Source organism: Sylvia atricapilla, chromosome 2 (genome assembly GCF_009819655.1).
Source record: "Sylvia atricapilla isolate bSylAtr1 chromosome 2, bSylAtr1.pri, whole genome shotgun sequence".
NCBI lineage: Eukaryota > Metazoa > Chordata > Aves > Passeriformes > Sylviidae > Sylvia > Sylvia atricapilla.
The window spans coordinates 94,001,696-94,290,053 of record NC_089141.1 but is presented as its reverse complement, the minus strand read 5'-3'; the positions used below and the strand labels follow the sequence as shown (position 1 = coordinate 94,290,053).

Genomic DNA, 288,358 nt, shown 5'->3' with positions numbered 1-288,358 from the left:
TTCATCTGCAGGTGGATCTCTGCCCTCCATGGACCTTCATAGCATTCAGGGGCACAGCTGCCTCACCAAGGTCTTCACCATGGTCTTCTCCATGGGCTGCAGGAGAATCTCTGCACTTGCACCTGGAGCATCTGATCCTCCTCCTCCACTGACCTTGGTGTCTGCTGGGCTGTTTCTCTCACAAATTCTCACTCTTCTCTTCTCTGGTTGCAATTGCTTCCCCACAATAACTACTTTTCCCTTCTTAAATCTTTTATCCCAAAGGCCAAAATGTGCCCTGGAAAGAAAATACCATCTGCTTCACAGTCAGGTCCTCAGATGACTCTAGGAAATCTATCACTGCAAAAAAAAAGACAGCTTTTTTCCCCCAAAAAATCAATCCTTGTAGGCTATGTCAGTTTGATCTGAAAGCAATGTTTGCTTTCTGCCTCACATCTGGGGAACAGACAAACAATTTGCAACAGCTATCTGGAAGTGGGATATGTTTGATAATATTTAATTAATTCTTATCTAAGTTTTCATTGAAGGACAAGAATAAATCTTCCAAGCTGGGAAAAAAAGTCTTTTCACTAGCTGCCTCTTTTAAGAAGTAGTGACACTTTAAAATGTAACTATTCTGAATGGTGGTCAGAGACATGGCTGTCTCAGAAAGGGTTAGATTACTCAGCAATCTTCGTCTGGAAATGTTTTCATGTTTTCAATCAGAGATTGCATAACTGCTTCAGGGGTACTAGTCAGATTTCTAAAAGTAGACATCAGCTCTCCACTACTGAGCTCAATTATTAAATAAGAGATATTACTTTCAGAAGGTTGCTTCATGCTGCCTTTGAAATGAATTGATCTCAGTCTGCTTTCTAGTAGCCTAATTTTCCAAATCAGAAAATGAGTAAAAAAATAAAGAAAATACTTTAGCAGTTTGCATTTGCTAAAAAATTGGTTAGCTTTCTCAGTACAAAAAGAAAATAAGAACAACTTGCTTTCATCCATCCATCAAAAGGTCTCATCATCAGGGCAAATCATGGCAGTAGGTCACATGTAAGAATTTACTTTCCTTGTATTACTTACCAGGCTAAAATAAAAATGTTCCAATCTGTCTGCTTTAACAGACAGTGAAACCTACTTTAAAAACATACAGCAAAAAGAAGAATTTATGAGCAATTTAGAACTTCATAAAAATAGCACAGTGAGAGGTCTCAGAAAATTTCCAAGGACAGTGGCAATACTAATTTCTCTGTGCCACAGAATTGTATAAGTTATTTATAGGTTTCAGCTTCTTGTTTAACTTAAAGCTGCTGCTTCAAGAATTCCTGAATGAGACAACTGAGCAGTTGCATGTATTTGTTAACAAGGAGATTTACACTGCTGTAGTAAGACCTTAAATAACTAAGATATACATTATTTTGGCATGCCAAACATGTAAAAGAAGCAGAGGGGGGAAAATACTTTCATGTGAGTCTTAAAGGACAGTTAATGAACTGTCAGAATTTCAGGGATGTTGTCTGTACGGATACTACATCAAATGAAACCCAAACTCATTTATTGACATCTGTGAAAGCATTCAAAAATATCTGTTACACAGACAAGAGCCACAAATGAATGGAATGAACCTTCATTTAGACATTCAGTATGCACGTCCTTCTCATCAGAACTTCTTCTGCCCATGCATTAGTGCTCTGTGTTGACTCAGTGCAAAGGTGTTGCAGTGACTGAACCAGCATTTCCTTTTCTCAAAGAAATGTGTGACAGAAGTGTTGCCCATCGTTCCAAATACCAGATCACAAGTTTAATGAATTACTGTTTTCTTTTCATCGGATCTGGGAAACCTTGATAAAAATGTTAGTATATACAAGGAACACATGGAATCTGGAGGGATGCTTCATGCATGATTAATTTTAACCAGTCTGATGGGGTGCCTTGTGACTGTTTTCTATTACTTTTCATAAAAATCAATTTTTCCTTGTCAATGAGATACCATTGAAATGTATTCTAATAGCTATAGTAAGAGTGTATAGGCAGTTTTACTGCAAAGACACGGCCAACTTCTCAGCACCCAAAGGTTACTTTAATAGAGAAGTGCGATACAAAGCAAACTTTTAGGTCTTATCAGGCTAAACTTTCACAGACAGCCAGACACTGCAAACCAAAATCCTTTTGGAAATGACAAGCTCTGAATCTCTTTGCTTTTACGGCATTCTGTGGCAGACTGACACAATAAATCTGAAAGAGATGTGAAGCAAAATGGATGCTCCAAATCCTTAATCAATCAACATTGGAAAGCATTCTTTATAGTAATCTCATCAAATTACTTTGATATTGTAATATTATCAGTGATTTACTACTTTATCTACAGTTATGTAAATTTTAATATGATCAGCTATTTTATCTTATTGATTTTTTATGAGATGTAGTTTGTGAATTGTTACAAAACCAAGAAATATTTCTCAATACAAATCAGATAATGCAGGATGGGAGAAGACAGGTAGTAAATTAATTCAATAGATTGTTTAAAAACCTAACCATGTCTAAACTGAGAAATATTGATCATATTTTAATAATAACATATTGAGGAATACTTCTGTAATCTTGGATGAGCTTGAAACTGTTTAACCTGAATTCTTGTAAATATTTGAGATAATCAAACAAGTAATATGATGAAGCAGCCCATGAGTGTTACTGGGGTTAGAAGACAGTAAGGAGTAGAGATGCCCAGGAATGACTCTAAAGGCTTGTTTCCAATTTTAACATTCCTCATATTTAAGATTATGCAGACATTTTTTAGAATATATGTCTTTTGTTTCTTCTTATAAGCATGTCTATGTCAGGCAATGTTGAAAAAAATCTTGGTACCCATAATTTGATAGTGTATTCTTGGGGTCCCTATATTCATAAAAAAATGAAAAATAACATTTTCCGGGAAAAAAAATACTTTGATGAAAAAGGAAAGCTATATTGGCCACACTCTTGGCAGGTTTTTTTTCCTTATTTGCTGTTTAAAAATATTCATAAAGTTAATGAACAAATAGATGCAGTTAAGTAAATCAGAGGCAGAACACTTAAATGCTAGCAATGCAATTGTGTCTTCCCTGATGCTTCACCAGTGGACAAGAAGAAAAACTTGCAGAAGTACAAAAGGAATTTTTATCTCTGTTTAACCAGCAGTATCCTGAACAATGCCAGACTTGAACTAAAACTGATGATAAGGAGTTGTGGGAAGCTAGAGGGAAATGTTTAAGATACATAAATTATGGAAATAAGATCTTTGACATCCATTTTCTTAGATTATCTGAATGACAAACTAGAGCCTATGCATTAGCAGATCTTCACAATATTTTTCTCTTAAAGAACTGAGTCATATCGCTTTATTTACCCCTCCTTTAGATCTAGAGAACAAAATGGTCACCCAAGATGGATTTCTCCTAAGACAGCTGGGCTTTATTCCCCATTCTGTCCTGATGTATATGGATGAGTAACAAAGGTCTTGAGGTCTGCTGGCAGGTGATAAAGTGCATATTTCATTTATTGGGTAGGATGAACTTTGTTAGAGATGTCAGCTTCTTGAGGCTGATAGCCAAAAGGATTTCAAGTGAATAGATCTATTCTTGATATTAGAGGCTTTTTCCAAGGGAGGCAGAGTTGGTGAAAGCAGAGTTTTAACCTGTGGTGCAATGTAATAATGGACAGGTAGCCACTGGCAGAAAAGCAGATTCTGAGTTATCATAGCTTCTCTATGGTGTTACACTGTCAAATGATTAGAATTTGAGCTTTGGATTTGAGTGTCTGGCCGTAAAAAAAAAATTCTCTATTTCTTCCACTTTGTTCTAGAAGAACTTTCTTATATGAATCCTGTTGAAGAGTGGGTTTTTTTTTGTTCAGTATTTAATGACAAGATCAGAGAGGATGACAAAGAGAGTAGTTATTCTTTGTGAGAGATTGCAAGTAACTATTTGTCCAAAGGTAAATAAGTCTGTATGGCTAAGGTTGTTCTGTTTTCTCTGCTCTTATGCTTTGATATTTTTAATTTTCTCACAGAATAGACTGCATTTATATATATATATATATATATATATATATATATATATATACGCACACACATAGATATATAGATGTATCTCATATTATTGGAGAAATTCAGCCATGGGAATAAAAAGGAACTTCTGTATTTAATGATAATTATTCTGTTTTGCAGGAAAATAATCTCAGGCATAATAATGTTTTCTTTTTGCTAAGTACATTACTTTATATTAGATGTAGAGAGTGCCCAGCATTTGAGAAGGCAAAAATATCTAATAATAGAATAAAAGGATGGAGGCCAACTGCCAAAAAAAGGTGGAATCAGTGGCAGCTGTGATGGATAACCTAGTAACAAAGATGAAGAAGTCTTAGCAGGAGTGCATGTATAGAGAATAAAACATAGGGTAAAAGGGGAAGTGACAAAAGGAAGAAAATGGATCTGTAGAAGAAAAAAAGACATTGTTAAATGAGTAGATGAAAAGAAAGTATCATTTTATTTGCCAATAAAAAAGATTATATAAGGAAATGACCAAGATTATTTTAATATTATTTTTTTCCCTGGAAAGAAACAATGAAGATAGCAATTAGGGAATTTAACTTAACAACTGAAAAAATCCATTAATGAGAGATAAAATTAGTTTAGCTGACAAATCACAGGCCGTGTCTGACAGGCACAATGTTCTTTTGAGTCTTAAAAGGACAGATGTGCACCAATTACACTCAATTTAGTAAGATACTGCATCTAACTCTATGTGACTCACAAAACCCCCTGGATTCTACTCTTTTCTTGGAAGAAAAAAAAAAATCAAATCCACAGTATGTTGCAACTATTAAAAGTTGTACTTCACAAACCTTCACTGTTCTTCCTACCTATAGTTGCAAAATAAAATTATTTTCTCAGTGTTCTAGAGGAACCCAAACACGGTGAATTGACAAAGACCACTTGAAAAATCAGTGGTGTAGGAAGGCCACTTGAAATCAAGACCCATGAACCTTAGGTTACTGAATATATGTAATATACACATATGTAATATATATACTGTTGTATGCCATTCCCACCAGTAGATAAAATATTAACAACACAAATAAATTTATGAGAAGATAAATGTGAGCTGTGTGTGCAAATTTCAGTAACTGAGTCCCTGGGTTGTTCTACGAAATGCTTGCTTAGATGTTTACACTATGCAGTTACTATAGCACCTGGTTTAATGAAGTTTTAAATCCTGCTGACAAGACAATGTGTTTACTCAGGCTTGGCTATGCAGCAATGCACCCACACCACTTTCACTTAGCTCAAGATTTAAGTAGGATGGGCTCCTTTTCACCTGCAAAAGCATGTGTAAACATAGATAAATGATCACAAGCAAAGAATTGTCTCTTTGCAATTCAAGACTCATTTTTTCCATGGGATATTTGCCATAGTTTGCCAAGACATCGTTATCTGTCTTTCCTCTTACTCCCCAGTACCCTCATATTTCATATCAGATTCTTCCCTTTTCCTTCTCTGTCCTGTGTTTTTGCCTGGTGAGACCAAGCTCTGTGACGGTGCTCATTGCTTGGACAAGAGTGTGAAAGCTTTTGGCAGATAAGATTAGAGATGCTCTGGGGGAGACAAGTATGTGCTAGAATGTCCTGTATTATTTAGATGTCTCTTTTTTAGATATGTTCAGTCTCATCAGTTCTGTAACAGAAGGGTGTACAAGTGTATCAGATTTTCAAAAATAAAAAGTATCAAAGGACATCCATGACTTTTCTTGCAGTATGGATGGTAAGGAAGTGAAAGCAAGAAAGACAGTAAGAAAATTATACTTATGAGCAAATATAGTCAGGTTTATAATTTTGCCTTGCAAACAGTAGAAATAATAGCATAAATGGAAAAATCAAAATACATATTGATTATAATGGGTTTATAACAGTAGCACTATCAAAATATTTTAATTTTTTTAATTTTTGTTCCTCTTCAAGGACTTAAAAAAGGCAGTCAATGTAGATTCCAACTTCTCCAGTACGACTAAATAAAAGAGACTATAGAAACCTGTGAAAGGTGACTCATATCTCCTAAGTTCCCTGCCTAAAAATGGCTATTGTTTTGATTGCATCTATGTTTTCCCAGCTTGTTTTTAGATATATTTAGAAATGTTGTTTACCCATGAAAGCATATCAGAGTAGAGATTTCAGCCATCACGCTGTTGTAATTTCTCAAGACATTATGATCTCTTAAGTATAACAGAATAGAGGTTTCCTTTACATGACCTCCCTTTATGTTATTGTCTTCTAGTTTTTATTTTCTCTTTCCTTCATTGGATGTTCAGCGTAGATCTCCTGTGTCAAAAAGTCAGCATTTGTGGTAAAGAAAGCTGTTGATTGCAGGATTCTTTCTTGTTGCTGAATTTAGAAAGAGCATACTGAGTGACTAATGTGATTGCAAGCAGAGAGAAAAGGTCTCATTAGTCAAAGCAAACAAATGATTCTATGGAAAATTCCTATGTCAAGTCAGTTTATCTGCCTCTTCACAGATGATCACTATTATTTGTTGCTTATTTTCTGAATGCTCAGCTTGATGATCTGGTATCTAATTGATGGACTTGCTACTCAGTAACAGTAATAAGCAGCAATGGGTAAGAGCTAAGTTTTGGACATAAGAAGTGCCATTCAGTGATAAGCGTTCTGCAAATAACAGATGTTAGAAATGTCAAATTAGAGACCTAATCTTGTACAACATTTTCACACTTATCTTACCTGTTCTTCTCTTCCAGTCCAAAATGGAACTGCTTTGACAGAAGAGTTAGGGTAATACATTAAAAAAGTTTTACATTCCCAAATACAGTAGCAATTAATGCTGAAGAAAAATCCAGAAGCAAACTTTGTTTTAAGAACCATAAAAGGTCATGGTTCCCTTTAATAAACTAGGGATAGAAACATATGCTGATTATAAAGAGTGGAAAATAAAAATATTCTACTCTAAATATAGCATATGATCTTGCTATTACAACTTTTCTTACAGTGCAGAAGCATACTTACAAAATCATTACCTAGCTTTGACTTTCTTAACTCAGTGGTTCCAAAATTTAGGCATGAAAGGCTGATTTTGGTCCACAACTCATTTTGGAGTTCTAGAGAAAATTTACTAAAATTTACTTTACATTGAATGCTTATTAGATTTCTACATATTTTGGTGTGAGGTGCCAGCATATCTTACTGGTTTGTGTTTATGAATGTTCTTTGAAAACTGAGTCTTATTCTTAAGAGCCTAAACATCAATTTTACATCTAAACTTCCAGATCCTATTATATGACCTCTTGACTACTGTACATTGTTGTGGTTTAAGCCCAGCTGGAAATTAGGCACCACACAGCCACTTGCTCATCCTGCCTCTCTCCCATCCAACACAGTGATATGAGGACTAGAATCAATGTTAAACTTGCAGATTGAGATCATTGCAGTTTAATAATCTAAAATAAAGTAAAATTTCTGTAATAATGGTAAATAATAATAATAATGCTATTAATGATACTAATAAGGGGGAAAAAATGTATAATACAGTTGTTTTTCACCTGCTGATAAACCTGCTGGTGACAGACCTGCCTTCCCAAACCCAGATCAGTCTCCATTCTGAGTAACTCCCCACAGTTTACATACTGAGCGTGACATTCTATGGTGTGGAATATCCCTTTGGTTAGTTTAAGTCACCTGTCCCAGCTATGGACCCTCCCAGTTCCTTTTGCTATCTTCTCACTGGCAGAGCATGAGACAAAGAAAAAGTCCTTGACTTATTACAAACACAACTCAGCAAAAGACCAAACATCAGTGTGCTATCAACACCTCTCATTCTGAATACCAAATACAGCATTATAATAGCTACTGAGAAATGAACTCTACCCTAGCTGAAACCAGAGCACACATAAGGATGGAAACCATATAATGCAGACATACGTACAAGCATTATAAAAATGTACAAGGCCAGTTAATTTTAAACATGCATTTGAATGATGATGCTGACACATTTCTTGCAAAATGTCACATCTATGGTTGCATCTCTATTTCGTGATCACTTTCAGCAAATATTTGAGTGCAGATTACATTCTGAACTCAAGTATTAAAAGTATAAGTATTATTAATCTTGATGACATGGATTTCCCTCTCCATACCCACGTTCCAAAGCCACTCAAAATCTTTATCAGAAACAGAGGTTAAGAATAAGAAATTGGCTGGACAGCCACATCAGAGTTTCAATCAATGGCTCAGAGCCCAAACAGATATCACTGAGAAGTGGTGCTCTGCAGGGACCAGTACTGGGTTTGATGTGGAACAGTATCTTTGTTAATGACATGGGAGTGGGATTGAGTGCACCCTCAGCAAGTTAGCCGATGGCTGCATGGGCAACTGGTACACTTGAAGGATGAGATGCCATCCAGAGACACCTTGAAAGGCTTGAGGAACAGGTCCACGTGAACCTCGTGAACTTCAACAAGACCAAGTTCAAAGATCTACACCTCAGTGGAGCACTCCCTAGTATTAATATGAGCTGGGAAATAAATGGATTGTGAAAACTGGGGCATGAGACAGCAATATGTGCTTGCAGCCCAAAAAGTCAGCTGTAGTCTGGGCTGCATCAAAAGCAGCATGGCCAGCAGGGTGAGGAAGGGGATTCTGCAATTTTACTCTGCTCTAGTGAGATTTCCTCTGGAGTTCTGCATTCAGCTCTTAGTCCTCAGCACAGGAGAGATGTGGGCTTGTTAAAGTAGATCCAGAGGAGGGCCATGAAGAAAGGTGGTGGTTTGTTTAGTCTGGAAAAGAAGAGGCTCAGTGAGACCTAGTTGACATGTTTGATTTCTAAAAGACAGCTTTTGAGAAAGATGGAGATAGTATTTTTATCTGGATCTCCAGTTACAGGACAAGGGGCAAGGATTTTAATCTGAGAAAGGATAGGTTTAGATGGGATGTAATAAAAAAGACTTTTTATGGTAAAGATATCTTAATATTGGGCCATTTTGCCCAGAGAAGCTGTGGATGCTTCCTCCATGGAAGCATTTTAAGGGCAAGTCGGATGTGGCCTTCAAACAATCTGATCTAATGAAAAATGTTACTGGTCATGTCAGGAGAGTTGAAATAGATAATCTTTGAAGGTCCTTTCAAATACAAAGTACTCTGTGAATCTGTGATTCTATTATTCTTATTATATGGAATTGATTTAATATGACATTTTAAATAGTAGGACATCTAGGATGCCATAAGGGACACTGAGTTTAAGACTGGTGCCAATTATTGTGATGTTGAAACATAGAGTAGCAATTATACAGTGAAGTGTCTTAGCAAAACATATAGAATACACATCATTAGGTATCTTCTGGCAGAATAAGGGAATAAAGAAATAAAAGAGGGAGGGAGACATTTAACCGTAACCATTGCGACTGTTTATTCACAGAATCTTCTTAATAAGTGCTTTTATGTCTCTCAGGTTTACTTATGCATAGTTCACATAAGAGGTTTATAATTATGAGAATTATCCTCCCTGGTGTTGTTTCCCATTAGGCATTTTAGGTCCTGAAAATTAGGCATATGTCTATTTTCACTTAATGGCTGTCATCACCATGTCTTTCACAGAGCTGGTCAGCAGGAGTTACCTATACCCATTAAGCATTGTTCATTCTGGGTCTGCTGCCAACAAAGATCATTAACTGAAAAATGTATTTAATCTCATAAACTTTTTTCTGTGCTCACAGTTTGCTAATATTAACTTGCTTGGGACTGTAAAATTGTTATACTTTCTCCTGGGTTCAGCAAGTCCTGCTCTTTTATCTCCAACTCTGAATGACTGTACAGATGAACGATGAAAGTCTGAGACTATAAATCAGAAACTTTGAACTTCCCTTGACAGATAAATACCTTAATTGTTGGTCTAGTAGGTCTTGCACATACTCTTGATCTCCATCAGGTTCAATATTTTGTGCTTTCTTGGAGGATGGGATGCCTTCAAAGGAAGGATGTAGAATTAACAGCACCCTTTCACTCTACATAGAGTCCAGCTTGTGATTTTCAGTAGTATCCAGTGAAGGGAAAGCTAAAATCTAGCAAAAGAAGGAGTTGTACATGTTTTTCCCTGTATTCAAATCTAGTGCTTTATACTTAGAGGTGTAGAAGATTCCCAGGCTTCATCTGTCTCCATTCTCCAAAGAAAACTTTTGGGAAATTCTAGGCTATAATCTTGGAGTGTAAATGATGCTTTCTGTGGATCAATCACGTGCTAAGGTGAAAGGAAGGGGCATTTATTTGGCAATATTTTCATTTTTTTACCTTAAAAGGCTCTAGTTTACCTAGTTGGGACCAATTTTCATTACAGCAACTGGAGATGTTCTAGGCCTCAAAACTAGAATGGGCCTCAAAGTTAAACAGTATTGAGCACTGACATATTTTTATTAGTTTTTTAACTTGGGGTTGGTTTTGCCCTCACTAGAAGAAATTCACTTAAATATGATTATAGGAGTTTGCCAGGTTTGCATGTCAGTTGTGATTTTCAAAGTTGTCAGAAGTGGTTTGGTGATAAGTCAAAAGCAAGCAGTTTGGGTGTTCAGGTTGCTTCAAAAAAATATCATCTTACCTTAACATAGTTTAGTCTGTGGAAATTTTGGTCATAGTCCTGTCAAAAGGATGTGTGCTGTTGACTTCATTTAAGCCGGTTCTCACATCCAGATAATTTTTCCTTTCAGATAACGAACCATGACAGTGAGCAGGGGAGAGCTTTGGAATAGTCTCCTAATTATATTTCAGATGTTTATTGCGCAATGAGCATGGTTCTGACTGATATTTTAAAGAATAATATAATGTGACTTGGAAACTGCAAAAATCTCATCAGAATTAATACCCCAAACAAATGCAGACTTTGTCTTATGAAGGAAATGGAGGGGATACAGTATCATAAAATCATCCCAGACATACAGGAAGGTGATGCATATGATGAGAAGATGCATTTAAGGACTTACATGCACACAGTGGAAGCTGTTTAGACTTCAAAACCGTTGAGAAGATGTAAGAGCCAAGATATTTTTAATAAATCATGATTTTAAGTGTTTTAATTAGATGGCAATGTAGTCTTCTGACCCTAAAACAAGGATTAAAATAAGATACAATTTACCAGCCTAATTGACAGCTAGAGGTGTAAGTAGTTCTAAAGAGTAGTTTTTATTTTTACTCCTGTTTCCAATGCGGTCAAAATTTGCGGTTCAAACCAAAAATTTGCAGGATTATTTACTCAGCCTTTAAAGTAAAATTTCTCAACAAAAACAACTAGAAAATTAATTCTGAAAATGTTTATAATCACATAAATTTTACTAACTAGCTCTTTCCAGTCTCAAGAATTTTATCCACTCTCAAGAAATTTACCTCATTCTCAAATTATTTTTCCCAGACTGTCAAGTTCTATTTAAATAAACAACATCTTGACCAGGTGAAGCAATGCACGGTGTCACTCAAATTTTTTCTGTAATGTATTCCTAACTTTTTACATGGTTAATTTGAGCTTTTTAATGATTCAGTCATGCAGTGACTACAACAAAAGAAAATACTTTGACTTTCAAGTGAGAAACATTCTCAAAGAAATGTTTGTTTTAGTCCAGTTACATCCAGGTCACTCACTCTAAAAGGCTAAATTCCACAGGAGAAATTTATATTTGAGAGCTTAATTATAACTAGATTTTGACTTCCTTATGCCTTTCCATCCTACTCCCTATTCCAAAAACAAAAAGCAGAACTTGTCTAACAAGGTTTTTCTTTCTCTGAACAAGGCCACACAACTTACACTTTGAAAATTAACTCACATCATGCTTGCAGTGAGCAGTGAAGTATGAAACATGCGAATCTAAGGGAGTTACTCTGGAGCTGTAGTTGTGTTGCAGCAGTCCTCTTATTAGAGTGTAGAAATGAGCCAAGACACAGACTTCTTGTCTATCACAGCATGAAAAGGGTCCTGGTTTATTCATCTTTGCAACTCAGTCATCCTGACTCAAACTATCCATTGACTCTGGCTACTGCAAGCTCCTGTTGTAGGTTTCACTTGCAGCTTCTGACTGATGGTTATTTCCTGCTAAACCATAACTGCATGTATTAGTTTGCAGACCCTGAATGCAGGCTTTTACCCAGCTAGACTGTGACTGCAGGTTCCAACAATAGGCTGGAACTACAGACCCAGATGGACCTCACATCAGGGATCCTCTCTCCCCAAGATCCTGCTTTATGATCCTGATATTCATGATCCTCCATGTTATTTGGCTTCACCAGCTAATCCACTTTTATCCTTCTTATCAAATTTATCTTTATTGGATATAGCTGTGACTCATCAGGGGCAAGGCTGAACTGGGTAATTAACACAGCTGTTACTTATCAGGGGCAAGGTCACCTGTATTCCCTTCTCCTACCTATGTGGAGATCCTTTTCACTTAGAGTTATATGGAGACCTTGATGAGGAGAAGCCTTGTTCTAACTCTTCCCTCTCCAGGGTATAGATGTGTCACATACACCACTTTCAGGGCCTTTTGCTACAATAGAAAAAACTTGTCTTACATGTGTATACGTACCTTGATGTTACATGGTTTTGACCTTTCTTTATCAACTGATCTGAGATGTAGTCTTAGATTTTTTGACCTTTTCGCTTAATTAAAAGCATGTATAATGTTTCTTGTTCTGCAGGAAACGAAACTATTGAAGTTATTGGACGAGTCCTTTGACCTAGGTTTCTTCCATCTTTTAGCAAGGTCTCCAGGTAACTGGTCAAGTTAGCAAATAATTTAAATTAGCTTATAAATGCATGTGTATACTTATGTAATAAAAAGTAATGTGCCTATTAAATATTCTTAAACATTTTTAAATATTCTGTCATGCTATTTTGTCTTCTATAAAACTGTTCTATTTTGAATAGTTTTGGAATAGTTTCTTATTAAAATAATCATTAAATGTTTTCTTAATGGTTAAAAAACAAATGCAGAATTTAATACTTTTATCTCTTTCATAACTATTATGAGTTATATATCTAGGTAGAAAATATTTTTATATATAAAAATCAAGGAACAGCTTAATTCTCTATTTTTGTCAGAGATTTATATTGTTTGCTTTGCCAGAATACGTTTAGTCTCAGGTTAGGTTTTGCATTTTTTAGGGCAAAAATTGAAATATAGGCATAGTGTAATGTAAGCAAGTTGCTACTTATTATCATTAATAGTTACTCATAAATTGACAAAGTTTATTTAATTTTTCCCAAATGTTATTAACACTTTTTTGATAATAATAAGTGTATCTAGTTTTCAAACGCTATAAAAAATGAATTAATAAAACATGCTTGTGTTCTTAACTGGAGGGTAATGAGTAAATAGCATCAAAGAAGAATATCTTGTGGAGGCTGATAGCTGTGATCTACTATGAGAACAAAACTTCCAGGCTTCCTCTGCTCTCTTCATCAACAACAATTCCAGAGACAATCCAAAAAAAGACAGTGTTGGTTTTGGCTAGAGGAGAAAGGTGAGGGAAACAATAGATAATAAAAAGCATCTCTTTTATGTATATTAATATAATTGTAATATATATTTTTATAAAATTTTATGTAATATTGCCTGATTAACAGGCAATGCTGTCATTAGAAAATAAAGAGCCCTATCATTATATGATGGAAAATTTCTAACTACAATTTCATGGAAAAATCCAATCCATCAACAATGTCTAAATGTACACGGGATAAGTGGCCATGTACCTTCAAGTAATAGTCTGGCACTAAGGAGAGAATTTAGAAAGAAATCAAGAATCTTGTCAGTGTGTGTTTCATTTGATCAAAACCAGGATATTAGATGAGGCAACCGTACTTTGTATTCAAAAGAATTCCACATTTGGTCAGGTGCAAAATAAAAATCTCTTCGTGTCTCTGCTGGGCTACCTAGCATGATCAGCATGAAGGAGTAGAACAAGGAATGGCTAAAGGAGCAGCATGACTAAAGCATGTGTAAGAAACTATAGGCAGAAGCTACCCATACCATAACACCAGTTTGGCTCAAACTGGGCTGTGATACCCAGCAAGAACTGACAGTATTATACTTTGAGTGAAATTTTATGAATTCATATTTGCATGAGGAACTAGGTAGTATCATCCTGTTTATCTTTTTGGATTTTTCTCCTGTTAATGAATACATTAGCTTTCAAGCTAATTAAAGAATTTCTGAATAAGGCAAAAAGCTGTTCATTGAACACTGGAAAATTCAGGTTAATTGTTCTGGATTTCTGATATCAGACCTGAGCAAGTCTGTTGGTAGTTATGCCTTCAAATGTGAAACTGGCTTCTATTGCTGTTTGTCACTACCTTGGGAAAATTTGCATATTTTGGTAAAGTCTTTCTGGAGCATATACCCAACTATTATAACACTAAATAATACTATTCCTATCTCTTTTGTAAATTGCCCCTGACAGACAGCACTTGGCAGTACTCTGTCTTCTAAAAGCAAATTTCAGTTACAAAATTCATATCCTCAGATACCTAATTGAAATATCTATACTTGAAACCCAGCCAAAGCTGGTTTCTCCTTGTATCCAAAGGAGATATCTGGGCATCTCACAGACAATTGCATTTCACTGACATGTGGTGATCACTGTCGGTCCAATAGCCCTAAAAATTGATGATAAAGGTGGTCTTCTAAGAGGTGCATGATTGCAACAGCAGATTGCAGTGGTTCCTATGGAACCATGAATAGAAATCTGCCACTATTATGAAATACCTAGACCATTGATGGAATCCATGAGAATAAGTGATTATTGGTCAAGTACTGGAGGGGAAACCTCCTCTATATTACTCGCCTGTTCTTATGCTTTTCTCTAGTCATCAGATTATGATCATTGTCAAAACTGCCATACTGGGCTAAAGAGACTGTTGATGCTACACACACATTCTTGAATCTCAGGAAGGATAAAGGCTTGGAACATTTGGAGTTTTTTGAAAAGGATCTGCACTGGAGGCTTTTTGACAGAGTACCACCACATCTGATGGTATCAGGTACAGATTCCTGTGTGAGAAGTTTCTCTTCCAGGATCAAAGCCTAGTTTTACAATTATGCTGATGAAGGTATGATTTATACTCCCCATGCTTCAAATAACCTCCCTTTACTGCTTTTACTTCCTTCAAGGCACTCAGAACTTAAATAGATCTTGTCAGCCTACCATCTGCTTCCAGTGGCAGCCAAGGGGCAGAAACATTTATAACAGCAGTGAGGCTCAGAAGTGACATATCTTCCAAAAGTACTCACCACTAATTATGAAAAGAGGCCTAAATGACAGAAAGAATTTTTTTTTTCTGAAAAAGAGTAGCTACTCTCCTCCTCTGAGTTCATTTAGACAAGAATAGGAAATGTTTAAAGTTTCCTATTCCTGCCAGCCTATGCTAGAAGTTCAGTGGACAGTTCTTTGTGCAGTGAACGAATGGGTTGGTGAAAGAATTTTGGGAAGCTTTGAGGTCACTTAGTGCATGTTTTTATTTTTGTCTATATTTGTAAAAGGTTGATGTAAAATGCTATCCAGGATACAAGGTGAAGTTCACTTTAGGAGAGGCAAAGAAGCCTCTGGCCAAGGTAAGTTTAGCTTGAAATGCAAGAGAACACTATGACAGAAAATATATCTTGGAAGTGGAGTTTTAATTCTTCAGCAGGGTCTGAAATTCTAGAAAATAAATATGTCTTCCACACAGACACTTAAAATCACCTACATTCAGAAGAGATTTTTCAAAGAAAGCAAGCAATTTAGAAGGCGAGATATTCTGGGGGTCTATGTCAAAGGCTTTACAGAAATCCAGATAAATCATATCTGTAGCCCTTCCCTGGTCCACTGATGCAGTCACCCCATCACAGAAGGCCACTAGATTCATCAGACAGGACTCGTCCATGGTGACATAGTGTTGGCTGTCTCAAATCACCTCCCAGTTCTCCCTGTGCCTTAAGAAAGCTAATAGGAAGAGCAGCTGAGGTCACTTTGTCTTTAAGCCTGGAGAGGAGACTGAGCAGAGGCCTCACTGTAGTTACAGCTTCCTCCTGAGGGGAAGAGGAGGGACAGGCACTGAGCTCTTCTCTGTGGTGACCAGTGACAATTGACCCAAGGGAATGGCCTGAAGTTGTGTCAGGGGAGGTTTAGGTTGAATGTTAGGTTCTTCACTTAGAGGGTGGCTGGGCACTGGAGCAGGCTCCCCAGGGAAGTGATCAGAGCACCAAGCCTGAGAGAGCTTAAGAAGTGATTGGACAATGCTCTTGGGCACATGGTGTGACTCTTGGGGATGGTCTTGTGCAGGGACAGGAGTTGGACTCCACGAGCCTTGAGGGTTTCTTCCAATTCAGCACATTCTGTGATTACAAATGTATTTCTGAATTTTTTTCACAATGAGACTATATACCTATGAGTATTTTAATTGGAAGTTAAATAAATGGAAAGTTTTATCATGTAATGGTTAATAAAGAAATAACTGAGTGATAGGTAGGTATCACCTACCTGTGGATGATAAGCATATTCATCAATAAATGAATACATAGATGGGTTTCTCAGGCACAAGGTATTATCCAACGTGATCATATCTGCTATTTAAAAAAGATAGAAAATAAAGACATAGATATATCAAAACATATAGCTTACTCTTTGATATTTCACATTAGGTCTCTGGATTCTGTGAGGTTTTTAGAAGAAAAATATACTCTTGGTTTTAGGCTGTATATCATTCTGGCATTGAGGAATATAATTCATTATTCAGAAGATGACAACAAAATCCACATTAGTGTCTCACCATTGTTTTGTTCAGTTATCAAGTTACATTTGTTTTGCTAAAACAAGAGATGATGAGAACAATTAAGTTAAAGAAACAAATATTCAGTTACCTGGTTTAAAAAAAAAAAAAAAACCCAGTCTCTCCTCATTATATTTAACTATAAATATTGAAACCACTATAGCACTACTAAAATATAATACTTCCTTTTATCCTTAGAATTTTAGGCATTTTAAATTGACTACAGCTCTAGCACAACAACACATAGCATTGAAGATCTGCCTCAAGGTCACAAAGACTCTTGAAAAAGTTAAATTGTACAAACTGTAGATCTTTCATGGGGCTTGAAGGCACTCAAATTATGAGATAAAACAAGTTTCCCAGGAAATCATGTCGTTTAAATGGAAGGTCTCCCTCTGTTGTCATAGTAAAGTACAGGGATTGTGGATAGATGCTTGGAATAGTAACTAGGCACAGCAGGTTAAAAAAAGAAAAAAAGTACAGCTTTTCTCTCGGTTTTCAAACTCAGAAGGAAGCACTTATTTCAAGTAAAATTCAAAGTATATACCTTTACTACAGTAGAAACAGACTTGAGCAATCCTTTGTCTGTGTGTCTAAACAGTTAAGATATGATCATACGTACCCTATGTGAGAGGACGAGACCTCAACAAACAAGATTAGTTTGATAAGAACACCCAATTCTAACAACTCAATGGTCTGTGCTATGAATCAGTAAATGGCTGCTGACACACAGTATTACTTTTGGAACTGCAGTTCTGTTTCCACTACAGGTCAAAGAACATTTTTTAACACAGAGGGAAAAATACTTTATTTTGACCTGCAGAGCCAAATGGACAATTGGAGCCAAAAGCTTTAATGAAAATTTGCCATTTTCTCTTCTTCCAATTTCAGCTACTTGTAGAACACATATGAAGGGATTCTTGTGCTAGTCCTGAAATGAGTGAAAGCCAGGAACTAGTTCCATAACTGGTTCAAAAGCTAAATTTCAGAGGAAAGAGAAGCATTGGATTTAAGGAGTTTGCCATGTACAAAATGATTCTGCAAACGACTATGATTTAACAAAAGACAGTTCCTCAGGTTTCACTATGGATATGAGCCTGGATGACCGCCTGCTGCCAGTCTATGCTATAAGAAGTTCAGTGGACAGATTTCTGATGGCTGTATGGAATTAATTGCAATTAGTTGAAGAAAGTTGCTTTGAAGGGTCCTCTCTATCTTTATTTGCTTATGTTCATATTGGCATGCTGTGGGATAAACTACGTTAAAGAAACCAGAAGCACAATCCACAGTACAGGTTAACTGAGACCATCACTCAGCTGTGACAGTATTTCAAAATCAGTACAGAAACCAGCCAAGGCACAGAATACGTTCCTACCACACTCACCAAGTTAATAGGGAAAGTTTTATATTGCTCATATGCTACTTCAGTTGACCTACTGCATGAACATTGATGTGGTGGATAGTTAGCTTTACCCCCTTGCCTTACAATTTCTATTTCTGTCATATTCTGTATTGCACAGATGGGCTTATGTGGATAAGAAAAAACATGTCATTTCATGTAAATTATTTTGTGTGTTATTTGAAGACGACACTTTCATTTTAAGCCTCCAATTCTGCAGAAGGCAGAGCAAAGACGCCAGTTTATTTCAACAGCATTCCTAGCATAGTTTAGGTTCACTGGTACAACCTGATAGGCTTTTTTTTAAGATTTGGTTGTTTTTCTCTGCTACTGTTTCTAACTCAAGTACATAACATAAAATGGCAATCCAACAGTTTAAAGACAGAGCAAATCTATTGAGATCAAAAAGAACGACTTAGATCCTGATGAGTCACCCTGCTGGGAAAGCCCATAAATAAGATCTAAGGCTCATCAACCCAGTGTTTATGGCTGAGCTGACTTAGGGCCATATCTCCTGCCACAAACCCCACGACACAGGAAGGGCTTATTCCCATTTTTATTTTCCTAGGACTGTTAAGGCACTCAGCTTGTTATGCTTGCTTGTTTATTTACAATGCTTCAAATCACAATGTTAATTTTTTAATACACTCCTAGAATAGAGGTTTTCAGTCATGTGCCTCCTTGCTAGTCCTGGTGAAGTGTGATATAACATAAAATTTTGACAAATAGTTTCAGCTAATAGATTAAAACTACATTGTTTCATACAAGGCCAGAAGCAGCTTTGGATTACTAGCTACTTGTGTAGAGACTGGAGTGTCTTGGGATCATCCAGGATCCCAACATGGTGGTGCAGTTCTGCTAAGAATGGAATCCAAAAATGAGTGGTAAATGATGATAAGCAGTAGCAGAGGGTGGGAAGGCAACAGGAACAGTACAAAAAACTTGCAGAAGAGCTGAAGAAATGGAGAAGGAATCCACAAAGATTTTGTGCAAGCCAGATGATGGGAGAAAGGTAAAAAAAAGACATCAGCAGCTGACTGGGGGACTTTGACAAAGCCAATAGAGCAAACTCACAAGTCTTGAAAGCTGCCATCAGGTATGTCTGTGTGAACAGACCCTGGAACAGTTTCTTCCCCAAGCCCAGGAATCTGGGTCCATTCTGGTTTGTGGAAGACACTGTCCACTAGTGGTCTCCTAAACAGTTTCCAGTCATGTGGAATTCCAGTCATAGCAGGAATGGGCCACAGCCCACTCATAGCTTGGTTATGGCTACCCACTTTTGGGGAATACAGGATCTTACTAGCACAGATTCGGACTAATTAATGGGTCATCGGATCAGCTGTCAACAATCTGAATGACTTGCAATTCCCTAGACTACCTCTAGCCCACAGCTGTGAAAGACTTGCATCATTTAACTATATTGGGATTTTTTCCCTTTCATAACCATCTCAGAAAAAGAAAAAGCTCTCCTATTTTGATATTTTTCCCGTAATACGATACAACCAAACAGAACAATAGCACCACAAACTTATTTTGCAATTAAATGGTGTAGACATAACCATACAGTTTATATGGTTCTTCATAAGCAATCTTTAATAATCATAATTGGAGACTGCAATGGTGTGGTGCTTCTCTTGGGGACCTGTGCCCTGTTCCTGGCTGGCTCTGGCACTGGAGCCACAGTGAAAGGTACAGTTCTGTGCCCTGGTATACGTTCCCAATCCTGTGGGCTATTGCCTTCAGCAGAAGCACGAACAGTGGTGAGGAATGAGGGAGGACTCTTGTGAGGAATTCAACTGGGGTTTATTAAGCCCACGTGGGACTTCTACACACCCAGAGAGACAGCCCACAAAAAGTGAGTTTTCTCTCTTTACAGCACTTTAAGTATGAGGATGGGGAAATGGGAAGGGGGCAGCTTGGAACCAATCCCAAAGGGGATGGGAGTGACCCAGAACATAAAGACGGACAATAGAACAAATCAATTAATCAAGGGAGAGGAGAACTGGGACTCTGCCAATCACTCAACATCCTCACTAGAACCTTCTAGACATCAGGACAAGGCTGTAAAGTGATGGACAGGACCCCTAATTGTGATTGACACCTGACAATCACTCAGAGGAAACCAAGAAGGGTTTAACATGGGGTTACATGGGAAAAACCGTATAAAACAAGGAACACCTGCCTGTAGAGACCTGGTAAACCTAACTCATACCACCACAGGAGACAACCTTCCGGACTAAGAAATCTTCTTTTTCCTCTTTCTCTCTGATGCTCTGTTCACACCAGAGATGGAACCAAACTGTAGATCTGTCCCATGTAGTTACACTTATGAGTCCTCTTTCCTCAGAATGCAAATTATTATTTCAAATTATGAAACCTAGCTTCTAACCCAAAATAATCAATGCTTTTCAAGTTAGAGTCTGAACAGGATGCCAGGAGGATATTTTGTACCAGTTGTCAAAATACAGATGTGATCATAAAGTAAGTGCAAACATTATTTCTTCAATCTAGTTTTCTTTGGTTTCTCTGTAAGCAGGGATGCATCTATTTCATTGTGTCTTTCAATGCTCACAGTATATATTGATTCTGGATAGTCAGTCTGTCACTTCTGATAATTTTCTGTCATTTAGAGATGCCAAAAGATCTCTGAATGTCTGAAGAGATGCTAAAATCAAGAACCCTGCTTCTTAAGTACCAGATGTTTTCTCTCCATTGGGAAAACTTTTGTCTCAGCAAAAATAATTATGACTTAGTGCCTCGTTATGTTCTAGTCATTGCTTCATTTACTTCCATGAATGTATACATTTTCTTTCTTGTTTCCATTATCTGTCTTTCATACAGTTTAAAAGGATGAAATTTGTGTAGTTCATCCAAGGAAGGATAAGTATGCATACACAGAAACATACATACCTGTATTAAATATCACATTAAAATATGTACAATATGTGATTGTGTTCCAGTACTAGACACCTTGTGTTATATGTTAGTAATTCTTTTTGAAATTGTTTTCTTTTTTCATATTATTTTTCTTTGTTACTGATTTCTTTGCATTTACATTGTTAAATTTCTTTACATTCTCAGAAAAAGGATATTTAAAGAGAGGAATACTACACAAATTTCAATAAAATGCTTCCTGCAGGATAGCCATTCATTTGATAAATCCATTCTATTTGCCTTCCTTTTAAGCTGGTTAATTTTTGTATTTGTTTAAAAATGTAATGTTCTAATCTAGCATTATCCTTTATTTTAAGTACAAAGCAGCAAATACAAAAGCTAATTGCTTGCTATTTATGAGACAGACCTTTATACTCCTGGTCTCACATGGCTTTGGCTGACAAGATTCGTTTTGTCTTTTGTAGGATATAAAGCATTCCCCTAAATTTTGTATTGTCACTACCTAAGAGAAAAGAAAGTTCACCATTAAAGCTGTTTAAGAAACAGTACCTTAAAAGAGTTTCACATAATAGTTATTTTATACATGCTTACACTGAAACTTCTCCTTAATCTCTCTGTTGAAACTTTTTTTTGTCAGTCATTCAAGTTCCAGAGTTCATTTTGTTCTCTTTTTTATATTCATCAGTCTGAAGTGTGAATTCTGGTGTTGCCCTACTTTAATACATCGATATCTACGAGTGCTAAAGAAAAGAGACATGTATTTTCAATTTTTTTCAACTGTCACTCTCAAGATGACTAATAGTATGAAATAATGCTTGGCTACTGTTAAGAAGCTTTAAAAAAAAGAAATCTTGTGTTCCTTGCATTCCACTTTTCCTTTCTTAGAAGATCTTGTGATTTCTACAATAAGAATGGTAGGTCCATTTACAAAGACCTTTACCAGTCACTAACACGTGGTGTTAGTTACAGCAAACTAACTAGGCACGTGAGGTTAGGATGCAGTTATCTGATAAAAACTACATTCAGCTTTACTGGGAAATGAATAAGCCTCTGGAGGCCACAGATGCCACACATTGAATAAGTTCAATGGAATAAATGTAAGGTCTAGATACCCTTGACTAAATGTTACACCTATACTGGAGACACCTTAAGGTGAGGTGATGCCCCTCAATGTGATAGGCAAAATTTCAACGCTAAAAGACTTTGTAGATGTGCTACTTAGTGTGTCAACAGCTTATCTCTTTATTAATTAGTAGCATGTATTTAACTATTCATTCTGACATTTTCTGTATAATATGATGCCATAATATTTAGTGAAATAAATTATTTATCATTTTGTTTTACACAATATAAAGATGTATTTGTCAGGCATGCAATTTTAAAGGATTCAAACTACCTTTTTTAAGGTAACAACTTATTACCAGTGATGGAATGAAATCAAGCCTTTTGCATGATACTGTCAGAAAATATATCTTCACTTGTTCAATCAAAAGAGCTAACGGTACAAAGAGGAACTGATTCAATCCATGAGAAGGTGAATTCTAGGCAAATCTTTTTTTCTGGCATTCATTCACAATTGTTTATCTTAATAGGACTAATAATTACATTACCCTTTATAAAATTTACAGTAGTACAAAAATCCCCAAAAATGCATAATTCCAATTCTATATATTATTAAGAACATCTTTCTTTTCTTCAGGGTGCTGATTAAGCTTATGAGTAAAAGTTGACCCGATTTATTCATTTGTATATACACAGAGTTATAAATGAAAAATAGTTACTGATTATTAGGAGAGGGGCTTTTCACAAGGGCAGGTACTGATAGAGCAAGGGAGAATGGTCTTAAGCTGAATCAGGGCAGGCTTAGATTAGCTATTAAGAAGAAATTCTTTACTTAGAGAGTGAGGCACTGGAACAAGTGGCCCAGAGAGGTTATGGATATCCCAGCCCTGGATGTGTTCAAGGCCAGGCAAGATGTGGCTCTGAGTAACCTGGTCTTAGTGGAAGGTTCCCTCCCCACAGCAGCTGGGCTGAGACTAAAGGATCTTTAAGGTGCCTCCCAGCCCTAATAATTCTATGATTCAATGATTTCACAGAACAAAGATTTCAATCCACACATTTAGAAGGAATTACACATGTACATGAATTTGTGCCAATATAATTCTCAAGAGAACGTATGGTAAAGTAAAATGCTTACTCCTTTTCTTTGTGTCACTTAAATATGAGTACATATTAGGCTGACAACAAATTTTAATTATTTTTTACTTATACAATGTCAACAACATAATTACTAACTACTTTGGTATGTAAATTAGGCTATGCATTACCCTATATTCCTATCCATTCCACAATCTAAAAATACATAAATGCTACTCATGACTGTGGTTCATGGTCTAGGAGGTGGAGGCTTTTGCTCTAAAGTTTATCATGAAATGAACTAAGATGCCTACGTAATGTATTACATTTATGCTGTTATAACCTTGACATAAGTGCATATTGTTAATTTTATAGCAAAGAATGTCAAATTACAGCTCATTCTTTTTACTTGTTTTCATATATCCTCCTACACTGAACTTGCTTTGAAAGAAGAAAGTTTAAGGAAAATAATAATTAGCTGTCAGAGTTTTTTGTCAAAACTTTGCTCCCTAACATCTATTCAATGACAGCTGACTTTCAATAACCAGACTTCTGTTAATATCTTCTGATTAAATTTTTCTAATTTTCAGTTTGATAACAAATTTTATTGTCAGATTATGTTAAAGCAATGGAAATGCATTGCTTCCTAATTCCAAGGAACTTTTTAGAGACTTTCTGTGTTAAATCTATTTCACTGACATGTAACTTTAAGTTTCATTATACAGAGCCATGTGTTTTTTATGGAGTTCCTTCAGTGAAAAAAAATGCTGTTGCCACCTCTATGTGATCCTTTGGTTAGTGTTACACTCTAATCTCAATAAAACAGGATCTAAATGGGTCCCAATCCACTGAGAGCACTACTCCACAGACAGAAAAGCCAGAACACATGGAAATTTACCCTATGGCTCTTTTTGTTTCCCCCAAGAAAACAATAACGTTTTCTTGGGGGAAACAGAAACAGATCTTACTGACGGAAGGGTTATCAGCCTTCTGTGTGACCAGCAGCAGAGATGGCAGGTTTTGAAGCTTGTACACCACCACAGAGGGGGAACCTCTCTGCCTTCTGAGCTGCAAGCAGGGTCATCTCCTTGCACCCTCTCTCTTTCTACGGCAGCTTCACTCATACAGTGGTGTGCCAATCTTACAGATGTGGAGCAAATTAAGTTCACTCCAGTGAAGTAGAAAAAACCCAAAATGGTCAGTGTGCTTTACCATGTTTTTGATGTTAAACAATTACATGAAAATTTCTGTTCATGAGACTTAGATTACAAGTTGTAATGTCTGTATTTTTATTTGTAAATATTTCTGTATATTTCCAGATCATCTAGGTTTTCAGTCAGGTGATTTTTAAAGTGTGTTCTCTGTTCATACCATGATATAGAAATTACTAAATATATTCTGCTGTAATACCATCACTCTTTGAATTTGTAATTGCAAAGCACTGAAAACAACTTTGATGTAATAGCTTCTTGATCCTATGTCTGTTCCTATGTCCTGATCAGAACAAAGAAATCCAGGCAGGGATATGGATCTTGGTCAGAAAATCACCTTGGTTTTTTTATAAATGCTCTTTCAGATCATGTTGTAAATTTTGCCAAAAGCAGACTTAACACATTCAGTTGTGGTGGTTTTTTCTGAGTTCAGGCAGAAAGACAAAAACTTTGTCAATCATATGTCATAAGGATCTTGGGTGCCTTTGCTTAATATCCCAGTGATGACAAAAAGAAAATGAAAACATTTTTTTTTTACTTGACATATTTCCACAAGCTTTTCTGTTCTTTCTTTCATTTTTACTTTTATTTAGGAATGCACAACCCTGTTATGATTGATAGCAAATCTGTGGATCTAACAGGCACTAGGGTTTCATCTGCAATTTGTCTTTAACTCTCATTCATTTTCTTGATGTCAGTAAGAAAATCCTATTGGTTAAAATATCATAACTAGGTTGAGACTAGTTAAAGGAGAATGTATCTTGTCAATCTGCTGAAAAGAGAAGAATTGCACTTGCCATGACAGTGATAAAACCAGAGGAGATGACAGGGTTTTTGCCAGAACTGTGCCTGTTAGTGGAACTGTACTTGCTTCCAAAGGAGAGATTATCAGGATCAGACTGGATCATTTCTGAAGACAACTGGCAGAAGTATTCAGTACACATCATCCAGTAAAACAAGTATATATAAAGGGTGTTGAAGACCCATGCTAAAGGCCTTTTCCCATCAAAATTTACAAGCAGGAGAACCTAACTCCTGATAGAACAATACCCAAGTGGTGACATATTGCCTGGAAGACACCAAACCACAAAAGCAAACTGGAAGCAGGTGAAAATGTATGTCCACCACACCTGTGTGTCTCCAAAAGCCAGCTTAATCTTGATTAAATTCTTCATTCTTCATTTTCATTACTTATTCTCATCACTCATTCTCACGGGCAGCTCTTTATAGGATACCTGCATGTTTGCAAGCCAGTTAAGTCGCTGCACTGGGAACAGTATTCAGCACCCATGGTATCTCTCTGCACATTTTTTTGGCACCATTTTTAAATGTCTGTCCTTTTATTTTTTGCATCACAGAAGTTCAGGGTTTTCAAGTCAGAACTTGAGAGAACTTGTTCATAAGTGCTTTTATTTTAAAACTTGTGCTGATGGCAAAGTAATTCACAGATCTCTCCTGGCTTTATTTCTGTAGCAACAAGTATTTGTATAAGGAAACAATTTTCACCTCTCTAAGCCTGGGTTAGCTGTAACGTGGTGGGAGGTGCTGCTGTTTTTAACAGTCCATACTGACTGTGTTATTCTGGTTCGTATTTTTCTAGTCCTTATGCACCCACAAGATAAATGCTTGATGCATTTAGTAACAGCAGGACTTCAACTAACAGGGCTGGGCAATCACCAACCATATGAAGTATCTTTTTTACCTGTGATGTTGCAGAAAATTACAAAAATGTTCAGAAGTAAGGATAAATACAGGCACCTACAGATTCTGTGGTTTTGACTGATAAAAAAAATAATTCTTTTGATTGAAAGGTAATTTTTGAGATGTATGTTATCATTAGTTACTCCTCACCATACTTATTTGCTATAACCTTGATCCCTAGAAGAAACTAACTACTCTTCTTTTCTCTATTCCCAAAGAACTTCACCAGGCCCAGCCTCCAGCACTATTTCCTGAATAGAGAGATGTCATCTCACACTTTTCCCTCAGAGCAGGTTGAAATACCTCCTGGAAAACTTCTCCAGGAAGGATGGCATATGTCTGATTTCCCTTTTTGTATGCAGTTCTCATAGACAGTCTACCAACAGTAACAAACACACACTTGTGGTAGCTTGCATTCTCCATCCTGCAGAGTGCAGCAGCAGTCACCAGGGAATGGCAGGAGCAGAAGTAATAGATTATATTTAAGGCTGAGCCTGAGACTTGTATCCATGTCTGCCATTACTCACAGAGGTGGATTTTATGATGTTGCCATTTCATAATTTCCTGGTTTGAGAACTCGATACTGTAGATGTTGTTTCCACTTTTAGTAGCCTCTGGAGTGTCCCAGATATTACTTTATGTTATTGATAGCAGATGTGGCCATGGTCTCTGTGGTATATGAACATTTCTGGTGAAACTGCTATCATTTACTGTTAAATCTAATTTGAGAAAAGAAATCAACTGTTACACACTGTGTATGTATTAGAAAAATAAAGGAATCAAACACTAATAACTCAAAATAATGGAAGTAGTGGTTTTCCTTTTGTGGATTCCCAGACAGCTCAATTGCAAGCCCTCTAAATTGTGCCGAAGCTCTCCAGACACCAGGGGTGTTCAAAAGGTCCCAGTGTGAATTTTTCTGCTGTGAAACACAATGAAGTAATGTCCTAAAACACAATGAAAGCAATCTATTTCAAAAAATTTTAACACAGTAATAAAAACATATTTTATTTTCTTTATGGCTGAAGCATAGCTGTCACTGCCATATAGAGACTCATTTGGAGAGTCTTCAACAAGTCTTATGCTCTACTGGAAAAGTTTCTGCACTAAATCATGTGAATTATCAGCAATAGGTGCATGAAAACTTTTTGACTTTGAATTCTTACCTTCCTTGTAATCCTTCAAAGCCTATTAAAAAGCTTAACAAGTATTTGAATCCAATCCATTTACTTCTACTTTCACTTTACAATATTCTTGAGAAAAAGCAGCAGTTATTAATTATTGACTTTTCCCAAGAGAAGACAGTATTCCTGATCATGAAAATTAGATATGAACTAGTCCAAATCTAAGTGTCCCCCAACACCACTAGAGTTTCATCCGTGATTAGGCCAGAAATTCGACCAAGCCTTTAATGAAGGTCTGAAATATTCCAATAACCTTTTATTTTATGTATGCAAATTTGCCTTATGGGTTCCAGATGGAACTGGAAATGATGAAACACCAACAGGGTTTGCTGCAGTATTTCAGAACCAAAAGCAGAACAGCTCTAGATTTCCCAAGAAAATATTTTCTTGTAAGATCTCCAGCTATCTTCTAAAACTCAAACTATTCAAAGAGGTCAACCCAACTCTGTCTAATCATCAAATTTTCTATATTTAGATGAATGGAACTAAAAAAAAAACATTTAGAATTTTACCTGTTTTAATGAAAGCCCAAGTCAAATGTGGTTTCAGTGGCAAGTAGGATGAAAAGAAAAAAAAAAGAGACATGGAAGACTTGGAAAAATGTGCCTTCGGGGAGCAGTGAGTATACTAAATATTAGTTTTAGTGATAAAACTCTGGTAGGTTTAGGGAGGAAAAATGTTGTGTGCGTTGTGATGATTTAAATCTATATCAAAATTATTAAGAATTTTTGTGACCTTTCTTAGGTGCTGGATCATGTTATTAGGGAAGAGAAAGAAATAAAAAGAGGTATAGAATAGTACTACTATCTGCCTTGTAATCAATCAGCTGTTACTGAATAAAAATATTAAGATACAAAACCACAGCAATGCAGAACCAGACTCAACTGGTTCTTTAATTTCTCATCCTAAATGCTAGCAGTTGCTAAAAGAACTTTCTCTTGAAATTCCAATAATGAGGTACCTTATTTCATGATCTGAGAATGAAGAACTTTTTCAAATATATGAATAACTTTCTACTTTCTTTAGGCAAAGAACTGGGAAAAAAACACCCCAAAATATTAAATGTAATAGCAGAGCTTTGTTGCCTTTGTAGGGTACATCAACCTACTTATCCAAAAGTGAAGAGGTATGTAGGAATATATATAAACCAGAGTTAATTTTGTGCATGCAAACTTGTTAACCATTTAAAATATGTGATAAAGCATTGTACCCTGGGAATGAATCAAGAAATGAATGTAAAAATTTAAAAAGATAGGAATGTCACATTCCCAAGAAAATTTTAGTAGGACATGACTGTAATTTGCTCTTTATAACTCTTAATTCTCTTCCTGCTTTGTCTGGAAACTGGACTACTCCATTTGCTCTTTGAAACTTGGAATAATTAAAAATCCATTATACTTCCCTCTCTCCAATGACAGTACATAAATTAAACTTCAGCAGTGTTGAAACACACACAAGAATTGATATGACCCTTTCAAGTGTCACTTATCTGCAATGCAAATTTATTCTGGGTGATCACAAATTCAGCAAATATTTTTTTCATTTAGAACTCAATCTTTTACAGCTAAGTAGTGTTTCATTTGTTGATTCACAGTTCAGAAGTTACTGAGGTGCTTATTTTCGTAAATCAAATGCACACTTCTCTAGTTATTTTTATATTCCAGAACTCCCAGTAGTCAGCCTCAAGGATGCCTCAGTGCCTCTCAGCACAGTGAGCTGCAAAAATATGCAGTCAGGCTTTAACTTTAAAAAGTGTCCGCTTTTAGTAATTCAGCAAGAAATAATAAAGAGCAAGTTCTGCTAAAGTGTATGTAGTATTTACCTTCTGTCGTCTTTCATGTTTACATATTTTTCTTTTAGGTAAAAATTAACCTAGCCCAGTGCTCCCCAGATGTCTTTGGCTCAAACCTCATACCCACAAAAAGGAAAAGTACTTGTAGAGTTAGCCTGGGTCAAATGTACGTGTGTAATGTTTTGCAAGCATTTGACTATATATCTTGATTAGTGGTTTTCATTTTAAATTTTATTCTGTGAAAAAATGTGTTATTATAAGGCTTTCTGAAAATGCTCGAATGGGCTCTTCACATCTTATTCTCAAACCTTGTCACAAGGGGTGTACTGAAAATGGCAATGGAAATGTTGGCTGGAAGCAGCCTCTAGCCTCTTCCTCATAGAGCAGAACATTTTCTTCAAGGCATAAAAGGAAAACATTGAAAATTTGCTAATTCTTTGCATGATTTGTCGCTTTTGCATTGAATAAAGTAGACTTCTGGGGAAAAAAAGAGGAATTTCAAAAAAAATAAAACAAACCACAAAAATCCATGATTTTCTGCATTATTAAAAAAATAAAAACTCTGAATGCTTAAGTTCATGACTGGCATGACTATTTAAAATTTACTTTGTGTTTTTTGCAAAAATGTGAGCAAATTTATCTCAGCATGAAAGGGAAACTTACAGGCAAGTCTTTTGTTTTTCCTTATTTCTTTCATTGGCTTGAATGTCCCTCAAGGGTTTTTTTTGATTGAAGTCTTCACATTACTTTCTGATGGCTTGAACTGCTTGTGCTACTGCTGCACAGTTAGATGAGTAGAGACAAAGGGCAAATCCAAGGGTGTAGACTTTTACTTTAGAGGCACTCACATAACTACTGTGTCCTCTGAAAATACTAATGTTTGGAAAGTTTACTCCACATTTATTTTAACAGCTTGAAGTGCATTATGTAGTTTGGTTCATTTTTTAATTAAATTCTAGGTTCTTAAAAGCAGATCATTATTTCATTTGTTACATGAATGAGGATAATTTTAATCACTTTTTCCAATTTTCATGCATCTACCCTCCATCCTCATCATAGTAATGTCCTGATATAGCTTTTAAAAAACCCTTGGCATCTATGTCAGCTGGTGGATGGGGTCCGCCGCTTGGGACTCAGAGAGCTACAGCCACCCCAAAGGATGTCTCGCTAGAAACAGCTCCTTGGGGGGTCAGGGCTCTCCTCAGCTGGCTGAGGGGCTTCTCAGCATCGGGCAGAGCAGTGATTTTTCAGCTCAGTGATTTCAGCTCTCAGTGATTTCAGCCCAGTGCTCTTAGCTCATGCCCTTGCGAGTTAGCCCCTCTTTCAGCCGGTCATGGTGAGAGAGAGAGAGGTCTCGTATGGAATTTCTGCAGGTGGTACTTTATTGAGAGGGTACCAGCGAAAGGGATCCAGGGACGAGGAACCTCTGCTGACCAGAGGAAACTCAGGGGTTTTTATGGGACACTAGGGTGGGAGGAAAAGGGTACAGAACCAATCAATTGTAACAGATCTACATAAAATCTCGAGGGGGCTTGTGGGTCTCCGGACAGGTCACCGTAGCTAGGAGGTTTGTCTTTGTCTTAGGTGCTCTGGCTGAAGTTGCGAAATTCTTCCTTGACTCCTCAGCTTAGCTCCCTCCAGGACAGAACAGCCGGGCTCCGCCCACCTCCACAGGCATCTTTAATTTATGCCCATTTATTTTTTACTCCTCTTTTTTTTTTTTTTTTTTTTTTTTTTTTTTTTTTTTTTTTTTTTTTTTTTTTTTTTTTTCATACTTGAACTCACTATGAGATACCAGATTAACCTTGTATGTTTGAGCAGCTATGTGGTGCTGTTGGTGATTCTGGCTACCAAAGGTAAGGGTAAGATTGGTTTTAATTCAGAAATTTGTAAGTCTTAAGTAATAACATTGTTCTTTGTGTTCTCTTTTAGGTAGAACTTGCCAGAGAAAATGGAAAGCTCTAGCTGTATGTCTCATTTACTTGAGGCCCCTCTCTAGCTAAGTGAGTGAAGTAGGAAATTCCAGGTCATGATTATCTTATTGATTAGCTAAAATAGGCCAGAATAATAGAAGTCTAGAAAGTCTCATTTTCTCCATTGAGTGTAGAAGGGGCCAATGAGAGTCAGCACAACTTTAAATATTTTTTTTTATGGACATCTAAATGTAGGTTAGAAGAATCTTGCCAAAGATGAGTAAGGTAAAAAATTACTTGGAAGCAACGAAGTGGGTGGGTGTTTTGTTTTATTTTTTAAATTCCCTTTGCAATTAGAGGGAAAATATCTGAGTTAAGAATGTTTAGTGAAGAACCAGAAAGGAGTTCTTAGGCAGGTTATAAAATTCCAGTCACTAGAGGATTTCATGACAGGGTAGACATAATATTTTTTCAGAATAAACTGAGGGACAGAGAAAGCAAATGCCTCTTATAATTCAGATAAGATATATAAGGAAAAGACGAGAAAAATATGGTGGGCATGTGTGGGCACTCTTGTACTGGTATAAGGAGCAAGATGCACATATTTCTGCTATTCTTGCCTTGTAACATGAGAGTAAAAGACTGTGAAAATGATGATCACATTGGATACAATGAAGTATTTTCTTATACTGGGTATGAGGAACACCACATTATTTTCTACATTCCTGAGTAAGTCTTCCTTTCCTAATACACTTAAATTTCTCAGGGAGCCAACATGTTGAACAAATAAAACACCTTGAAAATGGAGACAACGTGAATCTTATAATACACTCATCATCTTACACTTCTGGGATGAAGAAAATACTAAATTCTATCCCCGAAGAAACTAGGACATTCTGAAACTTGTTCCTCTTATGATCTCAAAGCTGCAGCATGGGTGTGAGGAAAGGGGGAAATTAACTGGGATTTAGGTAAATATCAGAAACAGGCAGGCTGTGAGACAGTCCCGAAGGGGTGTCCAGTGACAAACCTGGACTATACTGCACTTTCCGCCTAATCACTCAGCCAAAATACTTATAAGCACCTATAGCACAGAAAATCTACAGAAAATAATGGAGACAGAGGGAGGGATAGTTTTTAAAGAAGTTATAAATTGGTTTTTGTTTGCCAGTTTAAGGTCTTCACTTTGGGATTACACAGAGCAAATGATTTTTCCCAGCCCTAGCTTAGTAATTTTTGAAGTGGTGACAGAGTGGCAGGAAGGGGATAAGGCATACTTTGTGAGATAATAAGCGCTACAAGGACTTGGAGAAAAAAGGATATAAAAGAACTTTAAATGTGAACATTCCAGTGAGTACCAGAAAAAGACATAAAAGATACTACCCCCCCCACCCCCGCTTTCCAGCTGAAGGTTTGAAGAGAGAGAAAAATATTTTCTTAGCACGATTTCTGGTTGTGTCTGTGAGTTTATGGGAACTTCTCACACTACCCAATATATAATTCCAAGATTCACAGATATTTCATGTGCTTTATAAAGTAGTTGTCTTCTGTAGAGAATAATCCAATTTTTCAGTTTCAGAGCTACTTTGCTAAAATTTGCTGCCAGTTGAAACCAGGTATCTCCTGAGAAATTATTTTAAGCAAACAATGGCAGCGGACAAAATATCAACAAAAATAGAATCAGTAAAAGCAGACTCTGCATGCTCTGCAAAATATGTGTCCTTTTAGGTAATAAAAGAGCCCCAGCCATGAATTCCTCTGGCTCCAATTCCTTTCTAAGTTGCCTTTTGCCTTTGTATGCTTTTTTCCCTTCCCCTGCGATTGTTCCCTACAAGTAGCTGTTAAAGGTATTTTAAGTACAGACAGAGATTGCCTGTAGCACTGACTAAATGAGACTGTCACATAGGAAGGCTGTAAATGCACACAAATAATAAAGCAAAGTCTAGGACTTTGGCTACCATCACCTGCTCATATTAAGCTCTCATGGCCTCTGGCAAAGCAAGAAACTGAAGATGAAACAATACTTTCAATTGCATAAGGGGCTTGTTTTTCCTGGGTGGTGCTATGCAAAAGGTGTGTCACAGGAATCATTGTGGGAGAGGGTGGAAAAAAGACATCATGGGAATCCTGGTCACTGTGAAATCTCTTTGATAAAATTCAAAGAAGGCTGTGAAGAACTCTCCAAAAAAGTATAAGGATTTGCTCCATTTAAAACTGAATGGTGCAGTTTCCTGATCCAGGGCTGTAAGGAAGAGCAGGGCACTTCCAGCAGTGTGGACAGAGACAGAATGACTTTGCTCCTTCATCTGTGGGTACAGCTCAGACCTCTTGGTATATGGGTGTGCTGTTTGCTCATGAGCAAAGGAACAGCTGGGGGAGTATCAAACTCCATTTCTGAGCTTATATTTCACTACAGTAATTTGCACCAAAAACTATATTTAAGAGCAAAGAAAAAGAGAATTATGTAAATTGTTATTGGTTTGTCTTTACAAGTTTCCCTTCTTCTTCCATGTGATGTTTACCCTGCCCAACTGGACACTATCTCATCCCTGAGACACTTCAGCAGCTCTGCCCTACTTTTGTCATACCAGGTGCAGATGTTTTTCATTGGCCACAGCTGTCTGGTCCAGAGATTACATCTAACCCTCTCTTCTTAAGGAAACACAAATTTAATGCTTGAACAGCTTGATATTTCTTTTGTCAATCAGATTTCTTAATTTGAGGATGCTTACTGTGGTAAACAAACCTATAGAGCAGCGCTGTGATCAAACAGCACAGGAGTGGACCTCCTTGGTCAGCGGTCTGATGTAAAGAATCAAACCCACAATTCCTCATCACAAGATTGCCATCTTCCAACATGCATTTCTAACTGGAGAACTAAGCTTTTTTTTATGGGTATGTGCATACACAACAGTCATTATTAGCACTCTATTTAGAACACATTATGTGTCTTTTGATGGCACATCTGAACATTTCTCCTCCATAAAGCATCATAGGAGCCTTGTGTAGAGCTTTTCTAGTCCTTAGATGATCTACAACCACTTGTTCATTAGACTGTTCTCCAACTATTTGAAAGTCATATTTTCAAAGTATTTTCAGATATTAGCACTTCGATTTAGCACAATCATTAAATGAGGGCAACAGGACATTATTATTCTTCAAAGACTACCCTTATCAGAATGTCTGGATGAGGACAGCAGTAGTATCTGAAAAGTGTTTTATAAGCCCTATTTTGGCTCTTCAGACTTGACTTGTCAACAGCTGGAATACCTGACACTGATAGCAGAAAAGTGTGTGTCTCATTAAGCTTCCTACCTGGCAGGGCTTTCCCCAAAAGAAGTGTGTCTATGTCAAAAACTGCAAGGGTAGGCTTGAGCTCCCCAGCCATCTGAGGGCTGCCTCAGGTGAACAGAGAACAGCTCCAGATCTGTCTCTTCCAAGGGCACCACATGTCTGTGACCAAAGTCAGATGGGAAACAACTTGGTTGAGGGTGTCTGAAACCTGGTCTCATAAAAACAGAGGCATGTCCTGCCAGATGCCTTGCAGAGTCCTGCTGAGCTCCTGAATGCTGGGGAAAAAGAAAAGAAAAGGTAAATAAATACACTCCCCAAAGCTATAAATTCATGGCACAACAAGGGGCTGTCAGTCACAACTGATTGAGCACCTCTTCAGAGAACAAACTCACTCACTTTCCTGACATGGTTTGATGAACAGTGAAATAGTTAACAGTCTTGACATTTATAGATTCTCTAGAAGAAGTACACTTGCCAGACCATACTGCTTCATGGTGGACCATGTCACACCTTTGCTGTCAGCTTCTACTTACAAGTCTGTAAAGCACTGGCATGGGAAGATTTTATGGAATTAAAGAGAAGAACTATTGATAATTTTAAGTGCCTCTGGTAGAAACATTTTATACATACTAAATATATATGCAGTGGTTTTCTGTTATAAAAGGAGAGTTTTTTTCATTTTTTTCTTTTTTGTTTTTACATCTTTGTAAAATGATGAATTCTATTCTATCAGAACTCCTCTGTAATCACATGAAAATACGGAAACATTAAGAATCAAAAAAGATCAAATTCCCATGTTTAATAATCTTACATATCTGCTGGGGAAAGGGCAAAACAGACAGCAAGATGAAATAGAAATAATTGGTACTTAAATTGAAAAAGTGTGTATGTGTATGTGACCAAGAGAGACAGAAATCTTTAATGAACATGCAGCTGTTCACTCCAAGCCCAAGTGAATTCTGCCTTTAAATCTCTGAATCAATATTGTTCTTTTCAGAGTAAACCCAGTAACTTTGTTCCTTCCTTAACTGCTGTTTCTCATGTAGCTTCTGGGATTCCCTAACATGATTCCTAAGGCTGGAATGCTGCTTTGAGTCTCAGTTCTCACTCTGTTTTTTAGTCTCTCAGTCTGAGCTGGATTGTTAAGGATCTCTCCTATTGCTATCAGACAGAGACATGATAGAGGAACAAGTGTCATAATCCTAGTTTCTGCTCTATTTTCCCTTTTTCCTGTCAATGGAAGAAGGGAAGTGAGCTCACATACTCTTTGTAATAGCTCATATTCGTTGTTCTTCCCCAGAGGTGTATTAAAAATATATAAATTTTTCAAACCAGAAAGAAAGCAGCTTCTTCAGATGACACAACTTGTATGCATAATCTCCACAAAAAGAGGATTATATTTTGAGGATTGAATTCCTTTGTCTGTGCTTCTTAAGTGCGGAAAATGATCAGCACATTCCTATGTAGGTACAGGTAGTTCTTCCATTAACTTAAACCTCTGTTTTCAGAGCTCTAATATCAGAGCTCTTGTAAAACATGCTCATTTTCAAGCCATTCCAGAAGCTATTGTTGGCTTGCTGGGATTTTTAAATAATATGGGATGATAATTTAATCCTTTTAACTGCACGTTTTGTGGTTATACTTATCTTTAACACCTGGAAAAATGGACACCTGATACTGCTTTTCTGCATCGCTATTTGTGAAAGACAATGTGGGTCAATCACTGCAGGGAAAACATTGTTCACCTGACCAGACACTCTGATTAAACCTGATGATTAACCAGATTTATATTCTCTAGTGTCCTCCTAAAACCTGCATGAGATCTCAATGTCTCCTTTTTCACACAGAATTTTAAAGACAGCATCATTTAGAAACAGAAGAAATAATTCATAGTCTTAGTTTATCTTCTGCCCACTACAAACAAGCTGATATTAGAGTTATCTCATTTAATATGTGTTCAGTACAAATGGGAAAGTTTTTATTTAAATGACCATGTAACCATATTGCAATCAAACATACAAATAAACCTTTAAGTATTGCACAACACCTCTTTTAACTGATCATTTTTGTTAGCATTCACTGAAATCTGTGGAAGTTTAGTCACCAGTTAAAAAAGCCCCTTGTCCTTGATCCTTCAATCTACCCAGTGACACAGCACTGCAGAGGGATAAACCAGATCACAGTAGGCCTGGATGCTTTAAATTATATTGCAGAATCTGTCTATTAATTGTTATGTCATCACAGACTAATGTGGAGAGCCTCAACTCCTAAATGAAAATGTCCAGTGGTTGCTCAGATTTATTTTGAAAACTCACAAGGACTTTCAGCTGAGCACTAAAGGTAAAATATGAACTGCATTTGAAGCTTGGGTTGTTTGAAAGCACATTGTGTATTAATATTTAATTTCTAATATAACGTTCTACAATCTGTATTTATATAAAGCAGTAAGAGGTTACAGTATAATAAAGAACTATGATATGTTTTTAATAAAGACTATTTTTTACACATGAAGTTGTGGGCACACTTAAGGGCTCACAATGCACAGAGTTTTATGCCTTCAAAAGATGGACAGTGTTTTGACTGTCTAAACTAAACTAAAGAGAAAAAATAGAGGTTTTATTATCTGGGAAGAAAAAGTCAATAAACAAAATAAAGGGTGGTTCAATGGGCAACTAAATTTGTTTCTGATATTAATTTAATTATTGCAGTGCTAAATATTTCAACTGCCTTGAGCAGAATTTTTCTCTGCCTTCAACACTACTTATATTTACTAATAAATATAGGGTATACCAATTACAGGAGCTAAATTATTTATCAAATTCTATTTATTAAATAAATATTTGTTCATATTTTTATTTTATGTTAATTTCCTTAACCAAGTTAACTCTATGACATCAAAGCATTTAAAGGATCAGGACTGCATTTTTTGTTTGAATATAATTTCTAAAGAGTCCCACAGACTTTCATTTCAAATAACATTTGAAATAACATTTTTTCAGCTAAAATCCTAGTTTGCATTATTTTGCAAGTTATGTATTACAACCACTCAAAAATTACAAAAATTATAAAAATTGAAAAATTCATCTGAAATTACTTTTCAGTTTTGCATAACTCACAGTTCTTTACATGCCTTAGACTCCTTCTCAACAGTTACAAATTCTACCAAATTCTCCAGAACTATGTGGGAGAGTACAAAATGATGCATCAATATATATTTTTATTTTCTGAAACAGCTTCTGTGAGTTGGCTTTCAGATTATTGACACCTACAATAAGGTGTCTGTATGGGAATATTCCCTTTTTTTTTGTTTGTTGGTGATTTGGATTTTTTTTTAGTCTAAAAGATGTCTGTGTATTGAAATAAACATGTTTGGTGGAAAGGATAGATTTAGATAATTGTTTTCTGTTTAAAAAATTGTCAGAGGAAATCTCTAGGTAATTTACAAGTAGCAGAGAGAGCAGATGAGCATCTGAGCTCTTTTCTGCATCTGTGTTCATAAACATCTAAAAAGCTGAATTTTTTTCCCCACAGTGCCACCCCCAAGAAATGTCATGATAAATTAAAGTGACTGAACTATGACTGACGTGAGAAGATTCCGGGTCTAGCTTAAATCTGACCTGTCTCTTCCAACCACAGCAAAAGTAAGAGGTTGGATGATGAAATTTTATTCTTTCTTCTTCACCCGCAGTGAAGATGAGATCATCTGCAGTGGATGATTCACCTCCCAGCTTCAAAATATTCTAAATCCTAAGAGCCTTTTTTATATCTGAGTGATCAGATCAGGAAATCACCTATCTAGAGGCCATCCTGACACCATTCTGTAGTGAACCCTCTCTGGGTGGCCACAAGAAGGGACACTGGCTGACCTTCTTTTTTGTCAGCTGAAATTTGGGCACGTTGATCTTGCTGAACTACAGAGAGACCTTGCCCTTCTGGGCCATTGTCATCATCATGAATCTCAAACATGATGTAGGCTGGGGTTGGAACACATGCCCAAGGGTCAGTCTAATGCCCTGAACTGGAAAAAAAACCCCCAGATTATAGTTAGTACTAATTTTCTTACCAAATTAAAGTAATTTCACGGACTATAGTATTCTCTGTGTGTTTCTAAGCTGTCATAGTACATCTACAAAGAATTCCTTCAAAATCAACTCTACAATTAATTATATGAAATTCCAATGTATCATTTTTTATTGGTAGGGTATGGCTTGCTGGATTTTTGTTGGCTTTCTAGCAGGGATTTTAGAAATTATTCAGATACGAAGCAACATAAAGACCAGCTTTGAAAGATGGGATATACTGCTCACTATGATTTGTATGAACTAATCTCTAATGGCTCTTTGGGAAAAAAACATCAACTGAAGCTTATATTCCATCACATATATTAGCAATGACTACTTATTAATCTTATACCTTTTCTAATTAACAGAGTAAATTCTAAATGAATACAAATTGAATTTATCCAAGGGTAAAATATATTCAGCTATGGAATGTGCCTTATGTTTGCTGAAATACCTATGAAGTAAGTGGTGTGTCCCAGAAATAATCTGTTCCATTTCTTTTTCATTCACTTTTAGTCAAGAAGGAAAAAGTGCCAGCAGCTGGCACATTGAAAGTAGCAATCTATATATCATCACAGGCACGGACAGGAAAATTGCATTGTTGCTGCTGCTGTTACTATTGCAGCTGTTGCTATTTGCTAGGTGCTACAGTTCTTTCTTCCAACTATGTGGCCGATGAAAAGCAGAAAAGAAACCTGAAGGGCAATTTTATATCTAACATCATAAAGTCATAAGGTGCAATGTACAAATGATCCACAGGATCCATATGATGCTTATGAAAATGTGCTACATATAAACAGACCACTATATGGAATTCTGCTGTGCATCTTTCAGCCAACAATTTTGTTCCATAAAACCCAGCACAGATCAAAATGCATGCAGGAACCATTATCATAAAAGAAGCAGAATGCCTGGTAGAGATTAGGACATGGTAAAATGAAGAAAAAGTACCTACAGTTATGTCCCAGCAAGAATCAAACTGATATAGTTATATGAACAAGAAGCAAAAACTATGAAGAGATTAAATCTAGTTGTAGCAAAAGTTTAACAGTTTTGGTATCCAAAGAAGGGAACACTTTATGTGCAGTCCTTTAGAAGCACCTGACTCTCTCTCATTCCACTTTCTATAGGAATTAAAAAGCTGCCTTAAAACATCCAGCTTTAATTAGGCTTTTTATCCAGGAACCAAACAGAAGTCCTCGAGTACAGGTGATACCTTATGTCAGCTGGAACCTATTTAGGCACTCAGCTCTGGAATAGAAGTGTGTATGTTTTTCCTTTGTGGGAAAACAGCTCAAATTCGAGGACTCATCTGCAGAACCAGAATTATATTTTACTGGAATAATTATTTAGAGAAAACAGGGAACATGAAACATATAAAAATAAAAATCAAAACTATTTTTAATTATACTTCCCATAACAAAAACCTCTAAAATATCCATTGAAGACAATTGTATCAATCCATGATACACCAAACAAGGAGTAATTTCACGGACTATAGTATAGTAATTTCTGATATAAAAAAATTTTCTGATATTAAAAAAATAGGCAGCAAGAAGCATAAATCTGGGATCAATAATTATGGACATATATTTGTCTTTTACATGTACATTTCTGGGTATAAAAATATATGTGTAAGGCATACAGGCTTCTTTCAGTGATACCCAGTATCACAGAGTTAGAGACACAAAGTGAAACACAGGAGGTTCCCTCTGAGCATCAGGATTTTTTTTCCTGGGAAGGTGACTGAGCATTGGCACAGGTTGCCCAGGGAGACTGTGGACTCTCCATCCTTGGATATATTCAAATACCATAGGACCTGGTTCTTAGGAACTGGCTCTAGGTGGCTTGGCTTGATCGGGGGGTGGACCAGATGAACTCTGGAGGTCCCCATCTCAGCTGTTCTGTGATTCTGTGATAGTATCATTAAATCATATATGATAAAAAAAAAAATCCATGACTTAATGAAATTTTCTGTTTAATTAAGAAAAGTAACTTCTAAAGTAATGCCATAAAGCAAAATTATGACTCCTTTGCAGTTGAGTAAGTTTAGCCAGAGACCATTTTTATAGGTGTAATCTGTGTGCTGAACATAGTTATTAATATGTGAGTCTCGTTCCCTCACATCCCCAAAGCCATTGAAATTGATGAATTATGATTAAATTGAAATTAACTGACTTCTAAGTGCCTAAAACTCTCCAAGGTATTTGGGTCCTCTCTCTTCCACAGAAAAACATGTCAAACAGGAGACTTCCACCACTACATAGTTTCCTTGGTACAGTTTCTTCTTGAGCTGTACAACTGACACTATGCTCTGTAAAATTCCAAATGAACACTGATTTTTAATAGAGTTTTCTCTTCTTACTACCATTCCAAAATGCATACAAATATTACCAAAGAGTCAGTCAAATTGAAGTGCTGCAGTCAATGTATTACAGTCATATTTTCCTTCAAATAAGGTAACTCCATTATACTTTTCTATGAGTGCTGTAAACACAAAACCAGAGCTTCTATGCAGAAAACGTATTATATTAGCACAGAAAACAAGGAAGACTAGTGAAAGGTGAGAGCTAAAAATGTAAACCAACAAACTATTCAATTTTTTACTGTATCGTCTCCAAAAGGTCACAGGATTCTGGGACTCTTTTGGTGTCTTATAAAGATTATATGGTATGTGCTATTGTGTTACCATGATTAGATGAGGAATTTCATGCAAATCAATATAAATAACTATTGAAAAATTCATAAAAATATTTAATTGGTGCCTTTAAAGTCATCTCCACACATTTGCAGTTGATATTATTTCATCACAAACTTTCCTTGAGTTTTTATTGCAAATTAGCAAATTGCATCTTATCACCTAGTTGGGAATACTGGATATATCTGGCATAATTAGGGGAATTTCCTCACTTCAAGGTTATTTATGTATATCTACTATAGAATTCTGTACTAATTTGCTATGTGAAGTAAACAAGGACACAGAGGTTTGGATGGCATGGAAGAACTGTCAGACATCTCATAATCTGAGTCTTGTAATTTGCAATTCATGCACAAGTCAAAATCACATTCATTGCAGATTGGTACTCCCTTACTGAAAAAAAACCCAGCAGCAATGAAAAGAACCCCCCAGCCCCCCTTCCTCAATACACACCCTCTAAGAAAACCCACATTTTGCACACAGGGTAGAAGTCTTCAGGAGGGAAAATTTAAACATACTAAGTTATTTGGAGCAATACTAACCCCAGATTTTTTATCCCTTTTTTAGTAACAATGTGATTGGCAGATCTGAAGCCACCATAGGATGAATGTAACCATTCATTATACTAACTTCTGATGTCAGCCCACTTCCTTCTCAGCTAAACCTATGTCAGTCAACATCACATGGCACTTTTTTTTTTTTTTTTCCTCATTCCAGCAGATCTGCACTATTAGAAAAATCAATTTTCTTATTTGGATATCCTTAGAGGGTTCTTGTAAAAAGCAACAGATTTTATAGTGAGAAGGAAACATGGCAATGCAGGAAAATCCCGTCTCTGCAGTGAATTCTGGTTAGCTCCAGAGGATCCATTGGAAAGCTGAACTGTAACATCACAGGAAACTCCTACTGTTCAGCAAATGGGCAACACAGGTGTTTAAATTGGACAAAAGCATTAGAACCACCGGCAATATCCAAGTATTTTGTTTCAGCACACTCTCCCATCTGCAGTCTGCCATCATTTCCAGGCTACCACTCAACAGTCTGGGTTTTAAACTCTTCTCATTTTGCTCTGATTTTATATGAAAACAAACCCTCCTTGTGCATACACATATCTCAGTAGCTGCTGTGCACTCAGTTGTTCTAGTTAGGGCACTTTCAGTGATAAACCATGTAACTGAAAGATAAAGCTTCATGCCTCCATCTATTTGAAAGTTTCTTATATTCTGTATATGTTTAATCCTCTTGCTGCTTCCTCAATTTTTCATACAAATGTTTCCCTCCTACTGAGATCAAACTTAAAATAAAATTCCATTCCATGTATAATGGTCTCCTCTCAGACACCTGGGAAATGATTCTTCTCTGTCTGGCGTCTTTATCAGACAATCCAGTTTCCCTCTATGTTAAGGTTAGCACCAGTGGAATTACAGCTGTCACAACACAGTCATCCCAGTGTAATAGGCTGAGCTCACCCCACTGAAATAAGAAACAATTACCAATAAAGTTCCCATTCACACAGATTCCATTCCACCCTGTCTTTCTGAGGAAAGGGGAGTCAAACACAAGCCTGAACTGCTGTACAGGGCTCCTGACCCCCCAGTGACTGGGCTGCCTCCCTTATTGTCTGAATTAATTTTCTTCTTTCATGATGAAACTAAAGCTGGCATTTTAAACTCTTATGCTTCAGGAAGCATTTTTTTTGGGGGGGGGGGAGGTGTTCGTTAGCAAATAGTTTTTCTTTATTCCCTCCTGGTTATATTTAAGCCAATTCCTACTCCCCCTGTCCTCATTTTTAGATTTTTTTTTCATACTTTGATTAACTTGATTAATATCCCTTCAAACACAATATGAAAGTTTTATAAAGCAATACAAACATCCCTGGAATATATACCAGGTCAGTTTAGTATAAGGAGGCACTTGGAAGTTGCCAATTCTTGGGGTGTGACTACAAGAAGCAATGCCATTTGGCTATCTCCTGCTGACCTGCTTGCTCCTTGTGATGGGGAAAACACCAACCTCTCCTAATTTAAAACTCTGCCAGTGAGAAATATTTTGGTTTCTCTCCAGTCTGTAGGCGATGCATAGTCAATGAAAGGTCTCTTGCAAAGTATTCCTCCTCCACTGCGGAGGTGGCAGACAGGCATGGACATGGGAGAGGGTCAGAGGTATCAGCTGATACCTTGTACAAACAGTTGGCAGAGCAAGCCATAAAATCCTATCACCTTAAAGCTACCTTCTTCTTTGCCTTCCTCCTTCCCATCCCTTGCTCTGTCACATGGAGTCTCTCTTGACATATGTGAGGGATGGGTGAGACAGAAGACACTGAAACTTTGGGAAGGGGAAGACTCAAGAGATTCCTGCAGTTGCCTGCTTCAGTATAAGGGTGGCAGAGAGAGCAAAGCCCCCAGGCCTTGCCCCTAAATACTGCCCTGCTGGAGAATGTGTCCACAAGTGGCCTGCTCCTGGGGAGTGAAAAAAAGAATCAGCAAAGGGGAAGGGTGTGATGGTTTGAAAGACTAGAAATCACAAGACTGAAGATTGACTTTTGGGCTGAAAAAAAAAAAAAAAAAAAGAAACCAAGACAAACAAATCAATGAAAAGAAAAACAACAAAAAAAAACCCAAGCCCTAATCTACAACTTTATCTTTTTTATCTATTTTATTTAGGCTTTATGGCTGTGTTGAAAAAGGATCTCTCCTTTTGGGGAAATCCTGGCACTGGGGTTGACAGTTCCAGAGTTTCTACTGCTGCTTTTATAAGGGAATGTTGTGCATCATGTTTGAATTAAATGAAAAAAACAACCCAAACAAAACAAAACCAAAAAACCAAAACCAAAACAACGACAACAACAACAAAACCCCCCCAAAACCAACCAAACAAACAAAAACAAACAACCTGTGGCATGTCATGATGACTTGATGATGGCAAACAAGCTTCTAGTGAGGAGGCAGGAGAGTCAAAGCTCTTGCAACACAATACAGAAGATAATGCTAAGTATATTACTATTGACGTGGGCAGTAGATTACACTTAATAAACTCTTTTAAGCAGTATCAACAGCCAAGAAAAGTGGATGCAAGGAAGTCACGCAGACATATAAACAATGGAATTTCAGATATCCTTTAAAAGATCACATGTATCATAGTTAAACAGAATAGTTAGAGTTTAATTTGGAAATTCATCTTCATTGTTGCAGTGTTATTCAGTATTATTTCAATATTATTTCAGTACTATCTTGCTTTTCAAGGCCAGGATAGAACCACCAGAAACACAGGGAAACAATTCTATCAGAGTCCTTCTTTCTCATCATTAGGAATCAGTACTATATCTGATGAACTCCTCCAGCATGAAGGATACAGATGTTCACTATCTTGGACCTTTATGTGAGAGGCTTTTGCATACCCTATAAATTCAAAGATATGAATGTGGTAAAAGTACAACATATGATAGAGACTAATTTCTCAGCTATATGGTTTTTCTCTGTTTCTGTAATCTGGCTCAAGAATCTGTGTTATCTAACATGAGCTGGATGGGAGCTATCTGTGCTCTGGCAGTAACAGAGCACCCTACTGAAACATTGACTGGAACAATAATGTGTTTTGAACACTGAAATAATGCATGCTCCAAAGCCTTTTAAAAAGAACAGACTTCACAGTGGCTGAGGGCAGAAAATGCTAACAGAGCATTAACAAATATCACAAAAAAAGGTCACCCTTTTGTTAGAAAAACTTTGTATTCCTTGGAAAAGAAGAAAAAAAACAAAACTGGCTGAAAACTGTCTTTTTAAGCAATGTTGAACTACAGCAGAATGTTATATTTTATAGCAAAACATAAGGTATCTAACTCTCAGAGCTATGTCACAGATAGCTGAGAGTATTTGGTAATCGAAAAATTATCCCCTTCTAGTTATCAGTTGATATATGGATTCATATCCCTGATTGTAGGCATCAGACATACATTCTTCCTTTTAACTTGCAATAATGTTTTCAGGGCATACACAAGACAATTGACCCACAGAAACAGATGAATATTAGCACTGACTTAGCAGTAAAATTGTTGTTATATTTTCCACTAATGAAAAATAGTGTGTTTTTGTCAAAATTCAAAGTTTTCATTAAAACATGTTCATGTTTTTCTAAGAAAATGAAAAAAAGTTCAAATTTTCATAATTAAAAAAAAATCTAAAAAGAGTAAGAGCACAAAAGGAAGAAAGAAAAAGGAATAGATCAAGAAAAATAATTTTATGAAAATAGGTAATATTTGAAATAAAATCCAATTATTTTTTTTTCATCTGGTTTTCCTCTCTAATTATGCAACCAGAAGTTCCATAACAAAAACAAATGCCCCTTTTCAGATGAATAGTCTGGTTCACCTCAGATAGTTCTTTGAAAATATTGTGATTGCTGGGAACTGTTTGCCACCATGACTACACATTGCACAGTTTGAACCTAAACTAATGTGGTAAACATTTGAAAAATAATTTAAAATGTACTACATGACATCACAAAGCTTTCCATCACCTCCTGCAGCTCCAGTCTTTCATTGAAAATGTTTTTCTGCTACTCCCTAAATTACCATGTTTTTCTGCGAAGAAAAGCTGCTTAAATTAGGAATACATTAATGCTCCTAGATTCCTAACACATGACATGTATTGTTATTTGATGTTGTATTTTTTTATGATATTCCAAAGGGCACTTCATGTGGTGTGACAAAGGCATGCCCTTTATCAGTCTTATATATTACAGAAAGATACAGGCAGTATTTTCTTAGGGGATCATAATTATTGGTGAAGACTTATTAGAATCAATTTTACCCATTGAATATGTGGCAAAATGAAGAACATATTGCCAATGTCACCTGTTCTGGCACATTTCAGGAAGCAATTTTACATCTACTGTGGAAAATATTACCATAAAGGTTAACAGGGTGAAGACCAAAACAATTATTTAATGGAATTTTAGAAATTCCAGTTACATCCTTTTCTATTTTTTTTTCCAAAGGGTATTCTGAAGGTTCATAAAGGAAACTTAATGATGTGCATGCTTGTGCATGAAGAGATTTTGTGCATCAGTATTCCAGACCAGAAGGCACAACCAAGAAGACCTCTTTGCAAATATGTTAGTTGTTGGTGTGCCTTTAGGGCAAAATAGTTATATTATTTAATCTGGGAGCCATGGCAACATAGAGGTGCAAGATCAAGTACAGATTGAGTTCAAAGGATCAGGCTGTCAAGCAACATCTTAAATGAACTCAGTTCTGGCATGGATCTCCAGATACATCTATGCAAGTTAAATCAAGGCTTTTTAACTGTCAGTGTTATTAATCTACTCATACAAGGACACTGAGAAAAAGCTGAGGACAGACAATGTAGTTAAAAATGCAGCAACACACAATGGCTTCAGTACCTGCCTTCAAAGGTCTCCTAACAATTAATTAGTTTAAATAAATTAGATAATTCTTTTTGCATGGGAGGCTCTAGAATCTTTCCTCCAAAATGTTTAGTGTTTAATGACTACTGTTGACTGCATTAATCATTAACTATTTATATTTTCATCACTTACCCTTGAGAGATAAGAAGCCTATGTAGCCAGGGAAACTATGTAGTCTAAGCCTATTTACAAAAACTGACATTCAGAGGACGAATCAAAATTTTCAGTTTACTTTTTAGGGCTGAGATATTACTCTCTTCTCTACTTTGATGAGAGGAGTACCTTTGTTGATACTATTGCTTTATTTCTCTGGTGCATTTGTTATTTTGTTCTGGTGTTTTCATCATACCTTCAGCTCTTTCTTTCCCTCACCATCACCATGTCAGCTGATAGGTCTTCTCCTCACACAGGTTGTGGGCTCCCTCTCTAGCCATGCCCACAAAATCCCTTCCTCTGCACACGCCCTTTGCCTTCTCCACCTTGGCTTTCCCTCTAATGCCAGGGTAGTGAGACTTAAAAGTCAATTGTAGCACTACACAGCTGTAAGTGTAGCAGGACTTCCCCTGATTAAAGAATTGCTGAATAAAAGGGCGAGGCAAAGCAAGGAGAGTAGAGGAGACTTACATGAAATTAAATTATTTAAAGGTGATTTATTAGATGTATCTACCAGTTAAGGGAACTTAGATGCAGATTCACTTGTTTTTATTGGTGTATCTTCTGAAGTAGTGATTGAACCTTTTTCTTAAACCTAATTCCTGCACTTAATTGAATTTTCACCCTGAATATCTTGTGTTAATCACTTCTTAAAGTTACTAACAGTGTTCATCTCTTCTCTAGAAAATTTCTCTAGAAATTTTCATCTCTTTGATGATGAAAATGAGCAAAATTGCAATGGAATGAAGAGTACATAAATAGAAAAAGAATACAAAAACCATTTCTGTGAAGCTGAAATTTAACTTTCTGCTGAAATCAGGTTACTGACTTCTTAACTATTTGAGGCACATTTATTCTAATTTATTTCAATTATGCAAAACTAAATGTAAATTAATATTGAAACACAAAGAAACCATACTCTGTGATCACTAGGCTTGATATTCATCTAAGGTGATTAGTAAAAGTTGTAGACAGTTTACTAAAAATTGCATATTATCTCTTCTAAAAAATCAGTTACATTGGGTAGGCTCCATAATATGATATTCTTTAAATAGATTAATATGCTTTGAATTTTCTAATTAATGTCGACAAGTACATGCCACTTTAGTTAAGGCAATTAATAATGCATTAGATTGGAGAGTCTTCTGCTTCAACTCTGAACTTCTCTTTTTTTCACCATTTTGTGATCCAGAAAGATTGACACACCAAATCTTTAGAAATATCTCTTTCTTTCCTTGTGTTTTTTTTTGAGGGTTCATTGCTAACTTCTCTATTGTGTTCTTCTATAAATTATGAATTGCTGGAAACAGAAACAAGCAATCAGGATCACAGCCCATTTAGACATTTGTTATCTGTCCAGAGGAAATCATCACCCTTTGGATATATTGTTTCTTGGATATATTGTATCTTGATGCATTGTCTGAGGAAGTCAGTGCCAATAATTCATTAAAAAGTGCAAGGAAAAGTACGCTTACAGTATTCATGCAGAAAGGTAAGAGAAGTCTGTGTCGGAAATTTTGCTAATATCAAATTATTTCAGTTTTGAATATGGCTGTACTTAAGATTTTGGTACAGCTAATGTAGATAGAATGAGACTTTTTTTAATGAGCTTATCCAGCTGCTGGTTTGCAGTTTAACCTTGTAAGCACAAAACTGAACAAGGATTAATTTATGATTCTAAGTGATGTTATTCCTTTGGAAGCAACATTTTAAGAAGCTTTAGAGTTTTATATAGTAGTAGTAGCAATTTGGCATTATATTTGACATGTTATTTGACAGTACTTAGGATCATGATATTACATTGTAATGGAAGTAGGTAAAGAGCAGAGTTACAGTGATGAAGAAAAATGAGAATGCACAATTATTGTCTTAGTGATTCATACCAAACAAACTTACATGTCCCTAAGCACAACATGGTTTAAACAGAATCAGAAACATATATATTAGATTTATATTAAACATGTATATATTACATTTTCAGTCTGGGATCATAGCATCTATTCCAACAAATCTGAATTAGTTTCTATAAATGTCTTTCACTTTAAAAAAAAAAAATCCCCCCCAAAAAAAACCCCACCTAACAGTTTGCTCTGTTTTGGCAGACATTTGCTCCTTTATGGTGAGAGTGCACTGAGACCTGGACTGAAGTCCATGATGCCAATAAAGATGTTAAACAGGGCTGGTCTGAACACCACGCCCTGAGGAACACCACTCATCACTGGTCTCCACCTGGACATTGAGCCATTGACCACAGCCCTTAGAGTGCAATCACCCAGCTGGTCCCTTGTCTGCCAAGTGACCCATCTATCAAATCCACATCTCCCCAGTATGGAGACCTGGATATTATGGGGGACAGCGTCAAATGTTTTGCACAAGTCCAAGTATCAGTCATTACTCCTTCAACCATCAAGGATGTAACCCTGTCCTAGGTGGCCCACCAAACTTGTCAGACAGGATTTGCCCTTAGTCAAGACCTCAGCTGTCATCAATCACCTCCTTAATATCCAAGTGCCTTACCATAGTTTCCAGGAGGATCTGCTCCATGAATTTGCTAGGCACAAAGGTGAGACTGGGTGACCTGTAGTTCCTTGTGTCTTCCTTTTTGAAAATAGGGGTTATGTTTACTCTTTTCCAATCTGTGGAAACTTCACCAGACTGCCGTAACTCCTCCAGCACACTTCCAAGATACATCAATATACAATATATATCCAAGTATAAGCAGAGCTGGTGTACATTTTTTTTACATCAGTCTGTGATTACTTGAAAAATTCATGTATTTTACACTTGAATCCATTTTTCCTGGTTGTTAGTTTATTTGAAGTCCTTTCAACAGCATTTTGTATCTGTGGAGTCATAAGCCAAAGTAAAGTAGCTAAGGCTGTGCTTAGCTCATTTCTATCACCATGTATAGAAGGCTTTTTTCACCTCTCATTTAAATAATTTTGTCCTGTTTTAACAATGGAATCTAACACATCTAGTTCTGCTTCTTGTGACCCATGTAAAAAGGTACATTTTATAGCTGGATAGTAGTTGACCATCAATGCCTTTGGATTTATCCTCAGAGAAAGCTTTTCATTGTTCTGTTAGTTTTTTATTCCATTTTATCCAGGACATTCTACATCATGATCTTTATGGTAAACAGTATCCTAGTAACAGAAGTAATTGGATGTAGAGCTCGGAAAAAATATTAACTTGCATTGCATTTTCAAAAAAAAAATAAAGCAAGCCTGGAGGCAAGCTTACAAATATCTAATGGATATGGACTAAAATTGTGGAATGGGAAAGGTTGGAAACACCTGGCAATTAAAACATGCAAAATGTTTTTTTGTTTAGAGGAAAATAAGATATTGATAGTAAAAGAAAAATATTATACATTACTTAATCTTCTCTTCAATGGTCTCTATCAGCAAAATTCCTAAACGCAGTGGAAATTGCAAACATTGTTTAAATGCCCTGCTGAGCTAGAATCTTTCCACTTGTATTTTTCTAAGGCATGTGTTTAGTCATGTGATAATACAGAATGCTAGGAAATAAAATCCATTAAGGTGCTGCAACTAATTTTATACCTAATATAATGCAGCACAAACATTTTTAACTTAAGAAACAAACTGTAAAAAAGCCTAGCAGATGGAGCCCTAAAATATTTTTTCATGCATAATTCAGTGCAGTTTATATGTTAGCTTGGCTGCAAAGTATTTCTGAAGATACAAGATGGAAAATGTGTCATATGCATATAACAATGTAAATGTTTTAACACTTTAACATCCACCATAGTAGAGGCTGAAAGCTGTATTTTATATCTCATGACATTTTTTCCAGAAGTTCAGCAGTATTCTTCAAATCAAGTCCTTTCAAAACAATCAAAATTGGTGCTAAAAGAAAATGGAAATTGGAAAAGATCTTAAGCTACTCTTAGAAAAACTCTGTTCTAATTGAAATATCTCACCACAGGAAAATAATTAAAGTGGCATAAAAATGACTAATATGATCTTAAAAACAAATTGTCTGACCTCTCTTATGATGACATTTCTTTTAAATACTTCCAATAAGATATTTCTTCTCCTACTTGCAGAAAATCATAAAGACAAAAAGAACTGAAGATCCATGCAATAAACCCCAAGGAAACAAACAAGTAAACAAGGACATTTATCCTTTTAAAAAAGTGCTTTCAGTGAAAAATACGCACTTGGTTGTAAAATTCTGACTATGATGATCCATTTAAATTTCATACATACCTCCCTACTTAAAAAAAAAAATTCAAATATTCCAGGAGAAAGAAGTGGGATTCTACTCCCAAAAAACAGGTGTCATGGGATTTTATTAAAAGTTTAAACTGTTTAATGTTTAAATGTTTAAGCTGTTTAAACATATCCATGTCATTTTTATGACATGTATCTGTGTCATATTTTTTTTTCCTAAGAAAAAAAAAAAAAAAAAAAAAAAAAAAAAAAAAAAAAAGAGGGAAAAAAGTGAGAGAAAGCATTACTAGACATGACTTAATAGAATCTTCACAAAAGCACACAAGCTAGGATTGACCCACCTCATTTTTTTCTGTCTTGGGTAGAAATGGAGACAAACTCAGTGGAGACAGATACCTTCATTATTTAACTTAAATAAATCTCAGACCAAGAACTATATTTCTATCTACAGTGGTTTCTAAATTCTTCTGCAGACACGGAATACATCCTCCCTATGTCATCTAACTACTTTGATCCTACTTTCAGAGCTCTATTGGCAGTGCAAGAATGAGGTCCTTTCTGCACAAGCACAGTATTTCTAAGCCTGGGATCAAAGAAGACAGATAGTTCAGACAGTTCCCTCCCCGACATTTTCCTAGATGGGACATGCAGCTAAAACAAAGCAGTCCTAAGCATCTGACTGGGTGGGAAAAGAGGGTGGGCAAGGAGAAGTGCACTGTACTTTCTGGCTTTTTTGTACAAGCTTTGCCTCTCTGAAGCAAAGACTTCTACTCTCACCAGGTCAGGTAGTGAGTAACGGAGACAGAAAGTGACTTCATAGCCATAAGGTATATCCCACTCTGCTCCAGAGGCACTATGTGTACCTCATGTGATTAAAAAACTTAATCAGTCTTGAAGTGTCATAGTAAGGCTGTCATCAGAGCCCAGGTGAGTGTCCTTACCGCTAGGGAATTTTACCCTCTTCTTCGTTCTCTGTTTTCAAATTTTTTACCATTTAGTGCCACAGTTTCAATCAAATGATGAAGAGCTTTTTTTTGTTTGTTTGTTTGTTTCATTCCCAGCCTGTATACTTTCCTACATCTTGATTTCTACATTCCCCAAAATGAGTCTGGAGACCAATAGGAAGAACACAGGAGACAGCTGAAACCAACCAGTTTTAATATGTGAAGATGGAGACTCTCTACATAGCCCAGAACTGAGTGCTTAAAACTGAGTGTTGGCAGCACTCATTTAGTATACATTACTGCAGCTGCTGGAGCTCTAGCATTCATTATTGTCATTGATCCAGAAAGGGCAGAATGCTTAGCTGCTGGGGTTGATCTTTTGTGGCTGAATTTTCTTGAAAGAGAATCAAAGAGGGTTGTGATTTTGTAGCATAAACCTTAGCATCAGAGAGAATTTCTATTTATTTTTATAAATATCAAAGAGGAGAAAGATGGAGTATGAGGCAGCTCATTCTGCAGAAAAACATGCTTTTTAAAAGCTTGGTCTGTGATGACACACCACTGAATGACTCTGTTTCTCGTGACACTTACAAACCAATCAGCACATTTTCATAAATCTGAGTATTTACTCTGCTTGGCTGGAGGAGTTATAAGATAAAAGATGAGGGAAAAAATGGAAAAAAAGCCTCACACATAATACAAATTTCAAGTATTCATTTCATCAGTAATAGCACAGCAAACTATTCTTAAAGTTTGAGGACTTTTTCTTAATTACTTTGTTTTCATTTGTGAGCAAGGAGATCATATTAAACCAAAGTTATTCTCTCGCAGGCCAACTTGAGTCCGTAAGGCTTTTGAGGTGCTTTGTATCTAATCTTTTATAATAAATATTGCTACCCAAAGCAACTTCATATGAAATTCTCTTAAGTGTCACAATGAAGATCTCTGCCTTATAATTTAAACTATTTCACAGTATATTTCACATAAATCAGGAACAATAAAATATTATCTGCATATAAAGGTTTTATTATAAAATAATGGATATTATTGGATATTAACACTGAAATAAAGTGTTGGACGGTTTTTCTAACTGAGCCGATCCCCACATGCACCATTTTTTATCTTCAAATATAGCTTTATTTTCCAAGGAAAGTACCTGCAACACCATTTTCTAATAGATAAGACTAACATAAATCTACATAGGAAAGCTACCATGATTTATATAAAAGAAATGATTTTTAGGCATTCAGGAGGCGCTGCATAAGCATCTCAAATCCTATAATTAATATCTTCCAAATTCAGAAATGTTTCATAACCTTGACAGTGCAATTAGAGATAATCAAGCCAGTCTTTATCTCACTAACCAGTACAGGAAAAACTACAGTGGGAGTCTGGAATTCATCATCTTCCACACGTATAAGAAACTTTCAGTTGCTGTGCCTTGGCACAATCTCATTGTTCTCAGCACCAAACTCACAGGTTAAAGTTATTGTGCGGAAGTCTTAAGAAAAATTTGCAACATCCTTTTTTTGCTGTACATGTGAAGTTTTAGGCAGATTCTTGTTAGTTTTGTTGTAAAGAAAAGCTACCAAGAAGAGCATGGAAAAGCCATATGATTTGCCAGGGTGTTTCCAGGACTCTCTGAATGATTTGCAGTTTTAGCAGCTTGTAAACTAAGAGAACTTACAACCTGGTTAAGGTCTTCTGGTCCTCCAGCGAAAAAAAGTGTGAGACGGTTGCTGCCTTATAGTGTCAGACTAAGATCTGTCACCTCATGTATGGTGATTCAGGAGCAGTCTGCTTGGTATAATTATTCAGAGGTGAGAGGTCCTGCATCCTGTGGGCTCCAAACTAATATCCAGCTGACATCCTGACACAGAAGGACCCTATTGCAGAACACAGGACAGTCCAGCTGGCCACATAGGGGATGTCCCTGACAGACTCAGAGGAACCAGCAATTTCCAGCAATTTCCCAGTATCACAGAATATTCTTAGCTGGAAGGCACCCAGAAGGATTATGAAGTCCAACTCTTACCTGAACGGCCCCTATGAGGATTGAACCCCGAACCCTGGTATTATTAGTACTGCTCTCTGACCAACTTAACCACCTGAGCTAATCACAGGGTCAACTTCCAGATCTTTGTCTTTAGATTGGAGATAACCCCCAGACACTGTTTGCTTCCTGGTAGTTGCCAGTGCAGAGCTTTGCCTAAGCCTTTCCTCCTGCCCACGTGCCTGGCCACACACCTTGCAGTGTACATGGGCTGCCTCTTGCTCCTCACTGTGTATTTTGGATGCTGCACAGGCAATGTCAGAAAGGAAAATGACAGAAAAGATGAAAAGATCTATCTTAAGTACAGAACTAATATGTTCTAAGGTAAGTAAGAACTACTGTAGTAATGTATGTCAAAAACAAAAACCAATTTTTAATAAACACACTTTAATAGAAAATATGATATTTGTAACTATGCTTGCACTTTTTTCTTTCTTTTTCCATTTTTTCCTGTATCAAGTTTTATATTTTTTTTTTTTTGTTTTTTTTTTTTTTTTTTTTTTTTTTTTTGTTACACTGTCCACATATATGAACATCCAGATCTCACATTACTACAATGTGAAACAAACAATTGCTGGCAAGTGATGAGTCTCACTGAGCTGTGAAGTATATGGACTGGATTCTCTTAGTTCTCTGCAAATTTTCAGTTTCAGATCTGACACGTCTCTCCAAAGCTCTTTTTTTTTTTTTTTTTTTTTCACTTCTGATTTTTTCTGACCATAATTGGAGGCAAGTCAGGACTTCTCTATTTTTAAGAGCTGAGAACCTGTGACATCCAGTCCCTGAGGGAAAAACATTATTTATTATTATTCCATGTAGCTTCCTGACTGGTAAAAAAAGAGAATAAATAAAATTATAAAAAAGTGGCATGTAACTTTCTCTGAATCCCAAGTGTGTATCTTTCTTAGCATCTATTCTCTCTCCTTCAGATCACAATTCCACATGCACTAAACTACACACAGTACCTACCTGCAAACCTCAGGTTAAGGGTATTGCATACCCCTGGTATAGGAGGATCTTCTACATCCTAGTTTTCCAGCTTTTAAATTATATCATCTATAGTGAAGGTACTAGAAAGTTCACCTTTACCAGTTTACAACTTTCAGCATTTTCTGTTCTTTCAGTATTCCCAGCAGTGAGAGAAATACTGTTTTCCTTTCCTGAGTGCAGCAGAAGAACTGAGAAATGAGTTAAATGTCTTGCTCTGGGGCTGTACAGGGACTGTGTCACAAATTAGGATATGATACTGTTAAATAATACTGTAGAGGAATACACTACCCTCTGAAGCTGAACTCCCAGTTTAAACTGACATATCCTACAAACAGGCACCATGTTACAAGAAAAGTGCTCATTAAATGATAGATTGAAAGTCAGTTTCCAAGTATCAGAGCAGAACATTCTCCTTGAACCTTCCTTGTTAGTTAGTTGTGAATCATGTATATCACATCAATAACCTGCTGTTAAAAAACAAAACTTTTCCTTGTTAGATCAGGCAGTACCATTACACAAATGTCATATTGTCCTTCACACTTTATTTTGCAGATAAACAAGACTACTTTAATTACCCTGATCTGACATGTCCTCTTCAGAACAAAAGGTGTAGCACAGAAAGGTATAATACATTTGCAATACAGGAAAGGTTTATTTTAGGTATTAAATAAAATGGTATTAAGGCAGAATATGAAAAATACTGCCCTGTTCTTCACAAAATCTTCCTTGAAGGAACTGTAAGAACAGATTTCAGATTTTAATGCTAATGTCAAAGTATTAAATGTTGTACTAAATTATGTTTTGGAAAATATTAATTTTGTGCCACAAACAATAAACAATTCATATTATTTGGGGCATCTCAGGCATGCTTTAATTATTTATATTTCATAATGCAAAGTTAATTCTTGTTGGACCTTAAATAAGCAGGAGGTAATCAGAGTCAAGGAGCCTTACAAATCAAATTTTTTCACAAATGCTACTTTTCATTTTCTGATTGATTAGGGCAAAATAGCCATTACGATCAATATGACAAGCAAACAGGACTGAGTGCTAAAGAAATAGATGGAAATATATTTCAGGAATGTGGATGTTTTACAAAAAGAAATTAGAAAGATGGCATCAAAAGCCAAGGGAGGTATGAAAGAAACATCATATTCAGGCCAGAAGAAATCAGAGCAGCAGAAAAGTCATCAATTTTGATACTTTGATCAAGCAACACAGAACAACTGTTGGCCCTAGCAGAACAAAGAATTCTTGCACCTACAGAAAGAAAGAAAAAGAAATAATAGCAACACAGCATCTTCCTGATTAAAAAAGTCGATGTGGGTGTCCTTGAGAATATAAATTGAGATCTCTGTAAAGGTCACTGACCAGAAACTGTGGAAACAAAGTAAATCTAATGACTCCAAACCCCTCATCTGAGTTAGCACTGTATACTGAACACAAAACATATTTTTTCCTATTTTCTTCAGGAGTACTTGTTTGAAAAGCTTTTGTGTACGCTGTGGCAGTGGGGAGTGGGAAAGAACATCCCTCCACACCATGGTGTTCTGGCACTCTGGCCACAGCCTGGGCTGCCCCTTGGCTGCAAAGAGGGACATGCCGGCCACATGGTGAGGACCAATAATTTGGGATGTACAGATTCTGCTATAATGTTGAAAGGCAGCCACTCTCATGGGAGAATATTTGTATTCAAATGAGAGTTGTATTTCTGCCTAAGGTTATGTAGTACATTCAGTGATAAATATTGGTCACGGGGCTTTGCCTCCTACAGAGAGTTTGCTGGGGACATAATTAAGATCACAAACACAAGGTGAAACATCAAAAATAGGGCTTCAAGGAAAACCTACATTTCCCAGGACAGTTTTCTGGGCGTTTGTGGAGAGTGAAATTTTGAATGAAACGGTAATGGAAAAATCAAATAAAGCCTAGGTTTACAGACAGAGAAATACACCATTTATCACAATGTATTTTTAAAGGAAAGACTTCAATATCTCATAAGAACTAGGTCATAACCTTAATGCTGGCTGACTGAAGCTACTGCATTACTATCATCACAGATCACTTTTGCCCCAAACAGGATTTAATACATTGTAATGTAGGAATTAACTGCTGCTTTCTGATAAGGAGCAAGCCACCTTCTATTATCAAGCATCAAATCATTTTAGTATTTTTCTGATATCTTCTTTTCGTCTGCAATATGCCAAAGAAAATAGTTTGTCTGCCTGTAGAGTGGAAAGAAAATGTGCCTGAATAAGATGGAGATAAAAATGGATACAAAAATTAGCCCTTGAGGACAGTAGATTTGCCGAGACCTTGCTAAGAACTCAGAGACAGTTATATTTGGCTTTAAGTACTCAAGCCCAAGCTTATTTTCAGAAAATAATAGATCCTATTCAGAGAGCTTAAAAGATGGCAAAGATATTTAGGGAAGACCAAATTTTATTTATTTGTGATTGCTTTCATCAATGGAAGAATAGGTATGATAAATAAGGGAAAGATAAATTTGTACTATCATGTGAATGTAGAACTCAAATATCAAGTATGGACCAAATCTTTTATTTTATCAGCTGTAATATGATCATAAGGGTGTGCCTATGTCAGGGATTGAAGGATTTATGGGTCAGGAATTCAGCTTGTGCATATATATATGAATATATATATGGAGACTTATGGTACACACTCAAGAATGCAGCTGGTGCACTTGATGTCCTTTTGAAACAAAGGTTGCTGCCATGCAATAGGACAGCAGGGATGCAGGGGAGCATCATTTTAATATGGACACAAGTTCTTCCACTACCATAGCTCTGTGCATTTTTATAGCACATTTAAAGTTAGAATGTTGGCAATCTGTCAGCTTTTTTTCATATTTTTCACGGTTGTTGATAAAGATCTATTGCAAGTCTGCTCTTAACCTATCTATCAGTTAGCAAATGACTGTCACAGGAGGACCTCTCCACTATTATCTCTCTGTTTTCAATTACTCAGTGCTATGTCCTACTAATGGTAACACTCAGTAAAAAGGACAGGAAAGTGTGCATTTATTAGTTGTGATTGACAGAACCAATAGGTAAATTATTTGCTTGTGTAAGAAATTTATTTGTGTAAGAAAAAAGCTCAAGCTGCAGTTCTAGAAATTATCTCCCACAGAACATGCCTATGAGTCTACCCATGTGTAGACGAGGACGGCAACATGTCCTTCATGCTGTGTGATAAAGACAGAGGGGAGAAGGCATGTCTTGCCTTCCCTCTCTTGGCACATTTTCTTCTACTACAATATGTGTTTGAAGACTGGTCCTCTTCCAACACAACAAAACCTTCTGAAGGCTTGTACCACAGGTTCAAGTCAGACACCCACACTCTGCTGGTCCAGTTTCTGAAAGGGAATTGCAGCTTGTTTATCCCAAATGCACCTGCAGTGGACTCCCTTCTGACTCATAGTCGCAATAGCAAGACTGAAAGAAAGATGAGCAGCAGAGCTGGAGCCATGGCTTCCAGAGAAGGTTGTTCCATGACAGCTGGTTAGGAACAGCATGCAGGGATCTGGTGTGGTTGTCTACTGCTTGGCGGACGACCCTGAGGACTTCATGGAAATGGCTCTCAGTCTCTGGAGTCAGTGGGACTTTCTCTTCAGGGTCTCTGGACAGATCGAAGAGCAGTGGGGGATCATGTCGTGTAACGAATCCTCCATGGCAGAAGCACACGTGAGAGTCATAGCAACCATTGGAGCCCTCAGGACTGAAGTTTGGAGTGAAGAAGAAGACTTTCCAGACAGATTCACCTGCAATTTACAGCCACAAAACAGCTGTTGATAAAATGATAAAACGACAAAATGAAAGTTTCCTGGTCTTAGGAAATTCCACCAAGATGGACAGTCAGTCTTTTGCTAAAAATACAATCCAGCCACTGTAACAGAAACTGCAGCACACTGAAAGAGTAAAACAAGATTGAGCAAAGCAAAAATAAGCAAAACATGGTGATTTTCATGCTACACATATTTATGAGACAACTATGGTAATTTCATTCCCTTGGAAGAATTCTGATTAACTAAATCATAGAATATTTTAATTAACATTGTGTTTAACATAAACAGTGCTAAGAAAATTTGCAGAAATATATATACTAAGTTTTCTTCAAGGCTTATTAAAATGGATTTTTTGCCCCTTGACCATATTTTTCCACTGCTGGGTCCTGTCTGCTTCTCATTTTGCTAATCAAAATAATTTCATAGTTACCTTCTCTCTCTCTTTGTTGTATTTACCCATTGTCCTCTGGCCTCTGCTTTCATTGCAAACATCTGGATACTCATTTTATTAAATGGGAGGACATGAAAAGACATGAAATAATGGATGCTAAACTCCTGTCTTATGCTTCTATATGATTTTTCCAAATATAAATTATAAATATCAGTTACCATAGCGCAATTCATAGGTGACGTTCTGCTTTGCAAAATAAGAACCAAAGTTCTGCATTTATAGACTGTTCATTTTTAGCTTCATTTTCTGTGTACAGAAAACTGAACTGTCCATCCTCATGTAACATCAGTTGGTATTTTCATCATTTGAAAATCCTAGTTATTTCTTGTAATAAGAATAAGCAAATATCAGTTGGTTCTTTCAAGAAGCACTCTCAAACAAATCAGAGGAGGATCAGAAAACACTTAACAAGAAAGCTGTGAAGAAAAAAGTTGTTACTATTTTCCTCGAGTATCACAGAACAGATAAGAAAGGCAGAAACAGACAGAACAGAATTTCCAGAGAAACACATCCTCCTCCTACAGCCAATGAAGTATATAGTGCTTCAGAAATGGAACAAAGAATAATTGATTAGAGTAAGAAAAATCTCTATTTATTCCTAATAAAGACAGGTTACTAAACAACTAAGATCTATAGCGTCAGGTTACCTGCCGACTTAAGACTGTAACAACACTGGAAAAATCTAGTCATCAGCAATTTACATCTCTCAGCACTTTATTTAGATCTTTTTTTAATCACCTCAAGTTTTTAAATACTGAGTGAAAAAAAAATCTCTTTTTGGTATTTTGTTGAATTTTATTAAGGTCACAGAAAGCTTACCCTAGTTACAGACTTTCAAAGTTTTATATGTGCTACAGTAATTAATATTTATTGATCAATTCATCAGTACAACAGAATGAAAGGCACTAGAAAATGTGGGACAGGTAGAGCAGAGATAAACTGGTTACACACTGTAACTACATCAGACCCAGCTTTTAAAGAATAAAAACAGGTTTAAAGAGAAATGTTTCAGCAGACTAAAGAGTCACAGGCTGCAGTTCTAGACTATAGCATGGATTTAAAAGACAGTAGGTGACCTTAAGATTCTTTACAATTTCTTCTATTCCACAGCATTTTTCACATTAGAAGTGATTTTACTTTTAGGACCCAATTCAATGACAGAGCCTGAGGACTACTAGTTCACTTCTCCACTTAAATCAAGGTCGGATAGGTGATGCTCTTATACACATTAGACTAGGAGAACCTTCTAAATGCTTTTTGGAAGTCAGCAAAGGGAAGGACTGTTAAAGGCTGGGTGACTTGCTGCCACAGACAATAGAACATGGCAGGTTTTAAAAGGCTCTGGCTGTGACAGCTGCAATGGCACAATCTTACTAGGAAAAAATTAAAGAAACTTTAAAGGAAGGCAAAGCAAGATAAGGCCAGATAACCTAAGATGGCATTCCTTCATCTACCTCCAGTAACATTTTGAAAGATTGGTCTGGCACTTGAATCTCTTGTTTTCTTAAAATTAAAATAAACAAAATCAAATTCTGCCACTTAAATTCTTTGAATTTCTGCACAGAATATTTCCAAGAAATATGCCTCTTGTTTCCTGAGATTTAGAATTTACGTTCTGAGAAGGCATGTAATTCTGTACTAAACATTGGTTCAGGCTGCTTAGACATATTTAATTTGCAAGATGGATGGTGAGAAACATAAAAAGCCAAAGGGCTTGATTAATTAGTGCAATGTGTGCCATTGTAGACCATGCAACACTTCCCACACCTGAGAATTTGATTCACAACACTATAAAAATTTGACAGAAGATCAGCAGAAAAATATTATATGACTTCTAAAATGTCAGTTAAAAGAGATTCCAATAAGACCATACACATGGGAACTTTGTGATCAAGCTGTCTTACCATTCATCAGTCTTTCATGGTACATTTGTGCTGAATCACACTAAAGAGAAAGTTTTCAGCCACTTCTTTTAGTGCTGGGCATTGTAGCACCAGGTCTGCTCAAGGGCTTCCAGATAGCAGTACAAAGTTGGGAATTCCAAATTAATGGAAGTTTGTACAAGCAGCCCATATAGGTAAGAAATGGAGAAAAGAAAGAAATAAGGAAGTTGCACCATGATTTTTTCCCACACAAAATGCAGACTTGTTTAGGTTTTGTTACATGCAGAGCAGACAGCATGTTGCAAAATCATGCGTGGGTTTGGGGACCAGGCATGAGTGATATCATCTCATGTCTGAGTGACATTTGCTAATGTTTTGAAGAGCTGATGGTACTTTATCAGATAAGCAGCTACATAATGTCATGATTATGCAGTGCAAACCACTGAGCTCTGGGAGTGCAAACCCTGTTACTCTGCAATGTTTATCTGTTGCACTGCAGCAGCGTTTCTGGAGCTGCATGTTGTGCTGGAGAAGCAGCAGACTTTAAACACTGATTTTCTAGGCATTATAAAAACTAAAGCCTGTCAGTGACTGTGGAGCAGCCAGTGCAATATACCAGGAGAAAAAGATCTGTCAGACTTCTAATTGGTAAAGCTGATGAACTGTATAAGGTGTGATATTAAAGAGAGAGAGCTCTCTGCCAGTCTCTCAGCTGATACAAAATCTCATTTTGTCAGAAGGTTAACTACAAGGATCAAATTAATCTCCCAGTAATTAATGGTACCTGTGTTCTCTGAAGCATCTGGATAGTAAACCCTTGTTATATAAAAAGATAACTGTATGTCTCTTCCCCAGTGAAGTTAGTAGTAAAACTGTCAGGGCTTCCTCAAAGTCAAGTATATCAAGCCTCTTCTGAAACAGCAGGAAGGCTCTAAGCCTGCAGCACCCTTAAAGGTCCTGTCCCTGAGCTTCACAAATAATTTCAGCCCCATTTTCCTGCAATTCTCCAGTTGTCTGAGTTGTCCAATAAGCTAACTCTCAGAATACCTCTTTCCTTTACATGTTGAGAAAAACCAGAACTAAAGAAGTTGTACTTCTAAATAGTTTCAAATTAAGATAGGTTGACATTAGTCCAAGCAAATCTGCTATGAACATAGTTGTACAGTGTTCAATTTCCCTAGAAGATTCCTTTTATTATCCTTAACCCAGCTATTTATCCTCTCATACAGACAATAGTAACTCCAACAGACCGGTAGAGGCCATGAGCTTACATAAAAGTCTCTGAGTAAGATACATTAATATATTCAAGATGAAGTGACACACTGGATAGGGATGCCATTTCTGTTATAAAAGCACCCTTCCTAATCATTGATGGCTAACTGGTGTCTTCTGATAAGCAGTTCTTGATGTGAATAGAAGCTATTGTTGCGTTATTGCCTGGTTCATTTTCACTGAATTCAATCTATGACAGTAGCTTTATAGGTTTGCAGCTACTGTCATTTCCTTTGTTCATATTATTGTGTTGCTTCTTTCCATAGAAGAACAAGGAAACAGGGCTGTTCTCCACTTTACACTGGGGACCTAGTCCCTGCTTGAATTCAGATGCCTCTGAGGAGAAGCATTTGGGTGTAGCAGACCAACGTGAACTGAGACAGACTCCTCTGTGTCTCAAGAGTGCTCTGTAGCCATTGTCAACTGCCATATTCTAACTCATGCTTTTCAACATTTCTACACAGTAGCAGATGAAAACTGAAACTCACTTGAAAATTACTGTCTTCAGATAAGCCTTGTTATTAGAATGAATCCTTTTGTACTATTTACTCTACTTTCATTCAGAATTTTAAGGTTCTCTGCTAATCTTATTCATAGCAGATAACAGATACATTCAGCTCTAAAATAATTTAACAATGTAGAGAAGACTTCAGTTGTAAAATTCTTGTAAACCGTCTTGTAGATCTATGTAGAATAGACAATACTATTTGGCTGCTATAATGAAACTGTACATATTATTTTTATGACTATATGCATTTCTCAAACAGCTTATAAAATAATCAATTTGCATTTAAAAATTTGTAACTTTATTGTTCTTACAATAAATTTTTTTAAGGTATTTGTTTTAAATGTCTGGATATCTTACGGTGTTACATTGTTACATCAGTCAAAAAACAGCACATCATGTCCCAGTGTAAGTGGAGAATAACTGAGTGATATTCAAATCTTGGCCTACAACAACCAGTTGTTGCTAGAAGAGACTTGCATAAAGAACTGTGGAGAACTTACTGCATTTGAGTGAAAACCATGAAAAAACAGAAGTAGTAGTGATTTTAAAATATTTAGAATAAAATATACAGTGTTAAGTATCCACTATACCAGAAAGGATTGCACATTACTGAATATCTAATAATCATACTGAGCAACTGCTGCAGGAAAACTACAAGAAACACTGAAACCATGCCCAGACTGCTGAAGACAGAAATCTCATGACTGAATTCATTATCTAGAGCAAGAGCTGTGGTATGAGAAACTTCCACTGAATTCTGTTTAAAAGTCAAGGTTATCTGTTGAATTGTAATAGATGAAAAAGAATTATTTTCCTGAATTCTTCATCATCACCTTCAAAAAAAAGAATTGATTGATCATTTGCAGTGTTTTCTTGTTGAAGAAAGTCTTAAAAGGGAAGACTCTGTGGGTATAGAAATTATGCTGTTAAAGTAGGACATGCTATAATACAACGTTATGCCTCATATTTGGATGGCTTAGGTGATAGCAACATGGAAGAATACATATTGCTCTGGAAGAAAAATTCCATCTGTAGTAATTTCATAGAAATAATCCAGACACCTGCTAAAGATTTGTTTGAAGAATATTTACTGAATGGTCCATGTAATTTTAAGTTCATCTAAGCAGCAGCTGATGGCATCCTCAAGACAGAAGATAATGTTGGCACACACACACACACAAGAAGCCTAAACAACAACAACAACAAGAAACCCAACAAAAAACCCCAAAACCCCACAAAAACACAAACAAAAAACCCAAACCAAATCAAACCAAAATACCAGGTCATTTTCAATCTATATTAAAAGTCTTTGAAAACAGAAAAGCCTTATTTTATTTCTTACGAAAAAAATAGTTTTGATTTTCATGTAGTGGTTTTCCATGGGAATCAGTAAGAGATTAAGAACGCCCTTTTAGTTAATCAGTTAAGAACACTCTTGAGAACAAAGCAGAAACACTTCACCAAAAATGGCAAAAGCCAAAGAGAAACCTATTCAGAACTATGTTTTGTATTTCAATTTTTTTCCCTGTCATTCAGGAATGCATTTTACTAACAGAAAATAAGTTGAGGAAAATTATTTTTTAAAAAAATTGTTTTGAATTTTCCTCTTTCATAAAATGGATGCAATTTTTCTGAGTGGAAAGAACAGATCTGTAAGATTCAGAGAGCAATTTTTCTGATGCTAATCCAACATATGCACAAACATCCAATGGAAGCCCTAAGCAATTTCTGCAAATATTTTTAGACAAGTTGGTGTCAGCCAAAACCAAACCCATCCCCAAGAATTTTTCATGAATTATTTTCTTCAGAAAGTTTTCAAAATTTGGATGTCAAAAATAAGCTGTTGACACACGGAATGCTAGTGAAGTACTCAAAATCATTAATTAATATGAAAATTACTACCATGCCTAAATTTTAAGTTACCAGATATACATCTAAAATCAAAGAAATAACTGTTCAAAATTGTTACTTTAAAATGAAAAACTGAAATTTTGTAACTAGGGTTACCTGGAATTTTGTGCTGTGTCAATAAATACTGAATAATCTTTTTTTTTTTTTTTTTTTTTTTTTTTTTAACTTTAAAATGTTGAAGAAAAAGGTGAATTACTCTTCCTTACAAGTGTCTTAGCTAGTCAGATTATTTTATTTTTTCTTTATTTTTATAAAGCTACTAGGTACTTAGACAACCTTTTGACAAAAAAAAAATTAAAAATTGATTCAGTTAAGCATAAATTAAAACAGAGTAAAGGATTTATGAGACTTTAAAAACTGAGTTGAAGAAAATGAACATTTGCTAGCAGTTTGGTGAAAAAAAATATCAGTATCAGGCAGTCCTAAATATATATATAAATAAAAAAACCATATATATAAATAAAAAAAACCCAGAAGGACTGAAATTTGGTTTTAGTGTAAATATGTACGTACAGTTTAGCATCTGAAATATGAGACAGCAGTTTATATCCCAGCATTAGAAAATGCATATATTTTCCAGAATATGAAACTAGTAAAAGATTACAAACTATGTTGAACCCTAAATTTGCAATTTTCCTGATACTGAGCAAACAATGCAAAAATCCTTCAAAACCTGAATGAAAAACCTTAGCATGAAAAGGACATAGCACAGGATGTTCTCTTACAGATGATCAGCAGGGACTCTAGTACAGATTACAAGTTTGTTCCAAAGAACATTTCTAGAAGTGTATTTTCCCTTGTTCAAGGAAATGTTATTTCAGAGAAATCCAGCAGTTTTCCAGTCTGGACTTTTATGCAAAAGCCAAACTTGATTTCACAGTTCTCCAGGCAGCAAAAATGTCTGAATTTGAAAAGAGTTTTAGTAAAGTAATGGGAATATTTTCTTGTTTTGGTTGGATATAATGTGGATGTAGAAATCTCCAGCTATTCTCTAGATGACAGTAAGTGATGAAAAAAGGAAAGAATACTGACTCTCTCCCATAATTTTCAGCTTAAAAATGTATGTGCATGCTGCAGTGACAAACAGGCTTTACCTTTCAGAAGTGCAATAACCTGCTAGAATCTCCTTCCTCTGAGAAACAAGAACAGAGAAAGATGCCTTGTGGATGCAGATGAGATGAATATGTTTTAACTGTTCCTTATACAGAACATAGATGGAAATACCAGCATCATTTTCAGAAAAGGTTACTTAGGGCTGTCATTCAATTAATACAAAATAATTTTGGAATTTTCAGGGTTTGTTTGTTGTGTCTTTACTGGAGCTTTATGGTGTTTTTTTGTGTTTGTTTTTGATTTTTGGGTTTGGTTTTGTTTTGGAGGCAGTGTTGTTTGTTTTGGGTTTTATGTTTGTGCTGGGTTTTTTATTTGTGGTTTTGTTTGTCTGCAGTTTTGTTGTTATTGTTGTTTGGGTTTTTTGAAGTAAGGACTTGTTCACTGAATGGGTGTATAGGAAGTCTGGCTTGTGCCTTCCATGCTGCAGCCATATTCCTGCCCCTTAGCTTGCAATCTAAACCACATTCAAGGGGAGTGGCTTAAGACAAGAAGCAGAAAGGAAGAAAAAAAAGTCTTCATTTCAGCTTAAGTAACTATGATAATAAGTTTGTTTTATGCTCTTGCTATGATTAGGAGTAGAGTAAGTATTTTTTAAAGGACAATACTTAATTTCTTTTCATTCCCTTTATTCCTCACTCTCTCCTTCTCCCAGAAAAAGTAGGGGAATGCTGGTGGAGCACTGCAAATCCCAGGGTATAAATAGCTCTGCCTGAGCCTAACAATAACTCTGCTGCCACTGACACAGAGCAGAGCAAAGGCAGGAAAATACTGTAACAGTATTTGTCATGCTTGTCAGGGGGAACACTTTCCTACCTAAAATACTGTGAGGAGAAATGTGTATCAGATGATTAGGTCAATTTTCTTGAGCTTGATACAAACCATTTCATGGTGTCTGTTCATGCTAGAAATGCTCTTCTCTCCTTTGACAGTCATGTTATTTCACACTTATCAAATAATATGTCCATAACTGTGTCACCCAAATTCAACTGCAGCTTCTCTGATATGAGACTCAAGATAGCAAATTAAAATCCTTAATGAAATAGTTTAGGTAAATGACACTTGATGCTTGTTTTGGTTTCTCCAGTGCTGTCTTTGAAACACTGACCACAAAGAAGGGATTTGGGAGACGATTTGAAATTTTTGGAAGCTTTCCTTTATTGTGCTACCTCCATGACATGCAGAAGATCAGGTAGAGAGAGGGGAAAGAAAACAAAGGGGGCAAAGACAGAGTGAAGATAATGTTCACAAAGCAAATTAGAAAGCAGTGAAACAAAATATTTTCAATAATCAAGTAGGTGAAAAGGTGGCAATGAACTACAGCAAAAACAGTAATAAGGGATTCAGATGTTTCATGCAGAGCAAAAGTATATTTCTTTTTGATATAATCAAAAGGAAAATAAGCAGTAAAGAAGGAAGCCATAAACATCTTTAAAAAAAAATAACATCATCAACAACAAGAAAGAACCCAACTCCAAACACAATTCTAAAAGAGGAGGTTTCTCTAGAGAGAACAGTGGAAGTGAAGGAACTTGTGAGACTGAAAAACAAAAGGCAAATGACAGAAAAACCCTCATGAGGGTCAGAGTTCTTTACAGCTTCTGCAGTTGCAGAAGAGAAAGACACACAAGGGTTTGATCAATTAAGAGGATCAAAAGGGGATTCACTATCAGTGAGACTCAAAGCTTAGGAATAAGCACAGAAAAGAGAATAAAGAGATAGGAAAAGGATGAAAACCTCGAAAAAGGAACAGTTCAGAGGGGAGAAAGGGGCTGCTCTCAGTCCAACAAGAATGTCCTGTAAGTAATGTGAAGACTCATGAGTTATTACTGAAGGAAAAGTGAATTCTCTCCCGTGACTTACATTTTATGAATCAGATACTTGATGCTATTTAAGTCCTTCAATGGAGAACAAACACAAATCCATATCACACTGACATTTCAATGTTTTTCATGAATGGCAGCACTCAAATCCAGAAAAATGGTCTGCAGTATTTGTCTTCTACTGTTGCTATTAAGACAAATTTGGTGACAAGGAATGAGCTTTAAATGAGACTAAGTGAAGTTTTTTTTAAAGTGATTTTGTGAAGGGACAGCTATGCTTCCTTAATAGGAGCTACTGCATCATCAATACCACCCACAAGAAAAAGTAAGAAGATTCTCAGAGAGCTGATAGCTCTCTGAGACAATGTAAATTACAATTTCAGTCTTGTGTTAAAAGGAAAATTGAATAAGCAAAGTGAGTGGCACTTTCTTAATTAGATTTTAAAGATATTTATGACAGTGCCACTCAAGTCAGGATTTACATTTCAATATCTTTCTGACCATTCTTGTTAGTTCTTTCATGACATTAACGCATGGATAAAATGCTGCTTTGTGCTCCAAAACCAATTCACTCTTTGCATTTTATTGCACATTCTAATGGTTATCTTATTTATCTATATTTGTGGATAGGCCTTTTTTTGAATCTCAGCTGATTTAAAAGAAAAAAATTACACTAAATAAGTTCCCTTAGTCTAAAATTCCCAGTCAACTTCAAAAGACTCCTATGGTGTTCTTCCTGTCACTTAGCGCAATAATACTATTTTTCAGACTGTGAAAAAGGTAGCAAGGCATCTCCAGTTTCAAAATCTTGTTACTAAAATAGGACTTATTGCTCATCACTTTGCTGCTACTGAGCATTCAATCTGACAATCTAGTCACCTCACTTTATTTTGGATCACTGCAAACAACGTGCAGGTCTTTATGTAAGCTATGGGTCATTATGTCACCAGACTATTCTTATCTGCTTCTTAACTTGGTTAGAGGTGTTTAGGATGAGAAGAGTTATACTTGTTTCTCTTTTGATGAGAGAAACTAGCTCAGGTTAGCTCAGCTGTAGGCGTCTATAACTGTAGACATGCACATCTTGTTATCACCATCCTCAGTTTGCTAAAAAACCAAGGTGTTATCAGTCTTGAGGGCACCAAAAAGCCTCACTGGCCCTGCCCAGCCCTCGGGTGGACCCTCATCAGTGCACCCTACCCATGGACCAGGATTCCCATTTCAGCCCAAGCCCATCAGTCCCTGCCTGAGTGGTGCAGCAGTGGCCAGTTCCCAGCCCCATCTCTGGATGTCTCTAGGCTACAGCCTTCCTTCCAGCTCTGTCTGTGCTCTCATTTCCTCCTGCTCCTGAATGCACTCCCTGGGTGGGCCTTGAACTTGACTCACCACTTGCCAGGACTGGGGCCATTGTGGAGTCAGTTACCAGCAGCCAGGTCTGCTCATACTGCTCAGGTGCTGGAAGGCATTTCATTACCAGTGAAGTCACTGCCAGTGCAGGGGTCACTCACAGTCCTGTTGGACTCACCTTCAGGATGAAGCGTCACTGCTTAAAAAGCTGAATTTTTCTCTCCAGTATTCTCTAGTCTATCCTCAATTTTGTTTTTAAACATCTATCTACAAGGTGCTGTTGCTTATGAAAGTCCCACAGTGTTCATCCATAGGGTGTTCAAAATTTCCTCCTCTCAAGTACTTGTAAAACCCACATATTTTACTGACATAGCCAGAAGGTTTGCCTTCCTTGTTCATATATGTTACTTCTGCATACTTTTTAAAAATTACTTATTCTTAATGATCATTCAGTGACCTTTGAAATACATTAACTAACTACAGTACATCCTCATCAACACTGCTTACAGGATGCTGTATCTTGCTGATATAAACATGCAGTTTCTTCTGTTCCAGTTATAGAAAATAAGAACAAAATCTCATTTTGGGTTATTTCAAGTGAATTTTATTTTTGTCATCTAATTCATCCCCCTGCCACTGCACAATTGTTCTCCACAATGTATTTTCTAAGAGCTCTCTTGATGTATGGTGTCTTCTATTGTAACTTTTGTGCACTATCATTCATTTCCTTTATTGCAGAAGACAGAGACATTTTATTGGCATGCTCCTTTCTCTTGGTGTTTTATCTACTAACTTTTTCAAATACAAATCCTTCACAAACTTTTTCTGGAGTTTAAATAAGGATTTTGGTGTAGATGAATGTCTCATAGTTCATTTGGTTTGCCCCATCCTTCAATTACCTGCTGCATTGTCTATTCTAAACTCCATTTCTACACTTTTTGTAGAGTTGCGGTGCATTGAAGTGAATGTCAAAAGCCCTGTGAATTTACTGATGATTTAATCTTATTTGCCTCCAGTTCAACAAAGTATTCTGACATTAGCTTAAAATAATAATGCTTAAATTTGGCAAAGTACAGTGTATTCTATGACTGAAGCTGCTGTGTCCTTAACTAATTGTTTAAGCAAGGATCTGCATGTGCTGCTCAACTTCCATAAAATCTCCTACTTCAAACTATTTGACAAAAAATAATGAGTAAATTATTTTTTGCCATCTGTGCTATTGCTTAATAAAACAGTTAATAAAACCTGTTTTATTCCTTTGCAACACTGATATATATTAATGGATATATTGTGAGGAATTAAATGTACAAGGCCTATAGGAAGAAGCAACCTGAATCAAGCTTTACCAAGTCTAATAGCCTTGTTCACCGTACAACTCTACCTTGTAGAAAAATCAGTGTTCAGCATTCACATCTTACCTCTCTGAAGATTAAACTCATGTCTGCTTAGCAAACACACATTCCACACACATTCTTCACTTACCCAGCATCTCAGTGGTGACATCTTGTTGCCTTTTCTTCTAATGGCATATACATGTATATATATACATGGCATACTACTTAATATGTCCAGGAAAATCCAGGTGGTTTTGAGCTATGTGACACGTGGACCTAGGTGCAGCATTTAAATAAAGCCCTTTCCAGCTCCTGAGCCTCCTGGAGAGATTCATCAGAATAGGATAGTCCTACACAGTGCCCACAGCGCTGAGCTGAGATGTAATCAGCTATGGAGTAAATTCATCTCAAATGAGAAGAATGCAACAGTGGATCTCGGGAACTCCAGCCACTGTCCTTCATTCTCTGTGCTGTATTTTCTTGCAGAATTTTGTGTAAAGAAACCCAAAAGTGCTATAACTGCAGGCAGTGTTTGATATTTCTCCTAAAAATGACTTAAAACTTCTATCCAATAGTTTTCATGGGTCACGAGGGACGAGGGGCTTTGGGGATACATGAGTGGCAAAAGGAAAAGTGGAGGGATTTTTTTCTCTCCAGTTTCTGGGGCACAATGGGTAGACCACTGCTGTGAATGGTGGTAGAAACCATATTTGTTGCCTTTGGCTTGATCTTTTCTTTTTTACTAACTATATAATTCAATGTAACAATTCTAACAAGCCTCAAAGTATCTTTGAAGAAGGCATTTATCCCATAAACTTAACCCAACATCTATTATTACTTGTGGCACTATGAAGTACAAGATATGTTAAGCAAGACAATTACAAAGACAAGTTAAACAATGAAAGCTTTATCCTTGAGAAGGAAATGCTACATCTTTTTATTGGTCTTAGAGTATATTGCGATACATTACGGTTTTCTTTAAGGGCTCTAATCCCTTATTTTGAGAAGTGATATAAATAAAGAGAATATAAAACTGCAGTCTGAAGTCATTCAGTTACACATTGTACTTTCTCAGAACAACTGAAAGTGCTTTTGGCACTACATGACAGATATAAATTTTATATATGCCCTTCCTCCTCACTGCAGTTAAGAGTGATGACATGATATTGTGAAATAGAAACATCTGCATACTGGTAGTTGTTTTTGGATTGTTGAATCTTATATTAAATTTTTAATTCATAGTTCTGCAAACTCTGCCTCCATCTCAATTTTATCTGGTTTCTTTGTCAAAATACTCCTTATAAAATCTGTGACAATGGCAACATGAAAGACTAGGAAATGGTTTTCTATTTTATTCACTACTATGGCCCCTTCTAAGCATTTTTATGTTGTTCTTCACAAGGCAAATAACCTTACATATATTCCTTATCCATTGCTGTTGAAAAGAAAATGGATTACATGAAAGGTTTTCAGCTGTAAACCAGGTTTTGTTTAACATTCAGCAGTGGTTTGCAGTAATCGTTCCTTCATACTATAGTGCATTGCATGCTGACAGAGATGTTACCTCAATTTTATCTTCTGATAATTTAAAACACACTTTCTGTAACATTTCCAAAGAGGTCTCTAACTAGCTGCCATTTACCCTGAACATGTCCAAGATTAAACTCTCTCTTAAACTTTTTACTGATACTCAGAGGGAATTCCTAACCTAGGTTTTGGCACTTAGAGTCTGTAGACATAAAAAAGAACCTAAAATTCAGTTAGGATTAGAGAGCAGGAAATCTTCCAACCAAAGTGCATTCAAGTGATAGGCTAGGCAGATGGACCTGCTAAACAATTTACCTGTCATCCAGATCTTCACCCTCACTTTGAAAGCTTTGACTGTCTTGCTGAATCTTATAGATCTGTCTAGTTTTAACTTCAGAACTTTGGACCACTACTCACCTATCAAACATAAAAAAACCAAAACGTCAAGCATAAAAAGTTTATCTGCTTCCACAACTAGTTCTGCAGGAGCAGATCAAAATTTACAGGAGTAAGATACCCATATATAGACACATTACACAGCTATCCAGATATCCAAGAATGCAGATGATTTAAGCCTTCATAAAGATTCTTCTCTACATCCCTGAGACACCATGTGCCTTCACATAACTTTCTCGAGTATGTAGCAACTGAAATGCAGAAATCTAACAATGCAGTGTGGCAAAAAAAAAATCTGAGGTCATTTTGGTCTGCAAAGTGAACAAACTGTCTGAAATTAGTAAGAAAAGACCAAGAATAATTATCATAGAACTGTTCTTGTGTGTCCAGGCAGAGGCTGCATTGACAGGCTCAGCCAAGCTCTAAGGTTCACATGTTAATGGGGTACAAGAAACCTGTTTCTGGCTTCTCCGTGACATGGCAATAACACAGATTTATCAAGGTTGACATGTAGACATTGTCCTTGTAATCATTTGCCAACATCTTAGTTTGAAAAATTACCACTAATGGAATAATACTTTAAAACATTCAAAATAATCTATACTTAATTTTCTTGATTAAGAGATACGTCTTTTTCACATTTAAGCAGTGTTAAAGAGAGTAATGTTGATTTTTTTCATATTTTCTATCTTCCAAATACAAACTCTTCCCATGGATTAAATGCTTTTACAGATATGCACTCAAAAATATTTCCTAAAGTACAAGTGGCACGTTTACTTTTTTTTAGTTCCACCTGCTGGTTGCTGAACATTCAAATATATTTCTTAGAACTTAGTTCAGTGTTATTGTTTTGGTTTGGCTTGGTTAGGATAATTTTTTTTTTTTCAAAAATCAGTGTGTCATCACCATTTAAAAGCACTGGTAGATATTAAACACTTCATATCTGGAGACATCAAATATTTTGGCAATATAAAAGGGGGAAAAGTGAGTCCTTTGATAACTATCAGGAGGTACAGGCTTTGTATAATCTATTTAGCATCATGTTCCCAAATACAGTTAAAGCATTTCTCAGGATCTTTTTCTTAATATTACAGCCTCTCTGTAAATACCAGCATGGTTTTATAAGCCAGCCTTCTGTAGCCACAACACAGTCTTGGTATTTGGAGCTACTCAGCATTCTTGAAATCACCAGAACTTCTAAACGACCCAACAGCTCCACTAGAGCACAGCTGCATGAACTGAAGCATATGAGAAAACAAGGTATATTCTTGTATGATTTTTTTTAATTCCCAGTTGCTTTTCTACCCACAGACTGATTATGTTTCCATTGACCGTGAAACTGAACTGAGACATTTGTGTTTAGTACTTAGTCTTGTGCTAAGATAAGCTTACTAATGCATTCTGCAAGATTTTCATAAACCTCAAAACTGTCAAAGCATGACATCCAGTAGAATATAGCTGTAAAAAACCCTATTAATTTCTGCTAATTTTGAAACATTCAAATATAATCCAAATATTTCAAGTATCATAAAGCATTTTTCCTAATGGATTTAATTTTATTATAATCCCTATTTTGAGTCACCTAATTTATTTTCTATCACTAAAGAATGCATCAGATTGCTACACTAAAGAATGCATCAGATTGCTAAACTTTTCCTTACTCAAACCTGTATGAAGTGCTAAAGTTTTCCTTCAAAGTTTAAAAGTGACCATTGCAAACAGAACTCCAAAAAATTTTTTTACATGTTTTCTATATTTGTTTCAAAAAAGTCAGCTATACAAAACCTCAGTTTCAGCATGACATAATATCAATATTGTTTTCTCTCTCTTATTTCCTTGAGTCTACCTTTGGTCTTCTAATTCTGATCAGCTCTGTTAGGATAAAAGCTTCCATATGTTATCTAAGTGTTTTAGCGAATTTCCAGCTTTAAGGCAAGACTTCTCTCTCACAGCATAATTCAAATCGTCTTCACTTTTGTGAAACGTATTTTTCCTCATACTTGCACATAAGCTCATGCCTTCACAGCATACATACACATAGTCCTCACTGACAAAACTGATTTTCTCTGGAAAAAATGATAAATTTTATTTAATCTCTGGCTTTCTTGTAAGCTGCTTTTTGAAAACTGACCTGAATGTTCAAGAGCTCCAGTTGTTCCTGAGTCATAAAGGTATGTGGTCTTAGAGCCTCTGGCTACAGCTGAAAATTGGTTCTATTGGTTCTAAAATCCAATTACATTGTTTTTCAGAGTGAAAAAAATCATTGTCAACTAAAAATACTACGAGCAATCCACCATTCAGTATTATAGAGTATTATAGCATTATATATCATTATTATATATGTATATTTTATGTGTATGTATATACAATATTATATAATACTATATAATATTATACATAACACATATATGTATATTTTTTATATATAATACTGTTATAGTATTATTCAGTATTATTCAGATATACTATCAGTATTATCTGATGGGTGATACGTCATAGGGTGGAAGTCATAATATTAAACTTTTATATAATATGTATGAATCAACATTGTGTTTGAATATTAGGCTTTGAGAAAACAGACAAAAATACTATGGTATCACATACAGCACCTGATGCAGATATATATAATAAAAAGGAATTGTTTTAGCTTCTAATTTAGATACGCTGCATAAAACAGAGAGGGATATCCTACAGCCCAGCAAATTTCATTTTTATATCAATGCCTTAAAACCCACAGTCTTCCTATAGCAGCAAGGAATTGAATTTCTCTGTAAAACAAACATGTCTGAGACAAAGGTAAGGTAACAGTTGACCAAAAGCAAACAGCAATGTAGTTGCAACAAATTCCCATTAGCTAGACAGCGATAATTTGAGAGATTAAAGAGAAAATGCATGAAAGTGCCTCCATGATCAGCTGTGGGATAAAGTGGACTCAGAACCTGATGGAACTAAAGGATTTGCAGTTCTAAGATACTATGGTCATGAAGAACTAATGAGTCCTAAATTTAATGTTTCCCAGAGCACTCTAGAATTAGAAAAAAGAACATTCAAAAGAAATTCCAGAGATTTGAGGCACCATTTTCAGAGAATAAGTAATTCTTTACTTAGGTAGATTTATCTACTCACACTTTCTTGTCTAATATTTGTCTCATACTTTCATACTGCTAAAGTCAAAAACTTAATGAAACCATTTATACTTTATTATTACCTCTCTCTAATTAACTTTGTGTTTATGTATCATGTTACTGTTTTAGCAGTTTCAACAAGTGATTAATTAACAATGCTGGCTTTTGGAAGATAATAAAGTATTTGGAGCTTGGCATTGGGTAGAGATGGGAGTGGAACTTTGTTAGAAAAAAAACCCAAAATACCCCAAAACAACAACAAAAAAGCCTCATGTGAATCAACTAAAACTTTCCAAAATTTCAATTCTGTAAAGAGCTAGAGTAGAGAACTCAAACAGTAATTATCAATAACACAGTAATCAAGACATTGATTTTGAGTCCAAGCTATAAAACTTTGTGGCTAACTAGTTTTGCTGTCAAGAATATGAACTAATGGTAGAAGTAACTAGATGCTTTTAGGACTGAGATTCAGTCTCTATTTGTCACCAAGCAGGACCATACAGAAAGACTTACAGACTGAAAAACTGCCTGTAAAAATTCTATGGCATTGAAGAGAGCCCAGATAATGTAATTAAGTTAATCCTGAAGATTCTACGGAGTCTTGAAGACTCTACTCTTCTCACTGAGCAAGTGAGATGATTGAGAATCTTGCTTTTATGATATAAATATAATTTAACAATTAATGTTCAACGGACAGGTAACAGGTTGCACATGAAAAATTAGCACACACCTAGTAATGACAAAATTATCTTAAGATGACTAATATTTCTTAACACTAAAAGGTTCACCCTTTCTTTATTGCATTAGTGCTAATTCTACGTGCTAAATTATCATTATCTTTATTGTGGTTTTATAGTCTTGTTGACTTTTATTGTTGTGAGTGAACCATGATTTCTAACTTCCCCCTTATACCGTGAATGTTAGAAACCTATTTTGCTTTAAAATGTCAGTCTTGAAGAGGACTGAGTACTTGAGTTTCAGAAATGTTCACCTTAGAGTCCCACAACCATGAGACCATAAAATTCTCCTGAATATGAGTGAACTGCATCTAAAGAATTATTTTCAATAAATTTGGGGGTAAAACTTTGAATAAATATGAAAAATGTCACAGTTCTATACAGCTGAGAGCACTACACTATACTACTTCACCTAATTTGCTTTTCTACTCTTTTCTACTAGGAGGTCATTGAAAGAGCTGCAATAAAAAACTACAATTGAAATGTAGTCCCTTTCAGTTTCAAAAAGCTTTCATAAAAGTCCACTACAAAATTTCTGTACTTAGAATGACACAATAAGTAACAAATTATAGAAATCTATAGAAACTATAGATGCCTTAGGAAAAGATACTTGAAAAATTCAATGTTTTATAAACTCTCTGATATTTTGTGGCCACATAAAATGGTGTGAAAACAATAGAAAAACCATCCTAGGTACTGAGATGTGAGCTTTTCTCAGACTGAGAATGGCTTCACTGATTATTGAGTAATTCTACTTGTGTTTTCTGTCCAAAGTACTGATCAGAACTTAAATTTAGATGTAACTACAGGGTACAGAGTGCACATCATCCATCCACAGATGTACTCTGGCCTCCACTATAGTATTGCCCGAGTGTACCTAGCCTGCAACACTTCACTGTTTTCTTCTACTTTTATTTCTCCTTTCATGGCAGGGTCTTTTTATGTCATACTGAGAAGTCACCTCGCTATTGACAGTCAAGTTTCCAGGGAATTTCTCTAATAAACAGATAGTTTGCTTTATTTTCTAGGAGTAATAATATTATGTTAGAGGCTGTGGCACACAGGATACTCCATGTGGGTTGTGCATGCATTAACTACTTCCCTTGAAGAACATTGTTTAAGACAGCATATGCCATTTGAATATGATTTTAAAATGACGATGAATCAGCGCTATGTTCTGAATGTAACTTGCAAAATGCTGCAGGCTCAAATCCAACATTGAACTGAAGATATTTTTGGAAATGTAATGCTCGAGATACTGTTAAATACTCACTTTTAAATGTTACTTGGAATGCTGAAATTATTTTTTTGAAAGTTGCAGTGCATTTTTACCTAGTCTTTTATGTGGTTATTGTTTAGACTACTGCTAAATTTATAAATAAATTAAAATATATCAGACAGTTGCTCTAACTCAGATACCTTTTTCTATTTAAGTGTTAGTTGTGGAATATACAGAAAAAATGTGTTAAAATTTTTCTTTTGTACACGTCACAAGTGCATGACAAAATATCTGACAGCAAACCATTAAAGCTGAAGTTTAAATAGCACTGAATTATCTACATTAAATGCCTTTGCCAGTATATGATCACTGAAACCTGTCAAGGTCTCTGTGTTCACTAAAAATATTACTAATTTAGATCAAGATATTTTGAATTTAATAGACCAATATGTTATGGTTTCTATTTTTATAAGAAGAAAAAGCACTCTGATATGATCACTGAAAATTTGCGTGCATAATGACACTATCAAGGGACATTTACCATGGTTTTTCACTGGAGGAATAGCCCTCTGAAACAAAAATGTTTCTGCATCAATTTTACTACAAATAAAAAAAAAGTATATTCTTTCTAGCAAGAAATAAAGAAGTTTTTGTGACTATAGGAAACTTTTACTCCTTTAGATGTTTATTCTTTCTGCTTTATCCTTTCTCATCTGTTATTTTCTGAGAAAAGATACAAGGTTGGTGCAATAAGATTTGACAAAAAAAGATGTTTCTTTGTAAGGAAACAAAATGTTTCCTTGACAGCAGTGAAAGTCACACTGTAGTATCTCTCCTTTGAAGATGTTGTGGAAAAGAAGAAATTTCTGGATCAAGCTCCTATTAAATTTACCTTCCCTTATACTGTTAAGCAATGAAAGCACCTATAACTGTTGCCACTCTCAGGATCAATGTGAATCTTTACTAATCTGTAACAGCAACTTCTAAATCCTTTGTTCCCCACAGAGAAGGCAAATAAACCGTAAATTGAAAAAGCTCCTCAGGGAAGAAAGCTAAAAAGAATGGCAAAAATAAGGCAAGGGTATGGGTTCTGCCAATGGGTCTTCTGTGTGTGACAAGCACATGCCACATCTTACAAATGAAGTTGCTGTACCATTTGTTTATCCTATGGTAGAGAGCACAATGAAAATTTTCCTCTGTTATTACTAAGAAAGTAATTTTTAAAAAAAGCTTATGAGGCTTTAGAGAATGAATGCTTTGAAATTTCTTGTTTATATTCAGAAAGTGGACGTAATAGTAAGAGAGATCTTTAAAATACTAAGTACCTAGAAGAAACTCTAATACTTTCTAATTCAGAGCAAACAGAACTGTTCGTTTACTTTGTGGATGTCTAGATAATTATATTTCTTAGATGCACTAAGAGGACCAAACAAGGAAGGACAGACATTTACAAACAAGTGTTTTAGCACCACATAAGACTCCAAAATATTCCTTATATACACATTAATGTGTTTCTGTTTGCTAGAGACAACCACTAGATCCACCTACCCCCATACTGAGAACTTGACTGTAGAAAAAACGTCAGGTTGGTTCTAGAGCTTTATAGAAGTTTTCCAGTTTCTGTTACTTGTCTAAACTCCAACTTCTATGTTTTTCCTCTGAGTACAATATTGTGCTCACAAGCCAGTGTTATAAGCATATGAATGAATTTTAGTTTTTAACTATTAACATTGAATGTGATAATACAAAAAAATTAAGCTAAGAATGGCACCATAAATAATACAAGCTCCCTTATTTATAAGGTAACCCTCATTACCCTTTAAGGCATGCATAACATTGGACTTTTGAGAGGTAAGTAGAAGTGGAAGGTATTCCTCATATTTAATTTCTTCAGAAAGAGGTCCTAATTTAACTCAATTTCACAAGAAAGGTTGCACTTGTCCAAACCAGAAGTTGTTACAAAATGACCCTTCTGAGCATATCTTCATATTTTGGCCTCTCTTTATTATGACTCCATTGTTTTTAGTCAAACTGAACCTGGAGGAATCTCTTAGAAAAACCTAAAACACTATTCCGTAAATTTATCCTAAATATGCAGTCTGAAAGCTGCAAACAAAAATATCTCTCTCAATTACTTTTTGTTGTTTTTAACCTTCAATTTTTACAGCTGAAAATGTAGAAAAAGGCTAAATTCATGACTAAAAAGGGCCTATAACCCCTACTCATAGAACAAAATATGTCTCATGAAATATTGTTGAATGCTGGAGAACATTGCAACAGCTAGGAATCAGAATAACTATGAATTCTGTGAAATTGCAGAAAGAATTCCTCATCAGTGAATTTTATTGAAATAATTTCAGCAACTGAGGTAGATCACAACATTAATGAGAGTCAACATAAACTCTAATTGAAATGTATCTTGTTTGTTAAGTGAAGCAAAGTGGGAAATTTCTAAATAAAGCTTTTCATTGTATTTCAACTGTCTTTAAAAGTCATTATATTTGCATAATAAGCTAGTTTGGTGCTGTAGTCTAGTCTGCCTCAATTGAACTTGCCATAGAAAATCTCCTTTTGTTTACTGAATGACCTATTCCATTGAATAACTAAATCCATTTCGAAACTAAAAAGGCGAATTGCTGCTAGTAAAGTCACTGTAATATTTATGAGAAACATTAGTATATTTTTATCAGTAGTACCAAAATACTGTGAAGATCATTATTTCTTTATAATGCTGACTGTATTGCATTATATTTCTCAATGTTTATTACACTGCACTACAATATATTTCCTCTTTATCAAATCAAAATTTTTAACACAATCAGTGAAACCTAAAGATGCATTTTCATTCAACTATAGATTTGCTCTGTATCTGATTAATCCTCCTCTTATAATTAAGTTGCCATAGCAATGCATTTTTAATATTGCTGCTTCATATGCCAGCAATATGCTGGAGACAATGCTCTTGGTAGTTTTTTAGTACTCAGTTATGCTAAATTAGAAAGTTAGCAAGTACAAAAGTACTGGCCAACTTGCTCAAGCAGAAGAACAGTTGATCAGATTTAAAACAGGCCAAAGTATTATCTTACATGCATCACAGAAAGCAATACAAAATTTTGGGTGTCTCAGCTCAAGAAAGTAAAGGCAGATGCTACTACATCTGTTTTATTTTCAATATAAAAGCTTAATGATTAAAAAAACTACTCAATTCTTTTTAAAAACTAGGTAATTACACCCTGCTAGGTAGATAGAAAATGTGGTGGGCTTTTTCTGAAGATCTTGCTTTCATATATTGGCACTTCTACAGTGTACCAGGCAGCTGTGCAGAAAAAGTATTGATAACGGGAAATCACTGTACTTTTTTACATGTCTTCCTCCCTGTATTTTTAACAGGTAAATTAAATTACATATATTTATAACAGAAAATCATCCTTCAAGGACTAGGACTACGTATCATGGCTGTTTCCAAGGCAATTATAACAAGTTGGACTTAGTGATCCTTGTGGGTTCCTTCCAACTCAGCTTATTCTGTAACTCTGTGATTCTGTGAAATATCAGCATGCCCAAGTCTGTGAGAGCAAAAGAAAATTGCCTGGTATTTCACTCATTTTTTAAAATTCAGAATGAGAAGAATTATGTGCATTATTTTCTAGCATGAGATGAATGTGGGTCAAAGTGACATGAAGAAAAAATGGTGCTACCTTATTTCTGCAACTGAGAAAGATGAAGAAAAGAGGAAAAAAAACCCCAAGAGATTATTTTCCTTATGACTCTGTAGAAAGAACAGAGTTTAAATTCTGAAGACTTGTTTGAGAAGATAATTGCATAGCACACATCCTCTAAAAGCTCCTTCAAAGGACTGCTGAAGGGGAAAATACATTGTGAATGCAATAACTGACCTAACTAATATAACATAATGAAGATGTGTATTGATTAGGTTATGAGGAACTCTTAGCCTCTAAATATATAAATGCAAAATGGTAATTGTTCACTCTGAAGTTTCTGACCTTCCCTGAATGACGTGAGAAACATGCCTGCTTCAGTCAGACTAGAATCTTGTAAACAAGGGAAAGATGCGCAGCTACCAAAAATTTAATGTGCACTACATCTGCCTGTTTCATATATATATTTAAGAGTCAAAAATTAAACAAAAAAATAAAGGAGGTCTGGACTGAACCGCATTGGAAATCTAATAGTGGCAAAGATTAAGTTACTAAAGGAACTGTGGGGTGATGGAGTTAAAAAGGGACCAAGCAGCTAAGCAGAATTTAGCATTCCTCTCAATTCTTGGTATATGCATTTTTCCTGAGGATCAAAGCTAAACCTACACTTTGGGTATCTAGAAAACATAGTGGAATATTGAAGTTGTCACTGACATGCAAACTGAGACTTCACAGAAAATAAATATAATAGAAACCTCATGATATATGCATTAATATGTGCATATACACAATATATGTACCATTACCTTGCACTTTAATCAGTAAATACAACCATCACATTTTCCTTAACAGCTGTAAGCTTTCTCTTCTAAGCTGTTGTTGCTTTGTTCTTCAAAAAGTGCATCTTTGAAATTAATAGGAATTACATGTTTAATGAAGGAATGAGCACTCCTCATTGGACAGTTGGGTTAAGGCCCATTACCAGAGAAGTGCAGAAGATGCTGAACATGGTGTGAAGCCTTCACAGAGGACTAGTACATAAGACAATAGAGAGGAATACCTGGATATTGTCTGCTCTCATTACAATGTAAGCTGAGAAGGCAGAATATCAAAAACCCATTGTGCTTGTTTCATCTGGAATAGAGCAAATTTTCTTCACAGTAGCTACTTTGGGGCTGTGTTTCACATTTGTGCTGAAAAGAGTGTTGATAACAGGGATGTTTTATTTACTACTGAGCAGACAAGGCTCTTCTGCCTCCCCCCCAATCCCACCAGTGAGCAGGCTGAGGGTGCACAAGGAGCACTTGGTGGGAGCACTGCTGGGACAGCTGATCCAAACTGGCCCAGGGCATATCCTAGACCAAATGACATCATGCTCAGCATGGAGAGCTGAGGAAATAAGAAAGAAGAGGAGATATTCAATGATGACATTTGTTTTCCCAAGTCACCACTATGTGTGATGAAGGCCAGCTTTCCTGGAGATGGCTGGACACCTGCCTGTTAATGGGAAATAATGAATGAATTCCTTGTTTTGTTTGGCTGACACATGTGGCCTTTGCTTTATCTATTAAACTGTCTTTATCTCAACTAATGAGTATCCTCACTTCTACCCTTCCAGTTCTCTTCTCCATCCCAGAAAGACCCACAGAGCAGCTCTGTCAGGATTAGTTGCTGTCTGGAATTAAACCACAACAACCTTCTGTACAAAAACCAGCCTACTGTTATGAAAATGCTATTGCCAGGTTCTGAGTGGGTTTTATAATTTAAAGGCCTTGCAGAAAGGAAGAATCAAATCTACATTGTTGTTTCTCATTGAGTATATACAGTAGACTAATCCCCCATTGATGCTCACATTCATTTCCCATCACATTCCCTTTCAGTGAATAATAAAGATGACTCCTCAGACAAGGGTTATATCATCTTGCAAAGGTGTATGTTTGAGAAAAACAGCTTCTCTGCCCACTTCTCTCCTTGGGATGCAGAGTAACTTCATCCAACATCAGATTCAAAATGGTTCCAGATCTGATTGCTTGGTTCTTCCTTATGAATATTTATCCAATGCAAGACATAAAGGCACAGTAATGGTAAATAAATATTATATGTAATATTTTCCCTTTTCCTAGCTTAAAGTCCAAGACAAATAGAGAGTCATCCTACAGATGACCAAGAAGACAGAGTTTCCAAATACTTTAAGTTAGAATAGTAACTATTAAACAAGTCCTTTCCAAAATACTTAAATTAAAAAAAATTCTAAGCCAAAGCTTGTTTTGGATCATTATTTTGTATCTGTAACACAAGTCATCACTTCCAATGTCAACTGAGATGGGACAAATCTGTGTTTAACTTCATTCAGCACAGAGATTTTTATAGAAAGGGAAATATACCTTGGTTAATGTGGAAGGTGCTACCAGAAACAATGAGCTGTAGGTTAAAAAAGAGCAAATCAGTGATAAATGCTTTTATCCTTGGCCTAAAAAGTAGAATTATGTCATTCATAAAATGTATGAAAAGAGACTGTCTAAGATTATATTCATTTCTTGGATAACCAAGACTTTGACTCAGTGATTCTTCTATGTATCTGAATAAAAAAAATGGCCAGGCTGGCAACATATTTGTGCTGTTATTCAGCAAACCATCCTATTACCTGTGCACTTTTAGGACAATGTAAGAGTCAATATTATCTGCTTCATTCCATTGCACAGCCTCTCTCTCATGAGGGTTTAAAAAAAGGGTATTTTTAGATACCATAGATCTCAGTATTGCATTCATATTTAACATTAATACATAACAACCAAATAATGTCAAACAATGAAATGGTGACTAGGAATGTAACAGCAAAGACAAAAGTGAAAGAGAAGGAAAAAGGCTAGATATTTTAAACAACTTTTCTGTTACTATAGCCCAAGGCTTCTTCCTGATTCTTTTCAAGCTGCAATAAAAATTATATTAAATATTTAAAGTGTGAACAGGCAAGTTTACTCACTGTTTCCTGGATGCCAGCGCACTGCATTTAAATACGCATTGCAGTAATGGAAGAGAAATTCATGCTCAGATCGAGTAACTTTTCCTTGAAGTAAAGGTAGCAGATCATGTCCATCAATAATCCTGAGTTAGAAAGCATTTCAAAATCAGAAAAATAACTCAAACTTCACTTTCCTGATAAGATATTATAACTCTGCTCATCGGCTACCTAAAAAACCCAAATCTGAATGGCCACCTCCAACTGGTCAATTTTGAGAAAAACCTCCAGGAGCTCTTCACTAAGGAAACAATTTTACATTTCACCATTATGAATAATTCTCTCAACTCTTTTTTTTTTTTTTTTTTTTTTTTTTTTTTCCCCCACGTCTGAAAAAGTGAACAGACATAGGAGAATAAATTGCTACAACACCGTCCTTCACAAATACCTGTTTAAGTATTTGGGAATAGTCTGGCCAAAGTAGAGAAAATATGTTGCTCTGTGCTAGTATCCTCAGAAGTAGTGGTAATATCTCTGTCTATCATATTATGCATGCCAGAATTTAAGACAGAAGTGGTAATTTCAGATTTAAAAATTAACTGTTTAAATATGCATTTATCAACTACAAACACACACATACACAAAAATATATATAAATTCTCTAAATGTTGCTGGAAAATTTGATCATGCTTTGAAGGAATCAGTCAATTTACATAAAAACTGAGTTATAAAATAAGCAAGATTTTTAACTGTTTCCCTGAATTAAACCTTTGAATTGCTGACATCAGCTGGAAGGGGAGAAACCATAGTCTGCATTTTTGACCTGGTATGAACTACAAATTTTTCAATAAGTTTTATAAGAAATTACTTTTTGCTGATATACAGATCAGCAAGTAGTTCTTTCTCAAGCATTTTGAGCAACATCTCATAAAAATTTTTGAAATTTATAAGTTTTAAAAGGTCTATGTTGATTTTCAGTACCTTTACATACATGATCATTTCGTTACCATTACATAAAACATTTTTCACATTAGTGTAACTACAACAAGACAGGTACTAAGTTTAGTCTTTTAAGTTGCATGCAATAATAAAATTTTTGTGTATACAACAAATTTTGCTGTACACAACAAAGTCATTCAGAGTAGCACTTTCCTCGAAGGATGGAGAGAAAAATTCCTGGAATTCTGAACGCTATCTTGTCTGATAATTTCCATCTAGGTGAATCCCTGTCCGTGGAGGTCTGTAGAAACAGTCTTTCTCCCTTTCAGTTTTTCATGTTTTCTTGCCCAAGTAACAAGTCTTGCAAGCTTGCTCATTAACAGATGCATGCCTATTGAACACTTTCTGTTTTAGAGCCTGATGATGGGGAAAAAGGCATCTCCAGAAAAATGTCTCCAGTACTCAAGCATTGCTACAGCTGCTGGATTCAGAGTAATATGCAAGACTTTTCTTTCAAATTACTAATTTGTCTTTTTTGACTAGGAGTATCTCTTCCATTTCTTTTTAACCTCCTCCCTCACAGTGACAGAATATTAATTACTTTAATTTTTCTTATTTCTCAGGAAGAATTCAGTGGAGCAATAAAGATCCAGCTGCTGGAACAAAAGTACTTCAAGCTAGTCCATGATCTAAGATGAAGCAGTACTTATGGCATCAGTCTAACACAGAAGAATCACAGTGGAGAAACCTACAAGTGGATGTTACACAAGTATATTTGAATTTCTATAAAGGAGATCAAAGAAAACATCAGTACTTGGTATTCCTTTAAGCAATATGAAAACAAAATGCATAAGATCTGCCACATAAAGAACAATCAGAACTTTGGAGGTTCGACAGAATTACTGTCTGTAGAGCATCTCTCAGGACCAACCTGACTAATTTTTCATGTCTTAGACTTGTCCTGCTCTGCCATTTCCCTCAAACACTCAATGAACAATAATTAGAAGAGTGACTGCTCACCACTGGGCTTTCCCATGTGGATTCTTGATGCTTTGTGCTCAGAAGTGATTTGTGAGCCATAAGTGTGTTCATAGCATATGCGTATCAACAGGTTTCTCCACTTGATTTGGATAGCAACAGCACTTAGGCAGAGGCACCTTGCCACTGAGACTGTGTATCTCTCAAACAGGATAAATCCTGGGGATGTAGCAGCATCAGGAAAGCATCTTATGAATTGTGGAAGTGCAGTGGCTTTTCTTATCAGGCTGCAAAACTCTATGGGATTATTTTGACTAACTAGGTACAGAGAAAAAAAAAAAGAAAAACCAAACAAAACACCCCAAAAAAAGCTGTGAGAAAAGCCTAGCTGACATTTTTATGTGTTTTGTGATGTTAAGTAGGTCAAGCCTAAACTCACAAAGTTTAAAGTAATTTACACTCGAAGTTTCATTTTCCACCAAGTTCAGTCATGCAGAACAGAACCTTTTTTATACATTCATTTTTGCTTTTAGTAAGTAATTCCAAGTTCAATTTGACAGTACATTGCTCTGATGGCATTCTGTTATCTTTTTGGTGCTTGTTCTGTGAGTTAAGCTGTATTTACACGCAACATTTCTGTAAAATATTATCAGTATGTCAATATGAAAAGAGACAACATAATATTCCAAGTACAAAACCTAGCTTCTTATTTACATTCTCACCTCTATCTTAATAGATATCACAAGAATATATAAAACACTCATGACACTTTCTCTAAAACAGAGATGACTACAGAGCATACCTGTCAGAGGGTAACTGTGCATCTGCAAGTTTAACTATGGTAGGAAATATATCCATGTTGCTCGTTGGCTCATCAATAGAGGCACCAGCCTGTACCACTCCAGGCCAACGGAGAAGACCTGGCACACGAATACCTCCTTCCCAGTTTGTTGATTTTCCACCTGAAAAAAATGAGTTTTGTTTGCTGAGAAATCAATTTCTTCCAAGATAATGCCCCCCCATAAGATTTAATTTCCAAATATTAAACTTTCTGTCTAGCTAGACTCTTTCCATTAGAAATATTTATCCTATTCTTAATTTTCTAGATTTTCTACCTTCTTTAGTACTTTCTCACAATAAATTGACGAATATGTATTAGACACAGCTTATAAAATGCATTAAAATTACACACAAAAAAGTAATTGTAGGAGCTTAAAAAGCACTTCACTGGAACCTTCTGATAGGAATTAGTCTAGACAGTGTGTCCCATAGATATATAAACCTACAACCAAAAAACAGGAATCCAAAAAAAATTAGTTATATCTACATATCTCAGGTATGAACCTAGAGAAGGTACATGATATTTTATTAAAAATGGTGCGTAATGACTTTATATAGAATAAAGTACTAATTTAAGTATGCTACTGAATTCTCTAATTCAACGCATCAGAAAGAAATTCACTTCAGTGATGATAACTTTCAGGATGCTGTGAAGAACTTTTTGCATTCTAAACCAACACAGCTGCATCAAATGCATTATCTACTGATTGCATTCAACAGTGACTTACAGTCATTTACTCTTTCTGCAAGATCCATCCTCCCAACTACTGCCCAATCCTCCCAACACATTTTGCAGAAGGACAGAGGGTTTATTCTATGACAGCATGTTCACCATTACTAAATAAATAATTGACATGACTCTGTATGTCAAGGGGCATCACAAATGGTATTACCAATGTCCTGCACAGTTGTGCCTAGGTAGAGCACTTCAGGGTGACCCTCGAAATTTATATATCACTTGAAAAAGAAACCTCCATTAAACAGATGGGGTTTGGATGGGTTAAACCTGTTCAGGGACATTTGGAAATAAATTGAGATTATTTTATACAATAAAAATGTCTAGAAAACCAGGAACATATGGATTGGACTTCTGCCATTAAGTGAATCAAATAGCAATTCATGGTTCAGTCAAAACCACTACAGGATTTTTTTTTTCCTGTATCTCCCTTTTTCAAGGAAAAAAAAGGAAAAAAAAAAAAAAAAAGGTATTTCAACAGTTCTGTTTTGTCAGCATCTTAAACACCCAAAACAACTCATAGATGTCAAGACCCCAGGCCCTGTTATACATACTGTCTATTTTACTGACTTCTCAATGATCTTTTCCATTTCACCAAAGGGGTTCAGATTCCACCTGGTTTTTCTAGAGGATTTTTCACTGTTTGTAAAGGTAAGCAGTAACTTCAAGACTGGCAACACTTTTTAGTATAAATTTACCATTCTCTTTTCTTGTGACTGAAAGACCATTAACTCATTATTATTTGTTATATCAGATTTTTGTTTAATTTTTTTTCCATAGGCTTTAGCAGAATTCATAATATTGAATAGCCAGGAATACATCTAGTCTGATATTAGAAAAGTTAGACTTTCTAATATTCAGCCTTATGTCAACTTACAATATTGCTTAAGGTTTTTTTTGAAAACAGTGTCAAGATCAGATCTCAACAGGATGTTGAGCATCTTCTAGAACTCTCTTAAAAGTTTAATGTCATTGCGGAGTTAAATGTAATTCCATTCTCATTATGAAGTGTGTGATTATATTCTAAAACTCAAGAATGAGATGCATGTCCCATTTTTGTTGATGTTCTAGTAAAATATTATTTTTAAAACACAACTCTAAAGAAAATGTAGCTATAAGTTCATAAAGTGTTACTTGGTGAGACATAGAACCCCTGTCAGCACAAGGAAGTGTTCACCCAAAAATATGCTGATCAGTTGTTAATGCTGTTGGGTCAAGATCAGTGTAGATGTCAATAGGCTGTGTCCATCTTCTGTAGAAAAGATGAGTCTACCACTGTACAACAGTGATTAAGTTTTTCAAAGTTTGTTGGAAATTAGGTGTTACACAGCACAAAAGATTAATAAACTGACTGAGCTATAGTGCATAGAAAATCCAGTTGAGTGGGAGTTGTTAAATCCAAATAAAAATTCAAGATATCTTCAAATTAACATACTTTTAGTGAACAGCTGCACCAGGGATGTGATTTAGTTCATGAGCCAGATCCTAATTCTGTGTACAAATGACAGCAGCTTTATGGCTGAATGGTACCAACAGAAAGACAACACTAAGAGTTGATCTACACCTTAGGCAGCTTTAGGTATGATATTCCTTTTATTTCTCTATGCCTGTCTGAACCTAGTAAGAGGGCTAGCTAGACTGGATGTTTAAATAAAGTCTTGTTACACTGTTGTCTTCTGTGTTATCTGAAGACAGAGAGATTTCAAAGTAAGTGGTAAATCTGATTCTCACACATGTTGAAATTCTTAAAACCTAGATATTGGATCACTTTCACAGCTCTTAGGTTCACAGTACAATTTTCTTGAATCAGCGGAAAAGGACAGAAAAATTGCAACTACCCAAGCACAAAGGAACATTCTACAAACTGATGCTCTGCTGTAAGGTAGAAAAAGCAAAATCAGTTCCCCAGCAGGGCTTTCTCCTCACTTACGTCTATGAAGAAGTGACTGCTGCTTTCCTTTCAAAAGGCTAATTGGAGCATAATTTTTTTACATCTCTGGAGACTGGGAATAGCAGGGAATCAGGGTGGGAATTGCAGATCATTGCAGAAGACTGTCTTCTATTATCTCTGCTTACATGGTGTTCATTTTTATTGGAATTGTGCTTAGTGACTGCAGGTGCTTTATGTCCTTACATGATTACAAATCCCTGGACATTTGTCATCTTTGAAACTCTGTTAAACTTTGTACAAGATATTTCCATTCTTTTTTCCTTAAAGAAAAAAATAAATCAAGGTCGCTTGAAACATGTAGCAAACATCTAAATGTCTAATAAAATAAAAGAATATTCACAGGATATCATTTTTGAAACAAAGTATATAGATATTTAAGGACCTGGCTCATTAGTTTTGCATTTTGCTCAGACTTGACAACATAGAAACAGAAAAGTCCACAACCTAGTTGCCTGTATGCCTGGAAAACACTAGGCAACCTACCTTAGTGTTATTTTTGTTCTCTTAAACTTTTCTAAATACGTTTTTTAAACAGCACAAAACACACCAGGTTGTATTTTTCCTGCTTAGCTATCTACACTTTCTGAGTAGTTGAACCTTTCAGTGTTATATCAAAAAATAGCCTACATTCACCTTTTCTGAAAAATCTGCAGGAGCAGGCAAAATAAAGACATAACTCTGCAGTCACCCAAAACATGATGTCAAATTTCGAATTTAACCTCATTTCAAATCCAAGCTAAAAGAGTATATCTCTTTTATTCCCCTCTGGTTTAAATTGACTGCTATTACTTAACTCTGGTAACAGAGCTTTTACAAAGGATGATATATAAAGGGGAACTCTGCAGTAAATCACTATTAACATTATGAATGATGAATAATGAAATCTATTTTAAATAACTTTCTTAAATCACCTAGGTTATACCATACCACTCTTTCCTTCATATATTCTTCTAAAAACAAAGCTTCCAAAATCAATTTATTTGCTCGAATGATAGAGAAACACAAAGATATTAATTATTCTACCCATCTATACTGGACTTTATGGCATCAATATCAACAATCAAGAGTGCTTACTAATCCTTATTTTATAAAATGGTTGAACAAAAATTTATTTTCAATGACAAGGTTACTCTTTATTTTACTGATTTTTAACTTGTTTCATGTACTGTTTTTGTTAATTTTTAATCTGAGCTATTCTTGTACGTGTGAATGGAATAGACATGGCTCATTTGGATGTTTCTCATCTAACATTTCTTCCAATCAAATGAAGTGATCTCTGAAAATAATTTTTGTTTCAGTCAAAATTACAAGATGGGTTGATTCTTTAAAAATCTGGATCACTTCAGAGAGAATATAAAAATACAGTACATTTGAAAAGAAGATCAACTACTACTTTCTTTCAAGTCAAAAAATAAACTCTAACAAATATCACTAGATATGCCACAGCATGATTCCTGGGGTTAAAGTAATGGTCAGCTTGACTTCTTTGTGGATTAGAGGGAGGAAAAGGTTTACTAACAGCTTCAAGAAACCCTGCTGAACTAACTTATCACTGCAGTATATAAACTTGTTTTACAGTAATAATTTTTTTAAAAAATATTGGTTATTAATTTCTTGTTTTGATCTCACAGACCTGCAGTAGATTTTTTAAAAAATCTGGGTCTAAATCCTTAGGAAACATTAATTATTATTTTTAATGGATATTAACACATAACTATGATAATACCTATTTCTAAGGCACAAAGCACTTTAAATGAATGTTTTTCACACAGTTTGGTTTTATCAGTGTTTGGTTCCACTTCTATCAGCAGCAGAACTCATGACCCACTCTGGCAGCATAACAGTAATCAAGTGACTTGTGCTAAGTGCTTCCTAAGTACAAAGAAAGACTGTTTCTAGTGCAGGCCTGTGGAACAGGCAAAATGAACATATCCAAAAGACAGTAAGGTGTAAGGAGATTGTACAGAAAATCCTGCATGTGACGACACATGTCACCAAGTGATGGCAAGGGGGAATTGTACTGTCTGCATACGTACCAGTGAAACACTATAGTGAGAAAAAGTATAGAGAAAAGTTTGCACTGCCTTCATTGTTTATTGCTATAAATTATGGATGGATGGATAGACAGATAGATAGATAGATAGATAGATAGATAGATAGATAGATAGATAGATAGACAGATAGAAAATACACTGTGGCTAATTCAAGAAATTAAGAAACTAAATAGAAATTACCACAAAATATTTAGATTCAAAATCTCAGGGTACCAAAGAAGAATATAGTGGTTTCCTTTAAATCAGTCTACATCTTGTAAATATAGAAGAAATTATACCAATTTATTTATTCCACTCATCTTATTTAAAAGTAGAAATTCAAAGTATTTGGAAAAATTAACCTTACATCTGCTCCCAAAGGAAAGCTATGGTGACTAGGTCAAATGGATATGCTTCAGTGAGGCAGCTAGGGAAAAACACCTTAGAAGAAGTCAGTGCAGGTATCCTGGAAACCACATACACATGCAGTACCTTAATGTTCTATACTTGCAACTGACAAATATTACAGATCTGAAAAAAAAAAAAAAAAAACTGGAAAAATTACACAGAAAGTTTTAAGAAAATATTTCAGTTACACCTATTCCTTTCCTTATTTCAACATAAAAATGTTAATATTAATGTATTAATGAAATTGTTGTTATTTTAAATTGAATTAAAATATTAATAGCATCTCATACAAAACCAAGGAGTACTTAATGAGTTCATGCAAGAAGGCCTTCAGTTGTTGCAAAGAAATTCTTACTACAATAGCCGCTGGTTTTTGTTTTAGAAGCTGTATCTAGATTTAAACCTTTGAAAGATCTTTGACAAAGACCTTCAGGAAAAGTTACTGGAAAATTAATCATGGGTTAGGAGACAAAGGATTGTCATGAATCAAAATCTAACTAAAAGTCAGGAAACAAAACAAGAAAACAAACAGCCTGTGACCCTTTGCAAAAATACCCCAAAACAATAGTAAGATACAACATGCAGTAAGATGCAACACTCTGTTAAGCCCCTTACTATCACTATATTTACTTCAGTTTTGAAAAGGAAGTAATTTACACAGGAAAATAACAAGAAATTATGGATATGTAAAAATCAGTTTAAAATCCTTTTATCAGTTAAAATCATACAAGAGATGGAAGAGACAATTACCTTCTGAATTTTGCCTCTGCAAAAGTCACTGTAAAAGTATACAAAAAAAATCTAAGCTAGGGAAGATTTAAAACGTTTCCCTCATTTATGCTATATCAGTGAGGAAATGTTATTAAACTGCAAGATGTTCCATGAAATTTGCAACTGTCCCATTTCAAAATAGTAAATGAAAGCACTGTGTTCTCATGGACAAGTGATACAGGTTATGCTCAGAGTTTAGAAAGACTCAAAGTGAAAATTCATCTTTATCTGATAAAAAAATTATATAATTAATTTTAAGAATCTTTTTAGAATCTAAATTGTCAGGATTCACATCTTAAACCAAAGTCATACTGTCCAGGATTAGGATCTTCTTAGGGATTTTATTTACTAAACAGATCCTGATAACCAACTGTCAGAAAAAGCTCACTGGAAAGAGATTTCGATCCATCACATCAGTAATAGTATATAATGTCTTCTGAAAAGGAGTGCTGCAGAAATAAAGCAGACTCTCTACAATGACAATTGGTTAAACACTATGTTAGCTATGGTTTCTAATTTCAAGGGCTATCCAAATTTATGGTGAACGGTTCTGTAGTTAGAATCTAGAGTAATAAAATCTTCAAACAGCAATTTCCCCTTTTTGCATCGAGCTTTGCAGCACTAGCTCAACTCTCCAAACCCCTCTTAAATTTTACTATTGGTGCCTATTTGGCTAGGTATCAAGAGAAATTAGTGAGTTAGAGTTGTGGAGATTGGTTGAGAGCTTTTGATTTTAGGGCACAACCAATTATTGTTGAGCATGCTGCTCCAGCTCTGACAAGAGGGTTAAGTGGCTTGATTCATATTTGCATTCATACAGCACTCAGAGACAAAAAGATAAGTAGTGGAGATTGACTAGCAGAGACAGGGAGAGAGAAAGGATGTGTATGTCTCACAGGTTTTTTTTTTATACTATGCACCACAGGAAGCAAATTCCTGGTGTGTGCACACATAAGCACAAGCAGCATAAAGATTGTCCTTCTGCTTTTTTAGGCACATTGCTATATCAGTGCCTGAGTCTTGGGGCTTCACAGATCTGGTTCTCATTAACTCTGCCAGAGATGTACGGACACTTTTCATCACACATGACTTTTAATATGAATAAAATCCTATGTATGAAAATTGCTGCTAGTTATGCAATTAATTGATAATTTCTACTGAAGTCCTTTGGAAAATGATGCATAATATACCTGTTAAATTAAGGAATGATTTTGATATGGAGGGAGTGGAGTATAAAGCAGAATTAATTGTATTTAATAATGTTAAAAGTATATTCAACTAATTGCCTGGGTCTTTTAATTTTTTTTTTATTTTATTAAGAATGTCTCTCATAAAATAATAATTTTGTTTCTTACAACTGTGATTATTTTCTAACCCATTTATCAGCACAGCACAGGTGTTAACTGCAAAACACAAAATTTTTCCTTTTTTTTAAAAAAGCCCCATTACTACCCAACTAAACCTATCAATCAGATTTTCTTCTTAATAAGATCTAGGTTAGATTTATTTCAATTTTTTCTCTGAACTGTAAGTTTGAATACAAAATTTTGCAAGACTTAGAGAAAAGACCCCATTTAACTGAAGTTCATCAGGAAGACATATTCCCAAGTGTATTTTTTCCTCCCTTATCATTTTTCCTGTACCTTATGTCTGGCACTCTAGAAGGAAAATATTTTTTAGAGCTTCTAAAACACCTCAGGCTGTGCCTACAGCTACAGATATGTAACCATATGGTTCCTTAATTACTTAAATGACTATGCAAGGCCTATGTGCTAATGTTCAAGATACATTTCACTCTGGTGTTAGCCCAAGGGGACCCATCTGATAGACCTTATAACTTTGGCATCCTTTGTTTTCCTTGTGTAGCATTTCCTTTGAAGCTCTCTTAAAATATAAGGGTCATTTCTCAGACAGATACCTGCTGACTAAAAGCTGTGGGGTCCTCTTGCTTGAAAACCTCTCTGTATGGTTATTGCTTACTCTATATGCCTGAATTTTTTCCTTTCTGAAGTTTTGCAGGTGATATAAATCTGGCAAGAGTGGAAGGTTGTGTTATCATCCAAAGGGACTTTGATAGACTTGGAGAAATGGGCCAAAAGGAACCCCATGACGTTCAGCAAAGGAAATACCAAGCCCTGCATCTTCCCAGCAGTAACCTCTATCAAAGCAAAGGCTGGGGAGTAACTGGCTGGAAAGCAGCTCTGCAGAGAGCAACTGGAGGGTTCTGATGAGCAACCTGCTGAACATAGGCCAGCAATGTGCCCTTCTGGTAAGGAAGGACATCACTCTGAGCTGCAGGAGGAAGAACACTTCTGGCAAGTCCTGTCCTCTCCTCAGCACCAGTGAGACATACCTGGAGCACCGGGTCCAAGTACAGAATTCCCCAGGATGAGGTACATGGGCATACTAGAATGAGTTCAAAGGAAAGTGATAAATGATTAAGCAGCTAGAGCATTCAATATACGAGAAGAGGCTGAGGGAGATGTTTATCCTGGAGAAAAAAATGCTTAGCAGGATCTCATGCATCTGTGGGGATTACATAGATTTACCTGAGGAAAGAGGACATAGCCAGACTCTTTTCAGTGGGGGGCCACTGACAGGCAAGAGGCAATGGGCAAAAAACTAAATCATAGAAAACTCCATTTAAACATATGAAAAAGTGGTGAGCATGATAAAACACTAGAGAAAGTTGCCCAAGGAGGCTATGGAGTTTCCATCACTGGAGACTTTCATAACTTGGCTGGATACAATCCTGAGCAACAAGCTACAGCTGACCCTGCTCTGCAGGTGATGGAACTGCAGACCTTGGGAGATGCCTTCCAGGCTTAACTACTATGAGACTTTGCAGTTCTATGATACCATATATAATAAAAACCAAAACAAAAACAATAAAACACCACCACCACTAACAAAAAACAACTAAAGAAAATTTACTTTGTTATCTCTACAATTAAAGGTTTCAAGTTGGGTGAATGGTTTTCCAAAAATTGGTGGCTTTATTTGATCTTGACCCCTGAAATATGAGTGGAAAACAAATTACACAGCCTGTACCTAGTGAAAGAATGAAAAGAAATTAATCTCTCATAAAGAGACAAGAAGACTGATTGAATTTAATTAAAAATAATAAAACCAAATATTCTTACTTTATTTTAATTAGATTTTGACCTTGGCCACATAGTCCATTACTGTTTTGGTGCAAACCCAAGAAGATGCTTTCTTCTTGAATTTTTCAAGAACAATCAGAGAATATTCACCTTTATATATGCCATTGTATCCTCCATGGACTTCTCCAGTGCTGGAGATTTCTTCAACATGAGCCCCTTGGTCAGATGTAAAGTATACAAGAGTTTTATCACTCAGATTATGCTTCTCCAGCACATCCAGAATTTGCCCTAGGTAAAAAAAAAAAAAAAAAAAAAAAAAAAAAAAAAAAAAAAAAAAGTACAACTTTAAGAATCATAGAATCACTAGGTTAGAAAAGATCTTTGAGATCATCAAGTCCAACCTATGACCTAACCTAACATTTCCTCATCAACTAAACCATGGCACAGAGTGCAACGTCCAGTCTTTTTTTAAACACATCCAGGGGTGGTAACTCCACCATCTCTCTGGCCAGACAATTTCAGTTCCCAATCACTCTATCAGTGAAGAATTTTTTTTCTGAAGCCTAACCTAAACTTGCCTTGGCACAGCTAAAGACTATGTCCTCTGTCAGCTGTTGCCTGGAAAAAGAGACCCACCTCCACCTGGCTACAGCCACCTTTCAGGGAGTTGTAGAGAGTGATGAGGTCACCTCTGAGTCTCCTTTTCTCCAGGCTAAACAATCCCAGCTCCCTCAGTTGTTCCTCATAGGGTTTGTGTTCCCAGCCCCTCACCAGCCTCGTTGCCTCCTCTGGACACTGGGGACTTTAAATGACTTTTTCATTAGCCTTGGCACACATAAATATTTTTTGTCCTTATGCCTTTTTGAGATTACTTTTCACATAAACTCTCTTATACACAGCAATTGGCACATGCAGCACACAGTAGGGCACAACGACCAAGGGCTTGAAGCAATTCGGACTGTGACTCAGCTGCTGCAGGGTTTCTTGAAGTACAATATGAGAGGATTTGTGCAGAGAAAAAGGCTAATCCACAGAGAGCAAGTGACTTTTGGAAGCAGTGGCTCTCAATCAAGAAAACCCCTTAGCAAGAAGATTCAAGCCACTGAGGATATTCAATAACGCTGAGGAATGAGCCTCAGCATGAAGAGTAGATCTCATAGTTTGGGGGTAAAACCTTGCTGCCTAGCAACATATAGAGGCAGCATAGCAAATATCTCAGTGTGTTAGAACAAGACAAAACCAAAAAAGTAAGAGAATGTATGTAGCATACTTGAAGTATGTGTGGTTTCATTATCAAACCTAATAACTAGTCCTTAATATCTCAACATATAGAAAAAACATCAACTAAACTCAAAATGTGCAAGATAATAAACACACCCAGGTGCACACACTAAAAAGAAGTATCCACAGGGATATGTTTTGTACATCTTAGGCACCATGGACTAATGTTTCATTTTTACAAAGGGTTCCTCACACTAGTTTGGCACTGTGGAGGGCCTTGAAGTTATATAAATTACACTGAAACCTATTTAGACTGAATTCTTTAAAGTATGTTTCTGTACGAATGAGAGTGAAGTGTCTTTGTAACTTGCTCCAGTGAATTTTATACCGATTAGGAATCTAAAATTATTGGTCCTGGAAAATGACCAAAGCTTAAGAATATAATTCTTTACATCAGCCTCACAATGAACCTGTCCTTTAAGGATCTCAGAACATACAAAGATAATTCTGTCTTCACACCCATTTCATCTTTATTCTTTTACTTAAGCATCCAAGAATGGTCCAATTTGAATGTTAATTTTGATTTGCTAACCTGTCCACCATCTGATTCCAAATTATTTTGTCAAAAAGGATAAGAACTTTGAAATACAGAACCTTCTACATGGTTTTCAGATCACTGTTTCTGTTGCTATGCTCTTTTTCTAGATAAGGAGTAATTATGGTTTTTTATTGCTCCTATTTCTATTTGCCTCTTAATGTTACATCATTCTAAAATTGTCTTTTTAAAAAGGTTGGCTGTCTTAATTTTTCAAATGATTGGGTCATGATTAAAGGAACATCAGCTGCTAAATTTAAGTAGATACCTGTTGGTCTTGTTTGTAAAGTAGGAGCAAAGATGAAATGTAAGAGTAGGAGAATTTGTTTATGTAAATTTTGAAGCCTCGTGGGAGTTGAAATTTCCCAACAGAGCTGAGAAAATCTGTTACAAAGGCTGACATTTTAAAGTTGGTGAGTTGAGGGAAAATCATGCAGATCCATCTGACAAGCCATGCGCTTGCTGCATAAGGTGGACTTAGTGCCAGAAAAGAAAGAAGCAATTTCTCATTGGCTTCTGAAATTGTTTGGAGAATGTACTTGCTAAGTGATTTCAATATCTCTTGGAAATGTGTCAATGATGATAAAAAAGTAGAGTAGAAAGATAAATTAGGAAATTATGTGTAGGTATTCAGCCACATGACCTCCAGAGTTTCCTCCCAACCTACACCAAGCTATGATTTTAGGATACAGTGACAATAGTGATAAATAGTATTGTGCAAACAAATATATGTGCAGTGATGTGCACAACAGTATTTTTTTACATACATCATGTTCCATGATGAAATTGAACTTTCAAATTAATCTTGTATATAAAACAAAATGAAAGTAAAATGAGAATGGCACTCAGTATATAACATTGAATGATCTCTGGTGATCAAAGGCATTGGCAATCATTCAATAAAGGCCACTTTGATTTCCCAATTAATTTGGGAAGCTATGAGAAGCAATGAAAATTTTCTCATTGTCACAGATAATCAAACTTAAACTTAAAACTTAAAAAACAAAATTTAATGTAAGAGATTATGACTTTCTTAACAAGGTTGAGTAACTTGACTCGCTCAGAAAAAAATTATCAAATTATGAGACTCAAATGCTTCCCATTTTAGAAAAAAACCCAGCCACATAAAATGCATAGAAATTCTCATCCAAAACTTGTTGAACTCAATCGTAAAATTTCCATTTCCTTTGAAAGGGTTTTTAAAAGCAGAATTTTAAAATGCCTACATTAGGTTTAATTAATAAATGCTAAAATGACAATTTATCATAGTCGCAACATTTTTCAGTACAGATGGACTAGTAGTGGAATTAAAAAAACAGTATTGTGAGATTATGGCACTCACAAAACACTCAAAAGCAAACCTTCCATTTCTATTTTGATACTGAACACTAGCACATACTAGAATGAAAACTGTAAATAAACAGCACAGTGTATGGTACCAGGATATAAGCCATATTTAGGTGCATTTGAATGGCGGGACTCCTGTTAAAACAATAAATACATTCACTTATCGGTATTTCTAAATGGTAACCAGTGCAGAAAAATGCAAAGAATGCATTGTGGATGTCTGTGGATAGTTATCTTTTATATCCAATAGTATAAGAATTTTGGAAGCAAATACTATCATGAAGACAAACATTTCTTTTACTTTTTTTTTGTTTTGTTTTGTTTTGGTTTTTTGTTTTGTTTGTTTGTTTTTTTGTTTGTTTGGTTTGGTTTTTATTTTTTGTAATTTTAACTGCCTCACTCTCACTACTTCTATATATTTCAGAGACTATAGAATTAAGTTAAAATTTATATATAAATATTCCCAGGCAATGGTAGTTATTTTAGCTGCCTTGGAAGAGGTGAATCACAGCTGCAAAAAGACCTTTCTTACCTGTTGACTAAAACAGAGAAGATAGGCAAATAACTGAGAACTAAATGCGTTTGTATTAGACATTAAGGACAGTAAGATGAATTGTACCCAAAGTGCTAGACATGCAACTCCAGGAGCAACACAGTTTCATGAGTGTGGTGAACAGATAAATGATGTCTGCATAAGAGATGATGGTAAAATTTTATTGCTTCACCCATAAAATATGATTGGAAATACATTGTACATCATGTACTTTTGAGTTAGAAGAATAGGGCTTCAGCTGGCTCCGTGTCCACTGTGAGTCTTATTGCAGGCTTCAGAAAGCAATTCAAATTTCAATAGAATTTTTGGCTATCAAGGGTTTATACAGAATATGAAACTGTAGGATGAATAGGTCAAAACATTGGGAAAAATATGGCTTTGTTCAAGCAACTACAGCTTACTATCCCGAGTAGGAAATTGTCAATAAAAATGGAAAGAGTTTAAATTAAAATACCTTGCTTGAAAGCCATGTTCTGAAAACTTAAGTGCTATGCTGATCTACATGGATAGTACCAGTTAAATTTTTTCTGATTTGAACAGAACATATTTGGAAAGACAACATTTCTGAATATCAAAATCAATCTAGCTGACAGAGTTCCACAATTTCTGCAGCTATTTAGCAACCAAGCTACTCCTACCACTGCAATTATAGGAAAGTGTTCTGCAATGTAGGTGACTAACATTGTATCACACAAAGGCATTAGATCATTGGACATTTTCTTTCATTTACATATTTTTAAGATAGAAAACAGATTGAAGACTGTGTTAAGATGTTACTTGTTTTAATTAGTGCATCAGTGTTTCAAAATTTAAATGAAACTTCTTTTGAAATACACTGAGGAGTCCTCTCTATATTCTTCTCTCCATTCTTGCTTCAAGCTGTGTAAAATTATAAAGAATTGTTTCATTCTGAATGTGAAAATGCCAATTTCAGTGGAGTGATAACCACGTGAAAGTGAGAAGAGCAATTGATTCTGTTCTTTGGAAGGAAACACAGCACCATGCTGCTATTCAACTTCTCCAGCACAGCCTGAATGGTAGCTCAACCAGCCTTGCTAATGATGATTGTAATTACTGAGTTTTGACTCATATAAAGCTCCTACTGTATGCATTTACATGAAGAGAGAGGGCTTATAAAAAATGACTATTCAATTGTAAACAAGGTACAAACACTGAAAAACAATAGTGTGTTTACAAATGTGTTAGTGATTTGGAAAAGTGTTCAAAGGTTTAGACAAGAAAGTATATGAAAAAATACATTTTGTTAAAAAATTAATTTAATTGTCATTTCAAGTCAATAGGAAAGAAATATTATTTGTATTATTTCAAAATAGTTCAAAGTATTGCTGGAATTGTGCATAAAAAGCTAGAGGAAACAGAACACCTCTGTGTAATCTAGGCTTTAGAAAAAATAGTCTCTCTACTCATGAGGAAAGTCTTAAAGCAGATTGCCAGATTCAAAGACAAAACATGTTTCAGAATAACGGTTAAGGATCTTTTTTGGGAAAAGACAGTTGACATTAAAGGAAATTCCTGTTAATGTAACACTCTTTTCCAGCTCCAGTAAACTTTCACACGTCTCTCTTGTATCCAGAAACTTATAGCAAGCTTGAGATGATTATTGAACAAAGATTCCAATAGATCAGCCTGGGAAAATAAGCCATCACATCACTGCCTAGAAGAGGTAGTTTGATTATTGTTGGGGTTTTATTGTTTTTATTTGCTGTTCAGAATTTGCTACTGCTGCTCATGTTTGGTTTTGAATAGCATCATTAACTAGAATCACAAATTGTAGTCAGCTCCAGGCATTTGCCTCTGTGAGTGGCAAGTCTTTGAACAGATGCATAAAATCCTACAAATTAATGCTACATGCATAAGTATTTGGAAACTCACATTTCTACCAGAAAATATATTGATACCTTTCAACTATATACCCATAGGTTTACTACATAGTAAACCTCCTGGGGGCCCCTTTCTGCTACAGCAGTTTAAGGTTTTTCCACAGTTAATCATCTCTTCAGGGCTCAAAGGCTAAGATTTTCACCTTATGAAAACTTAATGTTGCAGCTTCTGCATACCATCATTTACAGGCTAACAATCATTTTAATCTCTATGTTGATTTCTGTGACGAAGAAAAGATACTTCACTCTAATGCACTGATCTGATTACAAAAGCCACTGACTAAAACCTTTGTATTAAAACAAGCTTATAACTAAGATCAAGACATCTCTATCTTAATTTTAGCTTTTGGATATTTCAGGTTATAAATATGCAAATGTTCCTGTGGTATGCTCAGAGCCATCCAGTTTCCCTTTGATAAATATGTAAATCAGTTTGTCTCTGCAGTGTGGAAGTAATTATCACTTTCAGACCTAGTCATTGAATGCAACACTTGAGGTAAAGATGGAAAATAATAAAACCATTGACAGCAACACAAGAAGTGGCTGCACATATGGTGAACAGTACATACACTCTGCACGTAACTTGTTTAACATTCAGAGATACAACACAACCACTGTAGAGTGGAAATGCTGGGACAAAGCATTAGGATATGCTATGGCACATTATCTAGCCAGTCAACAGAATACATCCACCTAAGAAGACAAGTGATTCTCATAAGGAGGGCATTAGCATATGAACCTCAAAAGTGAGAGTGACTACTAGGTAGTACAACTCCTCGACTAGAACAGAAAATAGATGCATAACTAATTACAAAAGGTATAAGGTTCTTCCTGCAGAAAGAAAGTAGAGTGTACATTTGGTACAAAGCCTTGAATCAGTACTACTGCACTACTATTTCTAAAATTACACCATGGAAACAATCCATATAATGAAGTCTTCTCCAAAAGTACAAAGCTGGAATCTCAAATGTGCTAAGCTCCTGCTATGATAGATTAATGGGGTCTTCAACGTCAATAGGAAATTCTGCCAAAAAAGTAGCATCTAAAAAGTAGTTCATCTCTATTAGTGTTTTAATTTGTATCAGGAATGCATATTTACAGTAAATCCAATCACAGACAGTTAACATATTTATGCTTCCATAGCAAAGCCCTCTTGAATTTTGTAACCTGAATTTCTTTCGAAGTTTAAATTCAAGGATGAATTCTGGGAATGCAACTAAGGCACTCACACTACTGATGGGCATTCAGTCAGGAACCACAGCAGAGCTGGTCTGAAGTGGGTTTCTCTCGTCTCTTCTGGTGTGCTGACAACCTTTTTCCAGCTCAGAAGACAGTTCAGAACTGCCACTGTTGGCACTTTAAACAAGATAAGATTGATGTATCCTCCACTGAAATTCTAGTGCAGACACAATCCAGCTCCAGCTGTGCACACTGTAGATACCTTGGGGGAGGGATTTACATACAGTGCACGCAAAGCAAAAAGTACAGATTTTCATCTGCAGCTCACCTATCGGAAGAATTTGGCCCTAAAAATTCTGAATTCTCAATGTGAAGCAAGTTAAGGCAATTTCCTCAAATACCTACCACTAGAAATCAGATAAAAAGTTCTTCGGTCCAAACACTTTTCTGCTAGATTCCCCTAAACTCAGAGTGGGACAAGTAAATCTGCAGAAGTGCTCAGAAAAGAGCAGACATTTAAACAGAAAACAAAGCAACTTTGGTGTGGAGTCAGCTAAGCTATCAGTGTGAACTTACTTTTCATTTGGATTTGGATTGCCATATAGCTGTAAACTTGCAATTCACTTGTGACTGTTTATACAGTTTTATAAGTATAATGTGTCTTTCAGACCCTCAGGACAAATTTTCAGCATAGTGAACAGCAGATTAGGTACACACACAGCTTAGCAGTTTATAATAAATCAACCAAATTTTGACTTATGCATAAGGTTTTTCCTAAAGATGAGCACCACATCTCTTATTTTTCTTATTCAAAAACATTCAAATATTTTTTAAATATGAAAGTTGGAATGATATTTTAGGTACATATAAATACATGTGCATAACAAAGCACAGAGTTAAGATGTCTCAAAACCTGCAAGTATAGCAGCAATAGAGACAATACAGGATGGAAAAGTTTCCCATCCTGCTGCACTCATGATGGAGTATTACAGGCTAAAAAGTATAACTAATCAGTGGCTATTTCCTTATTAGTATTCAAATTAGCTAATAAATGCATTGCTTGAAATTTACTTTTAGACCTTACATCTGTTAAATGTAAGTCTCTTTATTTCTAATGTAAATCTTGATTTTTAGCCTGCTTAAAATGCTGAAATATGGGAAATGGTCATGCAATTTTAGGAGGGTCCATTGCATTTGCATTTTGCATGACAGCTGTGATAATTTTTTGGGTAATTTTTAATCTTCTTTCTGCACATATCTAAGATGCCATTTCACACACACAACTAAGATGAATAATGAAAAAGACATTGTCTTATTTCCCACTTTGAGGTCTCCCATGCGTTCTTCCAAATTATGAAAGGGATTTCTTTAGGTGTTACTCGGCAAAGTGCAGTGACAACTGAGGGATATTATTCAATTTTGAATTAGAGTGTCAGGTGAATTTAAGGCTTCAGGTATTTTATCATCCCAATATATGCCGATTGTGATTGATTTCATAAATGGGGAGTGACAAAGGAAAATCTTTTCTACGTCTTCAAAGCTTTAAACATTTAAACAAAGCTTATAACATTAATTTCAGACTAAGTTTTAAACTGAATATGTATATAGTCCTGGAGCCAAATGTATAATGACAATATTTTACCAGATTAATGTATGAAGAATTATGAAGAATTTAAAGCAGGGAAAAAAATTAACCCCCCATTTTGATCCTCCATACTTTTCTAAAAACTTTAAAGCATTTCCCAGTTGTTTATTTCAGTTTTATAACTTTTATTAAGTAAAATTCAAGCTGTGAAAAATTGGCCGACATTAGAGCGTAAGTATTTATTATTTTTAAGCAGCCAAATAATTTTGTCTTTGCTGAATTTGAAAGCAGGTTTTAAACACTTCCTATAAATTACATGCCATATAGTTAAGAGGATTTTATCAAGATTGAATTTTATTTACCATGAAATCTCAATAAATTTAATTTCCTGGTTTTCTAATTGTGCAAATCTAATCTAACTTAAAGTAGGTGTGCATTAACTCACCCCAGTACACCTTTTTTCTCCTTGACATGAGGATCATCATGCACACTTAATTCACCTACTTCTCTAACTTTTGTGTCCAAGTACTACTAGACACTCAAAGTCTACTATGAAATCACCATCTCCAAAACATCTTACCTGACAATGAATTTTTGTATAGACACTGTTACTACTAATAAGAAAACAAACCTGACTATGAAAATTTTCTCAAGGTAGAATGATGTAGACTCCACTCTATCTTCTGTACATGACATTCAGAATTTAGGAAAAAATAATACAAACAAATACATTGAGAGCTATGATCTGCTGCTTTTTTCCCTTGGTATGTGTATGTGTGTTACACACGACAAATATATGCTCACTTAAATTCCAGAGGATCCTTTCTGAAGAGAAGGCAAATAATTTTTCAGGTCATCTTCATTGATGATAGATTATTAGCTCACAAAGATTTTTCACTATCTCATGAAATGACACTTTGATTTCCTAATTCATCTAAGTGCTTTTGAAAAAATATTCACAGCCTATTCAAAAGAGGGGTTTTTTGAAGTTTCAGAATAGTATTCAGTAGCACAGCAGATGCCTATGAGGAAGAAAAAGAAAACCTGCCTTTTTCTGGTCTGAGGCCTAGGAAGACAAATATGCCATTGTTGTTTTAATTTGCTTTGGAAATACTTCAGGACTCTACTTAGGCCAAGATGTGTTTGATGCCCCTAAGACATGGTGGAGTCATGAGAGCAGAGAGAGCCCTCGGATCATTAGGCTAATTTTTTTTGCCTTTTCTCTAATTTTCACTCATATAATAATAAAACAATAAAATGAGTTTGTTACATCTGAAATGACTAATTAATCTGAGTTTAAAAGGGTTTAACACTATGAATTCTATATGTCATCTTTTTTGTAATGAGAAGTTACAAAAATAGCCCAATATATCTTCCTGTATGAAGGCAAGGCAGAATTCTGAAAGGGCTCTGCCTTACATATAAGGATCACAGTGAGACATGTTTTTTAGGATAAATCTGAAGACTAAATGTGAGATGAGAAAGGATCATTCACAAAAACACCAGAAATCAGCTGAAATATTTACATAGATAACACAGAACAAATTAGTTTAACTGTAATTAGACACTATTTGGGGAAGAGAGGAATTATTGCCAAGGTAAACTCTCCAAAGAACAGATGGCAAATAACCACTTGAAGGTCCCAAGCAGCACATTTCCTACTTATGGGAATAGCATTATTCCTATCAATACTCAGGCAGGTAGAGTTAGTTCCTCCCTATTAATGTATGTTTTCATGAACTAATAATTTCTGAACTTATAAAATCAAATTTAGGAATTTGTGTATAAAAATATGTCTTTGAACAGGAAATGTTTGGAATCTTCACATTCCACATTAATAGCTCTGTAATACACTGGTGTTTCAGTACCACACGCAGAGAGGTACAATCCAGGAAATAGATTTCTGCTCTAGAAGGCACTGGAAAATTACAGCTGGCTATATAGAAGAAATTACTTTGGTTATCAAGATTCAACAAATAAATATGGTAGCCTATTTAGGATAGAGTAGTTGCATACATTTCCTGATAATATATTTAACATACCAGATCATCCTATTTAAAACAATTATTTTCTACTACTTTACCATGAATTCCTAAAGTTAATATATAACAAGGGAAGTAATTAAATGTCTCATCAAAAATCAGTTTACATTCTGAGAGGTAAATGTGAAATTATTGTTTAGTATTTTTTGCCAAGAAAGTCCTTGAAGCTCTCTTAACTAGGCCATCTATTTTTTTATGAGCAGCACCTGGGGGTTATTGCACAAGAAGATTGGCAAACTGCAGCAGAATCACACAAAAGTTGAACTGAAAAATTTAGGATATAGAGCTTGACTACCTCAGCTCTAAACAGGCAAGAATATTTAGGATATGTCCTGTAGAAAGGTTTTAGTTTGTTTTTTTGTTTTTTTTTTTTTTTTTTTTTTTTTTTTTTTTTTTTTAAGGACAACTGCCTATTTTGTGCCTTATTTAAAAAATGTTGGTAAAAAAGCAGTCAGAGCAGCACTTTGCTCATTATACCCTTCTAAGATGTCCAAACCTTGTTCTGTAGGATATGCTGCTTACATTATGTCTTACTCTGTCCTGATGTTGGTTTGGAAGGGGCCTTCAAAGACCATATAGTCCAACCTCCCTTGCCTTAGGAAGGGACATCTGTCACTAGATCAGGTTACTCAAAATCTGGCTTTGAACACTTCTAGTGATGTAGCATTCACAACTTGTCTGGGCAATCTGTTCCAGTGTCTTACCACCCTCATTGCTTATATTTTTTCCCAATGTCCAATCTAAATCTACCTTTTTGCTGTTTAAAACTTTTGTTCCTTGTCCTATCACTACAAGTATTGGTATCAAGTCTTTCTCCAGTATTTCTCATAATTTATATTCCTTTATATATTCTCCCTAGAGTCTTCTCTTCTCCAAGCACTTTCTCAGCCCAGTTCTCTCAGTCTGTCTTCATAGGAAAGGTGCTCCAGCCCTCTGCTCATCTTCACCAACCTCCTCTAGGCCAGCCCTGAGAGGCCCATATCTTTCCTGTGCTGAGGACCCCAGAGCTGGATGCAGCACTCCAGGTGGGATCTACCAAGTGCAGAGTAGTGGGGCAGATTCACCACCCTCACCCTGCTGGCCATGCTGCTTTAGATACAGTATAGGACATGGTTGGCTTTCTGGGCTGCAAATTCACACTGTTGGCTCATGTCCAATCTGCAAATGGAAAGGATAAATAATATGTGTTTCAATTATAAATAAATAATTATTCATTTATTGCTTCCTTAATGCATGCTTTGTGATTTGTGATGCCAAAATCAATTGAACTCTGGATTAGAAGCACTTTGCCACCTTTTAGACAGCAATATACTATACACTGAAATATACACCAGCTATACTTTTCACATTAGCACAACTAGTATCTTCCTTGACTTTACTAGAAATACTGAGGCATCTTGAACTAATAATTTCTTTCAAACATCTGGCATTTAGTTATCATGGGTTTCACAAAGTTTATGCTGCCTTCCTGGGCTAGGCCATTCTTTTCTTTAAGATTAAAATACAGTTACATTTGTATTATTTCTTGTTTCCTGCTTTGTTTTTAAATGCTATTTTAAATAAGAAATGAAAGTAAGCTTGATTTCTAACCCACAACTATCTCAACCACTGAGATACAAGAGCCTAAAGAGCCAAAATCCTTTACCTTCACAACAGTGAAAGGGCAACAGTACTATAAAACTTTGTAAACTGAAGCACCTAAGTTAATCAACTACTTAATTATAGGGAAAGCAAGCTTTGCATTATATATGAGTCCATCCAGTATTTTGCTAAAAGGCACTTGCTGAAAAAGGAAGATTCTTGTCTTCTTCTCTTTCTCCTTCTTCCTGCTTTCTCTGGAAACTGGTTAGAAAAAAAGGAGGTAAGGGAGAGAAGGATGCCCTGCCTCCCCTTTTGTGGAATCATAAGGCTACAAGATCCACTAAAGCTGTGGAATATAACTTCATGCTGGTCTAAGGCAAAAATTTGATTATCATGGAGTCTTTTTTGCTCATCCCAAGCAAGCAACTCAGCCCTTAGGGGTCAGGTGTTCCTTTGGATATTGAGCTTACTATAGTAATACACAATCAGTTCAGTGCTCTCAGGGTTACTGAAAGGTGCTCTTCATAAGGAAATGTTATAAAGAAAGTTTCATGGGTAGGAAGAGAGAAGTGTGTATACAAAGTCAAAAGAAAGCAAAAACAAAAAGAAAGCATTTGAACTAGTAAAAAATAACCCAAGTATACTGTGAAATACACAATGCCTGCCCCACAAATGTATATATAGTAAAAAAGAATAATAGAAAGAGAAATAAAGATTCCATTTCAGTTTTTCTTAAACAGCATCCTAAATTGAAAAATAAATGCCTTTTTTTACAATCAAGTGGTGAGGAAAAAAGCTGCAGAGCCAAATTACCACTTTACCAACCTGCCTTTCACTAGTTACTGCATCATTACTCTACTGCTTCCCCTAGCCCTAAAAAATTCATTATTTATCTCATTATTTTATTTCTTTATTATACAGAAAGCAATAAAGAACTTTCTTTAATGTAATATAAATAACTGCTTTTTAGAAAAATAATGATCTTTAATAGTATTACAACCCTGCCTATTATACTGTGTGGTTGTTTTAGCAGCCAAACGTACCATTGAAAAGCAACCAGCCAGAGTCAATAAAAAGGCGGTTCTACAAACCTCATCGATAAGAGCTTACCACCACCTGTAATTTGAGCCTTGTAATTCAGCAGTATAAAATTCTGCATGGAAATTCACCAATAGGAATCAGTCTCTTGATGAACAATATAGAATTGATATTGTCATAAGTTTTATTGTATGATTACTGCTTTCAGTCAGAATTAGCTCACCTGTTTTTCAAGTCTCAAAACTATTAATATACATTTCTAAAGAAGCATGAAAAAGTTTCATGTCACTCTCCAAAAATCATAATGGATTATTTTAAAACAATCTCCAGTATTCTCAGTATCATCACTGAAACTGAAATGCACATGATCAGTTTAAGGTTTTTTTCTACAGCTAATTGATATGCAGCCAGCTATGAAAAAATGGTAGAAGGCTGTATGGTATTCTCTGAGTCATCACAGAAACTGTTCATATTATTTTAGTTCATATATTGGAAAAGATACTTAATTATCCTTAAAAAATACCACTTAATCACCAGGACCAGAAAAAACCTGAGTTCCTGAGTCCAGGTACATATTCTAACCATTTCTAGTGTCCAACATGGATAAAGAGTATAAAAAAATTATGTATCTTTTCCCCTTCCCAAATCCCATGCCAGTTGAATTAATGTCCTAATGCTTTACTATAGATCCACATCTGGATTAGTGGATGACTAGCAACAAAGTTATATCTCAGTAGGTAAAACTGAACATCATCTCTGTGTCTCAGTTTGCCTTCTGGGAAACAGATTAATGAGATTCCCCTATTTTACAAAGGCTTTGCAAAAATGCTTATTTGCAAATCTGTTATACATTGTAGCAAAGTACTGACACAGAAAAGATGAGAGATGTCAAAGAATCTCTTCTTGAATGTCTTCAAAACAGAACTTCAATAGTATGTGTTAAATAAAACATGAGAATTCATATTTAACAATGAGGAATACACCTACTGTTGAGAAGCTGCTCATTAAGAAGGCACTCTTGTGATGAGAAGATAGGATTCCAACGGGAAAAGAAATGGCATGTAAGCATATGTTAAAAAGCTGTACCACAAGACACAAGTATCGAAAGAATGATTTTTTTCCTATCTTTGAGTACTTGACTTCATAGTCTTACAATGTTCACTTGTGCCTTCTGCACGTTTGTTCACATTTATGGGCTGTATCAGCTATGTTAAGGTACTGGGTAATACACTGAAAAACTATCTGCGGGTACAAGGAAGAGCCATGGATGAGAACGTCTAAACACTCAGATTAAAAATTCTTGACATTTTCAGTTTCTCTCTTCCTTAGTTTCATGTTTAGGCTTCTTTCATAGATATGCAACTACTACCAGCAATGTCCTTCTCCTGCTAGCACAGTCACATTCTTTATAAAGCAATGATTACAAACTCTATTAATACCTACACACAAAAATGTGTTCAGGGTCCAACTGTTGAAGAAAAAGGATGGCAAAAGTCATGTTCCTAATTCAAGGCTGAAGGTTAAATGTCGACAACTATAACACTTCCACCAAAGCAAGTAATGTCTATCATCCTGATCATCCTGATCCCTTGCTCTGGATGACAGGCTCTCTAAATTCCTGTGGAGTTTTTCTATGACAGTGAAAATGTAATTTTCTTAAAAGTTTCACAGTATCTGTGCTAAAAAGGTTGCTATGCAAAGGCACTCAATGAGCAAGACCTTTAGCAGCTTCCTTAAAATTGTTTTTTCCAGTCTGTAGTTTGGAGATTATCTACAATTTGAATAAAGTAAGCCCTATTTTGTTTCCTTATTGCAACCTTTCTCTGAGTATTCATACTCAGACCTGCATCTATATTGACCTGTATTCCTGTAGGTCAATTTTGGCTTAAATCTTTGCTGTGTTCCTAATCTCACTGATAATGGTTTTCTCTATCCACCTTAAGCAAGGAGCAAAATCCAACCATACCATTTATATGTAAAATTAAACTTCAGAGGTAAAGGCTAAACAAAAGGTTGGTTGTACATTTCATTAGAGAACTTCCTATCCTGCTTGACTGATTTATCCTCATTGCTTGGAGTCATCAGGATTCTCTTATTTCTAGTTTATCTAAAACAGGCTTTGAGCTTTCTCTTACTAATGGAAATTAGCTTGTCTAAAAGTAATGCTAATTTTTTTCACTGATTACAGCATTTTGATCTAACACAATGTTAGATGTCATGTCACTGGTTTTCTATTCGACTAAATTTTAAGAGCTTCCTAATTAACAGAAAGCCTGTACATCTTTGAACATTACATGATTATACTTTTGTAAAGAAAAATGCACAGTGCACATGTTGTACTGACAATTTGATTTCTTCCAATATCAGATGCAAATGAAACTCCTTAAGCAGCTGGCAGCAAATTATGAACCACACAGCACTATCACCACAAACTACATTACACTGAACTTTTCCTTTCATGGAGCACTAAGACATTATTTGAACATGACTGATTAAAAAGTGCTACAGAAATGGCCACCTAAGATGTGCCTTGTAATCTTGTAAATAATATTCTGAGAAGGAGCTTTGCTGTATACAAAGATGTGATATAGAAAAAGGAACTGTACTTAAGGAGGATTAGGTAGATCAGGAGGCTTATCAAAGTGGAAACAGGAGCCTTTCATCACCCAGTCACCTCTTAAATTTGGTCCCATTCAGTTATAACTGAAAGTCATTGCTGCTTAGTGACATATGAAATGGGTTTGGGTTTTAGAGCAGATTGTAACTGGAAAGCATCCATATCATAAAAGGCAGAACAACAAATGTTTTAATCTGCATCACAGTGACAATTTTCCCAGATGTGACCTAAAGAGTGAACATCCTTCAAGAGCTTAACTATTGTCTCAGCTGAGGAAACAGTCTCCTAATGCTAGGATAAGAAGAGAATGGCAAGATGGTGGGAAAATTCTATCCTTGTCACAGAGTACCTGTACTGGTACCTGAGTACCTGAGTACACAGAGTACCTGAATACCTTCTTCCTCAGAGATGCTGGATGAACATCTTTTATGACAAGAAAACCAGCCTAATATTAAATCTTATGGAATTGAGATGTACACGAATATACATTCAGAAAAGCAAGGTCAAGGAATGCACTATCAGCATCAAGCATCAATCTCCAGATTTTAAATTCTATTTTTAAGTTTTCAGGCTCAGCCAACATTATGTCAGATTCATAGTAGCCAGATAAGCTCAGTGCTTATTTGCTGCTTCTGATCATGTGGCATCATTTTGCTTTATCTTTTAAATCAATGTTGCACTGTTACAAATGAGGTGAAAAGCCATGATAAATTTTGCTTACCTTGGTGTGCAGGATTTTTTCTTGGAGAAAAAAATAAAACTAAGGATAGTTAACTCATTTTTTTCTCAAAGCAATAGGAATTTTTCCCTTTTTTTCTTCTCATATTAATAACACTTATTTTGATTTTTAGTATAATTCAGATTTCTCAGAAGATTTGTGGTGCAGTTTTAGGTTATTCCTTATAGAACAGATTTCTAAATAGAGGTCCAAAGTATACAAACACTGCAAATTGATACAAAGATGTGAGAATTAAAAATAACAACCAATAACAATTATATGTGAAAGAAGAAATTTTAATTTCTTATGAAATTCAATAATACTATGCTGTTTACCAGAAGGAAGATAGTTACTATTCAGTGTCAGAAAGAACATTAAAAAATCCCACAAACCACTGCCTCCCCCCAAAGCCCAAAGTCTCAACCTCTAAGAATGTAAGTTCAGTCCAAAATAGCTTGAAATAAATATTAAAATTAAATTTTAATTATTATGTAATTAAAAATAATAAGTCAACTTTAAGAGCTTAAAGGATTGTAAGATTAAAACATTTACTTTAATATGTGAAAAAAATTACTTCTTTTTCTCTTTGCTTTGTGAATGCATTAGACTGTTACATTCATCAGAGCAAGAATTCCTATTAGTCTTTTAGGCATAACTCAGTTTTCTGTCTCCTAAATATTAATATTAAGTTTTCCAAAGTAACTTTTGTTTTGCTTCTGACAGCATTATTTTCATTGATTAATGAAGTAGTGGTATATCTTTTATAAAACAGAGAAAGATGCCACAGGAGTAATTAAAAAAATAGTTTTTATAAATCGGAATTGTTTTCACCTAGAAACTTCATTTACATCATTCCAGAGTAGAATAAAAATTAAAAGTAGAGGATGTGATCAAGTTCACATACTTAGAATATTAACTATTCAAACATGCACAAATCCATCAGATAAAAGGTATGTAAGGACCTAGTTTTCATCATCTCACAATTGGGTGATATAGAGATTAGGAGCCACAGTTTAATCCTGCACATATTACTGATATAATCTCTTTTAGAACATTAGGAAATCACATTAGGAAATAAATAAATAAATAAATAAACATTAGGAAATCAATAAATTAGATGTTTTTCACAAAGGTCTGGAGCTGGCTTGGTGGAGCTTCTGCCCTTCTCTTCCTCTTTGAAAGTGCTTTGTGCAGATATGTATTTATAGACAATTCTTAATAATGGTAACTGCAGAATCAAAGAAAAATAGTTGAAAAGTGGTCTGACTTTCAGTTAGTCCTACTAGACTGTACTTGAGCTGTCCTTCCCCAGTGAAGTAGGAAGGACATCTGCCTTGCTGCATTTTAGTATAGGTACATGTTGCCCCAGAGAGTTGTGTTGCAAACGCTTCAACAAATCATAAATGTTCCTCATGTAAGGTTCAATTTCTTCATATATCTAAGGTTTAATTACATAGTTACTTTTAGTTAAAAAAAGGTTATGGGTTATTATTTCCTGGTAAGGAAAATCTACTTAGGATGTCATTAGCATCCTCAAAATTTGTCAATCACTATAGTAATAGAGAATCACAAAATGGCTCAGGTGGGAAGGGACCTTCAAAGATCATGTAGTCCAATCTCCCTGCCACATTGCTCAGAGCCCTTTACAACGTGACCCTGAACACTGCCAGTGATGAGACACCCACACTCTGGGCAATCTGGTCCAGTGTCTCATTGTCCTCATCACAAGCAACTACTTTCAATAGCTAACTTAAACCTGCCCTCTTTCAGCTTAAAATCATTGCCCCTTGTCTTGTCAATACAGGCCTTGGAAACAAGTCACCCTCTACCTTTTTTATAGGTCCCCTTTATATAGTGAAAGGTCGCAATAACCGTGGAACCTAAACAGTCTCAGCTGCCCAAGCTAAAGAACCTCAGCTCTTCCAGCCTTTCATCAGAGAAGAAGGTTTCCAGACCTCTTGACCATTTCTGTGGCTGTCCCCTGGACCAGAATGCATTACTCCGGGTGGGATCACAATAGAAAGGAGCAGAGGAGGAGAGTATAATGACAGTATCTTGCTTTTGTTTGCTTTAGAGTTCCTTTCTTCTTCTACATTGCTTTTCAAAGGTTGCATTTGATTTTATTTCAAATACGATTTGACTTCAGTGAACAGATTTTTTTTTCGTTTGTTTGTTTTCTCCAGCATCTCACAGAATCAAAGAATGATAGATGTTGGAAGGGACCTCTGGAAGCTACGTTGACCAAGCCTGCTGCTTAAACAGGGCCACTTGGAGCCCTGGACCATCTCCAGACTCCACCACCTCTACGGCAACCTGTGTTAGTGTGTGGTCATCCTCAAAGTAGAAAAGTTTTCCTTGATGTTCAGAGGAAACTTCACGTTTCAATTTGTGCCCATTTCTTCTTGACACTGGGCGCAAACAAGTAGAGCTTGGGCCCATTCTCTTTGCACTCCTCCTTCAGGTATTTACATAGGTCAATAAGATACTCTTTTCCTGGCTGAATAGGGCTTTAGTTCCAGCTCTCCCAGGTTTTTCTCTTAAAAAATGCTCTAGCCTCTCTTATAACCCTTTGCTAGACACTGTTCAGTAGCTCTCTATTCCTCTGGTACTGGGAACTATACTGAGCTATAATTTTTCTATAAAATTCTATATAAAATCTTTTAATATATTTCAAATAAAATTTACATGTAAGATGCTTTGGGAATCCCTCTCCCTCTCCTCCCCTCTCCTCTCCTCTCCTCTCCTCTCCTCTCCTCTCCTCTCCTCTCCTCTCCTCTCCTCTCCTCTCCTCTCCTCTCCTCTCCTCTCCTCTCCTCTCCTCTCCTCTCCTCTCCTCTCCTCTCCTCTCCTCTCCTCTCCTCTCCTCTCCTCTCCTCTCCTCTCCTCTCCTCTCCTCTCCTCTCCTCTCCTCTCCTCTCCTCTCCTCTCCTCTCCTCTCCTCTCCTCTCCTCTCCTCTCCTCTCCTCTCCTCTCCTCTCCTCTCCTCTCCTCTCCTCTCCTCTCCTCTCCTCTCCTCTCCTCTCCTCTGACTAATATTTTCTTGTAATATTAACTTGATCCTAAGACAGGTAAAAAGATCATAGGAGAGAGTCAGTTAAGTTTTTTCAGCTTTTAGGGCATTCCTACAATAGACATTCAGACAAGGCCCCCACTTTACAGTTACTTAACCTGTGCCAAACTACAATTTCTGAGACTTCTTTTACATCTACGCCTTTCAGCTGGGATTATCCTACAAAGGAAGAAGACCTGATATGTAGTCCTGCTACTGCTAACAGAATATTAACAGCCATTTGCAAAAGTGGTGTTGGATTAATGTGCCTTCACGCAGTTTGCATGCAGTGCTACAGGGGGCTCCAAAACTCTTCACAGTGATCTGGTTTGGATTAAATTGGTGAAATGCAATTTACATCAAAAACAATTTCTGAACATATCCATTTTTCTTCCTATACTCAATCAGGAAAGAAGGAATGAAAGAAGGGAATAGAGGAAGGAAGAAAAGGACGATAGTGCATTCATTGATCCATTCATCACTTCTTTTTCTATTATTAGACTACAAGATTATTTCATCTGCTCTCATATGAATTATAATTAATAGTATTAATAAGGTGCTTAGCCTACATTGAAAGAAAATTAATGTTATTAGCCAGAAAATAATTCTCCAAGGCATGTCACATGCAGTGACATTATAACTGTGAATGCTTTCAGCACTGAATTCTGTTATACATATATCAGTAAGAAAAAGCAATAGGCATATATGATCCCAAAGCTTATCGGGAGGCTTTGTACTTTGAATTTTTGACATGGATTGTGATCATATTCTTCAGTTTAACAAATTGGTTTAACAAATCATAAACATTAAACATTGAATGAACTATTTTATTCATGTGTCTTTTGGGCTCTTCACCTCCTAGTATGACGATTGCCTTACAATTATATAATCATCCAATTTGGTATTGATTCTTAATAAATAAATGAAAATGGAACTGTTTTGTATTTAGATTTCTGAGTCTTGAGTGGACTTTTCCATCTTATAAGAAAAGCTTTTGTTTCTTTGTTGAAAATGGCACCCAAAGTCTTTGTGATTCCGCCTGATCTCTCAAATGGAGAATAATGTTTCCATCGCATTCCACTGTTCAATTTTTACGTCTTTTCTGTCATGTTACTTGGCAGTACTTCTACTTGCAACTTCTACTTTTTCTACCCCTTTCTTTTTAAGTCATCTACAAGGGTCTTCCACAACATGCCTTGGTCAGCAGAGAACACTGCAAATTTCCTAACAGTTAAAGTTGGTGTATTTTTTCTACCAGAGGTCAAAGATTTCTGACATTGTGTTATACACTCATGTTTTCTTCATACGTTATGTTGTCTTTACTTAGAAAGTCTTGCAGCATACTGTTATATCTGAGCTACTTTGCTCTTATTGTTTTTGCAAGTTACATTAACTATACATAAATACTAATTTCTGTCAAGTGAATGATAAAACCTCCATTTCTGAAAAGCTCACAGTATTCACTTTTTCATCTTTTCTAGACAACTTTTTAAAACTTCTCTACTGTAGCATCTTCAGAGGCATTTCCAAGAACATACTTGTTACTGACATCAGCAGTACAGTGAATCAATCTACTTTCTCTGACATAGCTGATGCATTAACACCGGACTTTTCAGTGAAGGTTAATGGAAGTAAGTACTCCCTTCAACTGAAAAAGAAAAGCTATATTATTCCTCCAGATTTATTTGGAAATGACAGGCATAACTTTCTTTTTCATCAGGCTAATAATGGAGGAGAAAGTAGCAGAGGAACTAAGCACATTTTCTACATCCTGGAGCAAATATGCCATCTCTCATCAAGCAAGATCTTATGAGACGTAAGAAAAACTGAGTAACTAGATCCCAACTGAGAAAAATTGTTACTTTTATGCTAGTAAATGACAGTTGTGGATCTGTTTCCTGATCAAGCCAGCTCTAGTGTCCCTGATGCTCCTGTAATGAATAGGAAAGGATAATACCTGAGCAATCTTGTTTATCACCTCTAATTTTTTTCTAATTTCCTATATTATCACCATTAAATTTGTATCTGATTTATCCCAAGCTTTTTGAATAGCATGCTTCTGTCCTACAATTGGTTTATTTGACACAACCCAAGAGCCTGTGGTCATTCTGGAAAAGAGCAGTGGCTTTCAATCTGTTACCACCTCTGCATCACTAAATAGCCTGAAACAGCAACATGTCAGCTACCCTGCTTTCCAACTTGCTGTTTAAACCCTTGAGAGACTCCCTGGGGCAGCAAGAAAACAGCAAAATGTAATGGCAGCAGCAAATAACCAATTAGGTTGGAATAAGCTAAATATTGCACAACAGAAAAAGAAAGAGGAAATCAAACACAGACAGTAAAACCAGTTAATGCCCAGTAAATTGCCGCAATGTGGATGCAAACAGACATTATAACACATGCATTCTTTTATCTAATGCAAGAGCTCAATCGACCAAACGCTGGTGGCCACTGATAGACATTGTAAAGATTCAGGCTTGATAGAACTGGAATAAAACAAAACCTGCTCTCTCTTTACAAAACCTGATTTACAAGAGTATTGTTCTGTTATCTCCTACTTTTAAAACCCTTCCTAAGCACATCACAGTTTCCTACAATGGTTTTCCCCATTCCTGTAAATACTGCAGTAAGTACATTATAAATCACTAAGTACGCTGTGCCGCCTTTTGCCCAGTGCTTCTGCAACTATACTTCTTGATGCAAAATATGCAAAGAATACATGTTTAACTGCACATGCTGGAATAATTTATGTATGCACCAAAGCTAAATATCGTTTATAGCTACTTAGTCAGAAAGCTTTCTTGAAGAATGCCAATTTGCATTGACTTGTACTGAGAAGAGAATCAACTTGGGCTATATAGGAAGGAGGAATACAAAGTTATCTTTAGCACTTATAATACTACTATTCTACCATATGATTATTTACAAATTTAAACTGTTACTTGTTTTCACAGATGATTTATTTTTCTGGGATAAGAGAAACAATTCAATACATCTAGAGATACAGGAAGCCTGTTGAAAGATCTAAGGACCAATTCCTCTCCAGCCTCAGAGAGAATGGAAGGCCCTGAAAGGCAAATTCATTGGTTTTGACTATTCTTCATAAAGAGAAGTGGACCTCATCTTAGTGTTTCAATAACACAGAGAACTCACAGAAATAATTAACAAATTAGTTTTGCCAACAGTGCATATTATATACCTAATTTGAAAATATTTTGATCCTGATATATTGTTTTATAAGGATAATCTGAATAGGCCAGATGCACTCAGAAGCTCAGAGGGTTGGATTTAACTACTCAGCTTCAAAAGTCCACAATTAGATGTCCACATCTCTGCTAAGTCCATGCTGTATAGACCACCTTCACAGTCAAAAAGGGAATGGGCTTTTGCAGGACACAATAAATATGGCAATAAAGTAGATATTGCAAAAGCTCAAATTATTGTGCTTTCTAAATGACTGTTTCTTTCCTCTAAGAACAAAGGACAAGTATAACAGATATATTGTAGACATGAATTGCTGGTCTCAGTTTGGTGAACATGAATACAAGTCATCATGAGTTCCTTCCACTGCTGTTAGAAGCATATGTAACATACCTACACTCCAGTCCATTTCCTCCACTGCATCACCATATAAACCATGCTTGCTCTTTCCTTTGAAATTTTCTGAAGCATATAGAGCAGTATGGACATGAAGATAAGAGAGAACAAGAAGAAACGGTGTATCAGTATTCCTGGAAAACAAAACAAACCAAAACCAAAAACCCTTAGTATATTTTATAATAAGATTTCTGCAAATAAATCTTTCTTCATTAGAGTTTAAAAAAAGGCTCCCTATCCCCCCACAAACAAACAAACACCAAAACAAGGTGAAAAGGAACACTGTAATTGATTGCAGGGTAATTCTGAATAAACACACACACAATAAAAATGCCACTCTTTTACTGAACTGAAATCAAAAATAAATGACAAAATTTATCCAAATACTGTTTGCTATATATATTGAAAAAAGACTTGTTTAAAGGCAGGAATCAAGCAGTTTTTGAATACAAACACCTCTCCATATTTTACAAGTATATTTTTAAAAACCTGAATAAAATTGCTGTTCAAAAACATATCCTCAGCACTACATATCTATATGAATTTCCTTCCTCACAAAGTCATATGGAAGCTGATCAACTAAACAGTAATAAGGACCTGGGTCTTTATTCTGGACTAAGGTATATGACCAAATCTCTTTTCTTTTAAATCTCTTTATGTGTATGCATGTGACTCTAGATAACCTCAGAGTCATACTAATATAAATATTTTTCTTCTTAAAGTAATGAACAGTCTCCATTGTCTTTTATTTCCTAAACAGATACTAAAGAAAGAGTGCAATAAATAGACTCTCTGTAAATTTTGCTGTTCACGTGATCTGTGATATGATATTTATGATTGATTCTAGCAGGCTGTGAAAGCACAGCTCAAACAAGTACTTCTCCTTATGCATTATTTATGCTACTTTACTTAAATTGTGCCATACTAGCCAAATTTACTGCTACATGCTCTAACAGCATTTGCAGTACATTATGCATATTGTAAATCTCAGCTGAACCACAAAAGCAGTACCCACAAAACTTGTCTGTATCTCAATTAAAGCACAGTAATTGCAGACTACTTTTAGTTTTATTTATCATATTTTCCCTCACCAAACTGTGGTGGATAATACCTGTGATTCACATCAACATCAAAGGGAGACCATGTATTTCCTCAAGCAGTTGGTTCATCTACCCTTTAAAGAGGGGAAGCCCAATACAGGCATGCTCATAAAAATATTTCTTCAAAATTAACAAAAAAAAATCCTAAAATTAAGAACTTGAAAACAAAGTCTTTTAGTAGAAGAAATTAATCTGATATACATACTTTCCTCTTAAAGAAAAATAATTAAGTTTAATCTGGTATATTTATGATCCACTTTTCCTCTCTTCTTGGTTGGATCTGTTTTTTCACAAGTTGCATGTTTGAAGTTTTTTTAGTCCTGGCATACACAGCAGTAGATAAACATAAAATGGGAATTTTTTATCCATATTTTTATCCATATTTTATCCATATCCACTCGATATTTGTGTTTCTGTTAGGGATTTTTCTTCATAAAAACAATCAATCCTTGGTTTTTTTTCAGGAAACCCAGAATAAATACAACACTCTTCTTGTGGAAAATGGATAGAAAAAAATTAATTCTCTTACAAACATTTGTGCATCAGTCCTGTATTACCTTATTAATATAAAGTACTTGATTCAAAAACATTTAAGACAATGTTTTTCACAAAAGATACACTTTCCAAAAAGTTGTTTGTTGCTATTTGAAAGGTCATATATGTGAGAACTTTTCACCATTGTAGCAACAAATAACAGGAGATTCCTGAGTCAATTAAAAAGGCTATAATTGAAGTAAAAAAAAAAGATGCATACTTAAAAGTTAAATATTTAATATATACATAAATGTAATACTGACCTTTCATTAGAGAACTTTACTGGAAGGCACATGATTTTTGTTTTACAACTTGCATTTTTTAGTGCCTGGGATTATTGTTAACTTTTTCCTTAAACAAAGTTCACTGAATTGAGATTAATATAAAAATTATAGGATAAAACATCACAAAAAATATTTTGTACTGTTAACACTGCAGGCTAAATTTAGTTTTCATGCAAACTACCTTGTTCTAATGCCATAGAGACACCGCATTCTCGTAAGTGCCTACTCGCTTTGCTAAAAGCTTCCATTACAAATGTTATTTTCAAGACATAATAATTCAAGTTTGTTTTGTTTGTTGTTTGCTAAACTCACAGAAAGATCTAACTTTCATGAAGAGTCATCAAATCAATGATTGATATGGAAGAGCTCTACATCATTCTCTTTTTTCCTACTAAAATTGAAAGCTTTTCATTGACAGTTTGCTGTCAGGTGGAGAAGTGTCTCACCAATTAATATCCTATAAAAGATCAGAGGCAGCTATTTATCTCCTACCAAAACATTTTGAGGAGAATCATAACTGAATACCTTTACTCTGACCTTGAAAAAGAAATGACAATACCAGCTAGTAGGCAGGAGAGAAATGTGATAACAACAGCTTAACTCCTGAAACACTTCACAAAACAGGTCCTTTCAAAAAATGTATTCCCACTGTCTTTTACACAGCCCAAACACAGAGAATCTCTGTTTCAAAAGATTTGAGATTTTTTATCCTCACAAGTCACGCAGTTTTTTTCAATTTATCGAGTACCTAGAGAGATTACATACATCTGACATAAGATATTCCTCAAGGTGTTTTTAATGGATCTCGAAAACATCTTAAAGCATGATATTGCTGGTGGCTCCTCTGCATTGCAAAGTGTTGGGTTCTTTTTTATTGTGAGGTGTCTTTACACTAGTCAAGGATTCAGCTGTTTTACAGCTTGAGCTGTAAAACACAGGTTTAAAGTGGGTGAGAGAGCAATTAATGCTAATCTGACTTTGTGCTTCAAACACAAGTATTTTAACTTTTTTCCTGCAAATCTGCTCTAAATGCTTGGCTGCTTTAAAAACTCCTTGGGCAATCATTTACTTTTCTGTGCACTTGAGTGGCACAGCTGACACATTGCAGGGAAGGAACACTACCCAGAGGCCCCTGGACAAGCTCGAGAGTTTGGCCCATGAGAATTTAACGAAGTTCAACAAGGCCAAGTGCAAAGGCCAGTACCTGAGTCACGTCAATCCCAAGCACAAATATTCAGTCTGCCATTCACTGCAGAACTAGTGATGTCCCTAACCATTTTGAGATGATCTAAATATTTAGTAAAGACCTATTTGAACCCACACCTTCCTCCTGTTACCTTCTTGTTCAAAAAGCATAATCAGAGGTCTGAAAGAAAAGGCATGAAGATCCAGTAGAGTTGTTATAGCTTTTAAGTTACTACATTTTTTAATATATATGCACATATACATTATATGTATACAGAGATACATAAACTCTTCTCTATAATTTTTATTTTGCTGTAAACTATAAGGAATATTCTTGTAGGATTCAAAAAACACTTGATTTGAGAACTGTAACTTCAGTACATATGACAACTGCTAGATCTTAAGACCTAGTGATATATAAAAAACTCTAAACCACAGTCTCCTAGAGTAGATAACAAAAAATTTGATAGATGTTGCAGAAGTGTTTCAAGGACTAAAATAGAATAGATAAAGAGATAATTTACAATTTGTTAACTGTTATATTAAGATTTTAGAAATCATGCAGTCTATGACTGATAAAGCTAGTCAAGAAAGTTCTTCAAATTCACCTTACCACAGTTTTAAAATACAGTCATGCTTGTATTTAAATACTGTTTTCCAGAAAGCAGATTTCATTAGACTTTTTAAAAATATTATTATTGCTTGGGATAAGGTACAGAAATTTCTCAGAGAGGTATTCTATATCACAGAGTGGTATTTTTGTGTTGGTAATTTCTGACATGCTAGAAGCTGAACTCTGGCATTTTGCAAAATTGGATTTTCTGTGCAGCTGGTCATTGAATGGCATGCTGAAGATGTATGAGCGACAACCACATTGAATTTAACATGAAATAATTAGCATCCACTTGACTTTCAAATATATTGTAATACCAAGAGAGCATTCTGATAAGTTTATGACATGTAAACACACTTCCTCTGAGGAAAAAGCAATTAGAATTAACATACACGGAGCTGACCTGCCCACTTACAATTAGAGCAAGCAACTAAACTACTACCTGTTTTCACACACGAGATCTAACACTTGCAATTGCATACATTCTTCTCCAGTGCCATTTTTGGGCATTGAATTTTTTATTTGCTCTCTTTCTGTCTATTAAGGGACAATCAAAAATTGTAATAAGCATGCACTGGAGTAAGGAAGATAAAATACAATACCACCTCTCCCAAAAACCAGACCAAAGTAAGTACAACAGCACATACCTATACAATATGAAGACATTATAAGACTTTAAAAATACAAATTCAAATTATTATATAGAATCACAGGCCGAAGTCAGCATCCAGCACTGTGAGGTAGTAGTCCTGAAGACCCCTCTCCATATTTTGCTGGGAATCAAAAACTCTTATCATTTTATGATCTCTGTGCCCAAACAACCTCCAGCCATCACAGCACCCACCAGTCTTTCTCTGTTCACAGAGAACAGGTCCAGCATGGTCGCTCCCCAGGTTGCCTCATTCACCAGCTATGTCAGGAAGCTGTCTCCCATACACTCCAAGAACCACTCACATAGTTTCCTGTCCATTGCACTGCATTTCCAGCTCTGGTAAGCTGAAGTCTCCCTCATGACTAACGACCAGGAATTGTGAGACTTCTCCCAGCTGCTAATAGAATATTTTGTCTTCCTCTTCATCCTGTCTGGGTGGTCCATAACATACTCCCACCATGGTGTCTACCTCGTTGGTCTATCCCCTGATTCTTACCCATAAACACTCAAACTTATCACTACCATCATTAAGCTCTGTATAATCAAAACGTTCCTTAACAAAAAGGTCTACCCCACTGCTTCTCCTTTGCTTATTCCTTCTGACAAATTTGATGTTTATACATGGTAAGGAGTCAAAAAAATGAAAATGACTGAGAAACAGCTAGAAAATAGAATAACTGGAAGTCCATCACCTGAACACTGATGAACTTACAGAGGTAATATATGCAATAGATATAATAAGCTTACATAGATAAAATATAGGAAAATGAGTATATCTTCATATACATTGTATATAAATATAGCACAAAAAATTTCTGCAGGAAATAACAGTGCTGTTTAAGATTGGAACTTCATTATATATTTATTGTAAAGATCTTTAACCAACTAAAAGACACATGATATCTGATGATTTTTAGTTTGATGAGAAAATGTGCATTCAGAACCAGGTAAGGTGAAAGCTCGAATTCTTTAACGTCAGGACTATTTGCACTGTGGTATAATTGTGCACAAAGATTAACAGTGTACATAACTGAGTTTGCTACTTAATATAACAGCTAAAGAAAAGGAGATTATGTGACAAATTCAGTGTTCAAACGCATGGCTAAAGGGCTGAAAGAACTAGAATGACAAGAATGCCGTCAAGCACTAGGACTTCCGAAAACTTTCTGGACCTTCACTTCTGCAACCAGGTTGCCTCTTGGTGGCCATTCACCTACAAATGACCAAAGCCAGTAGATTAGTCATAAAAGCAATGGTCTACTGGTGCTCTGGAGTTGATAGGTATGAACTCTATCATGTGAGAACTAGAGCGTCAAAGCAAATACTGATTTTGTTGCTCACACTAATACATGGGGCAGATCAGCTCAGTGAATATTTATCTAATTACTCATATCTCCAGGTTTACGGTAATATGCTTTGCATGTGGATTCATTAAAGGGTGAGTTAATATTGCTCAAATGCCCTAATTGCTTCTCAATACTCCAACATGTTTGGATATTCTCTAATATAACATTGACTATGAAGAGTCTGGGTTATAATTCTCCCTGTAATTGCAGCACTCCTGTAACAAAGTTTGTTGTAAATTATGAATATGTGCTATTAACCTTGACTTCAATTTAAAATCACTGTTGTCTGAAAACTACACTGACATTTGGGGCCAAGTGTCTAAATGATGTAAAGCCACTTACCTCCAGCTGGGTCAACAAAGCTATGCTGACTTAGATGATACATTATTTTGCCAGCTCTAAACACTGGGGTCAAACAACAGCACTAATCCACACAGTAACATGTGCACATTACACATATTAATAGTGTTTAAAGAGTTACTAGTTTGCTACCATGGATTTCCATATTGAACTCACCTATTTTGAGGCAAACGTCTTATTGTCATGCCATTGAAATCAGTGAAACATTCACAGATACTCAAAACAGTATCACTACAGGCATTTTATATACTTGTAAACAATGGAAGAATAGACCAACATATAATTAATGTACTTGAGAGTCTTTTGAAATCACCAAATGCAAGGTCACTAAGCAAGTAATCTCTCAACAATTTTCAAATGTGTGTGTTTGTGTGTTTGTAATAGTGAAGTACTTCACTGTTAAATTAGTTACAATATATCTGAGCAAGAAGCTTTATATCTATTCCCATTGCCAAGAGGAAATGAAGATGGTTTAGTTAATTTATAAATACTTATGAGAATGTTGATTATTGGGAAGACTTACGCATTTAAGGAAATTTGTTATAAAAAGACATTTTTCAGTATAATGTGTAGAAATGACCACATCAAATATTCATAAGGATAGAAATGATAAAAAATTGCAATATGATATCAAGATTCTACATAAACATTTTTTTTTTGCTAACAGCTAGAAGCAGCTGCTTTCTGGAGTTGTTAAGTTTAGAAAATTTAGCTACAGATTCTTGGTATATGTTTTTACCCAGCAATGACACCATTTGCATATATTCACATAAAATAATGCTACATAATTTAGACAACAGTAATTCAGGAATGTAGAATAGAAATTCAGGATAATAGTAATTCTATATCTTAGAATATGATTTTACTTCTACTTAGCATTTTTTAAAATGTTGCAACTTGCGTCAAAAGTGGTAGAGAAAAAATACATACACATTTTTTTCCCAGAAGTTAAATTGATTAAATATTTTTTTCTCCAAATATATTGACTTCCATTTTAGAATATACAAATGTATACTTTTTAAAATTAATCCCATTAAGAGCCCTTTGGTGATAATTAGAGCAAAGTAACTGACATAGCAAGAATGAACCATGACTCAGGATGGTTTTGTAAATCCAATGTTTAGGTGGGCCAATGTGATGGCTATTAAAAACATTGTTTTCAAAACACCCATCTGTTTCACAGAATCACAGAATACAGAATGGGTAAAGTTGGAAGGGACAACAGTGGGATCATCTGGTCCAACCTCCCTGTTCAAGAGGGTCATCCCAGAGTATGTGGCACAGGATTACATCCAGGTAGCTTTTAACTATCTCAAGTGAAGGAGGCTCCAAAACCTCTCTGGGCAACTTCTCCAGGGCACTGTCACTTGCACAGTAAAGTTCTTCATCATATTCCTGTGCATCTTTCTGTGCATCATTTTCTGTCCATTGCCTCTTGTCCTATTGTTTGGCATTACCGAATAGAGCCTGGCTCCTTCCTCGACACCCTCCCTGCAGATACTTATGTACAGTGGTGAGGTTCTCTCTCAGTTGTTCAGTTCTTGAGACTGAACAAGCCCATCTACCTCAGCCTTTTCTTATAAAACGCTCCTGTCCCTCAACTCCCCTCCACTGGACTCACTCCAGGAACTCCTTTTCTCTCTCATCCTTGGGAGTCCAGAACTGCACACAGCACTCCTGATATGCCTCACCAAGGCTGAGCAGAGGGGCAGGACCACTCCCTAGACCTGCTGGTCCTAATGCACCCCGGGATCCCATTGGCCTTCTTGGCCATCAGGGCACACTGCTGGCTCCTGGACAGAGAGCTGCCCACCAGCATCCCCAAGGTCTTCTCCACAGAGCTGCTTTCCAGCAGGTCACTCTCAGCCTGTGCTGGTGCCTGGGGTTATTCTGTACCAGGTGCAGAAGCTACTACCCTAATTTCTGAAAATCAAATCCTTCAAAATTAATGTTTTAAAAGTGGAGTCATCAAAAATGCCAGTATATTAAAAAAAAAATAAAAAAGCCCTATAATTCATTAACTCAATGATGAAGAATATTTCCCCATTCCAGAAGTAATGGATTATGACTCTGCATTGTGCTTTCACAGAATTTTAAGTCACACCTCAAAAGATTTTTCATATTTCAAGTTACATGAAATTCTTAAGAATTAAAGTCCTAAAAAACTTTGAAGTTTAAAAAAAATATGAAGCTTGTAAATGTAAATGTTTCCTTTTTTATAGAGAAATTAATTACATACTTAATAGGAGGAAACCAAACAGTCATTCCTACCAAAAAGATTAACTTCAGTCATCTTTTATGACAGTCATCTTTATCACCAGGATACATAGGTGAAAAGGAAAAAAATTACAATCATATATATAAAAAATTATATATTCCTTGTGCCCACCAGCTCTTTTTTTTTTTTTTTTTTTTTTTTTTTTTTTTTTTTTTTTTTTTTTTTTAATTTTCAGAAGCCATTATGAAATGTCAACATTATTTACAACACAGTTAGAAACCTACCTTCCAATAAACTGCATGGCTTCTTTTGTCAGCCTCTGAGTAAGGTTCTCATAGGACAGTGGCTGCTGGATAATCTGATGGTCCCTCATTAAAAAGCAGTTTAGGTGTCGAAAATGATAGAAGAAAAAAATCAAAACCAGAAGTAAAATTGCAATTATTAACAAGAAGTAACCCAGTGCTTGGAAGGGTACTTTGAGAAGGCCAATGTACTGCACTATTGCCAAAGACACAAGGGCAATTCCAGCAATTTGGATTGGGATGACAAGATCTTTCTGAACCCCTTTTAAAAATACGCTGCCTTGGCCAGGTTTGCAGTCTCTAAAATTGGTCACGGGAAGGCCATAAAAGTAATCAAATCCATGACTGAGGGGGTGGTGACAGAAGTCATTACTGCTTTCACAGTTCATCCCAAGATGCCACTTTCCTACAAAGAGAGAAGGACAAGGAGTTTTTTTGTAGTTAAAGCCATCAAACTTACTTTTAATGTGCATTATTTCAAACATGAAACGTCACTATCTGACTGATATTCCCCTGATCCCAGCATTTATTGCATGGATCCTTATTTTCTATTTAAATTTCCTTTGTAATTTCTTCAAAGATTTTTTTTTTCTTTATGTCTGCCTCTTCATCTCAGTTAGAAATAGCCTGGCATAGCTGCTGCTGAAAAACATTAAATTATGAGTGGGCTAGCAGGTCACTGAAGAGCAACAGAGCCCTAACAGATAGTTAACTTTGGAAATTAAGCAAATGTAGCTGTCATAAGAAAATACTGTTTTGTAGAAGCTACTGATTGAAGAAAAAAAAATCAATGTGGAATTACAAAATATCTTTCTTGAAATTTTTCTGGCAAATAATTTGACTAGTTAAAAATTTAAAAAAAAAGACAAAGGAAAAAAAAACCCCTCAGTAACAGATAGATAATAAATCAAGAATAGGTAAATTATAAAAGCATTTCTTATTTAAATGATTGTAAAATCTCTGAAATTGCCAATATCCCTCAAAATGCACATATATATATATTGAGGCCGATTATTTTGTATTTATAAATTTCATATAGATAAATAAAAAACAACAGTAATAAGTTGTTTTACTGTTAACAACAATTGCGGTCAAACACGATCTTTCACAGCATTTTGTCCCACTACAGAATCACTCTAATTCTGCAATAATGTTGGACACTATCTGACACAAGAAACCACTGAGCCTGATTTGCATTATACTAATATAATCTATAATCATGCTGATTATGGTAAGTATCTAGATAATTCTTTCTATGACTCAGGTATAACCTCTTACCATATGTTTCTGCATTGCTTAGTGCAACAGACCTAATTGGTAGCTGCTATTTGAATCAAAATGCATAATTTTAAAAAAATTCAAATTCAGTTAAGCTTATTGAGATGGATTATGGATAGAGCCATGCTCTTTGCTCTCAGCAAGAAAATGTGCTGAATATTTTAAAATATCATACTGGCCTTGACAAAACAGATGACATTATATACTGCTGGGCCAAACTTTATTTATTTTTCTGACTCAAACACCTAAACATGACCAGCATAATTCAGAGGTTATGATTTTAAAAGAAATAAACAAGAAAATCTGCAAACCCAGTAAGTCTTCTCTCCTGTAATTTAGCCCAAAGAAATTTGAAATATTTGTTTTAGGACTTCAGAATACACATGGCAGTAAATGCAAAACAGAAAAAAAAGCATATACAGAATTTTCCCCTTTTCCAAACCATCCCAGCTTTTACACATCTGTAAGAGGGTCCTGATGCAAACAGTCCTGAACATCTCCTGGGTCTCCAGAAGAGCATATTCATCCTGCACTTTTTCCTTTGGCTGTGACAAATGCAGGTGCTGTAGTACCGAAGAGGGTGAACATGGAGATCAGTTCTGCTTTTTTAAAATTTATCTGTGTGTTTTTATTTCTCTTCCACAAATAACAGAGCTGAGGTATAGGATGAGAATGCCATATACCTAAATTCATAGGTTGATGCTATTCATAGGTTATAGCTAATTCACCTGTTAGCAAAGGCAGAGAAAACGCAGAAATCTTGAATCTGAGTGCTTAGTTGAGTCCAGTTGTCCTCATACGTCCCTTGATGGTCTTAAGTTAAAAATAACTTCTGCATATCATCAAAGCAGGTATAAAACATTTTCAGGTCTGCTTATGTGCCAGTGAAATGAAGGCCTCTAGACCCTTCTCATTCCATCAGATGGAATCAGACATTTTCCCTGTCAGATGGCCTCTCACCTGAGGTGGTATTCTGCTTTTTGTGAACAGAATGGTTCTAGTCACTACTTTTGAAATGGTCCAGTGAAGATTATTGTGGTCAATTAAAAAAAAATCATTACATACCATTGTACTGAAATTTCAGAAGTTATAATGCTATAAAGGGCTAGGTAAGGCTGGAACTATGATTTTCATTCCCAGAACCCAAAGATGCAGATTTTAGGAAAGAAATGCTTCAATTTTTCTCTTAAGTTTGGATGAGTGTCTTAACGGAATAATCATAAAGTCAGATGTATTACAAAGTGAGCATGAAACAACTGTCATCAAGTCAGATAACTAATTTGAAGGTAGAAGCTTATAGATATGTACATAAATTCAGGCTTTAATTTTAATTTTTTTGCTATTATATGTTAATGTCTAAGCACCTGCAATTCAGTAAGAAAATATGAAAGAGAAAACATGAAAGGGAAATTCAAACAACTTAAGTATACCTTCAAGGTCACTTATAATTATATGTACTGGGTTTTTTTTAACTGGATCTCAACTATAAGCCAGGATAGAAAAACCTTGCAATAACAAATTAAGACGGGGAAATACAGGTCCTATTTTTATCAAAAGGGCTTTAGCAAGCACAACAAATTGTTCAATGTCAAGAAGAACTTGGGCTTCAGAAAAAGATTTGTTGAGAAGCAACTTAAGCCAAACAAAGTGGAGATCAGATTATCAAGAAAAGCAGCAGAAGCCCCAGTTCAAATTATATTGGCAGCTGTGATGGAATGACACAATTGCCATTCTCAAATGGCTAGGGAGGTAGAAGGTTTTGATAGATCCTGCACTACTCTGAAAAAGCAAGTGATGACTGAGTCCACAATACATGTTTTGTTTCACTCCTTGTGACAATAACCCCTGCCTTGAGCTAGTGTTTGAACAGATTACTGTAATGTGCTTTAGATTCTGGGGCCCTTCTGAATCTGAGAGCAATGTAAAATGCTCTCATCTCTTTGCTAAGTGATCCTTCATAGAATGGACACTTCACACAAGCATCATAAGCATTTCAGCAGATTCTACCAAGCTTTTGAGTGAAATTTATACTGTTAATTGTAAATTATGAGTATCGTAATAATTTGAGACTTAGGCTTTTTTCCCTCTCTGCCAGACACAATTAAGATTTCTGCAGAGCGAAAATAATGCAGTGAAAGGAAAGGGGAAGTGAGAGACAAGTCCTATTCAGCCAAGAAATTTCACTTGAAACTCCATTTCTCAGAATGCAGAATCCTGAGGACTCTACAGAAATCCATGTTTCCCCTGTATTTTTCCATCAGACAGTGGAAAAGAGAGCAATATGAAGACTGATTTTTATATAATGATATATTTCTTTTGGAATGATTTTGTGCTTTTCAGATAAATGGCAAGATACAAGATGTGGAGTGAGATGCAAACAGAAATTCTTTCTTTTCTTAAGGAAATATATTTCTTTGAAGTACAGAGCAAAAAATTATAAATGTGTACATGTGCATGGAATTAGCATGTCAAGATTTTAAGCTGTTTTATGAATAACTGTTGCATAAACTCCACTCTGTAGACCCAGTCAATCTTGAATTGGACACCTTACTACTGTGATGTGCCCAAACATTATACAACACTTCATTCTGAAACAAATAAGTACCAGTTATCAATTAGTATTTAGGTTTGGAGATAAGATACATAGGTGGATTTTAAACTTCTCTGGATGCTGGACAACACACTGGCTAGCAATAGTGAGGAAAAAATAACCTTTACTCAACTGTAATTGAGTATAGCAGTATTTAAAATAGTATCTATCAAATTTAAAGAGAAGTTCTGCATTATGAATAGCTATTTCCAAAAAAACATCAGCATTTCTTCCCACTAGTGAAATATTATGCATTCTATGCATCTGTTTTGTTGCAGATCTGATTGTGTGCTTTCCTGACAGATCTATTGGTTGTCATCTTCTTTATGTCACAGGGGAAAACAATGAGGTAGAAAAGTGTATACATAAAGTAGATTTATAGCTAAAATATATTTTGGGACATATCAAACAAAAGAAAGCATATATTCAGAGGGGAAAAAAATTTAAAAAGAAACAAAAATACACCTAGGAAAGAAAGATAATGCCTTTATAGAGGAGATTGGCAAAAGAAAAAAAAATAGAGGCTCGAGGAACAGAAAGGCTTCAAATTACCCCATGCCAATCCATCACTGGTGCATGATTTGACAATTAATTGCTTGGGAACTGTTGAGTTAGATTGAACCAAGAAAGACTCCTGTTCTAGACCAATATAATGTGATAAGAATACCAGCAAAAGCAGAAAAAGGACTGGTTGTGAATCAGACTGCCTATCTAGCCTTCAAATCTACATAATTTTTCTTTCTGTCATTTACATATGCTTTATCCCTAATTTTAACGCACTTCTTGATTTTTGGAAACCTTCATTATACTCTAAGGATATGGTAATATTGCATTTTATGGTCTCATAGCTATCGTTCAGGCCACTTGGAAGAATTGTTCATTAAGCATCATGGAGATAACTTCTGGAGATCTAAGTGGCAAGCTGTCATGTTGCAGCAAAAGTAGTTAAAAAAAGAACATTAACTGGGTCAGCCCTAGAAAAAGACTTATATTACTGTGCTTGCTACAAACAGAGAAAACCCAGTCTTTACTTGAATATGGAGAAATAGGAATTAAGTCTACAAGGAACATGACAAATTATGAATGGCTTTTTCGTACTACAGTTCCAATACACCTACACTAAATAAACTTCTGATAAGAATTTCTGGTTTTCTATTTTTATTCTTCCAGGACATTGTGGTATTTTATGCTTTATAAGGCTGGGGTATAGCTAAGTAGGATTTTTAGTTAGAACACTGAGGCTGGTTTACCTACATAATACAGACACTTTTTGAACAGCACCATGAACTGTTAGCCCTGCTAAATAGCCTGTTTTTTTAAACAAAAATTACTCTCAGAATTGCAAGTTCCTGTTTCATTTAAAAAACAAATTGTGTGCATCCTTCATCTAAATTAATTTAGTAATATTCCAGTGTAATGTTCTCTGCACAAGCATTTCCTGGCAATTCCAGTACAGAAACACATTATGTAATATAAGTTGAAATTCATAAAAAACTTCTAAAATATAAGCAATGTAGAATAAGTCAGTGGCCAAATTAAGAAAAAGAATTCAAAAACATTTGATGATATACTTTTATGATATTAACTCAAATTCCATTTAATATTAATCTAGTATGATTTCTTTTGCCCATCACTGGATATTTATGCTGTGATTATTTGTCTGAACCATCTTTATAATGAGAGAGACATACATTTTTTATATATTAAATATCTACCATATAATACAAAAAATTTCCTAGAAACATCCATTTCTGTCTCGTAACTAAGATGGTACTCCAGATACAATGTTATTTACTTTATGGAAATTTGAACACTGGTGAAATGAAAACAAACACAGTGCTGACTTGTACCCTGTCACCAACTCCTCATTGTCTCTCTGATGTAATCAAACTCCTATTTATACTGAAAACTTTTCATGACCCTGACTACTTTTCAGTTTGTTCATCATGTTTCTTCAGTACCTTGCAAAATGAGACTATAGCAACACAAGTGAATTAGACGTACTTACCCGACTAGTCTTTCACATAGGCATGGGAATGTGCTCAGCTTTGTTTCAGAAAAATAAGTTAATTATGCTATGAAGGAGAAAAGCTTAATGCAGGCCCTTAAAAGCCGATACAGGAAGCTAATGTTCTTCAAATTGAAATGAAAGAAAACAGTGTTGTGCATGTCTGCAATGTTACCTATTAGAGCTGTTGCATAACCTTTCTCCTTCAGGAGTTTGGAAAAAGTTATTTCTTCGGAAGAAAGTCCCCCAGAAGAGGCAGAAAATAAGAAGACACCAACTCGTGAGAAGGCAGCCATTCCTAAATACAATAAAAATGAATGAGACCAGGATAATACAAAGAAAGAATTTCTATTCATTAGCTCTGCATGCCCTTTTTTGCCTTAGGTGGTATCACTTAAATAATATATTACAATCAGACACTAAGTGTTGCAAGATATGATCATCCATTTGAGTGAGGTCTTTTCTGTATTGACACCAGCAACTGATACATGGAGAAACAAATTCTGAGTTTATAACTGTGGGGCTAGCCATCACATAAACAGCTGCAGCCCTTTCTGTAGATTTTCTAAGGTATAGCAAAATTTTAAGAAGCTGAGCTTGCATAATTTGTTTTTCTTGTACATAGGGAGGGAAGGAAGATCATTCCCAAGTTCTACTTTGAGAATTTCCCCTGTCCCCATATGTGTTTTTCTATAAGCCTTTAAGGTTTTTTGAGAGAAGGCATATTGAAATAGGGTAGTCTTACTGCTGGGCACATAAAGATCATGAGGTCAGAAAGAGCAAGAGAGAATCTGATCCTGTAAATAGAGTGGCTCAAGCTGTCAGCACTGGAGCGCTCCAGTGGCATGAAGACACATCATCCAATGCACGCAGAGTGAGCACACTAAAGGAGCATCAGATACCAGCTAACAAGACAACATCTAAATAGGCACAGTCATTTCTATATACTAAGAGTCTGAGAAACACAAATGAGTTTTTAAACTGCTCTCAGGATGAGGAACTTGAGAACTCAGGTTCATGAAAATTAGATTACTAGGATTCCAGAGGAGAGTTGGCACTGAAAATAGACAGTAAGAACAGAGAATATCTATGCAAATCTGTGCAGATGTATCTTCAGGAAGTTTAAATTATGCAACTGGTTGATTACAGTGTCCAAGTTACATGACTAATGTAGACTACCAGAATCCTCCCTCAGGTATACCTTGTGGTTACATGAGAAAAACTTGTTAGACTGGTTTATTAAAGAGACCTCGACCTACCCTTCAGCAGCTGACTGCAGTTTTTTCACCCCATATAGTTTTGCTGATCAATGCTTCTAAAAGCTTTAGTCAAATATTTATCTATATTTTAAACTTATATTTATTTATACATATTTCAAGCTCTTGTAACTGAAATCAGTGTAATTCTTTGAAGTTATCAGAATGAAACTACAGAAGCATGATTTCTCTTTTTTTTTCCATCATTTTCTTTCTCTGAGCTCGTGTCTCATCTAATACTGCATTTTGCATGTTCTTCAGCTTTATTAGCAGGAGTTATATATTTCTAACATTTTTTTCCACATCATGATTCTAATGTCTTTTATAATAAGCCTTTACTAGTTCTTCACTGATATTTAGAGGCAATTGATATTTAGAAATTTTGTAACTTAAGTAAGACAAAGTTCCATTTTTGTACCTACATGGAAATGACTAAGTACGTCTGAGAGCTGATCAGTGAAGAAAAAAATTAGTTCAAGTGCTAATTTTTCAGAAATAAGAACAAGGAACATAATGGAAAACGACCTGTGACTTTACCTGCAGTAAATATTAATAGCAATGTATCTGTAACAGGTATATAAAATTTTCCTTTGCAGACGAATGTAATGGAAAATTTAGCAAGTTATATTAGCTGGCACTTTTGCAGAAGCTTGTTACTTGATTTGAGTGAGCAAGAACGTATCAAGTAGGCTCCAGAGTCTTGCTTTGCTTTCATTCCCAGAAGCAAGGACAGGATGTTTTATCACTAATGAACAAGTGATCTGATTAATGTATAATGATCCTTGCTAAAAATGATGTTAAGGGAATGTTAAAGTTGCATGGCTAAGCACTGAGAGGCTCAGACCCAGCACACTAAAATAAACAGACTAGATCTTCATTGACTCAAATAGGCTTTGGATCAGGTACTTTATGAGAAATTAAATGAAGGTATTCACAGGATACTTAACACTGTGTATGGGTAGATACTGAACAAAAATAACACTTCAAATATGTGAGAGATTTTTTGCTCTCTTCTTCCCAGTTTTGAGGGCAACTTGAGTACCTTAATGAACTGTCCTGCCCCTACCTCCCTCATGCGAAAAAAAAAAAAAAAAAAAAAACAACCACACAACACAAAACAAACAAACAAACAAACAAACAAATAATAATTAAAAAAACCCCCCACAAACCAAACAACTTGTCTAAATAAAAAGGTTTAGTAGAAATAGAAATGTCTGAGAAGAATTATTTACATTGGGTTCTTCCACTGAGTCTTTCTAGATGCATCTCTGTACAGTTCAATATTTGGGCTGACCACCAACACAGTGGGAGCAGCCTGAATGCAACTGTGGAGGCAGGCAAAGAGCCTGGGGTCATTAAATAGTGGAGGAATTTTACAGAATCACAAAGAATCATAAGATGTGCTTAACTGGAAGGCATCTACAGGGATCATTGAATTCAACATCCAGGCCTGCACAGGACATCCCCATGAGTCATGCCATGTACCCTAGAGTATTGTCCAAACACTTCTTGAACTCTGTCAGGTTTGGTGCACACAGCACTCGAGGTGAGGACACCCTAGCACAGAGTAGTCCAGGACAATCCTCTCCCTTGCCTGGCTGGCAATGCTGGGCCTGATGCAGACCAGGACATGGTTGGCATTAAATAACCACAGTCAGATTGCTTTGTCAGTATTTAAACAAAACAAAAACAAAAACAAAAACAAAAACATCCCCCACCCCCCCCCCCAAAAAAAATTATTCACTAAAAAAACTTTATCTTTGTGTCAACTCTTCTGAAATGCAAAATTTTCCCATACGATATTACCCATATGAAATATTTCAAATGTAGACCAACTTTGTTGAGCTTGATAAGTCACTGAAGGACTTATCATTAACCATTACTTAACCTGGTAATGGTAAACAAATCAAAAAAGACCAGATGAAAACCCTATATACAGTTTACTGTAAACAAAATATTATATTTATATATATATAAATATATATAGAAAAAGAAAGTGATGGGATTTTACCTGATCTTATAGGATATCTCCCTGTCAGAAAAGCTGCCCTGCTTGGAGTACAAAGGGGGGATGCTGCTATATGCTGAGTAAGTGTCACTCCTTCCTCTGCTAGCCTGTCAATATTAGGGGTTCTGGAAAAACACAAGCAGGTGAAAAAAAGTACACAGAGATGATTATTTGGATACAGGCATGGTAAGCACAAGACATCTGAGGTAAAAACTATCAGGAAAATCCAGTCAAAATTTACTGTGTGTAAATTATCAAAAGCGTGGTGGGCTTCAATTCCAAATTCTATCACATCAAATATTTTCACATGATGTGTCAATACTGAGCAGAAATACTGTAACATTGCAGCAAAATATTTTTCCCCACTTCTATTCTTCATGGGCAGTATTAAACTGCAACATCTGGATACACAGTACTGCAACACTTTTTAATGTTGACCAAAATTGTAATTTTTTAACCTTTTTGCTTCAGTAATGAGGGCAAGAGAGACTAGAGAAAGGTTGTGCGTCCTTACTCCCAACTTGGTGTCTCTTCTATCTCTCTCCAGCGAAAGCTTTTTGGGGTATGGATAATGTTGTGTGGTGCTATAAGCTGTTAGAAGAGATTCAAATGATTATGACTCTGTGCTATGCTCTATACTAACAATATCTACATGTCTGACATGATTATGTCTGCTATATTAGACCCTAACTTCCATATCCGTATGGGAAACTTGTCTGCGACCTGGCTCATCATGCAGATTAAAATTGGTTCCTGCAGGAAGAAATCCTGTGTCCTTGGTTCTACAGATAAAAATTACTAATGAAGACTGGCCAGCAGCTGCAGCATGCTCTGATAGATCTCTGACCCTGGAGATTAATGACCGTGACCTCAAGGCACACAAGTGCTCCCAGCATCTAAGTCTGAATAGTCAGAAACATTAATTTTCCAATGGAATTATTTTCTATCTGTAAAGTCACCTACTGATAACAATCAGTAAGATGAAAATTCATCATATTCCAAAAATCTAATTCCAGCTTCTCCCAGCAGATAATATAGATCTTAGGGTATTTATGGTGCCTGTGAGGGGAGTGATCCAAGCATCAGTGTTGTATATATTTTCACCTGTTTAAAACCAGAAGCTGTAACTTGAATTTTACTTTTTTTCTGAGTTATGAGAAGATTTTACTTCTAACATCAGCAGGAAAAAGAGCATTTAACATTTGACAGAACAGTGATTTTAGTCTGAAAGTATTATCTAACTTTGCCAAAAACTTTGCACCACTGAAACACAATGGCTAGATATCACTTGCTCTGTTTACACAGCCATCACATCTAAGCTGGTAGCAAGAAACATCCCAGGGCACACTGATACATTATTCAAGTGTATTAACATTTGCTTTATTGATTATATTTATTACTGTATGAAGATAAATAAATGGCAAATATCAGCTCTTTACTTCCAACTAGTTAACAACAAGCTTGTCCCAAATCATGAATGCTTAAAAATATGTTTAATTCATAGTACTTGTGTCATGTGTATTCTAGAAGAAAATTGTTGGTTATACTTTAGTTCTCTAGAGCTACATTTGTTTGGTTGCTCAATCCTCTATTTATAATGCAACTTTTCAGCGGGCTAAATACATTAGCTGACTCTTTGGTCAAAACAAGAAAATAAGGACTGAATATTCAAAAATCTGGAAAAGTTATCAACTTTGGTTAGTCATTAAAAAAACCTAATCAAAACTCTGAATGTTATGGCATTTTTAATTTTAAAACTCAATTGAAAACTAAATATAAAGCTATGACTCCACCAGATTATAATCCTACCTTAAGGTTCTGTTCCCATAACATCCCAGATCTCCAATACCAAGATCATCAGCCATCAGTAATATTATATTGGGCTTTGAAACACTGTGTGTTTGGATACTGTTTATGGCACACTGGCAAATTATTAGAAGTAAAAGGAGCCCCATCTTCTTCCTGGTGTGTAAGAACAGGTGGAAAATACAAGAAATAGATTGTTAATCTAATTTATTCTTACTATTACACTTTGCATAGTGAAAGAGAAAAAGAAAGATCGAATACTTTAAGTTGGCTTTTTTTTTTTCCTTGAAAGTTTTTTAAAACATTTTCTCCCTCATATTTCTTAAAAATAAAAATCCATATTTTAGTATATGGCTAATTTTTCCTTCAACTCTCTTTAGACAGATGAAGCCTTTAAATAAAGACAAATAAAGAACTAGGTTCAACCTCAGTAGCAATTTTGCATATATACATGCACTATATAGCAATAAATCGTAACAGCTAACATGGGGTTTGGGCTTTTCTTGTGATTTTTTTTTGTCTCTGTTCTTGTTTTTGTTTTGTTTTATTTTAGCTACAAATGTTATTTGAGGAACACAGAAACTGAAATCATTTAGGACCAAAACCTCTAAGGCTCACTGCAGAAAAAAAGTTAATCAATTCCACTAATGAAGTAAATGACTGAATTTCTCTTCAACAATGGGAAAAAAAAAAAAAAACAAACGCCCAGCTGAAGTTTCTGGAAAGGAATAAATATTATGGAAAAGAGGGTGAAGAGATGCACTATGAAATTATTTTAAGGAGTGTTTAAGAAAAGACTCTTCACAAACATTATAAATACCAGGGTCTATAGCAAAATCAATTTAAAACATTTGATATCATATCACAATGTTCTATAAACAATGTTCAAGCCATATCCAACCTAAAACAGGAAGAAGGGTGGATATGGCATGTATTGTACACAATACAACATACCATTATACGCTTTTATGGTAAAAGCAGAGTATTTGCAGATGTACATGATATGAATGCTATTTTACCTTATGAGAACTCGTCATATCTCTATGTTAAATTGCACTGAACATGCCCTGGCTGAAACTGAGTGTCTCCAGGCTGTAATGGACTGTGCCAGACATACACATCAAAAAGAACAGAGACTCTCTTTTGTCTCTTTGTAAGATTCTCATCTTTTCTGGATGCAGGCAGCCTTTTTCAAATGCAGGTTAGGCATGAGTCACATCTGCACTCTGCATTATCCTTGGACAAGGATTGGATAATATCAGGACTAAGGTAGAAATTTTAAGTGAAAGAGTGGAAAAAGGAGGTAGAGACAATAATTTACAGAGAGAATGGAGCTAGCCAGTCAAGAAAGAAAAATCTTGTAAATCAATGAGCTATGGTAGATAAAAGTAACTGAAGAGAAGATAAAGAAGTCAAAACTGAAAGACTTTGTACACAGAGACTAGACATCAAGGGAGACAGATTCACAAAGAAATGAGGTGGGTAAAATTATTTTAGAGGAGACAAAGTAGGCTTTGTTTACTAGAAGGGTTTACTTTGACTTTCTTTAATAGCAAGAATGGAAGTCGAGAACTAGCTGAAATGAGAATTGCAGGCAGAAATGAGGAGAAATGGTAGAGGAATAAAGAAACTGAAAGGGATGACAGTGAACAGGAAAACAAAACTGAGGAACAGAGGTGAGAGAGAACCGGAAATGTCTGGGAGGAAAAAGCTGAGGAGTTATGTTTATAGATAATGTGGAGAACAGATTGGAAAGAACCTGGGAAGATAAGATTTGGGACTGACATAAGTGAGAAGAGACCAAAATAGTAGGGATCAATTGAAACAGACAGGGACTTCTGATTCCCAAATTCATTATTGCTGTTCTGTCAGAAAGTAGAGGTGTAAAGAGGACTTTAACTCTTTTAGTGCTAATTCACATACAGATAAAACACTAATAAGTATATTAGCTATCCTTTACTGCTTAAGGTACATTTTATAAACACTTAGGTGACAATATTTGTGGCTTAGACCTCAGCCAGATGCTTCTAAAGATCCCAGCCTTATCACTGCGGTATACTGTTATATTGTTTATCCCATGGGAAGCAATCTACTTCATTTCAGACATGGAAAATAAATACACAAGCTGTAAGTCTAAAAGAGTAAATGCATTTCTGCATAGGATGCATCTAACTCATCCTTCATCAAATAACCATACTAATGAAGCTGTATAGCCCCTACCATAGTGCAGATTTACCTTTCTTCTCTGAAAAGACAAACAAATGTGATTTGCTTCCCACACATTCCAAGAGAACAATTAACACCCAAATTGAACCAAGAGGAGAAGAACACACTGCTGCCAGATCTTACATTCCTACTCTTATGTTCAGACTGCAAAGGTCTCAAAAGGCCAATGCCAATGAGCATGTTGAAAAAAGGGGACATTTTATGTTGGTGACATTATGTAGAGAGTTGCATGGATGCTTGCAAGACCTGCAGAAGGTCGCCTTATTTGATACCTTCATTCCTCATTTTGTAAATCAACCAAAAGCAGAGTTACTGAAGGTTGTCTCTGATACAATACTGCTGGATACTTCTCTACTCTGAAGGAGTATCTGTAGATACTCACACTATTTGAACTATTTGCTTCACCTGATATCATGTCCGTGAAGTGAAATCAACAAGGAAACGAGAAAAAATAATCCAAACAACTATGACTTCTCTGGTGTACTCTTTCTGCCGCAGATTTTCATGCATCTTGAAAGGATTCGCATAGAAAGCAAGAAAAATCAGATGGATGAAATTGAGTGGAACAGATAACAGCAAAGAAATTCAAAGGAGGTAAAGGGAAGGCTGTGAGAAGAATGAAGCTCTGAGAATGTTGAGGGCCTGCTGTATTAGACCAGGGTTTCTCCTGGTGAAAACACAGGCATGTGTAGATCTAACACAAAAATGGTAACAAAATCAAATGAAGCTTCCAGCTAACTTATGTTTCCTCTCTGGCCAGAGCCAATTCAAATGCTTGAGGAAAGACAAAAAAAAAAAAAAAAAAAAAAAAAAAAAAAAAAAAAAAAAAAATCTTTTCCTAACACACCCTTTTAGCTTTTGGCAGTCAGCATTAAAGGCATTTTGGAGAGAACACTGTAATGAGTATCTCTCCATGGATCTTTTAACCTTCATGAATTTGTTACAGTCTATTTTTGATTAATTAACTTTTGGTTTGATTTTTTGCATGGAAACAATTTGATTTGATTTTTTTACTTCCATAGCACTCTTTAGATGTTCCTTCAATAGGCATCAGCTTCGAAGGCTTGTGTTTCACATTCCTCTGGCAACATTTTTCCTTCTTCTTTGCATGTGAGACACATAAGTGCAAGTTTCAACCTCTGCTTCACTTTTCTCATGATATAATACAACTAAAAGTAGCTTCTTCCTTTCTAAGGTGGCTGATAAATTGAATAGATTAAAGAGGTGCTTAATCTACAACAATAGCCACATAAGAATTTGTATTTGACACATCCTATTTCAACCGACAATACTTTAATCACTGTGTAGGAACCTATTGACGTGCATACATACACATGCAGATGTGTCAATATACACATATACACATGTATGTGGAGGCACATACACAGGTCCCACTTTTTCTACATATTGCCAAATTTTGGGGATTCTAATACAGGTTTATACATATTCTATACATATTAGAACTGAAAAAAACCACGAATATGTAAGAACAAATGAATGAAAAAAAAAAAAAAAAAAAAAAGCCCCAAACAGATACAATCCACTATTTCACCAAACACTTACTTTAAGCTTTAATTTTCTGCATTACAAAATGCTGCTCAAAGAGTTGTCTTTTATTTATTTATTTATTTATTTATTTAATTCAGGATAACTGACCCAAGATACGGCTGTCACTGAACTACAGCATATCCTAAGTTGGGGACCTACAGGGATCATCAAAGTGCAACTCCTGGCACCACATAGCACATTTCCAAGAGTCACACGTTACACCATGTGCCCAAGTGTATTATCTAAAGACTTCCTGAACTCTATCAGGCTTGGTGCTGTGACCATCTCCTTGGGGAGCCTGGTCCAGTGCCCAACCACCCTCTTTGTGAAGAATCTTTTCTATTATCCAACATAAACCTCCCCTGACACAGCTTCAGGCCATTCTCTTGAGTTCTGTCACTGATCACCAGTGAGAAGACATCAGTGTCTGCTCCTCCTCTTTCCCTCATAAGGAAGTTGTAACTGCAATAAGGTTTCCCCTCAGTCTCCCCTTCTCCAGGATGAACAAACCAAGTGATCTCAGCTGCTCCTCATACGGCTTCCCCTTAAGGCTCTTCACCATCTTTGTTGCCCTCCTTTGGACTCTCTCTAATAGTTTAATGCCTTCTTTATGCTGTGTCACCCAAAACTGTCCCCAGTACCAGAGGTAAGGCCACCTCAGTGCAGAGCAGAGGGGACAGTCCCCTCCCTTGCCCTGCTGGCCATGCTGGGCCTGATGCCCCCAGGACAGGGTTGGCTCTCCTGGCTGTCAGGGCACTGCTGGCTCGTGTTCAACTTGCCAGTGATCAGGACCCTCAGGTCTCTTTCCTGGCACTGTTTTCCAGCCTCTCCTTCCCCAGTCTGTTTGTACATCCAGGGTTGCACCATCCCAGGTGCAGATGCACATGTTAAACTTCATACGGTTAGTGATTGCCTTGTCCTCTAATTTGTTGAGGTCTCTACAGGACTTCTCTGCCTTCAAAGGTGTGAACAGCTCCTCCCAATTTAGCATCATTGGCAAGTTTTTTTGCATACTTTCCAGTCCTGCATTGTTCATGAAGATGTTGAAGAGTACTGGGCCTAAGACCGAGTCATGCGGAACCTCACTAGTAACAGGTCACCAGTCTGATGTCACCCCATTCCTTGTAACCCTTTGCACCTGATCCACGAGCCAGTTGCACAGCTATCACATGATGTGTTTTTCCAGCTGTGTGCTGGATAATCATCTGACTACTACAGACACAAGCATCTTTACAAGAACAATTAAATGAAAGTCTTTCAAATATCCCTTCCCAAGTGAAACATCTCAGCATTTTTATTGGCTTTGATTAAGCAATTTATCTGTAAACTACTCTTTTAATGTAACAGAACCCTTTGAGAAAATGCTTAATATACTTTATCCTTGAAGGTACAGTATTTTCTGATACTGTAAGCAACATTTAAAGACATTGACCTCATTAAAAATGCTGTGTTATCCTTAAGCAGTATGCAAAAAAAAGTAATAAATTGCCCTTCTTAACTGAATGCTCAAACTCCAAAAATTTCTCTAGTCATAAAAAAATCACAATGTAAACAAACTAGAGAAAACCCTGCCCTCCATAAGATTCTGCAGAGAAAATTCTTCAGCTTAGCGTGAAACAAAAAAAAGAGCAAGCTTTTAAATTTTAAGAAATGGCAAAGTAATGTTATATATAATTCAATATTTTCTGGTATCAGTTTAAGATTTGTTAAATTCTCTCAATTAATTCCTCTCTTACAAGTCGGTAATATCTGTTGAATCTTTGATGTAATATAACTGCTTTTCTGAAACTTTTTATTATATTTCAGAATGTATCTTAACTATGTACATACATGAAAATCTGTTTTTAATTGACTAAAAGTTATGTCATTGCAAAAAAGAAATTTCACTTAATATAAGCTGGGAAGCCCCTATCAGATCTAAGTTTAGTTTAGGCATATTTTTAAAATGGTCTCTCATGTATCTTCTTTAGTAGTTTAGTTTGTCTCAACTAAATTACAGAGCTTAAAAGCAGAATGAATAAAAAATAAACATTCTCTCTAGTAGCAAATTATAATCTGAATGGAGTAAAATATAATCTTTTGCAATATAATGTAATTATCTTATTTGTATTAAAAATCCTAGACGATTAGATACATATTTTAGAGCACATACATTTTTACCCTGCTGCTCTTTCACAATATATGCCATTAGCCAAACCCTCATTAAAAAGTTGATTTTGGTTATGGGGTCTAGTCACTAACATAAGAAAGATCCTCGAGATAAAACAGGTAATAATCTTATTTGCCAATTATGCATCATCCTCAGAATGAAAAATCTTAAAAAAAAAAAAAAAAAAAAAAAAGCAAGGCAATAATGAGTAAATACTAGTGGCTATTGTAACGTCATTCTCTGGAGACTGGATATAGGTATCCAAAACAATTAAAAGAAATATTTCTTACATACTTTGAGGGCTTAGCTAAACTCAGCCATGATATTTAGCTTACTTATAAGTTTTGAAAGATGTTGAGTCAGGGTTTTTTTAATATACAAAGATGTTCAGTGAAATGACTATTTTTGACAATGCCTTCTTCAAGAGCATCAAATGGACATGTGGAAGAACTTATGTGCCCAAAATTTTGCACTTTAGAGCTATGCAAGCAGATAAGGACTGTAAAGCTCTGCAAGATTGCGACCCTTACACATTAAATTATCAGTTTGGTTACATCCGTTTGAACTGGAAAATGTAGAAACCACAGCTTCATCTCACTGATTGGTTACAGACTTTTCCCCTTTGCCTAACTGCAGTCAAATGAATCTCCTTCGAATTTCCATTCATATTCATTGCAGTGTTTTTAAAAAACATTATACAGAAGTTCTAATTACAAGTAACATTGGACTAAAACACTCAACCTCACCAACACACTGCCCTCATTGGGATAGTGCACAGATCTGAAGGTTGGCATTTAAGGTCTGCTGTAAGTCACTGAAGGGACAGAAACATAACCAACCACTTAACACTGAATTTTATTTTCCTTCAATCTGAGAGCAGTTTCTAAACCCTTTTCCCTGAAATGGCAGCCTTTGAATGTCTATCAGAGGGAAACACAAAACCAAAGAGAAAAAAAAAAAATCCTGACAACTTAACTCCAACCAAAACCCACCTCTCTCCCCTGAATTACTTAATGGAATCCTCTGGAGTCTGTCAAGATGAAAGTTTTGGATTTTATAACACTATATTCCTCTACCTACAATCACTTTTCTAGACAGAGTGGTTTACCAGAGAAAACTACAGAGAAATGGCCAGTTAATTTTTCTAAAGGCTACAAGGCTAGCAAGTAACACATCAACAAAATGACCCAATATGTTATGGTACTTCCAAAAAGAGGCTTCATTTAAAGAAAAAAGGCATTTGAATTAGTTTGTTTTCAAAGAGCTGTTATTTTTATACCAGTTCTATTGTTATTTATACTTTCATAATGATAACACTTCAATATTGCTGATTGTACTAGATAGAAAAATTAAGATAAGGCTAAATTTGACCAATAGTCATTTTACCCATGAAGAATTTAAGTACCTATAGGGCTCACAGCAAATAGGCACTCATGGTTCAAACCAATTCATGTGAATTTATTAATCTTTAAGCTTGGCATTTAGTCTGAGCTAATTAGCTAAACTTTCTTTTTAATTAATACAGGAAGATACAAGTATCTTAAGAGTTTCTTCTTAAGACTGGTATAAAGAAAGTTTGGAAAGGACGCTCATGACTTTTTTCCACAGACTAGAAAGCCTTAAGACCTAGTTTAGACTAGATTTATACTAAATTCATAGTTACAGGAAATAAATCCCATTCTGATGATGGGTTGCCTTTATGCTCTCAGGAGGACATATGAAAAGAAACCACCTTTGCAAAAAATAAACATGAAGTTTTTCAATTAGTATTATATGCTCTATCAACCTTACTGGTGCAATGATTTCTTATCCTGTAAGTAGTAATTCCTACTAGAAATCTAAGAACTGGGCATGAGTCCTGAAGAGTATGAGTAGTGAAATTTTCCTCCAAGGGATTCATTTAGGTATTTTTCCTTTCCAGACTGTAGAGCAATATTTTGAATATTCCATCTTAAATATTTTATGCTTTCATTACTCTACAACAAGAGGGACAAGAGTGATCAATCCAAAATGATTATTTTATAGGAATGTTGGTAATTCTCTAACTGAAGTCAGCTTTAGCCAATATGTGTTTAGGTTACATTCACAAATCTGATTGGAAAAATAAACTTTATTTTGACACAGTTCTAAAAGAATAGAATTTATTCAAGCAGGATGATACATGAAGAAGCTCTTGTCAGAGGTAACCAGCCAACAGACTGTGAGCTCAGCCCATCTACTCCCTGCCTACTTTCCTATAAGCGGCACACAGAAGGCAACCAAAACAGCCCATGACTCCCCAGTGATCACTATATCCCGTTACCTTCCTTCATGAGGTCCCTGGCACAGAAGAAAAAGCCCTTCAGTTCCTGATACATGGTAAGAAAAAGTCTGTTACATGGGCACTGTTCAGCAAGTCACACGGACAGTGAACATCACTCTCATGACACCACTCACATATACAAGTATCGTACGTGTTCTCCTGCCCCCCATCCAACCATGGGAAATTCATTCATTCTAACCATGGAACAGTGATGCACATGTTTGTCCTGTCAAATAAGAGGCAGGAGAAGAGGTAGGTTGTTTTGACAGTGGAGGAGCACTCCAGGGGATGCCTCTGTGATGAAAGACCAGGAACTGCTCTGGGGTGAACAGTCAGTTGCAGCCAGCCCTGCAATGGACCCACTGCAGATCACAGGTGAGCCCTTAGGGAAACATATTTAACAAACGGCAAAAATACTGGGGTGAGGTAGCGACAGGGGGAGAAGGACAAAGAGAGAAGGCTGTGAGGAGCAGTGGGAGAGGAGGAAGAAGAGGAAAGAACAAAAAGGCCAGAGCAGTAGGAAGCATCCCACAGTGGATCACGAACACGGCCAAAGGCACTGTGGTCCATAGAGCAACAAGGAGTAGCATAGGGAAACAGCCAAGCATTGACTTGTGCATGCCACACCTGAAGGGACTGCGCACAACCTGCAGCAGTGACACAGAAGGAGAAGATGTCTGGAGTTAAGATATGGAGACTAGGAAAGTGAAAGAGAGAAATCTGAAGCTGAACCTGGGAGAGTGGGAGGAAAACTGTAAGATTAAATGTTCGTCCTTTTTTTTGTTTTGTTTTGTTTCCCAATACTCCAACCAGTTAAATATTTATGCTACATATCAATATGTTTTCTTGTATTCCTCAAGTGGTTTTTCCTATGACAGGGATTTTCCTGTATTTATTTCACCACCAGTTTTCTCACTTGCATTCCTATTAATTTTTCCTCATATCCTTGGGGGGAGTAAGGAAGGAAGGGAGTGAGCAGCTGAGTGAGTTCTTGGCTGTTAGCCAGAGTGAACCCACCACATTTTAAATGAAAAGGAATATATGGATCCAATGGCAAATTACTTTCATCGATTACCAGGAGCCAAAAATTTCTTTGCTGTTATTGAATCCATCACAATCTAAAACCAGGGAGAGAAAATGCAAAGATTAAGCAAAAAAACAACTTGAGACAAACTGACTTTATGGTGTTGCTCCTATAAGCAGGAGGCTCACAGTACATAAACAAACAGTTTTGCCTTCCTCTTAATTTGCATGGGTAAGAGAAATTAAAAATAGACAAGTAGTGGCTTATTCAAGACCAAGCTCCTTCCCTACAGTTTCCAAAACCAGAATATCTGGTTTATGTTACTTGTCCTACAAGTAATATTCATGGAACGTTGTCCTCATTCCACAAATGGTTACGAATGAAATTGTTTGGAATTTCTTTAACAAAACTCTTTCTAGCAGGAAAGAAGTGGGTTTAAACCAAAACAAAGGGTTTTTTCCTTTTTAAACGAGGCAGTTTAAAAATTACTTTTAAACATGGCGAATAGCCTGTTTAGCACTTACTAGGTGAAAACAAACCACTTTTTTTATTCTTTTGGGCTGGGAGATATTTTTACTGCATTATTTTGACTTGAGTTAAAAGGTTAACTCTCAAACTACCCAATTTTTAGCATCTAATGTAAAATTAAAACAAAGATAATAGCTTTTGAATATCCATTAATCATTTCTATTTTCTCCCCAAATAATAAAATGAAAAAAGAGCGTCAGAAAAGGAGTGAGGGAGGGAGTAAGATGGTACGTAATTTTCTAACCATCTTTAATGAACCCATTAGCATTATTCACTAAACAATAAAAGTATGAAACAGCTTAAAAATAAAATCAAATCATTGCAAAACAAAATTGAAAACAATATGTATGGATCAAGAAATTAGGAGGTCTTACAAACCAGGAAAATGTTTACCCTAGAAAGAACATTTATACTATTAAGAAAAGAGGGATGATGAGTTGCATTGTGGCTATACACCTGTCTAATTGCAAACTACATAGATTAAGAGTCTGCTAAAAAATGTGGCAAGCAAAAGGCAAAGACATTTACAAAACAAGATACATACATATTAACCAAATCAGTATTCCAATTTCAAAGATTTGATAATTGACTAATTTCAATAAACCTACAAAAGAATTAACTGACTTTCCCATCAATAAAAAAAGTGACTATACTTAGCTTGGCAAAATGTTTGAGGCATAGACTGTAAACATCATAGGATTAAGTAAAAATTAAAATTAATGTCTTAAAATGAAGGATACCTGATACAGCAAATAATTCTAAGACCAAAAATATATAAGACTATAATTATAATGATCTAAGACTATGATATAAGAGAAGGATAAGAGGATCCTTAGAGACAGACAGAAAATAAAAATACCTGAATAAACAGTGTAGAAATATAAATATTGTATCATGGCAATACAGGAAAAACAGCAATTTAAGCCAGAGGTACCCGGGTTTGTTCTGCCCTGTGTAAGTAGAAACCCTCGCTCTTTCCTTTCCTTCCTCCTCTTCTTTTTCTCTGGTTCTTTACTCCTTGCTTACATAGGAACTCTATGAAACTTGTAAATTCTTGCTGACAAAATAGAACTGCATTTTTTTGCACATAGGAGCTGAGGCAAAATCCTAAAATGACAAAATGAATTACCAGCAGCTCAAAACTATAGCAATTTATTTCATTTTCACCTTATTTTGTAAGACATTTTAAGATGATAAATAAACCAAAAGGTATTCAGAAAAGGCATTTTTCTATTTTCTTTTGGCACACCTTTGCTTGTGGTACATCAGCATTAGCTTTTCCATTAACATTTGAAAGTTTTTCAGTAATAGCTCCAGGGGTCTCATTATCTTTTGACTTGGTCTGGAGCATGTTGCCAGTATTTCTGAAGCAAATAATGTGCTTTTCCAATTGTATGAGAATGTTTCTAAATACGTTTTTAAGAAAAGATGTTTTCTTTTGCTTTGTGCCTTTAGGTAAAATACAACCTTATGTTTTTGAAGGATAGATTCTGTTCATCAATGAGAAAGAACATATCAATTCCTTTGTCCAAAATATCTTTTTTCAGGACAATACTTTGCTGCTATTATTAGACATCTGCTATACTAGAGAACATACCCAGCTGTCTATCACAATAATATAGGACTTGGAGATGTGATGCTAAGAGTTACTCTTGCAAGTGACTAACCCATGTCAATAGCTTCTAATTTTCTTCATCATAATAGTCAGTTCTGTCAGCAGTGCAGAATATAAACAGTAACAGGGAAAAACACATCTGTTTGAGCTCTGTATCCTACGATTTCCTAATGATTGTGGCTACTCAACTGATTCTTTAGCATGGTAGACAAAAAGAGGCCATTTTTGCATCAAATTTGAAACATTTGTCCAAGATGCAAAAAAAAATCTCAAATCAGTGTAATTGTATACCTGAAGCTGTTCATACTTGTGTGTTCAAAGCCTAGAGCGCCATAGCCACAAATCTTGTTAAGCACTTTTTAAAATGCCATCTTGATTGTCCTGTAGTCCTCCTCTTAACTAAACTTCTCACCTAAACTACTTTTTTTCGTTCTTCCTCATCCCCAAACTTCCGCTCATACAATCAAGAAGCCACCCCACAAACTCTTCTGCAATTCTAATCTTTCTAAACCATGCCCTACCCTATTTCAAATCCCTTCTCACTCAAGAATCCCGTATCAGTGTGCTAGCGATATAAACTGAGGCTAAATACCTTTCGGATGCAGTGGCTCAACTCCTCCAATTCTGCTTGCCCAGGTGCTGCTATTGTCACTGCTTCTCTAACACTAGTCACTGCTCTCAATGCTGCTATGCCATGCTGCCTGCCTCCTCCATGACTTACTTCCCTCAACACAGGCTCTTCCGCAGGCCAGCAGTACACAGTGCTCCCTACTGGCAACTGGGGCTCTCCCTGTGTTAGAGCAGCCTCAGCTCTTGGACTGATGGGCCTTTAGCACCAGTCTTACTAAAATCCACCTACAGAGCATCCTAAGGGCAAAAGCAAAACACATGTTTGTGAGAAAACAGGATGTATGGAATACATATTATTAATGAGTCACTACAAAACTGCATAGCAAACAATATGTATGGTCAGATTCTGCTCCAACACTTGTTTTGGTTATATAGGCTTCTCTTTCATCTTCCTTCTTCTTGTCTCAGTATGGTTGCTCAAATGCAATTTTTTTGTTTAAGCCTTGCAGATAGAACCTATCCAGAAGTGATGATTTTTTTCCTTACCTTTTTCCTTTCTCTATTACTCTTTGCCATTCTCCTCTATCTCAGAGATTTCTCTTACAGATACTCTCCCCTCAGTAGCTGTGCTTACTCCCAGTTTGCAAGCTGAATGTGTATGAGGTTACAAAGGAAAATATTAGATTTATTTAATATCACTTTAAGAGTTACAGTCAAGTCTTGCAGGCTTCCACCTTTGAACTGAATGGACTTCTTCAGATTACATACATTGCACATGAACCAGTCCCTTCAAAACTTCAAGCTTATTTCAGCACCTACTCCCCTTCAAAACTATTTAACAATTCATTTCCATTTGATCCTTGAAACAGACTCCATAATCAAAATTACATACACTTGTAACATTACTTTTTAAACAACTAAAGCTTAAGTGCTAAGAAAAAAACTGCTGTGGCACAGCTGGAAAATCTCCTAGTTCATAAAGACCCTGCTTTCTGTTTTCTTCAAAATGCTTTCACAATTCAAGCAATGCTTATACTCTTTTTAATCTGTTCAAGGCAGGGAATGTTTTACTTCATTGCAATACCTGATAACAAAGTGCATTCTGTAACAAAATAATTTGCCACTATATTTGATAGTATCTTATAGACATGAGTGTATGTTTTCAGCCATGTCCTTTATATTGTAAAAAAAGACACTGTTTTAAGTTAATGCAGAAGACAACACTGAGTATGTTATTATTTCTCATAATTGCTAACTTCCTGCCATGAAGAATTTCTTTGAGCTGTGAAAGAATATGAACTCCAACTACATATTACCCTGATGTTTACAATTAAACTCTATATAAATGACAGACTTTGGGGCAGAAAGGGTGTTTTACCTTGCAGCACGGAATTGTTTCAGGTTTTGCCTCTCCTACGCAAACAAGATGGCTGTGCACTTATCAGTATATAGGTACAAAGTCCACCCATGTGAAGTGAAACACAAGGGTGGAGGGGAAGAAGGACAACACTGAAAAAGTAATTTATACAAAACTGACAGGATTTCTTGGGAAGACACTGCATCATTAGTATGAAACAATTCCAGCATGTTCTCATAATGAATATATAGATATGCCTAACCAAGATGCTTGTTTCGGTTTCTTACTGAAGATCTCCTGTTAGACTTTTCTGTGAATTTGCACTGCATTTTTGGAAAACAAGTGCTGTGCCAGAATCTCAAGTATATTTCTGCCTTCTGTACACATGGGAAACATTCCTACAGAGTATCTACACAGCAACTTTGGACAAACTGCACTGAAACACCTTTTAAAGTATAATTTCAGACCAGTGTTTTTCAAACTTTTCCACTGGAGGCACAGAGTATTTTGAGATTGTCTTTTTATAAATACCATACACTATAGCCCATACTGATTTCTTTAATATGCATTGTCTTAGAAACTATATGTTCTCCCAGAAAATGACTGCTTCCAGAAAGCCCAAGGACCCTAACATGAAAAATCATTCATTAAACTTCAAAAAGTCCTAGCTAGTTGACATATTACCTCCTTCTCAGCTATTGTCCTCCTCACCCCAATTTATGTATTCGTCACAAGGAAATTTGATCAGAAAGAGAAAGATGGATGTCCAAAGACATGCGACAACTACGGCTGATGAAACTTAACGGAATTCAAGCCTTATAACCTAAGAATGAAATCTAACTTTTCTTCCAGGCAAAACCTAAGAGCTCACAATGACTGTGAGAAATCAAATTGAACCAAGATTTTGGAACAGCTGCCTAAATGCAAAGTCTAAATTACATATTTTTGTGGTTCAGGAAATTAGTAGAGCTTGTCCTGCACTTTCTTTTGCATTTTTTCTCTACTTTAAAATATTATTCTGCTTTAAAAACTTTGGAAGAATTTTTGAAAGAATTTTTGAAAGAACTTTTGAACTTTGAAAGAAATTACCAACTTCCCTCTATCTCAAATACCGATAGGAAATGCTAGCCCTACCTTAAGCTCTTGAAAAACTGCACTGTTGTCTTCCATTCATTCAAAGCTTTAACAAGAGAATATAGAGACAATTTTTTTTAAATCCTGTCAATCTCTCTAAAATAAATAACTGATTACTTTTTAATCCCTTTGATTAATGATCTTTTTAGATTAATAATATTTTAGAAGGCACTAAAAAAACTCTGTACATGGACAAAAGAAGCAGTACTAGAGATATAACAGATGAGAAGCAATATCCACTGGCAAAACACCATTTGTTGTTTACATACACTGCAACTCTTGAATGCATAATAACTACTTACTTACGGTAAATTTTATTAAAACAAACCATTATTAAGCTACATTAATTCAAAATCTTATGATTATGTAAATTAGAAGAAAGTAAGGATAAAACAAGGATTTGTATGACAAAATATAGATAAAATGAATGAAAAGCAGACTTGTCTGTGCTAATTAGCACGACAATTCAAGGCATTTGATATGGAAAACGAAAATGCATTGTATAAAGATCTATTCATTCTAACTATAACAGTATGCAAAAAAATTACAATGAGTTAATGAGGGAAAAATAAACATCCTCTCATATCCAAATTTAAGTACTGAATGAAGACTGAATAGAGAGGGTTTGTTTGTTTGGATTTCTTTTCCATCTTTGATTAAACATCCCTAAAGGGTGCTAAAGTGGCAATTACTTGCTGACTTCAAACTTAAGCAGGAGTGAAAACTGAAATGGCAACAGGGAGGCTGCATTTAGCCATGGCCAGTAGAGTACTATGTTACCCAGTAATGTATTCTGCAATGATGTTACTTAAGGGATTGTATTACCCATTTTGGCCAACAGGTGGTTTTCTGGTTTGGGTTTCTTTTTCCACACAGATAAGAACAGAGAGTCAAATATGAATACAGAGTTAATTTAATTTTTTTTTTTCATTTTTTTGTAATAGGTTAGAAACATTTTCTTTAAGCTACTTTGAACTTCTGGTCACAAATGGGAGTCAGCATCTACTAGTTTATTTATGGATGCTCATATCCATAAAAGAGTGCAATTCATTGAACCGGTAAAGGACGTTAAGTTTTTAATTAGTGTTTGAGGTAAAAAGGAGGAAGAAGGATTCACGACAATTTACTGCAATTTAGTGGTAAGGCAGAGCTGCAGCAGGGCAGACCCTTTGTTTTAGCTCATCAAAACACCTCTGCCAAAGTTTTAGAAGTTTAGAATCTAACTTTACCACACCAGTAAATGTTCCCGTACCAAATGTTCCCGTACGGTACAGTGTCTTGGTAAAAACATAACACGATACACTGCTATCTTAGCCTGCCTGGATGTTGGTGCACACATAAATGCTCCTGCTTCCACATAAATCTAATAAAAACTTGTATTTTACCTATATTCAAATAAAACGTATCAGCAGCAGAGCTACAATAAAACAAAGGGTATTTGTTATCTTCTCTTATTATGATAAGTGAAACCCAAGGAATATAGCTAACTTCAAAGGATATTTTTGAAAGACATTTACCCAGAATTTAAAAATAATAATTTTGCTGTTCTAGGGACTTTGTACAAATTGCATTATTGGATTCTAGAGAATATTAACAAGTTTTTAGTGAAAATAATGATTAAACTTCATTCTTCAGCTAAATCTAAAAAAACAGTGGCAATTTCCCCCTGAAATTTTTGTAATTATGTGGGTATCTTGATAGAAAATCATTACATGAACTTGTGAAATCTGTGGATTGCAGAGGACTTTATACAGTCCTGATGAAGTCCCAAAGGTTTTAGACATAGAACTCTATAACAATGTCTAAAGGTTTTGGTCTAAAGGTTTTTATAATGGTTGCGATTAACCTTTGTTAAGACTTACAATATGGGACTTTAGTTGGAAGAACGTGTTGGCTACGCCATGCAAGAATACAGATTCAGGTTTTGTAGTTCCTATAACCATAGTTTCTGACTATCAAATAACACTGGTCTAAACTACTGCAAGTCATAAACGAACAGGATTTTTAATGAAAGATGGGGTCGAACAGGTGGGAAAAACTACAAGATAACTTATTTTATTTCCTGGATGTGATGAAGTCAGAAAAAGCATATGAATACACAGGTTCCCACATTTTGTCAGGTCCTTCAAGAATCAACAATCATCCCAATACTGAAAATTTGAAATCAAGCAAGGTTTTACTTTATTTCCAAGAACTTCAGAAAGTATTGGTGCAAAAATCACCCTATTTAAGCTGGTAGAAACTTGGTGACACGAACGTCACATCCTGAGTGAAGCTCTGTGCCCCTTGAAGCCTTTCCTCCATGCTCGGCAACTCCAGATTACACCCTAACCATTCTCCCATTTCATGACCACAACAGAAGCTTAGTTTTGGCATGGCACATTAGGATATATAGCTATCTGAATATTAAAAGTCATGTTAATAGCTTTTTGCAAAATTGCATTAGTCTAATTTTTCCAGATGAGAGCATAATTATTGGCATAAAAAGAAAAAGTCAGCGAAAAACAGATTATGGAGTTAGGCTGTCAAACATAGTCATTAATATAATACTTACTCCCTGCTTCTTGTTACAGTCACTGGTGTAAATGACACATACAACATTTCTGAAACAGGGATACAACAACTCATTCTGTAGCACAGATTCTTGCAGATATCTGCCTCATTAGGCTTGCAAGATAGTAGTTTTTCATACTTAAAAATGCGTAACTGTATGAAGAAGTAATAAGCTCTTAATGGGCTAAAGATATTGTTTCTGATCTCTTTCACTTCAGTATGACACTGACTCCTCCTAATTAGTAAAACTACACATAGAAGTGAGCCATAAAGAAAATTTTAAATTGGACAAGTAACAACCAAAGTATTGAGCTTTTGGCTTGGTACAACATGGGGAAAAACCCAACTAATCAACAGTAAAAAACAAACTATGGCAAAGACAGTGATTCAGCTCTTATGTTAATTCAAATGTGTTGATCTATCTGGCACTAAAAAAAGCAGTCTAATATCAAAAAATGACCTTTTATTTGTCATTTACAAACCCCACAGTTACAAAAAATGTACTCACATGCTGGAGTTCTCTGAGGATACAGAAAACCTGAACTGCTGAAAAGCAATCAAATTGATAAAAGCTTCAGAAAGCTTAACTTACAATAATAGGTTAAAGAATGAAACTTGTAAAATAAAATAAAATAAAAGACAGAGTAGAGGAAAAACACAGGATATCCTAGCAGAGCAAAAGATTCACTGAAAGATTCAGAAAATTTTAGGCATAATGTCTGCACAGATATTTTAAGCCTACACAATTCCATTGCAAAGAATTCATCTAGATATTGAATTTCTCTTCTGGTCTCACATAAGTACATGAAATGGAAATCTAGAACTTTCAAGCAGTGTCAATGTAAGCAATCATTCAGCTTACAGAACACAAAGTAAAATGTCTGAGATTACCTGATTAAGTGGAGCTAGTTGTCTTAGGGGAAAAAAGGTCAGGGCCTGATTGGCTTGATAGCCTTGAACTTCATCGCATTCTTCTAGGTATCCCTAATATTCAACTGTCTCAGTATTTACAGCCGGTGTTCCCTGTTTAATAATAGTTTTATGAAAGTAAGTGTCTGGTCTTACTGCTCTTCTACAAAGAACATTTCAATTGAAAGTCTAAAATAAGAAATAAAGCTACATCATTTCCTCATCTGTTTTGTTACAATACATTGAACCTAATTCCTTAAGGTAGGTAAACAGAAGCTGAACTTAAAGCAAGTGCAGAGCCTAGTAATGGCACTATTTCCTCACCCAAAAATTAATCAGTGTCTTACATGGCAGTGGTCACAAAGTGTATTTGCCATTGCCTGTGCACAAGACCATGTTCTGAGGTATACTACTAGTATGTTTGTGTGTCTGTACATGGGAGAAGGAGAACAGGGCAGTAGCTTCTAGAGCAAGAGAATTCAAAAAATTTAATTATGACTTTGTTGGGAGGCAAACTAACTCTGGCAGCCAAGCAAAAGGCCTGACTCCATAGTGAGGAACAGCCTGGATGTCTAACACAATTCTGCTGAATGGGGACTCAAGAAGCTGGCTAACTCTGCCTGGCATTGCCCCTTTTCCTCTCTGCACCATTTCTGCTTCCCGATCAGAGAAGCTACTTCATATGTATCAGTACAGTACCATTGCCTTTCTGCCTAGGTAGTTCTAGAAGCTGAGACCACCAGAATCACTGCAAAGAAAGAAAGGTCACAGTACTGTATGATAGCTGGCCTCCAGCTGCCTCCCTGTACTCCTCAGGCTGTCAGCATGTTCTCCCTGATCATGCAGACATTCTAGGCTGTGTCAGCCAGTTCATTTATTTCCACTCATCTCTTCTGGATAGATACAAACTTTTAAGGGCACACAGACACAGAGTAGGCAGAATGTCTGAGCTCTGGAGAATTCGACTCCCCAGCTTGTTGCATCCCAAGTAGAGAACATGCATCTAAAACCTGAACATGGAGCATTACAGATCAGTGGCTTAGAGACCTTGTGACCCTGAGAATGACAATTCCTTCTCTCTCTTCTCCATCTGAAGATCTAATTACCACAGCCTTTGAAAAGGCTGAGCTTTGGAACCCAAAACTGAAAGGGACCACTGGAAGAGTGACTGCATTCAGTTTCACCTTTACTGCCAGCAACCAAGTGATAGATAACTTGCTCAGAAATGTTCACAGAATGTGCATTCCACATGACAGTAAAAATAGAATTTTTTTTCTATAACCTGCAGCAATCAAACTGTAGTAAAATGAACACAAAAGTAATCAAACCCAAATGCAAACAAGAAATAAAACCAAGTTAATAACAAATATTTTATGTTCCTGTAACAATAGGAAGTTAGATAAATAAATGAAAGTTACACAGCAAGCTCATATTACAGGAAAAAAAAAGCAGGATACATGTCATATGAAAACACAACCTCTTCTGTCCTAATCTTTCTCATAGTTAAAGCAGGACCCAGCCATCAGGCACTTGGGGACTTTCATTACATTCTTGTAATCACCTGAACAGTTTGCCTGTGTGCAGCCAGTATTTTATTAGAAGACCAAAAAGTATGTCAACAAGCTAAGTCACAATCCACAAAGGAGAGTAAATGGTGATCTTAACAGAAGCAAAAATAGCCTTAAAGCATAAGATTAAGGCTTCCTTTCCCAGCTTCAGAAACTTTGTTCTGTTGTACGGTCCCATCAACAAATATAGCAACTGACATCTAAAAATATCAAAGCAGTACTCCCTCATTCCTTCTTGTGTGCTTGGTTAGCTTTTCCAGAATTTTACCTCTCATTGCTGCTTAAGAATCTTTTTACAATGCCTCATCTAAATTTATTGAGATAAATACCTGCAAGAAACAAATCACTCTCCTGCAGCTTAACACATCATGTTTCTTGCCTTTGTAACTAACAAACTTGTAACTGGCAGTCAATACCAAAATCCAGAAAACAGATGGCTCTCCTATCCCTGGCTTGCCTGGCTGAGAGAAGACACATGTGATTGATCAAAAGAGCATATACACCCTTTTAACTTACATAATCGATAAAGCATGACCTAGATCAGGAGTTGCATGGTACTACTTAACTGCTTTAACAAATGTGGTCATCTTCCATTCTGTACCTACAAAAACATGAACTGAAACAATACAATCCACCTAATTTATAATCTTAAGGTGAAAAGCTCATGTTTGGTGACATCCAGTACTGAGAGGGGTTTCATTTTCTAAAGGCTTATAGGCTTAACCATAGGAACTGTTGAGAATCGCAGCTGATACCTGAATTTATATTAATTTTAAGTCATTCCAAGCAATTTGTTATTAATAGTGGGTTTAACAGCTGTTTATGTAAATAATTATGAAAGCTTTGAAATTACTGGATTTATTCAAGTCTTTCAATTATTTTTCAATATTCAAACCAAAATGAATTATAATCTGTTTATCCTCTTTGTCAAGGTGCCTGTAGAAAAAGAAAAATAAAGTCAGTCATTTCTGTGATCCTACAAAAGGCATAAAAATAGGTAAGTGAATCCATGCTTCACGCACAATATGAAGTAGTGAAATAGGAAACTGCAATTATTGAATCAAATGTATTACCTATGAAAACATTTAAGCATATTCTGAACCTTTTACTCTCCGGGAAAGAACTCAGTCACAGAAATTTCAGTGATGTACAAAACTTTCAGTCTCAAAGTAAAGAAAACTCCAACAAATACAGTAGTTAAAAAAGGTTAAGAGGACCGAGTACATAAAACATTGTGCTGCATACTTAATAACTCCACAGCACCTGAGTATTTTCACTATCTCACATTCGTGAACAATAAAACCTACGAGATTTTAACATATTATTAAGAAACCAGAGAAAATAGATTTGTTTGGTGTTAAGTAGGGCTACCTACAGGCAGTTAATTTACAGTTCTTTAAAACCCTGGACATCTAGATATGGTGTATATATATGTACCATATAACACCATATATCTGCTTTGGTGTATGCCCAGATAGCATTTAATTAATTTTTAAAATGTACATGAAGTTCATTGTGTTCTTCAGACTTCCCAGAATTCAAGTCTAGTTACAGAATTACATCTTAGTTATTACATCCAACTTCATTCTTTTCAATAAATATACATAACGTTTGTAGGAATGTAATTAATTATTGGTGTTCATAGTTACTGCACCTCAACTACAATATGCTTCCCACAACTCTGAAGTTATTGAAGTCCTCAGAACTCAAAGCCAGCTTCAAATAAGTAGTAAATAATAAAATAAGTAATAAAAAACCAGTAGCAAACAAAGAAACAAAAAACCTAAAAAAAATAAAAAGCAGCAAATAAGTAATAAAAAAATAGTAGCAAACAAAAAAATCAATTGCACAATTCTCAGCATCTCAATACCAAATTTTCACTCCCTTTTAATTAAAAAAAAACAACAACCCAACGACAAAACCAAATACTACTTGTGAGCCATTAGATACAGATATTTAGGACAGCTCAAAAAAACCTCATCTTACTTATGTATCTACCTATCTGTTAACTACGCTCCACCATGAATTAAAAGTTGCTTGGACTTCTACTTTGTTTCATTCTGTTAGTAAAAAGACTTAGTCATGCAGAATAAGCCTAAACACTTGTCTATATTGGGAAGATTTTCCTGTGTTTGAACACAGCTTAGAAGAATCAAGTAAGCTAACATCACACTGATTATCACTGATGAGCCAGAGCAAAGCAAAGCAAATTGAGGTCATCAGCCTGTCAGCAATGTGACAGTCTTGAAATGTGTACCATTGGATTTGTAAGCCAGACCATTAAACCCTAAAAATGTTCAGCTTCTGTATTACTCTTTATTTTTGTAGGCTACTTTCATATAAATTGCCTAGGACTTATTTCCACTTTAAGTACTTAAAAGTTTTGCAAAACCCTTTGTTTTCTCAGATGAACTGGAAATTTACATGCTGAAGATAGCGATTTTCTCCCCTTTTTAGGAAGCTAGAAGCAATAGAAGTTGTGATCAAATACATTTTTCTAATTAGAACAAAAAATTAGGGTAACAAGAAAAAGCTACATCCTCTGAGTAACAAATAAATGTTTTACTCTGTCACCATATATACAGTTAAAACCTAGCTTTTTAGGCTAGGTTCAATTTGCTAATTAGAAAGTCGATAAATCTACCTCATGTACTCCTGTCATACAACATAATCATGCATCCGCTTTAAATACTTATCACAAGTGTATAATTTTACAGCAGAATCACATTCTTTCTGAGGACAGCACAACACTACCATTACAGGTACTGAAATTACTATTTTTTTAAATTCCTTTTTATGAGGTTAACACTTTTCTTGACATACTGTATTTAGGATTTTACCTCTATTGATTCTTCCACCTAAGCATGTAACAAAAGAAACTATAAACATTTGCTGGAAACAAACTGGAATATTGACTAGTTGCACAGCGTTTGTTGCAGAAACAGAACAGTCATGGGCATTTTGAATACTCATATATTGTAACGTTACAAAAAAAAAAATCTGAAAGCTCAGGAGCCATTTTCTTAAATCTACACAGGAACCTATTTCATGATTACACATGGAATTTTTAAAAGACACTGAAGGTACTGTGCACAATCCTTTTCCTAGCCTACACAGACAGGCCCTAAGCAGCATTATCATTAGAGAACGAGACAAGATAAAAAAGAGAAAACCAACCCAAAACTCAAAAAACTTTGTTTGAAAGTCAAGTTTTATTATTCAAAAGGTACAAGTAGAGGCCAAGGATGTTTTATTTGTCTTCTTATTTCCCAGACAGGAGAAGGTGTGAGGAGAATTCTGTGTCTACATTTCACACAAATGTAGGGTGAGTGTACTTGCAAGGGATAGGTTTTGGGGGTAGGTAAGATGCTTAAAGAGGCTAAATAAAAATTCAAATACAGCTATGTGACACCTACAATTAAGGCTTTAAAAGCCTCCGCTAACTTGCTAAAATGGTGAAGCGTTGCCAATTCAAATGAAGGCTCTGTTAGGAAAAAAGAATTGATGCAAGGCCTACCTACAAATGAGACAGGACTTCCCCTATGTGAAGCTGCAACTAAGCACTGCCCTCACACAGAACAGCACAGCAGTACCCATCTTCAAGCCAGTATGTCACCTTGGGAGCCTGATACAGCTCTGTTCATGTCTGCCTTTGCAACTGACGCTTCAATGATCTTGCTGCCCAGTGGAAAGTTACCTGCATGAAAAAATACAAAAGGGAAAACTGATGAGGTAAGTGCCCTCTTTCCCTCCCAATCACCCAGCAAAAATCAGATGATGCGTCCATGCAGGAAGATTCTGCTTCAGCTCAAAGACAGTTTTGTTTCTTGACCTTCAGAACTTGAATGTTTCAGAAAAACACCACACAACACCCAAACCAGCCTTCAATTAACCATTCTTGCACTCAGCAACCTGTAAGAGACATTTACTCCTTCCTCACAGATTTTTTTTCCCCACTGCTTTACTCTTCCCTCACAGTTTTACACATATTTACATCTTTTTGCTTGAAATACAGTCTGGCGGCAATATTACCCCTGTAAATCCCTACACAGGTACACAGAAGAGACACTGTCTAACGCGTTAACTTGAGAGCAACTCTGCTGTCTTTCTGCCAGCAGCACCAAATGGGATTTAGGAATCACAAAACAGGTCTGGTTGGAAGGGACCACCGTGGGTCGTCTGGTCCAACCTCCCTGCTCCAGCAGGGTCATCCTAGAGCACACTGCACAGGGTCATCCCAGGGCGCACTGCACAGAATTGCATCCAGATGCTTCTTCAGGATGTCCAGAGAGGGAGACTCCACAAAGCTCTCTGGGCAAGAAGCGCTGTTCTGCAAGATAACAGGCCCCAAGGAGAGAAATGGACTTTGCTTAAAAAAATAGCACAAGGCAGGCCAAAGGTGCCGCTGGCCCGGCCCGCCCCGCCCCGGGGTGCTACCAAAACCCGCCGCCCGAGCCCGCGCGGGCTGAACGCGCCTGGGCTCCCGCTGCGCTCCGGCTGCTCTGCCTCGCCATGGCCTCCTCCTCCTCGGCGGCCGCGCTGCGCCCGGTCACTCACCTCATCTTTGACATGGACGGGCTGCTGCTGGGTGCGTAGCCTGAGTCCCTCTCCCCTCCAGGGCCGGGCCCCCGCCCCGGGCCGCGGGGCTCCAGCGCGCTGCGGGGCACGGCCCGCCCGCCCGGACAGCCTGGAGCCGGCGGCGGGCAGTCTCTATCCCTTCTTTCCTTTCCCTAGCTTTGGTTTGTTTTGCTTTCCCTCTCCGCCTCCCGCGGCCCAGGCTGTGGCTGCTCATTCACGGCCTCCTCGCTCCGGGCGAGCAGCCAAAACGCCCCGGGCGGCGCTGCTTAAACCGGAGTGAAGGGATTAAAGCAACAGGAAACGAGTTAATTCCTTCTCCTCTTTCCGCTACTTGCTGCCTTTCCGGGGTAGATTTCGCCTTAAAGTAACAGACCCGGGGCTGAGCGTGAACGGGACACTTGCTGTGGCTGGCAGAGGGCTGAGCGAGGTTGGGGAGAGCAGTGAGGGGCAGGCTGGTGCTGAGCTAGGGATAGCGGGTTTGGAGGAGTGTGTAAAAAAGCGGGTTTGTGTGTGTGTGTAATCCTGTAATCCAGAAACAGTTGTTTTAATTTAATTCTTAAAAGTTTCAGGTAAGTGTTTTTTTAGTTACTACTGCTCTTTGTCAGAAGCTGGAAATCTGCTTCACACAGACAATATTCACCTTAACAGGACAGTACTGGTAATGATACATGTATATGATTTCTTCTATTAAAAAAAACCCCAAACATGTAAAGTGTGTATTGTATTTCAGAAATCTTTCAGCTTCAAGGAATTAGACTGAAAATACTCAAGTATCTTCTAGTACAGAGGAGTAAAAGTGACACTACCTTGGTAATTTTCATAATATGCACTTCATTTCAGGGGACTTAAGTATATTTCAGCCTCTGAATACTATGAAACATTTAACCTTTTTGGTGAACCTATTTGTTTCATGATGAGCAGTGACCCTTGGGAAGCAAAAAGGCAGTCAGGAGACTGCTTAGACTTTCCTAAGATCCCTAAATATTTCAAGAAATTTGGAATAATTTGGGGGAAAGAATGATAAAAGGCACAAATTAGATTAATTCTGCCCAACATATCTACTGTAAAACTTCTGAATGAGACAAGTGGTCATACTGATGTTAACCTACATAAGAAGCCCATAATTTTCTTATGAAATTGAAAATTAAAATGAGTAACATACATATTTCAAGAAGCTGCAGCAATAAACCCAAAATTACTTTCCTTTCAAAGAGCACAAATAAAAGTTTTGGTATTGTATATCTATTATTACTAACTTTTTTAACTGTCCCCATAATTGGTTGCAATTTTTAGAATCTGAAGCTTCAGGTTTTGCAAAAAATTTTCCCAACAAAGTAGTATCTGCAAATATACATTACTATTTTTAGATGTTTTCACCTAAACCAAATGATTTTGTAGAACAAATAGAAATTGCTCTATAAATGGTGAGGAAAATTGAGCGTTAAATTCATCTGATGTAACATGCCATGAACTTGCTTTCTATAATTGACATACGTGCTTCTGACTAAGGATACCATCTGATAGAAAGATTTCCAAAAGCTTTGTGAGTGTAAAATCCTTAAATGAGGTCTGAGGTGTTCACAAGTTTCTTGACTTTGGTAACAATCCAAGCGTTACCCTATAGCAACTGCATCCTATAGTTTACTATCTAATAATGTGTGAAAGTGTTGCTCAGTCTGATCAACTGATATTTTATTTTCCCCCCACCCTCTCTTAACATAATTGAGACTGATTAAGTTGTCCTTGAGTCCCACCTTGATATGCCGCCTTACTTTTAATGCTGAAATTACTGCCTCTAAACTGCCTGTGGAAATACTTCGACCTTTTCATTGAGTCCTTCTGTATTATTGTTTCAAAGGTTATCTAACCACTGTTCTTTTCTAATTGCATTTCTAATCAATGCAATCTATACCCTTAATTTTTTTATTATTACCTAAACTTTCCCTTTGAGCACTTGGATGAAATCTTAGGGGTTTTGCCTAGTTTTGTTCCAGTTGTCAGGAACTGAGCACTGCAAAGCAATGCACTGTAAAGCAATGCACTCACTTAGCAAGTGAAGTATGTGACACCACCTCTAGATATCTCATTTTTTAATAGGTAAAATTAATTGAAAGACTTCTTTTTTGTAGGAAACTCCCACTGTAACAGAAAAAAAACCCAGACTTTGTGCTAATGTACAGCATTTGCATCCTGCTTTGTTATACATGGAATACTAGACTATCTCAGGTTAAAGGGACACATAATGTGAATGACTGAGGCACAGACTCAGACCAGCAGGGAATCTGAATCATTTGTTCAAAGAGACGAGGTAGTTTTATACACTTTTCAAGGAACAGTATTTCCTTACATGGTAATTCTCACTACGTGGCTTATCCCAAGTTGCCATATCAGCAACACGCTTTCTGCATGTCCTTCTGTGGGGTGATCATGTGCTGTTCACTCCTCTATCAGCCTCTGGCAGGCTCCTTTCCCTCGGGCTTTGTGTGTGACACCTCCTGCCAAAGGTCGGGTCAGCCCTGTGCTGCCATGTGCTCCTTTGGGCCGCCATGTGCTTCTGCGGGCACGTGCCACAGCCCACAGCTCCCCTCCATCCTCTCTCTTCCCAAATCACAAAGATCATTGAGTCCAGCTCCTTGCAGGGCTTCTGAAAACTACAGCAGAGGACTAAGAACCTTGTCCAAATGCTCCTTGAACTCTGACAGCCTTGGTGGCATGATGATTGCTTGGGGGACCCTGTTCCAGTGACTGTTCACCCTCTCATGCAGCTTCATTAATTAGCATAGTTGATTAGTGGTGCACTGTGTAGTAGAAACCAGAGGAAAATGAATAACGACTTCCTAATTTTTGTTATACTGCTGTTCTTTCTCAAGAAAAACCCCAACCAAACAACAACAACAAAATGCAACAAAACCCCTCAGCACTTCAATTAAAGCATTACATATCTTCAGTTCAATTTCTACTTGATACTCTACAATAATAGTAAATTGTCAGAATAGTAGATTGCTTTTTCTTAAAATGCAGTAGTCTGTTCTTGCAGAAGAGTACTGTTCTAACAGCTAGTATGTGGTATAGTTAAAATTATTAAATCTACTTATGTGTGCACTTATCCAACACATAGTACAAGGTTAACAATAATAATAATAATACTACTAACAACAACCACAACAGAAACTAGAGGTATTTGATACCCAAATAAGTCGCATTGTTATAGTTGTACAGTTTGGATCCTGGCATTTTAGCATATTGTAAAACATGCAAAATCAATGCTGAAGATAGAAAAGGAAAAACCTATTTAACTTGTACAAAATATACAACTAGAGTAATGCTCCCCAGGATCTATCTTATAAACTTACTGCATAGGTTTCTTTTTAAGCTATGACAAGCGGTTTTCTTATGTAATTGTAGCCAATAGCTACCCTACTACCAAAATACAAATAAGATTGGATTGAATGTTGCCTTTTTTGATCTGTACTTAAACTTATAGAGGACTGAAAACATTTTAAATTATCTACAAGCTACATGTATAATATTAACCTTTCCCAACTGATAGATGAACTTAGGGAAATGGCTACAAAGATAAGATATTTCTTAGCATTGTTCTTAAAGCTGAACTAGAGCTATATTAACGTGCAAAGAACATGACGCTTTAGTATGGGAAGTTTAGTCATGTATTTATTTTTGTTTAAATTTCTGTTAGGAGTAGGGATTGTTTTATGTAAATTTTTTATCCTTTTCAGTGCCCCTTAGTGTTGGAAAAAAGTTTCTTTACATGAGATAAGTCAGTATGTTCAAGTGTGGGAGATGATTCCTAAAGCAGCTTAGTTTTGCAAGATACTTTCACCATAACTCAAAGTCATGTTGGACTGCAGAGGCTCAGATATGCCAGTTTGTGACCTTTTCTAGAGGGATGAAAAGTAAGTAGTTAAAGGTAACTTTTATAGCTGTGGTCTCCTTTGTGTGAAGACCACTGTGTTTTGTGCCACTTCTAGGACAATCCTGCTTGGCTGGCCAGACAGGTCATATCTGGTCTGTAATAGAGAAGAAATTAGCTTACAATTAAATTCATTGTGGTGTTGTTAGATTCACAGGAATTTCAGCATGTTTTTTTTCTCCCCAGTGTTACCAGCTACTCATTGTCACAAGGTCAGAAGTCAAAAATGTACTCTTACATTCATTTTATTGCACAAGTTCCCTAGGAGATGGCTGTTAAAAGTGAGGAGAGTTCCACAGTGGTGTTTGCTTATGTGCATCCTTTTATTTAAAACAGCTTCCTATTTCTTCTGCATCCAAGCAAATAACACCAATTCAATTAAAAATCAGCCCTCTCTAGATTGGTCTATGTTATAACTTAAGTGCAGGAATTAATCTTTTTAGTCTATAACCTGGCAATCTTTGTAAGCCTATTTTCTGCTTTTGCATAGTGGAAACTTACTTCCTTGTCATTCTCACTTTCCATCTGATTTTGTGAACAAAAAGGGAAGGGAAACTACTCTCTTCCTTCTGGGTTCAGTATTTGTAATTTGTTGCAATATTAAAGAGATTAGGGATATTAGATTAAAATACCCTGTAGATGCTTAAAGAGCAAATCTTGGACCTAAGTAAAACAGCTCCTCATTGAGAATTAACTAACCATAAATACAGTAAATAAGATTTGTCATATGCTTGAAAGCTAACATTTTAATTTAACAGCAAGAAAAATTTAGCAAGAACATAACAAACATACTAACCCAGAGTCTGACTTCTGTTATTCCCTTGATTGATTTGCAAATTGCCCATCCACATGGTTGCTTGTTGTTTGTGGTTAGAATAATCCAGAATCAGAACTAAGTTCAGCATTAAACAAGGTAGGGGGTTCTGTGTGTTTTGGTTTTGATTTCTGTAGTGCCTACCACATTTCAAAATGCCATGAGCAGCATTAACAATGATATTTTTTTCTTCTTGAGACATTAACCAAGGAATGCTCCCAAGCTGAAAGATCCATGATTTGATTTTAATATTGCACAGAAATTACACACAAATGCACTACATTTTTGCTGCTTATTTATTAGTTGCCCCAGAGCCAAAACATTTGATTATAAAGTAAAAAAAAAAAAACAAAAAAAAAAACACCAAAAAAAACCCCAAAAACACCCTGCATGCCAAACAAGTTAGTCTGAAGAGTTTTCCTATTTCCTTTTTAGTAATGTGGCTTTTGTTTTCTTACTGCTACTCACTTGCAATTGTATACAGAGCCTGTAGTAAGTGCAGAGGTGTGTTTTGAAAATGCTGAGAGTGTAAAGGTTCTGTTTAGTGATTTTAGAGGTTCATACAGCAGTTTGACCATTTATAAAAATTAGTCTCTTCCTATGCTTAAAAGCAGATTTTCAAATCTGTTTGTAGATGATAAGGATTTGTTGTATACGTAAACTGTTTTGTGTATAAAGTTCCAATTATTTTGCTTTGAATGTAAATAATAAGGTGTCATAAATAGAACAGAATTTCACACACTAAAAAGGGTGCATAGAATTTTCCATTATAATAACACCATTTCTAGCTGCTGTATTGCAATTTTTTTCTTACCTAGAAAGAAAAATAGCATTAACAACCCGAGGTCTATTATTCTACATACTGGCAGTGGTTACACTCTGTACCATCTTGGACTCAGCTCTGCAGCTCTTGTTCTGAGTAGCTGTAATTCATTCATGTAGCTTTGTTGGGAGTTGGCTAATTGAGCTCTTGAGAGTGGAATTTTTCAGTGCATCTTAATTTGGGCAGGGCAGTTTCTGGTCTCTGAATTCTGCTGTTATATTTTCTCTGACGCACAATCCTGCTCTTGAATACTGGTGTTTATACTTCGAATGGAGGAGGAGGGGTGATTGTGGTTGTTACTATTTTTAACATTTTTCTTGTATATTGGCAACAGACCTTAATGGAGATGATCATTTTCATACTATGACAATTGCTCTTTTTAAGACCAGGAACTATGTTAACTAAAAATACAAAATCAATTAAGCCAAATATCTTCTCCTTTCAAACATTATTGCACTCATTATGGACGTCTCTGGCATGAAGTAGATACTGCTAGTGATTGTTGCTGCTCCTATTACATGTTTATGTACATCTTTGGATTGATACTAATTTCTTTCACAAGACTGAGAAGTATATAACCAAGATAATTTTTGTGGCTTACAATGGTTCTCTCAGAGGCTCCTGACCTTGACTTATCCCTCTTTCGCCCCCTTTTGATAATAATGATAATAAGAAAATTGTTGTTCTGACCTAAGGTTTGTTGAGGTAGTGTTAACCTTCATCAAGATATTTTTTGGTACGTAGGGAAAAACCATCCTGTATTTTTTTATCTGTGCTTTTGCTTCCTTATTTACTTCAATAACTGATGAAGAATGTATCTTTTGTGTCTGGTTTTTTTTTTTTTTTTTTTTTTTTTTTTTTTTTTTTTTTTTTTTTTTTCCATGGCTCAAAACTTTTTTCAACTTTATTTTTTTCTGATATTTTGTTTCTTGAAAGGTTGCATACCTATTAACAGTATCAATTGTTGCTGTCTCCATGTATGTTTTCTGTTCTTGTACAACTTTTAGTAATTTTTTTTATTCCTCTTGTAATGAACATCATATTCAGCAGTAGATTGGCAGTATATCTGATGCTGCATTTTGGAAAAACTTTTGTCTAAGTGTACATTGCTCTTTCTCAAGTACTTTTCCAGGATATTGTTATATATAATATTATAGTATATGTTATATGTTAAAATATTTTATTTTGTATGTTAAAATGGTATGTATAATATGTTTCTTTCTTAAATGTATTCTTACTTTTCTTCCTCCTTCCCTTTAGAGATATATGAAATATTTTTGTAAAAGTCATCAAATAAGTACTCATAGACCATGTCTCATGAAACAAGTTTATTTCTAGTTCATGAATGATTTCCTTTGGGCACTGTGGTAAGAGATAGGATATAACTGAGTTACAGAATGTGGCACACACCTGCAGAAGCACATGGTGGCACAGAGAGGCTTGTCCCCACCTGACCTTGGTGGGGAGGAGGCGTCATGCACAGAGCCCCAGGGAGAGGAGCCTGCCAGAAGCTGATAAAGGAGTGAACAGCGCGTGATCACCCCATAGAAGGACATGCAGAAAGCGTGTTGCTGATATAGCAACACGGGATGGGTCACATAATAAGAATGTAAGGAAATACTGTGTCTTGAAAAAGTGTATGAAACTTTTCTCTCTTTCTTTGTTATAAAACAAAGCTCATTTCTTTGGAGAAATTATTCAGATTCTCTGCCAGTCTGAGTCTGTGCTTCAGTTGTTACAGGGCACCACTTATGAGTTATCACTTCAGACATTCGTGTTTGAATTGCCTTTGCCTGTGTGTGGTTCTTTTGGATAAGTTTCATATGCAGTTTGTCTCAGGGTAATGTGAGGCATTTGAGAGGAAAGCCCACTTCATTATTTGTCAGCCCAGTCTTGCTGTCTAACATCTATGTGAATTCACTGATGACCTTTGTAATTATATAATGTGGACAGTGTTACAGTATCTCATTCTTGCAGCTCATTAATGCGTGCTCACTGACCTGCTGTAATAGGCCCCATGTCACCTTTGCTCTCCAGAGGATGGGCTCGTGCTAGGCCTTTACAGCAGCCTGTGCTCACACGTGCTGTACTCGTGCACTCTGGGTTTGCTGCCAAGCTGCTCAGCCCTGGGCGTGGGTTGTCTGCTGTGCATTAATATGAGTTCATTCAGGTTCTCTTTAGGATTAGTGTAACAGAAGGTTTGAAGTACGAGAAATTAATGGTTTAAGGTGGAGCATGAGTATACTGAGATATATTTAATTTGAATAAATTTTTCTATAGTAAAGATATTTTTCTTTGTTTATTATGTAATTTATGTGGAGGAACATCCTTTGACCTGTCACTCCAGGGCAAAAGAGTATACTCATGCATGCCTGTAAAGTGACATAACCTTGGATAAAGTCAGCATTTTGCTACAAGATCATTATTACAAAAAATTACACCGTGTGAAATGGTGGATCTTTTCATGCTAGGACTGAGTCTTCTCTATAGCATTATATTATTACTGGACTAACAAAATGTTCTTTGCTTTATGGCTCAGGGGAGATGGAGCCATAAAGAACTTATCACGATGTAATAAATTTCTAGTCTTTAAAAATTAAAAACTGTGTTTCATGGGGAACATGTCTCAGGAAAATGAAAGTACTTGAGCCACTAAGGTATTGTAGTATATCTAATTGCTATTCTGCTGCCTAATAACTTGCACTGTTATTATTGCTGTAGATCATATTTTTATTATATTTATCCTTCTACCATTTTTAATTTCAATGTTTTCATTTTTCATGAATGAAGGCATCTAGGAGTAAGGAGCAGGAAGTAATGTTGCTGTTCTGGTATTCTGTGTTCTAAAATGTCAATTTTTTTATGTGTCAGTTGATTTTGCATAGTTTCCTGTTTATCATGGGTTTACATTTTTAAAAAAGGAAATGAAGTATTCCCCTTCATTCTTTTGCAACTTGTTATAGAGAGCAGGTAATTAGTATGTGAATTTAACAGTAACAAGATAAAATTCTAGGTTCTTAGGCTAAAAAAAAATTTGCATCTTTATACCTCTTTTCATAAAGTTCCAGTTGTAGTATTTTTTTAATAATTAAAAAATAAGAATTCTATCTTAGAGATTAAAAAAAAAGTTTAAGTTTTACTTGCTAATTGTATTAAAAGCTTTAAAGAACTTTTGAATGTATTATTTAGCTGCCTATTACATTAGTCTTAATTTCTTTAGAAACATCTGTATCTTTCAATAACCTCACACTGTACCACTGCAAAATTTCTGGGTAGCTGTGACGTGTCACACACAGCCTCCCCTGCCCAGGCTGGACTCTGAGCTGCCGTCAAAAGAGAACTTTCTGCAGTCTGCTGTGGTGCCACTGCTGCTCCCCAGACCATTCCTCTCCTGGGGAAAGCAGGATGGTGGAGAAAGGTGACAACATATGACACCTATGACACACACACACACACATACACACATATACACACATATATATATATATATATATATATATATATATATATATATGACATAGGTCCTAGGGTGCACAAATACCCTGTGATCTCCAAAACCTATGCATTGGATCCCAAGGAGTTTGGGTCACTGCACTTATTAATGGCAGCATTTACAGTGTTTAAGTTTATACTTACACGTGTATGCAAATGTACTTTATACAGCAGTTTTCATATGGCATCTTGGTTTCCCAGGGAATGTCTTAGCTTTGATTGCTTCTTGGGAGGTGTCATGGCATTAGAATTATCTTTTTATTTTATTTTTATTGTTTAGTTTTTTTCTAAGATTGCTCTAAATTCTGCTGTTATCATACATGGATATATAGATATTCTACCTTGGATATGTTATGTTAATGTTACTTTTGTCTCAAATACTTTTCATAAATAGAAGATCTTTGAAATTATATTGAATTATATATTCATTATAATGTTAGACTTTCTGTATTGTTAATTCATTTTTTGTTCTAGGTATCGCCTTCTTTTACATATTCTAGAACTTTTTAAATAATACTCCTTATGCTTGTAAGTTTTCCAGTACTCTGCAAAACCCTACAATTCCTGTATAAAGCTTTAGAGATACAGGGTGTGTGCATGTATACAAAGGAGGGGATTCTTTCAATTTAAATAATTATTAATATAGTGAGCAGCTCTTCAGTAACTCTGAAGTTGTCAAAGAAAAATGCCTTAAAGATATGTCAAAAATTTCTTGGTGAAGTCTCCTAGCATAGTGGAGAGGTAACAATAAAACTGGATTATAGGGCTTATGTTTATTAAACTAGGCCTTGCTTTTCCCTAGTCAAAACTCCTGTCTTTAAGAGTTGGCATTTCAGGATCCATAGCTGGTACCTGTCTGCGTTATACTGGTTAAAGTGCTCTTGACATAAGTCCTCGTATTTGTCCATAGGCAATAATACAAGATGTTGAATTGTGTGTTAGCAATTGTGTGTTTCTCTCCTCATTCCCCTGGTTAATTGACAAGTGGCTCTATGTTCTAACTTAGAAGTTTCTATTAAGAAGGGAAAAACAATATTCTTAAATTTATCATGAAAGTGTGGAAGTTATTCCTGTCTTAACCTATTCCCTTTACTAATACTGTAGATCAACATGGAATAGATTAATATTTTCTTTTTCTTCCTTCTGTTATAATTGCAGCTTTCAGGGACTAATGTAAGTATTCCTGTTTGACCCAGATATTTCTGTATTTGTATGTAACAAAAAAGAAGGCATAGTACTCATTTTCCTTTGGGTACTTTTCAGTAGTTATTTAGTTTACCTTTCTCTTCATACTATCTTACATACTGAAATTGTGAGCTTCAGCTCTCTGCTTTACATTCTAATTCCACGTATGAGAAACTACACTGATAGTTTAACATTCCTAAGTATAGCTCAAGAGACTTAAAATCTGAAAAATTCTTTCAGTACCCATTAATTCTTTCAAGGTTGGATCCTATGTGTGCCTTTCTTCTCTAATCCTGTTCCTTCTTGTGTTGTTAATTGAAAACAGGCTTGCTTTATAAAAACAAAAAAAGCCAGACCTCTGTAAATTTAGGTTCAGCTGAGATTTGCTTTTCATAGAAATTATTCTCACTACCATCTTGAAATTCTCATTTTATCTGAGTTGTCTGGACTTGGTAACAGATTTGATAGCACATATCAATAACATTTCCCAAACCCCTTGTTCTTTATGCCATTCTTTTTCTTAGAGGTGAGCCTCATATAAATGCATAATTCAGAAAGATTGTATTTATGGCTGGTTACAAGGCGCCCAATACCTAGGCAGTGTAGGGTATCAAAGGTGCAATATATAGTACCTTACAGATATTGCACTTTCCATGGGTAGGAGTAAAGGAATTGGTTACAACATCCTATAGTTCTGTTTAAATAACAGTAGCTACTCCCTTCCTTCAAGCTATAAAACAGTGGTATTGGTAATGTTGGCCCAGAAGTGTAAATCATATATTCAACAAAATAGTTTACAATTATCTGTGATTACAGCTGTTGTATAACTGTACTTAATGGCAGTCTAATTTTGGAAAATATATTACCCATTTTAATTGTCTATAGTGGAGCCTTGGAAACAATTGCAGACTACCAAAGAAATTCTTTTTTCACAGAATAATGATGATGATGCAATTTAATGGTTTTAGTACTGACAGTGTAGATGCTTCCTTTCCAGTTCAAGAGCTACTTAAACTCCTTTGTGAGTCCAGTGTAGGGAGTTAAAATCTCAAGAGACATGCTAGATTTTCTATAATTAATAATTAGGGTAGAGAATACTGTCTGGAAGAAATCCCTCTCCTGAAGAAAACAGCTTTAATTTTTTTTGTTTAATTTCAATCTTAGTGGCAAAATTTTAAAGTTGTATAGAATACAGAAATTATGAGAGGCTGACAGCCCTGTAGCGATACCATCATGATCTGTGTCAACCTAACACAAGGAGAAAATCTCCAATCTCTTTGCTTATGACAAGGTCAATGATTAAAGCAGCCCTTTGTATTAGAGAGTGTAGACAGGAGCCTTAGTCAGTAGTGTGTAATTCTCTTTTCTCTGATTGCAATGTTCTATACAGTTTGATTCTTTTATTAATAGTTAGATCTGCTCTTAAAAAAAAAAAAAAGAGAGAGAGAGAGAGAAAGGTATTTCTTAAAAGAATTACCAGGTTTGCATTTTTGTGCAAAGTTTTTACTCTCTTTGAAAAGTACTTTCCAGATGTTGTTAGAAAGATGTTGCCTAGAGTGTGTTCACATCTTGCAGAAAAGAAAGGTGTTTAGTTGACCAGCTGGGTTTTTATTGTTGAATTTGTACATCTTATAGTTATTTTTTCCTTCCTTATTAGGAAACATGTAAGGTACCCCGTTTAGCTGGTTGTGCAGCTCTAACAATATGCCTAATATATGTTCTTACAGTTTAAAAACATAATATGTCATAAAGTATAGGACTTTTTATCTAAAAGTCACTAAATTCAGTGGCTCAGTTGAATGTATCCAGCAAATAAATCAGACACTTTTCCTTTTGCTAGTTCTGGGAGAAAGGCTACTGGATTTTATTTTTCCTTCTTTAGTTTTTAGCTAGAGTGAAGGAAGTTTAGGCTTTTTTGTAAATAAACTTTAAAAATCTCTTCTATCTGCTTATTGAACATATAATTTCCCAGCCTGTCTTTTGCAAGCACTGTTACAATAAAACTAAGCACACCCCAACGTAGTAACTCCTGTGTCAGGCTTATTAAATTTCAGCCACCGGAGATTGAAACTGTTTGTGTCTCAAGATGTAAACTTTGACCTCAGCTTGCAGAACTGAGGAAGAAGAGTTATAAGATTGAGGGAAAGTGAAATGACTTCTGGTTCAGTACTCAGTATCTCTTTTTATTTTTATCACATTACTCATATGGAAGAATGAAATGATGGACTGAAATTTCTTGCACTCTTTGAGTCTCTGAACACATATTTTTTATTTCATTTAGTAGGATACACAACAGTGTTTCTTGTAACTCTAAGCTGTCACTCTCAAAACAGCCATAAAATAATATTTCCATTATGACCTGATTCACTCTATAGCAAAAGAAGACTCAGCCTCTCCCCTTTGAGATAGCTAAAAATATAACCCTAATAGCTACTGTCAGAGAGTCTCCTTCCAGCTTTCTGTTTTTCCTGTAGTCCTCATGTGAATTGGGTTCACTGACATGTTAGTGAGATTCTCTCTCTGAACCTTTTGATAATTACTGTAGTCTTTCAGGATTGTAGTGTGAATAAGTTTTATGTCTTCTTATAAAGCATCTCTGATGCTGTTTTATTATTTCCCCTCTCTTTTAAACAAGAGATAGTAGTATTTAGGTTAAATGGATTTTGATGTTTGAAGACCTTATGCTACTTTAAAGCTGTCATAATGTGCTAAAATAATACAAGGTCAGTTTGACTCAAGCATGGAGTTAAAATTTCTTGATCATCTCCCTCTTTGCCAAGAAAGTGACACTTAGAAAAGCTTTAAAAGCTAAAATAATTTACTTGAAACTTGGTGGTGGATCCAGTACTTCAGCCTTTAGGTGTTTGACGTGTGCCAAACTTTTAAGTGTCATCTGTGTCATTTCTATTACAATAAAATAATTGTGTGCAGTTGTTAAGTAAGATCTGATTATTGAGAGATGCCTCTATCCAAATTAAGGTGCAAGCAGGATCATAAGCCAAAATCAATAGTATAGATTTTATTTAGCTGTTAAATGTGAGGTAGAAAGATAAAAAAGAGAGGAGGGAAAGATAGACTGACAGACAGATTAAGCAGAATATAGTCACCACCCATGGATCCAGCAGCATTCCATTGATCCTTCTTCACCCTTGGCTTCTTGGTGGTGAGTGTCCCGAAGTTGTTGAAAATTTTTCACTATTTATATGTTTTAACAAACAAAGGAATTGATATTCGTTGGCTACATGGTTCTCTTATTCTATTGGTTAAATGATTCCCTCACTTCTAATGCTAATTAATCCCATGCTCAATCTTTCTGGGTTTTGAGTCAGTGGATTTCTTGAGTCAGTGAGTTCTGATCTCCCCTTGCCGGATTAAGTCTGAGCTGATTTTAGTAGTGTTGCTCAATTGGTTTTCCTTGTCCATTATCTGTGATACATTCTTCTCCCCCCGGTTGTTTTTACCTCCCTCTAGTCTGAGATAACACTCAGACAGTAGTACCACCTTTATCTTTTCTCAAGTTCCTGTCAGGTGGCTTAATTTACAGTCCAAGTTCCAGGAATCAATGGAGGTATATTTGGAGGAGATGCCTTCAGTGGCTGCAGATGAGTGGTTACTTCTTTACACAATTTGCCACAATGGGCAAAGTCCTTCAGTAGTAACAGTGTTTGAGGCAGGCAACCATAATTTTTAAATCTTTACAGCAACATAGAGGTTGATGAATTTTTTTTGCAGATTAATGTCCCTGGGGTGGTTTCTAACTGAGGTGATTTGAAATCCTTTCATAAGTATTCTGCATCAGATGTTGAATTTTGAAGTGTTTCTTCCATGTCTTACAGGAACTGTAGTTGATGCCTTATAGTTGCTGTTGTTTTTCAGGCTTCCTGATCAATCTGCATTCCTATATTAAGCAGAGATTTTATGTGATGGGAGGTAGAAATTTTGGGCAATAATTTTCATGACAGAAGGCCAGCTTCAAATATTCTGGTAAGATTTTCCAGTTAATGGAAGTTAGCTCAGTCTATTTTTAGTTATGTAATAACTAAACTAGTCATAGTTCTAACTATATAACTATAGTTAGAATTAATACTAATAACTAACCAGTATAAGTTCTGTACTAGTATCACTAGGTAGACTGAAACATGTATGCAGATGGGCTAAAGCTTTTCAGCAAAATTTCAGATACATACTGGGAAGAAAACTATGCAGCTCTTCAGCAGCAGGACTGATAATTAGTGTATAAATACTCATAAAGAAAATGAATGCTGTTAAAAATCTGTTATTGTGCACTAAACTCTGTAAGTGGCAGTTTATTGGGATATATTGTTACAAAGACCTAGTACTGATACAGTATGACTGCACTTGAGTAGGAGATTGGCCTAATTTCCTGTGAATAGACAGACATTCCTTTTGCCATGTGAGGTGTTCTCAGGGCACAGCATATGTGGTTCAAGTTCTGGAGTACAAATGGTATTTTAGCTCAGAAACTCAAAAGCATTGTGTGTTGGATGGGGCTGTGAGCAAGTGATCTAGTGCAACGTGTCCCTACCCCTTGCCAGGGGGATTAGAATAGGTTGTATTTGAAAGGTCCCTTTCAACCTAAACCATTCTATGATTTATGTACCTGTCTCTCACTGAGTTCAATGGGGCTTAGTTAAAAGTTTCTATAGCCACGTATAAGTTTTATTTCATCCTGACAATCATGAGCAAACTGATTATATTCTAAAGCAAATTGCAGTCTTCCAGTATTTCTCTGCTTTTACCTGTGGGCTAGATATTTTCTGAGCTTGAAAATTGCTGAGCTCTTCCCAAGGGAAGCTTTTCAACAGTTTTCTTTTTCCCAAAACAACCTTGTGTAAACAATATTCCTTTCCCATAGCAACAGGCACTGTTTGCTATTTCTGTTACTTAGCCAATGGGAAAGGTGTCAGCCCTATGGACCAATAACCTGCCTTTTAGCACAGTATGTTATAAAAGGTCTGGATGAATTGTAAATAAAGCCTTCTGACTTTTACTGCCTTCTGCCTGAAGTCAAGCACCTTTATTTCATGTCCTATTGCAACATTTAGTAATGGTATTGGGAAACAAAGTGATCATCACATTTGTGCCAGTTCTAACTTTGGGTGGTCCTTCTCTGGGCTGCAGGCTGTATTTGATCTGACACTCTGTTAGGACTTGCCTCTGGCTTACTGGTGAGTCTGGAGGCAGGACAACTCTTGCTGTCATGTGAGGCCTTTCAGCACTGTGTGAGAAGAGCCCTCTATTCTGATCCTCAGTCCCACATGGGAGGTGAGGTCTGTGGTCACAGAAGTCTCTGGCTCACCTGTGTGGAAGTCCCTTGTTACGTTGTGTTGGAAATTCCTTTTATTGGTATCTATAAAATGGGTTCAAATTTTCTTCTACAGTTTTCAAATAGTCATTGCAGCTCATAAAACATAATTTTCAGTTTGCTGTATCATACTTGCCTCATAAATCTCAAAGGTCTGATTCCTTTTTGTGTATTTTAGATTATAGTTAGTATAAGGAGTTCTTGGTATACAACTACTAAAGAATTATTGTGACCAGGTCTTCTGCAGTATTTCTGTCACTTTGCTCTTGTATGTAGATAGTCAGCCTATGACTATCTACAGATGAAATGTCCTTGCTCTTGAAAAATCAAGCAATTTTATGATGTTTGGTTTTCTGCTCTTGGTGTTATCACCATAGAGAAATCACTCCATCAACAGATTTATCACAAAGATTTTAGGGACTCTTGAGTGGACAGAAGAGATTGTCTTTATTAATCTGTATGCTTCACATGTTGTTCTAATGTTTCACATGTTGCTACCATTAAATTTAGAACATTGTCCAAGGCTGCAGTAGAAAAATAGTGGTTTTGCTTTCTATTGAAGTCACTCTGTCTTTTAAAATGTTTCCACTGTTGAGGAAACAGACGTTTTGACAGTATTACAGAAAGCAAATTAGAAACATGTAACACTGAAAGTCAAACATTTTGAATTTGCAGCTTGATCAAAACTTTATATACATATATGTATGTATAATCTCTCTGAGGATATATGTGATATATTCTTGGAAAGATGAAGGCTTTCTGAGAATAAGGAAATTGATATTAGGAGAGACCTGTGATTTTCTAAAGAGCATTTTCCCTATTACCTCATTTTATTGTGTTTCTTTTTGAGGAAAATACTTTTTTCCCCTTTCATAACTATTTTTTTTTCCATTGATGCTCTTTTAGGTTGTGGGTTAAACAGAATAGCTCTGGGATATCTGTTTAAGGAAGGTTAAGTTTCTTATGGATAGCTCTTCCCAAAGAAAGTTTGTATTTGGCCTTTGGTGGCAAGGTTTTGGTAGCAGAGGAGTTGGGTGGAAGGGTGGGCTGCAGGGGTAGCTTCTGTGAGAAGATATGGGAAGCTTCCCCGATGTCCAGTGGAGCCAATGCCAGCCAGATCCAAGATGGACCTGCCTCTGGTCAAGGCTGAGCTCATCAGTGGCAGTGGAAGCACCTCTGCAGTTACAGATTTAAGAAGGTGAAGAACACCTGCTAAGCAACAACAGCCAGGATAGAGGAGCTAGAATATGTGAGAGAAACCTGCAGACATTGAGGCTGGTGAAGAAGGAGGGGGAGACATGCTCCAGGTGCTGGAGGAGTATTACTTCTGCAGAGGAAGGAAGGAGCAACAGAGATGTGTGATGAGCTGACCACAATCCCCCTTCTCTGTTTACCTGTGTTGCTGCAGGAGAGGAAGTAGAGAAGTTAGGAATTAAGCTAAGCCCAGGAAGAAGGGACAGGTGTGGAGGAAGTTGTTTTTGTTTTGGTTTTTTTTTAATTTAGTGTTATTTTTTATTCCCCTACTCTAATTTCCCCAAATTGTATCTGTTTTGCCTGTGATGGTAACTGGTAGGTGATCTCTCACTGCCCTCATCTCGACATGTGAATCTTTTGTTATATTTTCTTTCCCTTGTCCAGCTGAGGAGGAGAATGATAGAGCAGCTTGGAGCTTGGGTGGTATCTGGCCCAACCAGGCCAACTCACCAGACTCTTAATTAAGAAGGTACAATTAACTATTCTTCTGCTCACTTTGATAACACAGTGACCCTTCTGGTTTCATCTACCTTCGGTGGGAGTGGTTTTATACAAAGGCCTTGGAACATCTCATTTCAAAACAACTTTTTAAATCTTCTTTTGCATTTCTTGGGCCACTGCACTTCTGCTCTGAGTAATCAGCAACATCTGAAGAAGAGGAGGTACACCCTTGGTGAAATTCATGCTTGTAAATATACTATAAGATGATAGGATGTTCTGAGCTGGTAATTGCTCCTCTGGTTGAGAACATTGTATAAATTTCCATGGTATAGTAGCTCATGACTTGAGTCTCCTCACACACATTTAAGAAGCTGTGTCTCTGTAAACTGCAGATTTCCACCCAACAAGCAGGATTTTGCAGGCATCATATCAGCTGCTGTTTGCATAGTTCTTTAATGGTTAAGAGCCTAAGAAAACATATCAGGCAGTTTCTATGAATCAATAGCTTTTCTATTTTTAAACTAAAGAGATGCTGTCACATAGATGATTATAAGATTAATAAGTACAGTTTTAGAATGTTTTGTATTGTTGCATATGTTGCCTTTATATTTTGAAGTTCAATTCCCTCATGCCCTGGAATTGAAGTACAGGCTTCTCTTTACGTTTTCATGTGCTGTTTTGCATTGGTGCCAGAGTTTTTGTTTACAGCTCCACATCGGAAGAGTTTACATGCTTTATTCGTGATCTGTTTCTTCCCCTTCACTGTGGCATTAAAATAGGAAGATAAGATGTATATGTGAATACAAGATAGCATAAAGATATGTCTGCTGTATTAATGTAAACTAAAAGCCTTTTGAATTTGTTCAGAAGCTTCTTCCTTCCCCCACAGAAGTACCATGTTTCTCTGCATATAAAATGAGAAATTAGCTTCCTCTGTAGCTGCCATTGAAGAATTCTCCCAGTAATATAAGCCCAGAGGGGCAAATACGTGATACTCATTTGGGAACAGTTTTATGCAGCTGCTCTTGTTTGAGAATCAAATTTACTTCCTTTTTAAACCTTTTAGCAATAACTCGAATTCATGGTAGGATCTCTCAGAGAAGAGCAAACAGACTGACAGCACTGAATTAGCCAGTAGCAGCATGTTTCTCTGGCCTTAGTAAACTAATCACAATGTAACATGTTCATCTACCTTGGAGTGTACTTATATTAATATTCAAGTACAAGGGAAAATAAGAAGTAGGCTTGCAAAAATTAAAGCTTCAGAATAGACTTATACCTGCTCCATACTAAAATGAATAATGGATCTTTTCACTGAGTTTTTTAAGTGCTAATCAAAAATGTAATGATTTACAAGTCATTACTCTATTAAATTGGAAGCAGTAATTTTAATTTTCAACTATTATAATATTTTTCTTTATCTTTGGAAGTTATTATTTATCAATCATGTAAAATGGTTTACTAAATAACTTGCTCTTTATAAGTAGCTTATGATTTTGAAGTAGCCATTATTTGGTGCTTGATGTTTATTTTAATAGATACTTCACCTTCTTTTAACTTCCAGGGAACAATAAGATGAATTTAAATGGTTCTGGTTATGAGAGTAGATCAGAGGAAAGGTATAAGACATGAATATGGCAGCAGCATTTCCCTTGGGTTGGTGGTTCACACTGCCTTTAGGTTCAGTTTGCCTGGTTGGGTACATCAGCATTGACATTTAGGCATGGCTCAAATAATTCATTTGAACATGGGTGAAACCAGTGCTTATTTTCTCCTGTGACAATGAAGTGGGTGTGTCTAAGCTGATAAATTTAGATTTCATTTTTCTTGCTAAACAAGTTCATGGAAGGAATGGGAGAATACTACAATAATGAATAGAACATTCCTTTTCCTTGTGTACTTTCAGTGCTAAGCCTTTTGAACCACATTCCTTTAATAATGAGTCAAGAGGCTCCAGGCTGATTTGTATTCATTGGCTAGTACTCATCCTAAGCTTTATTCTCTAAAAGACATTTTTGCCTGTAAAACACATATGGTGTATGTTCTATACATACACCATATATAAGTAAATATATAAAAATAAATGCCTGTGTGCTTCTATATATCTGTACAAGCATATTAATGGTTTATCTGTATGAAAGTGTGTATATGTACATAACACAATGGCATAAAAAACGTCAGGGTATGTTAGAAAAACAGCTTTAGGCCCTTAGGATGGATTGAATAACTGAGTTTTGTTTTCTGAGCTAGTGTTCTAACAGTTAGACTATTAAACAAAAGGTAATTTCTGTTGCCTGCCTTCTTCATCCCTACTTTTACTGGGCTGCTGTAAGTGATTTCAAGGTCAGCTGTTAAACCGCAGGTTTTTTTCCTTTTAGCTGTCATGGATAACCATAGTTATGCATTTTTAAACTAGCTTTCATAGTAATGAGAGTGTGAATGGAAGAATGTTGAGGTGGCAGTGCAAAACTGACCTTTTGACACAAATTGCAAGACAGTTGTCTACTATAGATGGTTCATTAAAAAAAAAACTTTTTAAATTTCTGTTTGCATAGCTAGCTCAGAAGGCTTCAGCTCTAATTCTTAAGTGATTCTGGTGGTTTAACTTTTGCTGTTTCAGACCTGTTTCAGTGCCAGTTGTATACTTGCTGCTGTTTTGCATTGCTCATATTGGTTTTATCTGTCTTGTTTGACTGCTGATACTGTAAGAGGAGTCTCAGATTCTCTCTGAAAGAAATAAGGGAGAAAAAAGAATGAGGAATGAGTTATGCACAAATGTTTATTCAATGACATAGACTATGCTCCCTCAGATGCCATTTTTTGTGGTTTTGTTTTGTGGGGGTTTGGGGTCTTTTTTGAGGTGGAGCTGTTATTTATAAGTTGCAGATAGCAATACCTTGACTCCTTCTTGTGTTGAGAGGATGTTCCTTGTTCCATTCTAAGTTTGCTGTTCAGAGGTCATTTGTTTCACATTCTTTTCTCTTTTCCTGCTTACCAAACCACCAACAGAATCTTGCGTTTCTGATTTTCTGTGTGACTTTTATCTTGCTTTAGGAAGTGGTGCTTCCTAAAATTTGTGGTAGTCCATATACCGTTTGGAAATGTGCTGAACGGTTCACTGATACTCACATCCTCTGTTGTTGAAATACACATATTTCAAGAATTGGCTCACTTGTGTAACTGAATGAGCTGGGAGCAGGTACTGTCTGTGGGGAGAGAGGTTGTAGAATGGCAGGATTGACAAGAGATCTCTTTAGAGTAGAGAGACATAGCTGAAAGTCATCCATTCCCTGGCATTCATGCAGTGCTGCAGCATTTGTTTTACTCCTGAGTCTCACAGACTTGATACAACTGGTCAGTGAGCTGCTCAGCCATGTCTTTTGTGTGCTTGGGAGGGGGAGAGGAAGAAGAACTCTGAGCACATGATTTTGCTGATATTGAAATAGGTCACTATTTTGGCTTTGCAACTCCTGTGTTCAAATCCCATGTTTTTACACTGTTCAGTTGATACAATGGGAGAATAAACACAGAAAGGCCTGTGCTGTATCTTAATCCAGAAGTGAGAGAAAATGTGAATGCCATTACTATAACTCTATATGTAGAGGAAATACCTAATCTTGATTGATCTAGTCCCAGTTGTGCGCATTTCAGCTCTTGAATAGATTTGTTTGCACAAGTTAACAGTTTATATTGTGCTAAAGGCCACCAAATGAATTGCAAAAAGCAAAGGAAAAATTTGCACTTCTATAATTATATACTGGTTTGTAATTGTATTTATCTCTGGTGCCCTAGCTGAGCATTTCAGTAGTTTGTATGGTTTCTTACACTGTTGCATACTCCAAATAGATTATGTGAATAATATTAAAGACTGATGGCAAAGCAAAATCATAGTCACCTATGTGTTCATTCAGTATTGATGGTGACAAAATCTAATGAGACTTTCTTAGTCCTGGGCCAAAATGTTGGTAAAAATGACTGACTGTTTCTAAATTCAGCTAGTTTGAATACTGAAAATTATTTTCTTCTACATGTGAACAGAAATCTGCCTCACAGGTATGGACACAAGAAACCTGTTGCTTAACTTAAAATTCTTCTCTTTGATCACTTCTATCCCTTACCAAAAATAAATAAAAAATAAATTTAAAAAAAATCCTTTTTAGGATTTAGTTTAGTTGACCAGGGTTTGATTTCAAATTACTGAAATATATTGTGTACTGAATGCACACAATTAAAACTCTTTTTAAGATGGCTTAGGCTCCTATCAGAAGGATAAATCATAGGTATATTTCATCTGGGAAGCTTAATGCAAACTTGAAATGGGTTTTTCAAACAAGGAACTAAAAACTAGTGAATAAGATGAGCTATGGCTAAAAGGAGGTTTCATGCCTACTAATCTCATCTCCTTGATAAACTGGAGATTATTTTAGAATAACAATAATACTCAATTAGAAGGTGTATAACCTTCTAAAAAAATTAAGTTCTGTATTCATGAAGTCATAATTTTCTATCTTGAACTGTTTTTATGTGTAAGTGATAAAGATGAGGCTTACATACTGTTTCAATGTTTGCTGTACCCCCAGCCTAGGGAGATCTGCACATCTAATTGTGACTCTGCAGTGATTTGAGCAGATCATGCACTGCGTTTATTCACTGTGGTGTGTTACCAGGTGACCTGCAGGTCTTTCTGAGTACATGTCAGCATATTTTTGTGCCAGATCACAAATTGAGTATTCCAGTGCCTTTGCCATTTTCGTCACTTTATTTGTATTTATTGTGGCTGGCTTTTACACACTCTAAACATTACTGTGGAGCTGACTGTGCTTTTATATTGAAGAAGGGTCACTACAAAAATGACTAAAAGATGATATGTGACTATGGAATGAGTATTACTCATTCCCCAGTGAAATGTAGCAAGCAGATGGACAGTATATTGGCTTATAATGTCCGTGTAAAAGATATTTCAAGAGAAGAGAGCTAGGAATAAAAAGAGTATTTTGAAAACTTACGCATTTATTCAAAATTGCAGGAGCTAAGAATTCCTGCTTTTCCTTCCCATTATTAGACCAGGCCACAGCCACGTATGTCCTGTTGTGTTCTCAGTTTGTATTCCTGATGGAGGCTAGCAGCTGGGGCTGGATTTACTTGCTGAAATGTGTGTGTGAGTGTGACACACATGGGATGCTGTAGGGCATCTGGCTGCTCATGCCATGAAGTGTGAGTCTTGCCCAGATTACCTTTTTAACATTAGATGTGTGTGGATGTCTTGGACATACCAGAGTAAATACCAATAGGTGCCTAGAATTAGGCACTTGAGTTGAATTTCTAATTCTTCTTTCTTTTTTCATTTCATCAGTGGGGTTGAGTAGTAGATTTTGTCAAGTAGATTTATAGCAGTATGAATTTATACTTCACTGATATATTTAAACTCTGATCAACCCTTTGAACTGTGTGTGGTTTCTTTCTTGTTAATGATGAAAAAACTAGCCTTTTTTTTTTTTTTTTTTTTTTTTTTTTTTTTTTTTTTTTTGAGATTGCTTCTTTCCCATAGATACAGGAAACCTTGAAGTTGTATCATTATTTAGTATTTATTTACTGGTCTTTAGTTATTAGGGGAACATATAGATTTTCCTTCGTCTTCAACCAAAAGAAACATTTAACATCTGTTAAACATGTATATGGTAAATGCAGCTTTTCAGCAGTCACCTTCCAAGTTCCAGTTGGATTTTACAGTGTATGTGTGCATAATTTTTTTCCTCAGTTTTTATTTATTCATGTGCTATAGTGAAACACATCTGTTTAAGCAAGTTAAATGTCCATATCCATGCTTTTGTCATCTATTTATGAAAATTAAAATCATGTTTATTTTCAAGCAATATGTAGGATCTTACAAAAGCTTGTGAATCATGAAATTATGTTAATTTTCATTGCAACCGTGTTGATGTCCAGAGTCTAATTGCTATAACTTAAGGCAGAGTGAAAATGATCTCTTTGAAAGAACAGTTGAAGGTTTTGTAACCCAAGTCTTTTAACTATAATTAATCAGAGGAGGAAAGAAAAGAAGGCTCTCTGGCATCCTGCTTGTTGGACGATATACATTGCTTTGTGGGACTTAGATATATTTAAATTAAATGTAAGATTCAAATGTGTTGACTAATTTGGGGCTAATTTTTTGTTTGGTTGCGTTTTGTTTTGTTTCTCAGCTCCTAGAAAGCTACATTCTGGCACAGTATGGGTAAATGAGCCATTACCTGTTTTAATAGGTTTGACTCAAACTTGTTCGTGAGTGTTCTTCCACTGGCAAACTGCAACATTGCATGAAAAACTGCTTTTAGGTCTGCAGTCTGGACATCGTTAAGCTTTTTCTAAGGAAAATAAATAAAATTTCATTCACAAGTCAGCTATGTAATATTTAAAATGCAGAAGACAATTAAAAGTAGTACATTTAGCTATATAGTTGAACCTTTCACTTCAAATAAATTAATGTGTAATTATTGTAGACCTATAGGAAAATTTTCATGTTCTAGAATTTTTTGTTTCCTTGCTTTTTTAAAAATTCTGCTTAACTTGATATGCACTATTTAATAGGATGAAGATTGATTTTCAGTTTCAAATTTAAACTTGAGATAAGAATTTTATGTCCTTCACCTAGTGAGTCTGCTATAAAAGAAAAACTATTTTATTTTTAAAAAATTAAAAATTGAATCTTTTAAATATTTTAAAAATATTTAAAAGTGAATATTAAAAATTTTATTCTTAATTTACCTTCCTAGCTTGCAGAGAGTACCAGCTGGCATTTTTAAGCAAAATGGAGGAATTTTTGTTATTGTTTTTTTTTTTCTTTCTCCCTTCTTGTATTTACCAGCTGAACAATTTTTAGAGCCCATTTGCATGTGTTTCTGTTATGATGCCTTTCATGTGCATTTGAGGGTCTCCAAGATCACTTGTAATTTTTTTTCCCTTAAGTGTAGTTGATTAATGAGCATTTAAAAAGAGTAGTGCAGGTGGTGTGGCTTTTGCCTCTATTTTTAAGGTAAGAGGGTTTTGTGAACTCTTAGCTGCTCTGTTAAACATTCTAGACAAGTGTTTTGGGTCTTCATCTGATCTCTTGGTCCAACATTCCCCTCTAGTTACTGAAAGGAGACATGGACTAGAGCACTTTGGCAGGTGGCAGGGAATGTATTCTGCACTGCTCTATGTTCACACGACGGTGAAATAGCCCCTGTATTTCTCCTTTGCTTTCCATTCAGAATCATCTGCTGATCTCAGGATTACTGTGGTGAAGTAGGGAGCATTTGTCAGGCTGCAGGGAAGGTCTTGGCATGTGTTGTAGTCATGGGCTCTGTGCTTTGTTCTTCAGACTGTTTTCTTCATAGTATCTTTTTTAAAGCTTAAAGTTTAATCACTCTCCTGCATAATTCTTATATATTCAGAAAATGACACAGTATCCACATGAATAATTTCACTCTTTCATTATGTCCATTAAAAATATTTTTATATGTCACAGGATGTATTGAGAAGTGAAGTCTCTAGTTTCTCCAAATAAGTCTCATAAGAGCATCTTATTTCTTTCCTTGCTTTTGCCTTCCATTTCTAACATGATGATAAAAAACGTATCTTTAGAGCTACAGAAGGCAGAAACATGCGTGAGAAGGAAATTATGCAGGGTTAACAGTAGTAGCTGACTTTTCAGAGAAGACTACTTAAAGAGATAAACAGACTGGTAGAAACTCCAGTGTTTGAGATCTTTGCTGAAATGAAGACAAGAGCTGGAAGTACATTTTGTCTCCATATTAGTGTTAAATTAAATTTTAATGACCTTCTTTTTCAAAAATTTGTAGGAGAGGAGAAGAGGAAAGGACGAATTATTTGTTTGTATTAAAAAAAAATAGCTTTAAATGTAAAACCACCTTTGACATATAAACTGATAGTAGCACTGCCAAAATTCAGTCTGAAGTTTATTCTTGTCTGAAATCCCCTGGAAGTACTAGTGTGTTTTGCCTGAGTAATCTCTTGTAAATGCAGTGGTGCCAGCTGCACTGTAATAATGACCATAATGTCTTTGAAGGCACTTAGAAGCTTCCTCTCAAAGACACTTTTAAATAATTAAATCTTTTCTCTTTTTTGAGTTTACATGGAATATGTAATGGCATCCCCCCAAGTACCAGATTTCCTTCCTTCCTTCCTTTCTTTTACATGAAAAACATAGAGTATTTTAATTAAGGCACTGCTCGCTAACTTGGATAAAGAAAGGTAAATGTAAAGAAAGGTGATGAAAGAGCAGGTCCAGATAGTTATTTGTAGAGATCCTAAGTTACCTTTTATTAATGCAGAAATGATAAACATGAAAAATCTGTGTATCTCTGAGGTGATGGTAAAAGCCTTGGTTCTCTCTTGCAAATAAAGGGAGACATTTTATCCACTTTGCTACATGCTCTCTGGCCCCTAGCATTGCATGCTCTGACCATTTCTGCATTTCTGTGGTCTCTTAGCAAGACCAGCTGCCTATTTGTTTTTACATAGGTTAATTTATACATGATTTTTTTTTTCTTTTTTACAGATACTGAAGGTTTCTATACATTAGTGTATGGAGAGATCTGTGAGCGTTATGGAAAGACCTATTCCTGGGATTTGAAATCCAGGATTCTAGGTAGACAAGCCCCAGAAGCAGCAGCGATTATTCGAGATGCTCTAGATCTTCCAATAACCAAAGAAGAGTTATTCAATGAAAGTAAAAAGAAGCTGGAGAAGTTATTCCCTAATGCTGACTTGATGCCAGGTATGTTTCTTTGCAGCACTTATAAACTCTTTATGGAATTATTTAGATGCTAATCAAGGTAGAAGTTTATAATCTGCCTTCCACAAAGCAGTTGCTCTTACAGATTGTTTCATTGCTCTTGTTTCATTGCTCTTAAATTTACCTAAATCTACCTGTTTATTTGTCTGTTTAAAAGAATATTTTACGTATTAAAGTTGACAGATTTTTTTTCCTCTGTTTACTTGACAAAACCACTTTTTTCATGTTTTAAAAGAACAAAGACTAGATACATGTGCATGAATTCTGGTTGGTAAACTAGACATTCTTTATAATTGTTCTTGTCAGCTGTGTTTACCTGGCTATGAGCATTGTCTGACTTTGCTAAGCACAGATGCGTTTGCCTGCACATCTAAAAGTATGTAGGCCCATGGGTTCTTTTTGTTGGGATTAATCTTGCCTAACCCAAAGATTGTAATTCAAATAGAGTATCTGAGCGTGTCAGTGGAGAAGGAGCGTTTCTCAGGTTATCCTAAGACAGGGGAGTTTCCTTACCTTCTGAAGAGATGTGTCTTTTACCAGTGATTGTGCAGGATGCTCACGTGAGTAGCTTCACCGAGGTAGCTCAAGATATGAGGATGAAGGATGAATCTTACCTGTAGTGTGAATGCATTCTATCAAATTTAATTACATTTAGATTTGAAATGCTTAGAGAGAAATATTTAGCCGTGCAACACTGTCAGTACCTAAAGCTAGGAATGCTGCTAACTTTATGAACAATGTTAAACTTTCTGGAGCAAATATCAGTAATTTATGATGGGGAAAAAAAAAAAACCACAAAAAAAAAAAACAGGAGAGGATTATAAAAAAGTATTAGAAGTGAAATAACTGCATGTCACCATATAAGTTTAACAGTTACCATTTTTTCTCTTTGAACATGTGGTTGTTTGTTCTGACAATTTCTACAGCGCATTAATATTTTAATTTTTAGATTTTTTTATACCTTGTTCCATAATGCATAAAGAAGATGAAAGTTAAAAATATGTGATATGTTAGGAATAAATAACAAGTAGCAAAAATAAAAAGTGGGATTTCCAGCAACTTAAAAAAACTGAAATATATTGTGTGTCCAACCTAGTTCTTTCTCTTAGTTATCTCACTAATGACTTTTATATGAAAGATTTTTCAAATTGCATCTCTCTCACTTATAGATCCACCTGAAACTGTAAGTCTAGTTAAACTTTCCAAAAAACCAAGAAAGTTGGATTGATGTGTTTTTTGTTTTTCATTTCAAGCTTCTGGGACCGACTTTTCAAACATATCTTTTGCAAGCCAAACAAAAAAGTCTTTGTTTAGAAAATTGTCTTGGTTTAGAAAATTCCGGATGAACAGACTGGGTAAAATGTTAGATGGTGCAGAGAGGAGCTGCTGTAAAGAAACAACACAAGTAATTGATGTTGTAAAGTGCATATTCCATGCCTGCTGAAGACTGTGGTAATATGGCTGAACTGACTTGAACAGGGTTACAAAGTTGATGGAACAGATTAGCCAAAGGAAACATGAAGTTTTCTATGTTCCTGCCTTCAAAAAGTTAATTTTGGCCTCTCTGAAGCCAGACTATTTTGGATGAAACTGATGCCTTAAATTTTAGCTTTCATATTTTTGGATTCTATACTACCTTAGTATATAACTCTTAACATCATATAAAGTGTTAGCAAGCTTATTTTACAGTTTAGTTAAACAAAACAATCCTTTTCCAGCCCGAGAACCAAGGACACTGTTGCAGCTTCAGGCCCAAAAAGTATAAAAACCAGAAAATTGGGGAGAGCAGACTTCATAATCTGAAGATGTAATTGGATATTTAACCAAAATATGTAAATGGAGCAAAACTTATAAAAGTGTGAAAACATGTGACCTGTTGTCCACCTTGGGTGTAGCCTCGGCCGGGCTCTTGTACTGTCCATGGTCCATCCTTTGAAGGACTTTTTAATAAATACCTACTTTATTCCTTTAACACTGTCTAGCCTCTGTTCTAGATAGCCCCTCAAGGCATGAAAATAAGCAAAATTCATACTAGGAAAAGCAGGTAAACATTTTCATCATCACCAAAATTGTTCAACCGAGTATCTTTTCAGTTCAGCTAAATACACATGATAACATTTTTCAATCTATACTCTAAAGTAGAATTAATGTGAACTAAGGTACAAGCTGAATTACCATGAATTTTGGGAAACCAGATTGATGAGAGCTAATAAGCTAAAGGAGAATGTCTCTAGCTACTTACTATTCAGTTTATTTAAGAACTGTTCTACAGGTAACCAGATTTTTTAATCAGATTCTGTCTGTGTATTCTGAGGCTGTTTATTAATGGATTGTGGATTTATTCTACAGTCACCTAATTTTCTTAAATTAAGAATGGGCTTCTTTCATGTGTTGTGCAAGATGTAAGATTGTAGTAATGTTTTGAGGGCTGTGTAAGAGGACTCTAAAGTGCTGTGTCTTTGGTCTTCTTTTGACAGGTGAGGTTATTAATAGACAGGTGAGGTTCTATTTTTCTATCAGTTTCTAAAGGTTGTCCAGAATAATGGATTGAAATTTTATGTGGTGGAAAGCACTGCTAAACAGTGACCAATGATGACTGAAAAAGGGACTCAGAATGCCACTTGTTTCTGGATGAGCTATGCATGTGATCTTGCCAAAGATGATACCTCTGCAAATTCCTAAATCAAGTAAATGACAGGTATGTCAGTGATAGTTAAGAATAGTGTGGAGATTGAATGAATATTTAATTGGCAATGCAATTCTTTCTCTTACAAGTTAGAAACCTGTCGTGGTTCTGGCTGAGACAGAGTTTGTTTTGTTCTTCATAGCAAGTGCAGTGTTATGTTTTGGATTTAGTATAAGAATAAAGTTGATAACAAACTGATGTTTGAGTAGTGCTTACCCCAAATCAAGGATTTTTCATTTGCTTATGCTCTGCCAGTGAATATGTGCACAATAAGCCAGGAGGGAGCATGGCCAGGACAGCTTATCTGCACTGGCCAAAGGGATATTCCATACTATAGCACATCATGCCCATAAACTGGGGTTGTTACTCAGGATAGGGACCAGTTGTGGCTGGAGGATGGTCTGGGCATCAGTCAACAGGTGGTGAGCAATTGTATTGTGCATCACTCTTCTTAGATTTTATCTATCTCTCTCCCTCCCCCTTTTGTTTTACAACTGGTAGTATTAATATTATCATGTTACTTCATTTTGATTATTAATCTGTTCTTATCTTAACCCACAAGTTTTTTTTTTTCCTGATTATTTTTCCTGATCCACCAGGTAGGACATGCACACTAAATGAGAGGCTGTGTGGTACTTAGTCTCCAGCTGGGGTTAAACCATGGCACAGACTTATATGACAGGCAGGCCACTTAGTGTACTACAACACCTCTGACACATAAGTGGCTGAAGACAGAATTTTGGCTATTTCAGTATGGCCATACTGACAGACAAGCTTCAGTACATCAGGCTGTGGTCAAAATACAAATTTAATTTAAGAAGAGGCTCCATCCATTTCTAATATGGAATTTTCTGGTTACTATTTGAGAATTTTTCACAGTCAGATTTATTTTTAGTTCTGAAAGGAACTTAAGGAATGGTAATTTTGATTCTGTGGAGAAAGAAATTAATCCAAGATGACACAAAATGACAGGCCTGCCACTGTGCTGCTTTTCTAAATATTTCTGTCAGAGTACAGACATTGTTATCTACAAGAGTGATGCAGTAGGCTTTCTGTTTCTGCAAATGCGTTTTGAGCATATCTGTCTTGCAGAGAAGTGCAGTCACAAGATGAGGGAGTGACAAGCAGAGCAGAAGAAAACCATGCATATGTATAGTTACCTACTTGTGTATAGGTGTGCTTTTGCATAAACCTAGAATAAATGCACAGTGAGAGAAACTGAACTCCGAATCATACAACTGCCAACAGTTGCTATAATCGTGTCGGGATTACAAAACTACTGATACTCTTTCACTGTAGTCTCTGGGTTTTGGCTCATCATCATTATCACAAAGCACATATCTTTGAGGATTGCGTGGCTGTGTATGCCTTTCATTTTCCATTCCTTGGTTGTTTTCATGATAACTGAGATATAGTTATTGTATCTCCTCTTCAGCCAGCGCAGAATGTGATGTACAAACTATTTTTTCAGTTCAAGTACAGTTGACTGTCCCTTGCAGTCATGAGGACATAATTTCATACCTCAATTTTAGTACCAAATGAAGTCAGTCAGAAAGCACAAAAAGAGAAGAAAGGATAACAGTTCAAATTTCAATGACAACTCACTCCAAATTTCTTTTTTCTTGGACAGTTCCATTCAACCAGCAGTTGCTTAACTGTTTAACTTAAGCTAGTTTGCTTAGCTATTGCTTCCTTGCTTCATGTTGTGCCCTTGACAGTTAAACAGACTTCCTACCATGAGCTTTTCTTTTCCTTGCTGTTTTTGTTTCAATGATGAGAAGCCCTAGTGAGTCCATGCTGGGTTCAGTGAGCCTGTAGCCCCTAGAGATCAGCCAGTTAGCTGCAAACTCAGAATGGTGCTTCCTGTTTGGCTGATATCAAACATCTGGTCTTTACATTAAGTCCTAAAGGGCTGCATCCCAACGATGCTTTTATCAGGAAATCAGCAACACAGTTGGTGCAGATTTTGATTGTAAAATTTAGTACTTACATTTCTTCTATGGTCATTCATGTGTCAGTATGTCCAGATTGAAAGGAGGGTAATGATTTGGTGAATAGGAAGTCTCCCTGACCATAAGGATCTCTGATACTTTTTAGGGAGCAATAAGATGAGTAGACAAAATTCCTTATTAATAGCCATGGCCTTCCAAAGGAGCAGGGGGAAGGGTGGGTAGCCTGGTAGTTCCTACCTCCATTTTTCTGGCATCCTGAAAGGATGACATAGCATTGCAAAAAGCACTTTTAAACAGTATGTCATAACAAATAAAGGAGCAGGTTGATCTGAGAGTTGTGTTTCTATAGTTTCATGAGATTCAGGAATGGAATGGAACGGAACAGAACAGAATAGAACAATTTCAGTTGGAAGGGACCTACAAATGTCATCTAGTCCAGCTGCCTGTTCAGGGCTGACCAAGTTAAAGCGTTCATGCAGTTAAAACAAGCAGTGGATAACCCCACCTCTCTCACACTGTCATCTTCACAGCAGCAATCCTGACTTCACCTCAGGACTGAGAGCAAGTGTATGAAATTATTAGCACCAGTGATGGGCTTGACATGGTTGTAGCACACCAGACTAGAAAAAAAAAATTAAAATAATTTTGTTACTTCTTTTTCTAAGTGAAGTTGTTTTGTTTTGCTGAGTGCTTTTTGTGTTCAGAGGCTGCTGAGGTTTCTTACCATACATTTGTTTTTGTAAATTTAGGGATTGTCATGGAATCGGCTAGAAATCTAATCAACCTGACAAAGCTCTGAATGCTAATGTTAGCATTTCTTTGATTAAAGAAAGTGATGAAATCTTGAAAAGCTCTACCACATTCATGTGGTGTCATATCACATTCAGTGTAGGAATTGTAAATGATTTTGGAAAAAAGGAGTAGTATTTTCAATACAGAAGCTATATTTATCCTTAAGATTTCAGTTTGTGTACAAGTGGACATAAATCATCAAGACATGCTTAATGTATGCACCGTTTGCACAGTTAATTTAAACACTATATGGACCACTTTGGTTTCCATTAGTCTTTTTCTTAGCACTAAATCTTTTCTTCTAAATATACACCAAATGCTCTTGGACAGCTTGTTTTGTGTAACATTACAGCAAATGAAATGGTCTTGAATATGGGTGTCTAAAGAGCCTTGGTTTTGGCACAGAGGTCAGATGTCCTCTGTTGTTGTGTTGCTTAGAGCAGAAAAGTAACTGTATCCAGACAGTGGTGGTGAATGAAGAGCAGTGCTATGATACTGAATGTTTCTGGAGAAAATGCAAAGTTGTATTTGACCATTGCCATTGAACATTCTCATTGGCAACATGGACAGTGGGATTGAGTGCACCCTTAGCAGATTTGCTGATGATGGGGGGCTGTATGGCCCAGTCAGCATGCTGAAGGGGAGTCCCTCCAGAGGGACTTGGACAGGCTTGAGTGATGTGTCGAGGAAAACCTCATGAAGGTCACCAAGGCCAAGTGCGAAGTCTTGCACCTGAGTTGAGGTAATCCCAAGCACCAATACAGGCACGGCAGAGGGTGATGGTATGAAAGCCCTAAAAAGAGAATCTTGGGGGTGTTGATTGACAAGAAGCTTAACACAGCCTGACAATGTGTGCCCGCATCCCAGAAAGCCAACTGTGAACTGCGCTGCATCCAAAGAAGCGTGGCCAGCAGGGCAAGGGAGGCGATTCTGCGCTTCTACTCTGTTCTTTCTGACAACCCACCTGGAGTGCTGCATCCAGCTATGGGCACCCAGCATAAAAAGGATGTGTCCTGTTGGAACAATTTCAGAGGAGGACCACGAAGATAATCAGCAGGATGAAGCATTTCTCCTTGAAGTGCTGACTGAGAGAACAGGGGTTAGTCAGCCTGGAGAAGACTCAAGGTAGACCTGATAGCACCTTTCAGTATCTCATAAGAAATCTGGACAAGGACTTTTACAAGGGCATGTAGTGACAGGACAAGGGGGAATGGCTTCAAACTGAAAGCTTTAGGTTAGATATTAGGAAGAAATTCTTTTCTGTGAAAGTGGTGAGGCACTGGAAAAGGTTGCCTGGAGAAGCTATGAATGTCCCATCCCTGGGAATGTTCAAGGACAGGCTGAATGGGGCTTGGAGCAGCTTAACCTAGCAAAGTTGGCCTTGCCAATGGTAGGGGGATTAGTGTTCAATGATTGTCAAGGTCCTTTCCAATGCAAAAAAATTCTATGAATTCATGCACAAACTACATGAACAAAATATGTGGTGACTGATACAGTTCTTCCAACAAATATCTCAGTGCACAGGTCTGAAAATATGTCGAGTAATATGGTGTTCTTTTAAAGAGTCTGTCGCCCATCTTGTTTCTTCTTTAGAATATTCTGCATCTAGCTACAAGACTTAGCAAGTGTAGTTGTATTAGCACAGGCTACATGGTGTAGACAAGCTCCAAAAGCATAGTAGGGAAAGAGAAACAAACCCTACATGTACATCAGCAAAGGAAAAGGGAAGCAGGATAAAAGAGGTAGCAGATTACCAGATTAGTCAAACATGATATGAGAATAAAAATAAAAACAGTGGTGTTTTTGAATGAGACTAAGTTGTTCAGATTAAAAAAATAAATAAGTTACACTACCACAAACTACTCCTCCCAAGAAAGCATAAGTATGTACAGATAAAATAAAATACACATAAGGAAAGATCTGGTTGCCCATGAAGTACAGTTTTTGTTTCTCCGTTAAAAAGAATTTTGTAGCGTATTTCCATACTCTTATTTTTTCAGACTAACACATTTCTTATCAAAAGGTTTGGGAAAAAAATCTTTCCTTTGGCTTATAATTACAGTTGACAATAAAATAAATATGACTATTAGTACTCATTAGTACATAGTACAAAGGGAAGTGGTCTTTATAGCTTACTGAAATAAGGAGAATGAGAATCTTTTCAACAACAAAAATTAACTGGTAACCAAATTATTGTGATTATAAAATACAGACAAACATAGCACAGGATTGTAACTGGATCACTTACCAAAAAAACAGTAACTACCTGAATAGAGGGATAAGACATAATCTTTAAAATTTCCTAAATATCTCACTTTTTCTAAAGTATTTTTATAGTCCCCAAAACTATGTCAAAGGATATCCAGCAGCAGTGGGTAGCACTAAAGTTGTTACTTTAATCAGAATTATTTGAAGCCTCTGTAAGTAAAGGTTATTGGACTTGATCCTTGTGGAACCCTCCCAACTTCAGCTTATTTTGTAATACTCTGAAATGAGAAGTAGTATTTTTATTAAACTAATTAAATTGTGTAGAAGCTTTTGAACATAGTAAGTCATCTTCATATCAGTACCCATTTTCTATTTTGAGTTGTTTTCAGTGTTTGCATGTGTTTACTTTCTAAAAAAAACCTCTGAAGGGAAAGACAAAATAATCACTCTAAGTTCAGGTAAAGTTTTTATAATTTCCATACATGTAGCCTTTAGCTCTCTGTAATAATTTAATTTGAACTTCCACTTGAATCTGAAGAATACACAGAATCTATGGAAACTTTATAGTATAGCCTGATTTCATTGACTACTTGGTGCTTACATTTAATTAGCTTAAGGAATATATTATTTATGGTGTTTTGTTTGTATGGGGTTATTATTATTATTATTATTATTATTATTTACTGTCTTGATTAAAGTAATCCTATGTTATATTGTTTCTTAGATAATTAGATGCCTGACACTGTAATTGCTTTAATAAGGACAGTGATCATTTGGAAGAATATGAGATATTACTGTATATGATGGTTCTCTCTTCTAGCCTGCTCAAAATGTTTTTTAGTTGGTTAACACTTCAGCTAACTTAGTTGTGAACTATCAAGGAGTATTATGTATGATGGTTGTGGCAGATCTGAGAACCCTGTGAGCTGTTTGGATTTTGTTTAAGGAAAATGAGGATGTGTCTGCTATATGTCCTTCCTCACAGAGAATGTTAGCTTTCAGATAAATTAAGAGCAGCGATACACACACACACATATTTGCTATTTCTCTATTAGCTATTGATTTCTTGTTTTTCTTTCTGGGATTGCATTGTCAATAAAATACTATTAATCAGAAATAAGATGTAATTGGCACCTAGGTGCCACTCAGGGAAGAACTAAGCAGTGGCAAGAGGGTAAACACTGTGGTGTTTGTGAAAGGGTATGCCACTGAAAATGACGGTTTAGTGTATTTGAGGCCTTCTCAGCCATGTAGGAGATTCTGTAATGTAATTTTGAAGCTTAGGTTTCATAGGATCTGTCTCATAAATTCTAGATGTTTAACTTATGGTCCTATTTGCAATGTACTTTTTCTTGAGAGAAGGTCTTGTGAAATTAATTTTTGAGGGCTTTTTCTTGCATAGCTTATGTTCATCTTTCTAGGATTGAGACATTAGAGAAGGCAAGGGGGCTGTCTGTGTAGACCTGAGCATTTATGTGACCTTGCTCTCGCACTCTGTGCTGACAGTAACAAACCAGCTGTTTTCCTGAAGCTGGAATGCTGAGACTTTGGCAGTGTGTATAAGACCATCAGATAGCAGATCTTCAGGCTAAGGTACTGTCAGAGCTTGGTGTGTGTGATTGTTTGTATGATGGTGTTATGACTTCAGACAAATCAACTGCAACCAGAAATATAAACACCAGTGTGAGTGAGTGAGGGTCCAGAGTGATGCAGAGTCCCCAGGCAGGTGCAAAGCAGAGCTGCTTTATTACAAAAACCAGGCCTTTTAAAACAGTTAGCCAGTTATCAGCTATGTACTTTTAAACCATAACAAACATAATCCAAGCAACCACTATACACCATGATGTGAACACACAGTGGTTACCTAACTTGTTTTTCTACCCCTAATTCAGCTGATTCTCTTTCCCACAGTCCTTTTCTACCTAGCCAAAGTAGCAGACCTGAGCCATAATTTTTACAAAGCCTTCCCTTTGTAAGGTTTTACCTATATGCAACAGACCAGACATTCATTTGAGAAACAGAGGAAACTGAAATTAAGGTTCAGTCCTGAAGCAGCATGTGTAATTCTCTTCCTTATCTCATGTGTTTTCCCAGTTTATCATGGGGATCATTGTCCTGTTTATCTTGAAGAACATTCTTATATACTACTGTAACACATTCATAGACAAAAGTTTGGTTGGAGACTAACATTTGAAAAAAATAGAAGATCTTTATAGTTTTTCCTTCTTTATCTGAAAGCATTTCATAAGAAATAGATCTGAATCTGGACATACAGAAGCAATACAAGTTAAGAACAGTTAAAGGATAGATAAATACAAGGAAAGAGATGGTACAAAAACTTGAAATTATATAAAATAAAATGTAACAAAGATGTATGTGCTGTTCTCATGACACAGAGATCATTTTTATATAAAGCTAAAAGGAAAATAAAAATTCCCTTTGCTTTCCATCAATTTGAGTTAGTTTTCAGGGGTTTCATCTTGTTAATTTTCACTTCATGATCAATAATGTAATTTGATTATAAAATGTGATAGCTTAAAAGGAATAATGTAGAATTATTATGTAGTGTTTTAATAGCATGTAAATAATTAGATAGTGATTCTCATTAGTTCATTTTAGTTTAACATTATTTGGTTTCCTGAACTCCTGGTGTACATGTTTGTATTAGTCAATTAAAAAGTAAATGTGACAGTTAGCCCAGGGGTTTTGTTGTTCACTATAAGTCTTATTTTTAGTTTCTCAGTTGATCCAATATATTAGTCACCAAGGATATCAACCGAATCTAAAAAGAACAACACAACACCTGGAGTCTAGAGAGGGATAAAAATTCATTTTTCAAAAAAATAAAATATATATCTGCTTTTCCACAATTTTCAGAACAAAATAGCCTATCTCTTTCTTTTAAATGTGTCTGTGGTCTCAGAAGAAATAGGTCCTTTCTGTTGGTTTAATTTTTTTTCTCTTTTTTTTTTTTTTCTCCAAGTTGATATCTTCATTGGCATTTGTGATTAATTGGCTTTTAAAGATGCTGACATTTAAAGCTGGTCCTCCTTCTTTGCAGCTTCTGTAAGGAAGCTCTGCTTGCAATTCTTTTCACCTGTTTTTCTGTGCAATGGTCACTGGTGCTTAACTGTTCTAGTTAGTATATATTAAGCTTCTGTGTTGATCTAAAACTTCTTATTTAAAGAGATAGCATAAAGATACAGTACTTACCTCTGACTATCTGAAAACAGGACTACATTTGGGAATAAACCATAACAATGTGGGATATTTATTCCTAATTTTTTTTTATTACTACTTGAAGAATTTATGTGGTTCTGCATAAGATACTTATTACCTGTGTGCCACATTTGGAGTTTATTCTTATGCTGTAAAAACAGATCCTTATTTATTTTGATCTTTCTTTAATTTTTATTCTTGCTTTATATGACTGAGTTTTCTGTAGGAGAGGTGGAGGGTAGTGCCAAGAAGTCTAGCAGAGGGGTCGCTCTGGGATGGAGGGGCCTCGATCCCTAACATGGTAGCCATAAGTAAGTTAGAATTTAGGGAGATTGTGGGAATTTTCAGTATACTTCTTCAGAGCCACTGAGTTTTGAATTGGTTGGTTTTGATTGTCATTTCATTGAAAAATCTTTGTAGCTATAGAAGATACAAAGACACTTTATTTGCCAGGGGAAGTTTCTTATGGATCCTCAATTCCGTTCCCCAATTCCACTTCTGTTGATGTTTTCTTTGAAAAAAAAACATTAGAAAGATACTAAGGAAGATATTATCTTCTTAATGAAGAATTATATACTGAATTAGTACAATAATTGTGTCAGTAATTTGATGTGGTGGTCAAGTGTCTAGAGCTAAACTGGTGGTAATTAATGCAAACCAAAATGGATTTTCCTGATCTATAGCTTTTACAAAGAGGAAAGCAAACCTGGAATAAAAATATTTTTCAGCTTCTGCTGTTTTGAGCTTGTCAAGTTATGCTAGATATTCTTCCAATTGCAGTTTAATTCTTTTTCTGGACAACTGATTTGACCCTTGCTTCTTTTTTTTCTATCTTGCTCTATTTACATGTATGCAAATAATATTTTTTAAGTGGTATATTCTCTGAATAATATAAATATTTTCTCTCTGGAGATATTAGGGACAACTGTACTTTAGCTCCCTTGTTGTGAGGGAAGCCAAAAAGAGAAATCAAACATACATGCGTACACATTTACACACCGAAATCATGATATGTGCTTGAGGAATGCAAGAGAGAACCCTGAAGAAATGACCTTTCTGCAACAGAAAGGCTACCTGGCTACCTCCTATAGAAACACAAAATAAACATACCCAGTGAGAGATGAACTGAAGCTGTCATGAAGTGCGACTTAAGAAAATTAGCTATTTGAAAAGAGCAAAACAGAGAAAAATGACCATATCATAGCAAGAGTGTAGGAGACAGGAAAAGTCTTCTGCTTATGTAATCTTTAGACATAAGTAAAAAATACACATATGTGTGCTAGCCTTCCTAAACATTGCAGTTTATTAAATTCCATAGAATGAATACTTTTTATTTTAGGGAAGAGACTTACACTACTGGTTTATATTAAGGAAGCTTAGTGCTTCCATTAATTTAATATAGACTTACTTCGCATGATTCGGAATGAAGATATAAACTGTCTGGACTAAGAAGCTGGCTTGTATTTAACATCATATTTCAGGACATAGTAGCATCATTTGGGGAAAAGTGCACTTGCTTAGGATAACCTCTCAAGGGAGCATAGGAAAGCTTTTTATATGGCTGATGTTTTGACCTTAGAGGAGCAGTAGTGCTTGCTATGTCTATCCATCTCAAAATCTAACACTAGAGAAGTGCGTTTATTTAAAGGCCGTCTTCAAATACAGGCATGGAGCTGGAAATGCCAGTTTTTAATTGTTTTATTAGATTCTGGAGAATAAAGGAAAAATCTGCTGAGATTCATACCTATAATAGGACATACATACAAGTCCTATTTCCAGATAGGTAGATTAGTTACTGCACCTATTCTTTAATCTACACACTTTATTATCAGTAGTACTTATAACTTCTCAAAGTTGGTGTATGACTATACTTGGGAATAATGTATGGCAGACAACATTGTTGTTTATAGAATTAAATGGCTGGATCGCAAGGGAAATACAAATCAGAGGTGGTGAAGTGGCAAAGGAGGAGCAGTAGTGGTTTAAGGGAGTGGAGATCAGGTATAACAATGACAGTTAATCAGGAGAAAGAGAAAAAGATTATTTTTGTATAACTGGACATTAAAAGGATGAGAATTAATGTAGTTGGAAAAAGAAAACAAAATTATCCTCAAGTTGTAACAAAGAACCAAAAGTCAACTGGAGTCTACTTGAACCTAAACTACCTGAAACTAATATCCTGTGTCCAGTGCAGTTGGGATTAGTGACAAAAAGCACAGCTGAAATTATTTTACAGGTATGGAGGATTTTCTCTTGTGAATTGATAAAGACCAGACGTCCACACTTGTTCTTCATTAGATGGTGATAATTGTTTTGTCTGGTAAAGGTCTCTAGTGTTTAGAATGCTTCAGCAAAGGGCCATTAAACCCCCTTCAGAGAAAACTCAAAACTTGAACCGGATAACAAAGTATGTTTCCCTCTTACACAGACTGGTTGTGTTTTCACTGTTCACTGCATTAACCTTCCCTAGAAGACTGGATCAGATTCAAGTTTCTACCCATTAGGCTTGAGGTGTTCATTACTCCGGGTTCACAGCATCAATAGATAAAGCTCTGGTATTAACTGTGACTGACAGCTGCTCTCCTCTGCCCAGTAATGCTTGCTTTAGTAATTGCAAAAGAGAGAAACCGAGCTTTCTTACAGGCTGGTTTGAGTCCCCTGGATACCTACTTCAGAAATTAAAACGCTGCAGTCCAGTGAAAAGGGTATACTTTTTTTATTTTTTTTTTCCCCAGGAGCATAAGTGTATATGAAAGAAAATGTTCTCCCAAACTCCTAGAGTTTCAGCTAATAAACTTACTAATTCAGCTAATAAACTTACATAATGTGGGGACATTGCTTAATGAGTTTCTAGTGGGTCTCATTACGTAGTGATGTTAATCACATTTTTGGCATGTTTTGTGAAAAGCGTTGTTTGATAACAGAAAACTATGTATATAACTTAAAGAATGTTCCATGGTTGTTGAGGGTAGAAGGAACATTACAAATATAGCAAGAATTTTCTTTTGCACTGACTGTTCGAAATAGGTTTATTACATTCAGTAAGACAGCATTGTTGAATAGTGTTAAATGCTTTGTAATTGGTTATAAACATTCATATGTATACCAACTTACATGCATATATATAAAAACTAAAATGTATATATTTGTCTTGCAGGGGTCCATAAACTGATCCATCATTTACTCAAACACAAGATACCCATAGCTGTTGCCACCAGCTCCAGTGAAGAATCATTTCATAATAAAACAACCAAACACAAAGAATTGTTTCGTCTTTTCCATCATATTGTGATGGGAGATGACCCTGAGTTGAAGCGTGGCAAACCACATCCTGATCCATTTTTACTTTGTGCAAAGAGATTTGACCCCCCTGCATCACCAGAGAAGGTAAGAGGGGGGAAAGACACAAATTTAGGAACTTTCTGTTTGGGCTATATTTGGATTTTGTTTTTAAGGTGATAAAGACTTAGATTATGTAATATATGTATATTATATTATATAATATTATATATATATGACTTAGACTATATGTCTAGATTATATATATATATAAAATAGATAATATAAGCATTATAAAAATCAGCAACTCTTGTTTTCAAAGATGTTTCTGCTGTCAAAGAGAGAGATTTCCCCCCAACTACCTGTAGAGCTTATTATTCAGATTGCCCTGATTTGCTATATGGCAGCATGCAGTAATAAGAAACTGTAATAATTTTCTGTTGTTAATTGATCGATCTGCAAGCTTAACTTCAGTATTCAGGGTTTGGAAATAGTTATTTAAACATAAGCCAGTTTATTTTTCATACATTCATGGCTGATTTACCTTTTAAGTGTCAAAACATTAAATATAGTTCTTTGTGAAGAGGACATATATTTTTCTGAAGCTACATCTTTCCACTACCAGTCTAAATCTCTGAGATCACAGTTCTTGTTTCCAATTTTAAACTATCAGTTTGAGCAATGTTTCTCAAATAGTAGATGTATTTAGTTTTCCTGTCTAATATATAACTCTACAAACTATTCTGAAATAGAAATCTGTAGGAAGAATATTTCACATAAACTGAAGTTAGTTAAAATAATGTCTTCATTTTTATTTTAAATTAAATTGCCTTTATCCTTAGAATATTTTTCTCACTTCTTTTCTGTCCCAAGTGGAACATAAGTTCTGGAGGTTTGGAATTAGTTTCTTTACTGCAGAAAAATGCATTACGGGCTAATTTTAAGGAAAAAAAATAGGTAGGTTAGACTGTGATTACTGCCCCTCTCAGTAGAATTTTGGAGTAAAAAAGGCTACACAAATACATATGGAATCATTATCCAGGAGTCCTCACTGTTCATAGTTCATGTTCTCACCCAGGGTCTAAATGGTATTTTCCTTGCCTGGGAATACAAAGTGAATTAAGTTTGATGCAGTGTGGTTTACTGTTGAACAGAGTTAACCAAACTGGGCTTGCGTTTTGGTTTGATTTGGTTTTTTTCTGTTGCAATTTCTCTTGTTGTTCTGTATATGTGAATCTACTTAAGTTTTAGCTCGCATGTTCATAAATGATACACCAAATATACATAACCAAGGAAATTGAATGTCAGCTGTGTTAATGGCAAATTAAACTATATTTTCATGGGAGGAGCAGAAGGACACTTTCCCAAAACTCTTAGTTCATGTGGTTCTATTTCAGAAAACCCACAAGGTGGTAATACTTAAAAAGAACAAAAACATTAAAAAGCAACCCAAAAGGAAGCAACAAAATTAGTGAACTAGTGAGCCAGTGACACTATGTAGATTCTTGTATCCTTTAGTTGTGTCAGCATTGAAAAAAGTATATGAAGAAATAGTAGCATCTGTATTAAACTTAATATTTTTAAACTTTAAAGGTATGTTAGACAATCAAAGTCACAGATTGTTAATACTAGTTTTGTATTTTTCATTTTGTTAACTTCCCTTTGAAGAAGGGCATAGATGTTTAAATCCATACTTTTCCTTTGTAAGAAGTTTACAGCATCAAATTCCCTTATTGCAGATAATTCAGCTGAACTTTTTTTTGTTTTTGTTTCATGTACAAAAGTCACAAATGTTAAAGTGTGGGAAATTCACACATGCACAGAATTCCCAAGAGGAAGGAAATGAAAACAGTACATGAGAAACTATCCAAAAGATTTGTGACCAGTTGTAGTGTAATGGAGTCATCTGCAGTGTTTTGTCCCAAGCAGTGAACTAAGAGAGCTACAGGTTTGGATTTCTTGCCAGCAATCATTAACATGCAAGGTTGCAGCCAAGTATCAGGAGGTAATATCCACATAAGCAAATAATTGGACTGAAGCAAACCAGATTGCTAGAGCATCATAGGTAGTGCTTAGGCCCATACATCTATGCTATATATTATTTAAATGTTTTCTATTGGATTGGATTTACTGTGATCCCAGGCCGAGACAAGGTTCTTTAGAGCTATATGTATTTTTTAAGCATTGGATCTTGCTTGATGAGTGGCTGCAGAGAACTTACACTGGAGCTGCCTTCTAAAGCAACCTAGTACATACCAAAACTACCTAGTGAAACAAACTATCAGGGACAAAGTGAGAACTTTAAAGTTTGCTTCAAAACTTTGTTGCTGCTGTTAGCAAAAAATACAATGTAAGCATAGAAAACCAAATCCAGAATTTAGCTGTAGTGTCAGGTCAGTTGGTGACTGTTGCTGTGTAGGTGTACTTCTGCAAGTAGACCAGTATTTAAGTGATATATAAATGGGTATGATAGATATGTTTATCTGCTTTGCTGTCATTGAAGAATGTAATAAATATCTATCTTTAAATTTCTTAGATGTTGACCTTTTGATTTGCAGTCTTTGGTTAATTAGGAACTTAATAAGCATAATGATAAAATGGTAGCACAGGAATTTCGAAAAATATATACCCTGCAAATTCAGCCTAGGTCTCCTATCTTGTGCTGCATGAAGCATCATATGAACTTCCAACACTAGTAACAGTGCACAGTGATATAAGTAATTAAGTAAATCAGTCAGGTAATCAAAATATAATCTGGAAACTAAATAGTAGAAATTTTGTATTTTAATAAAATTAATTTTTTAAAATATATTCCAAATTCAACTCTCAAATGCACAGATGCAACTTGTATGAAAATCCTCTGGAGCTGTACATGTGTAGAAACAATGTGTTCTTGAATATTATAGAAAATTCAGGCCACAATGTTCAAAACACTGTGTTCTTTTTCATACATTTTATTTAGATGGTTGAAAAACACTTTTCATAGCATTTATTTCTGTTTGGATTCTGGTCAGGTATAACAGATACAGCTAGACTATATCTGCACAGATGATTTGGCTTAACAAATGCCGGCTCGACCAGCCTAGCTCAAAGGAAATGAGTCCCTAGATGTGACAAGGATAGGATTCAAATCCAGTCAGAGGACCTTAGCCAACCTCTGAAGCACAGATCCACAGATCCAGTGAACTGGGCAGAGTTAAGACCCTTTGCCAATCATGTCTGTAAGCGTGAGAAATTTAAAAACCCTATAAAAGGGGCTGCCAGGCAATAAACGAGGCTGTTGCCACATGATCCTCAAGCATGTGTATGTTGCATCCCTGTTTTTGACTCCATTGCGACAATCAGGGAATATTTAAACAAACTGGACAGTAATAAATCCAAGGACCCTAATGGGCTCAAGTTCTGAGAGGTCTGGAAGATGTCATTGAAAGGCCACTTTCCATAGTCTTTGATCTGTCATGGCTGTTGGAAGAAATGCTCAAAGGCTGGAGACAGCAAATGCCACTCCTGTGTTGAAACCAGGCAAGAAGGATGACCCAGGGAACTACAGGCTTCTCAGCCTCCTCTCGATCCCTGGAAAAACATGATGGAACAACTTACCATGAAAATCATTTCCAGGCACAGTAAGGACAAACAAACCATCAGGAGTAGTCAGTATGACTACACCAAGGGAAAGCCATTCTTGACAAACCTGATTAACTTCTTTGATGAAGTGACTGTCTTGGTGGACATGATGAGAGCAGGGCCTGTTGTCTGCCTGAACTACAGTAGTGCCTGTGACAGTCTGACCCATATGGTGTGGATGAGCAGACAGTGAGATGGTTTGAAAACTGACTGAGTGGCCAGGCCCAGAGAGTTGTGATCAATGGCACAAATCTAGGTAGATGCCAGTACTTAGTGGTGTGCTCCAGGGGTGAATACTGGGTTTTAAATCTGTTTTTACCTGGATTTACAGGTTTTAGCCTGTTAAACATTTTTCTAGAGGTGTGGATGAATTAAGAGAATGCTCAATAGGATCTTATTAATGCATATGAATACCTGAAGAGAGACTGTAATGAAGAAGGAGACAGTAGTGCCCAGTGATGGAACCAGAGGCAATGGACACAGACATACACAGGAGTCTGTCTGGGCAAAAAGAATCATTGGGTGGTTTTTTTTTGTTTGTTTGTTTGTTTTGTTTGTTTGTTTGTTTGTTTTTGTTTTTTTTTTTTTTTTTTTTTTTTTTTTTTTTTTTTTTTTTTTTTTTTTTTTTGGGTTTTGGGTTTTTTTTGTTTGTTTGTTTGTTTGTTACTGTGAGGATGGCCAAGCACAAAGGTTGCCCAGGAGATTGTGGAGATTTTCAAAATTTGTCTGGACACAGTCATGTGCAACAGAGGAGGTTGGACCAGATGAGCTCTGGAGGTCCCTTCCAATCTCACTCATCCTGTAATTGAGTGATTAACTTCACAGATTTGATCTGAGGGGGGAAAAAAAAGGGGAAAAAAACACTTTTACTGAAAAATATTTTTCTGATCGACTTTAATTTATAGAGCTCATGTTATTTATAATCCTGCTTTTGGAATTTAAAATACTAGAATATTTATTTTTGATTTAAAAGATTTTATAGTAACCAGGCCATTTGTATGTATTTTTATAATTTATACATATATATATTTATATGTCAACTATAACTTTTCAGTGCTATCTTGAAGAAGTTTTGTTTCATAATAACAAAAATCATATGCAAATAAATTTATTTTAAATATGGCTCTGAATCAGAATGTTTCTGTCATCCACATGCCAACATTTATACATATTTCCAATAGACTTCTGTCATCAAAACTGCAGAAATTGACTTCCTGCTTAAGGGGATTGAAGGCTAAGGCATTTCTTTCCAGTATTTTGGTTGATTTGCCTATAGCTTTTCTGTAAAATAAAGGACATTAGTAGTAGTTTAAAAGAAAATAAATTCATTTATATCTACTTTATAAACAGAGGGATAGATTGTAATACAAATGGTCATAACTCTCTTACGAAGAATCAACCTGTTTTATTTTAAAAGTTCCAAGTGATATAAATCATTGCCTTAATTTAAAACACTATTTCTTTGCTGTTTCTTCCACTTCTAATTAATTAATTGATCCTGTAGTTACAAATAATCTCTGTACCAAATCTAGAGAGAGCTCATTAAATTTTTTTCAGACTGATTAAATGGCATTAGGATTTATGAGTCTCAGTGGGCATTTTGTCATAGAACAGAGAAGTTCAAAAACAAATTTTCTGTGACTTTTTTGCTCTAGAAGATATAAGGAAAGAACAGTAGATTCAGAACATTATGACATTCAAATATTTTGTAATTTTATTTAATATTGTACAAATAAAACAGGATAAAGAAGGCTGATTAGCACTTAACGGGGCCATTTTTTTGTTAACTTTTGTAAATAAGGATGCTAAACCCATTCTTTTGTATTATCCCCTTGATTTTTTAACTTTTTCTATTTTTTCCCCCATTCAACTCCTCCATTTTTAGTGTTTGCATGTAGCATATATATTTTACTCACTATGGTTTTCAGATAAGCAAGTATTAAATTAGTGATGTTGCTGTTATTCCTTGTTTATACCCAGAATTTTAATGTATTAGGAGTACTTTATTTAAAGTACAGAAATTACAGACATGAACAGCCATTCTAGGTGGTGCATTAAGCTGTAAATTGGAATCCCTGCTGTTCAAATTAAATGTTTTAGTCACCATAAATCTGTCCCTTTTCCATTTTATGAATTAATTGGCTTATACTCTTTTCTGAATGTTTACAATTCACATATTTTTTTATTTTAGAAATAAAGGCATTAAATGTAAAAACATGGACATTTTTCAACTGGGTTAAAATATACATCAATGGCTGTTTCTTCAAGCTTGGCTCTAGTCTTTGTTTGCATAGGCTAGATTACCAATTTTTTCTCATCAGGAACAGCTTTCAAAATAGCTGTTCAAGGTATAAACCATTTGGATTTGCTCAAGCCCTGCTGTCTTATTTCCTTGGACTCACAGTTCTTACTAGGTGTTTTAGCATATCATTAGATATTTGTTTTTTCCAGTGGATATAACTTGTGATGGTCAGAGTATAAAGTTTGAAGTGCTATGCTGCATTCAGGAAGAGAGATGACAAAGAGTTTGTAGATGATCACTGTTGTTCTCAGACATGGTTTGACAGAGGCAGATACAACTCATGCCAGTGACTGCTTATTATGAAGAGGGGTCAGTGTTGCTCCACAACTCTTTCTGGCTGAAGGTCCATTTTGAGGTAGAAAGCAGAATTTGGTCTTTCTTTTCAAAATCCACTGGACATTCTTGTCTGTACTGATGTATTAAAGTTCATTAATTAATTAGGTATTTGATGGGTTAGAGTCAATAAATAACTTTTTGCCTTGTCTGATTTGTTGATGCCAGCTCCAGGGTAGCCATGGGCTTAGTAGACTAAATGAAGGTCTGGGATGTTTGAGTGTTTCTGGGGTGTATTTTCTTGTTGTCCCTCATCTGCAGGGTTGTTCTCTGTTAGTGTTCTGGTTAGCCTTGCATCCTGTGCCACACAGGGACCAGCTTCAAAGACAGCAAAGATTCTCCCACGACAGAGGTGTGTCCTGGTGGGGATTGTACACCCGGGGAGGTGGTAACTGATTCCGTGCCACAAGAGGCTGAAACCATTGAGTACATACAAGAGGCTGAGTACACACAAGAGGCTGAGTACACACACCTTGTTTAAGTGTTTTGCAGCAAAAGCAGAGTTCACTCCCTTACCAAATTTAGATTACATAGGTTTCACTCTTATTGTACAAATAAGAGTGAAAAGGCAAATTAACTATTTCCCAGCATTTGTGTGTACCCAGATTAGTTTAGTTCTGTTATGTAGATCGTGCCCTGAAGTGTTGAAAATGGATAGCAGGTGAAATCTGAAAGGGTATATCTATGGACTTGGGAACAGAATGTTTCAACTTGTCTGCCTTCTAACCAGGATGAGGTGCCAAGTCCAAGGAACCTCCTTTTCTCTGATTTCGTAGCTTTTTGGAGAAATGGGTTATTTTGCATTTATGTATGCATCCAAAATTGCCCAGTCTTAACAGCTTGTGTCTTTTTATCAGGAACTAAAAATATCTTGCAGTTAGTCTTTTGTAAAGCGTAATTGGAAAAGTAGTTCCAGCACATTTCTACAGTGCCAAGAAAAATTCTCCATAGAGAACACAACAGCAATCTGGAACTTCTGCTTTCCTTTTAAAGCAGATCAGAAGAGAGTTTTATCCTTGTCTTGTCCACTGTGTGGACTACTTCCTGAAAAAATGGAGGAAAATACCTTTTTGTGCACTTTTGAACCTGAGAAATTCAGTCTCCCAACCTTTGGACTGCCTTGGGAATTGTTCTAGTTATCACATGTTGCATCAGCTTTCTGCTCAGAAAGGTTCTTGGCTAGAACTTTCTCGTGAATTCCTGAAGACTTTAATTTTCTTGTTCTGCAGTGTGACTGAAGGCATATCTAGATGGCAAGTTGTTTTTTGATTATTTAGTATACGTTGCTGGGCTAATTCCTGAATTCCTGCTATTATGAGGCACTGCAAAATAATAAACAGCATAACTTTTTAAGGGTTCCTTTCCCTGCTGGAGAAGCTATTGATATCAGATAAACACTGGAGAAATTTAAAGGAATAAATTATTAATAAATCGTTATTTTAATTTCTAATTTAATTTTGATTTTAAGCAATCTAAACTAATTAGTTATTGAACAATATACTTTTATGTATATTTCTAGAAGCTTTACAGCTTGGGATGCAAAGATGCAGAACTCCAGTGGAATATACTTCTATTGTGACACACTTTTGAGCAGCCTGTTGGCTGAATCCTGCGCCTTCTCAGCTGCTACATAGTCTAAGCATGTAGCCCTTACTTGTGTCTCCCAGGCTGGATGATGAAGTCTGTTGTTAGGAAGCTTTCCCTCCAGCTGTAGAGAAAAGAACACAAGGTATTTCACCATGTCTCACAATCTAGGACTTCTGAAGATCTACTTGTCACAACCCATGGGTAGCGGGTGTGATGTTGGTTATAGGCTCTTGACACGTCCAAAGGCACTGGACCACATCTGGGAACTCTTATGTTTTCTTATACAGTCTTCTTAACTGTGGCAACCAGCCCAATGTTTTCACTCAAAAGGTGTTGCCTAATACAAACTTAAATTCTTAAAATATATTTCCACAAAAAGTGTCAACTAACAAGCCCTTGGTTTTGTACAGTACACTTCACAACTCCCACAAAAACCTCTTCAGAAGGTGCTGGCTCACAAACACGCCACCACACCACTGCACAAAGGTAATGAGCTGGGGTGAAGAAACTGAGCACAAATCCTAAAGGAGAGCAGAAAGTTGGCTCAGGACAGCACACTGCTCCACCTCCATGTGACTCTCTCTTCTGATCACCTTTCCTGTAGCAAAACTGAATATTTGAGACAAAACATGCTTAGATCTGGTCTTCTGCACTACTATACACAGGCATATTTCCTCTAAGTTCATAATAGATAATATAAACTAAAAAGATAATTAAAGGAAGGAGACTGTTTGTTTTCAGGGTTTTTTTTCAATTATCATGCTCTCAGTTGTTATGCTTGATTTACTTCCTCCCTTTTCTTTTGAAGCATGTGTACTTGTGTGTTCACATGTGCACTCATCCACTCTCCAAACCTACCTCTCCCCATGCTGGCAGTCTTTATCATATATTTGTGGAAGAAAAATGAGATGTTGTATGGCTTGCAAGTAATTTAACTTTTAAGTGTTCCAGACATTCCCCTTGTTACTGCAGAGCATGTTTATTTATGGATGTATTTGTCTTACAGAGATGAAAAAAGTCATTGAAATTCCATACAAAAAGTAACCTGGTCAAGGTTTGCTTTCACTAAAGGTATCTTAATGACTGGAAGAGGAAAGAAGGATTATAATTAGTTCTTAGTCTTTGGGGTACTCTACTTGGAGGGGTGGAGAGGTAGGAATACTTTTTTTTCCTTGCATTTGTCTTGATAATGTATCAAGTAGCTGCTAAGGGACTTGGTGAAATGTGATGCAGAATAATAAATTATGCTCTGCAGCCTTCTTTGGTTCTACGTGAGGTGAGTGTGTAAGCACAAACAGACTGATGCACCTCCAAATTGAAAGAGCATTATGTTCAGATTAGCAGGTCACTGGAGAAACGTTGCTAATTGTTTTAGGGAACTCATTATGAGTATTATCACATATTAATTATGCATGGTAAGTAGGAAAAAAGAGGGGGAAAATTCTTGTTTTGTGATAACTTGCTCACTGAGTTATCTTTTCTTACTTTCAAGACCTTGAGCATTTTCTTAGAGATGCCAAACAGCAGTCGTTGAATAATTAGATTTTAATTAACAAGAATTTTCACAAAAAATGTTTTTAATGTCTTTTGAGTTTTAGCAAGCATGAATAAATCCTCTTTCAATAAGATCTAGTGCACTGATTCTCTCTGTATCTGAAGTTACCTTTGTAATCACCTAGTGCTTGTAACAAGCAGTGGTTTCAGGACAAAAAATGAAGACTGAAAGAAGGAATTGCATTGTTGGCAACAGTTTTTGGTTGTTTCTTTGTAAATTACTGTCATGGAGAAACCTCTGGAAACCTTTGAAAGAATACAGTCAGCTATATGTTTTTTTAATGCACTAAGGCTAAGGAATGATGAGTTAGTTTTTTGTTCTTTGTTTAAACTACTTGTTCCTTGCGGAAATGTGGTTGTAGCTAGTTTTCAGAGAGTTGGTATTACATGGTAGGGTTCTTCTTATTCTGTTGTGTGATAAAGAATTTGTAAGAGTCTGTCCTTTTATCATGATTGCAGAAAACCTACATATAGAACCATCAATTAACACTGGTAAATTATTTATAGTCTAAACAGGGCAAAGCTTTTTGCTCAGACTCATTGCTGCATTACCAAATAAGTGCACTTAGAAGGTAATTACAAAGTGTACTCATAAAGCAGTATCGAAGGGGTTTTTTTCATTATTGTTGTTATAGGTGTTATAAAGATAAAAGACCTTGTAGTATACAAAAGAACTGAAGACATCAAGACTTGTCTGCTAAAAAAGGATACTTAACATTTCAATTTCAGCATCTTTTTATCTTAGAATAATAGCATAATTCAAAGCTAAGAAGGAAACGGTTCAAGTTAAACTTCAGTAAGACTGAAGTGATTCTGATTTAAAGTAGAATACAATTCCAAGAAATGTAGAAATGCTGCCCTCCTGTTCCTTAAAAAAAAGAAAAACAAACCACCTTTTAATTTTTGTCTAAATGATACTAAAGATAGGAATTGCTGCTAATACTCAGATTCAGTGTCCAGCTTATTGTCAACTCTGATGACAGCTAATAATCACAGCTTAATATTTACCTTTTAGGTAGAGGTGGTCAATTTATCCACTTAAATTCTGTTGCTCCCGTATCAAGTTGTTTCTAACAAAAACAGACAAAAAATAGGCTATAGTAACCCTTTCACAGGATCTGTGGTTTTTCTTGATATTGATGTGTGCCCAGGACAGTGAATTCTTGAATTCTTGTACATGTTGCATATGTTCCAGTGTCAGCTTTTTATGTGTTATGAGTGGGAAATATAAGAAGTAATTGATCTGCCACTCAGTATTGTTAAGTGCTGCTTGTCACATCCCTTTTTATTTTTTGTTCCATAAATAAAGCTCTTTAGTGTGTCTTCAAAACTTCACCATCAGAAAGAGTTGTGTTTAAGATTTTTTGTGAGGGTGGGAGCAGTGATATGATTGTTTGTTTGGGGGTTTTTCCTCTTCATAAACATTCTGATTGTATTTCTTCAGACTCTTCCTATCAAAACCATTTTAACATAGAATAATGTCGGTGGGATATGGTACATGGAGCATTCCAGATGAGAACCATTTTATATATGTCTGTAAATATAAACAATATCACCCAAGCTCTTAAGTTTTTACTGAACTGGTCTCCCGAGTTCTGAGTTTTCACTGAGCTGTTTACAGTGATGTCCAGTATTTAAACCAAATGTTAGAAAATGTATATGTCATTTATTTTCTTCCTGATAATGTGTACTGCCACATTTCTTGACCATTTCATTTGACACTTGACTGACCAGTAGACCAGTATAGAGATTAGGATTATTAGTCAATACTTCCCTGAATAGCACCAGAATTATTTTAAAATGCTACTGCATCTATTTTCTAAGACAGTGGCGTGGTAATGGGAATGACTTTTGATGTTAGTATTTCCTTCACTTCATAGGTTAGTTGCTTCAAAGCCTCAAGGTTTTGCTGACTAGCAAGGACTAGTTGATGAGATTTCACCCATGGCTGAAAATATCTTCTGATACAGAGTATGTTTTCTTCCATTAGGAAATTGTCTTCTTTCTCCTGAACAGACGTCTGCTCACAGAGATCTATTCAGTTTGTCTCCAGAATATATTATTGCATCCTGTAGCTCAGACTGGAGACATTAGAGATTGCCTATCATCCTGAACTTCAGAACTATTACAGATTCAAAATATTACTGATTCAAAGAAGTGCCATGGGCAAAAAGCATAATAATATGTAACTCACTGATTTTTCACTTTCAATAATGCAGTTATCCCAAGCAAATTAAAACAGAACCTTTCATTTTAGAAAAAAATGATCGTGTATCTGAGTATCTGAGGTAGAATGCATTTGTAGTCTTTAAATTAGCTATAATATATCATTTGAAGACTGATATTAGTTGTGAGTTTTTAAATTTCCAGGCCAAAAATTTTCATTGGGAGGATGGTTTTTTTTAATTTAATTTTTTTTTTAAAGATGTTCCTCAGAAGACAATATTTTTGGAATTGTAATAACAACTAGTACAATAGTCATATGATAATTTCATGATGAGTAATTTTGTGTAGAGTAGGTGTTTGAAGTTTGGAAAGGTGGAATTCCTGTAGCCAGGTGTTCTAGAAGTCAGGAATAATGCTATGACCCTATGATACTATGACCAGTACTGCATCTGGGAATGCTTCCCTGGTTTCCTGATTTTTTTGTGCGCTGCTCAGTGTGGTCATCATATTTACATTTAAGTACGCATTAAACCATGAGGGGATAGAAATCATCACATTCGTGTATGCTCATCACAGGCATGGAGCCTGCTCTTTACAATTGTTGGAGCACTATGAAATAAATGTAAACATCTAAGACTATAAGAAGTACAGATGTAGCTTGTAGAAACTAACCACTATACACACACACTAATTGGCATTTATTTAATGAACAATGTGGCTTTTTTAGTGCACAAGATTCCAATTTCCTCTTTTAGATGGCAAGCAAATATTGTCCCTCAACTCTCTTCAGAGCTAGAGTTAACAGAGGTCATTCCTGATAGAAATAAGAAGTAAATCAGACAGCTCTGCTTTCAGCTGTTCTCTGCTGCTCTGGTCCGACAGGGAGCAAAAGTGATTTAAGCAAGACAAATTTCAGTTAATAGCCCAGCATTAGGAAAGGGAGGAAGAAAAGCATGTACCAGTGATTCCTGAAAGAGTGTATTTTTAAATATACAGCTGGAGAAGGATGAAGAATGTAGGCATGAAGATTGTACAAGGCACGGAGGTCAGCATGATATAAGACATACAGCTGAAAGTGGGAGAAAGAGATAAAGAATGCAATTAAGTGAAAGGATAGAAGATGTCTAGGGAGTAGAAGGAAATAAAAGCAAGACATAAGTAATTGTTGGTAAGATAATATAGGGCCTTGAAGGTGAAAATGAAAACTTGAATTTGTAACTGCAGTAAGTAATCTATATACCGTCATTATAAATAATAAAGAGTTAATAGTGTGAAGTAGCCCATTTGTCCTTACGGTTTTCTCAAGTATTTTTTAGGGAATGTAGATGAAGAGTGAGGAGATAGTCTATAAGTTAATGATGTATATACTGAAATAGTAAAAGCATTTACTTTTTTGAGGATAAGCATTCTGTCTCAGGAGGCTTGGTAGATGATTACCTAACATTACAACAAAAGACCGAACATTAGAACAAAAAACTCTTCAAACATTTAGAATGTAAATTTAGAATCTCATGAAGATAGTGGAAAGAAGAGTCAGCTGCAAACATGCACTTTGGCATGTCTCTCAAAGTAAAGAAGTTTTCCTTAGAAACACTGATGTCAGAGTTTCATCTTCAATTCTAGTATTGCATTAACTAGTAATTCTAAAGTGTTTGGGCAATTTATTATTGACCCTTTCTCCTGTCTACTGATTTTTTTTCTCTTATCATCTTAGCAATCAGTTGAAGAGCAAGTATGCTTGAAAGGTGATTGTTGACTTTGAGTAGACTGGTAGAAGACTATTTTAGTGATATGTTCATATTTACAGCTCCTCCTTACAGCTGATATTTGTAAGTGACAAAGTGACAATTTTCTTTAAGATGATTAATATTTAGTGCAGTAACTTTCTTGTTTCTCTGATTTTGTTTAAATAATACGGTGCTGATGAGTGGTGAATGAAATGTTCCATAATTCAAATACTTAGAAAAGGCCTTCAGTGTAGTTTTTCTCAGAAATTTTGAAATATGCCTATTATTTGCTAGAACAATTCAGTCTCACCAACTTTCAAACCATTTTTAAAAATCTGTCAATTGAGTCCTTAGATTCTCTGTCTGAGTTGAGTATGTGATCTGGTTTTGTGTAAAGTAAAGTGATTACTGCTAAGAGCTTCAGGCTCAATGTCAGTCCAAGGATGAAGAAATCCATCACAGAATGCTGTATTTTAATAAAAGGATTTCAGTTACTCGGCAGTATAAAGACATAATAATGCTTGTGACATGCTGTGGTGTATTGCTTTAGGATCAAACTGAACATTGGAATAATAGCAGCATTGAGAAGAAAGGAAAAATAGGATGTCTGATTTGAGCATTGCTTTTTCTTCCATTGATTTCTATATTTAGCATAGTGTATGGCGTGTCAGGACCTGGTTATAAAGACCTGCAAAAGAAAGTACTTGGATTTCTAGCCTTGCATGTTAGGAATCATGAACTTGCATAGAATTGGATGGATCCTAAGGAAGATTCACTACCAGATGCAGATGTTAGGGCTTGTGTTAAAAGCTTGTGTAGACCAACAAAAGAGCTGAGAGAAGTGACAGCAGGTGAGGGATCCCAAATCACACTTCCCCAGCAGTTCCCACGCCTGTCACAAAAGTCATCATCCCATCAGGTGCCCATCTCCATATGGTCAGGGCAGCAGAGAGTCCCAAAGGTAGACAGAAGCTCAGATTAAGGGCTCAACAGCCTGTTGGAGCTCTCCCAGGGCTGTTCTAGAAACACTATCAAGGTAAATCAGTGCTGGATCTATCCTTTTGAACTGAGGGGAGATGCTGCCTAGGGTGTGGCACTCAATATGTGATGCAGAGGAAAAGAATTTGGGGTTTGATCAGGATTTATTATAGGGAAATAGAGGGATAAGAGGATAAAAAGCATTGGATGTGTAAGCAGGTGATACATTTGTCTGGCTATGCACAGCTCTTTACCAGTGCAGTCCATCCTGTCTTAGCAAATTTCACTTCTAACTCGTCCTGGCTGAAGGGCATCTGGTGTGTGCTCTCCGTATGTGCGGCCAGCAACCAGACCCAGGAAGAGATCTATGTGTTCATGGTGCCAGCAGCTGGAGTGGGCATGGAGCTGGGTGCTGGCAACTGGGAAAAATGAGGTGCCAGCCTACTACATGGGACTGCAGGTCACAGGGCCCCAGCCCAGGCATCTGCAGAGCCAGTGGCCAGGTTGAGTGCACATGTGTGAGCACTAGAGAAGAGGCAGCTGAATGACCCTGTGGGTCTTTGGGAGTGCTGAGTATAACTGGATTGATCTGTGTATCTAGGCTTATGTATGTGTATGTATATGTGTATATATATATATATGTGTGTGTGTATATATATGTACATAAATAGGTATATGTATATATATATATAGGAGGTGTGTTTGCTGGTGCCTTCTGGAAGATATGTGCTCAGCTTTGCTACTGTTTGGGCTGGGGGCATGGAGCTGTGGTTGCCTACCCTTTATCAGCCTATTTAGATGAGGCCCTATCTCCAAATAACAATAACCCATTCCTAGCATCACGTGTTTCTCTCTATAAAGGGAGACTGGATAACCTGGTCATGTTCCAGGTAGGTATCATGCTCCTTCTGTTTCAGTCTCCTAATAAACTGCCTCCTTTCTAAACATCTCTCAGAGCCATTTGATCTGAGCTGCATAGCAGAAAATATGCAAAGTAAACATGGAGCTGTGCTCCTACTCTGTTTCCCGTTCCCCTCTCCATACTGCCCAAAGGTGAAGGATGTTTTTTTCAGTTGAGGTAATCACCATAAAAGTCTGTTTTGAATTCTAACTTTATTCTTTTTATATATTTGAGCAAATAAGTTTGCAAATACTTCTTTCTTTTTCACTTAGAATTCCTCTTACTACCCTGCCTTCCTTCTTGCTTCAAAAGGAAGAAATGGAATAGATTGTTTAAGCAGAACCTGGATTTTCTGTTTACAGAGCAATGAATGCTCTAAAATGAACTGCAGTTGTATATGCTGTAAAATTGCTTTTGTTTGACAGGTTAATAAATCTTAGTCAAAGGTCTGAATGACTAGCGATATTAAAACGTTGTGTTGCCTGACAAAACCAAACAAGGCAACCATCATTTTGCATTTCTTTATAAATACAACAAAGCACTCAGTATAATTTCAATTGACCATGGCTTTCATTTTATTTGCTAAGCCTTTGTCTACGGGTCTTCCAAATAGTTTGTATAGCTTTTTGGGTGGGGGTTGTTTGTTTGTTTGGTGTGGGAAGCATAAACCAAAATCACCTTAACTGGCAAATGTTTAAAATGCTGTACTTCTTCAACAAGTACCCATGTTCATGGTGTAGACACCTTCCATTAACTTTTGCAGCTATTAATAAGCCTAGGAATTGTAGAGAATCTAAATAAGTGTTTTCAAACCTATACCTACGTTGATCTTGTGAGGTTACTGTTATGTCACTTTCATGTATAGACATATAAGACAAGTCTACCCTATATTTGCTCTGCAGTAAGGACCGTTCCAGCAGCTGGATTTAGGTACTCAGTTGTCCCTGGATCCCAGTCTCGCACTTCTGTCATGCCAGAGTCCCTCCTGTGCACACACAGACAGATCTCTTGGACAGCTCAGATCCCACAGTCTTTACAGCAGCTGGCCTCAGCTGCCCTGTGCCTACCCCATCTCTCGAAGAGCCAGAACTGACTGTGCTCTCGCCCATAGGGTCATGCCTGGCTTCCAGGACACCTCAACTACTTATCAGCTGCTCCAGCATGCTCTTTGCTAGCCCTCACACCCTTGCTTGGCCACCATCGTCACTGCACTGTTGCACTGTGAGCATGTGGGACTTTTGGTCCTATGGCAGGACTGCCACTGAGACCTCTGTGCACATGTGTGTGCACAACAGTAAGCCCTTGCCCACAAAAACTGTTAGAAATGGGGTTTAATTGGAGGAGACAGGACAGACTGATACAGGTATGGCCAAGAACAGATGGCCTCTACTGACACCCCACCAGCCCCCTCTGTCTCACATTCCCACAGGGTGCCCTGACCCATGGAGCCTCCCCTGTTGGCATGTCTGTGTGGGTCTGGCCTTGTGGCTGGACCTGGGCCTCATGGGGCTGCTGGGGTTTATCCTGCTCATCAGGCAGCACAGGAATGAGCTTCTGGTAGGCTAATAGTGAATGTGACTGCTGGGGTGTGTCTGGGAGTAGCTGGCCCAGGGTGTTTCAGGCTCCCCCCACCTGCCCTTGTATTTAATATCATTCTTCTTCCCCTGTACACTTCTATCATATAAATTGATGTATGTGTGCATTTATGTATATATTTCTGCATATGAAAATGTACAGATCCCTCTCTGTAGAAACTTGGCAATTTTAAGTGCTTATATTCCAAACATGCTCTTTCAAATTAGTAGTAATATGATGTTTCATAACCACAAGAAGGAAAGATTCTTATTAATTAAGATCAGCCTACCTGAGTTGTGTTGCTTTTCTTCAAAGAAGGTTGTCAGAAAGGCAAGCAAAGGAGAGAGAAAAACTTTTTTATTTTATAGAGGAAGTAGAGGAAGTAGAAAAACATGAAAAGAACCTTGGCTGGAAGCCTGCGGTAGTACCACTGCAAAGCATAAGAACATCTGATTGAGAAAAACATTTTGAGTGTCGTGAGCAACATCTTTACTTTTCATCAAGATGTAAGATACTGGCTAGCTCGAAAGGACAATTGTCATTTAATTTTTGTAAGATTTTCTTCTTGTTACTTTTGGCAACAAAGTTAAAATGTGACCTAGTTGAGCATATAATAACAGTTTTTCTGTAATTGTAATTGTAACAGAGTAATTGTTTCTTTCCAGTTTTAAGCCATCATCTTAGTATTTAGCAGGTAGAACTACCTGTTAAATTCCTACTTTTGTTGTCAATGAGGAGGCTGTTCTCTCTGGCTTTAAACGTATTGAAGTGGTTTTTTTTCTGCAGATGCAGGGTCAATGGAGAAAAAAAAAAATAGTGCCTTTTCTCACACTGTTCTGCTTGCTAAGACTAGAATGTACAAAACTTTGAAGACTATGAAACAGGTGTTTTTAGCCACACCTTCAAGATCTGCAGACCCTGAAAATAAATCCCAGAGTCAGTCTTTATATGTGGATGAGATATTCAGTCCTCAGGCTGTAGACATATTTGCTATTTGATTTATCAGTTTTCTCCATTCAATGATGAATCTTACCTATAGCTCACTAGAAGCAGCTAGAATCAATTAGCAAAGACTTGAAATATAATAGAAATAGAATATAATAAACCACTACAGCTTCTAAAAAAAAAAAAAAAAATCACCTGAGTCATTTCCCATGTGCTGAATCACAGTTTGAGATTCTCTTTTGCTTGTTCATCAGCCTATCCTCTCTTATTTTTTGTAGTTACGGCATATTTTAACTGGTAGCCAGAACATGCAATTCAGTGGACTATGTGGCAGTGATACTTTTTCACCTTAACACACCTCTGCAGTCTGGTTTCCCTAGGGAATCTTTATATAATGTCTGGGTGCTGAAGCTTCCAAGTTATCAGTAAAATGCTGCTTGTAGCCCTCAGGTGCTTATCAATTTATCCAGATTCTTGGCAATATCTTGGCATCTATTTCTGAACTGATTGTATTACTGCATTAGAGGTACTTTCTTTCAAGTCATGTGTTATGATGGTTAGAGCAGTATAAAATCACTCTTTCCAGTATGCCATGGTAGTCTAAGTAATATATAGATGCACATAATCTGTTTTTAAATAGAAGAAAAGCAGAATGGACTGCATTTACGCAGAGATAACTTGGATTTTTTTTCCAAACAAGTGTGTGCTATAAGCATATTAACTCTAATTTAGGTGCTTCCCTGTAATTTGACTGCAGGCATTTGCAGAGAAGACAATTTGTCTTTGACTTAACTGTGAAGAAATGTGTTTATATCAGTATTGGGGTGACTGAGACACTTTCTAATGGAGTGTTTTATATTCTCATCATAGGCTTTCTAATGGTCACTTAGCAATACATTTTGTCTGTATTTTTGCACATTTGTCATTCAGGCCTTTGAATTTAGAAGTTCCATTATAGTGCCATTTGTCTGTGCACCAGAGAATCTAGGTGCACACTTTTGAACAGGAAAGAAAATCCAGTTGATTTCCTGTGGTCAAACAAAAAGGTAATTGCAGTGTCTGGTGGACAGTGAGTTGACCATGAGCCAGCAATGTGCCATTGCAACAAAGGTGGCTGATGAGGAGGAGTCTTGCCAGCAGATTGAGGGAATTGATCCTGCCCCTCTACTCTACTGGTGAGGCCATACCTGGAAAATACTGGGTGCAATTCTGCACTTCCCAGTACCAGAGACATACTGAGCTGCTGGAGGAAGTTCAGCAAAAAGAAAACCAACATAATTAAGGGACTTTAGCATACTGCATTTGAGGAAAGGCAAAGTGAGCCTGGAGAAGAGAAGGCTCAGGGAAACATTAATGTAAGTAAATACCTGAAAGGAGCCAGGCAAAGAACCAGGCACTTTTTAATGGTGCCCAGTGGCAGAACCAGAGGTGATGGACCCAAACTGAAAGACAAATTACCTCTGAGCATCAGGAGACACTTTTCCACCGTGAAGATAACTGAGCACTCTTGCAGGTTACCCAGAGAGATGGTGGAGACTCACTCCTTGAAGATACTCAGACACTGTCTGGATCTTGTCCTGGGCTGTAGGTGTCCCTGCTTGAGCAGGAAGTTGGCCCAGGTGACCTTCGGAGGTTGTTTCCAGTCTGAGTCACAGAATCACAGAATATTCTGGCTTGGAAAGGATCCACAAGGAGCATGAGTCCACCTCTTCAGTGAATGGCCCATAAAGGGATCAGACCTACAACCTTGGCATTATTAACACCATACTGTAACAAGCCATCCTGGAATCATGTGATTCTGAGTCTGTACAATGCTTATATCTAATTTGTTTATTTTCTGTGTACAGATGTATATTACGTGGGGTCCATTACATAGTAAGTAGTTAATAATTGCATAGCAGAATAATGTGATAGCAAGCTTTAGAGTAAAAATTCAAACAGTCTCAGAGACATGAACACAATTTAAATGGGAAATTAGCCCTCATTCCTTTTCTAAAGACTCTAACTATTGAAGGTCAGCAAATGCAGGATACTTCACCAGATTCACTAAGTGATTCTTACTTTTAATATAGAGTCATTATTGTGTTGGATAAACAGTAGTTTTCACTTAGGCATATGGCCTAATGAAGTATTTTGAGGACTTTGCCCATGAGAGGTTGTTTTACAGGAAAATATGTAGTTTTCCTTTTGAATTAGTCTGCCATCTGTCAACTTTATACTCTGTTGAATCTGAACATTATTTGTGGTTGAAATATACAGAATGGGAGGGGTTTTTAGATAAAATTGATAGTAAAAGCTAATGAGAACCCAGATACTGATAAACTTAGTTTTTTTTTAAGAACTGGGTACCCAAAAAAAGTTCTGACAGAAGTTGTGTGACAAGCATAATAACTAGTTGCTGATACCATGGTTGGTATTCTCTAAGTAATATCCCTGTTAAGCAAGCATCATGGCTTTATTAGTTACTGATCTAATATATATATCTTAAACTGAATAAACCTTATGCCAAAGAGAGACTGTCTGTATGGAGACCATATACACCGTGTACTTATCCACATGCATACATACACAGAGATAAATAAGCATATTTTTTTATTTCTGTTCATTGTTTACTCTTATGCATTGATTTATATGCACACCTTATTTCTTTCATGAAAAATAACCTGTTACTCTTCCTGTAAGCATGCCTGAGTAAAAATAAGAACTGAGAGCCTTTGGTTGAAGTTTCTGTTAACATTCTCTTATTTGCTAGAACTGTTCTTAAGAGAAAACTAGGCAGAGCTTGATAACTGTGTGTCATCAATGCATTTTAAAAAGTGTTTCTATATGGTATATAAAAATAGCTAGATAATATATATATAATTATATATATGTATATAATTATATACATATATCCTTTCAACAAAAGGATGTTGGAATATTTTGAGATTGAGAATTAAATAGCTTTCTACATGTGAATTCATTTTTAGAGTATATTAATTTTCTTATTTACAGAAATATTTTGGCTTGGAGTGTACAGTATAAAGACATTTTCTGGAGGAGCAGTCTGTTTTAATGGCTGATTCACATAAAACTGCTTGATATTCATTGGCTTTCTTTTTCTGCATTTTTCATAGCTTGAAATACCTAGGTAACTACTGCTTCCCTTAAATAAACAAAGGAAGCTGATAAAAACAAGCTAGAGATTAATGTGAAAAACACAACTTCTCTACTGAAACCTTTAAAAAATGATTATTAATTTTTTAAAAAACTTTCCTCTTAATATGTAGTACATTCTTATTAAAAATTTTGGTTTTACCAATAATCATTGTATTGATCTAGTAGAACTTGAGTGCACTTACAGTTAATCACTCATTCAGGTTTAGGAGAGTGGGTCCATTGAATGAATTATTTCTCGTAATAAATAGTTCCAAAAGGGTATATAATACATGGTGTAGGTAGAAATATCAGTTTTATAATGAATTCTTTTACTTTTAGTGGTAGATTTCACATTCTTTAGAAATATTGTAGTTAGCACACAATTTCTCAGGTAAAGAGAATTATGTGAGAATTTTTTAGTTCTGAGTTTCATTTGCTTGCAGAGTCAAAGCAGCTTTGTAAACTAAGAGGCTGAGAAATCATCTTTTGAAATCACAAGGACAGTTACTTAAATGGATCTTGTTGTTGATGTAACGAGGCTTTTCATTTCAAATGTGGTATTTTTAGAATGCTGTTGCAAAAATAAATTATGGAATTATGACATTCCTAACCATAACCCAATGCCCACAGGTGGAGTACTGTTGAAAGAGCATGTTCATAAGTACTTGCACAGCCATTCTGTGGGTTTACATCGACAATCAGCTTTATAATATGGGCATGCCAGGTATAAGATGGTAGGTTGAAGGGATGAACCTGTATGATTCAGATACTGCCCAAAAGAACATTTATATTCTTCTTAACTTTAGGAGTTAGTATTTTTTCCAACTTAGTTTTGTAGATTATTTTCCGCTTTCCTCTAAAAATCTATATTTAGAAGAGAGAATTGCCATTTTTAATGTTGGGTTTGGGGTTTTTTTTTCCTGTAGTTGAAATAGGTAGAAAATAATTATTAGAATTTTGTTAGTGTTTTGTTTATTTTATTTAAAGGTGGTAGTTTCTCACTTTGTGCTTGGAGTTTTCTGCTAATGATCTTAAGTATTTTCTACAATGACTTTCAGCTTTGAATTTTGAAAGAAAGGCTCTTTTTCTCCTGACCAGGAAGAGTTAATGTGTAATGCAGCTATATCTGACCAAGTCACTCCAGACTGGTGACACTCTTGTGTACAGTTCAGTGAGAAGCTTGTACTGAATAGAGAATAAAGGACCTTTTCCATGACGTTTTTGCACTCCCAATGAAAACCTGTTTAAAGGTTAATGCCTTTTCTCACTCCTCTCTCTATTGAAGAATTAGGAAATGATGTGTCTGAAGCATATGTGGGCTATCATTAACACTTCCATTCAAGATTACACAGTCATTTAATAATGTTTAGATAAAATTCATGTAAATTTCACTATGCAGGCTGATCTTTCTGTGTGGGAAAATAACACTGGTCAAGGAGTCATTATAGAATAAAAATAAACTATTGCCAATATAGATTTCAAAAAATTAGCTTGCCCCCATGAGAAACCAAGTGGCTTCTGCAGCACCTGCTGAGGGAGTTGTAGGCAAGTGATGGTATCCAGTTACCCAAAACAAACAGGAAGAGTACCTGCTCTGGCAGCCTGCTACTGTGAGTTTGTCCACATTCCCTGTGGCAAAAAGTTCATTGCTTTTATTCAGGAAATACTCTTGGTGCTTTCTCCCAGTTTCAGTTTGAGACCTAGAGTTTGGATGCATCGAAACAGTTCCTCCTTTGAGTGTACCTGGTTTGTATCTCTGATGTGTTTGCTCATGGAGAAGAGACACCCTGTCTCTTCTCCAAGGTGTACAGTGATCACGCACTAGGCAACAGGCAGAAGGTGGAACACAAGAATCTCCTAGATTCTTGGAAGACCATTTTCACCATAGAGCTTGTTTCACCATATGGTTTCACTGTATGGGAACAGGTGTCCAGGAGGTCTGTGGAATCTGCATACTTGAAAATGCTCAAAGCTCACCTAGCCAAGGACCTGAGCAGCCTGCTTTGGCTGGACATGTGTTGAATAGGGTGTTTCCAAGTGGCCTTCAGGCACCCCCTCAGTGTATTTTGTCTTACAGTTCTGAGTTCTGCATGCAAGGTTCATTGCTTGAATATGTTGTGTATTACATGTCAAGAAGGTCAGTGGATTTGATAAAGATAGTTAGTTCTCTGTGGAAGGGAAGGCAGCACAAATTAACCATTTCATTGTACAGAATTATCTTTTAGGCCACTTTTAGAGATAAGTGACATAAAACTCCAACATATTATGCAATATGAGTAGCCTCAGCAGAGAACATCTTGAGTATTTGCCTTGTGTTCTCCATAAAAGAACAATATCCTTCTATGGCTAATCCAAGCTGCAGTTGTTTGAGTTAGATTTTGCTGCCAGGATAATTGGACACTGTTTCAGAAATGCCTGAGAATTTCTTGAGGCCTGTAACACAAGTTACCATACAAAGTTGCCAGTGTGCTGTCCTCTAAACACACAGTGCTCTGTGGAAAGAGTGCTCCAGCCATCCAGAATGATCAGAGTGACCCCGTATGTAAATGTGACCTTCTCCCTGCCTCACAGAGCCACTGTGTCTGGGGCTGACTGTCACTCACAGATACACCTCCTTTCATTTGATCAAGTCTTGAAAACAAGCAAGAAATATGATATTTCTCCTCCTTCTTCTCCAAGGATCCAAACCATTTTATTCCCTCTGGCCTTCCTTGAGATAACATTCTGTGAAATGGTTGGAGAGAGGGGAACTGCTAGTGTGGTCTGAAATGTAAAGTTGCATTTATGTAAGAGCTAGAAACCCGAAGTGATCTAATTATGTTCAGATGTAGCACTTTTTTTTTTTTTTTTCTATTTTCTTTATTGAAATTGTGCTAATGATTTTTTGGGGTTTTTTTAGTAAATAATCTGATTTGTATATTGGTCTGCAATATACTCCTAGTAGTGAGTTAATAAAAATCTGAATTAAAAAGCATATATGCATGTAATTTCCAAACAGTTCTTAATATGAATCATTGACTCATAAAGAATGGTGGCTGTAGTTAGTGTGCTGAATATTCTGGTGTTTAATTAATTTGATTTTAAGTTTCCAGTTTATTCATTTGTTATAGCATTTAAAAACATCTTGGCTTACTCCTCATTTTCCTTAATGAAACTGAGTTGTGGAGCTGTAAGCTGCAGTACTTTCTTAACAGTATATTTAATATGATTCTCTTATCCCTGGCTGGTCAAATTGGCACATCCTTAAAATAAAATGAAATGTGATTCATTATTGTATTCACTATTGGAATTTTTCCCAACTATTTCTGGAAGGAGTGTAAATCCAAAGATTAGGAGAGAAACATTAATCACATTATTTTATTATTGTTTTTTCTTAATTCATCAGAGAATTAACACAGTAGGAGACCAAAATTGCAAATATTGCAGCTTCTTAAAATGGATTCATTCAATAATGTTTAAGTAACTGATGCTAAATGGGCCAATATTCCTCTTGTTCACAGGTATTTGAAAATCAAAACATAAGAAATAAGAAAACACAAGTTGAGCTAAAAAAAACCCCAGCATCTGTTGTTATGATGTTAAAATTGTTGTTTCCTCTCTCTTTTTGTGAGTTTCCACCATCTCTCGTAAATGGCAAACAGGACATTATAAACATCTCAACATTTTGAATGGGAAATGGTGGACCTGTGTTGCATTCTGAATTATATTATGGTTCTTTAAAATTTCTGGGTCACTCACATGACTAACACGGTTAGTACTGGAATTATTTTGAATAGCTAAAAAAAATTTAGCAAGGAAAAATTACAAAAGTTGTTGAACAAACCATAAACCATGATTGCAGTAGTAATATCTTTCAGACTGAAAATTTATTTCTTACATGCTACTTAGTTTTGAATTTGAACCATATAATATGGGCTACTTTTTCACGAAGATAAAAGTAAAAATGCTTCTGGCAATGAATAGTCAGTGAGTTATCTGTAGAAATGAAAGGCCAGAGCACCTTCTGTTTTCCAGAAGTCAAGTGTCCTTCTGATATCTGTGTGACCTGGTGCACTTGGTGATTTTCTTCCTGCAGCCTGTCTTTGGGCTTTTTTTAGAGATATGATGATATTTAAATTAGTCCTTAAACACTTACAGAAGACTGTATTGTGCATATATACATAAATTAATGTATAAGGGTACCAAATATTTCTACAGTGCAAATTTTACAAATCACCCATCATGCTTTTGAGCAGTTGATTAGATTATGAAAGGGGAAAACATCGATTCAAATCAAGAAGTTACAGAGTATGAGATGCAATCCATAAGAAGCCCAAAACATAATGTGTTACATTCTGATACCAAATGTTTCTGTGCCATTTGATAACAGATGATGAAAACTTTCTTTTCTTTCTTTCTTTACAGAACAATAAATGGTAAACTTGCAGATGAATTCTGTGCATATAAATCATGGCATCTTTAGTTTTATCCTTCGGTCTCTTTTAGACCTGATAGAGTAGTGTCATATATGGTCAAGGATAAGCACTCCCTATGCATATATATTACATTCACAGGTCTTCCAAAACCTTAATTTTAAAACTGATTTTAATATTTTATCCTTCCAGCCTTCTTGGTTATCACTAACCACATAAACACTTATGTATATCTCTGTTAGTCACATAATTATTCAATCCAGACTTCTGCAGTATATAGGGTAGAGAGGGCCTATATGTAGGCCCTGTACATACCAAGGGCCTAACTAACACTCTTTTCTTATATTCTTACATTTAATGTAGGAGGATGAGGTAATGAGGTGCTGCAGTAATATTATTTCTTCCTCTGGTTAAGTGATTAATTTTTCTTTTTCTAGATTCATAGAGTAAAATATAAATTAATATACTTTGCTATACTTTTTTAAGCATTTAGTTCATTCCAAAGTGAGAACTGTCCTATATTGGTATGACCTTTTGAGACATCTCATAGGAGTAGTATTGATCAGTGACACAAGTTTTAGAAATAATGCACAGAAGCAGCCAGAATCTCAGCTGAAGTCTGTATAAATCTCATCTGTCTCTCAGTTGGAGTGATGCTGATGTTGCAATACTTATGCAAAATGGGAAAGAACTTGGCTGCTTTCAAATCTCTAAATTTAGTGTGTGGGTGGTTGAAGGCAGTGAAGATTTTATAACATCTCTATGTATTAATAAATCTGGTTTGTGTGTGAACCTCTGTAAACCTTTTGTCATCCATTAAAAATGTGACTGTGCTGTTGACGATAAGTTTCAGAAGAAAGAAAGACTTAAGGAAGACGTAGTACACCTATTTCCTGTAACATGCAAGACACTGTAATTATGGGTCATTTGCCTGGTTTCTTTGGTAATTAAGAGTTTTAATTGTGTCTAGTTCCAGGGAATTAGTTAAGCTTTCCATTATGCATATTGCCTTCTATAATCATCGGCTCCTCTTGTACAGTAAGCTTAGTGACATCATGGAAGTCAATTAGGTCTTTCAAGGCAGAGCAATGAAGTACATTCTTTTGTATGAGCTGGATCAGAAAAGGTTTCTGAAAGGTCTTGATAATGCTCTTCTGTGCAACATTTAAGCTTATTGTTCAAAAAGCAAAGCCTGTCAGAGTTTCATTTACTGTCCTTAGAGTGCTTAAGGTCATTAACTAAGCTATTGTTAAGAACAAAATCTATAGGCAGAGCCATGCTTCAATTCTAATAGCAATTGTACCAAGCTTTCCAAGATCAGCTGGTTACATATTTGTAGTTAATAACAGTGATAATGATCAACGTTTGAGAGTATCACATGATTCAAACTGCAATGCAGTGACTGTATAAAGGAAATGAGCGCAAAAGAGATTGATGTGATTCCTTTGGCTTACTAAAAATCATTAAGTAAGTTTTACTTTGTTACATGCAAGGTAGAAAGTGCCTTTTACTTTTCTCTTGACAGACTCCAAGTTGTTACTGACATGTTGAAAGGCAAGAATCAATATTTTAAAAAGAAAGAAAATCAGGAGAGGTTTCTTTCATTTTTCCCCTTCAGTCTCTGATAGATGGATATATATATAAGGCAGACATTTAATACGTCTTTCAAAAATTTTTTATTTGAGTGTAGTAAAGCTTTTGCCAGTTGCAACTTGGTTCCCTTAGAGCACAGTGAAAACAAACACTGTGCATCCTTTATGTTCTGCAGTGAAATAGTTGTGTGTTTGAGAACCTAAAAGGTGCAGTATGATGTTGGATGTTCATAGGACCATAGAATATTCTGAGTTGGAAAGGACTCACAAGGATCATGAAGTCCAACTCCTGGCCCTGCACAGGACAGCCTCAGGAATCACACGATGTGCCTGAGAGCACTGATTAGTAGATGTGAGGAAAATTGCTCTAACCATCCGAACATCTGTTTTCAATTACTAAAATTACTTGTGGCAGTGATTTTGGCATTAGTAGTAGTAGCAGTGCTAATAATATTGATAATAAATGCAGTATGAATAGAAGTGTTAGAAACCATGTGTCAGTATAGGTCAGAATTTCTCAGGTCCTTGGATGCCAAAAGTTGCTTTGGGTTATCCATGACCAAAAATTCAAACTGAATTTGCATGTAATGGACAGGAAGGGGCAGGAAGAGATGTTTCATTGTATAAGTTCTGGAATGAGCTCCAGAAACATTATCTTTTGTTATATAAAATTTCAGATTATATGATTTTTATATATTTATCTTATTTATTATTCAATATTCTGACATTACATTACAGAATCCACATAAATAATATATGATTGTTTTAACAGCTTTGCTTCCAAAATACAGTCTGGAATGGTTCAGACTACTGTAAGGCATTGGAGTTCTATCTGACTAAACTCTCCCTCCTTTAAATGTAACCTTCTGATATAATAGCCTGTTTTCTTTCTCATCATTGCTTTGAAAGAATTAAGCAAATAGAGTATGACTTAGACAGCACTCTTCTTATAAGTAATGTCTGTCCCCACTCATCCAAAGTCCTACAGTTGACCTAGGTAGTTTATTGTTCCCCATACCTTTTGTATGTCGGAAACACCATACATGTGAGTGAAAGCACTGATTTTGCCATTTTGCATGTTGTAAAGTTAGTTTGGAAAAGTTAAATTGCTTGCTTATAAAGGTATATTTAGGCAGTTGCTTAATTTTGCTTTAAGCTTGTGATTAAACGCATCCCTATAAAAGCACTTAGGAACATCTGGATAATCAGTTTCTGGGATTTAAGTAAATGTATTGATGTTTTTTGAATTGAAATTAATTAAAGGTTAATTACCATGCAGATGTTCAAACTGAGAGATTTGCTCTTGTTCTAATTAGGGGTGTCTAAGCCAAGAAAAAAAATTAGTTTTCCTACTAAATTTCATTCAGGATCATTCTCTCTTTTAAAACAAGCTATTAGAAGTTCATAGTACCATTATAATTATTTTTTTCTCCTCACCTCCTTGTTTCTCAGTGTCTTGTGTTTGAAGATTCGCCTCAGGGAGTCAAAGGAGCACGGGAAGCAGGAATGCAAGCAGTTATGATTCCAGATGAAAACTTAAAACCAGAGTTTAAAAAGGACGCAACACTGGTGCTGAAGTCCATGGAAGATTTCCGACCAGAACTGTTTGGTTTACCAGCATATGATTGATGCCTAATGCCTGTGAACATGTTCTTGACTGGAGATAAATTAAAAGTGAAATGAAATTTTATTTTGATTTTATAATTGCTTTTCATCTTTTATTCTCTTCCTCAAAATTAGAGCACAAAAATCCTGTTAACACTCAGTCTTTCACACATTACCTTTGATAAATTGTCTGGAATGTCTATGGTTTGTCCTTTTGATAAATGCTAAATTAAAGCAGTTAAAGATTCTGTTAAGTGAATCCAGCCTTGTTCTATTCATATCATAATGTTTTCTTGGAATATTATGGAACTATTTAGACGATTTATTGTAACTGCATTGGAAGCTTCTTTTTCTGTTTCCACTTGAATTACTTACTGTTTACATCTTAAACAGAAATCTGTTCTGGACTGCCTTTTATCCCATTAAAATGTTTTTTGACACCAATATTGCTATCAATATGTTTATTCTTTTCCTCATCCTATTGGTGCCTTTGAGTGGCTACCTAGAACGGAGGCTAGACAAAGTTAAGAGAATAAAATGGGTGTTTAATAAAGGCCTTCAAACCATGGGTAGTCAAAAGCCTCTCAGATGCTACACCCAAGCTGGACAATGGTCATGAGTTTTTCAAACAGATATAAGTTTGGTCAATTTGGTCTATATCAGGGCTTAACTGTCAAATTACAGCTTCAGGTAATGAAATCATATTCCCCCAGCTCACTCTCTCCCGCAAAATTCACTTTTTATACTTTTCACTGCCTGTGGCTGAAGGTGTCCTTGAGTTCCAGGCCCAGAGGAATTGTTTTGTCTGACCACACTGTGAAGATAGCAGTTAACAGTTTATATGAAGTTTTGAGTTATGCACTAATGCATCACAGGATTTGAAGAATATAAAGTTTAAAACCTTAAGGCATCACCATACTTGCCCGTCTATTCCACTTGAATTGTGTTGTCTTTGTTCTTTTTTTCCCCACTTCTTTGTGACAGGAATTCTATTGTACTGTCTGTAGTTTTCTGTTTTCTTCTTAGAGATTGAATGAGATGACTTCCAGATATCCCTTAAAACCTCCATTATTCTGCAATTCCATCATTATCTTTTCTGATTTTTGATCACCTCCTAGGAGCTATATAAGGTTATATATTGCAGTTGCCGGAACCTTTAAGCTAGCTCAATTGCCACAATGGAAGGATTTGTGTGGGACACATCCCCCAAGCAAGCAGCAGGTGGTGTGTCTCAGAGCTGGCTCTATGGCTCAGGTATCCTTACTTGGCACAGGAGGGGAGCAAGGACTGAGAGAGAGAGCTGCTGTTTGTGATCCAAACAGATTTATTGCCCTGAATCATCAGCAACAGACAGACCCCGAGCCCCAGGCACAGCAGGTTAGAAACAGACAGGTTTCAAGGGGCAAGTAGTGACTTCTGACCAATGCAGAGAAATGGGGGGAAAACACGGGAGAGTCTCAAACTGATAGAAAACCAGTGAAAGGAAAACAAATTATGCGGATAAATGATATACCAGAGTTTCGGGGAACCCCTGAAACTGGTTCTGACAGAGGTTTGTCCAGTAAAAGAGTGGCTTAGAAACTTCAGGAAAAAGGGATTAGGGTCTGACAGCACTGACAGCTCTTGGGGAGCAAACAACTTTTGGGATAAAACCACAAACTCAGAGCCAGCAAGGGTACAGAACCATCCCATTGCTACAACTTGAACAGACTGCAATATATCCCTCTTTTTAAAAGGAGAGAGTGCAGTGTAAAGAAGCATTTCAGAACCTTTCTTAAGCTTTTGAGTAGACTTCTTTCCACCATGGTTGTTCTCTTGGGACCACTGCATGGGTCAGCATGTGAGTGGGAGAAGCTACCTTCTTTAAACCTTCTATCACCATCACTTTTAAGGTTCTGAAATTAGGATAAGAAACACAACTACCAGAAACCATACAAATGATTTACCAATAGAACCTTCCCATCCTGAAAGTCCCCAATTTTTAAAGATATTGCTCATCCAGTCTTCAGTTTCTTGTTTGATGTTTCCAATCAGGGTCTTCATTTTTCTAATGGAAGCGTGGATGCTTTCACTCTTGGATGACAAGTTGAAACAACAGAGACCCTCGAATTCTTCACATGCACAGCCATGTGTGAGAAGGAGGAAGTCAGTGGCAGCTCAGTTTTGTAACATGGCCTTCCTGGTATTTCCTCATCTTTAAGGAGGTCACTAAATGCAGTTGATGTTAAATTGGCCTGTTTAGTAACCCAGCATTCTAGTTGGCCCAATTCATCTAGAGCTTTGGCTGCTGATGCCCACGGCAAAAACACTGAGACAGCAACCCTTTTGGACTTTGACCAGTGGAAAATTTCAGGGTCACAGTTCTCATCTAATTGCTTAACACTAAGTTTTTGGATGGTTGAATTTTTCTTTTGGCTCCAATTCAAAATTTTGGTCTGGTTAGGCAAGAACAGGGACAACTGACCTATGGTGTATAGCCTCCATAAGGATGAGAGAGGATGCCTGCCCACTCTTGATCCCCACAAATAAAAAAGTTCCCTTTGGGTAGTTTTTTGGGAACATCAGTAGAAAAGGTGGCAACTTTATCTACCTCAGCACACTATTGGGAAGCCATGACTTTCCTTTTGTATTGTGCCACTTTAATAAACCTCTGTGGTTCATAACTGAGTGAACAGTTTAAATAAATATAAAAGGCTGCATGAGCAGAGCCAAGGAGTTCAAACTCTTGAGGCTCTTGATCTGCATCTGGGAGTTCTTTCATCCACAGCATCCATTGGTGGATGGGATTGTATCGGGAAGAATTTATTACTGGGCAGTCTTGGGTCACTAAACGGTGGTGTGGATAAATTCAACAAACTTTCAGGAAATTGGATTGGTTTAAAAGGGATCCCCACCAGGCAAGTCAACAAAGGGTTGTCGGCTGCTGTCACTGACATGCAGAGATGGTCTTGCTTCAATGCACTGGCCAGGGTCACCACCCATATGTTCTTTCAGGGTTGAGGGATGATCCATGCTTCCAAAGATTGGATGAGGATTGCCAGGAGTGACAACATGTACATCAGCATTCTTAGGAATGGAGTAACCTCAAAAGAAAAAAGAATTACACAATAACAACTTGAAAACATCTGACCAATGAATTTGGGACCAGGACTCACATTCCTCTGCTTCTTCATCAGTGTCTCCTTAATGAAGCCACTGTCACATCCTTAGGTTGGTTTTCTGGCCCTTTAGATGTTTTGGGGAGATAAGGTTTTACTCATTTTTGAGGGACCCATTTCATGCCAGAGGGCACGGATACACACATATATCCACATCCCCAGGTTACCAGTTCATATGGGCCCTCTACCTCCCGTGTCTCTGGCCTTTTCAACATGACTGAAGGGTGTCTCTCAGTCACAAAGAGAAATTCTGACTGAAGTCAGAATTTGGGACAAAGCCACGGACTCAGACCAAACAAGGGGTACAGAACTGCCCCATAACACTACAACTTTAACAGACTGCAGCAGTTATATAATCTTAGAATTTAGCCAAAATGCTTTGCATCTTATTTCTTTCATTTCCTTATATCCTTCCTATGGTCCATGTGTCATGTACCCTTCTCTTTCATTCTTGTCAAATAAGTGTGTCTTGTCTCTGTGCTTCAATTCTGATAAAGTTATGGTCCTAAGTCCTTTATTCAAATACTTTCTGTAGGCTGTCCTTAATTTCCATTTTAATCTTGTCCTTGAGCCCTTGTTTTTTGCCGATTTTCCTACAGTGTTCTGCTATATATTTTTAAAATGCAGAAATTGCAGATTTAGTTAAGATAAGTACTTTAAATTTATTTTTCTGCTTACCATAATTTCCATTAAATGTTTATGTTGTCAGCTGTCCTTCTTACTTCTGTCTCTTTCTGGTATCTTGTCAGTACAAGGGTAAGGGCCTCTTTATAAAATGCAAAATACATAGACATGTTTTGGTGGAGTCCCCAATTATATGCATGACATGATAGAAGCAATGTCTTTTACGTTTTCTAAAGAAAGCTATAGTATTTATGTAGTTTTACAACAGTTTTATAGAATTAATTATTGTATTCAGCACTTAAATCCATACATTTCTAATGAGTACCCATGTGGTACTTCACAGGCTTGGTAAAATATCGAACTCCATAAAGATGAGATGACTGAAATATTTTAAATCATATATTTTCCATGTATTATGAGAAGGCTGCTCAGACCTTGGGGTTTTTAATGTTATATGCTTGTATATGATCTTCCTCAAAAAAATGTTTTCTAGGTATTCCTGGTGTTTAACTGTTTTAGATTTAACAGTGTTTTGTCAGAAACAGAAATTAATGAGTTATAGACCCTTTAGTGTTCATGGCGAATTTGCTTAGATTTTCTTCCTTCTGTATTTATAAAACCCTCAAATTTGTACATCTTTTATGTAGACTTTTGTATTTTTTATAATAGTCTGTTTATATGTCAAGAAATTAAGGACATTTTATTTTATACAGCCAGTCAGATATGACCTAGATCATACCAGAATCTTTTTATACATACAGTATGATGCTTTGCAGTTAAATGCTTTCCATTCTAAAGATCTGAAGGCATTTTTTCTAAAAAACAGTAAATGTTGATTCAGTGTAAGTATTTTCCATGTTATGTTGCTTCTGGCCGTGGGTACTGCTGTCATAACTGCTTGTGTAGTGACAACAACCTGTCCCATCCAACCTGAACTCCATTTCTGATCTTCCCAGACAAAATAACAGAACTATTGCTGTATAATTCCTCCTTTGACTTATGTTACATAGCACAAAGTCTTACTGTAGAGCAGTAATTCTGAGCTTTCAAGTGTAAAACAGGTGCCTGTTGGGATCTCCTTCGTTCATAATTACTGAATTTCAACAAGGAAGTTACTATGTAGAAGAAGCTTTAATAAGCTGTAATTAGTAACTTTTTCAAAGTTTTGCATATATTTAATTTAACTGGTGAGTTTTGCAAAAAAATAGAAGTGAGACATCTCATTTATGCTTTACCTTGAAGGAATTGTCATTGAAGTAATTATTTTTTTTTTAAGACATAAATGCAATAAATATATCCCTGACAAAATCAGAACTACATCATGATCACCATGTAAGATCAGCATAGTTCTGATTTAATAGCCTTATCTTTAGGAAAATTAATAATCAGGAAAATACTGCTCCTTAAGTCATCAGCAAATCCTATCACATACAATTATTTTTCCATTTATTTAGTAACCCACCTGACAGTTGGCAGTGAAATTATGGCCCCAAACTGAAGTCTGTGAAGCTGAGCCATACACCATAACCTTCCCATCATTCTGGTAAAATTTCTTCCATGCACTTTTCAGCTTGTTTTTCACCAGCTTCCTGGTCCTGTGCTGAACCATTTAACTGTTACTAAAGTAATTTTGACTGTTGTTAGCTTTTCTTGACTGAATGAGAAATCAAAACAGCACACAAAATTAAATCCTTCTTTTACCGTAGCTCTAAAAATCCTGTCGTTTCCATTATATTTGAGGGAGATATTCATGTCACCAGTAGATGACTGTAGCCTGCCTGATTAACTATGTACCAAGTATCAACATATGTTTGTATATATTTCTTTACCCAGTTTTTGGTTGGATTTGTGGCTCTGTAGCTCGATCATCTCAACAACATCTGCTCAGAAAAGAAAAAACTAAAAAAAAGGATTAAAAACTTGGATCCCCTCCCTTCCTTCCATCTGCTGCTTTCCAGATGAAGTCCTGTTCTGACTGAACTGAAAAAAATCCATACCAGATCCTGGCTACAGATCATGAGAACATGTGAGCAATCAGGACATTTGAATGCTCCATCTGTGTTTTTATGAAGAGGACTGTTAAAAACTAATCCAAAAAGTCTATCCTCTAACTCAGCAAGCAGATTTCAATCCCAGTAAATAGTTAACACATGCTTAATTCATTTTTATTAAGCAAAGAACAAGACACCAGGTTTATTTTAAGGATACATTTAATTTTATTTGGTTTAATACAGAACATGTGCTTAAGGCATATCCTGAGAAGGATTGCAGCCTCCAGGAAATAAAGGCAAAAATTCATGACCAAGTTTTTACCATTGGAAAATAGGATCAGCACAGCAAAATGGAGCTAAATTTCAGTCAGGAAATAAATTTAAAAAAGAAAAAAAATACAAGTTTGTGAAGTACAAACTATTGTACTGTAACTTAAACTCCTTTCTACCTCACAAGTGAATTAGGATTTATATTTTACTGTAATTTCAATGGGATTAATTTTGGTAGAATTGCCATGTTGCAAAGATCTGCATAAATGGGGTTTCATTGAATATATTCAAATAAAAATTCATTGCCTTGGAACAGGATTAATTTTAAAATGCAGTCTGACTTCTGTGAAGCTTGGCATTTGCCTTCTACAAATAAAGATCAAAAAAAGCTCAGATATTCATTCCTCATTTGGATTAAATGTCTTTCTAAAGAATGCTATACTTAAACCAAAGAAGCTTCTGCCTAGAATTGCTCATGTTGCATATATTCCAAAAAATATCTTCAGTAGAATCCAAATTAGGAAAAAAAATTGCAAGAAAATTCATAATAAAAAAAATACAATTATTTTCTACTACTTTAAAATTCATATGGATCTTCAACAATTAGACAATGAAGCTTGAAATTTGCTGCTTTCTTGCTAGCTCCAGATAGTGGTTATCCATACAGAAATCTGGTGGTTTTTTAAAATCTAGAAAAATTTAGACACCGAAACCACTAGCTGGGCAGTAAATGCCACAATTCCACAGGCCATATTAAAACTTTGTTATTAATTTTTTAATATTAGAATAATGTTAAACAATGAAAATATAGCAACCCTTTTTTTTTCTCCAATTAATTTGTTTCCATGCATTTGTTTCTAATTTAATCAGTTTGTATCTTCACCGAATTTACTGTGTTTTGGCACTGAGAAGTAGGACCTTTTTTTTTTTTTTTTTTTTTTTTGTCAGACTAATGGAAATAAATGGAAATTGTGGAATGGAGAAAAAGGAGATCTCTCAGAACACTTCTCTGTCCCAGGGGAAACATGACTCTCATCAACACTTTATATTAACCTTCCCTTTGGCCAACAAGTCTAAGTTGTGGGTCTAATTACCTTATGATGATGAGGACAACAGAAGGGCAATGACTCAAACTAAAGCTTGTCCTGGTTTAGAAAGACAGAAAGGAGGGCAGGAGCCTACCTTGGAATTGGGAATGCACTCTCCCCCGCCCCAAATTATTGCAATTTTGAAATTAAGGGTCTCTCAGGCAAAGATATGAGGATAGGAAAAACAGTTCAACAGTTCTTTACTAGTATGTATAACAAGGCAAACAAACAATGACAATTATGGTATTAACAACAAAATAGAACCAGGAACCTCGTGAAAGCCTTCTCAGCCAGAACAAGAAGGGATGGAGGAGAGGCTTTCCTTCACAAAACCCTGGGGCAGTCTGATCCCTGTGGCTCTGCAGGGCTCTGAGGAGCATCAAGCTGGAATGGCAGGAATGAGCAGAAATCCCAGGCTGGTGGATGAGATGTACCAGAAGCTCCACAGTGGTAGCTAGGACTTTGGGATGTCCCAGCAGGGCAGGGTGCCGCAGTTGAGATGGCCACTGCACTCAGAGTACTTCAGTAAAAACTTCAGAGGGCCTCAAGTATCAGTACCACGTTATCTAGAAGTCTTACGTTGCTTCTCTATGTAGCAATCCTATGGGCAGCTCTCCACAGGGTCTGTTTTTTCTCTCCTTCTTCTCTCTTCCTTCTGCTGCTCCAGCTCACTGTGTCCTGTCCCTAGCACAGCCACCTAACCCTGTCTGTCCCTCATACAGTGACTCACCCTATCTATCTCTCCCTCCTGACAGCACAACCAGCAGACTACAGCTCACTCTCTACCAACTAACTCACTCTATTATCACACCCAGTGGTGAGGGCAAGGCTGCTCCCACTCTTTGGTAATTAACACAGCTGCAATATATCGGAGGCAGGATTGCCTTTAGCACTGTCTCTGTGTCTTACCACAGCAGAGGGCGTGGGGTTACAGCGTAGCAAAGACCCAGAGTAGTACCAAGGAAGTAGCAGGGGCAGGGCAGGAGAAGGTGAGCTCAGGATTCCTGGGCACATGAGCAGATGGTGATAGGTGCCTAGGACTGGACTCTGGCTGTGATGGTGAATTCTCCCCACAGCAAACAACAGCTTGACCATCCTCCTCCCAATGCCAGGAGTGACAGATTGCAACTGCTCCACCCGGTCCTTTCCCTCCCCACAAAACTCTCCATATCTTCCCCCTCCGAGAGAAACTCCCAGAGACAAAAGAAGTAGAGCCAGATGCTACACTCCTGTCCCCACTTAGCAACTTCTTCTGTTTTTTCTAAAGTACTTATAAGTACTCAGTAGTTAGTTTTCTAGCAACTTATGGGAAAAAATCCTATAAGTTAAAGAAAAGAAAGAAATCCAAGCCTCAACAAGCCTCTTCCACGAGCCAAGAAAGCCAACTCTGGCAGGAGGGCTCACTGCATGTGCCAGTGGCTGTGTTTACAGCAGATAGCTCAGCATAAAAAAATATATGTATGTACTAGAGGGCAGGGGTCAGGATAAAAAAGTCTGGTCTCTTCTGCTCTTTAGCCCTTTGATTTATGGGCTCTAAGCCATCATATTAAAAATGTTAGGTGCTGGCTCACTCTGGTGAGTAAAACGAGCTTCAGCAGAGAGAGAGAACATTCCATCTATCTCTTCTCTTTTTGTGGCTCTTTACCCACAATATCTGTCATATGAAAGTGGAACATGAAATAAAACATTAACATGATCATTGTTAATATCCAAAGTTCCTGTGATTTAAAAAGTAGCAGACAGGGCATTATTTAATGGAGAAGAACAAAATGGTAGAAGAAAGGAGCTGGAGACTAGGACTTGACCCATGAAATAAACCATCTAGGACCTAGCACTCCAGTGAAATGAAAGAAGAGAAACAGTAAAGTTTACCACTTGTCCTTAATAAAACTGTGAAAGTAGCAATTATGACGGATTTTTTTTTTTTTGCATTAACAGAAGAAAAACTCAACTCAAAATCATATGCAAAGGCACTCTGTTATAAAAACAGGTTTCTACAGATAAGAGTCAGCCCCTAGGGCAACTAGAGCAATTTGCCTGCAGAAGGGGATATTGATTTTGACTGCATTTCATCCATAATATCACGGATACTTGATTAAAGTGTATTATGATGGTGTTATTAACTACTCTTTGACAGAAACAACTTTTCCTCATTTAGAGAACTTCATAAGTTGGATAACGGAGATTAAATAAGTTTCTTATAAATTTGACAAAGCAGTTTCTGCTGTATCATCTCGATGTCTTGCTAGTAATTTAATTGATTATTTCTACCTACATACCTAGAATGTGGGCCATGTGTCTAATAGTAATAGTATCCAATCCAAATCACTGCATGGCTACAGGTAAAACTGCTATCTTACCCTCCAATGTGATAAAATTAAAAACATTAGGAATTTCAAACTAGAGATTCTTTGTCCAGATAACCCTCTTACTTTTTGTGAAAAGGAAGTGTTTGGTAGGAGATTATGCAGATCTACAACTGATAAAATAATACACTTGCCACCAGCTCCTCACAAAATGATGCAGCTTGTTTAGGGAAGAATGTAAATACGGTATTTCTACAAAATAGTTCTATTCCAAATGACTTTTTCCAAAGACAGTGTAGTAGAAACATATAGGGGAAAGAGGAAGACACACACAGATCAATCATTCTGAGCCTCCTCCAATTCTTTGCCTGAGACCATGAAAATGAGATGAGTCCTTCTAGCTATTAACCAAACAAATTCAGAAATGCACAAGTTTTATCTCTGTTTTCAGTTTTTTCTATTGCACATGAACTTTAGAGATAAACAAAATTATGTGAAATGCAGTTAGGCTTAACTTTCAGAAAAATCTCTGTACACTTTGCCAGAAATGCAGAGAAGTGACTTTGTGACATACCAGAACAGCCTCTGTGCTCAGTGGTTATCTCAGCTGCCGCTTCTCATGCTCCTGAGTTAATCAGCTGAGACATGGTCAAGCACTGGACCATGATAGTTGCACTGAAAAAGAGAAGGAAAATGCTACACTAGGGAATGTTTTTCCTTTTCAGAAGATGCTAAAAGACATTTAATAGTGCTGCACCTTGAGAAGTGTATTTTTGCTGTAGCAGAATGTAATTTCAGCAAACAGCAGTTTTGTCACAGAAATATTTCATGTATTTAATTTGCTGCAGAATATCTGCAGAGACATGTATATCATAAGGTGTTTTTAAGTAGGAGGGGAAGAATTTTCATTATAGTACCAAAAAATGGGGAGGAACAGGGAACATGAGGGAAAACAAGTGTTAATACTTACTAAAACAGCATCTTGATTTAAAATTATGAAGACTGCAAAATATATTGAATCTTTTTATTACTGTGTCCTCATTCTTGGATAAGATCCAGAACTGCTACATTTTACCTGAAAAATTGGAAAGCTGATTAAGTCAAAATGGATTTCCTGGAGGCCTATGACTGCAGCCTTGTAAACTGACCCATTATAGCCCTCAACATTGTCCTTATTTCAGATGACTGCACCTGAAACATTGTAAGACCCCCCCCGGCATTTGGATTTTCAGACCAAACATATTAGGTAACTGATTTTATGTTTTTTGGTGCAATATGAGATAGCAAAATGTGGTGGATTGGAATTTTCCCCTCTTTAAAGCAAATCTTACTGTGAGGAGATTCATTAATCATGTAATTTCATCCTGTCATATTTCCTTAACCTATGTTATGTAACTCCTAGGAATGGTTTTATAAATGTTATGGAGCACATTTATGACTGAAATACATGTTTGATTTGATTTTTTTTTTCTGGAGTGTCCTAAACACTTTCCGAGCTCCTAAACACTTTCCATGTGTCCTAAACACATACCATTCATCAAATAATTGTTATTTTGGTTGGCTGAAATAATTTGGTTTGTGAAATTGTCTAAAGGGCTCCTTTCAGTTCTTACTTTCTAGTGAAGACTCAACCATATCAGGAACAGGTTGCAAACCTGTTCTTATACAAAGGCCTTTTTGACACCTACATGAAAGGAGCTGGTGCACAGCTGTCATCTGTGCTCTTCTTAAAGCCAATTCTGTATCTGATAGGAAATTAATACCCCTTATAACCCCAGCAGAGAGTGCTATATCCTTAGTGAAATTCACACCCATGTGAAATTTTCTGAGAGGATGAGGATGAGGGGGGAAGGAAGGAAGGAAGGAAGGAAGGAAGGAAGGAAGGAAGGAAGGAAGGAAGGAAGGAAGGAAGGAAGGAAGGAAGGAAGGAAGGAAGGAAGGAAGGAAGGAAGGAAGGAAGGAAGGAAGGAAGGAAGGATCATAAGGCCAGCTTGTTCACTGCTGATTGACGTGAAAGATATTTCTGATTATAAGACCTCTTTGGCTCTTCTTCTAAGCTTTAAAAAACTGGATATTTCCCAACGATATTTAGTTTTGCTATTTACTACATTTTGGCCATAATAACCAGCTGCAACATTACAGGCTGGGGATGGTGTGGCTGGACAGTGCCCAGGCAGAAAGGGACCTGGGGGTGCTGGTGACAGCAGCTGAACAGGAGCCAGCAGTGTGCCCTGGTGGCCAAGAGGGCCAATGGCATCCTGGCCTGGATCAGGAATGGTGTGGCCAGCAGGAGCAGGGAGGTCATTCTCCCCCTGTCCCGGGCACTGGTGAGGCCACACCTCGAGTGCTGTGTCCAGCTCTGGGCCCTCAGTTTGGGAAGGATGTTGAGACACTTGAGTGCGCCCAGACGAGGCACCGAGGCTGGTGAGGGGCTGGGAACACAAACCCTGTGAGGAACCACTGGGGGAGCTGGGGTTGTTTAGCCTGGAGAAAAGGAGACTTGGGGGTGACCCTATCACTCTCTACAACTTCCTGAAAGGTGGCTGTAGCCAGGTGAGGGTTGGTCTCTTTCTCCAGGCAGCAACTGAACAGAACAAGAGGACACAGTCTTCAGCTGTGCCAAGGGAAATATAGGTTGGCTATTAGGAAATATTTTTATAGAAAGAATGATGAAGTACTGAGATGATCTGCCCAGGGAGGTGGTGGAGTCACCACCCCTAGATGTGTTTAAGAAATGATTGTATGTGGCATTCAGTGCCATGGTTTAGTTAAGATGTTAAGGCATGGGTTGGACTCTATGATACTGAAGGTCTCTTCCAACTTAGTAATTCTGTGATGGTGTGATTCTGTGATACTTGTTTCCAACCTTCCCCAGAAAATAGAATTATCCCAATAAACTTTGCTTTAAAGACACACTGCTTAAAGAACTAAACACTTAATGTAAGTGCCCCATGGGGAGGTTTACATTTCCTTTTCCAGTGATAGTGTAGGTAAACCTTCCAGGTGCAGTCTACCTAGATGGATGTTTAGCAAATAACACCATCCAACATGGAGTATCCTTTGCAGAGCAAGCTGACTGAATTAACATTTACCTCAGTCATGGACTAAGATTTATAGCTATCTCTACCTCTAATCTTCTATAGTATTATCAGTACCCAGTATAATTAATTTGTAAATAATCTATAATTCTATTGTGTCTGCTTCTAATTGATATATTGAGCATACCAAAAATTGAATTGCATATTTAGGACAGCCTATAAAGGAGAGATCCATACTGAGTATCTGAGATATGTTTTTAAAAAGGTGATTGAGACCATCCTTTGAGAGCTCTCACAATTATTGTGTGTAGTCTCTGCCTGTTATTTTTACAGAATACCCTGCATTCTAAATTCGCAAATTTATAAACCTTTCTGGTTACACTTTTCCTTCCCTTAAACATGATTGTTATTAAAATGTCTTTTTTAATAGGAGTTTTAATTGGTTTGTTTGCTTTTGTGGGGGTATTGGTTTTGTTTCTTTTTGTTTTTATTGCTGTTCTTGGTTCATTTTTGGTGTTTGGTTATAAGAGTTAAGTAACTGCCAGACAAAATGGCCACTTCAGAGACATGCAAGTGGTCATGGTTTAGGAATGGTATTCTCCAATTCAGTGCTGACATTAAACCCATGCCACCACTCCACCCAGTTTTCCCCTCCCTTTCTCCTTCAGAGGGTAGGAGACAACAACTAGAGGCACAAAAAGTAAAGATCATGTGTTGAGACAAGGACAATTTCCTGGCAACAGCAATGAGACAAGAAAACAAACAGTAACAGCAACAGTATTAATAGCAAATGGTATAAGAAAAGGAATTATTCACAGAGAAAAACTCCCTGGTAATAGACATTATCAAATGTCTCCCTCTTCCACATTTTTCTCAGCTGTAAGAGAGTTCCTTCCTCCTGCCCCCAGGTGGATCTCAGCCATGCCCCCTCCTGGCTACTGCAAAAATTAACCCTTGTTTGGAACCATAATAGAATAAAATAATTTTCTCATATGTACTGTTTCTAAGACCTTTATAAGGACAAATTAGCATTTGAGACTAGAAAAACATCTGGCTTTAGGAGGGTTGTGTTTTGTTGGAAGACTTCCATTAGTTCTGTGCACTAAATTTGTTCTATAGCTAAATATCCAATCCATTTTGTGCCATCAGGTTAGGCAAAGTTCATCAGCAATTAATTGATGTGAACAATTCTGTAGAAAATTTTTAAAAATACTGCAGACTATAATGATTTATAACAAATTATGACAGCATCTTCCTACCTGTTTTGGTGGCAGTGATACGACTGAAAATGTGCCATACACATTTTTTGTTTGACTAGGATGGCTAGAATGAAGGAAAAATATCTCTCATGAGAAGCATGGGTAATTGCAGCTCATAAAACCCTCTGTTAAATGGGCTATACATCACACTAGTATAGGCAGGCAATCTCCTTTTAGCCCATCTCTCTCTCCCCTGTTACCTTCCTCTTCCTGTCCCCCTGCCAGGTATAAACATTTGGGCTTAACGTGTGCTTCAAGTTAAGTGCAAGGAATAATATATATTTAAATTCCTAACAATAGATCATCAGTATGTTTGGCAAGATTGAACACTATGTTTCGTATTAATTCATTTTTGAAGACAAGATGTCATCAACATGTATATGTCTCTAATAACTGGTGATCAAATACCATCTTCCCTGCTGGGTTTCATAGTTGGGGTGTCATTCTTGGTATGGTATTTTTAATTTCTGTTAGGTTTATACAAAAAAGATATAAGATAAATGTTCTTTTCAAATGTATGGCTATACATCTGAATTAATGTCATGTGCCTTGATAACAAAAAAAAATTCAACTTTTCTTGCCAAATCAATATTATTTTAATTTTGTACCCATAGAAAAAGCAAAAATTTGTTGCTATTTTGCTCAGTAACTTTTCTCCTTAAAAGATCGAAAGAAATGTCTGATAAAATTTTATATAATCCATTCAAAACCAAAAAGTCCAAGAATTTTGAGTTCTTATGGTTGTTTGCATTTATTAATTGCAGAGTCCTCATCTTTGATAACAGACTCGAGTCTAAAACACAAGCTACTTCAAATGTGAAGAAGGAAAATATGCAATGTACTAATTAAATGAAAAACAACCTGAGTTTTATTTGTAAAAAAAGTAAAATTTATCACCTCATCAAAGATTTTTATGGGAAAATACCATTTAGATCTTTGTTTTACAGTGAATCTTTTCCTTGTATTTCTCAGTTTACAGCCAAGCATGCTGGCACAGTTATTGCTAGTGATTTGAACAAAAATCCCTTTTGATGTTGAAGATTAAAGCCAATTCACTGGGATTCCTGAAATGTAAAGCCAACCCATTGCATGGACCAGGATGAATAACTAAACTTTTGTAACCTAGGAGAGCCTCCATAAAGTAGCTAACATTAATCATGTTATCCCAAGGGAAAGATAGGGAAAAGTTATCGATGACCATGAGCAAAATGTGCATGTGATCAGCGATCATGTGATTGCTGCAGAGTGGCCAGATGGTAATTCAGACCTCACTGAGTCCCATTTGGTGTCAGGAGCCACCTTCAGTGCTCAGAGCACCTTGCTGCAGGAATGCAGAACTGTTTGGGTATTCAAAATGCTTGGAGTAAGAATCATCACCATTGCAGAGCCTTAGCCCTTTCTAAAGTCCAACGCTGGGAAGAGCTGAGAAGTCTTCAGTTAGTATTCACTAATGATAGGATGATGTCGTGTCTTCCCCCCCTTCCCCATCTTTGCAGTGGTTTTTTGGAAATGCATGCAAACTAGTTGAATTATTCAATTCCTTGAGTTGTCTGATTGCACAGCTGATTACAGACATAAACAATCTGCAGACGTGAGCTTTGCAGATGGAATTAATCACAAAACACAAACAAAAATGTATGATTGTGATAAGTTAAAAATGTACAAGCCAGAGTGCAAACAGCATTTGAAATATTGGAAAAGTATCAGTGATGCATTTCAGCTTTTTAAAGGAAATTTGCTTTAATAATATTATATTGTATTTTAATTAAAGGATTTGTAATTATTTTTAAAAGACCACTGGTGTCAGGAATATTATAACTCCACAACTTAATGAGTGTTGAAAAGAAGATGTCAGATCTACAAAAATGTGGTGTTTTGCCAATTGAATTTTACAATTATGGGTGTATAATTTACGAATTAAAAATTCTGTCTAAGATTTAAAATTAAGACAAAATTAAGTAAAACAAACCTGTAATAACAAACAAAGAAATGGGTCCTAAAAAGAATACATGTAAAGCCCTGGCTGTCCATTTTATCTACAAAGAGAAGAGACCGCTCTTTTATCCCTTTTTCTCTTTTTCCCTCATTCTCTTTTATCCCTTCAAATATGAAGCTTAATAACTCAGGATTACTAAGTCTACTCCTCTGATCAGCACAGTAAGAAGTTAGCATCTCAGAATTATAAACAAGTATTACAGACTTAGAAAAAAAAGTCACTTTTCCTACATTAAGCCAGGGTAAGTGGAAGCAATATTTTTGAGCTATCTTTCCACACTGTGGATGGGAGCAATGGCTACATCAGGTCTAAGGTGTATGGAGTAGGGTTAAGATATCCATCAAGCAGATTTTGTTTGGGTGGTTGATTCTGCTTCTTTTTCACTTTTATTCTAGTGTAAATGTGACAGATCACCATGTAAAAGTAATGACATAGTAAAATGTAAAATGTAATTGCAACCCTTCTGCTGCTTAGTGAAATTAATATCTCTGTGCCTTTTCCTGCTATGTGTTTTCTGTGGGTTAATGTGACTGTAGAGCATCAAGAGGCCTCCTGGGAATTCTCCCATCCATGACTATCATGGCAAAGCTGTTTCAACACACTGTCCTAAGCTATGGACAAAACGCTTCCAGGGTAGCAAATAAGCATGGCAAATATATGGTTAGTTTTTCTGTTTGGGGCATAGCTCCTTTGTGTTTGAACATGGAATAAAATAAAGTATAATGCATCCACAGTGATTATCAGTGGACAAAGTAAAAGGTTTCCTTCAGTGTCTCTGTTCTCTTTTCAGGAACATCCAGATAAAACAGTCCCTTCATAGTTCACGATAAAAAAATTTCCATTGCAAAAGATACTCTGAAGGATTATAAACTCTCCCTCTCACTTGGATATACCATCAGCATGTCTATGTAATTTACATCAAAGAATTATAACAGAAGTGTCAGTGGAGTTCTCTACACTGTCAAGGTTGATTTTCAAAAGTATTGAAACGTGGAGGATGTTCAGGAAACATCTGGAATAAAAATTAATGTTGTGCCAATATATAAAAAAGATGAAAGAGAATAACCTATTTAGTATAAGCTTGTCATACTAAAATTAGACTTTAAAAAAATTAAATTCCTAGTATTAGACAGGAGATAAAATTAGAGGAAACTGAGAAGTTATATCTGCATCTTAACAGAAGTTATAGCAATACAGGAATTATAGTGTAAACTACAGTTGCTGTTCCCTGGATGGAATGCAGTTTGCATGCTCAGAAGCTATTCCATGATGATTCCTCACACCCATCATCTGCATCCATAGCACCTGCTAAGGGGGATGGGACAGAGAGGGCAGTAGAGTGGAGACACCGTGGCCCAGCTCTGCTGAAATCCTTGCAGGGAGGGGAACTCAATGGTACTCTGCAGCTGAGAAATGGCCCAGCACCTGTCAGCCAGGGCAGACAGGGGTGATGGCCTGCTGGTAAGCCAACAGCTGTGGTAAAATTGCTCTCCTCCAGTGAACTTGGTTCATTGTAGCCTAATTGTAATATCAAGGCACACGTCCATCCCAAATTACCCCTGTTCAGGATATGACCACCTCTCCCTGGGCATGAGCTCTGTACTTTATTGACTGTATCTTTGTGAGAAAAGTGAGAGAATTTTGCACCGATCAGTAACAAATGTGACTAGAGTCACGTAAGTGCCACTTAAACATAAAGAGTCCTTTTGCACAGAATGAACTGTCCTGGTAAGCCACAGCTTTGAAAACACTTGGGATCATAGGGAATAGGTCCACAGGAAATGAGTTTCTGGTGCAGAAGCAAGCATATTGGTTTGGAGCTGTCAAATCTTGCAGACAGGAGGCATGGCCTCTATCCAACTAGCAGGTCTGTGTATGCAGACATCACATGCACACCAGATTGTTCAGTACATTATTGTTCAGTTAACTGCCAGTTGCACAGGTAATGCAGACAGACACATACAGCCCTCACACAAACACAGGCAGTGCCAAAGGACTCATCCTACCTGTCCCACTCTGCCTGAGCAGGGTGAGGGTTGGCTACTGAGAATATAGAAATACATGTCAGCATTGAGGCTCTTTCCCACAGCTGGGCTTAGACAGCCAGGCTGACCACAAGAGCTTTTATCACACACCCAGACAATATCCTCAGTCTGGACATGTAAATTTTAGACATGTTAACTTTTGAGCCAGAACTAGGAACACACCATTGTAGCAGTCTACAGCTTCCTCAAGATGGGAAGAAGAGGAGCAGCACTGATCTCTTCTCTCTGATGACCTGTGAGAGAACCATTTCTCCATTTCCAGCAGATGTATCCTTGGTGCCCAGGCTGGAAGGCACTTGCCAGGTTAGCTCTCCCAAGGTACAGAAAGGTAGCTGTACTTAGGGCTCTCCCTTGTGCACCAGTCTTGTGTGAGAACCAATCTTGTGCACCTGTTTAGAGGGATGTCAAGTAGAAGGAGAGAGTACCCTCTAGATTCGGTTCTGGTGCCTTCCCTGTGATAAAGGAAATTTCCAGAAGATCTTCAATTTGGCAGGGTTTTTGTAATCTGGAAGTATTAAATTTCAAGCTAGATAAATTCAAATGAGAAAGTGTCCATGTTTGGAATGGAATGTTGTTGCTAGGACAACTTGTCAATTGATGTAGTTGAATTCATTATTTCTCAAAATGTTGAAATCAAAACTAGAAAGATTTTTGGGTTGGTTTTGGGTTGGTATATTTTTTTATATGGTAGTTGTTGTTGTTTTCAATTAATGCTTAATTAATGTAAGACCTAATTCAGGAAAGCATTTAATTGTCTATCAAAAAGTAGTTCAGATGTGAAGACCATAGACAGTAATTTTGCATTGCCTTATATTTTGTGAAGACAAGTTTTAGGAGCTGTTAGGTCCTAGCTGGAAAATGCTTCCAATCTTTCATGCCATTGAAGCATTGAGTTGCAATATTGTTTTACATCATGTCCAGGTCTGCTGAGTGAAGACTTTCTTCTAACAAAAAAACATCCAGACATAACATTTCATGCATTTTTAGTACCAGATGTATAAATCTCAAAAGCAATTCATCATTTTTTAGAAACCATAAGATAGCTATCAGGACAACCATCATTCTTTAAGGACTTTAGGGACACATGGCTGTATTGTGAAATTTTCACTATAAAATACAACCTCACTTTTCCAAATCTGATTCAGCTTTAAATCTCCTAAGGTAGAGAGGTATAATATGTCAAACTTACTCTCTTGGGAAATGCCTTGAAAATGAATTTTGATAGTTTTGGGTTTTGTGGGGTTTCTTTGTCTAAACAGGAATTTCAGACAAACCCCTTCTCACTTGCTGAGAACTGTGGTGGCAGTGTAACCATCAACTTTGCCTTTCTAGAGAAAAAAAACCCCAAAACATTATTTCTCAGTTCAGAAAAGAAATAAAAATGTAAATGAAAGGGTTGCCCCCATAGTGATCTCGTGTAAGCACTTACATAAAAGAGCTATAAAAATATTAATCCTTTTGCTATTGCTTTTAATAGGATACTAACAAAAACTGAAAAGTGTGACCAGAAGGAGGGAAAGCAAAGACTCCAGGGATAATTTTCTTATTTTGTTTAAAAGCAAAAATCTTCCAAACCCCTTATTTATTTCAATTATGTAGATATAATTAAAAAAAATCATGTCATGCAATAGTTGTTGAGAAGAGGAAAATAATTTGTATAGCTCATCCATAATGATATTGAAAATCTTGATGAATGTGGATTCTTGTTTCTCAATATTATCAAAGTCACAATATTATATTCAAATTAGGTTAATATATCCTTAAATAACAATTCATAAATTAAATCAATTCAAAGTATAATATAAATACTATCTATGTACTTGAGGGAAAAAAGGTTTTATGATCTTTAGAAGAAGGAGCAGGCAACCTGAAAGGACTATAAAGTTATGAAGATGTTATGCAGGGAGAAAATTAGAAGGGCCAAAGCTTAACTAGAACTTAATCTCTCCATTGGCTAATAAAGCAATAAAATCCATTTCTGTAAGTGCATCAGAAAAAAAAAAAAAAAAAAAAAAAAGGAGGGGGGGTCTAAGGAAAATCTCACTCTTTTATTGGTTGTGGGGAGAAACATAGTGACAAAGAATGAGGAAAAGACCTGAGTTAATTAATGCTTTCTTTACCTCAATCTTTAACAGTAAGACCAATTGTTCTTGGGTTACTCTGCCCCTGAGCTGGAATGAGATGGATGGGGACCAGTATGAAACCCCCATAATCCAAGAATTCTATGGGACTGGATGGGATCCATCCACCATGAGGTCCTGAGGAAGCTACTGTCTTTGCCACTGAGCCATTTTCCATTATTTACCAGCAATCCTGTTTGACTGGGGAGGTCTCTGTTGACTGGATGTTAAAAACTGTGACACCAGTCTCCAGTAAGGGTTGAAAGGTGGATCCTGGGTACTAAAGGCCTGACCTTGGTGCCAGGGAAGGTCATGGAGAAGATCATCTCGGGTGTCATCACATGGCCTGTACAGGGGCCCAGTCAGCATGGGTTTAAGACAGTCAGGTCCTGCTTGACCAACCTGATCTTCTACAACAGGGTAACATGCTTAATAGGTGAGGGGAAGGTTGTAAATGTTATCTACATAGACTTAGTAAAGCATTTGACGCTGTTTCCCACAGTATTCTACTGGAGAAGCTGGCAGCCCATGGCTTAGACCGGCATACTCTTTGCTGGGTAAAAAACTGGCTGGATGCTCAGGCCTGGAGAGTGGTGATGAATGTTTCCCAGGGCTCAGTGTTGGGACCAATCCTGTCTAACATCTCCATGAATGATCTGGATGAGTGGGTCGAGCGAACCCTCAGTCAGTTTGAAGATGACACCAAGTTGGGCAGGATGTTTGTAGATCTGCTGAAGGAAAGGAAGGCTCTATGGAGGGATCTGGACTAGATGAGTCAGTGGGCTGAGGCCAATTGCATGAGGTTCAACAAGGCCAAGAGCCAGGTCCTTCTACTCAGTCACAACAACCCCATTCAACGCTACAGGCTGGAGAAGAGTGTCTGGAAAGATGCTCAATGGAAAAGGACCTGGGAGGTGCTGTTTGGCAGTGGCTAAACATGATCCAGCATGTGTCCAGGTGGACAAGAAGGCCAAAGACAGCCTGGCCTGTGTCAGAAATAGAGTGGCTGGCCAGACCAGGGCAGTAATCATCCCCTTGTTCTCAGTACAGCTGAGGCCACACCTTGAGTGCTGTGTTCAGTTTTGGGCCCCTCACTACAAGTCATTGAGGCTCTGGACCATGTGCAGAAAAGTGCAGTGGAGGTGGGGAAGGGTCTCGAGCATAAATCTTACAAGGAGAAGCTGAGGAAGCTGGGGTTTTAGCTTGGAGTAAAGAAGGCTCAGGGGAGACCTTTTTGCTCCCTGCAACTATGTAAAAAGAGGATAAATCTCTTGTCCCAGGTCATAAATGATAACACAGGAGAAACAACCTCAATTAGAGCCAGAAGAGATCTAGATTGTATATTGGGAAAAAAAAAAATTCTTCACTGAAAAGGTTGTCAAGCCCTGGAACAGGCTGCCAAGGGCAGTGGTGGAATTACCACCCCGAAGGTATTTTAAAGACATGTGGGACTTAGGGACATGACTTAGTGGTGGACTTGGCATTTCTGGGTTTACTCAATGATCTCAAGGGTCTTTTCCAACCTCAGTGATTCTCTGGATATATGCATGTATTATATACATACATGTTTTCATAATATACCTATTCTTAAATATGCATATAATCTCCATATTTATTAAAGAAGGAAAAAGCAATTATTTGACATTCAAAAGTAAGCCTTTCATTCCAGATGGTCTTGAGCAATAAAGACATAGACTTGAAAGAATGGAACAAACACAAACAAAAAACAGATTGTCTAGCTGAATAGCTCTAGACTTCTAGACCAAAATGACCTTTTGATATAAAAGTTGCCTCTCTCTCCCCCTCCTCCAGATTGAAAGATTTTTAAGAGAATAACCTCCAGTAACCTCTTTGTGCTACAGTGACATTTCTCTTTTATTCCATCATGCATATATTATGTCCTTCAGTATGTACCTGCCTCATGTATTTTAATCTAGTAGTGTAGTACAGATTTCAATAGAAAATGTCATCTTCCTCCAAAGGGTTATAGACTCAAAAACATTCAGTTGAGAGATATTTCTCCACATTTTGATGAAATAGAAAGTATTGCTTTTAATCTCACCAGCAGAAACATAACATATAACTTTCCCTAGTGGATCTTCTAAGATCGATATTTTTTCAGTGTTTGAATTTGCAGCTTGAATATTCATAGGTCCAAACCAGTTACAGGATCCTCATTGCTGGCCACTCCCTAAGCTGGGAGATGGGATATCTGAATCTGTGTTGGGAATCATGTGACTTAGTTTGTACAGGCTCTACCTTTGCTCTGTAGGAGCTTTATTGCCTCACTGCTCTGTGATTATTTTATTCACTGTGTTACACAAAAAATTCACAGACTACTGTCAAATACCTTACTTTAGAGGCTTTTAATGCTAGTCATCACAGTGTCTATTTGGCATCAAATATCTGTACATTTGCCTCTCATTTGTTATTCCATTTGACTACAGTCATTACTTTGCCTATCCTTTTGGAGCATTCCAGAGGCACCACCACTAGCTTTGCCCTTCCTGGTGAGAGATACCCCAGATTTGCCCGAATCTCCAGTAAAATTTCTACTAGCCAGACAGATAATGCTTCAGTGATTAAAATAATTATACCTGCTCCTGTTATCACATTTCCTAAGTAAACACACCCTCATTTAATGCAATACTGTTCAATTTTTAAAAGTGAAGAAAGAGAAAAAGGGTCAGTGTTATTGCTGGTTTATGTAACTGAAATAATACAGATTCACAATCAAATATACTTTAATTATATGAACTTGATTTTATAGTGTCATGTCCATGAAGAAATTAATTCTTCAGTGTTTCCTTAGAAAATAGGCCAGGTTGCCAAATTTGGTTGAAGATGTAGACACTGGAAAGCAGGATAAAACAGCCTTCTATGAAAACATTTTAATGCAAAAAAGATAATCAGGGTTTGAAATTTTCTTAGGATAAACATTTACTTTTAGAAATTTTAGAAAACAAAAGGGTATGAAATCTGTAAAAAGTAATTTGATTGAAAAGCTAAAATAAATTGGGTTTTGGTATACCCAAGTTTAGAGAAATTAAAAGTAACTATAATAGTATGTTGTAGTTGGAAAATATCTGGGAAGATGTATTATTCAATGCAAAAAAGGGATACCTTCTGCTGGTCATTTTTCCTGGCAGAATAACTTGTTAGTGAAACGGATGGGGTTTTGTGCTTTTGTAAACACTTGTTACCTTCAGTGATAGTCTGTAGTTTTCATGGTCCTTTTCTCCTTCATTACATGTCTGAACCTAAACTCAGGCATTTGATGAATGTTCAGATCTATAGACTACTAACATACTAGTATTGTATGTCCTTGCCTTGGTGCATTTTATGCATTTGTGAAGACAGTAGTTAATGATTCAGCTTGAGAAGATGAGAATCCTTCTCAATACATACCTAATTCTTTTTGACCTGAAAATTAATGTAACTAATTAATTTAATGTCATGCCTGCTAACAGCTTTGTACCTGTAAGTTTCCAGGCACTACTTAAGCTTCTTTTGTTGGATGAGGAGTTTAAAATTCACTTACTCTGAGTTTTGAGTGCCATTCCTAGTGGAGGTGTTCTAAAGATAAGCTTTTGGAAGTATCATTCTTCCATAAAGACAGATGTTCATCCTGTCACTTAGAGAAATCAAATCATCTCTATCCTTCTCCTCATTTTGCAGGAACAATTATTTGAGATGGCAGTGTAGGTCTAAATTATCATACATTCATGGATGTAGTCCTTTTAACTCAACTGCTCTGTCTTGGCCTACATTAGCTGTGTGTGACATCTGCAACCTATTCATCAAGTGTTTAGCAGTAACGTTAAAACTAAGCTGATAAAAATTACCATATGTTTTATATTTTTAAGCAATTAGAAGAATTGAAGGAAGTGGTCCAACACACTTTTGAAGTTCACAACCACATTCTCTTTGTGTATCTTAGTATTGGGCTTCATTTTACTCTGCAAAATGTGCACAAACCCCACATTCCGTTTCCAGGAATGAGACAAAGCACTCTGAGGTGTTGATACAATCCAAGAATGCCATACAGGATCTACAAACCTTCATTTTAAACAGTGTACATTCAGGGAATCAGAGTGCACTTATAAATTAGGCTTATAAAGTATTCATCAGATTCCTTTTATGCATTGAACTGCTGCATATGCATTATACATTTGGTTTGCCTTCTATACGTCTCTCTTGATCCTTCTGTATGTAATTCTCAAGTTCAGTTAGAATCACTGGACAAATCTGTATATTATAAGAAGTCTACAATCTATATTTCCCTACATGTCTGTTATTTCAGGGTATGTCTGTGACTCTAAGGTCCAAAAATATAATGGTGTACAAACTTCATACATCCACTATGGAACTGTTGTAATTTACAGAGGCTGAGCATAATGTTCTCAAGAGTCTACTTCACTAAGATCTGTGCAGACACAGCAAAAGGACTAAAATCTCACAAATTATTCAGATTTAAAATAATTATAATTTTGGACTTTTGACCATAAAGTTAAAAATGTAAAATACAAACAGAAGTGCATGTACAGTTTCTGATATGTCTTTCTCATTTCCCTCCTCATGTCCTCTTCTTTCCAGCTCCTCCCTGGAAAGTGATTGGCAGATTTTACAACAAAGAAAATCCATCCTGAATGCTGTTCCTTCCTTTTGTTTCAGAGACCTTCTTTTTTTTGGACAGAGAATTTAAGGAATCAAGGTAATTGCTTCTACTCAAGAGAATCTAATCCAATTTAAGAAGAAATATTGAGTGAAGTGTGGGAGTTCAAAGTGGAACAGAAAATGTTATCTTACATATTGTGGCCATGACTGAAATTTTAAAAAAGAGTAAGTTGTGCTTACAGTGGTTATGCTGATGTAGTTATACAAAGAAACCTACTTTCCAATTCTTCTCAATAGCTCCAGTTTTAATGTGAGGTTTTATCCATTAATATATCTCTAAAAAAGGGCAAAAATGCTGATTAAAATAGCTACACTTAATTATAAAATATATTCAATATATTCCAAGAAATTTTATTTTGGAATTGCCACTTCCCTTTATGTATGATGCATGTATGCATCACATGTGTGTGTTTCAAGGATGCAAAACGATCACTGTCCTAATTGCAAGAGATAATGTAATTACTATAACTGATGGCCATTATGAACACATCTCATCTTAAAGGAAATACAGAGATGTAATTCAATGAAAAATTATTTGCCTACAAAGGAAATGTACAATGGTACCAAAACCTTCACTGTTATAGCAAAAGTTGTGAAAATTAAGTTCTCGATGGAGACATAAAACACACAGTCTATAAAACAATGTATGGCCATGCACTGAATATTGACATCACAATATGATAAACAGGGGAAAGCTATATAAGAATAAATAAGTATGTGTTTTACTAAGCAATAAGGAACCCAACAGTTTTGCATTAGTCTGCAGGTCATAAGTGTGAATCTAGCAGAGATTATCTCCACTGGGATTTAAGAGAAAACAAACCCAAAACCAAACTCACCTGTAAACAAGTCAAAAGTAGCTGTTGTTCACTGCACACCTGTGATAAGAGCTCTATTATATGGAATAAATTACATGCTGCCAAGAGACTCTCTTCCTGCTCTGAAGACATAAGGGACATTTCAGTTCCGCATGTGCGCTTGTATGGATGAGAGGAGGAGGTAGGGCATGACTCATTCTACAGACAAAACCTATTCCCAGAATAAATGTTCAGACCCTAAAAATAACAAGACAAACAAAATGTGTAAAAGAAGAAAATATCTTACATAAAAAAAGGAGTGGAAAAAGAAATAGCCATCTGAGATACCAGTTAAGTATAAAATAATGCATTGGTATGCAAGCAAGGAAAAGCAATCATTCAGAGCTTAATGTCTTATGCCATTAATATCATGCATGCATAAGTTGTTTCTTACAATATTACTTCTAAAAATATCACACTTTTTCTTCCACAATTTACAAAAAGAAGTGCATTTCACAACCATTAGCCACATCTCATTTCTGTGATAGATTCTCAGCTGATGTCAACCGCTGTGACTTCATCCATGGCAGTGGAACTTTATTATATTAATTAAAGATTTTAATATTATCCTTAGATAGTTTATGGAATGTAAAATTTTGTGCAAATAAGATAGTTATGAAAAAAAATATGCTCTTAGCATTTAAATACAAATAACATTCAAAACCAAATTAGCTCCCACAATTAGAATATTAAAAAAAAATCTAAGTTGTATGAGTACCTATGGAAAAGGTCCTCCCTCATTTCATTCTGTGGTATAACCCCCTTCAGGAAATGTACTGTAATATCTATTTTTCATCCAACAGCAGTCCTCAGTTCCTAGACTGACCACAAGTCCATTAGTGGGGAGAAAAATTCATCTATCACAGACGTCATACACTATTTACTTATCATAAATACTTGACTCATTTAGAAGACCCTGGATACTCTAGGGACTAGCAAATCTAAAACTCTTCCTAAATGCTAAAGTAAATGGTTGAGTTTCTAAGGTGCCTGGCTAATACGTAATGAAAAACAACACAAAACCTACAAAAATACAGTCAGACTACTAACAATTTGTTGCCTACTCAACATCAGGGCCAGTATGCACCCTAAATTTTTCTAAGTATAATGCATTAGATATCAGTGAAAGTTGGCACAATGCTGCTAAATCAGCACATACCACACCTGGTCAGTTACTGTCAGAGGGTTCAGTGTGAGGACTAATGTCTTCAAGTTACTGAAAAGCAATTATTTTTTTTCGGATTAAGATTACTCAGCATCTTTATCTGTTGCTTGTTCTTCAGCAGTGCTTCAAGACATTTGAAAATGGCTATGACAGTAAGAAAAAAATGGAAAATTTAGATAGGTAGAGAACATATACTCATAGATCAAAGCTTATAATTTTTATTCCTATTTTGGTAGTGATTCTTATCTCTAGTTTTTGGAGGAACTATCATTTAGCCGCCCATTGGAAGATGGCCAAGCAATATTTCAGTTTGATTTATTGTTTTAGATGCAATGTCTTGGAATAGAAATCTGATTTGGCTCTCAGATTAAGAAAGCAGTACTGTCTGAAAATGTTAATTAGGGTCCTAGTGGCCACTTAACATAGCAGTCTTCTGTTTCAAAGAGCAGTTCTTTCTGTGCCACAAGGAGCTGCACCAGCTCACAGTGGTACCTTTCCTTGGAGATTTCCAGCAGCAAAATTGTATTAGAAGATGGCAAAAAAGTGTTATTCTCCTAATATTAATTTTCCATGTAAGTAGTTGTTTCATTTGCCATAGGAATGTTATATAATTGCATTTTGATGGTGATATGTCTTATATCGTTATTGAGTAGAAAGAGACAGCATTGTAAAGAATTCAGAGGGGCTATGGCACACTTTAAGGACTTTTTTTAAGTGTAAAAGGGAACTCTTAGGAACAGATTCAAATGTTAACATAATTCCTGCATATAATATATGTAATGAACAATCTCCTTATTCCAATGCATAATTTTCTTTTAATAAGCATTTCCCTGTGCTTGCATCCAGTTTACAGTCAATTTTATGAGAAATGTTATGTTTATGTTATGGTGACTCTACTGTGCCTTTTTGGCATGTAATTCATGCATCAAGTTGGCCGGGGTTGTTTGCAACGTGCTATGAATATGGTAACATTACTAATTTGACAGATTTCAGAATGCACTGAGGGATTTGGGATACAAATGCAACATCATCTTTGTAACAAAATGCCATGAAGATAGAATCAAACAATGAATCTTGTTAGGTAACATAAAGGATAGTTCTGAGATTTAGTTATTGGTATAGAATTCCAAATTAATGGACCCAGCTTCAGGTTCTGCTGTGGACGTCCTTTTCTTCTGGTCTAAGTACTGAAAATTTGTGACCCCTGAATTCTGTGATACCAGAAGTATATGTTGATAGAGGCACAAAGATGTATCCGTGTTTCTTCAACAGTAAATATGGAAATCTGATTCAAAAGTAAGGCATAATCAATCCCAGATCACCAAAGATCAGAAAAGTTGAAGGAAAATTAGATTTTTAAGCTCATTTCCTTAGTGTTTATAACTGTGCTCGTGTAAGAAAACCTGACCAGATCCTGTTCTGTGGTCCTGGCACAGCATATTTTGTCTGTGTGACTAAACACTTGTGTTTCTTTGGGTTTTACTGTTTGCAGACTGGAAAGCATCTCTGGCTTGTGCTATCTTTTGAACAGGAGCCAGGCAGAGGTTATTTGGCACAAGCTGCAGCCATGCCTAAAAGCAGACTGACCTCTAAGTGAAATGCTCTCATGCCTGTACTTCAGACCATGCTTCTGCCAGATTTAATTTCCTAGGATACATGTAACTAACAATGAACTGCAGTGACAGTAAGGTTTACCAATAAGATGAGGCACTGTATTTCTCAAGAACGAACAAAATGTAGGAACAGAAGGAAGGATTTTTTTTTTTTTTTAGGCCTTTATGTCTTAGCTCTGCACATCAGAGCAGATGTTGACACGCTGGGCAGATGGCAGCTCAGTATTGCCTACACCAGCTCCACCTGTTGCATCCTCTCAGTGGACCCTGCCTCTGGGCCAGGGAACAGACTAGTTGACATCCAGATATCTTTATTAACATGTTTTCTATAAATCTAAATAAACTACTGCTCCTGCCTAGAACAGCTTGTGTGGATCTTGAGATAATGTCTTAGTTCTCTGCATAATTGCATATGGTGTAACAGGACACAGAAACCCAATTGCAACAAGGATCTTGTTCTTGTTCTTTTTCGCATCCTAACATTTAGCATCCTCACATTCAGTTTTCCATTGCCACCGCTTTTTAGTCCAGCATATTAAATCCAGCACACACCCAGATTAAAAGGAGATGACATGGCTCAGCTGAGTGAAAACTTGCTTTTCAGGTTCAACTCTTCAGGAACTGTTTTCTAATCAAAGTCCCTTTCCTCCCTCACATTCCCTGAGGAAGTTTAGATGAAAAGCTATTGAGAAATTATCAGTATGCTGCCACTTTCTCAGCTTGGCTTTTCTGACTAAAACAACCAATTTTGATTGCAAACAGAATTGTAATGCCAGAGTTAGCATTGCCTGTGTCGCCAGCTTAATAAACAGAGCAAAGAAACCCTGGCACAATGCACAGCACAGAACTGGAGCAAAGTCACTGCTAGCTACTGTCTCCAGTGAGAGATAATACACTGAAGATTTCCAGGTCTGTGGATTTTTCCACTGGCTTTATTCCAGATGACGGAATACCAAGGATGATGTATGCAAAATCTCAATGGCTTTGTGATAAAAATGTTGTGGATTTTTATACTACTACCAATGGGTATGCCCTATCTGACAGCTTCTTATATATGTGATGCTTGTTTCAGATGGCATCTTTTGTATCTGTTTATTAATGCCTTGTATTTATTTTAAGGTGATTTTTTAAAAAAAATGTCCACCTAAGATAAGTGCTGTAGTCCAAGAAATTCAATGTGGAAACAATGAAAGTAAAATTGAGTTCAAAATATAAAGGTGTCCATTTTTAATACTCCAGACAGTAAGACTGATGGTCACATGAAGTTCTAAATAAGTCTCTTGAGCTTTCTTAAAATAGTGTCCATATCCTCATAGCATTTATATATATATGTACTTTTAAATAAACAAATCTGAAGATTCCAGAGGAAAAAAAATGTATCTATTTTATTATTTCTTTGCTTTCAAATAATTTCCTTTAAGTACCAAAAGAGAAAAACCCAAACCAATAAACAACAAACCAACACCACCTCCACAAGGGAGTTAAATTGTACAGTTATTTGAATATATGAGCAATGGAAAAGTTTTCAGTGTTTCACCTGATTGTGACTGACACATTTTAATGTCCATTTTCAGGTAAGAAAATTATTTGGAGCTTTGCCATACCACCAGCATCTATAAGACACAAATGAGACCTTTATATATGGTGTAAATAAAGAAGATTTTGTTCTCTAAATATATCCATTTATTTGTTTTTTTTGGTGGCCTTCCAAGCTCTGAATCTCACTGTTGACAAAGTGACTGAAATATTGAAAATCAGTGTTTTCATGTGCACGCAAAACATAATTTAGCTACAGCAGTAGGAGGAGTTGGAGCAGTATGCCAGTATATTTTATGGGCAGAAAACGGAAATTTACAAACCTAAGATTTTAGAAGTGTATAATTAGTTTTTGAATATGCCAGAATAAAATATATTCACAAATTATTCACAATTGCAAATACATACATGGAAAAAGAAATACTTGCAAATTGACTTTTTTGTTATTGCTTTTATTGAGATCTTACTTCTGCATTCAAATATGATTTAGTATTTGCTACCTGAAATAAGAAAAGTATCCCTACTGGAATTTCTTTTGTTTTTTTTCTTTAATTAGCCAAATCAAAATGTGTAAGGTTTGCGCACTAAAGTAAATTTTAAAACGAAATATTGAATTCTAAATCCATTGTCATCTTCTCCCAGTAATCTTGTGTTTTTTTCTAAAGTGGAGATGATTTTTTGATTGTCTTGGGAAAAAAAGATAATTAACAGTGGAAAAAAATATTACCACAGTTATTTTCATACTCTGTAGACTTATTGTAAAACACAGAGATCTTAATTCAAAATTCAGGTGTTTGAAATACATTGAGATATTGATTAACACCACCATTAATGACATCTCTTTTCATCATTTGTTTGTGTAATATCATAGATAGGTATTCTGGCTTTACAGAGAACTCTATGTGCTTGCTTTCACTTTGGTTTTCAAAATATTTGTGTTAGAAAGCCTTTAAATGACAGATTATGAAATACTTATGGAAAAAAAATGTATCAGAGCAATTGGCATCAAATTTACCCTTTTGCTAACAAAGATATGAAGGAGGCTGTAAAGGACTCTTAAAAAAAAGAAAAATAGTTCCTTTGTTAGGGAAAAAGCTTTCTGACAAATCAGTTAAGAAGGAATGTGCATAACTAATACGTACAGTATTAGTCCCTTGAATTAGTTTGCAGTGTTCAAGCATATCCTTGAATCTGTGGGTAAATCAACATCAAATTATTGCTATATTTGTTTAAGTCCTCATCTATGCTTTTAAATCACATGTGGTAATATGATTTTCCACACGGTTGCAGTCTTCTCTTAATCAACTCTGAATTTTGCTAATATACTCTGTCTTTCCTCATGTGCCTAAAAACTTCAGAAGCCAGATGTGAATTACATTTTTAAGCAGTATTCCATACCATAAAGATTTCAAGTGTCAAAGAAGTGATTGGAGAAAAGACACTTCCTACTGGACTGAGATTTCATATTATTGAAAAATTTAACAGCACTTTCCACATGTGGTTTTGAGGGACGTAAGCTATGCTTATTTTTATTTAATGAAAATGCCTGTTCTGGAGCAAATTATTTTTGAACAGTCACAGGCCAGATGGGATCCATTCCAGGGTGATGAGGGAACTAGCAGATGAGCTTGCAAAGCCACTCTCCATCATCACCAATTGTCCTGGCTCACTGGTGAGATTCTAGATGACTGGAAGCTGGTCACCCTTCACAAAAAAGGGTGGGAAGGAGGATTTAATTATAAATTAAATAATTTATAGGCCAGTTAGCCTGACCTCAGTACCCAGTAAGGTAATGGAACAGTTTATATTAAGTGGCATCACACAGCACTTACAGGATGGCCAGGGCCTCAGACCCAGCCAGCCTGGGGTTAGCAGGGGTGGGTCGTGTTTGACCAACCTGGTCTCCTTTTATGACCAGGTGACCCACCTGGTGGATGCAGGAAGGGCTGTGGATGTTGACTGTTTGGACTCCAGCAAGGCCTTTGGCACTGTCTCCCACAGCACACTCCTGGAAAAGCTGGCAGCCCACGGCTTGGACAGGAGCACTCTTTGCTGGGTTAGGAACAGGCTGGATCCAGAGAGTGATGGTGAATGGTGCTGCATCCAGCTGGCAGCCAGTCCCCAGTGGTGTCCCTCAGGGGTCCGTGCTGGGACAAATATTTTTATTTGATGGTATGGATGAGGGGATTGAGTCTTTCATTGGTAGATTTGCAGAGGACACTAAGCTGGGAGCACGTGTCTATCTGTTGGAAGGTAGGAGGGCTCTGCAGCGAGACCTGGAATGGTTGGATGGATGGGCAGAGTCCAGTAAGATGAAGTTTAATAATTCCAAGTTCTGAACATAAGATCTGTTTAGTTCTCCTTCCAAGCCTTAAAAAACCTGGATATTTTTCAATGATATTTGCTTTTACTATTTACTGCATTTTGGCCATAATAACCACCTGCAACATTACAGGCTGGGGATGGTGTGGCTGGACAGTGCCCAGGCAGAAAGGGATCTGTGGGTTCTGGTGACAGCAGCTGAACAGGAGCCAGCAGTGTGCCCTGGTGGCCAAGAGGGCCAATGGCATCCTGGCCTGGATCAGGAATGGTGTGGCCAGCAGGAGCAGAGAGGTCATTCTCCCCCTGTCCCGGGCACTGGTGAGGCCACACCTCGAGTGCTGTGTCCAGCTCTGGGCCCTCAGTTTGGGAAGGACGTTGAGACACTTGAGTGTGTCCAGAGGTGACAACGAGGCTGGTGAGGGGCTGGGAACACAAACCCTGTGAGGAACCACTGGGGGACCTGGGGGTGTTTAGCCTGAGGAAAAGGACACTCAGAGGTGACCTTATCACTCTCTACAACTTCCTGAAATGTGGCTGTAGCCAGGTGAGGGTTGGTCTCTTTCTCCAGGCAGCAACTGACAGAATGAGAGGACACAGTCTTCAGCTGCACCAACAGAAATATAGGCTGGATATTAGGAAAAAAAAAATTATGGAAAGAGTGATCAAGTACTGGAATTGTCTGCTTGGGGAAGTGTTTGAGTCACCATCCCTGGATAAAAATAGATGGGACGTGACACTTGGTGCCATGGTTTAGTTGAGTGTTAGGGCATGGGTTGAACTTGACGATCTTGAATGTCTCTTCCAACCTGATGATTCTGTGATTCTGTGATTCTTTGATTCTGTAATATCTTGGCTTTGGCTGCTTGTTTCAAAGTTTTTAAATACAACATCTTTCACTTTATATACATGTGAGAAAAAAATAATTCTTATTTCCCTTCCTTCTGCCAGAAGATACTTCAATTTTCCTTGCTTGTCAATTACTAGTGGAATGAAAAATAACAGAAAAAATAAATTCTTTTCCATGCAAATGAACAGATGTTTTCCTTCAAAGTATTGAGAAGTTTTGCATTTCTTATTGAAAAAGAAAATTGTTCAGAAAATTGATTAAAACAAATAGGAAATGTTGCCACAGACTTCTAAAACAGAACAAACTAGTGGAAAATCACATTAAAATTCCAGTAAGAGAATGCCTAGGGGAAGAGACCGATTCCAAGAAATGTTTGAGAAAACAGTCTTCACCCTGCAGGGCATCTGAGGAAGGCACAGTGCTCAACATGAGCGACTCACAAGCTCACTAGGGTGAACAAACAGGGTTATAATAGTTATAATACTTACTTGAGGTGCAGACAGTTACTATTTTATATGAATACAGGCAACAAGATAAACCAGAATGAATAAAGATTCAACATTAAAAAGATACTTCCTCTTTCACTATGACAATTTGAAAAAGAAAAAGACCAACATAACATTGCCATCAGCTCTTTTCTTAAGATTTGCTTATTTTGTTTGGCTTTTTTTCTTCTTACCTTCAAGTACTTTGAAACAGGATTATCCCTTCCTTTTCCTTTTGCACTCCTGGGATATTTCCTAAAGAAAATTTTCTTTCCTACCCTCATGCTAATTAATACATGGCAGGGTAGTATCTTGTGCAGTGTACATTAGTGCTACCAAACGTTTGCTTCTTCTCTCAGTAATTGACATGAAATGATGAAAGGAGACATTTTTCACTAATGAATGCCATACAGCAGTTTGAACATGTAAGGCCCTATAGAAGGATGAAGTTTAGAATTTCCAGTTCTTTCCCTCAATGTCTAAGATCATGTTTGGTTGGCTTCATCTTTTCTCTTGTCACTAAAAGTTTTCATTTACATATTGAATTTTGGTGATAATAAACGATAAACTTAAAAATTGAGAATACAGGAGGATTACAGTTTGTATTAATAGGAAAAACCTGAATTAAATAAACAACAGTGGGACAGATTTATATGGAAATATTGTAGCACTAAATTCCATAGGATTCATATTTAGCAATATTACCTGAGTATTATTACTTTGAATAGACTTCTGAATACTCATTCCTGAAGGAACTTAGCTAGAAATATGAGATGAGTCTAACATAGCCAGTATGACATTCTCCTGAGACCTATTTTCTGTGGACCCAATATTTTCTGAACCTGAGATTGCTGAGCTCTTCCCAAGGGGAGGGGTGCCCAGCCAAAACTAAAGCAAATAACCTCATCTTAAAAGATGATTTACCTTCTTGTTTAGAGACAATTCAAATATAGCCATGTCCTTGTCAGAAACTTCTGTGGCTTCTTTTAAATCTTGAAATTATACTGTTTCTATAGCCTATTAAACCTGTTCTATCTAGTCTTATATTAAGAAGCATGTTTTCCTGATCTATCCAAAATTACTTTGCTGTAAATTAAGGTGAATACTTAATGTACTGCACTCATGACATATGATGAACAATTGATCATGCTCATTAATAGCAACATCTTATATTGGAAAATTCAGTCAGTCTTTTTCAGTCAGAGGCAAATTCCTTTAACCTATCATGACATTCAGATTTTAAAAGTGTTTTTTGGTGTCATTTTGATGATGCCATTTTCATTCTAAACTTTTCATAAATGCTTTGTGAAACTAATGTATTATATAATGTATTATACAGATCAAAGGCTTTTCTACTGTTGCTAGTGCTCATTATCTACCTCTTAGTGCAATCTTGCTCCCCTTTGCTTGCCCACCTAGCAAGTACTGTGTCTGGTGATGTCACTAGTATCAAGACAACTGATGATCATGATGGGTTGCAAAGGAACATTCTGAATTCTGAGGCTGTCTTCCAAAGGGCCTGATTTGCCTTTCTGATCCATGTGATTTTAACATATTCATCTCATGTTTTTCTCCATTATCCAGGCATTTTAATGAAAATACTGAGCACTGCCAGACTTATCAAAAAAAAGTATATATATATATCCATAGTCCTGCAATAGCTTAATCCTGCTCTGCCACTTGGCTTCCAATATTTATCACTTTTAGTGGATGTTGTACTTAGTCTTAGCCAATTTAATAATATCATCTATTTTTCCCCTTGCTGCTGCTGCTGTTTCTGCTGCTGCTGGTACTACCACTACTAGTAAATTTATCTTGAAGCTTTACTGCTTCTTTCCTTCCCCTTATCATAGCATTGAATTGTTACATATCTTTTAGAAAATAACCCTTTAATAGGAAATAACCCTTTAATAGGAAATCAATGGCCATCATCCTCAAGGCACCTTCTGCAGGTATCTGAGGTGTTACCAGGTCTTCAAAAATTCTTAAAGACAAGCTGTAACATTAATTTCTTGTTTTAAGGGTATTTTAGGCCACATTTCATCATGCAATATCCTCACTGCTATGTTAGACAAAAGTCAGTTGTCCTGGTCTTGGCTGAGATAGTTAATTTCTTCCCAGTAGCTGATGGAGTGTTTTGGATTCAGAATGAGAATAATGTTGATAACACACACATATTTTGGGTTTTGTTAATTTGTACTTATCCTAAGTCAAGGTAATTTTTATGTCCATGTCTCATTCTGTTCCAATGAGAAAACACACAAAAGAAACTGAGAGGAAGCACATCTGGGACAGATGATCTGAACTGGCCAAAGGGACATTCCACATCATGGAATGTCATATCCATTAGATAAACTGGGACAAGTTACCCAGAAGAGAGGACTGAGCTGGGTTTGGAAAGAGAAGCCTGGCATTGGTCAGTGAGTGGTGAGTGATTGTATGGCACATCACTCTTTTGTGTCTATTACTATTATTACTATTTACAATTATTATTGTGTTTTACTTTGGTTTTAATTATTAAGCTATTCTTTTCTGAACTTGTAAGTTTTACTTTTAATTCTTCTCCCCATTCCACTGCAGTGGAGGGAAGAGAGGAGGGTTGAGTGAGCAGCCACATTGTGCCTAATTTCAGCTGGACTTGAATCACATCACCAGTAAAAAATTGTCTGTATTTGTTTGCATTCTTCTACAATACTTTAAATGGAGGAAAACCTTCAACCTTTTGAGCAGTAACAAGTACAGGTAGTAACAGACATGCTTGGGAATTATTAATCTTACTGTACTAGGTTTTTAGTAACTTGTGCAGTGAGTATAATGAAAAGAATATTTGGAGGGAAGTGGTATTTTAGACTGCGTACTAAAATGAAGTGTCATTGAATGGAGACATGTTATTCCCATCTTCCATTTTGATCTTTCCAAGTAGGATTATCTGTGTAATATACCTCTACAACTAGATCAACACCTTCCCTGTATCCTACTGGTGTGTAACCAGAAGGTGAATACCACTTAGGTTCCTTAGGACTTTCCCAGGTGTTAACCAGTGAAAGAAAACCAAACCTGCACATACTGAGGAATTCCATAATGATTTCTACCAGACTTCTGGAAGATTCATGCAGAAATTATGAGTAAACATTGCCTGTAGGAACATGACAGGTCCATAAAAAGACTTCCGTAGTAATTTTTTTGGTAACTATTTTTTCCTATACTATAAGTACTTATTTAAGTTCTCACTCCATTAAGGAGCTAGGATAAGGTCAGATCACCAGGTATGCCAACACCCTTCTGATTAGTTTTGGGCTTGTTTATAAAAAGTTAGTCTCATCATCATGTTCTTGGATGAAATGCTGATTTTTTTTTTATTTTTATTTTTTTTTTAATTTTTTTTTGTGGAAATCGTCAACCTAGGCAGTGTCATTTATCACCATTTCTGACACAGTGAATAAAACTATGAAAGCAAAACAGAGGCAGGCTTTCAAGGTAGAGTACATAAAACATGTTTTAATATCAAATCATAGCTGGAAGTAGCATTTAAAGATGTCCCTTTTGTCAGTCAGCTCCAGACAGATTTCAAATGCATTCTAAAATGTACCTTGTTCTGGACAAACATTTTTTTATGGTTGCATTTAAATTACTCATCTGGGTCAAACCCTTTTGTAATAATAAATGTAGATATAGTTGCTGACTCTACCTATAATAAGTGATTTACCTCTTGTCTTGGGGATACACTGATTCAGATGTTACTTAGAAAACCTAAAAAAAGGTAGAAAGTAAAATAATGTAGACCATAAAAATATATAAACCAAATATCTAGAGATCCATTCACTGCAACTGAAAAAAGAAATGCAAAATGTGATCACATTAGAGAAAGTATCTTTTGCAGACACTGTATGGGACCAGAAATAACCATACAAAAATGCAAAGTAATACTGAATCATCATACCCATGGTTATCAAAACAACATAGAAGAAAAGCTGGGATATGATGGACTCTGATAAATAATTCAGATTATATTAAAATATATTTTTGTCACAATTTATGAAGGCTGTTGACTGCTCTGGTGCCTTGCTGAACTCAGCACATAGCTGACGAGGACTTAATTGAAACTAAATCCAAGGAAAAAAGAGGTTATGCCTGCAGGCAGAAGAAACCCCCTGGGGAGTTTTCCATCATATTTGCTTCTTCATTTGAAGACATGTCGCACAAATCATCAAAGCAGCCTTTGGTTTCTAGACTCCCCTCTGAACTTGGACTTATAAATAGCACGAATGCCAGGGTTAAGAGACAACTTCTCACTTTTTGTTTGGTGATGAAATGACCTTAATCATGTATACCTTCCTTATCTCATGAATTAATTATCATGATGAAGCTTACTGAAGCCTGAACACAATAAATACCTACACCCACGGTTGTGCTCTTGGCAACAGCTCCTTATAGGAAGAACACTGAGTCACATTTAATGTTTCATCTAGTGTTTTCCAGTTGTTGACTGAGCAGGGTCATGGTTACTCTGACCTTCAGAATTTAACTACTTAACTCCATGAGAAAATGGGTAAGTAATCACATTTTTGGAGATTAAAATAAAAAAATAAAATAAAATAATGGAATTCATTGATTGGAGACACAGAAAAAGACCATAATATTCATCACTTTCTAATCCAAATGTGAAGCACAGTACTTTGAGGTTTCTTATAAAAAAGAAGTTGAAACTTTATAAATATTTAAGTAAAATTGACCTAAAAGGACCAGATTTTATGAATTGCAATTTCATATAGGAAAAGAATTGATTATTTCCCCCCTCTGAATAATGAGAATGAAGACTACTGGCAGTATAAGTTAGGTTTGTGTAAAAAATATTCAGGAAGATCTAAAAAGAATGAAAGAAGCTAAGAAGTTCTGCTTCACTCCAAACTTTTTTTCTTGATCAGTAAATAGTTTAAAATTTAATGGTGTATGACACAGGGTTGTTGTTTTATGTTTGTTTGTTTGTTGGGGTTTTTTTGTTTGTTTGTTTTTGGGGGGGCAGTTTGGTGTTGCTGGGGTTTTTTGGGGTTTTTTTGTTTGTTTGTTTGGTTTTTTGGGGTTTTTGTTTGTTTGTTTGGTTTTTAATTTTTGTCCCTCTGGGCATATCTAGCAAAAGCAAAAGTTTAGGTCTACATGATTAAGTTTAATGCTATAGACTTCATGCCACACCAGAAATATGGAGCTGATCTCCCCTTCTACTTCCAACTTAGTAATGGGTCTCCAGCATCCCATTCTAGTAGGATAACAACTAAGATTACCTTTGTCATGTCTCTGAATCCTTTTCCTTCCTTACAGCAGCTACCAACTGGGCTGTAAGAGATTCTGGGTTGTTTGCATGACTTACACTGGAACAAATTTATAAATATTATAAAATTATTTACAGACTTATATTAAAAGAAATTATTAAGACAATGAGAAAAATTGGTCAAAGGAGCTCTTTTGAATTAAATAAGTAGAGAAGATAAGAATTTTTTGCTTAATTAGGTTTTTTAGGGATACTTCTGTTCATCAAAGTAATTCCAGTTCTTCATGAATAAAATCTAATGTTTTGCAACTACAACAATTAACTACTTCAATATTTCATTTTTCATTCTTTTATCCATTAGTACTCAAAAACTATTGCTTGAATTCCTCCTAACCAGCAGGGTGTTGTGCTTTGGTTTGGGTCTTTCTTACTGGTGTTCCAGTATAAGCTCTGTCAAGTATTAATTTACTGCTAACTGTGCTCAAGGGGCTTCAGAGTCTCAGTTGTGGTGGTTCTGGAGAGAGATCTCCAATATTGCTGAGGTGATGACTTCCAAAATGCTACATGAACCACTGTTTTCTACTGTGGAAGAGGTAAGTTAACACCCCTAGTATTATGTTGTCAGGATCAGCAAGATCCATATTGGCATGGGCTCAGGACTTGATGGGATGCTAAGTTTGGTGGTGATAGTAAATTGGGAGGAGATGTTGACTAAAGGCATAGAGGCAGAGAGACCTCCACAAATTAGAGAGATGGGCCATCATCATCAGCTGTATGAAGTTTAACAAAGACGTGCTAGATTCTCTACCAGGGATGGGGCAACCCTGGTGGAAAGACAGGAGAAGGTGAGGCTGGAGAACAGTGCTGCTGAAAGGGACCTGGGGTCCCAGTCAACAAAAAAATGTGAACCAGCAGTGCCCTCCAGCCAGGAAGGCCAAATGTGTCCCAGGGAGCATCAGTCCCAGCACAGCCAGGCAGGCAAGGGAGGGATTGTCCCCTCTGCTCTGCTCTGGGGCAGCCTCACCTCCAGTGCTGGGGGCAGGTTTGGGTGCCTCAGTATAAGGAAGACATTAAACTATTAGACAGAGTCCAAAAGAGGGCAACAAAGATGGTGAAGGGTCTGGAGACAAAGCCTGAGGTCACTTGGTCTGTTCAGCCTGGAGGAGACTGAGGGGAGACCTCACTGCAGTTACAACTTCCTCATGAGGAGAAGAGGAGGGGCAGATGCTGATCTCTTCTCTGTGATGATCAGGCAATGTCATGAAGTGGTGTCAAAAAATGTTTAGGTTGGACATTAGGAAAAGGTTCTTCACCCAGAGGGTGGTTGGGCACCAGAACAGGCTCCACAAGAAAGTGGTCACAGCAGCAAGCATGATAGAGTTCAGGAGCCATTTGGACTTGGGCACATGGTGTGATTCTTGGGGATGGCCCTGTTCCAGGCCAGGAGTTGGACTTTGGTGATCCTTGTGGTCCCTTCCAACTCAGAATATTCTCTGGTTCTGTGATTCTGTGATTTGGCTTCCCTGGCTTTCCAGCCACTTTTCACCTCTGTATAAAAGTAAAAATCATAGTGAATAAGTTATCAGTTTTTCTTAAAAGGATGGTTATGTGTCTTGATTTAGAAGCTCTGGAAATCTTAAATAGCTATAGGTAAATTTCAGTTTTATTTATTGTCTGTCTGCATCCAAAGCATAGTTATTAAGAGGAATATCTCACAAGACCATTCACAGACTTTCTTTTATGTCACGTGAGGCCATAAGAGAACAAGAGGAGAGCTTGTGGCCATATTTTCACAAGCAGCTTTTCAGAAGCCTGAGGAATTTAATGGACAAGGCAAGAAATGAAAATTTCCCAAGTTGGAAAAAAGCTTAACTAAAAGGTGACAAAAAGAAAAGGTTTAACTTTATCCTCACTGAAATCTGTAGAAGTCTTTAAGATACTTGTGAGTGAAGCCCTACTCTTACCCCTAGAAGGGAGATGTGGGAAGTGTGCCCAGGACATGAAGGCCCCAGTGCAGATTTCAGCCATAGTAAATTAATATTCTTGGCAGCAATGTGGCAACTGTTCCCTCTTGTTAGTATTTTAAACTATCCTTTGGGCTGAAAAAAAACCCCACCCAAACTAAAAGTTAGGTTCTTTGCTAGAGACTAAAATTCCAGCTATTTTGGAAGGAGAATGCACTGATACAGCAATGACACTGAATGTCATCAGCTTCAGGAAGAAGTTTTGTTAACACAATTTGTGTATACGAGCTAGTGTTGTAAAGGCTACAGCTCACCTTTAACCTCTTTCTCTACCTATTGAAAGATGTGGTGTTTAGGTCACCTCTTTCTATCTCTGTCTTGCTGAATCAGTGACCCACAAACTGAACACATCCTCCAGGGTAAAAAATGCATGAGCTTGTTCTTTAATCCATGTCCTTAGGGTAAATGCTTATTTTAAGTCTCTCCACTGCCTATTAACATTAGCAAAAATTGCTGTACCTTCCCCATAAAAAAAAAAAAAAAAAAAAAAAATTGGGCTAGAATGTGATGAAGACCTTATTATCCTGACACAGCAAAGTGTCCTCTTTGCTATTTTGCTTTAAAGAGTATAATCTCTTGATATGCAATGGAAAGCACACAGCTAATTAGTGTACCTTTAATGCTCTAATTTATTGAGAAGGTAAAGTCTCAGTGGATGCTCTGGGAACACCCACAAAACATTCTGAGTTTGAAAGGTTTGGGGCAGGTTTGTGTTGGAATAGCTTACACATTTATTTCATAGTGTCTAGAAAAATGACCATTCTGCGGTGGTGGTTTTTTTTTTGTTTTGTTTTGGTTTTTTTGGGGTTTTTTTGGGGTTTTTTTTTTTTTTTTTTTATTTGCAATCTATTTTATTAATTACTTAGTTCTAATTTCTTTAATATGCTACAGAAGTGCATGGTACTAGGAAGCATGCCAAATAACTTTCAAGTCAATTTTATACATTCTGTCTGAGAACTAATATTCTGACCTTACCAGTCTATAAGAACTTAAATTTTCTGACACTACCAGTCTATTTAGTGAGTCTATGTCTCTGTTCACCAAATCATTCGTTTGAGTCATTGTATGAAGTGTATAAGTGCAGTGAACAAGCATTAAAGAATTCTGTGCTGTGCTTGAAGGTGATTGTGTGTCTTTAGAGACTTATATGTCCCCAGGTCCTGTTGTTTTCAGGAGAGACTGCTGCGGTTTCAAAGTCACTGATTTGTACTTTCTGCCTGACTTCATTCGTATGGAGACACTCACACACAATAAAACTTTTTCTGAGGACAAAACAAAAACAGGGAAACAAAGCTTGTGTACAAATACTTTAAAATCCAAGTAACTCACAAAACTCATTACACTTCAACACAAAGTCATCATGCTAAGCCAACTAAAGTCTAAGATTTATGATACCATTTCCTGCCACCTACAGGTAAATAGCACTGACCTACTTTTGAACTTTGTTCTGTTTGTATTTGTTTGTGTTAAAAATCGTGACTGACTTACAGGCAGAATCTTTTGCTGTCAGAATTTAATAGCTTAGAGTGCTATTAAGCACAGCACCCATAACAATAACCAAATTGTGCCTGGTCAACTTTTCCATTCCTCCACCCTCTTTTTGATATTCTCTATCTCTTAAAACTATATATTTTCATCCATTTTTAAAGTAAGGTATTTTTCATTTCTTTTTTCAATCTATCAAATAATTTTAAAAAAGGAATAATTGGTCATATTATATATTAAAAATGGGACACAAACCCATGAAACAGTGTTGCTTAATCAGATGAGATAGAATTATCAGATATTTAGTAAATTGAGAGCATTCTACTTTGCAATTTACCCAGTTACTAGATGAAAAAATACCCCTAGATTTCTAAAAGTGTTTTAAATTTCCTCAGTTCATGGAGGACATCTGGTAAGTTAAGACCATTTTAAGACTTGCTTGCAAAACAGCATTTTCTTTTGATTCAAACTTTTTCTGGAAACTTATGCAACTCATGACTTTATTAGTGTACAGCATTCCTTAAAATGTTTTGTTCTTGATATGATGCATCTATTAATTGACCAGCAGTTCCTGAGTTTCATTAAGAACTGATATATAAAAATGCAAGGTTTAAATGAAAAGAAAAATTTTAGTAACTTGGAAGTTGCTGCCATGTCTGTATTCTTCTTTGTCTACATTGAAACTAATAGTCAAAGCACAGTAGAAAAGATGTATTACTATAATTTCTTTTACAAAGGACAAATATTTCTTTTAAGTAACAAATCCCTTAAACCAGCAGATCTGTCAGAAAATAAGTTTCCTTACTTTCTCTACTGCCTGTAAAATGCCAGGAGAGTTTCAAACAAACCCCAGTGACAGTAAGGGCCATTGTGTTCTGTTTACCTAACTGGAGTCCCATAATAACCTGCAGTATATTTTTGGCATCAGAATGTACACATTTTATATTTCAGTTGAGGAGAACCAGAAGATCTGTGGACCTACCTTCACTGCAAAAAGTGGAATGACAGACTTTTAAAACAGTTAACATAAGTAACTGTTCTAGTTTTGGTTGGGATGAAGTTAATTTTATAATTAATAGTAGCTAGTATGGAGCTCTGGTTTTGATTTTTATGGAAATGTTGATGACAAAGAGATGCTTTGGTCATTGCTGAGCAGTATGTACAAAGCATGAAAGCTTTTTCTACCTCTCACCTCATCCCACCAACAAGGGCTGGGGGTACACACAAGGAGCTAGAAGGGGACACAACCAGGACAGCCTACCCCAAAAGACTAAAGGGATATTCTATACCATATGGCATCATATAAATCTGTGTGAAGAAAAATTAAGTGGGAGGAAACACACTTTGAGTGATGGCATTTGTCTTCCCAATTCATCATTATGTGTGATAGACTGACTTTCCTGGAGGCGGCTGAACACCTCTTTACCAATGGGAAGTGGTGGATTAATTCCTTGTTTTTCTATGCTTTTCTATTCTATATTTTTCTATGCTGGCTTGTGTGGCTTTTGCTTGACTTATTAAACCGTCTTTACCTCAACCCATGAGTTTTCGCACTTTTTCGATTCTCTCCTCCATCTCACTGGTGGTGGAGGGAATAAGTGACTTCATGGGGCTGACTTTTTGCCTGCATTTAAGCCATAACAGCAGCTGCTCATTTGTCAGTCAGAATGAAATTTATTATCAATGGAGGTCACAAAACAGAATTCTGAAATTCTGGAGTATATTGTATCAAAGGTCTCAAGTTTCAGAAACTTCAACAGATGTGACAATCTCCTGTGCTCCCAAGCAAAGCTCAGGAATCAAGTGAAATATGTACCTGAAGAAAAAAAATCTAGTGGAAATAATGTTGTAGGTCCAGGTCTTTAAGGGCATTTTGGCTTGGCCATGATCTAGATATCTTGTTGCCACAAGGTATGTATATAGTAGCCATGATTTTTCAGAAGGCAGTTACCATATGCAAGCCAGTGTTGAGTTGAAGAGAAAGAAGAGTTCCATCATTTCACTAGTTCTTAAGCAGGAATCTTTCCCTGTTTTCATAATTGCAGTGGACAATTTTTATGTTTTAGATGTATAACTTTTCTGGGGTAACATAACCAACAGATATCTGACAATGCATTAGGAAGATTCTGTCTTTAGAAGTATTCAATATGTAGTGGTTTGAAAGCAAAATGAGAGAGAGGCTCCAAGTTGGAAATACAATTTAATGAGAAAAAAGAGAAAAAAGGTAAAATAAAATAAATGCAATAATACAAAAGACCACTGACAGAGTCAGAATACAACCTGAGCAGGGTGATGGCAGCAGTCCAGGTGAGGTGGTCTTCCTGAAGTAATGATCCCATAGAAAAGTCTGGTAGCTCTGGTCCTCTGGAAATCCAATGGATAAGAGCTGCATGTACTGTCCCAAATCCCAGCTTATATCCAGGTGAGAATGCTTGGCTCCTCCCCCTGGGTGGAGCATCTCAAAGTGGGGTGATGAGTCATCCAGGAGGTCCTTGATGGCCCATTAAAGAGAGACAGCTCCTGGAGGGAGTTATCTATGGGTCATGGGCAAGGCATTGATGGGCCATTAACAGAAGGCACCTCAGAGGGAAGGGGGCCTAAGAAGAGCACTGCTCCAACAATTGGATTCATCAGTTCATGAAGATGGTGATAGAATACTTTGTGCACATCCTGTGCTACAATTCAAGACATAATACTTGCCATTGATTCAGGCTGCTGGCAAAAATGGTTTGGAGGATTGTGTAAGCTTCAGGTTGAGCTAAGCTCTGAACCACTTACTGACATAAGACAGCACTGGATTTGCATATGTCAGGCAACAGAAATGTGATTTCAAGCAGAAATAGGTGGCACTGACTACAGGAATTGTAGTTAAACTTGATCTTTGGGTACCTGTATGCCTGAAAATGTCTGAGATTTTAGTCCACAGGGAATTTTTTTTCTAAATAAGTTATCTGTTTTGTTTTTTCTCCAAACAGGGATTTGCTGATATACAGATTGTTCCCCTAATGAAACATCTCATTCCAGTGTCTGCTTCCAGCTATTGTCTTTGACCAGGCCCAAGTTCAGTTTGATTTCTTTTGCTCTTCCTGAGGAAGTTAGATTGTTGAGCAAACATCTGGATCTATAATCCTAATATGATTTTAATCCAAGATTACTAAGTATCATAATATAATGCTGTCCTGGGTTGCAGTGTAGTGATTTATTTAAAAAATATGAATATGGATCTAATATTGATATCCAACTGAGACGTACAAAAACTCTCTAATAGAAAGTTTAAAGTTAGAAAGGGTATGTTTATTACAGCGCCGGGCAGCATTCAGCACAACTCCCAAATACACACCTCAATTTACAGACAATCACAGAGTCCTTTTATTTACAAAGATGTTGGATACCCAAAACACAAATGCATATTCATAGCCCCTGTAGGTCAAATTCTCTCTGTTTTATATGGTAATTAGCAAAAACCAATTAAGCATGCGTAGTTTGCCCTTTGAAATGGGTTGATGGTCTTTTTCAAGGGGATGTGGCTTAAAATGAGGAAGTAAGATTACTCTTCCTTGCTCTGAACTTTCTACCTTTTCAATGTAAATATGACAAATAAGCTCTGGTAGGACTCCCATTTCCCCAGGTGCACGATTTTCAATGGGCTTCAGAATAGGGGAGTTTCTGTAATTGTCTTTTGTTCCTAAATCTATTTATCAGGTTCTGTTCTTCATTACAAAACCAACTAAGCAAAAACATAAAATTGACAAGCAACCACTTATTTAGGCCTGAGAAAGTTAACTTAAATCTGGTTTCCCTTAACTAACCACAAACTTTTAATTTTTAACAAACTTTAAATAATTCCAGCAAAGCTTATCTCTAACTAAAATCTTAACTTTTCTAAAATCCTTAATTCTTTGAAGTCTATGTCTCAGTAGGATATGCCCAAAGTATGTATTCCATCACCATCTTCATGAACAGTTGAAACCAGGTAGGACAGTGTTTTCCCAGGCCCCCTCCCTCTGGGCTACCTCCTGTTAATGGCCCATCAATCCCTTGCCCATGACTCACAGGTGACTCCCTCCGGGAGCTATCTCTGGTTAATGGGCCATCCAGAACCCACTGCCTGACTCAGAGAAAGATATCATCCCACTATGAGATGTTCCACTCAGGGGGAGGAGCCAAGCATTCCCACCTGGATATAATCTGGGATTTGGGATAGCACAGTGAGACTTTACTGAATTTCTAGAGGACCAGAGCTACTAGACCTTTCTACAGGACCACTGCTTCATCTGGACTGCTACCAGCACCCTAACTAACAGATTGTCAGGTTGTATTCTGACTCGGTCAGGGGTCTTTTGTAATATTGCTTTTTATGTATTTTATTTTACTTTACCTTCTTTCTACTAAATTGTATTTCTGACTTGCAGTCTCTCACTGGTTTAGCTTTCAAATCAGTATAAATGTTAAGTGCCTAATGAATCATACAACTCCTAATTTAGTTCATAGGATACCTGTGTAAGAGTGCAGCAAGGGACAGCTGGTTTCTGAGGGACAGGGGCAAAGGGTGACCGTATCACAGGCTGTGCCTTCACCAAGGGGTGCAGGCCCATAAGGTGGGCAACACCAGGTACCAGCAATGGGATCGTTGATAACCTTAAGCACAGCAAATGAAGAACCAGGGCAAGAGGCCAGCCAGGGACACCAGAAAAGAGCAAATGGAGATGGGCTCCTGAGAGTCCACCCATGAGATGAATTATGTGCAGAGAAAACTCAAGGTGCTTCTGAGTGCCACGGCCAGAGAGAAGACTGGAGAATAAAACCCCAGCTGGGGAGGCACTGCTGACCCCCATATGGGCTGAAAGGAGGCTCCTGGGACCATGGGTGGAGAACAGGTAGAGCTGGATGGGCAGAGTAAGACCTGCTACTGCCCTCAGGGACCTGGTGATGTATCTCTATGGATGTGTACAAGGTCCATAAATGGGGATACATGCCATACAGAAAGGGGCAGACACCTAGGTGTAAGGTTCAGGTAAATTCATATGCTCACTAGAAAGTCATTTGTCTGAGGCCAGCTGCTAGGAAATACCACAGACCCCTTCAACCACAATTGAACTGATTAATCCAACAAATTGACACCTAACTTTTAGGGAGATGTCTTTCTGGCTGCACAGCAGTATTCCCACTTTGGACACCGGATGGTCTTGACAGACATTTCTCCTAATTAGAATTTTGTTTTTCTATATTCTATTAATTTTAATCTTCAGTGGTATGAAACATGGTTTTATGCATGAGTTGATTCTGTATGTCTCTTTGAGGTGTATTGTGGTGTGGCAAAATCTCTCTTGTTAAACTTCTCTGCAGTGAGAAGGATGTTAATGAGGTTCTGGGGCCCTGGACATTGTGCTAATCATCTGTCCACAGAGTCATTGTTATTTTCTGACAAACCTAGTGTTTTAGCATGCATAAAGGAGAGCAGAGAAAGAATAAATAAGTTGCTGCCTGTGCTGCCTACAAGGAAGGAGAATGTGAGAAACTAAAGTACAAATTAATACTCCAGATCAAAGAAAGGAATTTCATCTAATCTTCTCTATTTCTTATACAGACCCTAATTATTTAAGAAGTAGTTTATTAGCATTATTTATGTAGATTCAGAAGCTCTGAGCATGCCTACTGAACTAGAGCATGTGGGTAAATGAAATAATTTTCTAAATAACTCAAAAACTTAGTTGTAAACTAAGCAAAAAATCTGTTCAATTGTTCCCTGCACAAAGAGAAATTTGGGATTGTAATGGATAAATAAGTTGGATCTTTTAAATGCTAGTGGCACTTAACACAACAAATACACATCCAAGTCTGCTTTGCAAATTTTGCCCTTTGTACCCTTCTAGTCCTTCAGCATTGCCAGTGAAACTGTAGCTACTGTCACTAATCCAATTTATAATCAATCCAGCGATGTAGATTTGCTTGAATGAATAAGAAGGTTAGTTTTAATCTAAAGTGAGACTAAAAATAGCAGTGTAAGGTTGCTGCTAAATTGCCTCTACAACTCCAATTAAATAAATTCAATTTAAAAACCCACAACTTTTTAAAAAAGGCATTTGGAACCAGTTGGAGTGCGCAGATGTTGAAGTCATACAATGCTGATCAGCTAGAACTTAGGCACTAAGGTTTAAAAGTGTAAAACTCTTTTGCTCTGAGTGATTATTGAACAGTGCATCTGGCTCCTGAAAGAGAAGTTAAGCTTTAAATAGCATAAATGACATAATGGATTGCTATTAATTAGCTGCATTATTACAGCAGAGGCTGTAGTTATAGACTTCAGTTCCTCTGTGCAATCTTCCAGACATAGTAAAAGTATAGAAAAAAATGCTACCATCTCTTCCTAAATTAATGACTGCATATACTATTGCAACAGCAACTTCCTTACCTGGTCTGTAATTAGGAACTGCTTCTATTTAACACACGGTTAAAAGAAAAACTGATTCGACTTTTCTTTAGGTTTTCATGGTCAATTACTGCAGCTCTTCACCTCTAAAATCAGTCTGAAATGCACCATCGGGCACAGGGCACAGAAAGATGAATTCTTTTTTATTCATAATTTTAAAACTTCTTTCATTAGTCTTTCTCTTTCTGTTCCTTAGGTATAGATATTTTCTCTTTTTTATTCTTGAGAAGAGAGTTATTTTGTGGTTTATTCTCTTCTGAAATTAATTTTCTTAATTGCATAAATGGTAAAACAGTGTCTATGTGAGTTAAGTCCTACAAAATGGGGCACTTTTAGAGTTATTAGTGTCACAAAAATAAACAGAACAGCAGGTTATCCTTATTTTCTGCTCTGTCCTAGCTTATTAACTATTCTTGTACTTAGAAAAAAATCACTTATGTGCTATTAGATTTATGTTATTTGCTGATTAAGCCAGAGTGAAATCCTTGTTTCTAACAGCCTCTAATAGCTCTTTCGTCTAAAAATGCATTTTAATTCCTTTTTTTTTTCCATCCACATATTCTAAAGGCTATGTGCTCTGTATTTCTTGTGCCTTATAGGTGTGTCCTACATCTGCTTCTGTTTGTTACAGTTCCAAGAATTTTTGACCTGCAATTAAGAAAACAAAACACCAAAAATCCCAGTCTTTTAATGCATTTTGCCACTTCAGCCAGTGAGCTAATAAGAAGCATTTGCATAGTACAGAATAGAATGCATAAGGGGATATAATTTTATTATTCTTTTAATCACAGAGAGGAAAAATCTGTTTTTTCATTTGGCAAATGGTAAAAGAGAAAAAAAAAGCAATCTTTTGAACATTAAAATGTAAGGAAGGAAGTTATAGCATGATATAAAAGCAGCTCATTCCTTTCTGGGAAGTTTTAACTGAAAAACGGAAAAAAAAATCCTGATTGAAAACTACTTTCCGTTATTCAGGAAGGAGGTGTCAGATTTTGTTTTGGGCATTGGTGTCTGGGAGTTGTAGTAGAGAGGAGAACTGCAGTGCTGGTCTCTGTGAGGAAGGCCACGGGCTGCCCCATGCTGGACACTCCCAGCAGCTCCAACAGTGGTGCTGGTGATGCCTTCAGAAATCATATTGAAGGAAGGGCAAAATGCTTCATGGCAGACTCTGTGAGGGAACAGAGTGAGAAAAGAATAAAAGCGTGAGAAATCATCCCACAGACACCAAGGTCAGTAAAGAAGGAGGGAAGGAAATGTTTCAGGCGCCAGAGCCAAGGAATTCCTGCAGCCCATGGAGAGGCTGAAGGGCAGCAGGCTGTGCCCCTGCTGCCCACGGAGGAGGATGGAGAAGCAGATATCCCCACTGCAGCCTGTGGAGGACACCATGCTGTGGCAGATGGATATTCCCTGAAGGAAGCTGCAGCACACTGGAGAGACCTCACTGCAGCAGGCTCCTGGCTGGAGCTACAGCCCATGGAAAGCAGCTCACCCAGGAGCAGGGAGTGTGAGGAAGAACTGAGAGAGAAATTGTAATGAGCTGACCATAACTCCCAATCCCCATTCCCCTTGTGCTGCTCAGGATGGGACAAGGTCAGAGAGTTATGGATGAAGAAGTGAAGTAAAGCCAGACAATAAAGGGTGGAGAGAATTTTTCTTTGTATCTCCCCATCCATATCTATTTTACCTTAAAAGAAATTAAATTAATTTTCTCAAGTCAAGTTTGTTTTATCTGTGACACTAATTGCTACAGGATCTCTCTCTGTCTTTGCCTCAAAACCTTGAGCTTTTTCATTCTCTTTTCTTACTCTGTCCTTTTGAAGAGGAGTGAAATTGTGGCTGTGTATCCAGGTGTGGCTATTGACCAAGGTCAATCCAACACAGTAACAAAACAGTTTTTCAAAATGTTTCTATGTTTTGAAATTCTTGAAAGAAATATACCTTCTTTTACTTAAAAGCATAAATTTATGCAAAAAAGTTATACTATTAATATTATTGTTATTAATAATATTAATAATATTATTATGGGACGCAATATTTTATATTAATTTTTATACCTAAAATCTAAACCTGTTAAAATTTTTAAATGTTCAAGTGCTTTTTCTACCACAGTAATGCATGTGGCATCTCTCACAGTTCTCAACAAAACTGACTTATCTGTGCACAGCAATATGGGGCTGAATGGTTTCCATCATAGGGCAAGAGCATTTGCTGAAGTCTACCTGCACCACTGGTCCATAGAAATCTAGGTTAATTTGTGGTGCCTAAAAAAATTAAGATACACAAGATGTAAACAATCCTGGAAAATGGGAATAAATGGGGTCCAAGCACTCATACAGCATAAGCACACACTAGCTTTGGAGGTGCTGCACCACACTTCAGATACTTACCTGCACCACTTGGAATCCAAGAGGCAATCTCAGCATTATTTGATTTTACAGTGTTCTCAGGAAGTTCTCCTAAAAATTTATTTTGTGCATTTATTTATTTTTTCAAAAGTTTTCTATTTTAAGTGCTTTCAGAGATGTCATCCAATAATATTAGATATTCACCTTTGTCAATCTAGCCTCTCTTCTTTTACAAGAAAATCTATATGAAAGATTTTTATCCCAAATGTGAAACATAAGCAAAATTGTGTTAATCAACGTTTCCACCAGTGTAGAGTGGAAGTTGTTTGTCATTATAATTCATGAGAGGACATATTGTTTGCCACTATTTAATATCAGTCAGTATTTTCCATGAGAAGTCAGTGAGTTTTTAACACTGTAAACCCAGTGATGGCTGTGGCTGAGACTTAAGAACTGCATAGAATGAAGGGCAAAATTAATATCATCCAGTTCAGTTTTATTTGGTTTTCACTTACCTGTGTAAGACAAAAAGAAAGAGAACATTTTATTGTCTGGTCAAAGGGGGATTGCATAACATCCCATATAGGTGTCAGGTGCTGTGTTTAAAAATACAGGTTTGGCCATCTGGAATCTATTTGTTAAATTGTCTTGTTAACCCTGGGACAAGGCTGCAATTCCCTTGTCAGACCTGTGCAGCAAAAAGGCTGAAGGAACTCTGTCTCTCTCTGCCAGACTGGCCCTAGTGCAGGAGCACCACGAGCTCTGCAAAACACTGCTCCCTGCTGCTGCTGGAGGCGCTGAGAGTCTTGCTCCCTGCGGTGGCTGTGGGAAAGAGGCAGTATCAGATTTACCTCCGCTGAAGCAGGAATAACTGGAAACCAAACTGTGATTTTGGATGCAATATCTCTGCACCTTGTTACAAACTGAAAATTGGGCCCTAACCATTTAAAGATTCCAATATCAGCCTTGAAGTCAAAACCCTATCCAGATGAAAGATATCTAGACTTCTGCAGGTTGTTCAGTCTATCTTTACTGCAGAGCAAACAAGACAGAAATCTACTGATTTAGGAAATAAAGGCTATTTTCACAGTCAAAGTGTGTGAGAATTTATTTTTACATGAAAGCTCCCATTCTAAGAAAAACAGCAAAATCTGTAGAAGATTATGGAATTCATCACTGTTGCCTTCAGTAAATATTGACTCAGTATTCAATGATTTAAAATATAGGCAATTTATATGTTAATTCAATGGGTTCTCTGAAGGATGATTGAGAGCAATAAATTTATAAGTATGATGTAATTTATGGACAGAACTTTTGAAATTGCCTCTCAATCCACTGAGGGAGGAAGAAAAAGGAACCAGCAATCACCTTTTTCGCCAGGGTTGAAAAATAGTTAATGAGTACTAAAATCTTCTTTAAGTACCAGAAGGAACAGCAATACAGAAATTTTCTATAGTGCATTTTCATGTGCTTCTTATTCATAGTCTAAGAGGCAAAACTACTTCTTAACTAACAAATAGACTTCACTTAACTTTACTGTTTAAACTTTATCTCTTATCTAAGATAAAATATTTTGGTCCTTTCAGTTGTGGAGGACCTGAAAAAGTTTACAAGTCACATATCAAAGAGAAATTCTGGTGTATATGGCCTATCAGTTTCTAAGAAACTCTCTTCCAAAGCCAATCAAGCAGTCCGAAGCACAAGCCATTATAAAACTTTATAAACAATTCTGGTCCTATCACTGGTCTCTTGCATGGTCAAATTTTTCTCCTCTAGACATAGTTCATCAGAGTAATGTTTTCTTACAGTTGCATTTGCTGAATCTGAAGGAATTAAAAATATGGAATTCAAAAGTAGCAATCTGGAAAACTGAAAATGTTTCATTTGGTTTTATTAAAAGGTTCTGCTTAGGTATATTTAAAATAAGTTTGCTTTGGTAAGGCTGAAACATTTTGTTTTGATTTTATTGACAGAATGATTGCATACATTAATATAGAAGTCAAAATTATCTATTTCTTTGATCTTATGAAATGGATTATTTATATAGTTCTTAAATATAATTCTCAATGAAATAGCTAGTCTTGCAGAATGAATTGGTTTTGCTTAAATTGCATTTTCTAAAGGAAAATATTGCAGCAGAAAGAAGTCATCAATCTCTTTCTTCAAACACATGCCATTTTTAAGATTGTGTCATGTGAATTCAGTGTATTGGTGTCTCAATGACAGTTCTGTGCATTCTAAGTCACTGTCTGTACACCTGAACTGGCTAAAGTTTACAATGCATTATAGATGTGATAAAATCTCTGTCTACACTAAACCCCCACATTTTCCCTATTGCATTGTGACTTTTTTCAAAATCTTGCACTGGCTGCTAAACATCTTAATGTCTCTCTGTATCTCATTTAATCTTTTCAGTATATATATATATATATATATATATATATATATAAAATAAATATTAGCATATAATAGTATATTGATATAATAAATAAACAAAAATTATTCTTCTCTGACCAAAGAATGCCTATTAGGAAGGAGAAAGAATTATTGTGTTGAAAAATCTCTATAACCTTAGCTAGAAATGTGGTAATGTTTTCCAAATAATTTATTAAAAATATTAATTAGTTTTTATTTAAGAAAGAAATTATCATGTTGTATTATGCATTTATTCCAAGTTCATCTACAGTGCTGTAGTTCATCAAACACTATTTCACCTATCTAGCAATCAGCTACAATGACATGATTGACTCATCCTCTGCACTCATCCAGCATTTTGCTCTATACAAGCATACTGCTATATGAGGAATCACTTAGTGAGAAGATGTCAGTGTGTTTTCAACCCATTCAGCGCCTTCCAGACGCTTCGCAATATCAGCACCAGCAAAGCAAAGGAGAGCTGGGAGATGAACACTTTTGGAGCCTCAGATCACTCAAAACCCCTCAAACGTTTTGAATCCTGGTGATGGGATACACCATGGTAAATTACCACCTTAGAACATCCCCTTAGTGATAAAAATTATAAACCTGTATTTCCCTAATTCAGATCTGTGCTCTAATAGCTTCTACATTTCTTGCTGTATATCTTGAAAATTCCAGAAATGCCAGGACTGGCTTCATACGACCCTTGTGTCAAGAGTCATGGATTGGGTTTGCATAGCAAGGTTCTGGTAGCAGTGGAGGGGCTGCGAGGCACCTGCTGTCAAACAGCAGCAGGAGCCAGCTGCTCTGCAAAGGAAAGGGAATGGGAAGCCAAGGGTGAGACCAAGGCAAACGGGACAGTGGCAACCAGAGTCTGCTCCCACAGTACCCATGTAAGAAAATCAGGGCAATGTTTATGATGGCCAGCCACCCTTGACTGCTGATGCATTCAGTGTGTGTGGACAGGTTTTGGAAGTTAGGGGGGTTACAGGGATGAGTTCTGTGAGAAGCTGCCAGAATCTTCCTCTGTATCTGACAGAGCCAATCCCTGCAGACTCCAAGATGATGTGCGCTGGACTAGACTGGGCCAATCAGAAATGGTGGCAACACCTTTGTGCTAACATATTTAGAAATAAGAAAAAAAAAATATTGTGCAGATCTTATTGTGGCCAGACAAAAGGGGAGTGAGAACATGTGAGAGGAACAACTCTGCAGACATCAGGTCAGTGAAGAAGGAGGGGCAGGAGGTGCTCCAGGTGCCCAAGCAGAGATTCCTCTGCAGCCTGTGGTGAAGCCCATGAGGAAGCAACTGAGCCCCTGCAGCCCATGGATGTCAACAGAGATGCAGAGATCCACCTGCAGCCCATGGAGGACACCCATGCCAGAGAAGCTGGATGACTAAGAGAAGACTGTGACCCTTTAGGAGGCCCATGCTGGAGCAGGGTCCTGGCAGGGATCCATAGACTCATGGGGAGAAGACTTCACACAAGACCTCACACTATCTCTACCTGGTAGAACTTTTGATGCCATGGGGGACCCATTTTGGAGGTTGTGTCTGAAGAACTGCACCTCGTGGAAAAGTGACCCGTGCTGCAGCTTTCTGGGGAGGACTGTTGCCCATGGGATGGACTCACGCTGGAGAAGTTCAACTGTCTCCATTGGAGAGACCCCACATCAGAGCAGAGAAAGGACTTCTCTCCTTGAACTCCAGCAAAAAAAAAAAAAAAAACAAAAAAACTTGTGATGAACTGACTGTAACCTCCATACCTGGTATCCCTGCACTGCTGGGGAGCAGAGGTAGACCTGAGAAAGAGGGAAGGGTGGGGGGGCAGGGTGTTTTTAAGGCCTTATTTTACTTCTCATTATCCAGCTCTGATTTTGTTGGTAATAAATTCAATATCTCTAATTTTACTTAGATTTGTCCATGATGGTATTTGGTGAGTGATTTCTCCCTGCCCTTGTCTCAACTCATGAACTCCTCATTATATTTTTTCTCCCCTGTCCGGCTGAGGAGGGGAGAGATAGAGAAGCTTTGGTGGGTGTCTGGCATTCAAGCAGGGTCAGTCCACACAGTTGAACAAATCTGTAGTGACATGACAGGTCCAAGGCTAAAGTATATCAAGTTGGTAAGTCAGAGCAGGTTTGTCAAGGTCTCCATCCCAGCAGGTTGATCCCAGGTTACCCAGACGGGTACTGGGAAAATGCCATCAGTCTTGGCTTTTTCTCCCTTAGGCAGCCCTCCAGCTCTCTGTCAACAGCATTATATACTCAAGTAACCCATAAAAACCCACGTCCCACATTTTCAGAAAAAAATACTAATTTTGTCAAATAGAGCACAAAGGACCCAAGGGAGATTCAAGATAGAGTGCTTTTCAGGACACACATGGGCAATTTGCCTTAAACAAGACCAACTTTAACAAGCATGGATGGGAATCAGTTCTTGCTACTTGATTTCAGGGTCATGGATTGGTCATCTTCTATTTAGCAGAATTGACTAAGTTTAGTTCTTCGGTGGTGTGGCACTTGAGCTGTCATGAAACAAGGAAAAGCTTAGATATATTCTGCCTGTACTCCTTCAGAAAGTTTTCATAATTGATGTTGTTTTGCTGAAAAATTTTAAAGCAAAAAAAACCTGATTAATCAGAAAATTCAGACCAGTTGAATTTTTTATGCAGAACTTCATTGAAATCTGAAATTAGTTATTTATCTATCATTACAGTATAGCTTCTCAAAACATGTATTTCTAAAATTAATCTGACCCTGTGTCAGGCTGCTTTAAATTCTATCTCCTGACAAGAGTACAGGTGTTCTCCATGGTGTTCTCCATGTTGCAAGGTGTTCTCCACGGTGCAAATCCAAACACTTTATTGGTAATGGTTTGATGGCTTAATTCTGTTCTTTTGGTCATCTTACATCAGACAAAACTCTGGATCATAAAGTAAAACCAAGTAAATTACTTGATGTGTATTACAAAGGCACTAGCCATTTCAATCACATTATTGCTACATGTCTGGAATGGAACAATTTATTTTTGTGATATATACCCTTAAAAAAAAAAGGGAAAGTTTTGTTCTCCAGGCCAGAGAAATCTATTGCATTCCAGAATAAATTGTCTTGAAGTTGATGGAATAAGGTGTCCCTTTCCTTTTTTCCTAATTCTTCAAGCAGTTAGTGGCATTATAGGTGTGTAAAATTGCAGTTCCTTCTTTTTTCTGACTACAGGAACACAAAGGGCCTTTGATTCTCAGTTTACAGCCTGTAAGAATACGGTTTAATGTAATTTGAGTTGCAATCATTAAGTGTTTTGTGCTCCCCAAACACAATAATTTATTTTTAAATGGAAGATATGTTCTTTTCTGAATGTCTGATAACTTTTGATAAAAAAATATGTCATCTGAGAAAAGCATACTCTTCAGGTACACTTATTTATTTTTAGAAGCATATGACAGTTACATAAATCAGGTGGAAATTCCTTTCTTAGGCTTCTATCTCCAGTGCTGGCAAATACTAAATACTGGGAGAATAGTGGGTGATAGTAGTGAGTGATAAGAAGATACAGGCAATAAGATGATAATATTTTACTGAAATATTCTCCCAGACTTCCACAATTTATAACAGGGGTGAGAGTGAGCGCTTGAAGTGAAAGGTGTTGTTTTTGTGCTTAATAGTCCTAATATACTTTCTCCTGTAATGTTGTCCAGTCATAAAGATTTTCTTCTTCAGCATCCTGTAGTAAAAATATAACTTAGCTATTAATTGTATGAAGAAATAATATTTTAGATTTTTAACCTGAATTAAAATGGCTTAATTTGATATTTAAGGACTTTTGTTTAGAAAAGACAGAGAACAATTGATCCCTGTTGATCTATGTTTTCTCCATACCAGTCACCAGGCTATACTCTAAGCTTTTATTATTTGTTTACTTCTATTCTCATTGAGACTACCAGCAAAGGATTTGATGGAATTAGAGCTAGGTCAAATTCAGGAATTTCTGAAATCTCAGTTTTATTGTTTGTTCTTTTATCTTCCCACTTTTAAAGGACGTATATCTTCAAACTAC

The 288,358-nt window shown here is 36.3% G+C and overlaps 2 protein-coding genes across 4 annotated transcripts; one reads left to right on the top strand and one right to left on the bottom strand.

Annotated features, from left to right (window-relative positions):
- Positions 1–58,109: 58,109 nt before the first annotated feature.
- Positions 58,110–162,786, bottom strand: STS (steroid sulfatase). 3 transcript variants are annotated; one of them, XM_066313840.1, is made up of 13 exons: positions 162,278–162,786; positions 161,238–161,417; positions 156,135–156,266; positions 155,245–155,293; positions 138,241–138,393; positions 136,435–136,556; positions 133,343–133,465; positions 127,274–127,697; positions 118,695–118,831; positions 95,825–95,962; positions 86,634–86,793; positions 83,939–84,060; positions 58,110–58,629 (listed from the first exon to the last, which is right to left on the bottom strand). In XM_066313840.1, the coding sequence occupies exons 4-13, from the start codon at positions 155,289–155,291 to the stop codon at positions 58,247–58,249; spliced, it is 1,809 nt and encodes a 602-aa protein (XP_066169937.1). In that variant the 5' UTR covers positions 155,292–155,293; positions 156,135–156,266; positions 161,238–161,417; positions 162,278–162,786; the 3' UTR covers positions 58,110–58,246. The 3 variants fall into 3 exon arrangements, 2 of the variants coding, with proteins under 2 accessions (XP_066169937.1, XP_066169938.1); XM_066313841.1 differs by lacking the exons at positions 155,245–155,293; positions 156,135–156,266 and having other exon boundaries at positions 162,278–162,785; XR_010742996.1 differs by lacking the exons at positions 58,110–58,629; positions 83,939–84,060; positions 86,634–86,793; ... (6 more) ...; positions 155,245–155,293; positions 156,135–156,266 and adding exons at positions 157,722–158,656; positions 159,375–159,436 and having other exon boundaries at positions 162,278–162,768.
- Positions 162,128–231,377, top strand: PUDP (pseudouridine 5'-phosphatase). Its single transcript, XM_066313842.1, has 4 exons — positions 162,128–162,308; positions 188,122–188,340; positions 202,373–202,602; positions 230,781–231,377. Exons 1-4 carry the CDS (start codon positions 162,233–162,235, stop codon positions 230,955–230,957), a joined length of 702 nt encoding a protein of 233 aa, XP_066169939.1. The 5' UTR covers positions 162,128–162,232; the 3' UTR covers positions 230,958–231,377.
- The last annotated feature ends 56,981 nt before the right edge of the window (positions 231,378–288,358 follow it).

What these genes read in the sequence shown, in the direction of transcription:
- STS (XM_066313840.1), bottom strand. Translation starts at nt 155,291, where the DNA reads ATGTTGTATGTGTCATTTACACCAGTGACTGTAACAAGAAGCAGGGA. An exon ending in ACTGTAACAAGAAGCAGGGA is followed by an intron (nt 138,394 to 155,244) that starts GTAAGTATTATA and finishes CTTACACACCAG; the next exon opens with GAAGAAGATGGGGCTCCTTT. An exon ending in TATGGGAACAGAACCTTAAG is followed by an intron (nt 136,557 to 138,240) that starts GTAGGATTATAA and finishes GTGTTTTTCCAG; the next exon opens with AACCCCTAATATTGACAGGC.
- PUDP (XM_066313842.1), top strand. Translation starts at nt 162,233, where the DNA reads ATGGCCTCCTCCTCCTCGGCGGCCGCGCTGCGCCCGGTCACTCACCTC. An exon ending in CATGGACGGGCTGCTGCTGG is followed by an intron (nt 162,309 to 188,121) that starts GTGCGTAGCCTG and finishes TCTTTTTTACAG; the next exon opens with ATACTGAAGGTTTCTATACA. An exon ending in CCCCTGCATCACCAGAGAAG is followed by an intron (nt 202,603 to 230,780) that starts GTAAGAGGGGGG and finishes CTTGTTTCTCAG; the next exon opens with TGTCTTGTGTTTGAAGATTC.